Source organism: Phyllostomus hastatus, unplaced genomic scaffold (genome assembly GCF_019186645.2).
Source record: "Phyllostomus hastatus isolate PE091 unplaced genomic scaffold, TTU_PhHast_1.1 phas_scaffold_78, whole genome shotgun sequence".
NCBI classification, from domain to species: domain Eukaryota; kingdom Metazoa; phylum Chordata; class Mammalia; order Chiroptera; family Phyllostomidae; genus Phyllostomus; species Phyllostomus hastatus.
The window spans coordinates 103,279,645-103,568,002 of record NW_025334041.1 but is presented as its reverse complement, the minus strand read 5'-3'; the positions used below and the strand labels follow the sequence as shown (position 1 = coordinate 103,568,002).

The window sequence follows — 288,358 nt, the reverse complement described above, 5'->3', positions numbered from 1 at the left end:
TTGAACTTGCTGTTGACTTTCTGACTACATCATGAGCATTAGCCAGGAGATGTAAGAAACAGCTATAATTTTAATTCCCCAGTTTGCACACATGTGTAGGGATATAGTTCACAGTTCTGTGCCTATCTGTGTGCACACACAGAGTTCATTTATCTTGGCTCTATCTTGGCAAACCTTTGCCATTCAGGAATTAAAACCCATTTCTATAAATTGTAACTGGTTTCTGCTGTTCCTGACTGTGTACTGAACAAACAACTGGAAAAACTAATGTTCCTCTGTGTCTTTATTGCTGCAATATTTTTCCCCCAAACTCTCTAAGCCTTTGCTATGTTTTTATCTAACAAGGATGTGAATAGCAAATTTCTAAGATATTAAGCTCATGTCTCCACAGGACCTCAGAGTTTAACCATTTATTCTCTTGTGAGTGGAACAGAAGAAATGTCTCAGGAGGCTCAGCTGAACTCTCTCCTAGTACGTGGTAGGCAGAATTACTTCCCTCCACTTGCTGAGTGTGGTTCTGGAAGGTCAGAGCTCTTCTGGTGAAAGGTATGTTGCTGCCACTGGATGATTGTGCTTGTCCTAGGTTAGCCTCAGACTTCAGTTCTGTATTACCAGTATTTTTAAAGTCTCTCTGTCATTAGATACTTTGTTTATGTGGTTGGAGAAGGCCATTACCACATTCTTATTCAGTTGGGAGTCCTCATGTCTGGGTCTTGTTTCGGTCTGTCACTAACCAGCTGAGTGACTGAACAACACATTGAATCTCTTAGTCATTGGTTTTCTCATCTTTGATCTGGGATTGTACTTGTCTTATCCTCAAAGTCTTTGGAAAGGATCAAGTGAAACTGGGTGGGGGACTTCTGTGGGGAACATACACATGATCTAAATTCAAATAGCACTATTATTTCAGGCGTGGTTTTTATACAAAGCCATGGTAGAAAATGCATCACAGTCTTTATACTAATGCCCAACTTTCAGAGACCTAGTTCACAATCAACACTATTTTTTAAATAAAGTTTTAAACATAAAACCAGCAGCATCCAGAATCTCTTCTCTTTTTCTTGACAATGATTTATTTCTTATTTTTCAAAATTATGTGATGACCAGGAATCTCTCTGGGGAACTCAGTGTATGCATGACCCCATTTATCTGGGTGGCAGGTAGTCAATCAAATCCAAAGCACAGTGCAGAATCATAGCTCTAGTGAGAACAGTGGTGCCAAAGGTGACAGCAGAAGTTAGGAACTTGCTGTGGAGCTGCCAAAGTTGTCATTGGTCATCTGAGGTGTCCAGTACCAGAGGATATTTATAGTAGGAACCATAAAGCCATGAATCAGCTAGGTGAGAGTGGCTCTTCACACACCCCTTAGACAGATTTTAAAAAGTCTACAATTAAGCATATATTAAGCATAAATCAGTCAGCTGGGTGCTGTGACATCTGCCCCATCACTAGGAAATGCCTGGGTAAAGCATGGATGATTTAATGCATTTGTTACATTCTGCATTGTTGAATTATATAATATTAGGATTATCTAGGGCAGAACACTTACTTACAATGCTTCTGAAAGATTAGAAATTGGTAGAGACAAATATTTTAATGCAGAATATACCACCAACATACCAAGCAAGTCACTATTTTTCTGTCTAAAATCAAGATTCACATTGGTGACTCAACCAATGTCCCGAATTGTTAGCCAAAATAGAAATAGACTCATAGAGAACAGACTGACAGTTGTCAGAGAGGAGAGGGATTGTGGGGTTGGGTGAAAAAGGTAAAGGGATTAAGCAAAACAAACCAACACCCCAGAACAAAAACACTGATAAACACAGATAACAGAATGGTGACCACCAGAGGGAAAGAGGGGCAGGGGAGGTGGAAGGAGGTAAAGGGGTGATGGATGGTGATGGAAAGAGACTTGACTTAGGATGGTAAATATGCAATAAAATATGCAAATGCTGTATAGACTTGTGTACCTGAAACCTACATAACTTTACTAAACAATGTCATCTCAATAAATTCAATTAAAAATTAAAAAAGAAGAAAAAGAGAATTGTTAGCATACCAACTGTGAAATTGTGTAGGAAAGTTTAAAATGTGAGACAAAGATAAGGTGTTATTTTGATATTTCTAAGAGTTGTAGGAGTCTCCTTTTAAAAAATATTTGTTTATTGAGATATAACACACATTCCATAACGGGCACTCACCAGTAGTTGAATATGAGCTCATTACTTTTTAAAATTTTAGTTAAAATTTTAAATTCTTTAAAATGCCTTTGTGCCTTACATGCTTGAACAGGAAGGTGTTGTTGCACCTGGAGCAGGAACTGGCACCGTGCGTGCACCTCTCAAATCAGGAGTGTGTGTGTGCATCTTAATGTATTCACATGTGTGAGCATATGGATATGAAAAGGCCGGAATTGAGGACTTATATAGGAGTGTGTGTGTGTGTGTGTATGTGTGTGTGTGATAAGGTTCTTCTGGCTGTAGGAACACAGCCCTAATAAAGAAGATAAAGGATAAGTTTACAAATATCTGGACCTTACCTGGAAAGCAGAGGTCCCAGGCTCCGGGGATCAAATTCCTCACCATCATGAGCTGCACGGCTGCTTCTCCTTGTCGGTGACATTTTTGCCTCCCCCTATGTAACTGCTCTGTGTTCCTGTCACTAGGGCCTCTATTTTTGACTCATAGTGTGTTCTTTCTCATAACTCTGTGGCCTGCACGTGGCTTCAGCATGCCTGGGCTCCACCTCTACATTTAGGCATCTTTTCAGCTTTGGTTCCTACCAATGATGGGGCAATCTTTTCCATGTTTCTGAGTTCAAATTTCAGAGACAGAAAATGAGTTGTATAGGCTGCCGACAGCCTGCTGTTGGGTGGTCTTTGTTTCAGCAGTTCACATAAAGTATGGTCAGGGAGTGGGAGGGGAAGGCACTCATGAGACAAAACCCGGGCACCTATGTCTTTCCCTTGAGCAGAGACTGTGGGTTGGGCGGTGCTGCCTAGAATGCCTCGGGACTGACAGCTTTAGCTAGTGAAGTGGGGACTGGAGAGCTGGGCATGTTGGTGGTTCCAGTGGATACTGGGACTCTGACAAGGAAAGGGAAGGATGGAAAAAGAGAGAGCACACCCTTGAAGGGGATTAAATTTCTCCCACCCATTTGGTGGAAACAGGACTAGTTCAATGACAAAAGCTGTGAACTGAGATAAGCAGCTAAACAGGTCAGTATGGGGTTACAGCTCAGAGATTTACTAGAAGGTACTAGCTTTAGCCAAGGAAAGTCCATGTTGTGAGAGATGAGTTAGCCCTGGCAGACACTGCTTCTAAGAGAGCCCTGACTCATAAGGCTGCAGGCTTCTGCCTGTTTCAGGAATGGCTTTTCCAGGCTGATGTATCCCAGGAATTCCCATGTGTCTTTGCAGCATAATCCTCAGTGTTGGAATGTGTATAATGTTGTTATTCTCCACTAATTGCTTTAGTATGCTTTTGTGGGATTGAAGCTTGTCCAGTATTTTAGATGTACCTGGGGGAAAAAGGAAAAGAGAGTAAAATGGAGAGAGGGCAGTCTCTCTGGCCTCATTCTGAGACCCTGAATGCCTGGAAGAATTCACCGAGTTAACATGGAGGGAGGTGCTCTCTGGTTGTTTTTCTAAGGAAGTAATTTAGATTTGACATTGAGAATATGCATAAAACCAGAGGGAGCTAGCTAGAGGCTGTAGTGAGCACGAGATACCTCGAATGTTTAGCCTCAGACAGAGAGCTACCTCATGAGCATTTGGTCCCTGAAATCCCATCTGTGTCAGGAAGAGGGAGCCCCTCCTGTCCCATTATAGAGCTTTGGGGGCCAGGGTTTGTATTGAGCAATGCAGTAGTACCAGCTTACAAACACTCCAGCTTCTTATTTCTAGCCATGGAGTTCAGGGGCCTGCTTCTATCTCAGCTTACCTTAAACCTGTCCATGCTGTTCCTCAGAAGAAATACAGATTAACACCTTGGTTTCCAAATCTGTCTGTGCAAGAAGCAGGTCTGGTTATTGCATGACCTGTATGGCAGCATGTGTCAGGAGGATTGCCCACCTCGAAGTCCTTCAATAGCCTAGAGCCTGGGACAACTCTCTTTCCAGGAGCATCAAGTACGTGAGGAGGCAGAGATGAAAGTGATGTGGACCCCGGCCTGCAGTGTCCTCGTCATTATGGATGAAATGAGACATTCATGCGGACTACCGAGTCCGGTGGAGGAAAAGGGACAGCATGGCTTTTCTCTCAAGGGTAGAAAAAGCCCAAACATTTGTTCCAGTGAGCTTTTATTGTCTTACTGGGCACATTATAAGAAGGTTCTCACTAACTATGCACAGGCTTGTTTTAGGTGGTTACCTTTTACAGAAAACAAAGGAGCCAATGCTGCTAATCACATCACAGAAGAGGGATATTTGCAAATGAAAAGGCAAAAGTGGTTGAACTGGTTATACTCATCCTTGGATGATTTAGCATGGATTTTAGGAAGGTGCTTTGCAGTAAATGTCCTCAATTCAGGGTGAGAGATTTTTAGCAAAAAGCAAGACTCATAGTGGCCTAGATACATTGCAGGCCTGATTCCCCACAGGAGAACCTATCTGTGGGCGGGGGTCCTGTGCATCTCCAAGTGGGAGCTGGGCCCATGCCACGCAGAATGGTCTACTACATGAAAGGAGTGGTTAATAACATATTACCTATTGCCAGAGGCATTTACTGCCTGTATGTGTGAGTGTTTTAAATAGATAAAGCCATGTGGGGGTGCTGTGGTTACGACAGATAAATGTTCTTTTACTGAGTCTGTTTGTTAAAGTCCACGGTGGCGCCGAGTACTCACAATCAGACAACCATGTAAATGATAGCTCTGGCAAGCTGCTAGACATGGATGGAAGAGTCAGCCTGTCATTTTGGAGCCACTGGCCAAGCCTCTATTTTTCTCTGGAAACCCCAGGGAGGTCAGTGGGAAAGCCTTCTCTGGCTAGCTCTCTGGCTGGACCTTAGCTAAGGGAGAATAACCTTGCTTAGACCCTGCGTTTGGAGGATGGAAGCAGACGCTCCTGGGTGGTTTCAGGGTCTGAGGCTGGGAGCACTGCACATCAATTCCAGAGGGGAACTTTGGAGGCTCCTGAAGCATAGAAATGGCAGAAATAGGGCCTCATTAGATATTCTCCTTCTTTTACACCACAGGTGGCAAACACAAGGCCCGCAGGCCGAATCTGGCCCTGCACCTTGTTTTATCCGGCCCGGCACCTTGTTTCTATCTGGTGGCAGCACTGAGCTCTCGCTTAACTGCTAAGGAGTAGTTACATTTATACAGTCCTAAAGTTTATACATTCGGCCCTTTGAAGGCAACCACGAGGCTGATGTGGCCCCCGGTGAAAATGAGTTTGACCCGCTGCAGTTTACACTCAAGTCTCATTTGGCTCCCGTGAGGCATGCAGAAGATGTAAAAAGTCTTAGGTAATCTATAGTTTGATGCCTGGTGGGTTTGACAGGCATTCACCTTGGGGTAGGTTAGGGATCCCAAAGCAGGTGCTATGAGGTGGACATTTCAGGTTTGAGAATAAATCAGGGGAGGAGTGGCCAGGACTAGGAGGACTGGCAGGGTCTGGGAAAAGCCAAGGTGAGGGCTGAGATGAGGGAAGGAATCAGAGCCTTTCCTAGAGCTGACCCAGGCGTGGCTTGTGCCCAGGGAAATGATGACAAGTTATCTCTGAGGACAGTGCACATGGACCACCCAGTTATCAACTGTGATGCGTGCCATGAAGGACATGGATCAAGCTTGGTGATAGAGGATTGCAAGTGGGGTGGGCTGCCTCGGTGGCATTGAAGTTGGAGGCAGGAGGAGAAGGAGACAAGCATGCAGGAAGAAGAGCTCTAGGCAGAAGGAAGAGAGTGTGAAAGCTCTGAGGGCAGAGAGGGCAGGCTGGGTTTCAGGCACTGAAAGGATATCAGAGCCCTGGACTGTGGAGCAGGAGGAGGACAGTGGCGGGACGCAAGTTCGAGAAGGTGGCTGGAGGCAGATCATTCAGGTCTTGTGACCCTGGAACTGAGTTTGGATTTTTGTCTTCAGTGCAATGGGAAGATGTCAAAGGGGTTTGGATGAAGGGGTGAAACCATCTGAAAATATCATTATTAAAATTATTTTGAAATATTATTGTGGCTATTCTGGGGAGTCCAAACTGAGGGGTAGGGAGGGTTGGAATAGCAGGCTGGAGGCAAGATTCTGCAACCTGCAGAGGGAAGCTCAGCATATTCAATTCCTTTTCCTTCTGGTTCTTTTGCCCTGAGCATCCTTTCTGACCTGGGGTTTGATATGGGACTGAGATGTTCTAATCCTTGTAGGAGTTTCATTCCATGCAATATGTACTTATTAAATGTCCTTGAGCAAGGCACATTGGGGATTCAGGAGACAAAGACCTGATCTCTGCCCCCCAAAAGTTTTAAAATTACCTAAAGAGGGAAGATACTTGCTTATTAATCAAAGAGACAACCATCCTCTACCATCTATGTGCTAGACTTAGGGGAAGACAAAGATATGGTCTTTGCCCTATGGGTGGTCATGTTCTGGGGAGACAGAAGTTTAAAGAAAGCTTGTATTATGTTACATAGTTGGGATACTTGCTGTGTTAAGGAAGGAAGGAAGGAAGGTGTGTATCATGAAAGCTTCTTAGAGAAGGTGAAATTTGTGTTAGATTTTGCTTGACCAAGACAAAGGATGGGCTGGGGTGAAGGTGAGAAAGGGCATCTTGGGCTTAGCTAGTCCTATTCAAAAGTAGGCTGCTGGATGCTATACCCGATATGAGTCAACAGTGTGAAATGGCTAAGAAAGGGGGTGTCACTGAGGATGCATGAATGAAAGCATAGTTCCTAGAATAGAGGAGGAGATGACTGTGTGATGCTGACCTGACTACAGAGTTGTTATATGTAGATGAGGGTCACTCTCTTAAAGAGGGATAGACATGTAGAATTGGATGGATGTGTTAGTCTGGGACCTCTGAGAAGCAAATGCCAGCATGGGATTCAACATTGAATTTTATTAAGGGAAATGCCTTGAGAGAATACTAGTGAGAAAGCCAGGGAAGGCTGGGAGAGCCATCAGACCAAAATATGTCTTAACTTAGTTGTAGAACAGAGGGGCAAAAAGTTGGGCGAAAACATTCTTGACTGTCCTGCGGGTCTGGGAAGGGTTGGCAAGGCCTTCAGGGAGTCTTCTGGTCGAAGGTAGCTGTCTGAGCATCTCATGTTTTCCAGGATTTAACATCCCTGATGCACTCAGTTATTGGCTGGGAGCAGCCTAGGGGATGTGTGGCCTTAGTGCAAACACCATGTGAATTTCTGAGGCAGTAGCTGGGGTCCTCCACTGATTAGACTCCAGTAGCTGGGGGACTGGGAGATGCGCATGGCTGCCTGTAGAGGATGCCTTGGGCAGTGAGAAAATTCAACACTGTACATGGGAAAGGTGGCGCGGTAGACTTAGCCTGAAAAAGTCTCGGAGGTGACTTTTGTTATTATTTTTTTAATTACTTATTTGACACTTATGTATTCATATGGCTATATGCTGGAGATACCAATATGAATGGAACAGACCCTGCTTTCAAGAATCTAGTGGGGAATACAGTCCAATATGTACCATGACAACGGTATGAACCTGGGATGCTAGGAGCACAGCTTGGTGGTGGAGCTGGTGATGACGGGGTCATTGGATTCCTGGAGACCTTGATCTGGGTTTTAAAGTCAAATTGCAAGGTGGATATGGGAAAGGATTCCACTAACATTCAAAGAGTCGTGGTATATGGTATGACACTTAATTTTCACGTGATTAACATAATTGAATTGATTTGGTCCTAATGTGTCTGAACTCTGGGAAGACAGATTTGTGATCAATATAAGCAAGAACTTTCTGATGGATAGGGCTTTGCAAAGGTGGGGTAGGACTGCCTTGGTGTATTTCCAGCACTGCTCAGATCTAGTTGGGGAAGCTGCCAGCAGAGGCAGAGTCAAGCCTGGGAAGGGTGTTTGTGATTTTCAGGTGATTGTTAAAGTCCTTCCCATACTCAAGATTCTGTGATTCAGAGAAGCCCTTTCTGCCCTACAATACCTGGTGAGGGACTACCTGGGGGATCCTCTGTACCCCCTCAGCCTCAGGTTGCACACTGACTTGCAGTTTCTTATTGGCCAGGGATGGGGATGGTGGGGGGGCCTACTTCTTGGAAGGACCAATTTCCATGCCCAACCCTGATACACAACAAATGCTGGGAGTCCCAGGCTCATCAGAGGAGCTATTTCCATTAGCACTGTTCTGATTGGCCTCTCCAGAGAAGGGAGCCAGACATGAACAAGCATGAGCAATGTAATGCAGCAAAGGCCTCCCAAATACTCTATCCTTCCTGGACAAGCCCTCCCTGGAGGCTTGATAAGTACCTGAGAGGAAATACACTGCTAATTAGCAAAGAAGTTAGATTACCTGTGTTCCTGACAATATCCATATTCAATAGAATGGGATACTAGTTGTGTAAATCTGGCAGCAGAACCCACTATCAAAATGATGTTCCACATCTACAGATTTTTTCCCAGGTTTATCTTGTTATTTCTTGCACCTCCATTTCTTTACTGTAATTCACGTTTCCTCCCAGACTAGGCTTCTCAGCTTCCAGGTGTCCCTGCACTTGAACACTCAGTCTTTCCTGGTTAGATTCATAGCATTGCTCCATTTGACCTCTTGCAGGAAACAACTAAAAGCCTTTCACACTGGGTTCCACAGAGCACCAGGGTTTAGCTTAGGCAGGAGTTATTGGTGGCCTGCAGTGAGGGAGACTGACCGAAGGACAGGCTGCTGACCTCTTTGTAGCAGGCTGGGTTTCCCAGAGAGCCAACCAGGGGCAGAATTTAAAGTGGACGATGTTTATTACAGAGCACCATTGGGATCAATACCCGTGTGAGGGTATGAAGACCAGCAGTGGGCAGAGGGAGAGGCCGGGCTGTGCCGCAGCCCAGCAAGAGTGCCCGTTGGCCGCACAGGAGTCTGGAGGTCGAATGGCCCTTCATAGTTGTCCTGAGTTGGGCCAAAATGGCTGGGTCATCACTGAATGTGGGCTGCCGAGGGGAGAGAGTGTGATCTTGGTTGAAGGGGCTTCCTGTGGCTGAGGCAGTCCCGAGGGGCTGTCTGTGGCCCTCAGTCTCAGGAGCTGTGATGACGAGTCTTTCCTTGAAGGGAGGTCTGGGTAGCACATGGCAGTGTCCACCTCAGCCTCCCTCCCTGCTTCCCTACCCAGCTGACCCAGAGAACAGCTCTTCTTTGATCTGTTTTACATTGGGTTGGCCAAAAAGTTTGTTATTTTCTGTAAGATGGCTCCTTAAGATCTGTAAGATCTGTTAATTGTCTTTAACTTCATTTGAAACAGTTTTGTTAGATTGTATTGTGACAGCTGTCATATCAGCATGCATTAAAAAAAACCTTATCAAAACAGGTGAATTTTTATGTAGCCATTTCAATATCAAAAATGGAAGAAAATAAGCAACATTTTGGGCATATTATGCTTTATTATTCAAGAAAGGTAAAAATGCAACTGAAACACAAAGAAATTATTTGTGCTGTGTATGGAGAAAGTGCTGTGACTGATCAAATCTTTTTGAAAAGTTTTGTGCTGAGATTTCTTGCTGGATGATGCTCCACAGTCAGGTAGACCAATTGAAGTTGATGGTGATCAAATCGAGACATTAATTGAGAACAATCAATGCTCTACCATGGGGGAGACAGCTGACATACTCAAAATAATCCAAATTAATAAAGTTACCAGAGAGAATGAAAAAAAATGTCTTTTATTTTATGAAAAAAGCAAAACAGACTTTTGGCCAACCCCATGGGGGTATATACAAGAATGCCCCAACTTTAGATCTCGAGTAGATCTCGGTGTTTCCTTGCATCACTGTGAGTCTCCGGTCCTCGCCTCCTGTGACTGAGGCTGCGCTGGGGGCGGCCCATGGGGAGTCACACTCTGGGACGGTAGTTAGAGGCTGGGAGGCTGTGGCTGGGGCAGGTGTGGGGTACAGTTTTGCTCTCATTTATTCACTGTTATTTATTTTTAAAATTTTTGTTGCATTTATTGAGGTGATGTTGGTTAATAAAATTACATAGTCTTCAGGTGTACAATTCTATAATCTATCATCTGCATATCGTATTGTATGTTCACCACCCCACTGTTTGCTTTTAAAGGCTATTTTTTGCTAAGTATAACCCAGGTTATGAAGGATTTTCTTCACATAAAATTCTTTGTGTTTTTTTTTGTGGGTTGCTTATTGGCTTAATTAGTGTAATTAAACACAATTACAAAATTAGTGCGGAGCTGTGTAATCAGGTAGCAACAATACGTAGGTAAGTAACTGCATCTTGTAATTAGAGACGGGGACGTGCAGCGCCACTTCGGAGTCTTCGTTCTCCTTCGTCCGAGCGCCGTCCCGCATCCACATGGAGATCACGTGGGACTTTCACTTCACTCTGCAGCTGGATGGGTGCTATTTATTCCTGAAATTATAAACAACACTTTTATTTCTCTGTTAGCTAATAATAACTTTGTATTTTATTTTCAAACCAAACATCTCATTTTGGCAGGCGGTGACAATTAAAATAAATTTTATTCATATTTTGAAAAAATACATAGTAGCTTTTGACTCAAAAAACAATCGGGGGCTTGAAAAAATGAAGGGAAAAGCACTGCCAGCTTTGCTTCAGGTCACGTAAAATGGAAGGTTTGAAGGCAGTGACTGAATTCTGGGGAGGGAAGCCCAGAATGGCACTGTATGAATAACCCTGGAGTTATATTGTCAGGTATTTTCCAGGTATTTTTAATTCATTTTATTTGCAACAAAATATTTGGATTTATAATACTTTTATTCTTTGGCAAATTCATTATAGGTGTTCCAACATGAGGGAAGTATTTCAGATTTGTGAGATCCCCAGGTTTAACAAATAGGTTTGCAGGAATATTGTTCTAGAGAGCACCCAGAAAAGTTCAAAGGGAGTCTTTTGCCCCTTTTCCCTTCTAAAGGATGGCATGTCTCATCGCTGTATGAATTGGCTAAGACCTGGGTATAGCTGCCATACTGATGGAGTTGAAACCCCTGAGTAGTGACATACATTTCAGATGCATTGAAGCCAAATGATAGGACTTTTGGGGAAGAGGAACACACAATAAAATATGCAGATGGCATGTTATAGAATCGTATACCTGAAAGCTATATAATTTTATTAACCAATGTCACCCCAATGAATTCAATTAAAAATAATAAAAACAAAAGATATGGCTTCAAATGCTCCCTTTCCTTAGAACTTGAGGGCAGCCCCCAAGAGGTAGCCGAAATGTCCTGGGCTGGGAGTTAGCATGCTTAATTTTGGTGCCACTTCTGTCACTGACCAGCACTGTGAGTTTTCTGATTCCTCATCTGGGATTTGTACCTAAAAAGTGTTCTTTTGTTTTTTTTAAAGATTTTATTTATTTATTTTTAGGGAGGAAAGGGGAGAGAGAGAGAGAGAGAGAGAGAGAGAGAGAGAGAGAGAGAAACATCAATGTGCGGTTGCTGGGGGTTATGGCCGGCAACCCAGGAATGTACCCTGGCTGGGAATCGAACCTGGGACACTTTGGTTCCCAGCCTGCGCCCAATCCATTGAGCTACGCCAGCCAGGGCTCAAAAGTGTTCTTTTTAGTTTATGTAGTACAGGGTCAAGTGGACAAAGGGTATGGAAAAAGGCAAAGAAAATTACAAAGCAGATCTTTGTGTAAGGTTTTATTTGCTATCATTTTTGGGGAGATCTTTTTGTTTTCATTTTTTTTATCTAAGTCATTACTCACTTCTCTTACCAATACAGGTAAAGCTTTTTAAAGCTGTCAGGGGGTCCTTGATAAAATACCCTCATATTACAGGTGAAACTGAGGCCCCCAGAGGTCAGGTGGTTTGTTTAAGTTTTGAAGTCAGCTAGTAACAGAGTTATTTTTAGAGTGCAATTCTTTTGACTTCCAGTGACGTGCCCTTTCCAATCACACTGGTGTTGTCCTTGAGGACTGGATGGAGTTGGGGACTCCCTCTCTGTCATTGATACATCTCTGGGGGGATGGCAGGCCTTTTCCCACACTGACACTTTCCCCAGAGGAGATCTGGATGCGGATGCTTCTCAGTAGCTCCTTTCCCTGAAAGACAGGGAGGGAAGCACTGCACTGGGTGACCTAAGACAGAGCTTTCTTGGGAGAATTATGAAAACTGGGGATGAAGATGAAAAGCACAGTGCAAACTGGCTCTGCCTTATGTGGTTTGTGGGCATGGTAGTCTGGGGACTGGAAATGGTGAGGGACACCTTGATTGTCAAGGTTTTTTTCAATCTTATAAAAGAAGGTGGCTTTGCGCCTTTGGTTAAAGCAGCCTGGGAGGTAGATCCAGAACTATGGCCTATTAGTTCTCTGGGTATGTTCTTATGCCATAAGTTGGAATATGCTTTTCCATGTCTCCAGTTTTTAGTGGTTACCACTTGCTAACTCTTAACTAAGATGGTTGGGTTCGTAGGTCCGCTTCAGGAACTTTTTCACAACTGGAGGAAAGAGTGTTTTTCCATTAGGATTTGATAAAGATAATAAAAAGGATTCATTTTGGGTGACAGAATCCAGTCTGTGGAATGTATATATAATTTGCAGAGGAGTTAACTGTAATTTATACGCTGTACTACGATCATGATGTAGTGTAATTATTTTTTTGCCTTATCTCTCCTTACTAAGAAATGGAAAAAATTCCAAACATTTCTAGTTTCCATTCAGCTTCTCTTCTTTCAATGCTTTGGCTTTTAATTTCTTGTCAACATTCACTGCAGTTCACATCCCACGAAGTGGGCATGCCTTAGAATTGTTTTATTGAATACTGTAAGGAGACTCTTCAGTGCCTGCACCTGCAGTTATTGAAGTTGACTGCATTTCTAAATGGACTGCATCCCTGAAACTCTACAGCTAACCTAATTCCCCAAACTTCTAATTCACCCTTAAAGGTGTTGCCCAGACAAGAACAATGGCCAGGAAGCTTAGTCACTGCCTGTAGAAGAGCATCAGAGTATATTCTTTGCCTGGTTTTGAGAAATAGTGATATCACATATTTTGTCTGCTCTGGGTGAACAGCATTTTGTTTTTCATTTAATTATTTTAAGCCCACTGTATTGTTAAGTGAGAAGCTGAGATTTTTTTTAAAACAAGACTTTCTTTATTTTTATTTTTAGAGAGGGGAAGGTAGGGAGAAAGAGAGAGAGAGAAACATCAATGTGTGGTTGCCTCTCATGCACCCCCTGCTGAGGTCCTGGCCCACAACCCAAGCATGTGCCCTACTCCGGAATCAAACTGGTGACCTTTTGATTCGCAGGCTGGCACTCAACCCACTGAGCCACACCAGCCAGGGCAGTTCTGAGATTTTATTCTACAGGCACGCTAACAAGTTACCATGCCGTGGTTTTGTGTGTGTGTGTTTGGTATGCTGTGTATATACAGGTGACCTCTGGGCTGGAGACAAAGACACTTCATTATGCATGGCAAACACTGCAACTTAGCACTAGTTTTCCAAGCCCCAATCTCCACATGCTGATAAGTGAGGGCCAGATGGCAACTGCACATGTGGTAGGGAGCCTTACAGGAGAGGAAGCCCCAATAAGAAAGCTCTGATGTTATACAAGGCCTTCGGCAACCTGCCCATCCCCCACTTCTGAGAGAGAGACCTTCCTTTTTCTCTGGAAAGTAAATCAATCCTCTCCAAATTGGGAGGGAGAGGTTTTCATCGTTACTACCTTGAAATGTATTAGGAGGGGTCTTGAAGCTTCAGTTGTTGGTAAGAAACAATGTCTCCTTCTGACCTGGAGGAATACACTACCTCTAGTTTCCAGGGTTGTTTGCTATTCAAACATCCTTGAAGAAATTGTTTGAGATGTGCATAAACACCAGACTCCTGGGGAGTTATCTTTCAACATATATGCAGGCAACATCTTTACCATAAACAAATAAATCAAAAACTGGAAGCACATACACATTTGAGAACCCCCATGAACTATACAGTAAGATCTAAACTCCTCCACTTGGAATGCAAGGTGCTTTTTCATCTGTCCCCTTTCTATAACCCTCTATCTCTAGTCCTCTGCTTGGAGATATGACTGGTCTTCTCATTGCTGGCTTTTCCTTTCTGCGTGGTCTCTCTTTTTAGCCTTTCTTCATGCTTTTACCTGCATTTGGAGTACCCTCACTCACCTCCTTTCTATCTTTATGAATTCCTTCTCTCATTTCAAGATCTAGTTCATCAAGGACACATCACCAATCAGGTACACATTCTTTTCCATTGTAGGACAACTACATCTTCCTATCTAAGCTAATACTAAAATCCAATATCTATTCTGTGTAAAAGAAATAGTGTGACCTGATTTCCTTGCAAGGGGACTATCACCCCCCTGAAGCCCAGGGCTCACCTATTTTAAGTTCAGGTTGCAGTTGGAAAAAGAGCGGATCACAATCATCTGTGGCCTGGTAAACCTAGTAAGTATCTCAGTCCCTCCAAGTCCCTGTAGACTAAATCAGGTTGCTGGGAAAGCCAAGCTTGTGCATTTTATTCTTATTCCCTAAATTCAGCATTAAAACATGCTCCCAACTTCTTCACCTCTGCCCCACTTCCAACTCCAAAGAGCTTCTAGAGAGGGGCTTCTCAAAGTTTAACCGGCACGAGCAGTACCTGAGGAACCCGAGTCAGCAGGTCTGGGGAAGGACCTGAGAATCTGTACTTGTGACAAGCTTGCACTGATGCTGCTGGCCCTTGGGTCACACTTTAAGTAGCATGGATCTAGATGGCTTTTAGTGGTCAGGGTACGTGTGTGCATACATGTGAATCTCTGCAGATGTTGTTTGCCTAGAAAAAGAATCCAGAAAAGGAACTGATGTGTTCTGAGCGTATTACACTAGAGGCGAGATTTTTCTCTTTTGTGTTTAATAGCTGAGAAAACTGAGATTAGAGAGGATAAATATTTCTGAGAATAAGCAAAAGAGCTGGAATTCACACTCACTATCCTTCATTCCAAATCCCAATCCTGCCCTCCACACTAAAGTCGAGGTGTTTTAGGTCTGTTGGCTACGAAGTGGAAATAACAGCCTCGGCAGTCCTCAGACCTTGAATAACCGCGCGGTGCTCTCACCTGCGAGTCGCTGTGGAGCAGGCAGGTCAGCTTGTGTGTGGTCAGCTTGACTCTGGTTGATCAGAGCCCCCTGGAAGACAAGGCTGCTCACGAATGGAACATGTTGGAAAGTCCACTGAGTTCTTTGTCTGCTCAGTAGTTTCCTCTGAATTATCCAGACCAGGTAATGCTCTGTAATTTCCAGAACCTAACAGCATTTAAAACTTTTCCCTGTATTTATTCATTGCTTTCCTGATTGGGGTGTTTGGCTTTTAGCCAAATGACATAGACAGGTGGGTGATGACTTTCAGGAAGTAGCCTCCCATGGCTGGGCAGAGGCACTGGCCCTCCTGTCACCACCTCACCCACCCCACCCTCCCCCAGCTCTGCCTTCTCCTGACCACACCTGTGGTTGCTGTGGGGCCTTGGGGTTGGAGTTGAGCCAGTGAGTTAGGGCAGGGGTAGTTTCAACACTCATCTTCTGGTACACCCTTGATGTAGCAGGGGCTCCCTAAAAGCGCAGGCCCCCTGGGGCCATCAACACCGTGAAAGCCCAGCAAGGACAGGTGAGCTCAGTGACTCTCAGAGCTAGCAATGTGTCAGAGTCACTTGTGGGAATGTTAGAAAAATACTGATTCCCAGCCTCCCCCAGATATGGTGATTCTGAGTCTCAGTAAGTGGGGACCCCAAACTCCGTGTTTGTGGAGAAGCTCCCTAGGTGGTACTGGCACAGACGGTGTTTCCACCAGCCTTCGGGGACCCTGTGTGTAGAGGGGAAAAGCCCTCATACCAGCTGGCAGTCAAGGCTGAGCCCCATCACCACGAATTCCTGGGTCCTGGGTAGATCTTTGCCATGTCTGTAAAAACGAGGGGGTGGCGTCAGGTAAGTTATCTGACTCCTTATAGTTTTAAGTTCCTAAGATTAGGTTGCGGTTGCAGTGGCCCTAGAGAAAGCTCATAATGGTCTCAGAATTGCCTTTACCGAGGTCCTCTGAGGTGTGTGTGACTCCTTGTTCAGCCATGCTTATCCTCTTTTCAGGCACGAGGCAGAGTTCTTCCCCTGGAGGATGCTGTGGGACAGCCACTGGTGCTGCTGGTGCCACTTCTGGGGCTCACCTCCTTCCCCACCAGTCACGTGGAGACTAGACTGTACCATTTTCAGAGTAGTAATATTTTGACTGGCTTAATTTAATTGGGCCTAAATTCACTCAGCATTACAATGTGTCTAGCACTCTGCAAAAGTTTATGAGCTACAATTCCTGCAGATGAGTGGCTTTCCATCTGGCTGCAGAAACACGATGTCAATACACCGAACTCAAGAGGGATTCCAGATGGGATCATAGGTGTTCAGGGATGGGAAGATGGGAAGGGGCTGGAGGACTTGGGAAGGCTTCATGGAGAAGCTGGTGCAGATTTAACTGAGTTTCTAGGCACAGGTGGGTATCAAGTGGGCAAAAATAATTAAGGGGGTGGCTAATGTGGGAAGATGGATCATTCTGCACACACATCCTGGACTATTTGTAGAACAGGTGGGGCACTAACTCGAAGGAACGACTGACTGGGAAGGGTAAGGTGAGGGTGGGGTCACTGTCTTGTGGCCCCAGGGAGCCATGGTAGATTCTTGAACCAGGCAGAGATGTGATACAAGCATTGTTCTGAGAAGATGGTTGTAGTAGAGATGTGTATAATGGTCTAGGCAATTGTAATGTTGGTCAAGGAGTTCATCTCTGGCTATGGCCACTGTCCTGGAAGCCCAGTTCGGGGTCTGCCCTTGGTCTTTGGCCTGGTGAAAACCTTTGTCTTGAGTTGGGTTCCCCTGGTGCACTATGGCCTCAGTTAACTCAATAACCATTTACTCAAACCCTTCTCTGTTTGCAATTAACCTCTGTAGTTAGGCTCGGCAGAGGATATGAAAATAATCAGGACAGGGACCTTTATTTCAAGAAAACTGTAATCCAGTAAATAGCTGTGTTCCTGACAGCTAGGTCCTGGCCCTGTGCTAGCCAGATTGAACAACTGTCTATTCATTGTGAACCTATTCATTTGTCTATTCTCTGAGTACCTTACTGTGCCCCAGGACCTATCAAAGGCACTGAGGGGAATTTAAGTCACTAAAAAATACTCTCTGTGCTCTGATGAGCCTAAGAATCTATATGGAGAAACCTGTGGGCCTGGGATAAGAAAATTAACAATCACCTGTGAAATTATGAGTCTCTAAGTGGAATAGGAGCCAAAGCAGAAAGAGAACCTTGTGACAAGAAAGGTCAGATAGAATGGGTGAGACTTCCTCTAGCGAGGGGCTGGAATGTGCCCAGAGCAGCACAGTACAGTGGTCATACGGTGCAAACCACAAATGCCATTTTAAATTTTCTAGTAGCCGCAGTTTAAAAAGTAAAAAGAAACAGATGAAGTTGATTTTAATATGCCCTATTTAACCTGATACATCCAAAGCATTATTATTTCAACATGCAATCAATATGAAAATATTAATATTTTATTTTTCTTTGATATTAATGTTTGGGGCCTGGGGTATATTTTATGTATCTTGCACACCCCTGTTTGGGCCAGCCACATTTCAGGTATTGCCACGTGTACTGGACCACATGGGAGGGTGGGTGATGAACAAGTCCATGTAGCCCTTGTTAAAAGAGCAGCTGAGCCCTATTAAACATTTTCAGAGCAAGGATCAATTTGAATCAGGTAGCACCGAACTGGAAGTAGTTAGGAGTGCTCTGCTGACAGGAATCATGGGAAAAACTTCATATAGAGGAAGTGTGGAAGCAAAGAAAGGAGATTACTTGATTAGCTATGGTTTAAAGTCTAGTTGGCTGTTCGTGATTGGTTATTCTTCACTTTGATTTGGTTTGCTTACACAGGCCACCACTGGCATTAGAGCAGATCAGTCTAAGGGCCTCCTGTTGAGTTAATTTGATAGTGTGTTACCCCTACGTGGATGGTCTGGAGGACAGGACTCTGGGGAGTGGGTGAGGTGCGTAGAGGGAGGTTGTGGAAAAGTCCTGGGCCCAAGGAAGCAGACGTGCTGAGGGAAACTGAGGAATAGAAATCAGTGCAAGTTCCAGGGACCTAACAAGACTCGGTGCAGGCAGGTCCCCACATTTTCTGACACAACAAACAGATTCTAAATGGCTCTGGGAGCAAAGAGGCCCTGAATAGGAATTTCCTTTCCAGAGAAAGGAGAGTCCTTAAAGCTGTCTGAATAGAAAATAAGGTTATCATTATGCCTTATCATTAGAAGAGAGAAGAATATTAAAAGGATGCAGTTCAGCTTGAATAAAAAAGATAAATTTCAAGTAAACTGGCATACAGTTTATCCATGACTGGATTTGCTATAATAAAGTCAGCGAGGGAATAAACTGGGTGATTTACAGGGAGCCTGCTTCTGTAAAATTTACAAACTGCTGTGATAAAATGTCACATTTTATGATGCATTCCACCCGGGCCATATATATAAAGGGCACTGCAATGGAAAAAGTTGCAAAAACAAAGCAGTGGCCTGGCTCCCCAGCTGACTCTGTCTGCTTTTCCAGCAGAATCGTGGATTTATGGGGAGATGACCTAGCCACTCGCCTTTTACGGTTGTGGATTGCAAACTGCCAGTGAAATGGCATCATTTCCTTCCGTTTTTATTTTGCCACCTCAGGGACTGCTTTCAATAATTTAGACTGTGAAAGCTGGGGTGGGGGAAGAGGGTGAGATGAGGGAGGACAAGACACCTGACTCCAGGGGTTCCTAATCCAGTGGGGGAGACCAGTGTGTCCATGAGTGATTTAACACAAATGTAGCAGGTATGAATTTTTAAAAAAGATTTTATTTATTTTTAGAGAAGGGGGGAGGGAGAAGAAGGGAGAGAAACATCAATATGTGTTTGCCTCTCACATGACCCCTACTGGGGACCTGGCTGCAACTCAGGCATGTGCTCTGACTGGGAATCGAAACAGCGATCCTTTGATTCACAGGCTGGCGCTCAATCCACTGAGCCACACCAGCCAGGGCACAGGTATGAATTTTTAACACAATCCATGTCGTAATCCTTTTCTAGGTCAAATTTTATCTGCTCTGAGTCTTCATCTGCCTGTTGGGCAGGAACTTAAGTCTCAGTTATTATTGGAGTTCCCTCTCTACTCTATGAGATCATGGATGAATCCTGGGCTTACATGGTATCCCAAACTAGGGAGGGGCCGGATTCTTGGGCCATGGTGTTTCCATTTTCACATTGACCCTTTGCCTACATAGTGGCCCTGCAGGGAGTGATCCTGTCCCTCTGCCTCCCAGTCCTAATGCTGTGGGGGAAGTCACAGGGATGCCCCTCATGTACCTCCCCCAGTGATGGCAGTCTGCCATCTAACAGTCCCCAATTTCCTATCCCTTCCCATCCAGGGCACTGCCTCTTAGGGAGGCCATTGGCATCTCGCCTTAACCCCTGTCTCAAAGAAAACAAGCCTCCTCAAGCAGGTGGCTTCCCTGTCTCCCCTCTCAGCAATCATATCCATGCCTCCCCTTCAGCACCCCAGCTCAGTCTTCCTCAACAGGTCTGAAATATAAATTCTGTGTCTGTGTGCACGTGTGTGCATGTATGTGCATGTAAATTTCAACTTGAATCTTGGAAGAAAAGCAATGTTGGCTCCTTTATCCTGAGGTGGATGAGAAGAAAACAATATTTACACCAGTAACTTTATTTCTCAACAATTCACCCAGTTATACAGCACTAGGTAGACGCGGTGTATGCTCTCACGGCATTAGCAAAGTATCTTGGGCTCTCAAGGGTGAGAGCGATTACTATGAACATGGAGGAGCCTGGGAGAACTCCAAGGAAGAGGTGAGATTTGACCAGAGCTGTGAAGGATGGGAAAAGTTTGCTCTGAAGGCAAGGTCATTTCAGGCTGAGGGAGCCTGAGCCCGGCCTGGGGTGTGGGGATGGGGCCACACGAACACTTGGTTTACACGTGGGTGAGGTGGGAGGCTAGGGAGCAGGAAGTGGGGCTGGGGTTTGATAGTGAAAGAGGGAGTTGGTGCTTGTTGTGTGGGGTGCTAAGCTGTGTGAAAAATAACATAGCTATATTAAGTACTTAAGCTCATCCTTGGCAGTTTCAAGTAGTGGATATAATTTAGCTTATAAAACTGGATGTGTGGGTGAAAACAAAAATGCTTTTTGCGATACTGCCACAAAAATGCTTGTCTACCAGATACCAGTGGGTGGGGGCAGGAGAAGAAAGAAATCCAGGCTGTAAGGTAAGGTAGGTGGCTCAGAACTGAGGCTTAACCAGCAGGGATTGTACAGGGCATTTCTGTTACATGCTGCTTGGTGTGTATGGCGCTGCATGGGCGTGGGGACTTGCAGGGACGGTTGACCTAGTTTTTGAGGGAACAGAGGTAATAGAGCTAACTGGTTCAAACTTCAGCTTCACCTGAGATATGAGCCCTCTTAGCTGGGGGAGGAAAACAAGTTTCCTTGTTCTAGTCTCTCTTGGTCAGAAGGTACCTGGGGAAATGGTGAGGAAGTAGCCTGGACAGTGCCCTCTGTGTAACCATGATTGACCACATCTGCACAGGGCCCCAAATCCAGAATCTGGGGTGGCTCTCCTACTCCTTAGTTCCCCTCACTCCCAACTTGTCTGGCTTTGGGAACTGTCCCTTTTGTATTTGTCACTTGCAAAAGATGTATCTCCCAAATTAAGAGTTTAACTCAATTTTATTCTGGGAATTGAACAAGAATTGACCATAATTTAGCTTATAAAATTGTAGTTTAATGAAAGTATAAGACAATAGGCCCAGAAGAGGCTTTTTACTATCATAAGATGAGAGTTTCTATGGGCTGTTCTGACAGATTTACTGTTGTTTTAACTTAATAAGCTATTTCTGTTTTAGCGTTTTTATTGTTTCCGTGGTTATAGGACACTCTGTATTGTTTTATTATATTATCCCTCCCCCTCAGTTTTATGGTGGCATTTTTCTGTTTGCCTTGCTTGTAAATATACACATTTCCTCTGATCCTCCAGCTTTTCCAGGCACGTGTGAAAACAGAGCAGTTTTTCAGTAGATGGGGGTGGGGTTTGTCCCGGCCTGTCCTTCCCTTCTTCCTTCTGGCTCATCAGGGCAGGCTCCTCTTGAAATCAATATCCTCTTCCCAAGTTGTTTTTATTTCTTTCCTCAAGCTATCCAAATAAATCACATTTATAAGGTTTTATGCTTATAAAGCATTTTTAGCCTTAGAATCTGTTGTCTGGTGTGATTCTAGGAGTCATTCTGCTACTTTTAGGATCTGTGCCCAGCGTGGCTGAGAAGTGCCAGAACTGCTAACTGGGGTTGAGCCTCTCGATTACTTGTATTCCAGGAGAGTATTTTTACCGTTATTATCAGCATTCTTTTTCCCCCTACTCTCTCAGCATCAGCATTCTTAGCTCCTAGGAGACTAACTGATTTATCACCAATATTTTAATTTTAGCCAATTCTGCTATTTCTCTGAGCCCCAAGTCAGCATGCCAAGTCTCAACATCATAATTTTGAGAGGAGAAGGTATAGGGCATAGACCCAGGCCCCAATAGACCTGGTTACAACTCATAGTAAATTATTCTGTAAGCACTGAAGAATTTGCACTAAAAACCTCCTGGGAACTGCCCTGCCTGGTTTCAGGAGCTGTAACCCCCCCATGGCTGAGGCTGAGTGAGTGACCTTCGGACCAGAAGCCACTAAGGAGACAAAGCTTATCTCCCCGTCAAGAGTGCTGCTTCTGCTCCTCTTTTCATAACTGGCCCCCAATGCTTGATCAGTTAGCCAATGACGGGTAAGATTTCCCAAGGGGGGAACGACCTAAGACAGGCATAATCACATGGAGGCCCCAGGGAAGGACTTGGGGGGCTATGGAGAAAGGGGGTGATGGATGCTCACCCCTCAGCTTTGACATAGCCTGAGTCCTCATTGTGCCTGTGAGAAGTCTCCTATATCTTGGCTGCCTTACTTCCCCTGCCTGACTTAATCCTAAAACAATGACAGAGGTCCGTGCAGCCCTGTGCTGTAAAGGGTGGGTTTCCTCGGGTGATCAGGCCTGAGAAAGAACGCATAAACTCCTGTGAAACCTGCTTCACTAAGAATGCTCTTAGTTAAATGATAAAGGTCCAGGCAGGAAATGAGTTTGCTTCCCAGAGTTTTGTAGCCCATTAGCTAACAGACCCTGACTCAGAATAAGCCCTCGCAGTTCTTTGTATGCTATCTATTGTTTGATCCTTACTGCCTGACAATGATTAATGAACTTTACCTGTATTCCTGGGCAAATTAAAAGCCAATAAAAACCCTGTGAAGGAAGGATCAGGGTGCTCTCCTTTGAGAGAGTGGCCAGGCCACTCCAAGGCACCCTCCCCTTGAGAGGGTAACCCTGCCGTCCCTATTCCTCCACAGGACTTGGTAGTCCATGTGTATGTCTTTTGTATCTTGACCATCCACAGCGCTGTAAGTATTGCAGGCTGGTATCTGCAACAAAAACCAGTCTCCAAGGCCAAGGCTAAGACATATTTTGGGCAATGATTGTGGGTCCCAGACAATAGGTAGCTGCCTAAAATTTTGAGGAGGGGCTAGACAGAGTCAATGTATTGTTTTATGGAGTATTTACTGAGATTTTGAGATACTTCCGATCAGCAGCTGTGTTTTATTCATCTTTCTATCCCTAGTGCAGAGCTCACACTGAGCATGACAGAGGCATGGATACTCTGATAGTGTTCATGAGTAAATGAATGAGTAAATATGTGCATGGCACTGATTGCAGAGAGGAAAAATCAGAGGCTGGGAGCATTTCAAAAGGCCTATGTGATAGTGTGATAAAATGACATAGTGATAGACAACATGAAAGGAAGGAAATAAAAACTGACTTAAAGTTCATTTATTAAAATGTTGAAGAATGGAAATAGGTAGTCTTTAAAAATAGAAAAGTTACATAAGGCAGCTGGACTGGGTGGGAGAGAAGTCAGCATCATTTAGGCATGCGGAGACGGAAGTGGTTCTGGGCACCCAGATGGAACTCAGAGCAGGCAGCCAGAGAGAGGATGCGAGATCAGGACAGAGGTCAGAGCAGGGGGTGGGGCTGCTGGAGTTCTCTTCTAGTAGGTGGTATTTTTTTTTTCATAGGAGAAGATGAGATACTTGGGGGAGGGAGTGCAAAGATGATAAAAAATAACCGAAGAAAATGTGACTTGATGAGAAGCTATAAAGTTTTTATATAGGGCTGGTAGGTTAGTTCAGTGACATAGAGAGCTAAATTAGTCATGGTACCATTTCCAATGCTATATACATGTACCAGCTCCCAATGACCACTCTTTAAAAAGTACTTCTTTCTGCAAGCAAAGGATGAATCTTTATATGTGATACAGAGATCCACCCATTTATCCTCCCACCCACCCACTTACCCATGTCCATCTCCATCCACCCATCTTCCCATCTACTTAGCCACCCATTCACTGACCCACAATCTCTCCAACATTTATGGAATGACTTTTCTAGGACAGGTTAAACAACAGAGACTTTCTAGCACCACTAATAATTCTTAACATCCACTTGTTATTAAAGTGAAATTGTATTTGGAGCAAAGTTGGCAGGCATCCTTAAACCCAGAAATTGATATTTGGATCTTTCCCCTCTTACCTCTGCAACCCATGGGGAAATGATGTCGAAGAGTATTATTAGAGCCTTCAGAGATCAGATGTCAGCTCTGAAAATGTTTCATAAACCTTAGCAGTGAGCTTTAGGCACTCCCCTCTTTCTTCTGCCCATCAGCAACTCCATCCTTCCTTCTTTGTCACTCAGGCGTAGAATTTGATCATCTTCTTGTTACTGGAAAATATAGCGATTGATACCTTTAGTATAGGGGGATGATGTACGAGATGAGAGAGCAGAGTTGGGGCTGTGTGTGAGATGGGTTGTTCTGTGGGTAGTTTTTATTCCAGTCCCTGGAAAGGGTAATATGGAAAATGCACAGGGTGGAGTCATCCAAAGGAACAGGGGAGAAAACTCAGCCCAGTCTGTTATTTTGGTCTGGGTGGGTGGGATGTCCTTCTCTATCCTTTTCTTCTTATTCCTTCCTTCTTTCCCCCTCTGTCTCCCCTCCTCCCCTCTTCTGTTCCTCTCTGCCAGAGTAAAATCACTGTCCCACTCTAGCTAAGCCTTCTCAGAGCTCTTTTGTAGGGATGAGGGTTGGGCCAGCTCAGTCTCCATTTTGCCTGTGCCCTTGGTTCCTGTCCTGTCACACCAGCCAGGGGAGGTCAGGATGTTCTGTGTCAACAGCAGGATGGAAAACTCACCTCTTCCCCCCTTGCAAGTCATTGTAAGAAGTCATCCATCAGGGGAAATTCTGCAAGGGCCATGTTTGCGCTGTCTGCCCACATGTATGTCCCAGTCGCACCAACCTCTCACCACATCTACCTCCTTTTCCTTCTGCTCCAGATCATACAAAAGTGGGACACCCCACAAATGATGGTGGTACCCCACAGATTGTGGTAATTTTCTCTTCTATAACCGCTTCTCCCTCTCTAGTCCTCATGTTATCAGTTCAGCGAAGCTCCCCCCCAAGCTTGATTTTCCCAGATGATGCCTTGGTCTCCAGTCCCACCTCCCCCACCAAAAAAAAAAAAAAAAAAAGCTTAGAACAATGCCCATAATCTGAGAATTCCATTCTCTGGTGATCCTTTTGCAGCTCCTTATCTGTAATGAGTTATGTGTGGAGGCATCTTTACAGAGGATGCTTTACCTTGAAAGGCTAATAGGCACTGTGTTGGCTCCTGGAGAGATACTGTGGATAGAGGCTCTTTTCAGAGCCCTGTAGGCTCTCTGCGATGCCCACTTTGGTGTGGCTGGTCTTTGCACAAGTCATGGTGTTAACAGCATGGACTTTGAAATTGAGGAAGCTGGGTTTGATCTAGCTTTGCCAGTTCCCATCTGTGTGACCTTGTATATTTTGTCTTATTTCTCTAAGCCTCTGTTTCTGCATTATCAAAATTCTGAGGTACCGACTTCATAGGGCTGATGTGAGGGTTAAATGGAATAGTAACAGCAGTTATTGACCTATGGATGCTTAGTGTGTACCAGGAACCAGTTTAAGTGATCTCTATGGGAATTATATCATTTAATCCTTACAATGACTGTATTATCTCATTTGGTAGCTGAGGAAGCTGAGACTCAGAGATGGCTAAGTAACTTGACCAAGGTCACATAGCTAGCGTGTGGCAGAGTTAAGTGTGACTCTAAGAATATGATTTTGCAGCAATGCTTTTAAGCAATTCACCATACTACCTTGTAGATTATGAAGGTTCAGTTTAGCCTCATAATCTGGCTAGCACTTAGGAACTGTCAACTGTTATCGTACAGACATTGTCCCTGTGGCCTAAATTTATTTAGCACTTGTACTCATTTATTCATTTACTCAATTTCTAGAAAGTTTAAGCTCCATAGGGCAGGGATGAGATTTTGGACTGTTTTATTTACTGTTGAACTCCCAGTTCCTAGAACGGTGCTTGGTATGGAATAGGCATTCAATCAATTTGTAAACAAATGCATCCATCATCTGTTGACAAAGGTGTATTGAGCACCTACTATGTGCCAGGCTGTGTGCCAGATGCTGGGATAAGATAGAGTTTCTGGCCCCAGGGAGGTCATAATCTGGCAAGTGAACCAGTAATTCAGTTTTAATATGAGGTATCTAAGATTGTTACCAAGCATCTGGGTGAATGAAGGGGACAGCTCTCTTTTCTTCTGGGATGCTGCCTAATTTTTGTTTAGTGTTGCCACCTGATACCTCTCCTAGTCAGTAAATTCCTGTCTATTAGAGTAAACTTATATTCACCTGGCACAATTTCCTGCTAAAAGGAGAAGCTCTGTAGGCTGTGCACTGCACGACTACAGGGGGTGCGATAGCAGACTCCCTAAGGGGAATGGTGCCATCGTAGGTGTGTAATGTAGTGGCCCTGTGACAGCTACCCTTAAGGTCATCTCTGAATCATTTCACTAGGGTCTTGGGAGATGGAAAGGATTTAGATTAAGTCCCCCCAATGCATTTTTCTTGGTCCCAGTGACTTGTATGGAGTTCCAGGATGCAGTCCAGTAAGCAGTGTGAATGGATTGCATTGGTAAAGGAAAGGAACTTCATTGGGATCCCAATCCTGTTTCTCCCAAGTTGGGCATGGGCCACACTGACATCTTTGACATCACCAGAGACATGACCATGGCCTCCAGGTTTCTCCCTATGTAACCTTTGGCCCTTTTATTTGCCACATAACTTCCACTCAACACCATATTGTGGGCAGAGTAGGCTGTACACCCAGCCCTTGGCAACCTTGTGGAATTGAAATGAGAAGCTTCCGTTTTTAAGCAAGTTTTCTTGTGCTTTCCAAGATCTCTCCAACTGAGTTTGGGGGAAGCTTCTGAAACTCAGTACCCTGGGCTAGCAGGAACTCAATACCAGGAGGACCCTAGGGTTTTAGCAGAAGACTTTGGAAACCAACAATGCTTGTTCCGTTTCTCGGCATGGGGTTTCTCATAAGGTTCATACCTGATCCCTCCTTCCAGGATCTACTGCCACCATACAGGGCTTTAAGGTAAACTCAGAGTTTGTCTCTCTGTGGCAAATTATTTTCTGTCGTCTGTCTTGGGGACTCTAAAAAGCAGGTCAGAATTTCTGGGTATGCTGGAAAAATTAGAAAATTGAGCTCTAGATTTGGCTCTGCCATTCATTGGCTACATAAGTTTTAGGCAACTCAGTTTTCTTTTCTGAGTCACATTTTCTCCATCTGCAAATGGTGTCATCACATAACTTAGGAGGAGGCCCTCGTCCTAGAGCTCTTATGACAGTAAGACTAGATATGAATGAGAAGGTATTTGAAGTGCTATTTATGCTACAGGAATGTGAATGCTGTTGCATGTTTGCTCTTTAGCATAGTTCGATTTGATCAGAGGGTGAGGGGGGCAGTGCTCTGAGTCGAAACAGGTGTCTTAATTCCCTGACATCAAGGACTGAGCCACGTGCTATGGCAAAGTAGATCATAGCACAAAGAATCTTGAGTTTCCTTTGGAATAAAAAATAAAACTCTTTCATTAGTTCTGGATTCCTAATGGGTATATTATTCAGAGTAATACTGGCTTCTGTAAGAAATAAAAACCCAAAGTATCAGGAGCTTAAAATGTGAGAAGTTTATCTCTCATGCACTGATAGTCAAATGTGTGTGGCTATTGTCAGTGGTGGGTTTTTTCCTGGTGTTGTTTAGAGACCCAGGTTTCTTCTACCTGCTGGCTTCACCATCCCACCAGGGGGATGGTTCTCTACCCTAGCTGGTCAGTAGAATCACCTTAGAACTTTTCTCTAACCTAGCAGGTCAGTAGAATCACCTTAGAACTTTAAAAATGGACAGTGGACTTGGTTCCTACCCTGAGATCCTGGTTAAACTGGTTTCTGGTGTGGCCCTCTCACTGGGATGGTCTTTTAAAACCTCAGGTGATTCTAATGTGCAGCTCAGGTTGAGAACCACCAGCACATCTTGGTGTCCTCTCTTTTTGACCGTAAGAGGGAAGAAACAGAGCAGAGGGGGCATTTACTTCTGAAAAGCCTCAGCCCATGTTTGGTGAGTGTTGCTTCTGCTCTCATTCCTTTGGCAGGAGTAGATGTGTGGACACCCTGAGTACAAGGTGGTGATGGGATACGGTCCCAGGGCTGGTGCTGTTTCCCAGCAGTGGCTGTGTAGGGCAGAAGGGGAGCATTTGGTTGGTTGTTTATCTGTGTTCCAGGGGCCGACAGGTTGATTTCCCCAGAGCCTGGGAGACCTGACCTGTGGCACTGAAGCTTGGAGCTGTTGTCAGTTTAAAGAGCCTCTCCTGAGAGTTGGGAGGGAAATGGGTATGACCTAATTGTCTTGGATTTGGGAGCCATGGTCACCCACATTCTTGTCTCTATCCTGGTAGAGGATCATTTACTGTTGTAATAAAGAGTGCCAATGTTGTAGGCAGGCAAACCTGGTTAAAATTTTCCCTTACTCCTTGCCTAACTTGTGATTTTGGGCATGTTAATTAACATCCATAACCTTCACTTTTCTGAAATGTAAAATATATATAATTACTTCTGTGTTGAAAGGTTTTATAATAATAATACAAAAATGCCTACCTTGCCTTAAATAAGATAATGTCTGTTACGGTACTGGAAATAACAGCCTCAAGGCAGGGGTGGGATCTTTGTAGAATCTTCTCGCCAGAGGGAGGAGGGAGGAAGGAGGGGCTCTCTGCAGTGGCTGGCAACCTGGGAGTGAGGAGAGAGTCTGTGTTTCCCTGCTAGGCTGAGCAACACCCTCAGGACAACCTTCCCCTATCTGAGTGGAACAATAGATTTCCTTCAACAGACAGGACTTCTTGGAAAGTTGAGGATCAGGTTCCATTTCTCAGTCCAGGGGCATCAAATGATTAACTGCCATCTCTTTTCTCTGCCAGTCCCAATTCCCCCCCCAGTAGGGAGACCCTACTCCCGGAGACCTAACCTGCTGGGTTGAGAAACTTCCTTTAAGGAACAGGAATGTTCCAGCAGGGCCGGAGCTCATCAGCGGCTTGGCTGGAGGCATCCTGCTGGGGCTGCTGCAGCAGCAGCCTGGGGCTGTTGATAAGGGAAGATGGCAGAGATAGCAGGAGGCCTTCTCGTTAGTGCCTGCTAATAGCTGGGTGCAGATAACACAGCCTGTCAGTTCCTAGCCTGGAGTGTGACAAGACTGGCTTCGTGTGACTCAGATTGATTGTGTGTCTGGTGTGTGGCAGGGGTGGGGCCATGGCACCCGGGAGGAGAGAAAGGCTGGGGTTGGACTGTGAAACTGACAGATAGTTTGGGGTGGGGAATTTTCCCGTTTTCTCTCTCCAAGGCTCCTTCCTTCTCAGTACACAGCATTTTTAGATTTCCCCACAACCCTTTCCCTTGGGGGTTGACATGGGTGAGCTGGGGCTAAGGTTACCCCGAGACTTTCAGGGTGATTGTCTCCTAGAATCCCAAGACAGTGAAGAGGAAAGGCTACCGCCTGCACTGATGCTAGCCAGTCTGCCACACTTCCAACAGCAGGACTACATCATTATCAATCCCCTGGGGGGAAACCCCTGCTCACTTTATGGTTTATCATTTGGAGGTTTGGGGTCCTGAAGCTTTCATGTTTCTATTTCTCCTGGAGTGCAAGAATCTTCTGTGGTCCCTTATACATACTGCTGAAAATGACATCAGACCCTGAGTGTGTGCGATGCACTGTGCTTGACACTTTTCTAGTGATGGTTCAAGCTCCACAGGGAATGGTTCAGGGTATCTATTTTTATCCCTTTTTTATAGATGAGAAAATAGGCCTGGAGAAGGTATGGCATATGCCCAGGGTCATACAGCTCTTAAGAGGTGCTGGATTGTGGTTTCAAATCCACCTCCTCCCTGCTCTGATCCCGGCAGGTTTTCTAAAACACCTTGGTACAGTAAATGAACAGGGGATTATTATAAGAAATGGGATGCTATTTTATGAGGCTGAGTTTTACAGTCACAAATCTAAACATATCATCCTCTGTCCTTTTGGAAAAAATTATTGTTCTGTAGCAGTACTCAGAAAATTGAACCCTAAAGCCCCAACATGCCTACTGTGTTTCCTCGGCTGTCTCCAGATGATACCCCATTATTTTGCTACAATTTTCAGCAAGTCTGCTCCCATTTTCCCCCGCCCTCTGACCAACAAATACTAAATAGTTTTACTTGTTTTTCTGAACTATGCTCTCAGCCAGTTTTAATATGGGGCTCAACCAAGGTGATGCGGTGCGGTGGCTGTGTGAGCTCTATGAGATGGAAGGATCAGGATATCTGGAGAGCATGTGCATTTTTTAAAAAAGCATAGTCAGTATTATAATTATTTGGATTTGTTATAGTGATGATATGTAAATTGTGATAATGTTAAATACTAAAGGCATGAATAAAATACCTGTTTGTCAAAAAGGAGCATACGTTAAAATTTTAAGAAATATAATAATTCACAATAAGGTGTGAGTGATGAATGTAAAATGCCTGACCTTCCATGGAATATTTTAATTTTAGCATGTGTCTATGACAAAGGAATAATGACATTTCCACAATGAAGCAGGCCATGAGAAAGATGAAGGAGAGGAATTTAGGAGCCAGAGGATTTCTGGGAAGCATTCCAAATCATACCCCACAGAGCTCAGGGGGTTTGGAAGAATACTGGGGAGTTAGAGTCATTGGCTCCCCTCTTGACCCTCCAGGTGGTAACTCTTTCTCCGAGAATGCTCCCTGGGTAACTGCGGTCAGGTGGTGTACGTGGAGGGCCTGGTGTAATGAAGGACAGAGGGCGCTGGAGACCAGATTGTAGATGTATATGTTTTCTAAAAAGCATAAAACCACCATGTTCAAGAAGAGGACTTGTGTGGGAAAGAGAACACCACATTACCTACATTTAGATTTAACTCACTGGAGAAATCTTTCTCTGCCTCTGGAGGAAAATTCTGGCAAGCTCCTTAGGAAATACAGTCCAATGGACTCAGTTACACTGAATCGATTCAGAAATGAGAATATCCAGTCCAAAATATATACATAAAAGCTCTGAACTTGACCAACATGAAACATTCCTTGGCTCCACCTGGACGTTTTCCGAGTGGGAATGGGGACCTTGTCTTCTGCTTCTCCTCTCCCTCTCTGCCCACTTTGTTTGCTGCTGGTTTGACCCTTCGGGGATTGGTGTGAGAAGAGGTGAGGATACAGGGCAGGGTTCATTGGGTGGCTATGTTCTTTCTGGGGGCTTGGAAAAATGATTTAAAAAGCCTTTCTTGATTGAGGACTTTGTAGGCTCTCTGGGTTTCCCTGCTGGGTCCTTGTCCTGCTGTTCCGGATGTTCCCTTGAGATTCCTTCCTCAGCTCCTGGACGTGGGTATGCATCCTGCCTCTTTCAGCTGAGGCTTCCTCGTCCCTATAGACACCCTCATTCACGATGACCTGATGACAGTTTTCTTTCCTGGGTGGCACACATGTAGCTCACAGGGAGACCTCCCATGTTTCTTGGAAATACAAGCTTGTCCAACATAGCTTGCCAAACAGCTCCTACCAAACAGTTGCTCTTTTCTCACCTTCTACATTTCCTAGGCAGGAGTCAGACCTCAGTCTACATTCCTCTGATCCTCCTAGGAGTGAGTCAGGTGTCCGTCCTTGTCATTGTCCAATCACAGAAATCACACCTGGACCATCCTGAGTGATTGCCCTGCAGAGTTTCTCTAGGTGAATTGTTGGAGCAGCACATCCCTGCCCCTGAACAGAGAGCAGGATGGGGAATTATAGCCCACAACAGCTCCACAAAGAAATTGCTCAACCAATCTCTCTTAAAATCCTTTTTTACCCAGTTTTGTATCTTTGATCTTGTTGAGGGTCCACATATCATGGCCCAGGTTCTCTTCATTTTCTTTGTGAATTCTTACACGAAGCATGTCTGCTTGGGAGGCCTGCCTCCCACCTCCCTTGAAATCCTGGTAACTAAGGTATCTATGGCACCTCCATCAACACTGCAGCACAAAGAGTGCTCTTCTACTATCCTGTGCATGATCCATTCGAATCTGATCGCTGGTCTTCCAGTAGGCTGCTTTGCTGAGTAGAGAGACACAGGAAATGTGACAGCAACTGATGAGAGTGTATGTACCACACTAACCACCAAGTAGTGGGGTCTGTGGTTGGCACAGTTAAAAAAGGCAAAGGCAAAGTGAGTGGATAAGTGGATGGAGGTAAGTCTACCTGATATTTGATGTCTGCTATAGTGATAGAATCCTTTGGCTGAGGCTTTGACCCCAAAGTCCACTCCAGTCTCCTAGGGATGGGATATAATTCTTGGATCCATGTGAACACAAATTCCTAACCAACAGGCACTTGGCAAGGACATAGTGCCCACCTAGGAGCAGGAGGACCTTCCTGAGATGCTAAATACTTTGACTCACACTGTGGAACCCACAAAGCATGTCCTGTTTCATGGTCCTGACTGGGCCTTTTCTCATCTTGTGAGACATATCGCTGCACTGTTGAAACTGTGTGTGTAGATGGGCTGACCTGCGCAGGCATATGTAGCAGTTGAGAGCGAGGCCCAGGGAGGAATGCATGTTGCCTGACTCCTGGGGCTAGCAGATCTCAGGGGGTGTTCCTATTGCCAAGGAAGGCCTCTTACGTTGCAGTCATTGTGCCTAGTGACTCCCCTCTAGGAGATCACTCCTCAGAGTGATCCCCTCTCTGAAGAGCGAGGGCCTCAGAATAGCTCTGGCGAGGCTCAGAGACTGTTTTTGAACCTTTCTGCTTCTTGCTTTGGTACCTTGGCTTCCTGCCGTGCAAAGCAGCAGGGGTTAGGAGCCTTATCCCTGGAGTGAGGTGACCTAGGTCTGAATCTCTACCTTTTAAATTGAAAATTGTATAGCCTTGAGCGGTGACTTTTTTCTGGGCCTTAGTTTTCTCATCTTTAATGTGGGATAATAGCAACATGATTAATTGAGGTAATCCATGTATAGCATGTCCTATTTCTCTATAATCATTACTCTTGTGAAATTAGTATGTGGAAACCTCCAGAAAGACAGTACTTGGTACTCAGAAACACTCAACCCCTGCTTCTGAACTTGATATATTTATTATTGGCCTAACATCGCCAAATGAGGTTTTTGAAATGAAAATATCAAATTATTTGTACTCTTAGGGAAAAAATGCTGTGTTTATTCACCAAAACCAACAAAACCACAAAATAGCAACAACTGCGTAGACATACAATACTCTACTGGTGACTCGGGTAGTGGGAGAATCTGTCTTCAGGACAGAACCTTGTCAATCCACCACAGAATGAATAATGTTCACAATGTTCACACTCCCATGGTTTTAGCGTAATGAGATGCCATCCTTTCCATTGGAGCGCAGGTGGCTCTGTCTCTCCGGGAACTGCATTTCCCTAAAAGCAGCCTGGGTTAGTGAACAAGAGGCAGGGAGAAGGAACCCTGCTGAACTGGGCAATCCTGGTTGGGAACCATGTTTGATTCCCAATTTCTCTGTCCCCACGCCCTCAGCCCCATCTACCGTGTTGTTAATATTTATAGTTGCAGTTTGCTGCTTCAGTAGAAAAAGCCAGAAGTGCTCATGGATGTCCTCATAAAGGAAACTCAATTTAGAAAGGCTTATTCACTAAGGATTTATTAGCTCTTCACACCCGGGAAGCCTGGATTTTTATTTTGTCTCAGAGTTATTTGTGCCCCCAAACCAGCTGAATAATTCCACCCTGGTGACAGCAGGGCCGTTTGAGACAAGAGTTTTCATCTGCCAGCAGCCTCCCCTCTCGCCTCCAGGGTGTGTGTGGGGGGGGGGGCGGGGGAAGAGGTGGGAGGAATCCTCTTTTCCCAGGGGGCAGCCTCCCAGGTATGCCCCTCTGTACAGACTGAGCCAGGAAGCCTTACATTTTAATAACCTGAAAACAGATGGTGGGGTTGGGGTGGGGCAGACATTTCTACAAATTGATTGTTGAAGAAGACTAAAGTAAAATTTTCAGGTATCTTAAGCGGTTAAAGGGAGGTTAGAATATAAAGCGAAAAGGTCCCAGTTGAAGAATTAAATACATGTAGGAGGCAACCTTGCCAAGGTGATCTCAAGGGGCCAGATAAGAGATTGTGAGTTAAAGAGTAAGAGCTGGTGTTCCGAGCAGAACTGCTCAGCCTGCACTGTGCTGGTCAGGGAAGGCTCCAGGTAGAGACAGGATTTCAGCTGGGTCTGCAGGCATGGGTTTCATCTGCACGGGCAAAGAGGGAGGGGGAACGCTTCATGTGAGGACTGCTTTGGAGTTCAACCAGGACTCGCCTGCCATTGAATGGGAGAACTGTTAATGATTTCAGAGCTGTGTTCAGTTTTAGCTGCATGTGCCTACACCAAGTATTTGGGAATATAAGGAAAAAAGGCATCATCAGAAAACTGTCTCTGTCTCCTCCTACTTTCTGCCCAGTCCCCTAAGGCTTAATGACTGAGTAATTACCACAGGCCCATGAGAAAATAAAAGCTGTAAGTTATGCATGTCTTTAGTGGCAACCACTTCAGGTGTTTTCTAAATGTGGGGGGAGCACTTCAACAATCTGAAAAACATCCACAAAATGGGAGTCTGATCCAAAGACCCCTGATGACAAAGGAGAGGAGCCTGGCATAAAGCCTGTGAATATCACTCTGCAGGAGGGAGAGCAGGGGCGCCTCCTGGCCAGAATCAATTCTGAGTCATCATCTTGTAAAAACTGAGATTCTCTGAGTTATCATCTTGTAAAAACTGGGGTTGCCGGTGTGGCAAAGCTGACACTCTGAGGAGTCCCTGAAAAGAGGAGGAAGATAGCAGAATCACCAGTTGGAGGCCACCCAGGGTAGAGCAAGCAGTCTTACACCTATATTATTATATGATAGAGCAATCAGTATGAAGATTAGAGGCATTAAGAGAAGGTTAAAGGATGTACTTTTTTTTCTGTTTAATAAATCAGGGTTGAGCCCTGGCTGCGAACCAAAGTGTCGCAGGTTTGATTCCCAGTCAGGGTATATGCCTGGGTTGCAGGCCATGGCCCCCAGCAACCGCACATTGATGTTTCTCTCTCTCTTTCTCCCTCCCTCCCTTTCCTCTCTAAAAATAAATAAATAAAATCTTTAAAAAAAATAAATCAGGGAAGAATTTTAGAAAGATTTCCCTAAAAGTTGGGCAGCAGGCCCCCTCTCCTGGGGGCTTCAGCCTTTGTGTCACTTGATCGTCACAGCTTGGTGAAATGATTGGTGTAAGTTTGCTTTATCTCTAGGGAAATGGGCTCAGAGAGAAAAGATAACTTGCTTGTTGTTATACACCTAGTGAGTGGCTGAGGCAGGCTTTGAACCTACCCCTTAGGCCCCTGTAAATCACACCACAATTTATGTAGAAAACTTGTTTTTCAATAATGCGCATGACGGAAGTTATGTTGTTCTGCTCTGCGGGTCTGCTGTCTGGCAGCTTGAAATAAAACCACCTGAGGACAGGCACTGGCTTGGTTTAATGTGAAGAGCCAGTGCCTTGTGCCATCTGATAGTTACTAAAACGTTTTGCAAGGGTAGAAGATGAGATGTGATCATTCATAAATAGTGCCTGCCACATAAGAATTCACTAAATGTTATCTATCATGATGGTAATGATGATGATGATAATGAAGACGATTAAACAGTTTCTGCCCAAAAGGATTTCCTCTGACAGGCTACTGATTTCTGCAAAGTAATCAGCTAAATGGGACAGATTGTCATCTCTGCATTATTAATTATGAAGCATTTATAAAATGGAGATGAGGAAACAAGCTCTGGTGCCCAGAGCTTAACCTCCATGTTCTACTGCCTCCTAATGGTGCTGCAGGGCTCTTGTCCTAACAGGACACAGTGGGTTTTTTGTTTGTTTGTTTGTTTGTTTGTTTGTTTTGAGTCAATGAGAAACACTGGAGAGAGGTTCTCCTCTTAGAGCTGAGATAACTTGCTGAATGAGCTTGTGAAGATTTCCCTTAGGATTACACCCAGGTGCGCCTGTGTGGTGACAGGTATTCTCTTAGCCAATTAATGATCCAGCTCTTCTTTTGCATATCCCAGGCCCACCTTCCCTTGACCTTTCAGCCCTGCCATTCTCTCTCTGAAGACAAAATACATGGTGTTGAAAGCTGCCTTTGGGGCTGAGGGAAGGAGAGCGGACAGCATCTTTCAGCCTTGACTTCTATATAAGACCATCAGATGGGAAATTAATTACCACATAAGCAGTACTAAAAATAATTGCTAGAGAACTTCAGGATTTGTACATGGGTTGGTGTGCTCAGGTGGGCTTCTTGGAGGACATGGTTCCTGAACTGGTGAGGCCTGAACTTGTCCTCAAAGCAGATAAGTGCCAGGCTGTGTGACCTTAGTAGGTCACTTGGTCTCTCTGTGTCTCAGTTTCCTCATTTGTAAAATTGGAATAATAATATTACCTACCTGATAGGATTATTGTAAGGACTAAATGAATTGGTACATCCTAAGTGTTGAAAACTGCCTAACACATAGAAAGAGCTGCATAATTATTAGCTATTTTTAATTGAAGACTGAGAGCATTTGGATAGTCAGAGAGGAGAAGCCAGATCTCAGAGGCAGGAAAAAGAATTCAGGTCAAATTTATTCTCCCTCCCAACCATGGCAGGAGGCTTGACTCATCCTGTTTCACTAGTGACGCAGCCAAGGGCAAAATTTTTATCCCTTGACTTATCGGAAAGCATAAGTGCTGCTCCCTGGGTAGCTGCAAGCTGGAAAGCAGCTTTCTGAACGGCTTAATTTGCTCTTTGGAATATATTTGGGCCTGGGGAAGTGCTGGCCCTGAGGGGGGACAGTTTTGTTTCTTATAGAAAACATGACTTGTTGGAGATCCAGAAGACTTGCCTGCTCAGCTTCACTAGAAGCCGTGCCTGAGCCCAGCTGTTGGTTAACATTTCAGGCTTACAGGGAAGACTTGGTTCTGACCTGAGGTTGCCGCTGTTCTTGAGGCATTTATTGATCATCTTCAGTGTGCTTCGCTTCTGCATTTATAGAGTGCACAATTTATTAGGTGACACAGGCAAGTAAAGAGGCAATTACCTTGTGGTGTGACAAATGCATTCATGGGGTAAGCGTAGGGCATCACAGGAGCAAGTGGGGAGGGAACAGCTAATGCAGTCCAGGACAGAGAAAGATGGGGTATGTAAATCAAGCCCCCAAGGAGGAGGAGGAATTAGCATGGAGCAGTGGGGCCGGGGCTGAGGGTGACAGTGTGGGACATAGACTGAGAGACTGTGTATACTGACCTGCAGATATGGCCCAAGGTTAATACCGCAAATGTGTGAGCACATGTCCATGTGTGTTAGGGGGAAAGGAGGACCTGATGAGACAGGGCGGGTTGGGATGGCGAAGAGAGACCAGATCTGGGTTAGGGAGAAGAATCCAATATCTTACTGGCTGACTTTAGGCAAGTTGCCTCGTCTGTATAGGACTTAATTTCTTCATCTGTAAAATGGAGATAATATAAATTTGGTTTGTTTCCCAAGGCTATTTCATAATGATAGACATGAAAGGGCTTTAAACATACAGTATTAGACACTGTTAAGGAATCATCATTGTCATCTTATGATTTTACCTGGGAAGGCTGCTAGTGCTTTTTTCACAAACCCATGCACTGGGGGTGTGTGAAAGGGAGTGATTAGGAATCCAGTGCAGTTATTAGAAGCAGAGAAGTGGAGCCTCTGTTTATGGTGGTGGATGGGGTTAGTCTATCATCAGAAAGAATAAATGGTCACCAGTGTCGTCCGTCCCTCTGTCCCACAGCCAATTCCCACCTCCATGTGCCCAAATGGGGTGGCTGACAATGTGCGGGAAAGATGGAAACTCTGCTTAAATCTCAGTTATAGAACATCAGTTCTGGCTGTTCCTTTTCTATTACTTAGTCGGATGGCTCAGATGATGGTGGGAATACTGTGGACAGTGATAACATGATACAGCAGGGGACTTCTCACTCAGCTGAGAGGTGATGGGAAGGACTTCAGAGACAAGCAACAGGGATCAGGTATGAAGGTGGTGATCTGGGGGCCAGAAAAGGCAAGTAATCTGCCATCCCATCCCAGTTTCAAGGTCACTGTGACCTTGGCAAGTTACTTTTCTCCTTGAAATCTCACTTTCTTATTAGCTGGAGACAATAGTAGGACTAACTTCATAGAGTCATGAGAATATTGGAAGGTAAAATCATGACACAGCAATATAAAATGAATGTGTCAAAGATTTTATGTAACTTTTTAATTAACAAGGGAACAAGTATGATGATACAACAGGCTTAAAGGAGAATTCAAAGAACCTCATATGATATAGGCATTAATGCTGCAATGAATTTAAAAATAGATTGTTCACTGAATTTATCCACAAGGCAATAATCAATTGCATTCCACTGGGCACATTTCATTTGCATCTCAATGGACAAAGTTATTTGCATTAGTTATTTGCTATCAGTTTTCTATATTTTACAGAGTTGTGTAGAATACTTCCAAAAATTATAATTCAGATCTTACTGAGTTTTCCATTGAAGACAACCAGTAACCTTTTTGGTCCATTTCAAAGTCTTTCTCACAATTTCTTGCACTTAATTAGAGATAATGACACAGAGTGCTTGGCAAAAAGTAGGGGCTCAATAAATGCTAGTTATAAAAATCACTAATTAATAGTAATAATAAAAAATTGTTTCCTCTGTTGGCACAGTTATCTCTCTGAAGTAAAGTTTCGGTCATTATTTAAGACCTCCTCCTCAGAAACTTTCAGTGTGACTCATCATTGTCTCGAAGAGAAATTCCACACATCTTAGTTGAACATTAAAGTTTCTCTGATCCATCCTCATCCAACTTGCCGGTGAATTTCTTATATATAACTCCTTGCAAGGTCTGTCATGGTGTCTGGAATTTCACCATTAGGGGTCAAGTTCTTGGATGCTGAAGACTCTCTGGTCTCTAAGTGCTGTCTCTGGAAATGCAAATGCCACTAACAGAGGATTTTGCCTGGAAATGATCTGGCAGCACAACACAGTTGTCCAAGTTGCAAGTGAATTAGTAGGCTCAGGCTACTTCAAGAAAATATCACAGGCTGGGTGACTTAAACAACAGATGTTTTTTTAACAGTTCTCAAGGACTGAGGTCCATGATCAAGGCACCAGCTGATTGAATTTCTAGTGAGGGGTCTCTTCCTGGCTTGTTATAGCCACTTTTTCTCTGTGTCCTCACATGGCTTTTTCTCTATGCAGAAGGAGGGAGAGAGATCTCTGGTGTTTCTTCCCCTTCTTATAAAGTCATTAGTCCTACTGGATTAGGGCCCTACCCTTAGGACCTTTAGTGAAATAATTAAGGTTAAAATGGTCATATTTCCAAATACAGTTACACTGTGGTTAGGGCTTCAACATGTAAATTTTAGAGGGAGACAGTCTAATCCTTTCTAGCAAGGTACAAGAAAACAGTGGGTGATTTAAGAAACGGAGACCCGGAAGTCTAGTTTCATTAGGTCACACACCTGTTTTGCTGAGTTGTCCTTGTTGTAAGACCAGGGCACCTCTCACTGGAAAGAGACTGTAGTCACCTCCATATCCCAGCATACTGGCCTTCGCTGGGAAAGATGCTGGGTAGGTGGGGTTCCTCTCTGCCGCTCTCAGCCTCCAGTGGGTATCTTACTTAAATGAAAATTCAGGACAGCTGCGTAGGCCTGGCTAAGATTTTTTTACTGGGAGAAAAACACCCCAAAACGCTAAGGCTCTCTAAGAATTCTTAAGATTATGTAGTTTGCTTTTATTAGATAGCTAAGATGTAATTTTCTTTATACTATTTTTTTATCCTGATGTGTTTATTTTAAAGAAGTTTTCCTTTCATACTGCTTTTTATAGACATAGGGCATAATTAGGCTTAATTATAATATCCAGTTTATCTTGATGGAAATAGGTGAAAAAAATTACAAAATATGCATATGATTTTGAGGTAACCAAACACCTGGGATTAGCTAATAAAGTTTTCATTTTGGGAAAAGTATTATTTTTCAAAGTGTGTTATACCAAACTCGATGATCAAGGTTTACAGAAAGACATTTGGGTAATTTCAGGAGCAATTTCAGGGCCGGCACTATTATATGAAATTGTCTGCTGAGTGGGTGGATATCACTGTTTATTAAGGGTTATTTACTGGGAGCCAGGTGAAATGAAAGTGTCAAGTGAGTTGAGGCAGTGAGACAGAACAAGAAAGGAAAAAAATGACCAGCTGGGTTTGTAGCTTAACAACAAGATTTTCACTCACTAGCTCTATGGCATTGGGTAAGCTCCTTAATTTCCCACAGCACAGTTCCCTTGTCTAGACAATGAATGTTGACAACTGCTAAGGTTCTGTATTAGGATAGTTTTAGCTGTTGTAACAAACTCCACAGTTCCAGTGGCTTAAACACAATAGAAATAATAATACTTAAAAGATAAAAATACTTTTGACTATTAAAGTTTTTTCTTTGTCAAATAGATTGTTAAAACCAAAGTTATAACCTTATTGGAAATGCACACATCAAAACCTTGTAGCTCAAGTTATTAAAAAAAAAATGAACACCCAAGTAACCAGCACCCAGGAACACTCTCCCCAAATCACTGACAGCAACGACCATTCTGACTTCTAATATCATATATTAGTTCTGCTCATTTTTTGTGTTTTCTATAAATGGAATCACATAGTATGTATACTTTTATGTATGTCCTCTCTGAGTGAGAGATTCAATTGTGAGATTCTTATATTCTGTTGCATGTTGCAATAGTTCATGAATTTTGATTGCTTCATGCTGTTTTATTGCATGAATATATTAAAATACGGGATCCAGCAGAAATAAGGCTTGCTTGAGTGTGGCTGGTAGGGAACATAAATGTCTTGCATGAGATGGACAGCAATTTGAACATTTCACCTAAAATGTCTTGTGGTGTGTTTGAGTGTGATATTGTTATGTTACAGAATTACATGCTTATGATTTTGTAATAAAAGGGGCTTTATTTGTGCCGGATCCTGTATATTTGTTCTTTGTTGATAGATATTTGAGTTATTATGAAGGATGCTGCTATGAAGATTCTTATATATATTTTGGTACATATACACACATATATAAAATACATATTCATTTCTAGTTTAAGAATTTCACTATTGAAAAATATTACAAGTTTTTCAAGTGGTTGTACAAGTTTATACTTTTACCATCAGGATATGAATGTTCTTATTGATCCTCATTTTCACCAACACTTGGTATTGTTAATCTGGTTAATTTTAGCTATTTTGGTGGGGATGAACTCTTATATTTTAAATTTTAATTCCCCTAGAGGTTGATGAGGATTAGCAACCTTTCGTATATTTATTAGCCATTTGGGTATATTTTTTTGCTGACTATTTAAGTTCCTTACCTATTTTTAAATTGGGTTGTGTTTCTACTTATTGATTTGTAGGTGTTCCTTATGTTTTTTGGATATGAAATTTTAGTCAGTCCTGTGCCACTGTATTAACCTCTTTTCTAATTCTTGTTTTTTCACCTTTATTTAGTCTCTCTGTAGTTTTCTTTGGATTGCTTGATTTTATTAATTTTTTGAGTTGGAAGCTGATTACATTTATTTTAATTTTTCTTTAAAAAAATAAAAGTATTTAAGGCAATGAGTCTCTGAACACTTAGCTTTTCTTGTTGGTTCTGATAGGTAGTGTTTGTTTGTTTTTTATCATTTTCTATATATCCTGTAATTTCAGTTTGGATTTTCTCTTTGAACCAAGAATTGTTTAAGAAGAAAGTTTTCTTTTTCTGTTTTGTTGATTGCTTGTTTGCTGCCTTGGGATCAGAAGATACTGTTTATACTACTACTTTGGGCAATTTATTAACATTTTCTTTGTGACCTAGTCAATTGATGGCTCTTCCAAAATCACTTGAAAAGAAAATACATTATTCATATTAAGGAACTAGAAATTTATATTATATGTAAAATCAGTCAGCTTTATTATGTTGCCTTTTATAATCTTTTATTTAAAAACGTTTTATTCGCTTGTTTGTCATGTACTGAGATTAGTTTCCTAAGACTGAAGTGTTTTTCTCTACTCTCTGAATCTCCTAACAAATGTATTTTATGAGTAATACTCTAAGATGTGCACACTATTTTATCTTCTTTGAGATTTGTACCCTTTGGCATTATGAAATACCCTTCCTTGTCTTATTAGATACTTTTGGCCTGAATTCAACTTTGAACAATATTCAGATTATTATTTTTTCTTTTCATATACATTTGCCTAATATATGTTTGCCTATTATATCATCTTCACCTCTTTCTGAGAATCTGTATTTGGCACAGAACTATATGTTGTGATCCAATAGGAATATATTTTTCTTTGAAAAGGTGAATTTGGCTCTCTCATATTTGTTGATATGACAAATACAGAATATCCGAATGCCCCAGTCCTGTATTTCTTTTTTATAGTAGATACTATAAAGAAATATTTTATGGCCAATAGAGAGAATTAGTGTATTATATTTTCTTTTTTGTCTCCTGTTCCATCTCCTAACACTACAATTACATATCTTTCATACTGTTTGCCATCGTATTATTCTGTAAAATTTGGTCTTTGTCACTTGATTTTTTGTAAAGCTTAAATGATATCCTTTATCCTCGGCAGGATCATTGTATCTTCCCTACTTCCATCTTCTTTTCTCCTTCCTCTGTCAATTTTTGCTTTGATTCCATATTTTCAGGGCATGTGACATTTACCTTTTGTTCTATTACCTTATACTCATATTGGTTTTAGTCTTAGTATGTAATCCACTGAAGCAGAGGAGGCTGCACTCCACCTGTCTCTTTGCAGTAATTGTTTCAGTAGTCCCTGGGCTGGATGAAGTTTGACTTCTAGTAAATTACTTAGGAGGGCTTAGGCAAATGATGCTGTTTGTTTTATCTGAATATAAATCAAAGTTTTGAGTTTATGGTTTACATAAAATCCTGAATCCCAGTTTTGTTTTGTTTTTTTAAGGATTTCATGGGTATTGTGCCACTTTTTTTTCTACTACTGAACAATTGCTATGAAGATGTTTGAGGCCAGGCTGGTTTTCCCTTTGAATTTGTGACTCTTTTTGTCTAGCTTCCCAAAAGTTTCCTTCTTCATCTTTGAAGTCTGGAATATTTATTCGGATATGGGTTGGTATAGGCTGTTCAGAGTCACTTATCTTGAGGAAATGGTGTGCTCTTTTAATAGATAGATTCACATTTCTTGAAGTAAAGCTCACAATATTGTGGAAATAAACTAAGACCACCCAACTGCAAGGGCAATTGAGTCAGAGCTTCCAATACAAGCAAGTCAGTCACCATCGCCTGTGTTTGGCAGTCACACAAAGGCAGGGAGAGAAGTGGGAAAGCTTCATGGTCAAAATGGGAAGGCTTCAGGTGTGACCTGATAGGGGGAAGGTTCAGGCACGGGGAAACAATAGGTAGGCTAACTGTAAGTGGGGCATCCTAATGTGATTGGTTCAGAAGCATATTTGATTTCTTCTGATGTTTCTAATGGGACATTGAGGCAAACATTAAGGAAGCTGCCAGTTATTGATCCAAACATGGACGTTTTGGACTAATTGCTATAAGGGGTTGTTTGGTTTCCTGGGCTGGTATTTTATATATGTCTGGATATTGTCAGTAAGTTCGGGCTTTTGATTTTTATTTTTCCCATTATTTAAGCTTTTATTCTTGGCATTCTCATAATGCTTACTCTGCCATCCTTTAACTGTCTTCCATATCAATCGTCTTCTCTCAAGTCCTTTTAAACTTTCACTTATTTTTTTTTCCTTTTTAAAATTTCTCTTCCTCATACCTCAGACTGTGTCCACTGCATTTATTTTCCCTTTTACTCATTCTGATTTTGCCTTTATTTCTGTGATTGCTTTATTTTTACTTCTTCTACTTCTTTCCAGAAGGCTGCCAGCCCATATTTAATCTCTCTCTTGTGTTGTGTATTCCCTGGGCTCTCACATCTGTGCTTTGCACTCACGTTTAATAGAGGAAATTTCTTTACTAGGCATTAAAAAATTTCATTTCCTCAGTGGCAACACTGATCTGTGTTCCTCATTGCCATTTGCTTTTCTTGATCTTTTCTTTGCTTCAAAAAAATTCTGTATTATCTTTATGTAGAGCCTATGCTTTCTTATTACTCAGCTTAAGAGGCAAGTTATTCTTGACCCACTAAATTGTGTAAGGGTGAGCCAAGGCTACTTAGATTAGTTGAAATTTTTCTTATGATCCAGGGTTGTATGTGTGAGTTCATTTAGACTTTACTTCTTTTTGCCCAATAAAGAAAACTCCATTGCTTTTTATTTATTATTTATTCTTAATGCATGGCTCTCTTCTCTTCCGATGCCACAGACACAGGCTGAAACTGTGGCATGTGATTCTTTGTTTAGCCCAACCTCTTGGTTCCAGGCTCTCACAGTGCACCCCTCCCCCTCCCGTCTGAGATCCCTGCCCTTCCTACTACAAACTAACATGTGCATCGCAGTATGTGTTTTCTCATGCTCTTTGGAAGCTGTAGCTGAGTATTCCTCCCCAGAATCATTTTTTTTTGTTTCCTGTTCCTTTTTACATTGCCCCTTCTTCATTAAAACTGTTGTTTGAAGCTCTTACCTAACCATTAGGTGCCAAAGGGGTTGTGGTCAGTATGAGGAATCTGAGGTTTTAACTGTCTCCCAGTTTTGTCTTTTGGTTTCTTTTTATTCTTGCTACTTTTGGATAAATTTGTATCATTTTTCAGGGAAATAGGAAGGCAATGTTGATTCTTTGCCATCACATTCAAACCATCATTTCCAGATTGCCCCAAAGAAGACAGGGAAAGATGGCCCCTGCTGTGACTGGGAATGTCCCTCGGTTTGGTGGACGCAGAAGCAGGGAGTCCTCCCCTCCTGGGGCCAGATCCTTTTATCTCTGACTCCTCTGTTTCCCCACGAGGCTGGCATTCAGATTTTCACATCAGTAGTTTTCATTAAAAAAATGATTTATAAGATATAACAATCATGTCTCCAGTGTTTGCTTCTAGAAAAAAAAATAGTAACTTTATCTTTTTCCCGTCAAATGGTAAAAGACAGGCTGCAAATCAGTGTTTGAGCTAGTGTTTTAGGAGAAAATTGGGAAATAAAGTTTAGACTTTGGTTGTGTTTTATTGGTAGCACATGTAGAGAAAAAATCTTGTAATTTTTTTCCCTCCTTGAATCAACTTTTTTACGAAATTATCCCAGATCTGGCCTTTCAAGAAAGATGAAGAGACATTAATCTGTGGGATGTGACTTCTGGGAGCTCCTAGAAAGCCTCCCTGGCCAAAAGCAGCGTGTGCTTCTGGTTTGTCTCCCTGCTTGACTGGGAGCTGCTCATTGGTGCTCTGCCAGTAAGGCAGAGTTTCAACAAGTGCAAACGGACCTGTTAGCCATTCTTCCTCTCATTTGATTCTCACCCCCGTCCTCTGAACAAAACCTCCCTGAGAATTTTCTGACTCTTCCCCCAAGGGTGACAGCAACGGTTGTGATGGATGTTAGACTGGGCAGTTAATACAATGGATTAAGATGCAATCCAAAATATGGCAACGAAGGGGGTGTGGTGGATACTCTTTGTCAGCCTGAGCTTCCAAGCACACCCACCTCTGCTAAGGTGATTAGTCAGAGCCAGGGTCTTTGATTAGAGGCTTCAAAGTGGGGGTGGGGGTTCACTGTGCCTAAATAGGTCAGGATCCAGTCTTGTCTTTTATGGGCTCTGCTATTTCTTTCATTCCCAACTGACATGTCTGATGAGCATCTGTGCTAAGTTTAGAATTGGGAGGGAGGGAGTTAATAAGAGACCCTACTTTCACCTTGAAACTTGGTCCAACTCAGCCTTTAATCAGAGCTCTACACCTGTGTAAGCCACACTTGCTCCAATGTGCATACAACGATACTCTGATTTCCGTTCTGTGTTTGTTCTTTGAAATACCTTCCTAGAACTTCGCTGGGAAGAGATGGGGGTGGGGTAATAACAGGGCATGATTAAGTCATTTTTTTGTTCCTGACCATAATACCATAGTAGCACCTGGGACTCTCATATTCACTTCTCAATAAATAACCTCACTGGGATGTTGTAAAGACCAGAGGCAGGGACAACTCTGTAGAGAGGGGGAGAAAAACCCAGCAGTTGGGAGAGAGGATCCTGTTCTGGAACAGAGGGCAGTGGAATAGGAGAGCCTTCTGCCAGATGAGTGTGGATGAGGGGGTGGGTGGGGAGGGGCTGGTGGCAGCAGAGAATGGGTTTGGGAAAACAAAATCTGATGGTGCAGTTATCTTGTTTACAATCTTTTAGTGCCTCCCCCTGCTTGCTCTGAGGATGAAGCCCAATCACTTCAGCCTCGTGTCATGTCATGTCATGTCCAGTCATGTCATGTCTCCACCAGTGCTAGGCACAAAGACCCTAAATTCCTTAACTTAATCAAGTCCCATGTTGATTTAAGGCTTTGGCATCATTTGTTCTGCTCCCTCTTGAAATGTTTGACTTCCTTGGCAAATACCTAGTGATCATATAGATCACCACTTAAATTGTCACTTTACGGAGCAGGAAATATAGCAGGTGTCATATGTTTAAACCACAAAACCCAGGTGTGTAACAAATGGAATTTATATTTTACATATCAACTGTTTTATACTAATTCCTTATTTTGTCTAATGGTAGGAAAAGCTACAATGTTGTTAATCCATTAAACTCAATCACTTTCAAGATTTCCTCTAATTCCAGAATTAAACTTAATTACCTCAGATGTTTCCCCACCTTTGGGTCTCTATAGGGCTGCACCTAATTTGCAGGTGTACTTACAGATTTTCAAGGCATTTGGGAGAACATCAAGTCCCTGGTTTCTAGCCCTGAAATAGTCATTACTGTGACTGCTTTTTGATGCATCTCTGGTCATGGCGTCCTGCTGTCTGTCTTCTGTCAAGGTGTGCCATCTTGCCTGACCATGGGGGATGGCCATTGTCAGGAGGATTAACTACACCTTTATACCACCCAAGGCAGGCAACCCACTACCCAATCTCTGCCAACGTGCTGCTTTTCTTGGTCACAACACATCCACAAGCATGTTGGCTTTCTCCCTCACAACTGATGTCTTGGAACCAAGTAAATATATGAATTGACTCTTTAATTATCTTCATTTTGTAGAATTGTCATGGAGTAACCTGATACTCTTGACTCCTTAAAGATGTTGCTATTGATATTTAAGTCTAGGCTTATTTTGAAACTCAAAAACCTAGAATGGGTTGTATTTTTGTATTCTTGCTATGAAAATTCGGTTCCTTTTTTAGACTATTGAATGCTTCCAACTCTATAGGGAACTCACAAGAAATCATGGGTTTTGGAGGGAAGTACTTTGCTGATTCAAAAAATTAATCCACCACAGAAGCTTTTTTCAATGTCAGGCCCAGCTCAAGCTCAACTGTTATGGGCTGAAATTACATGCTGAAGCAATTGTGTCTCTGTCGTTGCCAGGTCCATGTGTCCCACCAAACTCTGAGCTTCACTAGAGGTCTGGGACCATGTCTGTATTACTCACCACCAAGACTCGAGCTCAAAGCTCAGGACTTGGCAGAGAGTAAGAGTTCTGCACATTCTCATTAAACTGTTGAGTAATTGGAAGAGACAGGAGATCAGTCTGACAGGAGGCGGGGTCTTGTACCCAAGGGGCAGTAGGTGGGGAACTGAATAGGGAAATGGCTGCAACTAGTCCCTCTTAGTCAGAGCAACGATGCTTTATAGGTACAGTAAGGGCTTAAATGTTGTTGTGGAACCCACTGGTACCAGAATCATTGTGTGCTGCATAAATTCCAAGTACACACTGAATTCGGTTGGGAACCCATTCTCGGATAGTAACAATATGCATATAATGAGGGACAGTGGGGGAAAACACCTCATCTGCATGTGAGTAGCACTGTTTGCATCTACCTAGAAGCTTCCTTACATGTTTCTCCCTCTCACCCCCCACCACTCTCTCAAATATGGACTGACTGTAGTTTGGGCTCACTAGAGGGGGCTCTATGTTGCCATGGTGAAGACAGGGCTTTGCAAAGTTCCGTGCCATGTGCTGTGACTGAGGTCAGAGGTTTCCTGCAGAACAAGTAGGCTTGCTTGCTTGAAGAAAACAAATATGTTTAAAAATAACAAACTGGTAATTCACTTTCTCATCTTATCAGGTTGTCAGGAAATTTGTGTGTGTTGTGTGTGGTTTTATAATTTGAAAAGCATATCTGAATCTTTCTTGTCAGGACTGATTATTTTGGGACTTTAAAAAGCAATACACTCAATCAGGGAGCAAAACTGTGGAAAATCCTGACTTGAAAGCAGATGGTGAGATTTCTTACTCATTTGGCTCTCAGGGAGTCTGGGCACATTGTTGGTGCTCCAGAAAGCAGGCTAATGTCTTTAGGTTTCTGTGTCAATTTATCTTCTCCAGAGAAGGACGCGAGAGGAAAACATAAGTAAGTTTTATCTAAATCTCTGTGTGCCTTGAGCTCCAGTAGTTGGTGGCTTGGCATTAGCTTTTAGAAATGGACATCAGATCAAAAACAACAACAACAACAACAACATTTTTGTAAGTGGGTTCAGAGACAAGTAGGAACCTCTAAGACCAGTACTTGGCCTTCTCATTTATAGACAAGCAAATGGAGGCCTAGAGACGTGAACTGACTTGCTCAAGGTGACATAGTTAATTAGTGGTGGAGCTGTGTCATGATTATTCAAACCACTTCTTCTCAAACTTTTATTTCCATACGAATCACATGGGGATCATGTTAAAAATGTAGATTCTGATTCAGGGGGCCAGCGGCATGACCTGAGAATCTACATTCTTACATGATCCAGGTAATATTGATGGTACTGTTTATTGGGCAACACTGGTTTATTATGTAGCAGGGACCTAAACCATTCCTGAATACCTCCTTCAGAGAGGATGCTGGGTTCATGCAGGGAAGGATGCTCAAGAGCACTCACCGAAGGTGGGCTCAGTGAACAGGGAGGCCCAGTGAGGTCAGGGAAGCAAGGTCTGGTTTATGGAGCTCTGACTCTTCGGGTGAATTTTTCTTCTTTCGGTGTTGACTCTGGCACTTTTCTTGCTTCTCCCCCAGGACAGGATCTTGGAAATATGGGATACCTGTTAATCATGTAAGGAAAGATTGTAGAAGATTTTACAATGGCAATAAAAAATTACTGGGTACCCTATGAAATTCTAGGTCTTGTCTAGCATACTGATCTGAATTATCTGATTCGATAGTGATCTACTTCCATTATCTTTGATATGTTATTTAATCTGCAAATTGTGGAACTCTAAGTATAACACAAATGATTTCCTGTCTGTAGAAATGCAAATGAAGTTTGTCCCATAAAATGCAAGTGATTATTGCCATGCGGATATCGACCACATCTTTTTGCAAATGCATTCTAGAATTCCTTTGTCTGTCTGTTTGTTCTTTGAATTCTCCTTGGAATTGATCATATCATTGTACTTGTTCCCTTATTACTTAATGATTTAAATAAAATATTTGACACACATTTAGTGCAAAAGGTATGATTTTTATCCTTTTAAAATTATTATTCTTCAAAAATCACTTGATTGTTTAGTTAAATATCTTTTCCAAAAGAGGTAAGATTGTGAGCATTTGGGATCTTAATTGTCAACATTTATATAGCACTTAGTGTCACACCACTTTGTGGAGCCTCAGAGGATCTAAAGTTGCTGATGCGGCTCAGGGATGTGAAGAGACTTACCCAGGGACACACAGCTAGGATGTAGTAGAGCAAGGAATTATCTTTTTCTCATACTACTTTTTAGTTATTTGTATATTCAGATGACCCAAGTCTTCACCATTGCCCCAGACAGTGAATCAGTCAAAGGTAGGAGAATCAAGATGTGGGAGAGGGCCTGTTGGAACTGACACCCTTTGCCTGTTTGGTGGATTCTTCTGGAAAGGGGCCAAGGAAAATGTGAAGGATTGTGTCTGTCATGGATAAGTTCACAGCTTCTGCTGTTCATCTCAAGAATGTCTCCTGCAAATGCAGAGTGGCAGTTCAGGGTCTCTCTGTAGCTAGATGGCCCAATGCCACTGCGGATGAGTGTGGCCATGGTGACAATGATGGCAGTGATAGAAAGTCTTGGAATGAGCACATGCTTTGGAGTCAAACTGACCTGAGTTTGAATGCTGATCTGTCGTTTACAAATTGTCCCACTCTTGGCAGAGTTGCTTAACCTCCTTGGATATATATTTTTTTAATATGTAAAGTGGGATAGCACAATTTCATAGGCTTACTGTAAGGATTCATGAGATGACAATATAGTTCCTAGTCAGTATTCATCAAACATTATTTCTTTTTGTTTCCCTTTACTTTTCCCATAAAATATATTAACTTAAATTCAAGTCTGTTTACCCAGATGAGAGTTAACTACTCAATGACATTTATTGAACACGTAATTCCAGCCTTGTGGGAAAGACTGTGGGCTATGGCATAGAGAAATGTAAATGTTCCCATGCCTGATTTTGGTGAATGCTCAGTCTGACTGAGGAGAGTAGTAACAGATCTTAAACAAAGATATCAGTGCAGTAAGAACTTGGAGAAGGAAGGTGTCAGTGAGGTTGGAAAAGGTGATTGTGGGTACAACATGAACAAAGATGAGGTGGCAGAAGCAGAATGGTGTGGAGGAGGAATTGATTAACCAGCAGGGAGGGTCGTGTTGGAAAGCATTGGAGCAGAGATGAAGAAAGCAGGCCCGTGCTGGCCTGGAGAGGACCATGGGTGTCAAAATAAGCAGTTAGGGCTAGATATAAGAGGTGACAGCCGATCCCTGGTGAGTCTCAAGCAGAGCAATGAGTGATCTGTGCAAGCATGAACACTGCCTTCTGCACCTTCTCCCATGGCCTCTGTTTGAGCTCCCTGCATCTCTCCTGGAGGTCACAGGTGCCACATGCTACTCCAACACTGATCCAGAGGTTGCCTCTGAGAAGTGGCAAGGAGGAGGCTGCAGTGGGGAGCGATCACAGTTTAAATGCCCCATGCAGGCAGCTCTCCCGGATTTCTGCATATCATACTTCCTCCTCCAAGTGCCAGTGCTTCTGATCGCTTTGGACCGGTGGATGTTCTCTGAAGTTCTTCATCATAAATCTGTTTAATTACCATTTTTGCTCTCTAGGGCCTCAATTTAATGAAAAGATAATAATTATGACTGCTAGAAAATTGAGCTTTGCTGCTTTAGTCAATATTTTTCATTACCATTGTCATTTCTAGAGAAGCCTCTTCATAACAGAACTGCATATGAGCCTTTTATGAAGATTTGACAAACTTTCATTCAAAACCAGGGCATTTTCAATGGCTCAGGGACCACATGCCATGGGCTTTGGGTAAAAGGGATGAAGCAGCTTTTCTTTTTACGGATGCATAACTGCTGAGGGCCAGTGTCAGTGCAGGTATTTGCAGAGTGGACAGACCGTCCGCTGTGTGCACGGTCATCAGCAGGTGAAGTGGGAGACGTTGGGCCAGGAGCAAGGGCAGACAGGACACACATGAACCACCTGGGCAGGGAGGGGAGATGCAGAATGCAACTGATGAGTGATATTGATGGAGCAAAGCCGGGCAGCTACCAGTCCCTGTGACCAAGATGATAATAAAAATAACATTAACATACCTTTGCTGAGTATTTTACATATACTATTTCATTTTCATCCTCATAACAACCCTGAAAGGTTGATGTTATTAATCTGATTTTAATAACAGATCTGGGACTAGATTCCTGGTCTTTCCAAGGAAGAAGGTTGAACTCTCTACAGCATTACATTGCCTCTCTAGGAAGAGCCTTCTAAGGAGAAGGGCTGTTAGCTTGAGATGAAACCATTCTTTTTTTAAAAAAGTATATTTTATTGATTATGGCATTACCATTTTCCTATTTTTTTCTCCCTTCTACCCCCCTCCACCCTGTACCCCCAAATCTCCAGCATTCCCCTCCTTAGTTCTTGTCCATGGGTTGTACATATAGGTTCTTTGATGTCTGTTTCCTATCCATTCTTATCCTCTCCCGGTCTATTTTATACCTACCAATTATGGTTATTATTCCCTGTACCTTTTCCCGTTCTCCCCACTCTACCTCCCCACTGATAAACCTCCATGTGATCTGCATTTCTGTGATTCTGTTTCTGTTCTAGTCATTTGCTTAGTTTTTGTTTTTGTTTTGTAGGCTCAGTTGTTGATAGCTGTGAGTTTGTTGTCATTTCCTGGTAATAGTTTTTGATCTTGATAAGTCCCTTTAACATGTCATATAATAAGGGCTTGGTAATGATGAGCTCCTTTCACTACCTTATCTGGGAAGCGCTTTATCTGCCCTTCCCTTCCAAATGATAACTGTTCTAACCTCAGGATTGAGATGAGTCCTAAGGAATGGTGAATTGTACTTGCCAGTACAGGTATACCTGGCTTTCTTTTACTTAGCTTTATTGCTCTTCAAAGATGTTGCATTTTTTAATAAATCAAAGGCTAGATTCTCCAACAGCAGCAAAAGGATTACAACTCACTTTATGGTGATACTTGCTTTGAACCCACAATATCCCTGAGGATATTGAAATCTATTTCCTGAAATCTATTTCCATGGGGGATCAGGGAGTATGTGGGAAATAACTGTGTGTGTGTGTGTGTGTGTGTGTGTGTGTGTAGAGGGCAGGGGAGGAAATGAATTGGGTTCTGTCAGGGTTAAAGTCTTCCAGTTGAAAAGGAGTACAGATTTTGAATATATTAATAGACAGTGGTGGCAGACACTCAGGCCATTGACTGCCCCAGTCCCCATGGGAGGACACCTGGGTGTTAGAAAGACAAGCCTAAAACTAAAGACTGGGTGAGTTATGTCACCAAACTCACCATATATCATTAGTGGTAAAAGGCATCCTTTCTTGGGGACTTATGTAGCAAAATAACATAAAGTGCAGGGAGTGGGATTCTTTCCTGCTTTTTTGGATGGACTGCAGAGTATTTAGAGTACCAATGAATTCTGCAAAGATGAGCAGTAGCTTTTCCACATCTGAATTGGCCATTTTGGCACAGAAATCAGGCAAATATCCACAGAAAGAAGCCTTTGGTAGGGCCCTTGTCATGGCAGAAATGCTAGACTTTGTCAGGAAAAATTGAACAACTTTTAAATAGGGTTGGGGGAAGGAAAAGAAAAAAGATTACAGTGTCTTTTCAGTGGATTACTAGGGGATGTATAGTGGCCCCTTCTGGATTATCTGATCTTCTTGAGCTGTGCATCTTTCATTGTCTTTGAACTTGCATCATTTCAGCATTCCTGAATGCCTGTATATGTCCGCTCTTGATTCTCCCTTGAACTTGTAACATCTTACTGGTTTCCTCATTAACTAATAAGTTAAATAATATTTGTCATACAGCTTTATCTTGTATTTGTACCAGAATCATGCTGTTATCTCTTCTAAAATTATCCTTTAATGGCTTGTTTTAAATGTTTAGCAAACTTACCCATATCTCACTTTTGATGGGTCAAATTTATTCACAAACAAGAGTGCCTGCAGCCTTTCCTGCATCTATTCTGCTAAAGGGAGGGGGAGGGCAGGTCTGGCTTTGCTTGTTCAATTTCTTTGCCTTTTTTTTTTTTTGAAATAGTGTTCTGCCCCTGCTGAGTAGGTTTTACAGACTTTGATGATGTGGTTGGGTGGAGGGTAAAGAGATGAGGGAAAGAGGGGCTTTGGATAGAGCTAGGGGAAGAGATTTTTGGGACTGGGGGAAGGTTGGGACTAAGGAGGCAGGTACTCTATGCACTGCCAGCGTGAGGAAGGTAGACAGGGAAGGAAAGAAATTTCAAGAGCTGTATCCCTATGCACAGTATTTGATAATCACAAGCAAAGCTACCTTGAAAATACATTTGGTTTACTAGACTATGCCTCCCTAAGTGTGACCTCTCTCTGAGAAGTCGTCTGGCTCAGTCATGGTTTTGTAGGTTTTACACCAACAAACTTGCTGTTGCCCATGGTACCGCTTGGGATGACATTTCCACAGGGCACTTTGGTATAAACAGCTATTTTTAAACCAGAAAAGTGTGCCTGGTTCCAGCTTCAGAGTTATTAGTGTGATGTTTCAGTAGGATATAGATGATGCTATTTTTTTCCTTTCAGTGTTGTATTCCTAATTTCCCACTTTCCTCTCATATTTGCACTTGCTTGAAGTCCATATAACCACTGGCTTTTACTGGCCAAACCTAACTTGCTATGGCTAAGCAGAACAATTTTGTCCTTTTCCTGGACTAAACAAGAATAACTGACCAGGCCAATAGTTTTTCTTTTGCAAATTTCCTGGAGCCTTCCAGCCCTCCAGGAAATATAACCTTGACCCAAATAGAAAAATTTCTTAAGAGATGCTGGAATGAATGACCTCACATCCTTAAGTCACCACCTTTCTATCTGAGTGCCAGCCTCTCTGTGCCCTCCCCCCGCTTGGTAGCAGGCTGGGGACCACATGTTAGACTTTTGACAAATAATCATGCATCAATGGCAAGAAGAGACGCTGCTGGTCATCAGAAGCAGCTCGAAGTGGTCCCATCTCTGCCTATTACATATGGTGTTTCCACTGTAACAAATACCCTGTTGTTAGGATGAAATATGTGAATTTGGGTAATAATCTCTCTAGGCCTCAGTTTCTTTATCTGTAAGGTGAAAGGACTGGACTAGATGATCTCTAAACTATTTATGAGCTTTCTGATGTTCTAAGAGCCCATGAATTTCAGGCATGAACAATAGGTGATGATGGTCTTCTTCACATCTCCTCACTATATCACAGCCCACTGCAATTCTGGCCCTGGGCTTGAATCGTCTGTTTACTAGATCATCAGGTTAACGGGAGTGAGCAGTTCTCCCTCCTTGAATATTTTGGCTAATTAAAGTTTCTCTATAAAGGACACCACCTGACTGCCAAAATCTCTCCTGGACCCTGAATGGAAATGTGGGTGCACGTGAAGGCATGACATGTCAAGACAAGTAAAGTCTAGTGAAATAATGACAAGTGATAGAACCAGTCATTGCTGACACTGGGCATAGCTTAGAAATTCCTCAGAACCCAAATAAAAGAAAAAGGAGGCATCAGGAATCAGAGAGGAGAGGAGATGCCACAGGGGGTCCAGAAAGAAGGCAAACAGGTGCTAATGGCAAGGCTCCCTGGCTCCCCATCTTGCTGAAAGAATTAGCTAGAACCAGCAATTGAGGACAATTCTGGGCACCGCACATGTCCTGTCTCAATCTCTCTCAGGTCCGCCCTTAGCCACCTGACACCTGGCACAAAGGCCAGATGTCAGTCACCTTGAACAGGAGGACATAGTTTCTATTCCTAAGCCATATGATTGTCATTGAAAAAAATCACTCGGGCATTGAAGTGTATAAATGTTGTTTGAGAAGTAACACTTATTTTCAGGTGATAAAAGAATTGTCTTTTTGTTGTTATTGTTCCATCATCTCCAACTTACAGAAGGCCTTAGGTATTCAAGAGCACTCCCATGATGGCCTACCCAGTAAGAGAGGTTATATTCTCTTCTGCTGTGAGTGACAGAAGGTTTTAGGAACCTCAGCTCCCCTCTGGCTTCTCCGCCTGCACTGTGTATGTTGGGGGGAGGAAGTCTCTATCTGCCCATTTTCTAAAATTAAATTCTCCTGTAAATTTGCCCAAAATAATTTATATGGAAGGTCAAAATCCTGCACTACCTGGCCAGTAGTAGTCAAGTTTCTCTCTGGCTTTGCCTGGGGGCACTTTTACACCGCTCTCTGGGAGCATCGGGGCTTTAGCTGCTCCGTTAGGTCCAGGCTCTCAGGACCGCTCGTCTTCCCCGTCACTCTTACTTTTCCCGTTTGTTTCCAGTACAAGCGGGACCTGTCCTTCATTTGGCTTGCCACTCATTATTTTGCTGGACTACCCTTCCAGAACACACTTGCACCATTGCCAGGCCCTGGGGACTCAGCATAGCTTCCTGTTTCAGCAGAAAGCAGGTGGTTGGGGGTAGGGGGTACAGGGAGGTAGCTACTATCTTTGTCTCTTTTTTTTTGTTTGTTTTTCTTCACATTCTGGCAGAGAAGAGAAAAACCACACAACTTATCTAAAATGTGGACACTTTTTGAGTGTGTCTGTTGATATTAGTTATTGATGATTACTCCTAGATAACAAGAACAAGCCAGGGCCAGCCCAGATGAACAAGGATTCTATGGCCCCATACCAATGGACCAGGAATACTTTGGCTCTAGGCCTCAGTTATGCCATTATGGCTGTCTAGAATGTTCTTCCCCTGATTAGTTCCTGTTCACTCATTTTTCAGGTTTTGGTCTTGATAATGACATTTCTTCTAGGAAGACTTCCCTTGTGCCCCTGGGGCTGGGTTCGATGCCCCGCTTCCAGACCTTTCCTTCGCTATCAAAGACATCATGTCATATTATAATTTCCCACTTTCAACTCCCTCATTCTCCCTCATGAGTATGTACCCGGGGCTCAGAGACTGGACACTGTTTACCTTGACCCCAACAGTACCCAGCTTGGTGATCATGGCTCACATTATTCATTGTGTGCTACACTGATTTTCCTCCCCTCTCAGCCTTTTCTGGAGCCTTGGGTCTTTAGTGTCTCCTGCAGTAAAGCTGTAGAAGAACTGCCTGTTTCTAGTTGAGTTTTGGCTTCTTATTTCTGGTATTCCATGTCCCCTGATGTTCCTCCTCCCCTTTTTCACTTTCATCAAGCTCATCCTACCCTTTTTCCTCTCTGCTCCGCAGCTCTCATTGTGTCCTGTGCCCAACAACTAAATTTCTCTTCCCACTTTTCCCAATCTTAAAATAGTGCCTAAGGCAAGTAGGTGGCTTCTTCTGTGAAAATGCAGCCTAAGAAGAAAAGTCTCTAAGCTCCAGGACTTGGGAGTAAGAGCAATGGGAGTCCAGGCCTTGCTGGCCTAGATCTCTGCTTTAATTTTCAGTTGGTGACTAATCACTTTTTAGCAGATCTGCATGAAGTCTTAACCTCTGCTCCTTTCCCTCTGCAGTCTGGCCCTTTTAACGGCAGTAGGTTTGAAGCAGGTTTGCTGCTGGGCTGATGTCTGTTGACAACACTCAGCTTCTGAATCTCCAAGCATTCTGGAGTTGAGAAGTGGGTAACACTGTTCTTGGTCTTCTTGGGCACCGATTGTCCCAGACCTATTTCCCCGGGAAAGGAATCTTGCTCAGCACAGATGTTCCTCAAAGAGGAGGAGGCTAAGATGGAAGGAGGCTGTTCTGTAGTAATTTATTTCCCTGCACTGCCCTTTTACGTTTCACTGCCTTCCTTTGCTGTCCTCCCTGTGTTTTTGACAGTTTTGCTCTTGGCCCTTGTTCTCTTTTCCCACATTAATTCAGAGCCACAAATGAATCCTGTATCTCTGTTCACCTCTGGCTTTTCTGAGCTTCTTTGCTACCTCATATGCATTCGCCCCCACCTCCCGCAAACCAAGGCTAGCCATTGGCGTGCTGGAGCTGGCAGGCGCTGGCCCATGGGAACCAGCCCTGTGTGTCTCTTCTCAGTTCTGCACTTGGTAGTCTGTAATTTACCACAGTGAGAGTATTTACACCACAGTGAATCAGCGAGCTTGGCAAACTTAGAGATCAAGGGTGTGTGTGTGTGCATCTATCTACCTTGTTATTAAACATTTATCAGCACCTTCACTGGCTAAGGCCTCAAAGTTCTAGCTCTGTACTGTCTGTTACGGTAGTCACTATTCCATCTCTGGCTATTTACGTTTAAATTAAAATAAGGAAAATTAAGAATTCAGTTCCCAGTTTCCCTAGCCACATTTTATGTGCCCAACAATAGCATGAGGCTCGTGGCTGCTGCATGGGTCTGTGCAGGTGTAGAACATTGCTGTCATCACAGGAAGTTCTGCTGGACAGCCCTGACTGGCCTTTCTGTTCCTGCTGGACATTTGGTGCCATGGTTCCATCGGAGGGATGAGGTTAGAACCAGGTTCCTGTGGTCCATGGGACACACCAGGCAGAGGTAACTTAAACTAGACTGTGTAGAGTGGTGGGTGGTAAACTTCCTGTAAAGGCCAAATGATCTGTTGCAATGACTCAATTTGCCAAACACACCCATAGGCAATACGTCCAAAACCAAGCCTGTCTGTGTTCCAGTAGAACTTTGTCTACAAAACCAGGAAGCAGGCCAGAGTCAGCCCACAGGCCATAGTTCACCAAGCCCTGATCTATTGGGCCATCTGGTTCTATTTGTGGAATTTGCACATATACTTAGAAAATCCAGTATGGGTACATTTTAGTTTCCCAATTCACTCTGTTTTTAAAACTTTAGTAGGCAAAATTTAAAGACAGACATGAAACTAAAAGGAAGAGTATCTTGAATCCCCATGTACCAATTTCCCAGTTGCAACAATTCTCATTATAAAGCAAATCTTATCTTGACATCCCCCTCATAGACTATTTAATGTATGAGAACATTATGTGTCAAAATGCAAACCTATTTCAAAGACAACTTAATAAAATAGGATATTTTTTAATCTATAAAACCTAAACTTTAGATATTTTCAAAAGCAATCTTATCTGACAGTGTTTGATTATCATCTGTGACTCCTGGGAAGCAGACCTTCTAAACCCACACTCTAAACTGCCGGTGGCTCTCCCCACCGTGTAGTGTGAGGTGGGATCGCACTTCACGGACTTGCTCAGAGGATGAAAAATGAAACAGGCTGCAGGGAGCGTGCAGCAGAATGCTGCCAGGCACTCTCCTAGCCCCTGGGCTGTTCTTTAACAAGCAGGGTGCTTGTCGCCAGGGAGTGACACAGACAGGCAACAAGGCTGATATGGACTCAGTGGCTGTTGACATGCAGAACCCTTCCATTCCCCTCTCTTTTGTGCCCCCCTCCCCTCTCTCTGCCCCATTTCTGCTGTGAGAAGTCTCAAGGACAGCCCTTCTTTCAGTGAAGAGAATCAAACTGAGAAAGAAAAAGGACCTCTGTGAGCATGTAGTCCGCTCTCACTAGAGTGATGAAGTGATAGGCTCAGAGAAGTGAAGAAACTGCCTTAAGGTCACACAGCCAGATTGCAACAGCAGGGTATGGAACTGAGTGAGCCTGCTGATACCTAGTAAAGCATTGGCAAGGAAGATGCAGAGGAGGGGAAGCCTATCCCATCTTGCCACTGTGTCTTTCCCCTGTCCATGTCCTATTCACTTGAGACCCACGTTGCTTTTTAACTGATTCTTAATTATTTCCTGGCTAAGGCACTAGGTGGTGACTAGTGATGGTGTTGCGTTTCTCAGAGAAAACTGGGTTATAATAGCAGACACTGAGCCGAGACACGATGCCCTGATGCTAGGGAACTACTGTGGCTTTCAGTTTGTTCTTCCCCCTCACACAGCACCTTTCTCTCCCACTGGCTCATGGCAAGGTCCATGAATGGGAAACCTACACCCCTTCCCCATGACACACACATGCAGACACTGACCTGCTGACAGGAGCTTCTTGCAGGTATGTAATAAGCTTCCTAATAAATGCACCTTCACCCCCTCCCCAACACCAACCTTTTGGAGTTTTTGACCAAAATCACACTTAAGCTTCAACCCAAGTGGTTCCCTTTTTTTCTGGACTTCCATTTCACGAGAGATGGAATTGGTGACTGGATCAGCAAACTTGATGAGTGAGTGATTCCTAATTCCCTGTGCTGTGGAAACTCTGAGCATGTTTGGACACTTCTCTGCCAAAAACCATTTGAAGGCTCCCTTTTCCTGGGGATAGAAGATAAACTGCCTCGACCTGTCCTCACGGCCCTGTATACTGGATGCTGCCCAGGTCTCTCTCTCCCTCTTACATACACACTTCGTAACATGCGCTTCAGCTCCCAGAACGAAAGCTGTTTGCACCTCAGGGATCTCACACATTCGGTTCCTCTGCCTACAACACTGTTCCCCTGATTTTTCAACTGACCAGTGTGTATAAGTTCAATTGTCACTTCCTCAGAAAAGCCTTCTACAGTAGATTATAATCTATAGCTGCTTATGTTAGTCTATATAACATGCATTCTGATTTGTGTTTTTGTTGATTTACTATTTTTCCCTCCACCTAGACTGTCAGCTCCATGGAGAGGACCACAATTCACTACTAAATACCCAAGCCTACTCCCGTCGTGCCTGGCACATGAGCATGCCCACCAAATACTAGCTGCACATGCTTTCTAATTGTTTCGTAGCCATATCTAATGTTCCCCTTTCCCAGTCAGATTACAGACTCGGGGACAGGATTGCTGCTTCTCCTGTTTCCACCGTAGGGACCGGGCCGGGGTTCAGCCAGCAGTTGTTCACCAGGCACTGTTTTCAGTGCACAGAGACAGGGCCTGGGGGTCATGGCTCATTGGGAGGCTGTCCCTTTTACTTTGTAGTTTTCCTGTATAGAATTTACGTAATAGAGATTTTTAAAAGGACTTTATTTTTTAGAGCAACTGTATCACCATTTAAGTTAGCAGAAAGTGCAGAGAATTTTCCATACACCCTGTGGCCCCACATGTCACAGCCGCCCACACTGTTGACATTCCCCACCAGAGTGGTCATTCGTCACTGTCGATGGACCTGCACTGACGCTTTGTCATCATCTGAAGCCCATCATTTACACTAAGGTTCATTGTGGGTGGTGTGCACGTTCTGTGCATTTGGACAAATGTGTAATGACACGCACCTGCCATTACAGAATCATCTCACTGCTCTAAAACTCTTCTGTGCTCTGCCTGTTCATTGCTCTCTAGCCCCTGGAAACCACTGAATTATTATTATTTTTTTTATCTTTCCCAGAATGTCATATGTTTGGAATCAAACAGTTTGTGGTCTTCTCAAGTTGGCTCCTTTCACTTAGTAATATTCACTTAAGGTTCTTAATATAGTTTTTTAAAAACTATAGTATTATCTAACTCATTATTTCCTCAATGTTTGTTTCACGGAAGGTCGCTGAGCCTCTGGTGAAAAAGTGACCCAGTTCAATGAGGCTGGAAAGCCTGAGAACCTCTCCTTCTTTGGGACGCCAAGTTCACATTGGCATTATTATCAACGTTAACCCCACACTTCGCCTCAGAGACTTTTCTGGTGAGAACTATTAATTCCTTGCCACAGGATGTGGTCTGTGGAACCCGTTTGGAATCCAGCTCCTTACCTACTCTCTCTTTTTCTGTTTTGATCCCTCCTCAGAGGCAGTGGCTCATTACATTATCTTTAACTCTTCCCGTTGAAAGAGTACCAGGAAGTACTTCATAAAGCAGTATGTTAGCAGCACCTCATGTTCTATGTGCCAAGTTTAACTATCTGTTGCTGTGGTAACAACATAAACATCAAAATGCTGTATAACACAAACCAGAGAGCAGAGCTAAAGTTTCTTTAAAAAAGAAATTCATGGTTGCCTTGCAAAAACTGGGCACACTGATGGTGTATTAATGTAAGATCTTAGAAGAATTATGAAATGATTACAGGCATAGTCTGGCTGAAAAGTTCCCAGTGATTTGTGCTTTTGGGGTAGATTCGTGTGTTTGTCTTTTCATACTGCATAGGTTCACCTGAGTGCCTGTCAAACAGCGGACATTGGAAACCGGCTAATATCTCAATTTCGCACAAGTATGACGCTATATTGATATTTCTGTTCAAGTCTGATAGCGGTTATCTAACATTGGGGCCGTCCATCATGTATTATATTGGCAGTTGACCCAGTGGAGAATGTCCTGCTGTGTCATGGCTCTGGGTGCATCTTTTTTCCTTCTGTCCGCAGTATCTCCATCTTCCCTGAAAACACTCATCCCTCAAGACCACCCAGTCTAAGTGTCTCTGATGAAGTTTTGCTTAATTCCTAACCATTTTCTTCCCAGAGAACTCTGAGTTTTTGTTGTCATTCTCATCTCTCTCACTGCTTCATAAATCCTTGTCATTGCCAGTCTTCAGATTTCTTGGGGGTAATGACAATGCCATATAGCTCACCCCAGAAACCACACTCCTGTGGCACATAGTGGCGTGGTGTAAATGTTTGTTTAGTGAAAGAAAATGAATCACTCAAGTTTATAAACACTTAAGACTCAGCAATTAATACTGAGATTATGAACAAACAAGTGTTGTCAATTGCTTCTCAGGCTCAATAAGTATCAGTTTAGTAAGGACAATAAAAATAATTTAGACTTTTAGTTTTCCAATAAGTGATCAAAACAGGCATATACTACAAAATTGCCTCTTAGTAACAAAAGGTAGTTTTTTTTTCCCCACAGCATTTGCTATGGCAAGGCACATGTACAATTTTTTGCCTAATTAATTCTATTCACACTCAGAAGTTTAGAAGTTGTGTCTTAATTTATGAAAATAATTTTAAAGTTAAAGAGTTAGAGGTATAGGGAAACAATTTACACTTTTGTTCTCCCACTTTTTCTCATCAACTATGTACAAACTTTGATTTTTTTTTTGGTTTCATTACATGTCACTTAAATGGGTAGAATAGAATAACTAAAAAACCAAAGGGTTGAGATGATGATAGAGATCTTGTTTTGTTGAATCAAGGAGGCAAGAATGAGAATCTTTTCCTTTTATGCCTTTCATCATTCATCATCTTTGTTTTCTCTTTCCCTGCAGTAAGATATAAACCCCATCAGAGCAAGGCTGCTGTCTCATTTGCTCCCTGCTATATTCCTGGTACCTAATACATGCCTAGTACACATTAAGCTTTCAAAAAATATACATGGAATGAATACTATTTAAATGATGTGGTCAGAGCAGAAGAGAATGAGAACCTGAATCAGAGCAATGGCCTTGGGGAAAGAGGGAGGAAGGGATGGTGAGAGATCGGTGCAGATACAGAACTGACTGCTCCGGGACTGATTAGATGAGAGTGCCCTGGGAAAGGACGGAGTTAATGCAGGAACAAAGTATGGAACCTGTCGGCCTGACATTGCGAACAAAGAGCAGTTGAGTTTGGAGGAGAAGATGCTGATTTCTGACGTAGGCATGTTGAGTTTGAAATTCCAGGGAGAGCTACCCAGTAGGCAGTTGAAAATGTGGAACTAGAGTAGAGCTTAGAAGAAAAGTCAGTGATGGAGATAATATAAGGTCTGTCCAGGAGAAGTCCAGCCATTGTTACTATAATGAGAACAGTGTGTGTGACATTGATGTAACCTGGAACCAAGGAGAGTGGACTGGAATGCACATGTGTGAACGATGATGATTTCACTGTACTGTACTAGTCAGTCAAGGGTGGTAGATGCCATTGAGTGAGCATGTGTACTGTGTGGCCATTGCATTTAAAATGACTGAGTGAGTAGAGCAATGAATCTGTATCAAATTTTGCATTCAGCTTGATGACTCAGAAGGCCACAGATATGGGCAACTGGTGATGGACAGCTTCTTCATGACAACACGCCCGCTCATGCATTACATCTCGTGCAGAGTTTTTGGTGAAATATCAAGTCACTCAAGTGACTCAGCCCCCCTACAGCTCAGATTTGGTGCCCTGTGACTGCTGGCTTTCCTCAAAACTGAAATCACCCTTGAAAGGGAAGAGATTTTAGACCACTGATGAGATTCAGGAAAATATGACAGGGCAGCTGATGGTGATTGGGAGAATTGTGTGAGGTCCCAAGGTACCTGCTTTGAAGGGGACTGAGGCATCATTGTCCTATGTACAGTGTTTCTTGTATCTTGTATCTTCTTCAATAAATGTCTCTCTTTTTCATATTACATGGCTGGACACTTTCTGCACAGACCTCATCTCTCTCATATATATCATGACATATCTGGTAGTTGAAGCCACAAATGTGATAGATTGTCAAGATAAAGTGAAAAGAATGAAAAGACAAGGAGCTCCAGGCTGAATCCCTGGGGAATACATACCTGGAGAGTCATGGGGGTACTAAAAACTGGATCAAGGTGTGATCAGGGTGGTAGGCTCTGGTACAATAAAGAGAGTACAGGTGAAAGAATTAAAGGTAGGGGAAGTCTTAGGAAGAACACTTGGTCAATGGTGCTGTCTGCAGAGAAGCTCATAATGTTTAAGATTGGAAAAAAGGATAGAATTTGGCATTTAAAAGATTTGTTTAATATGAAGATTGTAGACTCTTTAAGAAGTTATATCTTTTTAATTTTTCAACTACAGTTGACATACAATTACTAGTTTTAGGTGTATACCCCAGTGATTAGACCTTATATAACTAAGTGATCATTCCCAAGAAATCTCATACCCATCCAACACTGCATAGTTATTAGTGTATTATTGACTAAGACAGCAGATTCTATGGAGTTGAGAGTTGTGGGCAAAAGCAAGATCGCCAGAGGGTTGTTTAATACTTAACATACCTCATATTATTATTTAAGGCTATAGTAGGTGTTCAATAAATGCTTGCTTGACAGTAGACTCAGCGTTTACTTTTTTTTTTTTTTAGAAATAGCCCTTTTTGCTTTTCTCAATCCTCAGTAGCTGCTGGATTCTCAGGAAGTTGCTCAGACTGTAGAGCTCCTTTAGTGCAGTCAGATCTAGCACTGACCTCAAGTTGTGTTTACGACAATGATCTGCCATGTGGTTCATATGTAGTGTTTGCTTGATGTCTCCTTGCACGTCCAGCTCTAGGCTGCTGTGAGCAATCTGCTGGCAGGGTAGATGGTTACCTCGATATGAGTCTAAGTGTATCAATTTAGTAAATGACTAATCCAGAAAATAACTAAAAAATCACTTAATGTTTTCTGTAACTAAAGATTCCTTATTTCCTTCATTTCTGGAAGTTCACTGGAAATAACGGCCGGGGCGGGAGGTGAGCGTGGAAAAGCGTGGAAAGAGGGCAAAAGGGGCACAGAGAATAATCTATCAAGAAGTGCTCTGTGGCCAGCAGTTACTGGATTTCACCACTAGATGGTGACCTTGCACTGGCCTGGTGAATTGCCCATTAACAAAGGGTGGTAGAAAGTCAATTACAGGCAGTTGAAACCCACCACAGTGCAACAGAGAAGCTTTTGTGATGTTGTGAAATAAAATGGTTGATGTATACAAATTGAGGAATACCACTGTCTTCCCAACTCTCCACAGACTTTGACGAAGTGAGAATACACGAGCATCTGGCTAAAAACCTGCAATGTGGGGAATGAGAATACTGTTTTAGGAAGCATAAACCCTTCATTTCTGGTTCAGCTGTTGCCATGTGTTTGTGATATTTTTGGCAAGTCATTTAACTTCTAGGGGCCTCAGTTACTTCGACTGTAGAATGGAAGATGTTAATACCTAACTTGTCTGAGACTGGGCAAGTTTTCCCCAAGACCTTCTCTTTTACCAGTGAAGCCAAAAAAGAGGCTGAGCTTTAGCATCTCTGAAGGAAAAATAAAGAAGGGGTTAAAGAATGTTGCTTGGTCATTGTGTACTTTTTACCTTTGTTACTTGATCAGGTGGGGTGGAGGCTTCGTGGATGCTTCTTTCTTTGGGAGAACCATGGGCATGAGTTTTTGCCACAGGTTGGGAGCAGGCAAGGGGACAGAGGTCAAGGCTGCAAGGGGGCAAGTTCTACAATGATATTGTGGTGTGGTGGTGGTGTGTGTGTGTGTGTGTGTGTGTGTGTGTGTGTTTGTCAGCATGGGGGTCTACTTAGGTCCAGAACCATAGAAAGGAGGAGAAATAAAAAATGCTCATTATTTCTGGAAAGTATTATTATTGATTGGCCAAGACATCCTCAGTTATCTTGAATCCTCATAACCTGTAATGATGATGGTTTTGTGTCCCTGCTTTACAGTTTCGGGGAGCAGTCTTGTGATATTCAATATATTTAAAGATTTATTATCAATCTCATCATTAATATAATGACAGCCTTTTTACTCCATGCTTAGTCATAGGGCCTTGTATGAGGAACACTTTAGGCGTTTACCCAGAAGTGATTTGGGTTTTAAACTGATACTGTTTCATTAGAAGAAAATAATGTCTCTAGCAGGCAAATTTCCAGGAGGCTCAAGTCACGGCTGCTTTCCTCAGCTTTCTGTAGGGTCCTGTGCAAATGCTGAATGGCCTTTGGCAGAAAGAAGGAGCTGGATTCTGTCCTCTGTAATCCAGGATTTCCATAATTGACCCATGAAGAGTGTCTTGCTTCATCTCAGAGTAATTAGTGTTTGCCCAGAATTCACTGAAGGAGCTGAATTGTGGCCCTTCTCATATGAAAACCCACAGCGAGTCTTCCAGCCCTTGCCCACACCTCTTTATTGGAACAGAATAAATAAAACTAGACAAAGATTCAATATCGGAGAGGGAAAGGAACAGAGAGCCAGCGATGGAAGTTTGAAAAGATACATTAAGAGAAAAAGTAAATTAGATGAGGGCGGGTATTATGTCTTATGGGATATATTTCTGCAATTGTTTATTCAGTCCTTTCAAGAGTTAGTTGCCTTTGAGCAATTGTAGGAAGCAGTCAAACATTCTCTCTCCAGTGCTCCTGGGGAGCGTTGATTAAATTAAACCTACGCTGAAATTCTCTCTTCATTTTGAGGATGGTCAGAAAAGCCGTGTAGCCCGAACTAGGAGCTGACATGTAATCCAGTTCTATACTCGGTCATAAATATCCTGTATTTTTTTTTAATTCTCTTAATGAAGTTTTACCATATAATCTTAATATACCTGGAGTCCCACATGGCTCTGTCTTTGCATGGTGTTCTCTTCTTCTCTCAACCTAACAGTGGAGATGTCACAGGGAAATAAAGTGTCGAATCTCAACTGTTTTCATTAACTCAAGCGAAAACTGTGAGAACCCTGGGGAGACATGAGGGAGCAGAGAGGAAGAAGGCCCTTGCCTTCTGGGTTGACTGGCAGAGAGATTTCTAATGTGTCCTTTCTCTTCCTATGTTACCCTGGTGACCCATTGCCTGCTTTTGTGGGTAGGCAAGCAGCAGAGCCAGGCAGGCGTGGCAGCGCCAGGGTGGTGTGAGGGCAGCTCCAGAACCAAAGTGAGAAGCCAGCAGGTACATCAGCTGGATGCCCTCTGATCATTCCCTTATCCTGCCTTCTCCTCGCACCCAGTGGGCAAGGCATTGTACCAGAGGCTGTCTGTGCTTAGGAGAACGTGTCCAGAGGGGAGGTGATGAAGTGTTCCCTGAAGGCCAGGGGGATGCGTGGTGGTGGTGATGATCAGGGCATGGGTGAATTCAGACTGTAACCTTGGAGACTTTCTAAGACCATCCTTCTTTAACTCACTCAGAGAACAAGCAAAGCCTAAGTTTTTGTGTCTCTCCCAGGAAGACATTATTTGCAAAATAGGTGGTAGTCCTAAAGGAATAAAAGTGAGCTAACAAGAAACAGTGGTGAGACTTGTGAAGAGTAAAAGTTCTATGAAAGATATTTAACAAAATAATAAACTAAGATATTTAATAAACTAAACTAGAGGAAACAATGAATAATTTAGCACACAGACATTGTCATTATCCTTAAAGGTAAAGGAGAATATTGAAAAATAAAGCAGGGAGAAACCAATAGGAAGCAAAACTAGCCGGGAATGTCAGACACCTACACATAACTGCCAAAGTAAAGAACGCAGTGGGTGGGCCGCGCGTGAGAGTGGATCCAGCCTGGGAACGCACTGGACTGACAGGCTGGGACGGGAATTTCCTCAGGAGGCACTGGAAAAGGAAGGAGGGATAGGGAGTTGAGACATGTGGGGGACTGAAATTTCCCTCAACGGAATCACAGAAGAAAAGACCTTCAACTGGAAAGACGGAGAGTGTGCTGAGTGGGCAAGGCGACCTCACACAGAGACGTTCCACAGCAACATGAAAGAATGGCTAAGAGAAACTTTTAAAAGATTTTAAAGATAAAATGCATACTGCCCAGGAGGAACAAGAATATATCAGATTATAATCATACTTTATATGGTTATACTTACATACTTTATAAACTCATATGGATAATTGACAGCCACAGTTGGTATGGGAGAGCAGTGAATCGATATCTTCAGAGTGTTGAGGAAAAGACAGTAACACTAGAATTGTATAATGAGCAAAACTATTATTTAAATGTGAGGTTGGAACACAGATATTTTGGGGCATACAGTATCTCCTAGTAATTACTACCAAGGCTTCATTTGGAAGAACTCCTAGAGGCTAGACTCCAGCTAGAAGTAAGACAAGTCTGGTAGGAAGCAATTATTTCCAGGAAGAAAGGTAAATAAGTAACAAACAGAGAATGCATATTATTTTGAGTAAAAACGATGACTTTAAAAAATTTGCCATGATGTTAGGCCACAAAGGATTTATCATTCAATTTCAAACAATCAACCCTATACCATTTCTTCAATTATAAAGAAAGAGTCCAGCATCAGAAGTGCCATTTTTTTTTTTCTGGATTATAAGATGCACCCCTTGGCCATGCCCCCCACTGCCAACCTTTGGAGGAATAATGGTTGTTAATGCTGCTGTTGAGCTCTGTTTACATTTACATTGCTAAAATATTATGTTATTTTTGTTATTAAATATTTTACCACATTTTTTGCTTCAAAATTTTTTTCCCATTTTCCTCCTTTAAAACCTAAGTGTGTCTTATGGTAAAAAAATATAGTAATTAAAAGCAACTTATGTTTTATTGGTGTTTCTTACAGAATGGTTCAATGATCACCTACTGTCTTTGTGCATTAGAGTGAGTCTTTTCCTTGGAATTTATTCCTAGAAGTAAAAATTCTAAGTTTTATGATAGAGGCATCTTTACTTGTTTTGATATAGCCAAATTGATTTCCAAGGTTTCATAAATCCTGTGAACCAAAGTTGGGGATTTTATTGAAACCACATTGAATTTATACACTCACTTGGAGGTGAATGATAGCTTTAGGATATTGGAAGTTCACGTTGTTGAACATAATTGATCTTCATTTAGGTCTTCTCTAAGCTTTATAATTTTCTTTGTGGAAGTCTTGAACTTTGAAAAATAATCATTGCTATGTATTTTACTATTATGAGGGTTCTCCTTTCCTCCTCTACTAAATATTCTAGTTGTTACTAAAGGAATGAACACAACCATACTTCTTTTGTGGATTGTCACAAAATGGAGGTATAATGTGCAATAAAATGCACAGGTCTTAGGTGTTCAGTTTGACAGGTTTGGTAGTTGTTTGCATCAGTGTAGCCACTACACAAAACAGCCTGCTTCCCTCACTATTCAAAGTCGCCCTTTCCAGGCAAAACTTTACCCCACGACAACTGCTTTTGGACTTACCTCACCACACATTAGTTTGACCAATTCTTGATCTTTACATAAATGGAATGATACAGTATTCAGTCCTTTGTATCTTGTTTCATTTACTTCATGTGATGCTCTTGAGATTCACCAGTGTGTGATATGTACCAGTAGTTCACTCATATCTATGGCTGAGTAGTCTTCCACTGTTTAACTATACTAACATTTGTTTATCCATTCACCTTTTGATGTACATTTGCATTTGGAAATACTCTTGGTTTTACAGATAAGGCTTCTATGTACATGTCTTTTTGTGATGTATTTAAAACAATCTCTTGTAGAAATACCTAGGAGTTGCTAGGGCATATGGTAAATGCATTTGTCTTCCTCTTATTTGTTGTTTATCTTTTTATTGTTCATTTGTAGGAGTTCTTTATGTATTCTGGATATGAATCCTTTGTCAGATATATGTATTAAGAATAATGCTCTGTTGGTATTTGCTTTATATATTTAGGTGCTATGATGTGGGGTGCATAAATACTTACAACTGCAGTATCTTTTTGATGGATTGACCCCTTTATCATTATAAAGTGGCCATCTTTGTCTCTTTTGACCATTTTCAGCTTAGTGTACAGTTACTTCTGCTTTCTTTTGATCGCCATTTACTTGAAATACTGTTTTTCCACCCCCTTACTCTCAGTCTGTGTGGGTCCTCAAATAAAATAAGTCTCTTGTAAGCAGCATATTGTTGGATCTAGTTTTTTGAGCTTTTAAAAAAATCCATTCAGCCATTCTGTATCTTTTGATTGGAGAATTTAATTTACTTATGTTTAAAGTAATTATTGATAGTAAGGACATACTATTGCAACTTTGTTCATTGTTTTCTGACTGTTTTGTAGAGCCTTTGTTTCTTGTTTGTCTTGTGGTCTTCTTTTGCTATTTGATGACTCTTTTGGGGGCTGTGTCTGAGTCCCATATCTCATCTATTGTGTGTCTGCTGGAGGCTTTTCCTTCGTGGTCACCATGAGGCTTACATAAAATATCTTATTTTTGTAACATCTTATTTTATACTAATAACAACCTAACTTCCTTACCATATAGAAACCTTATATTTTTCTCCTCATACTTTAGGCTATTGATGCTACAATTTACATATTTTGTATTGTGTATTTGATGAAAATTATTGTAGTTATTTTTTATTTTTTATTTTTTTTGGTTGATAAGATCATATAAGTTTCAAGTGTACATTTTCACAATACATGATCTGTATATTGCATTGTGTGCCTACCACCCAAGGTCAGATCATCTTCTGTTACCATGTATTTATAGTTCTTTTTAATACATTTGTTACTAATTTTAAGTAAACTATGCACCACTGTTACAATACTAGACAACCTGACTTTGGCTGTGTATTTACCCTGGCCAGTGAGTTTTACACACATATATTCACATGTTTTTATGATGTTAATTAGCATATTTTTATTTCCTGCTGAAGAATGCCCTTTAGCATTTCTTGTAGGCAGGTCTAGTCGTGATGAGTTCCTGCACAGATGGAATTACATGTTCCCCTGCCTATTTCCTGAGCTGGTCTCTACAGCGAAAGGAAGACGTTGTACTCATTGTTGTAATCTTGTTGCTTAGCACAGCACTTGCTCCCAAGTAGGTGCTCAATCGATGTCCATTAAATAAAGTGATGTTTGAGCTGAGTTTTTGTAGATGAGTTGGGCTTATTAGGCAGTCAGTGTAGGGAGGGAGGGTCTTCTAGACAGGGAGCACAGCAAGTGCAAAGGCACAGCAGCCTGAAAGACAGGCAGGTTCTGGGAGAAAAGGTTGGATTGAGAAAGGTAGTAGAATAGTGAGGGGATCAGGGAGCAGATTTTTAGGGGAAAACTTCTGAGGAATGGGGACTGTTTCTGGAGATTAGAAGATCAGGACTGTGGTTACATGTTCCAAAGTTCATGAAGGTGTAAGGCATTGGGAGTGAATAAGTTAAAGAATTGTGAGGCTGAGATCCAGGCTGGGGGATCCATGAAGATGCCGGAGTCACCAGGAAGGTGCAGCACTGGGGAAGCAGATGGAGACAGAGGTTTTAACAAATGTCCTTATTATGCCAGGCGTGTTACTAAATATGGTGGAATTCTCTGAAGGGCAGAGCAGGGTTCACATGATGTGTCCTAAATGAAGGTGGCAATACCGGCCTTCGAACTGTGAAGGAATAGGATGGTTTTTAGGTCCTTTCGACTCAGCAGCACCTGGAAAACTCTGTTCCCGAATGTGTGGTGAGAAGGATGCTGAGGAATGATGTCTGGCTCTCCTCTGAGCCACAACCGCCTTCCTGTTTCCTCCCTACCAAGTCTGGCTTTAACTGGAGGCTGCCATGGTAGGGGGATGGCACACTGTGGGGACGGCACGTTGTGGGGACTTGCTGTGCTGTTTGTCTCAGTGTTGGCCTCAGGGTCCCTCTGCCTCTGGCTGCCTTGATTAACCCTCAGATGCGAGGCCTCGTGCTCTCACAGGCCACAGAGTGACAGTGGGCAAGAGAAGACGTCGGGACCCTGAAAGCCTTCCTCTCCCCCGCCATGCTCGCCACAGCACCCTGTCTCTTCACTGCTCTGTGGATGCTCTTGTGATTGCAGTTTGTATATTGAAAGATGTTTATATTAAATATGTTTGGTTGGTATAAAAATAAAAGGCACTTCATCTAGGGGAGAAAAATCCACCTTGAAAGCCTTGAATAGTTTTCTCAGTAGGGGGGATGGGAGGGCACCAATGCAACTCTACTCTTTCCTGCAGACCATCATTAGCATCTGCAGGACTCAGGGCAGGGTGCAAGTGAAGGTACTGGCCCGCAGCTCCTCCCTTCCCTTCTCTTCCCATCCTGATTCCATCCAGCATGCATGGGGCCTACACCTCTAGGCTCCATCGACACCCTGTCAACAGCGATCCCCAGGCCTTGTGGTATGCACACTGGGGGTATGGTTCACTGCAGGGAGGGCAAGGCAGACCCTGGGTATTTTGGCAGAGATTTCGGGACCACAAGTATCAACACGTTCAGTGCACGCTTGTGTGGTCTTGTCTGATGGGCCCTGTGGGCTGCTGGGCTCCTTAGCTGTGGGTGGGGCAAGGCCAGAATGGGGCCCGCTGCAGTGGTATGTTGGGCCGGGTCTAAGGGCACTGCTGTCCTCATATTGTTTCATTTGTAAAATGATTCATTATGGCAGAGAAAAGAGCTCAGGTCACTTTTCACACAAATGGGCTCTTATAGGGATGATCAAAAATACACTTAAAGGTTATGCCCTTCTTGAGGAAATACCTTAGAGTGTTCAAACTCCTTCTTAACTACCTCGGCCCACGGCCAAATTTTGCCCATGAGTTAGGGCTCCGCTGGGTTAGAGTGCACTTCATGGACTTTTTTCTCACTCTGCCTTTTGCTGAGCTCAGCTGTGTGCCAGTCAGGGTGGCCCTGGGTTTAGGGTCAGGAGGAGAAATGGCATTACAGGGAATTAGTAAAATTCCTGCTCACCTGAGTGCTGTGCCAAGCTGTGCTTTGTGACTCCATTTTTCATGTCCATCTGATTCACGTTGCACCATCAAGGCTTCAGTGGGACCAGTGAGTGCGAGCTCTGTGAGCACGCAGCAGCTGGTCAGCTGCTGGGCCAGCCCCACTGCCAGAGGCGTCTGCTACGGGCCACTGCCCTTCGTTCAGGCTAAGGCTGGTGTTTCCAGGGTCTCCACTTCTGTGTACCTCTAGGAAGGGGGCGGTGGGCGACTTAAATTCTAATCTTGCTGTGCCTTCTGTTTACTGCATAACCCTAGATAGGTCACCTAACCTCTAAATGTGATTTCTTCCCTTATAGCAGGAGAATCCTTCTACCTCCCAGGAATATTTTAAGGATCTAATGAGCCAGTGCAAGTAAAAGTCTTCAAGAATGTGTAAAGCCTGTTGAAATTTAAGAGATTATTATCACTGTGGTGTGAACCATTTATCATATCCCTCACCAAGTGACAGGCCTGTAGGAGAGGAACTCTGCTGTGGGGAGGGTGGAGAGATGATATGGAGGGTGAAGGTGGGGGGGGTGGGGAAACCAGGAAGATGAGGACAGAGGAGGAGGAGGAGGAGGTGGGACAGCTGGTACAGAAATGGAAAGTGCCTGGAATTTGAGAGCTCCTAGTGTTCAGTACTAGTCTAGGAGACCTATTCCTATAGGCTCTATTAATACTTACTATAAACTTTCAGATATTTTTCTACCACTTCACCTTCACCTTTTTGGAAGTAAAGAAATTAAAATGATCTGGCTGCCTGTATTTTCTTTTGTCCTTGTCCCTTGCTATTTTCTCTCACTCCCTTTTCTTTGTTCCAGCCACACTAACCTTATGTGTCTAGAACGAACAAGTGCAGCTTAGCCTGAAGGCTTTTGCACTTGCTGTTCCCTCTGCCTGGAACACCCTTCCCTCAATATGCACATCTCACTTTCTACTTTCTTCCTATCTTTAGTCAAAAGCCACCTTTTCAGGGAGGACTTTAGCTGTTCCCTGACATGTCACATCATATCTTGCTTCCCTGATTTGTGTTTTGTCATTAATTTGTGTCTAGCATTCAATACATTTAACTTATTTAGCTTATACGTCCTCTGTAACTTCTACTTGAATGTAAACTCCACAGGGGCAGAATTTGTCTGGTTATTTGCCACTGTATTTCCAGTGGTTGGAATCATGCTTGGCTTAGCGTAGACATTCGTTAAATATTTATTGAATGAGTGAATGGATGAAAATAAAACAGAACTGTCTGGGCCTCTTCATAGTTTGTTTTTGATTTCTGTAAGTGGTCACCAGTGATATAATTTATCCTAACACCCAACATTTGCACAATTCCAAATGCAAAGCAGTATGTCTTTTGATTAGACTTGAATTTTGATATAAAGCTGTTCACTGTAATATGTAAAAACCAAGCTGCCTTAAGTACTGCAGGTGTTCTAGGAAAGAGGGCTTGTCAACTTAGCCTGGTTGGCCCACAGCCCAAGGTGGGTAAGCTCTGTGTGGATGGAGGTCTTCCTGGGTGGTGTCCTGAGGGACCACTGCCTTGGCTTATGGTACTGGGGAGCCTGGGCTGGAAGAAGCTCATAATGTTCTTGGATTAGATGGAGGGGATGATTTTGTTGAGATTTCTGCAGGGATGTGCCCTAGGAGGTGTTCCCATCAACTTTATAGACTGAGGCAGTGTATTCTAACGTGTGTTTTTCAATATTTTCCCCTTTCTTTTCTTCTTTTTCTTCCTCCCCTTCTCCCCCACTTTACATAAATCAGGAACATATAGCTCTTTGGTAGACTCATTCCTCAGAGACAGGAACCCTGCAGTACAGCTTCTGCTATTTACGAGACAACTTTAAAACCTTGTGTACCCAGACCTCATCTTTATGCAAATTATAAATACCTGGAAATTTAAATGACCCTACCTAATGAAACATGGGAGAAAAATTGCCTGAAAATTCTCTAAATGCAGAGCTGAAAATGTGTTCGTATCTTATTATGTGGAAATTATCACTAAAAATAAGATGATTTTAATGATAGTTTTCTCCTTTTGTGTTTGTTTAAAGGGGATGTCTCAAGATTCTGTGTTGTAAAGAAAACAGCAACAAAAAAATAGGAAGCAAGAGAACACAGAGTACTTACAAACTTCAGAATTTAGTGAATTTTTGTGGATTATCTGTCCCAGAACAGAATGCTCAGGGGCTGTGGGTAATGCTGTTGGAGAGAATAGAATGTTATGAAGACTGTGAGTCTTCATGAAAAGGATCAAGATGTCCTTGCATTGTCTGATGTTTGAAGTGAGGAGGCTTTGAAACCCTCCAGAAATATTTTTCTATTGCCCATTCTTTAAACCAGCTCTCAGGGCCCCAGACTGTGGTGTGTGGAGCCCTGGGAAGTCCGGAACACCCATGGTATGAGCAGTGGACCTTCCTTCTGGCGTCTGAGACTGAGCCCATTCATGTTTTGAGCTGAAATCTTGCAATAAGTTGAAAGGGTTTTGAGACCAAGTTGAGTGAGTACTAGCTCAAAGTGACACAGTCAGGGCCTGGCCCCCTTCCACATGGCTCCTTTCTTTAGTTTGTCTGGCCCTTCTGCCTCTCTCCTCCTCATATCTCCCCTCTTTCCATCCTGGTGCATTTCTTTTATTTGTGACTTCATTTTGTCTTTTATTTCTTTTCTTTCTCTTTTTCCTTTTTTACATTTTGCCTTAAACAGGGCATTTCTCAGGCAGTGTCTGAGTCCAGTGGTTGCCTTCAGTTCTAAGCAACTTTTGAATTTGTTCTAGGGAGGAGTAGAACAGACCAACATGGGGAGGAGGGGCTGGCCAACAGGGTATAGGGAGAGGGGGAGGGGAGAGAGGGAAGAGGACAGAAAATGAGGTGTGAAGGTGCCACGTGCACCCGGACCTCGAGCCCCGTGGGCTCCATCCCATGATAGAGGATTTGGGTTTTACTAAGGTTGGAGGATGAGATTGCCTCCCCAACCTTCCTCCCACTGCAGCACCCCCTTCCACCGTCCTGCCTTCCACCTCTGGAGGCCAAATGTGGCCAAGATTCGTTTTGCCACCTGTCTTGCAGCCAGGGCAGTAATCGTGGATAATGGGCAGGAGTGAATGTTTGCCGAGGATCTATGGGAAGAAGTTTTCTTCCCCTGAAAAGAGAGATGCGTGGAAGGAAAGACTTTTCCTTCTTTGTTTCTGGGTTTGGTCATGCCCATCTGTGGCATCTAAAATTGCTATAGCAACTTTGCTACCGCCCTCGTGAATCGTGGCTGAACACTCCAAGGATGGCAGGGCAAACACATGGAGAGGTCCTGGCTCCTTGAGAACACTGAGCTCCCCAAGCACGTCTGGAGCCTCTCGTGTAATTGGCCTCATTGTTTCAGCCATTTTTACTAGGAGTGTCTGCTTCTTGCAGCTGAAAGCATGATGAGAATTAGTGAGCACGATCTCATGGTTGGCTTTAGTTTGTGCCTTTAGTTAGTTTCTTTAATATATTAAACAGACAAAACATCCTACATTTGTCTTCCTTCTCCAATTCCCCTTATTATCCAGAAGATGAAAGTTTATTCCTTGCCTGTCTTTATAAACTTTCCTAATAAAATAAAATACTTTATGAGCCCAAAGCTTGTGGCTGTCTCACTAGAATTAAAGAAAAATCAGTTTCAGTGATTTTTTTTTGATCTTCTAATGAGTGCTATTTGATGCTAGCCTAAATAACTCAGAGTGTCACTTCTCGTGAGATGTGTCACATCTTGCTGATACAAGAGCAGAAGGGCCTTTCCTCTTGTTTTGTTCCTCCCTCCACGTCTTCCTTCCAGAAACAAGTCTGAAGGGCTCCCCACGTTCAACACGTGCAGCCCTGTTGTCGAATACAACGTGCAGTGCCGTAACCCCTACCTTGTGGTTCCTAGTCCTGTGTGTGGCAAAATAAAAATCGTTTGTTAACCTGTGCACCCAGTTCATTGTTCTCTCGAGTTTCTGGAATTATTTATTCAGTTTCTTTGCTCTGATCCCTCCAAGTAGTATTCTGTATTGTATAACTGCTTCTTGGGATTCGGTGAAAGAGAATCTGGAGGCAAGGGTCAGTGGGTGGAGGCAGTGTGAGAGGCTGGCCAGGGCAGGACTGAAGGAGGTGGGTGAGAGTTTGAGGAGAGAGAGACATGTGACCAGGCCTAAGTTGGGGTCAGGGGTGGGAAGAAACCACACAAGGGTGGCATTCACCCATTTTGCACCAGGATGGCCAAAGAGATCGTTCACAGCCAGTGCCCATTTTCAGAGATCAGTACCTGGGTTGTACCGGTTAATATTTTGAATATCACTTCTGGAGACATGGATACTTTAAGAGATGTCTGAGAGTTATTGGCCCTCTCAGTGGTGTTTGAGGTTTGAAATAAAAGTTTCAGAGGAACAACAATTTGAAATAACATGTCGAAATTTCTTTCGGTTGTGTATCTTTGGTGTTCGTTTCTGTTGGTTTCATCTGGGTCACCACTCTGTCACTGAAGCCCCACTCTGAAGCACCACCTAGAGGTGTTGCCTGTATAATCCCTTTCTAGGGGGAAGAGGGATTGGTACACTGGACCCAGTTGTTTCTGTTCAGATACAGAAAATGTAGGAAGATTTGTATAAAGGGTTTTAAAACACTGAATTTAATTACCTATAAATATGTTTGCTTATTTGAGAAAAGTCTTGCCACCCTGGCTGGTGTGGCTCAGTGGATTGAGTGTTGGACTGTGAACCAGGGGGTCACTAGTTTGTTCCCAGTCAGGGCACATGCCTGGGTTGTGGGCCAGGTTCCCAGTAGAGGTCATGAGAGAGGCAACCACACACTGATGTTTCTCTCCCTGCCTTTCTCTCACCCCTTACCCTCTATCTAAAAATAAATAAACAAAATCTTAAAAAAAAAAAAAAGAAAAGTCTTCCCCTCTTACCAGGAAGTGTTGTAGTGACAGTGATGGACCAGAAGTCTTCTGAGCTTCTCTTCGTGTATACTTATCTTTAACTATTCTTGCCTCTCCGAACCACTGTCTGTTCAACCAGTGTGTTATCAACAGCTATGTCGTAAAATAATTAATATTGTATCCTTTTTTTTTAAGTTAGTCATTACTTGCTTTTGAGCCCAAATTCAGAACTATATTTCCTCTGGCTACAAACAAGGAAGAAAAATGACAGCAGATGGAGCGGGGACAGCCCGACAGTGCGGCAAACTGGTGTGGGCCAGGGACGAACACGCTAAATGAAAGTCCTTTTTCCCCACATGGCTCCAGACCAGCCCTCTGCAGCAGGAATATGGCATGAGCCAAAAACGTGATCATATATGTAATTTTAAATGTTTTAGTAGCCACATTAAATATGTAAAAAGAAATCAGTGAAATTAAATTTTAAATATATTTTCCTCAATATTTCCAAAACCACATTGTTCCAATATGTAATCAATGTCAAAATTATTGTGATATTGTGTATTCTTTTTTCTTTGAAGTAGTCATTTGAAATCCAGTGTATCTTTTACACTTATGTGTCTCAGCTCAGGCTAGCCATGTTTCAGGTGCTCAACAGCCACGTGTGGCTGGTGGCTACTGTATTAAACAGCACAGCTCTAGCCTGTTTCTAAGGGTAATGATTCTCTTTTTCACTTGGTGTTTACAGTATATCAAGGTGGTCCCAGGTCACATAGGCAGGAATTATTTCTTTTGATTCTAGCCATATAAGGACTTCCTTGTTAATGCATTTTAATGGCATCCACTTTGAAATGTTTGCCATAGGGGAAGAGGAGGAAGGACTGGCTTTGGCATGTAAAGAAGAAACTCTGAGAGGAGACTCGGAGCTTTGTGGGCTGGTCATGGCACAGTGCTTGGTAAGGGCTTGTGGTTGGTATTTGTTATCCAGATGGGGTCACTTATGAAAATAGGTATGGGAAATATAGTTACCAGAGACAACATGGTATAATGGAATGAGTTCTAGATCAAGGGTCAGAGGAACTAGGCACTAGCCCACACATTGGAATAGGAGGCGAGAAGTAAATTAACATCAGCCAAGCCGATTGTACTAGACACTTTGAACTCATTTCATTATACCCAGTGAGCCCAATAGTTAGGTATTATAACCAACTCCAGTTTACACAAGAAGAAACTGAGGGTAGAGATGGAATCCTGGATTATTATGAAGTCAGAATAAAGTCTCACCTCTGATTCCAGAGCTGCTATGTTCTTAACATTATAATCCATATGCCTGCCACACAATAGGTTGTATATTCTATCAATTAGAGTTCAACTAAAGAAGCAGAACCAGCCACGCATGCACATAGGTGTGTATGTGTTACGTTACATGGAATGGGCTTAAACAATTGTGGGGTTGACTGAGCAGTCTCTGTAAGGATATTGTCTGTACATCTGATCCTGGAGCTTGAAGTCCACAGGGCAAGCAGTCATAAAGGGAAGACCATGAGTATTGTGGGAGGTTATAAGCATGAGATGAAACCTCACAAGGTCAAACCAAGCCACATTTTCTTATTGCCTCTGACCTTGATGATGAAAGCATTCTGCAGAATCTGGGGTCCTTCATCATAGAGCTAAATACACAGACCTGGTCTGGGAGTCAGAGAAACCTGAAGTAGGATCCAGGAGAAGGTAGAGCAACTGCAGGCCCAGCTGCTGCTTCATAGCAATGAGCTGAATCAGCAGATCAGCAATAAACTGTATGAATGACCAAATGGCTACGGCTTCCTTGCTACCCTCCTGTTTTTCCAAGAATCTTCCCTATGGCCCACCCTAATAGGAAACATAAGAAAAGGAATTCTGGGAAATATAGCTCACCCTACCCAAGTTGCTACATTACAAAGCCATCATGTAGGTACTCAATAAATATTTGTCAAATAAATAAATGAGTGAATGAATATTGTGCTGCTTCTCTAAGAAGTTCTCTGGTTGTCAAAACACTTAATCCTGGCTCTACCTCTTACAAACCAAGCAATTTTAAACAGTCACTTAACCCTTTGAGTCTTGGTTTCCTCTTCTGAAAAACTCCAAGAATAATTCCTGTTGTGCTTATTCAATAGGACTTTTATAGGGATCAGTTGAGGTGATTTGAACAAAAATGCTGTGAACCTTATAAAGTATAAAATAAGTGTGATTTTGTAGTATTGCATTATTTTAATTATTAATGTTGGTATTAATACTCCAGTTTCCTAATATATCACATGAAGTTAACAGTTCCTGACCAACTTACCATATAGGTAAGTGAAGAAAATTAAGTTAGATGGAGTACATAGAAGCACTCTGTCAGGTGTGTCATGGCGTGTTTTTTAAGGCAAAACTTAATTATCATTCAACACTTGGATATATTTGCACATTGTTTTATTTCTGGGCTAAATGGCTTAGAGGGACAAGTGTGTAATTGGAACCATTGGTACCCCTGGGAACTGGAGGGCAGCGGCCATTCCTTGGATGGGAGTTGTGGAAACTGGACGAGATTTCTGTCCTATAAATCTGGGCTTGCATTTCACAGCAGCCAAACTTGCTCAGCAGAATGAAGAAATCCCTGCGGAAGTTCTTGGTGAAGATGGCATAGAGGAAGGGGTTTGCGCAGGAGTTGATGGGGTAGAACATGACCAGGAGGATCTTTGACTTGGACACACTGATAAGGGGCACCTTGAGGGAGGCAGAGATGGCAAAGAAGGAGATGGGGGCCATACAGAGGAAGTCCGTGAAGATGAGCACAGCCATGCGCTTGGCGATTTTGGTATCACTAGAGGAAGACACGATGTTGGGATTCCTCACTGTGAGGAAGATGTGAGTGTAGCAGGCACAGATAACCACAAAGGCCAGGACATTAAGCACAAGGAGGGACATGACATACAGCTGTGACAAGGGGCTGTCAATATCCATGGGAAGGCAGATGCTCACCTTCATGTAGCTGCTAATACCAAAGATGGGCAAGAGGGCAACTGCAAAAGCGAAGATCCAGCCTACCAGCATGACACTGCCAGCATGGCGGAGCTGCACCCTGCATTCTAGCTGCATGGCATGGGTGATGGTGTGCCACCTTTCCAGAGTGATGGCTGTTAGAGTATAGACTGAGAGCTCACTGGCAAAGACAGTGAAAAAGCCAGCAGCATCACAGCCTGCCCCTGTCTGCCAGTCAATGGCATAGTTGTGGTACTGGCTTTTGGTGTGGATATCAACAGATGCTATGAGCAGCAGATAGATTCCAGTGCAGAGATCAGCAAAGGCCAGGTTGCACATAAGGAACCGAGGGACTGTGAGTTTGTATTGGCTGGTAATCAGAATCACCAGCACTGTGATGTTCCCAGTGATGGCTAGAGTGCTAATAAACCATATCAAGATTCTGAGAATATCATGCCCCATGATATCTTCACATGGATTGAAGGCATCTGGCTTAGGGGAACAAGTCACGTCAACCACTTCATTGCATAAGCCATAGTCAAATTCGTCGTACATCATGTCAAATCCTTTGGCGTAACTAGATTCATCGCCGTCTGCCAAAGAGACTCTCTGACCCCTAGCCTGAGTTGTATCATCAACTTCTCGCCTTATAATAGATTTGTTGCAAATTGGATGAAGCTCAGAGCTAGGGAAATACAAAAAGGAATAGAATCAACATCCTGGATCCAGAATGGCAAATATATCACTTTCTTTGCACAGGGCAGAAATGATGGGGTTTCTTCCTAAGATTTTCACCTCCCCCTTCTACCAGTTTGTCTGCCCTTGAGGCTAAGATCAAGGGTTAATGCTGCTTACTGTAAATGAACAGAACAACTTGTGTATTTATTTCCTAGCGTTGGATGGCCCACTGGGGAAACCATCTGGCCACAACCTGAATGTGGGGAGGAAGGCGCCTGGGACTAGCTAAGCCTTCACTGTTAAGTGCAAATAATTTACAGACCTGATATCAACTCCACCCTTTCCCTCCCCCATCTCCATTCAAATATCTCTTAATATGCTTGGATAGGATCTATCCCCAGTCCTGTACCCAGTTCCTAAGTCGCTGGAAAATCTGGACAGTTTTCTGATTCAAATGAGAACTTACTTGCTTCTTTTATTTACATAAATTGGAAATTAGTCTGTAGTTAGTTCCCAGCCAGCTCCTGCCTCTGGCTTTTGGTACCTAGGCTACTGGGAGATCTGCTAATTTGCTTGAAATGTTACTGAGGGTCCTATTTATTATTTCACTCTCCAGGGGCCACAATAGTCTTCAGGCATACATTTGTCTGCAGAGTAAACCTGGCTGTCTCATGTTAAATAGTACCCTAGTGAGTGCCCAAAAGAGCAAATGAAGGTTGCAAGGGGGCCTAATTTATTCTGAGATTGTAAGTCATCTCCTGGGGAGCTGGCTCTTCTTGGGCTCACTTTTCTGTCTTAGTTTTCCTTTTAGACTCAAATGTACAGGAGGCCTTGTCAACAGAATAAGGGCACTTTCAGAAGGGATTTGAACAGCCAGATCATAAATATTCTACCCACACAGGTGAGTAGTGCATGTAGAGACAGAGAGGGTAATAGTTCTGTTTTGAAGCAAAGGCTTCAAAGGAATTGGGATGTTTTACTCTGTGTCTCTTTTGGGATGGAAAAAATCTCTCTCTCTCTCTTTCCCTCTTTCACACATGCAACCTCCCGTCCCCCCTCCCCTGACCCCCAAGTCCCACCCTCCCTGGGAGACAAGCTCACAGCAATGTAGTAACTACTTTTCTTGCAAACTTAACACAATCTCATATGTGAGTATGAAGTGAGTGTTAAAACTCCTCAAAGATCCCCTCGTAAGAAGGAGAGAGTGGCTGAAGGAGTGAAGGAGGTAAAGACAACATTTGATACTCAAGGATAAGAGCTGGCCAAGTGGCTGAACCTGCATGGACTGAACTTTTCCCATTCACCTTTACGAGAAGTGGTTGTTAGGGAGAACTCTTTCCTCCCTTCTCTCCCTCTGAGAAATGAACTGAATTGCTGGGAAGTCGTATTCTCTTGGGCCAAAGGACTCTTTTTGTTTGGTTGTAGAATGTTCCATCTTTTGTTTTAGAGAGGGACAGGGCTTCTCACATCTGCCATGGGTGCACTAAAGGGGGCTGAAGACTTAACATACATGTAATTGAAAATTCAAAGAAAATCTTTTGTGTTAGAGATCTTACAAGAAAGGTGAGGCAAGCTCAGAGATGGGTGTAGGGGGGACAAGAGAATATTCTATTCTTTGGTGCTTATTCTAATTCTGACTCCTAATCCCTGTCACTGGAGCAGTGACTGCTCAATCTAGGGCCAGGAAGTAAGTAGCCTGGTGCCTGCAGACCGCGATTCCATTCATTGGAACAAATCTGGCTTAACCACCTGCAGATGGCCTTCACTCCCCAGGGCTTATGTTGGTTTCCGTGAAGATTCTTACTGTTGATACCACTACCAATATATTTTAAATATTGATGCTTTGCTTTTCTGAAAGAGAAGTGACCCAACAACATGGGTGTGGAAAAGGTAAGTAATATATGTCTCTGAGAAAAGAACAGAAACAAAGGTGGAAACAAGGGAAGTAAAATCTTGCCCCTGCAGTACCTTTGCAAATACTAAGGATCGTAAAGAGCTAGGAATTCAGTTGAGGGTCAGTTAAGAAAGTGGTTGTCTTGGACCCTGATGAACCAGTGAGCAGAGACTCGGGAAGTGCAGAGTGGAGCGGCCCAGAGCCTGAGCTTTGGAGGCCAATAGACTAGAGAGTTTGGATCTGAGTTTGGTTGATGTTGGTCAGATAATTTACTGTCTCTGAGCTTCAGTTTTTGTCTCTGTGAGAAAGGAATAAAAATAACACTATTAGCTTTGTGAGAATTAAATGAGATAAAGATGCAAATTCTTGCAGTGCCTGGCCTCGAGCACTCAGCAAATGTCAGCCATGAGGAGGCAGATGACGGTGGTTACTTATTAAGCTCATGTTGGGGCCTAGGCCCTGTGAGGGCACTTAGATGCATATGTCATGGATGTCAGTTTAAAATCTAGCAGTGAAGAAAAGGTCTAGATACAAGAAAATTAAGTAATACAATGAACAAAATAACAATGCAAGCTGACAATTCTTGCATTGGCAAGAGCTAGGACAAGGAAATGACTGGTTCCCTGACAGTTGAGGAGTGTGGGTAACAAGGTCTTTTGCTGAGAGGCCAGGAGGGCCACTGGCCAAAAGTTCACAGTCACAGGGGCCTAACATTTACACTTTGGGCACTTACAAATGAGGGTTGGAAAAATGATTTCATCACATAGCTTTGAACTTGAATCTAAACCACACCGAGTATGGTATACAAGGAAATGACACCTTTTAAAAAATTCCATGATTATCTTCTGAATAGTATAATTATTTTGTTTTGTGTTTGTATGTGTACATTTGTTCAATTAATGAGTAAACACCCATGGCAATTTCAGTTCATTTTGGCATGTCTTCTTAGGAGAGGCACGGGCCTCTCCTTTGCTGCACCTGATGGGCCCTTATGGTAAGCTACTGTTGAGACCTAGAGTGGGTGAGAGCTGAGTGGTCTGGAGGGATCGGGAAGGCTTCGAGTCAGGGGGCAATGTAAGCAGACCTGGAGATTTGTGGCTGGGAAGGCCCTGAGGATACATCCACACTGTAGGGCATGGCCAGGTCACAAGAGTGGGAGCAACACAGTAAGATAACATACATTCTCGTGGTGTGTTGCCAGCACACCACGCACAGCTCTTAACGGTGATCTCAGTCTCCTTTGAGATTTTCCTGAGGGGTGTTCGGTTCCAGGGTTTTGGCAGTGAACTGGTATATTTCTTGGCCTGGCTGGAGTAACTCTTGTGTGGCATATAAAAGTGGCAAGCCCTCTGCCTCATTCCAAGTCCTTAAGAATTTTAGTCCTTAGGAGGAAATTCTCCAGCCCTTGAGCTAATTGGTGAGGAGTGTTTAATTCTGGCTAGTTTCCTAGTGACACAGGCAAATTCTGAAAAGTAGCCCCTTTTCTGAATATCTATCAAATGGGTCTGAGGGTGAATTCCTCGTTACTTTAAAGTCATTTTCGGATGTTTTGTTTGTTGTTTTGTTTTATTTGATATTGAGCAGGGCATATGTCTACATGAGCAGGTCAATGTATGTTAAAGGCTGAATAGTAGAGGAGTTTGTGTTAAACAGTGAAAAGATATCACCAGGAAGCTCTACCAGTGCTGGAATATTGTACTAGAGTGGTGGCAAGGCATCACGTGACTGAGTGCAGTGCATGGCGTGGATTGTATCCATTCAGAGGCAGGTGAGAGCTTTGAGAGCTCCTGATACCCAATAATTCTATCTCTACTTGGTCTTTTCAATGTCTGGAGTATGTGCAGTCTCAAGTATACCCTCTTTACTTGCTCCAGATCCTGTCTATGATTATCTCAAATTTTAACCAGTTATCTACTGGGGTGTGGCTCTGTTTGGATTACCTTCTTTAATCTGACCAACCTGGAAAGCCAAAGTGAACAGATGTCCTAAACTTTGTCTACCCTGTGATGTGCTAAAATCTGAGGAGAGGTGACAGAGGCTTAGGGTGGCTGGGATGTATTGTGGATGAGTGCAGCAGTCTCTGGAATGGCGTTTGTGCTTCTTCCCTCCAAAGTTGGCTTGAGTGGTCTCTGGGACACTTATGGAGTACAGAGTTTGCTACTTGAAGGATAAATCCATATTGGTACAGAGGAAAAAGGGAGCAAATATTAATTTAACATCAGCTATGAGTTAAGCACTATGCTTGGTGTTTTCCATGTTGTCTCATTTAATGTTTGGTAGGTAGTCTACCATGTGAGCAGCCTTCTTCTGTGAGCCCATTTTCAAAAATGTTGGAAATGCTCTACAATACTGAAGCTTTGATCTAGAATGTGCCTGAGGGCTTTCATCAGGATGATCTCTCTGCCAGTAGATTCTCTTAATGCCACAGACATGTACAAGTTGTGAACTACTTTCTGCATTGGAGAAATCCAAAGCAGGATCCAAGAGATGGACACGAGAGACTCACATTTGACGTTTCCAGTTAGCAAAGGCACAGCAGTGGCTGGGGTATGTGAGGCTGGCCTCCACGAGTGCAGCAAACTTTTCCAGACTGGGAAGCTTTTTTAAGTTGTAAGCCGACCTGGCCCGCAGCTTCCTAAGATTTTCTAAGCCACAGCTAGGCAGGGAATGGATACTGGTTCTTGAAATGTCTCTGTAAGGAGAAAAAGTAAACATAACCTGATTACCGTGGGCCTAAAATTTTCTGCTCCATTAGCAGGCAAAATAGCAGGCACAGTAGCGATCCTCTTACATGGGCGAGGAGGGAGACTCCAATTCATCCAACACACCTTGGTCAGATCAATATTTGGCTAAGAGGACATTTGATTCAGTAGGAGTGCTGTGTTAAGTGGTAGGAGCACTGAGATGACAGGCGACTTTGAATCCTGGATATACTCAGTCTGGCTGATCTGGGGCTTAAAAGTAGTCCTCTCCCCTTCTACAGTCTACAGGATAGACACCCACTAATTTGCCTAGGAGTGCAACCAGGGACTGAGACCATTTCCTCTCCAATATCAAACCAGCTGTAAAAATATTTCTGATGAACCGGGGTGGAATCTGTGGCTAAATTTCAGAAAAGGGTGAGAGGAGAACACTACAAGGGAAAGAGGAGTCTGCTGGCTTGTAGAGGCACCCTTAGCACAGAGTCAAAATGGCAATATGGAGTATGAGCGTGGCATCTGCAGCCGGACTTGCCTGCATGTGTACCCTGCCCCCACCTCTTAGATTTGTGACCTTACTGAAATTACATCACTTTTCCACGTCGCAATTTCCTAAGCTATAAAATAGGGATGATAATAATCAGAGGATTGTTGTGAGACTTAAATGAGTTAGAATACATACTGAACTTTCTGCCAAAAGAGAGCACATGACTGGCAGATATTATCCATAAACTTCTCTGTCTCTCTGTCTGTCTGTCTGTCTCTCTTTCTCTCTCACACACACACACATGAATATACATACACACACTCAAACGTTCATAGTGGTTCTTGCTTTGTAGGAGAGTGTCTGCCTGGGTATATCAGCAGATGACTACATGGGAGCCAGCACAAATGGGTAATTTAACCTGGTCCCTGTCCTGGGGGGGCTCTGAAGTCCTATCCTTGCTGGCACCCACAACAGTGACACGGGTGCTTATCTGGCAGCACTGTTGGCAGCTGCAACCCTCAAAACAGCCAAGACCAGCTGGTGGGAGCAAGAGGATTTAAATGGCACCAGCTTAAACCTTTTGGGAATAGCAGGTTGGCTTTGAATGAGCACTTGTAATAGGGGTAGTAGCAAGCAATGACCAGGGTGGGTTCATTTTAGCACCCTGGGAGATACTTGGGGAAGGAGAATCTTCTAATGTCTACATTTCCTATAAGTCAAAGCAGTGGGCACCAAGAGCAATGAAACTTGGGGGTATGAGTACATATTTGCTGCCCCATGTATTCTCATAGACTGTGTCATTCATTCTCTTGCTAAAAAATTTATAACGCTTCCTATGGTCCAGTGAAACCCACCCCTAACTGCTGTTTTATTTGGCACTTCCCTTTCCCAATCAAACTTCTTATACTGAGTTGTCCATACTTGATGCTATTATTTCCTGATCTCACAATCTAACCCAGTTTCTGCTCAACCCCTAGAGAAACAAACTCACTAAAGTCATATCTTAGCTCTAATCTTCTTGATTTCTCAACGATATTTTACATGTAAAACACACCTTCTTTCTGAGACACTCTTGGCATTGCATTCTCTTTAATTTCTTCTGAAATATTCTTTGACTTCTGATTTTTTTCTTCTTTATCTTTTAAATATTGGAGTTTCTCCAAATTTGGGCCCCCTTCTGACTGTATATGTTCTTCCAAGGTGATTTTACCCACCTTGGGTTCAGAGATCAGGTATATGCTGATGACTTCTAGATGTGTATCCCCACTCAGATCCTCCTTCTGAACCCCGGGCCCAGATAATCAGTTGCCCATCAGATCCCACCATTTTGATGACTTGCAAGTATTGAAGCTGAATTTATCATCTTCCTTATTAATGTATTTCTGCTTTTGTTTTTTCTATCTCAGAAAATGACCCCTACATTTCCCCCTGTTGTTCCAGATAGAAACCTGGGGGTCATCCTTGACTTCTTCCTCACTTAGAATCAGTTTTCTGTCCTCACAAGCCTAACTTTTACATCTGTTTTAAATTGGTTCACTCTTCTACCACAGCTTTGGTGTAGTTCACAATAATCTCTGCCTAGACTAAGACAATGATCTCATAACTGTTATTCTCATGACCATTGTATCAGTCAGGGTTCTCTAGAAGCAGAACCAATAGGATATATAGAGGAGATTTATATAAGAGGAGATTTATATAAGAGGAGATTTATCATGGGAATTGGCTCACATGATTATGGAGGCTGAGAAGTCCTGTGATATGCCATCTGAAAGCTGGGAAACCAGGAAAGCTGGTGCTGTAATCCCATCTGAGTTCAAAGGCCTAAGAAACAGGGACGCCACTGGCCTAAGTCCCAGAGTCTGAAGGTTCACGTACCAGGACCTCTGATGTCTGAGGCCAGGAGAAGACAGATGTCCCAGTTCAAGAAGAAAGCAAGCAAATTTGCTTTTCCTCTGCCTTTTTGTCCAATTTTATTTCCTCAAATGATTGGATGTTGTCCACCCACATTCAGGAGGGTGAATCTTCTTTACTCAGTCTATTGTTTATCAGAAGCTAATCTCTTTTGGAAAAACACAGAAACACCCAGAAATAGTGTTTCCTAGCTATGCTGGCATCCCACAGCTCAGCAAAGTTGACACATAAAATTAACCATCACAACCATCTCTCTCTCTCCAGTGCAATTTTTACACTGCAGATTGGGTGATATTTTAAAAATGCCAATCACTTTATGACTTCCTGCTTAAAACTCTTCAACAATTCCCCATTGTCCTTCCAATGAAGTACAAAGTGCTGGATGTGATATAGCAGTCATTTGCTTGTTTTCTCTCACATCCGTTCTGAGCACTTATCTGTGCTGTCCCATACTGCAGAAGGAATGGTCTCTTCAGGTTCCATTTCCCAGGTACCACCTTGTCTGTCAGTTTTCAAGTGGTACTGGTGAGAAACTGGAGGGTGGAAGGGAGAAAAAAGTTGGAGTACTTCTCATCCCTCCTCTGCCTCAGGCAACAACTCTTCTATGACTCCAGCTGTCACTGGATAGATGTGCTGAGGATCCAATTTCTACTAGTTGCCCCAGTAGTTATGTGACTTCATCCTCACTTACCTCTCAAGTCTTGGCGTTCATATTGGTTATCTACTATAGCTAATCTCTGGACTGCCAATTCCTTACTTGATGTTTAGGCAAATTTACATTTTTCAGAGCGAATGATTACCTTTTTGTAGTATCTCTATATATTTCACTTAGTCCCCTCCTTGTTAGATGCCAAGCCGATCAAATTTGCCAATAGTATTGTTGAAATACTTCTGTATGCTTCCTGATTTTTTTTTTTTTGCTGTCTTGCTCTGTCACTACTGAGAGAAGTACATTAGAATCTCAAACTATAATTTTGGATTTGTATATTACTACTTTTAGTTTCATCAATTTTTGTTTTATATGTTTTTGATGATAATTTTTTAGGTATAAATTTAGGACAAATTTAGAATTTTTATACCTTGCTGGTGGCTTTCTTTATATCTGGTAATTTTGTCTTCTAACTCTTTGGAATTTATTTTCTGATGGCCCCCTGATTTATACCTCGATGTTGCTTTTCCCTCTTGAACTCAACATTTATGTTCAACTGCCTTCTTACATCTACTTGGATGTGCAATAGGCAAGTCAAACTTCGAATAGTAGAAATTGAGCTCCTGATTTGCCATGAAAACCTGCTCTACCTACAGACTTTCCAGTTGTTTGTGCAAAAAATTTGAAGTCACCCTTGACTCCTCTTTTTCTCTCTTACCCTATGTTAATCCTCAGCAAAATGTCTTGGCTTAACCTTCCACACATCTCTGGAATTTACCTGCTCCTCACCATGTTCATTGCTAACACCATGGGTATTCAGTTCTGGTGTTTCAGGGTTCCTCTCCTAGTTTTCTTCTCTGTATTATAATTCTTCAGAGCTGGGGCCCCTGGAGATGAGAGTCTGATCCATGAGCTTTTGTCCCTGTGATGAGTCTTCACTCTCTGCTGTGGATAGACCCAGCTTTCCTGGCCTGCTCTCCACTTATACTTGCTTCTCAACTCTCTTCTCTGCCCTAGAAGATCTCTTTCTGTCTTCAGACAATTGCTCCTCTGATCAGTTCCACAATTTACACTCACTCTGGTCTCTGTGACCAACTTCTTGTTTCGTCTGGCATTTGGGTTCCTCTCTTCTCCCCTCATAGATGGAAGGGTGCAACCCTTGCCTATTTTACCTACAACAGTTCAAGCCTTCCTCTAAGAAATGTGATGAAAGTATAAATAATGTTCTTTAGGAACAATTTAAACCAGGGCAATCATTACCCGCCATGAACATTTTCATACGTTGTAAAGCAGGCAATTCAAAGCAGAAGACTATTTTTCTTAGTTATGCCTTCTTCCCTTAAATTTATAACATAAAATATCACATTAATTGAAGATTTCCAAAAATAAACACATTTTTATATTCCCTGCAGGGTCATATTTTTTCACTCTTCATGTAGAGAGTTTGTTTGCCCTTCCCTTGAGTTCAGGCTGAACTGCGATGTCTTTGAAATATAATCAAGTATGATGAAGTGTTTCTATATCAGTTCCAGACCTTGCCTTTAAGGGCCCTGACAGCTTCTGTAGTGGTCTTATAGAGCCCTAAATTGCCATGGAAGAATGTTGAATACCCTGATACAGACATGCTAGGAAAAGGCTAAGCCATGTGTAGAGGTCCTAGGGGATGAGATACTGTGTGTGTGTGTAGAGAGAGAGCAATATACCAAGGACCACAGATATATGAGATATGTGAGTGAAGGGGATAACTAGGATGAAGATCTCCCAGACCAACCCAGCTGACATCACATGGATCAGAGACAAGCTAGCCAAATTCTGAAACACAAAATTGTAAGCAAAATATAATGATTTAAGCTACTAAGTTTTAGGGTAGTTTTCATGCAGCAGTAGAGAACCAAAACAGACTCCCATTGAAGTCTCTGTGATTTCATCATCTCTATCATTGTTAACAGTTGTAGAAGTGTTTTTCCTTGAGAGCCACAAAGAGCACAATAGCATTATGTTTGGATGCTTCCTGCTTCTCTCACCACTTACCATATTTTGCTTTATAAACTAGCTCTTTGCATTTGCATTTTATCTTTACTTGATTGCAGAGGGCCACTTGCATTCTGAACAGTGCTTTTCATGTTGTAAGCACCCCCAAGATTATTGTTTTGTTTGAAGATAGACTGGGGAGTGACACTGGAGAACTGGGGAAGGTAATAGATAGAACACCCCAGCTACCTGTGATGTCTTCTGACCTCTAGCAATTACAAAGACTTTTGTACCTTGCATTATCTTTCCCATTTTTATGTTATTTGACTCTTCATGTATATTTGTTTTGCCTCCTCAGACAGGTTTCAGATGCTGTAAGAGCAGGGATTATTATGATATTTTTGTGTTCTACATTGTATCTGGTACATGGGTGGGCTCATGATATGTGCTCATTAAATAGTTATCTGATTAGCAGAGATCCTCAGCATCATAATAAAAATAAGCGGCTGGAGCAAGTCTTGCTGATCAGCAATTCTGAAGGGAGACAGTACACAAGGTAGAGTGAGAGAGGAAATCTGAATTTAAAGGGAGTTCAGCAAAATGGTGTTTCTGCAGCAGGAAGTTCTATGTGACAGAGTACCAAAGGCACAAAGAAAGGAGCAAATCTGTGCAAAGTTTACAAGGATGGAGATGTGTATCAGAATAAGGAGGCTAATGTGTTGGGTGGATTGACCTCAATGCAATCCAATGCCTCAGTGTTCAATTGGGAAGCCTGCTTAAAAAGCTTTGGTGCCTTTCTGTCTGCTCAGTGTTCTGGAGTCAGTTTGCATTTTTTTCTAAGATTTTATTTATTTTTGTTTTTAGAGAGAGGGGAAGGTAGGGAGAAAGAGAGGAGAGAAAACATCCATGTGAGGTTGTCTCTCATGCATCCCCAACTGGGGACCTGGCGGGCAACCCAGGCATGTGCCCTGACTGGAAATTGAACCAGCGATCCTTTGGTTTGCAGGCCAGCATTCAATCCACTTAGCCACACCAGCCAGGGCTTAATTTGCATTTCTGATTTCTCCTCTTCACAGCTACAGAATATGTGAACTGCTCCCATGCACACTAGGTGGCTTTGCTGCTGTGTGACTAAGGCATCTTGTCAGTGTCCTGCCACCTAGATTTTCTCCTGCTAGGTGTTGAAAGGAGAGAGTGGTTGGTAGAGAGAGATGCAGAGCCACTTAGAGTGTGGTTAAGCAAAAGTCTTTAGTAAAAGTGGTTCCCGGGTGGTAGGGAAACAAAAGTGTTTGTAGAAGTGTTTACTTAAAGCTTACTGGATACTTGCTGGAGTTAGCAAACATGGAACTTTTCAAGACTTCCAAATTTTAGACTGGCAGAAAAATGTCTCTCTGGTGTTTCAATGGATTAAATAATATTCATAGAAATTTATGTCAGTAGTGACAAAGAAAAGTGGATACTGTTCCATGTGGTTTGAGACTTAACTAATATTCTCATTTTTGTTTTCTGTTCCCCTAAAACACAAACACACACACGTGCACACATGCACACACCACAAACACCACACATACCACACACACACAGTCTACTCCCTGGCTATGACCCTGCCATGTGGCCTGGAAATCTAATATTAGATTTTAATTCCTCTGAAAAACACATTTCACTTTTATGATGCAAACGTCCCTGGGGGAGTACCAATATAAGACATTATCAGTTTTTCACTTCTTCATGGAAGTAGCTTATGATGACTAGAGGCTAAAGGTAGGCTTGGAGAGAGGCCCAGAGCACAACACATGGCAGTGAATGGTTTTCAGAAGAATTACACTGGGCAGCCATACTCTGAGGACTAAGGGAACCACAGGATGGGATTTGAGCCTTGAAAGCCAGGCAGCAGACTTTAGAATTTATATGTTGAAAGCTGTGTTTTTATAAGATTAATCTTGGGAACCTTAAGCCTGGCACACAGTAGGTGCTCATAAATACTTGTTAAATGACTTGAAAGGAGAAAGGATTGATGGTAGGGAGGTGGGTGAAAGTTGTTATAGAAATTTTGGCCTAAACTAAGAGCTCTCTTCCTTACACACCGTCACTTTATCTGATAAAAGTCACTGTATTACATGATAAAGATTTATTGGGCACCTGCTCTCTTACTATAACTTCCTGTGACATTTTCTGCAGAGCTTATTGTTCTGGGCAGTAACATTTATCCCCCTGTAGGAATGACATACTGTAGGGCAGGTACTATTTGTTTTTAAACCTGTCTATCCCATTTACGTAGCGAAGTATCAGACACATAGCAGGTACTCCATCAACATCTACTAAATGTATTAACATGTTAGACCTAATATGCTCAATGAATAGTAAAGAATATTTGCTTTATTATTCATGCTCCTAGGGCTGGTGGGCTGGGCACGGGGCAGGGGAATTCGTGGGCTGCTGTTTTAAGTCCTCATCTTTCAGGCCGGTTTAACGACTGCGGTCTTTCTAAGATGTCACTTTGGTTAACATTTCAGCGCATGCTACGTTCTGCCCGTGACTGATTTTGAGAATTTAAATCCTGAAATGCACCAGTGGGAGACTTCATGGATGATGGCTGGTGCTGAAGAGATTCAGTGATCACGACTGTTTCAACATTGCTGGGATTCTTGATTTTGAGGTACGAAGAGCAGAGGGAGGCAGCAGTCAGTCAGTAAGAAGACGCTGAGTCAGGAGAGGCAGGAGTTAAAGTGCGCGCTGTGCCCCATTTAATAAAGTGTGTTATAGCCAGTGCCACAAATTTGATTTGAACAATTTCTATTTTTCCCGGCAAAGATGTTATTATAGGTCAATCATTTCCATAAGTGCCAGCACATTTCTGGTGTATACTACACTGACAGATGGTTAGGAGACCTCTCTTTCATGATCCCAGGTGGAATAAAAAGGCAATTTACTGTCTATAGGACTATGGGTACACTGGTAATGGAAGAGAATCATTCTTATACAAATAACTCAGTGTTTGAATCTGAACTATCAAATGAATCTGAGCTATAGCCAAATCAATTTGATAAACTATCAGAATATGATTGTACTGGCTCCAGCTTGCACAGGCAATGCATTAAATTTTTCCCACAGGAAACTCTTTCCTGAAAAATAGCAATTGCTTGATTGCTTAAAAAAAAACAACTTGAGTGAGCTCAGAATATCAGGTGAAAACTCAGATGGCCACTGCCATTCAAGGTCAAGACTCATGAGGGGGAAATCAGGATTCTAGGCTGCTCCTCTGGAACTTGATGGAGCTTGTCTGTGTGCTTCGGGCTTTATCTGAATCTATTTCTCTCTGCAATGGAACGTCTCGCCCTCACACCCTTAGGTGTTCAGAGGCTCCCTGTTCTTCCTTCAGCTAAAGCTTTTGCCTTCAGGAAAGGAGTTATCTTTGTTTTGGGTGCCCTCCCCTTAACTCTCTTAGGATTTTTTGTACGTATCTATTGTTGGGGATGAAGATTCATATTTAGCTCATGGAGGAGACGTTCTAGAGAAAAAGGTGAGGCTTTTCGATTCCCAGCATTGGTGCTAAGGCAGTGATTCGCAGTGTGCTTTCTGGACCAGCAAATCAGCTTTACCTTGGAAGTTATTAGATACGCAGTTTTGCAAGCCCATTCCTAACTTGCTGAATCAAAAACTCTGGGTATGGGGGCCAGCTATCCTGGCTTTTACTAGCATGCCAGGGGAGTTTGATGTATGATCAAATCTAGAACCACTGCTTGAGAGCAGTTGAGAACCACTCTTGCTGCTGAGGTGGCTCATAGCGGAGGCCTATTCTGGGAATTGTTCTTGTTTGGCTCACCCAAGATTTGACTCCTACCCAAGGATAGCCTGCACCCAATGACTGTTGATGAAGAGCTGTGGCCCCTCGACTTAATTCAGTACAACTTTGAAGGGCCCTCTTAACTCCAGAGCTCCCCACAGGATCAGCTGAGGCTTCTGTTGCAAATGTGTTGCTGTCAACTTCCCTCTTGGCCTGATTCTTCTTGCATCAAGCATTTCCCAGTAAACCTCCTGCATACAAATGCCAATATTGCTGTCTCATTTGTGGGGAGGGAATCTGATCCAAGGGACAGGCACAGCACTAGCCTGAGCAGCATCTCCTGTGGGCTGAGCAGTCTGTGCACACTCTTTCACCCACAGCACCTGGAGTGGGCTGGTCTTCTGCGCATGCCTTAACAAATAGCTCCCAGGCCAGGGTTTAGCTTGGGCTGGCACATGAGGTTGTAGAAGTAGATGATGGGATAGGCCATAGAATCCCAGGTCGATAAGCAGAGAGGCTGGAAAGACATCTGTGAACTAATCTAAAGCCCCAGAAAGGGTGGCCTGGTGATCAATCTTCTTCCCTCTAAAAGCAGGAGAAGGAGACTAGCAATTCCTATAGGTTGAGTTTTTGGCCAGGATCTTGCACATATATCCCCATGCACTGAGATGAAAAGATGTAGAATGCATTACTACTGTCTATCCTTTAAGTCATGGCAAGTGCTTCATAATTCCTTTGGATTTTCTGTAAATTTTATTTACTCTGTTCTTGCCAGGTATGTTCCTGTGGGAAAAGGGGTGAAAAATGGGCCTGTGACTAGAGGATGTCGCAGAGCTGCTTCTGAGGGTGACATCCCTCTTCTTGATGGCATTCTTGGTAGGGCGGCTGGTGGGTTCAGATCTGTGTTCTCCATTAGACCCCCTGATGGGACACGTTGCCTACAGTGTGCGTCAGCCTGGGACCTGCTTGTGTGACCACAGGGACTTTCTTCTCTGCTGTGTGTACATATCATTCACTGGTGCCCTTAGGCTGGGAGTCTGGTGTTTATAACTATTTCCTCTTCTATTTTAGTTCGCAGCCAATTGCAGGAGCTCTAGTGAATAACTTTTATGTGTTTGATTAGACATGTTTATGTACTTTAGGCAACATGAGGTGGTGGGAATGCATGGTACGTGAGGGAGGAGACCTAGTTTCTGGTCCAGGCTGTGGCTTACGATGGCAGCATGTTCTTGAGCAGGTCACTTCCCATTTCTGGCTCTGGTTTCCTCAGCAGGATAATGAACTAGTTGGGGATTCTGTCCAGTCTGAATGTTCTCAGTGGCCGTCGGTGGTTAGGGTGCTATGACTTCACAGTGTACCTGAACAGTGTACCTGTTCAGGTGCAGAACAGGTATGTTCTGCAATAACAAATAGAGGTACTTGCTTAGGAACATTCAACCCTCCTGGGACTTTTAGCTAAGTGAAATTGACAAACTGCTGTTGTGATGGTCAAAGACATCCAAAGTACTTTCTCTAGGTTCATTTGTCTTCCAAGTACTTTAAGAATAGAAAACATTAACTAAGCTTTACAAGTTCTAAGTAGTTTGTATATTTGGACACATGGACTATGCTGGCTTTCTTCATTTGTGATGCCCCTGTCTTACTTGGTATTAACAACATGCATCATGGCCTGACACATTAAGTTATATATTTAGTTTTTGTCTGACTCCACATTATAAGAATATAAGCTTTCTGTGGGGAAAAACTTTCTTTTGTTTCTTGCTATATACAGTAGGTGGCACAGGGCTAGTTCATAAAATCTATCTGTTCAGTGAGGGAATATATAAATGTATACATACATGCACATAATATTGTTAAGCTTTCAATAATATTAGGAAATAGGTGTTACTGTTTTTGCCACTTTTTGAGGTGAGGAAACCAAGGCCTCGAGAGATGTAGGACTGGTGCTACACTGAGGGAGTCGGCTCTGGCACCTCTGCTTTAATCATGCTCGCACTTCCTCCTCTTATATTTCTTTAAATTTCTTTTCTTCAAAGATGCAAAGTCTCATGTGTGGGTCACAACATGTCCTTTATCATCAATATAACCATTTCAGGAGTTCCTGCTCCATCCTACAGGGTCTAGTGTTATTTATAAACCCACTAAGTCCGACATAGAAAAGAACCTTGAAGATAACATACATAGGTTCCAGCCAGAAGAAGAATGTAAGCTTTTTGGTGATAATAAAAGTGATGTCGACAGATGATAGGTAGGCAGATAGGTATACATGGTCCCTTATTCTGACTGCCAAATACGAGGTGCGGAGTAGTGGCTGCCTTGTGCTCAAACTGACCTTAGGCGGGCTGCGTAAGGATCATCTGGAAAATCTTTAGATTTGTCCATGTGTTTGTCTGGGTTTTTTGCTCACTGTTTCTTCTGGCATCTGACTCCTCCTTTCTGGGTTCTTTTCTGCTTCCTGAAGTACTTGTCAGTAGATGTAGTAGGTCTTTCTTAGAGCCCCAGAAAACATTTTTAAAAATCTCTTGCAGATTTTGGTCCCTGCAGTCGCGAAGGTCACAGAAGAAAGAACTTGCTATTGACTGGGGAAGAGGTGGGAATTGGAATGGCCCCTGTGGAAGGGCAGGGGCTGAAGGAAAGAGAACAGGGACAAGTCACGCTGGGAGGGAGAGATGGAGATGAGGAAGCAACAATAGAAAGAAAGGTGCTGAGGCAGGCCTATGAGGCACTGAATGTGTCCGAGGAGATCGGGAATTGAGGCAAAGCAGATTCAGCGATTAATGTGTGTATGTCTCTCACTCGGTTGAGGGAAACTTCTGCACATTGAGGGTAAGGAAGGAGATTGTGCTTTTCTTTCCAGGGAAGAGATGTCTGGCAGAGTGCATAAGAGTTTATACTGACTCAGACCAGTTGGGTGTTAAATTCCTGCTCTAAAATTTACATGACCTTGGGTAAATTAGTTAATCTTTCCAGGGAAGCTAGTTTTTCCTCCTCTAAAGTGGGAGTAATAGCTCCCTATAGAGGTTACTGTAAGGATTAAATTAGAAAATGCATCTCAAGTTTTGTAACACTGTCTGGGACTTGGTAAGTACTTATTAAATGTTATTCCCTGGATGGTGTGGCTCAGTGGGCTGAGTGCCAGCTTGTACACCAAAAAGTTGCTGGTTTGATTGGGTTGCAGGCCAGGTCCCCCAGTTGGGAGTGTACGAGAGGCAATCCATCAATACATCACACATCAATATTTCTCTTCCTCTTTTTCTCTCTCCCTGCCCCCTCTCTAAAAAATAAACAAATAAAAGTAAAAATTTAAATGTTATTGTTATTTTATTGAAAATTAGAACGTGGATGACTTCTTAATTGTACCTGTACATCCTTGCAGATGACACAGATAAAAATTGACCTTGATTGCAAGCCCTGTCTTGAAACTTCTGTGAATTGGAGAAAGTTAACTTCTAACTTATACACACCAATCTTTTGTAGGTGGTAATGGGGCAAGCTACTCACAGAGTGACTGGTCCAGAGGCTCCTTGGAAAACATCATTAGGCAATTCTTTCAAATTGTTGTTATCACTTAGATTCCTGGGGCCGGAGTTGAGGAAAGAAGAAGAAAAACACAAAGTCACATAAACATCACTGTTGTAAGAGCCATTTCCCTCCAAATGGCCTGGAAGAATAGTCAGGGCTACTTACAGCTCATCTAGTTGGGTTCCATTGAATGCACAGTTGTGTATTTCTTCAATCCCATTCTTACTCAGCCATCTGAAATAAAAGGCCCATTAAAAAACCAATAATGTCAGATGCAAACAATACAGGGTTTCATAATTGGAAGCACTGGGGCAAGGTTAGACAGCACAGGTTAGGCCATAAATAAAATGCCACCCTTAAGGCCTGGGGACAGGGTGGATGGGAGACTGATTTATCACTGTATAGCCTTTTGAAATGTTTGAAGTTTGCATTATGTGCATGTATTATTACCTATTCAGAGAAATAAACGAAATTTAATTTTGAAAAGACACACTTAGGCATAGCAGCCTGAATCCTGTGAGGTCTTTGCACACATCATTCATGTGCAGAGACAATGCCATAGAGGGAATAGATGCAGATCTTTCTCCTCCTGAAGGACAGAAATCATACAATTATTGAACAACCGTTTATCAGACAGTGAACATTTTATATCACCTTTCTATAAGGCCTTAAGCCTCTCACCCATGCTCACCCACAGCAGCAGACCTAGCTGTCATCAAAAAGTGATCTAATTAAGCTGTCACACAATCTGAACATCTCCTGTGACCCATAGGGACCTGGTTATTGGAGGTTTGTGGAGGTGGCTCTGGGTTAAGGCAGAAAGGAAGAGAAATCAATTACAGAGACTGTGGGCTGTGGCAGGGTGAGGTGGGGTGAGTGGGCATGGGAGGAGGCTCTGGGGGCAGAGGTGGCCGGATGACGTGGAACAGTCATCCTGATTGTGCAGAGAAGGTCAGTGAGCAGGTTTGCCTGGACAGGGCAGCCCAAGGACACCGTGGGCCAACAGCTCTGCATTGCTGTGCTCTTTGATGGATCTGAAAACAAAAACAAAAATCCAAGGTCGGGAGAGCTTAGCCCAGCGAGCCTCTGACAACCTGCTCTAGAGTTGCTGCCAGGTTCTTTTCCCTGTTGGGCTTAGTGGGTTTACAAATAACACTGTTTAAAAGTGGACTCAGAGAAGCTCCCGTGCACTCAGGACTCTATTTCCTAGACTGCAATGGGCAGCTAGAAAATGCTGAACATCACAGGGGAACAACTGTTGATTTTTTTCCTTCCCCTTGGAAAACAGTTTAGCAAAACAAAACAAACAAAACAAAAAAACTCATACAGGAGCAAGGTAAGCCTTTTAAAACATAAGCCACCAATTGGTGGCTCCTGATGGCCAAGGAGTGGCTGTGCACCTCTTTCCCACGTCCTGCCTGCCCATACCTACCCAGGAGAAAGCCCGTCCCAGGCACATCCAGCCTCCTGACTTCTTTGTTATCTTATCCCCGTGGAGTAAGAGTTGCTGGAGCAGCTGCCCCTAACCTGTGGGATCCCTGGGGGTTTGGGATCAAACACAGGGGTCAGCAAACTTTTTCTGTCAAGGCCATTTAGTAAGCTTAGTAAACTACAGGTGTTGTAAGCCAAGGGGCAAAATGGAGGATAATACAGAGATACATTATAGGTACTAATAAAACAATTTCCTTCAAATTTTTGACCAAATGTAAAATATTATAGTAATAATCGAGTACTTTTTTTACAGGGGGTAATATAGGTCTGCTATTGAAAAGAATGATTTTTTTTTCTTTTCACAGGATGGCATTTGGCTTAATTTAGGTTAGATGATAGTGTTTTCTGTCATCAAATATTCACTTGTAGGAAGCAGCCCTAGCTCCTGGGCCATGCTGGTTTCCCCTTAATCTTACACAGGGGAGTGTAAACCCATATGGGCCCCATCTATTTTTCTGTAGAATAGATATTATTTTTTGAACATGTATATCCTGCAAATAGATGTCACTATGATTATATAACATACAGACTAATTTAAAATAATTATTACACTCAAAGTAGCCCTTTGTCTTTATGGATCTTCTCAGTCAACAGATACCATCCTATGGGGTGATGATGGTAGTGGTAGCATTATTGACAACAGTGAATCATCACACGAAAAAGCAAGTTATGCCCAGAGCTCCTGCCCTGGGGTGTATGTGTGGCTGTCGGGCTTCAAAACTACTGACACAGAGAGGCCAACACTTATTCACTGCAAGCTTAGTCTCTTAAGAGAGGTAGTGCTGGATTTAAAACATGGCGATGATGACCTGGCAGGGCGTCAGCTAAACACTAGCCGAATCATGGTCTTCCTTACTCTTTTGTGTCAGAGTGTCCACTCAGTAGAGGGTTGGAGGATCCAGAATCAGAGCCTGCCCTCAGCCTGAAGAGTGAAGGTGCTGGCCATGAGAGCTCAAGGAGGGGCAGGCAAGTGAGATGGAAGCCAACTGAGGAAGGAAGAAAAAGCACCCGAAGTGAGCCTGTCTTTCTCCAGGGTGTGTTGGGAGCGGGCACATGTGTAACCTCATTTTATTTTTGTTCTGAACAATACCACTGTGCTGGCTGGCTGCAACTAGGTGCTTTCCCCTTCGGGTTCTCTGAGTGTAGGGGCAGGTCAAGGTGGGGAAGGGCTCAGGGTCCTCTTCATGGTAGGCTCTTACTGCTTATTTCCCCCCAAAACACTCGCCCAGTGTCTCACCGCCCTTCATTGTTGGGCACATATACACATGAACAGGGCCTCAGGATTTTGGAAAAATGGCAATGCACTGGGAACTTTTCAGTCATCAGAGCCATTTGCCATATTTTTTTCCCCCTGAGTGCACTTGGATGTCCCTAGTGGGAGAAAGTGCTCCTCCACCTGTCATAGTACCCAAACTACAAACAATTAGAGCCTTAAGCTGTGTTGAGTGTGGATCTTCTGATTCCATTTTGTGTGGGTTAAGAACCATTTGAGGTAAGAAAAATAGATTTTGTTCTCACAAATGGGAATTTATCCTTTAAGAGACCTGTCTGAAAAGTGTTGGCTCTTAAGAAAGAAGACTGTGTTCTGAATTCTGGGGAACCTCAAGTGTCCACGAACAGGAGTTAGTCAAGAGCAGTTACGATCTGCATGTTTCTTTTGTGGGTTTTGGTTTGCAAGGCTCTGTCATAAATTATTATTTCTTTAGGTTCTTTGCCTCTATTTGGGGAGAGGCAAGACTAAGAAGGTTAGGATGCCTTGCCTTCTGTCTTATGTTCTGGACAAAAAGGATGTATGTTAATGTACAAGGCTGTGAGAACGACATCAGTATGCTCCAAACATGCAGGTACAACTGATTAGAAGACGATCACTAACTTTCTTCATGATATAGCCTGGGAATCATTTTACTGTTGTGTTTGTGGACCCACTGGGCAGGTACTCACTAGTTTCCAAAAACTCCTTTTATCTTTTTTTTGTAAACCTTCATGGCCTTGGTGATTCTGTTTCCTCTGCCTGCCCTTTGCCAGGCTGTGGCTAAACCCCACTCATCTTTTAAAGCCCAGCTAAACGTGACCTCCCTTTGCAACCTTCTTTTCCTCATTTTAACTCTTCCTTCCACCTCCACTTCACAGGCAGGTCAGAAGAAATGATTCTTTTTTTACCTTTAGAATAATTGCTTTTATTTTGCATATTTTTTATTCTGTGCTTATTTTAGTTAGTTTATTTTGCTTTCCTATTCTCTCATACTTCCCACACCCCCATCAGCTCATTCCAACACACATGCACACAAATTTCAATTATCATGAGCATATTAAGTGAAAGGATTAAGTATTATTTACCTATAATTTTTGTTCTAATATTATGTACTCTGAATACATGCCTTGGATTTTATTTTTTCCTTCACACATCCAATTCCCCTGCTAGTCTCTTTCAAAGCTTTTACTTTGTTTTCTGTAATTAATTTACATCAAATACTGTGCTTAGCTTTTTTCTTCAGTATGTCCTCATCTCTACTATTTCTTTTTCCCTCCCTCCCCCTCCCTATCTCTCTTCCTCTGCCCTCTCCTCCCTCCCTCTCCCTCTCTCTTTCCCCAGCTAGTTCTCTGAATCATATTGTTGTTTTGAAAAGGATGAAAATTCTTTCCAGACTGAAACTTACCTTTTGTATACTTTGGCATACTAAACACACACACACACACACACACACACACACACTCTTAAAAAATACAACAGTTTGTGAAATAGAAAGATAAAATGCTTTCCTGACAGATGAAATTGCAGTTACTGGTTCCCTAAAAGTCATTCTGGTCACATAACTTCCAAGGATCCCACAAGCACTTGGGTAGCACCTAATGCCCTATTTCTTGGCCATCTTGGGAAGTGGGTAAACTGCTACACAGGCTACTGGCACAGGAGATTAAAAGGTAGTTCACTAATGACACAATGTGCATTTAAAACTTTCTCAAAAGTCAGAGGGAGTAACTCAAGCTCATTAAAAACTGTGATTGCTCTAAGAAAATGGGAAGTCATCTTATGCTCAGCATGGGGCTGAACAGGAGCTGCTTTGCATAGTTTTGAGGGAATATCTATATCTTCCTGGATTCCGGCTCCTTCCTGTCTTTTTCTTTGGGCAACAAAAGCCTTGCCAGGCAATAACTAGCTTTATTGATGCATGAGTTATTCTGTCCTTCGGAACAGATGTTGCATCACAGGAGACCATCATTCAAAGAGCAACTTTAAATACTTGAATCACACCACAGCTTCATAAATTATTAACACGATTCCATGTTGTGATTCTGAAATGTAAAGATGGGAAATGAGAGAAAAACACAGAACCAGGGAGAAATTTAAATGGTGAAATGCCAAAGTTACCCAGACAAAAAAGAAGTACCCCATTATGAGAAAGATGATTAAATGAATAACCAAATGTTACTTCACTGGATTTTTTTTCTCTACTTACAGAATTATGCCTTCCAAACTCAGTCCCACAAAAGAATTTCTTTCAACTGTGTGGATGTTTATATTGTCTTGAATGTCTCTAGAAAAAAGTACAGGCAGATTAGGTGTTTATGTCAGCTCTACTCACGTAACCTTCCCACATTGAGTTTACTTGTCATGATGTGATCTTTAGCTGAGATAATGTTTGAGTAGTTATTGTTCTGAAGGATGATGAGTTCAAAGCTTGGGAAATGACATGTAATTTATCTGTAGTATATTAGTTATTAACAATGGAATTATACACATACAGTATCTTCTCTCTGAAAGTTTTCTTTGTTAATTTTATTGCGTTAAGGTTCTAACACTTTTTATCCTTGTCTCCGGTGTCTGCTCAAATACGGCAAAGACACTTGATCTGACCTTTCATCTCCTTGCCAAATTTCACCATTCACCCTAATTGGGCCTTCATCTTCTTCCCATCTCAATCCCCTTTTTAGAGCTTGCTTCCTTCCTGCTGTTCTCCTTGGGTCACAGACAAATTTTGTTGTTGATTTTTCTGTCCTGAACAAAAGGCTGGAGAGTCTCGTTTTTCTGTCTGCATCCCTGTTCATCCCATTAAGATTCCCCTGTTGGGTCTGATCTAACATATACATAAATGTAGACATAGCAAATTGTTTGGAATAATTTGAGACATTTTGAGAAATTTTTTATCTTCCTGTTTCCCTCCTAATCTCTCTTTTTCCTTCCTTCCTTCCTTCCTTAGCTCCTTCTGCCCCTGTCCTACCATTTCCTTTCAGGTCTGTCCAGATTCTTACAATTTAACTTGAAAATAAGCTTGCCATTATACATTGCCTTTCTCCTCCTCTTTCAAAATACAGATGCCTTGAGAAAAGCCAGCTACATTATGTCACTAAGATAGTGTGAATTTGTTTGTTAGGTGGTTTCCTTATTGCTCTGGCAGCATGGACATTCTGGGGGAGGACATCATGGAAGAGGAGAGGATGACGGAAGACAGGGAGGTTGCTGGGGGAAAGGTACATAAGGCACTGAATAGCGAAGAAAGGAGAGACTGCTTGATTTGCTACGAGCTGGCTCTGCTGATACCTGTCTAATTGAGGAGCCTGCTGATTTCCTCCAAACTGAGATTAGTTGGCCTTTAGGTAAAACCAAGGACACTTGCTGTTTGCCTTCCTATCTCTGCTCATCCAGAACAACATATTTGGAAGATGTGGACTACACAATGCATATTATAGGCCCAGAGGCTGTTGGGCAAGACAGCTGCTGAGTCAAATGCTGGTAATTGCTCAAGGAAAAACTTACAGTAGAACTTTTTGAAGAGATTGAATCTTGTGAAAAGTTGGCAAGTGCTTAATACCTGTGTTGGATATTAACCTAGAGAGAGATAAAATGAGAGTGAGTTAAAACTAAAGCTGGATATTTTAACAATTGCTAAAGTATAAGTAAGCTTTCCATATTTAAAATACCAATTTTGAGCTATCTTGAGAAAAACCTGCCAGAATATCCTATAGTATACCTGAATCATGCTCACGTTTTCTATTTCAAGGCTTTAACTAGGGTCTAGTAAACTGTTGGCTCCTTAGGGAAAAGAAACATGCACTTTAGGCACAATGGGGCTAGTATGCCATGATGCACACTTTTAGTCATCTATTTTAAAATTAAGAAGTTAATAAGATCCAAAAGCCATTTTCAACTTGATAGCAAACTTTTCCTGAAACATTCTTTGTTTCTGCCCTCCTCATACTCTTTGGAGGAGGTTAGAAACCTTCCCCATTGCAAAGGATTCTGTTGAGTTTAGAGCATGAGATCCATGCCCTTTCATACCAGAGTATGTGTGCAGCCCTCTCCCGGGAAAAGGTTGGAGTTTGATTAGAGTGGAGTCCACTGCTGCCATCACCCTTACGAGACAGTTCGTAAATTTCTACAGCTGAACTTTCCAGAGCTACACTGGATCCTTTCCAAGGCCTTCTTGTCTTGGTTTGGGTCCCCCAGAAGCCTGAGATGGAGGTTGACCCATAGGTAGTGTATTTTGGATAATGTGAGTTCAGAGAGTTTGGGATGGGAGAATAAAACAGGGAGGGAGGAAAGATGATTAATACAAAGATGAGTTACTGAGTTGGCCACCACTCTTGGAGACTGATCCTCAAAGCCAAGGACTTGATTTAGAAGATTTTCAAAATGGACCTCAAAACTGTTGCTCTGAATAGGGGAGAGAAGTATTTGTCCATAGACGATGATTTCCTTTTAGCCCCATGTGTCCTGATGTTCTCAACTTTCTACTCTTGCCCTGCATGCTTGTGAGCGCCCAGTGAGTTCCTACTGGGTAGCTCTTAGAGTGGCGTAGAAGGACCCCTGGGATACACTGGTACACAAACCCAGGCTACGTGTTATTCAGTTGTACCTGCATCACACTGGTTGAAATTAGGGTGGAACTGACTGCCACAGCAGTGGTGATGAAGGTTTTTAAGTGGCACTGGAGAGTTGTCTGACACACTGTTCCCCAGCATTTCCCTCACTCTGCGAGTTACTCAGAATGCTTCCAATATCTGCCCACTCCCATTTACCTTTCCGTGTGTGGCTTACCTAAGCTGGAGGTGGTCATGATTGCCTGTAGTCTAAAAAACCCTCACTGGGACTCTAATCATTGTGAAAGACTGTGTCTTTTGGGGTTTATGATTTTAGAGTAGACTTTCATCTCTTGTTCTCTGTTTCTGTATTTAAAGAGTCAGGGATTTCTTCCTCTGGGCTTTCTGGAATTGTTTTCAATATTTTTTCCCCTCTTGGTTCCCAATTATCTACACAGAACCCATCTTGGTCAATTCTTCTTTTGATTTATGTACTTCAACTGCCCTTGAGATGCTTTTTATTTGTTAACCTGATTTTTTTGGATGATTTGTTGTTATTTACTTTAAAAATTTACACACATAAAAATTAATTGTTTGGTAGAGAGATCTGAGTTCACACAAACACTTACAGCCATGGAACCACCAACACACTGAAGGTGCAGAATAGTTCCATTATCCTCCAGACTATATGGTGTGGGCCCTTTGCAGGTAATCATTCTTTCTACCTCCTAAACTAGCAACTACTAGTTTACTTCTGTTCCTGTACTTTTGCCTTTTCCAAACTGTCATCAGTGCAATTATAGATTATGAAACTTTTTGAGTCTGGATTCTTTTATACAGTGCAACTTACTTAGATTCTTCCATGTCATTGTGTGTATCAGTTCATTGTTTTTTATTGTTGAGTACTAGTCCATTGTATGACTGTACCACAGTGTATCTGTTCACTGGCTGAAGGGCACATAGGTTGTTTCTACTTTTTGTGATTATGAAAAAAAGCTGCTTGAAACTTTTGCGAACTATGTGTGGCAGGGTGTGGGAGAGTGGGGGAGAAAGAGAGAAGGAGGGAGGGAGAACTTTATTTCTCTTGGGTAAATAACTATGAGTGGGATTTCTGGTTTGTATGGTAAATGTATGCTTAACTTTATAGAAACTGCCAAACTGCTCTCTGAAGTGGTTGCACCATTTTGCATTTCCACCAGCAATGTATGAGTTCTAGTTGTTCTACATGATTTGGTTATTTTATTAAAAATATTCATTTACATATTTTTTTAGAGACAGAAAGGGAAGGAGAAAGAGAGGGAAGAGAAACATCAATGTGTGGTTGCCTCTCATGTGCGCCCCCTACTGGGGATCTGGCTCAAAACCCAGGCATGTGCCCTGACTGGGAATCGAGCTGGCGACACTTTGGTTCACAGGCCGCTGCTCAATCCACTGAGCCACACCAGCCAGGGCCATCCTTTGGTTATTTTAAAAAATATATTCTTTAATACAAAAGTAGTATCTATTTATTGTAGGACTTATGAAAAGTATGGAAACATCTATAGAAGAAAGTAAAAATTATCTCTAGTTTCACTACCCAGAGATAGCTTTCTGTTAACCTTTGGAGTTTGAAGTTGTCATCCAGAACCAATAGTTTTCAGGGTTGCTCTCTATAACCTCTGAGATTCCACTAGTCCCCAGCAGAAATATTGCCACAACTAAATATCTACTAGCTTGACATAGTCCTACTCCACATTTGTTATTTAATCCTATCAGCCTTCTATTTTTAGATCTCATGTGTCTATGTAACATTCCCTTAATGAAACATCAAAACAAAGATCATATTTAATATTTTCTTACAATCTATACTACTGTGTGCAGATTTGGAATGCAGTATGTGTTCATAAAATATTGAGTTAATTGGTTGATATTCCTAAAATGTTTCTCACTTCTGTCACCAAGAACGAATCAAAATCCTTAGTTAATTTGCTTGTCAATTATCACTGCTACTTAGACTAAGTAATCTTAAACAGAGGCAGGGAGGTTTGGAGGCCAGGAATCAGGAGAACCAACATGCATCTCTGGCATAAACTATGTACAAGCCATTTCATATCTCTAGACTGGAAAGGAGGCGGAGTGGGTAAATATCCACATAGACATTGTATCAGACAGCTCTGCGCCCTGCTTCACATCCTGTTAGTCCATTTTTCACTCTAGTTGTTATCGTCTTTTACTCTAGTAACCAGCTACAGACAGGTTTAACCTGGCAGACACTAGCCTCAGCTGTGCCAGGTGTCTCTCTTCTGTTTTTTGTTTCTGTTGGGCTTCTCCTTCACCCCGGAGTGGGACACTTATGGGAATCTGTTTCACCATTCAGAGGCAAGTGCAGGTCAGGAAGTGCAAGGGAGTTAGCACTCCCCAGGGCAACGCTTGAGTGGTGGTGACCTCCTCTCTTCCACTCCTTGGGTGAATAATTCTGAATGTGTTCTAAATGACACCGTAGAGGGGCTCTGGCACATTGAGCCCTGGTTTCTTGGTGGTGATCAGCTGGTAATACATTCTTCAGGTGGCTTTCCATCTTTCCTTATTCACTTCTTAGTCATCCAGTCTTTCTTGGGTTCGGGTATAAAAACAAACTACTTGCATGTATATCCTTGCTCGACATATTTTAGAGGACCAAGGCTAAGACATACCGACTTGCACTGAATCTCAAGTTTCACACAGGTTCGCTAATGGTTGCTGTCTCCCTGTGCTCCAAATCAGTCTCCAGTTGCAGCCCAGCTCTGTTTCTTTTCTTTTAGAGTCATGTTTCTAGAGAGAGCTGTCTTGGTCTGCCTGTGCTGTCTTCATTTTCTTATATCCCGTTAATCTCCAACCTGCTCCAATTTGTTCCTGTTTACGTTTCCCCACCAAGTCTACTTTTGTCACCCCCCAATTTCATCTACCCATGACCGATAAATCTAACACATAATGTAAATTCTCATGTTTTAGATCTCTCAGGAGAATGCAGCACTCTTTTCTAGTTTCTCTCTTCCATTAGTTTCTGTTATATTGCATTCTTCTGTTATTCCTTCTCCTTTTGTGATACTCCTTTTTATTTTTTGTTGTTGATTCCCCATCCCGTATATGTACTCTGAGCCTTTGACTTTTTTCTCTGTAGACTTTCTGGGAAGATCTCACTTCTCAAGGCTTTAAGTACTGTCCATACGTGGCAACTCCTAGATTCATACTTGACTACTGGCCTCTCTAGTCTGTCTCAGAACTAAAGTTTTGATAGGTGTCCTTCTGAATATCTCATTGACATACAGGTCAAAGTTGTTCCCTCCCATCACTTCCACCAAACTGCTCCTCCTCAATACTTCTCATAAATAGCACTCCCATTTATCAATTGTTAGGAATGTGGCCGTTCATCTTGGCCTCTTCACCCTCACTCCCCAACATCTAACCCATCTCAAAGTCCTCTTAGATTCCACTTCCAAAATACTTCCTGATTGCATACAATTTCTTTCGTCTTAGCTGACACCATTCTAGAACAAGCCACCATGATCTTTCCTCTAGATTTCTGCCATAGTCATTTAATCTTCTTTTCTAACCTATTCTCCATCCAGCACACAGAGCATTCTTTAAAAAGATGTAAAACAGATTTCTTTTGTTTTCTGCTGTTCTTTTGTTACTTTCCATAGTAAAATGTATACTCCTTACTGCCTACTCTTGTACCCTCATCTCATGCCATTCCCCCAGTACACTTTAGCACCAGTTGCTTTCTCAATTCGTCAGATACACCAAGTTCTTCCTGTCTCCAGATGTTTGCACATGCTCTACCTGGAAGGCTCACCACCCACTCTTCAGTTGGCCAGCCTCAATTCACCCTTCAGGCTTCAGTGAGAAATGGAATTTCTTCAGAGAAGAGCTTCCTGACTGCATTCGAAAGTAAGGCCCCTGATTTATTCCCAGTATAATGATATCCATTTTAACACTCATCAAATTCTGAACTGTATATTGTTCTGTGTTTATTTATTCAGAGCCCATCTTGTCAGCCAGACTGTGAATGGCATGAGGGCAGAAATCATGGTTTTCCTGAAAACTCAGTGTTGGCACATATAATATTCTTGATGTTTATCAGGCCAGGCAACATGTTATGTACTCTCATGAGGCAAAAACAAATAAGGAATCATGCACTACTTGTGTTCATCACACCTAAGAATTTTATGCGATTAAAAGAGGGAAGAATTCATAAATGTCAATGAGAAAGGTACAAGTACATTATTTAATATTAATAACATGAGCTTCCAAAGCCACTATCCTTATGGGATATCTGTGTCTGTATATGCACGTTGACATATTTGGTCTTTATAGGAAAGAACACACACAGCAAAAATGGCTAAAATTATTTCAGTAGTGTTGAGTTTAAGACACTTAAAAAGATCTAGTGACCATCTAGTAAGATGGAGTATTGGTGATTACCCTATACCTGAGGTTCTCCATAACCCCAAGATAACTCAGGAAATGGAGCTCGGATGAACACTTAGTTTTCAATTCATTTTCCCCGTTTGATCAATAAATTCATGTCTGATGGAAGCTGGAAGTGGGTAATGAGCTAGGAGCTTTATGTCTCAATGGGTTTGCTTTAGTCAAAAGACTGTCTGCTGCAAAATATTTTGATTCACTTAACCATGGTTTCAAAAATAGGTAAAGGCCTCAAGGTAAAATGTCAACAAATTTAAGTTCTGCAAGTGGATCTCCTATAGGAGGGTGACTGGCTCACAGTTCTCCCCTCTCAACAGTCAGCTGCACATCCTGAGCTAGTGTTAACACTTTGCATGCTGGACTGTCCCTAATCTTTTGGTGATGATGCTTAAATGGGCCTCTTTCTTGTCAGGATGAACTTAGTGTGGTCCCTTCAATTGCTGGGAACCAGTCCTACTATGTCCTAACTAACAAGACAATACATTTGCCTTTCGTGAGCAGGCAAACCCAGAACTCTAAAGCTCTTTGTCATACATACTGTTAGTGCTTTCATTAATCTAAAAGAGTGCTAGTGTTTTTTTCCCCCTTAAATTAACAGTAGGTGTGCATACTGTTAACTTGTATTGCATTAGACTGTATGCCTTTCTTCATTTAGCCTCCATTCCATCCAAGAGAGGAAATCAAAAAGCATGTCCTATCTCAGCGAGCTTGCAGGTAAATTGAGGAGTTAAGACTAGTATAGATGAAATATTCAGACTGGTCTAGTGTTAAACTGTATGCTATTGGCTGTGAATGTCTTAAGAGGTCAAGGAAGGAGAGAAAAATGTGGGTTGGCATAGTTGTGGAGAACTTGTAGAGAAGCAAACCAGATTTCTGAGAGAGTATAGAGCTTACTAGCCTGAACTAGAGCAGTGGTCACAGGAGGGGTGTGGGAAGTGAGTACAGAGGATGATAGAACAGAAAGAGAAGGAGGAGACAGTATCTTAAGAACCTATAAGAGCAATGTAGAGAAGTGTAGGCTTTATCGGTAAGCAATTGGAAGCCACTTTTTTGAAAGGGGAAGTAAGAAGACTTGGAGACTCCTTAAGCAGAGGTGGGCCATGTTTTTACCATCCCATAGCCCTAGGACTTCATGTTAGTAGTCAGGACAAACCAATGGGTAGTTACTGAGAACCTATTACATAACCCACTGAACTGAGAAAAGTAAGCAAGGACAGGACATCTATCTCCATCACTCGTATTAACCAAGAATGTAATTCTTTATCTTGATTCCACCCAGAGTCCACTATGGAAGGGAATGATCAGTTCTGAGACTATGTAAACCAACTCTTTTTTAGTTTGTGAACTGAGGCAGAAACAGAGTTCATTCCACAGACTGAATGGCCCATTGAGATGCTTTAGGCAAATTTGATTTAGGAAGGGGAGGCTGCAAGTTGGTTGTATGTTCAGGTTAGGGGTCTATCATCTTTGGCAAAGCACATTTCCTAAAAAGCCAAGTGTGAGGTTTGAACTTGAACCTTTTCTCTGTCTTCTAATTGGTTTCCATCGAAGTAAAATTTGTTTGCAGCTAATGTCTTTTTATTTATTTTAAAATTGTTTTTACACTTTTAATTACATTTTTTAGTCTCCCGGATAAAATTAACTCTTTTGTCCTGAACACTGTGGCAGAAGTTAGTTATCCAGTGATGGATAAGAAGAAGAGTGAACTATGTTTAATTAAAAAGACTCCTTACCTTGGGAACCTCAGAGAGAAGTGAGATTTCTGTTAACTACAGATCCTTGTTGATTGGGAATTTGCATCTCTATGTACACCATTATAAAAGATGCTAACATGTACTTTCTGAACTATTAAATAAAGATTTGGATAGATGTAGAATTATACAATCTTGTAGTTAGATGGAGTGTGTGTAAGAAGCTGTGATGTAATCAAGAAGGCTGTAAATTTAAGATTAGGGACCCTGGATTTGAGTGCCTTCTGTCACCCTCGCTGAATGATACTGAGCAGTTCGCTTACGTTTTTAGAGCCTTAGTTTCTGTCTCTGTAAAATAATTTTGTATAAGGAATTACATGAGACAGTAGGAGAGCCTGGTTCCCTGCCTCCTGAGTCTCACGCCTTCACAACTGGGCCTGTTTAACTCATATTCAGCTCAAACTTGGCTCAGTCTCCATGGAAACCAGACTCCTTAGTCATCAGGGGGTAATTTAATGAGCCCAAGGGCAGAATTTTGAAAAGCTCAGCTCTATTAGCCTAATTGCAGATTCTGTTTTGACCTAATAATATTCTGGTTTAACAATTGGGCTCTGGTCCTATTCTCAGGGCATGTAGCACAGCTAGCAGCTCTGGTGCCAGAGGATCTGGGTTCAAGTTCTGGCTATACCACTTTTTAAGATGTATGGCCTTAAGGGGTTAGTTGAAGCCTTTAGGACTCAGTTCCTTCATCTTTTATCGAGGGCAATGAAAAGATTTCCCTTACAGGAAAACCTAGTACCATATCCAAGCACTATTACCTAGCCTTGTATTCCATTTGCCATAACCCTATCTGATATCCCTTTTCCTCTAGGAATTCTCTTGGGTACTGAGATTCTGTTTCTGTGTCTGGTTTCTCATTGTCTCTTTGGGATCTGCATGGTGCCTGAGTGGGCTGGCTTGTTCTCTGCTGCCTGATGCTCCTTGTGTCTTGCTGGAACCACTGGAAGCCACAGCTAGATTTCCCAGATTCCTCCTGTCCTTGTTCTTTAATTTCTCCCTGTTTCTTCTATTAAACCTGCCTGGGTCACCCTTCTTGCCTGTCTGACTCTGTTTAGTCTCTGCTTCCTGGTCACAGCATTCCCTAGAGGTTTGTTGACCCTCTCAAAGGCAATGTAGTTGCCTCTCAAAGGCAACTATAGGGAGTTGCCAAAATTGGAGATGATTTATACACTTTTCTTTTTACAAACACTCAAGTGATCCAAATTTGTTGACATTTTCTGTGATGACAAATGGCTGTGAAATAGTGTTACAAATTAGAAATTTTCCAATTAGACATAGTATTTGATTTGTTTCTTTATGTGAAAGGTGGTGTATCAATGAAGAAGAATACAACAGCATTTAAAAGAAATCTATGATATAGAGAGGATTTGGAAAATAACATGCATGGAAATAATTAACTTATTGCTGAAAATTATGCATGTCATCATTTATGAAAACTTTCATATTGCATACTTTAAAAACAAGGAAATATAACTTTCAAACCCATTTAAGTTATTTTACTGGGTTTTGAGTACTTTCATGAGGAATATAAAAGTGCAATATCTTATAGGTTGTTGGTAAGAACATCTGATTGACATTAGGAAAGAAAATACACTAGCTAAATTTCATAAAAATATTTGCATAAAAGTTTAGAAGTTGAATACTAAGTATGACTCAGGGAATACTGCTATAGGCTTGTTTTCCACTGGATCTACTTACTTTTTTGAAGTTTTGTTCTGAGCTTTGACAGCCATTGAAATCTAGTATTGATATGACCTGCGAATTGCTTTTCTCAGCATTAAACTGAGGATTAAAAAATAATGAAGCACATCCTATGATATTGTTTTCTATAAAATATTGTTATTGTATTTAGTGAGAGTAAAATAGGCTTTTTGTGCCATATAAAATGGTAACTGTAAAAGCATATTATTTAATTTTTATTTCATATTTTAAAATACTTTTGTGTAAATTTTCTAATGCACATATTTATACTGCAGTTGTATGTGCATATGCCTTACAAATAAATACACTTATTTTGGGACATATTTTCATTTTTTTTTCTGATGGGGTGAGTAATCAAGACCATATTGTCCAATGCATGGATGTTTTGCTTGGGAAGAGAATCCTGAGATTCTGAATGGCTGCCAGGTGGAAATGGTAATAGATTTGTACTGTGCTGCTCTGGAAAGTAGGTATAGGATTAATAATAATAATGGCCAACATTTATTGAACACTTCCTATGCACCAGGTACCGCACCAAGCACTTAACATTGATTATTTTATTTATTCCTTTCCTCTACCTTAGCAGACAGGTATCATTACTATCCTCATAGAGTGGCGGAGGCTCAGCTGAGAGATCCAATAACTTTCACAAAGCCATATATAAGGAGGGCAGGACTAGAGGCTAAATCCACATCTTTCTGACTGTAATAAAGTTTGCGCTCTTACCATATGACTGATTGTCATTCATTACAAAAGTTGTCCAAAAGAGGAATAGATTATAACACTGAGTGCTTGGTTTCCTCTGGAAATGTGTTCAACTTGTGTGGAAGGGTTTCTTCATGAGGGGTATAATATTGTGATTTATAGTAAGAAATATATTTGGTCCTTGTCCCCCTTTCCAACACAGAACCTTAGGCTAGTGCACATGTGGAAGTTTGGGGAGAGTGGTGCATTTGGAGCGGGCGTGGAAGCTCGGAACCCTGTCCCCATACCTTGCCCTATGTATCTCTTCCATCTTGCTGTTCCTGAATTATATCATTTTATGATAAGGCAATGCAATCTAGTAAACCCAAGGAGGGGTCATTGGAACCTCTAACCTATGGTCATTTGGTCAGAAGCACAGGTGAGAACCTGGGCTTGTGATTGGTGTCTGAAAGGTGTGCAGTTTGTAGGACGGGGCCCTAATCTGTGTGATCTGATGCTCTCTCCAGGTAGGGAGTAGCAGAACTGAATTGAATTGTAGGACACCCGCTGGTATCTGAAAATTGCTTGGATGTATAGGAGAAACACCCACATATTGAAATTGGGTACAGAATTGGGGGGAGTCTTAAACTCTGTGACCTCTATGTTGTTGATACCATACAACATAGAAATTCTAAGCATTTCTCTAGACACACTATTTCCAGATGATATAAATGCTTCATTTGCTAATGAAAGACTATGCACATAATTTTGGGGGATGCTAGATTAATGAAATTTAGCAATTTCTTTCCTGTAGGATTCTCAGAACCTTTACCATGATATTATTCATAGAACATGTGCAAGGGAAGGAAATAGCATGCGAGCTTTCCCCAAACACACCGACAGCGGACTCCTTTATCGTAGAGCATCTCCTGAATTTGGTGTCTCCTCATTCAACCTTGGAAGCCCTGCTAGAAGCTGATTGTATTTAGGCTGATTGACGTGAATTCTCTGAAAATGCGGTTACTATGACGTGGTTGGCAAACTTTCATTTAGAATATTCTATTAGTTAGTATCTTCCATTCCTCTACCATAATATAAATCAGGAAGTTTATAGTACAGAAAATCAGAACCCACTGGCGAAAGGGCACAGTGTGTCAAAGGAAGTTTGGTTCAGTTTCTACTTGCATCCTCAGGTATTTTAGGATGGGCCCCTTTAGATTAAGGCCTGGAGAGGTAAGGTCAGAGACTCCGAATAACTTCTCTGTGGTTGTACAGAATACATTGGTCACAGGAGAAGCCCAACTACTCCTACTCCTACACCTAGCCCAACTGTTAACCCCTACACACACTATCTCTGGGTAAAAATAAATCATGTTCTCTAATGGCCAACTGAATCAAAAGGGAACTAAACAGAAGAGAAACCTTTGACAGAATGGGACTGAACGTACAAAGAGAGTTTACGATGGGCTACTGTGCAGCTCTCCCTTATTCGTTCTTTCAGTTTGGAGTGTGCTGTGGGATCCCTTTGGGGCTAGGCAGATCTCAGTGTATGGGAATGTCAGAGTCGGAGTTTTCCTTGAGACACAGGGTATGAGGGACGCTGCATCCCAGGTTTCTGGCAACTGGTTACACAGTTTGAAACTACTCATGCCTATTGGGCATGAAAGCAATGCAGACTATGTGAGAAAGGGGTTCTGGAGACAACTGTGAACTTGCCCTTCCCATCAATGGGGGAAGGTAGGAGCTGTTCTCTGCCTCGCTTAGGTTGATAAAAAAGCTTTATGAAGACCATGTGGCAAGTTTAATGTCTGTCCCCTCCTGCTTGGGAGACCCAGTGGCCAGTGTCTGACTTGGTCTCAAGTGAGAGTCTAGCTAAAGTGGCAATAGCTCAGAAGACAGTTATTTAGAAAGTAACCGAAGTCCTAGGAACTAGTTACACAGCTCCCAGTTCTGACCCAGATTTCTAACAAGAAAAGACTGGAAAATAACCTTGTGCTGTATTTGTGTAGCACATATAACTGACAACTGACAGAGTTATTTCATATTTTACTTTACAGTGAGTTTCTAAGGTGAGCAGAATTGTGATCTTTATCTTATAGATAAGGGAGGCAATGCTCACAGAGAGTGAATGAATCACCCAAATTTCTAGACTTGAGACAGAAAGAGTAATAGTTATGTTTACCAATTATTTTGTCCTCGTGTTAGGCACAATTGTAAATGTCTTGCCTCCATTAAAGTCCTTTAAGTCTGTTCACACTCATAAGGAAGGTATATTAGCTCCATCTTGTATACGAGGAAACTGAGGTTTACAGAGGTTCAGTGAACTTGTCTGCTAGAAGGTAGAAGAAAAAACCCAGGCATTCTGGTTGCCATGCCTCTTGGTGATATTCTTTCCATTATACCACACTGGCTAATAAGGACTTTTAGAACCTAAAGATTTTTCCAGCTTAGACTCACTGCTGACAGAGCATGGCCAAGAGGCAGTCTTCTGAGACCTTCCTGGATACTGATGTAAGAGTAACTAATCAAGCTACAGATTTGTGGCAAGCAGTTACTTTGAAATTACGTAGGGGAGTCACAAAAGAGTTAATATTTTAAACAGTTTGCGCATCCTTCCCCACAACTAATTTATAGCATTAATTATTTAGGAAGCTATTTCTTAGGAACTTTTCAACTTAGCCTGATAGATGATCACTGGTTCCAAACGGCAGACTTTACTAAGGTATCAGTGTTGAGCTCAGAACCCTGGGTGCACTTACATTGGGCTCACCTGCACCCTACGCCTCTCCCGCCGCCCGCCGTGGTGTGCTGGAGAGCAGGTTGAACCGGGCTGGAGTCGGGTATTTCCGGCTTCAGTTCTCAGTTCTGTCAACTACATAATCTCCGAGTTTCAAAAACCCTCGTTTGTAAATCAGGGGAAATACACACCTCACTGCTTTTGGAAGACTGGAAGCTGAGATGAGTTGCGTGAATAAAATACCTCGTTTAGAGTCTGCCACACAGTAAGGCTGTGTTGGGCGTACGCATCATTTTCCCTGTCCTCCTGCCCCAGGATCATTTCTCAGTCCACTTTGTGAGTTTGGGCAATTCAGTCATCTCTGAACCTCAAGTTCTTCAGCTGTAAAGTGGCACCACCAGTGACTATTTTATAGGGGTTTTTAAAGACCACATAAGTTAATACAAAGTGAAAGTACTTTCTAAACTATGATTCCGCTCCTCACCCCACACCACCCAGTAATGCCTTGTACAGTCAGCAGTGCTGGCATTTGTTTGCTGTTTTGAATTTTCAAAGTGCTCCCACACTTGGTCTCACTTCTCCCTTCCTTTCCCTTCCTTACAGCTTTCTTTCTTTCTTTTTTTAAGGGTTTATTTATTTATTTTTAGGCGGGGGGAGAGAGAGAAACATCAATGTGCGGCTGCTGGGGGTCATGGCCTACAACCCAGGCATGTACCCTGACTGGGAATTGAACCTGCGACATTTTGGTTCACAGCCCGCACTCAATCCACTGAGCTACACCAGCCAGGGCTATCCTTACAGCTTTCTGAAGGAGTTAGGGCCATTTTTTTTCTCTCCACTTTACTTGAAGCCCAGAGAAGCCTGGTTCCTTGCTCACAAGTTCTTAGAAGCAGGACCACAGCTGGAGCTTGCGTATGTGGCTGTACTGTAAAGAGAAGAGCTTTTCCTTGGTGTCTTGCTGAGTGAGTCTGGGTCCTGGTGGCTCCTGTGGTTCGGCCCTTGTCACAAGAGGCTCCTGGGTGAACTTTGTGAGAGAGGCTGCCTGCCTAGTTTCTTCCCTCACATGTTCCCCAAACATCCTGCTCCCTCTTCCTAGCACTGCTGCCTTTCTCCCGTCTGGTGAGGGGGTGCTCATCTCCTCTTGAGCTAGACGTTATGTGTGGGGTGTGTGCTGTGGGTGAGCTCATGGTTAAACTGCAGCAGAACGTTTGTGTAGTGTCTGCCGGAGATGAAAACATCTTCATTAGAGCATCTGTCACTGCAGCGTTCACGCTCCGTAACGCCCCAAGATATTTCTCTAAAAACAGCAGTTGCTTCCCTTCCACCACCCAAATAGAAAGGTTTGAAGCCAGGCCCACATTTTCCTTAAGAACCAACTGTGTGGGGGCTTACCTGTGGGAGCCTCCATGCTCTGTAGGGGCTCAGAAATGAATTGGACACAGCCTTTGTTCTAGATTAGAGGTCAGTGGAATCAGGTGGTGACACCTCCTGTCACTGCATTGTCCCCCAGTCCCAAGCCAGCTGATCTGGCTGGCTGGGGCGGCCCATGAACAGCATTCCTCCTGTAGCCAAACCCATGGAGAAGACAGCACCTTTCCAGAGGACAAACGGAGTTTGGGAGCATTCAACTAGAACATGCCTGTGTTCACACACATTGTGAAAGATAAAGCAGATGAGATGAATGAAAGCGGAGAGAAAAATATCCGGTCCCTCAACAAGTGTTGCAGAGTGATTAGAGAACCGGGTGCATGAGAGGTCTGTATCACAGCCAGGATCCTCGCAAAGAAGAAAAATGAACAGTTGAGTGCCTTTTTTGGGCCATGCACTGGGGATATGGAGATGAAGCGAACCCGGTCACCACCCTGGAGCAGCACAGAATCTGGTAACTGGAGCCCACATCCTGCCTCCTCTCATTGTCCTGCCTGCTCTTGTGGCTCGCTGCACTGCCCAGCCCTCCCTGGCCCATCTCTGCTTCTAGGGGTTTGCCCTCATCCCTACAGAGATGGAGCTGACAGTTTCTGTGCCAGCTCTAACCTCTCAGTGTTTGGTGTCTCCCATGGATAATTGCAAATCTAAAAGAGTCTGTAAGGACAAAAACACCCTTTAAACTTCCCGACATGGAGGCTGCAGTGGTAGAAAAAGAAGCAGTTGTTCATTTTCCATGGGGAGCTGTGATTCCCCTGACGCCCCTTCAGATTCTGCCAATGAAACTGTCTTCCCTCTTGCCAGTACCCGACGCAGGCCCTGTCGGGGATTTGTGATTGATCCCTCCCAGGCCCGCTCCAGTGCCTCCTGGATGTTGTCTGCCTCGTAAATCTCACCTCCACACTTGGGGCCTCTCAGGGCCTGCTGCAGCTGGCTTTGCTCATCCGTGAGGGACCGAAGTGGCAGGATGGCTCCTACTACTCTCCTTTAGCTCCAGGAGTTGAGCTTTTGAGAGTAATTTATAGGTGGCTTATGTTTTTTAATGTGCCTTTAGGATCTCAGCTTGAATCCTTGGGAAGAAGAGCCTGATCTGGGAAATAAAGAAATCTAGAGGATGCTGGATCTCCCAGAGGATTTTCTCCTTCCATACTAGGCTGTTCATGCTGGGTCTGAATGGGCTGACCTCAGGACAGGCGGTAACACTGGCAGCCCCGGGGGGGTGAGGATTACAGTTAGACACCAAGCGCTGGAGGGCTTGAAGAGATCTCAGAGGACATAGAGTCCGTTTCCCTCATCCGACTAACCTCTTGAAGCATGTTCTGTTAATTTCCATTTTGCGGATGAAGAAACTGATACTTCAGGGGCTTAGTTCATCATTGTCTGGGGGTGATACTAGCAATGAGGAAGAAATCCAGCTGATTTTACACAGCTAATCTGAGATTCTTTTTTTCTCTGAGTCTTCTCCAGACTTGTCCTTATGTCTAATTTCTGTTGATGAGAGAGACAGATATTATTTCCAAATTAATGAGAAAAGGATACACCTACCTCATAAGAAGGTATATCCGTGAAAATATGATTCAGAGACTGCAGGGGGGCAGAGTAGATGGCTATATGCTATGTGAGTGGCTCCTATAGGGACTTTTCTCTTCTTCTCAGGGACCCTTGCCTGGGAGTCTATCACCCTCAATTTTGGGGTTTAGCAGTGCCTTTTTCAGGCTTCTCTTTTAAAAATGCAAATTCCTCTGGAAAGAAAAATATCAAGATCTGAACATATTGATGTGAATTAAAGGATCAAATAATTATCTCACCAAAGAAAAAGACCTGGGCTCCTGCAGGAGAGAGAAAACTGAACAGGTTAGAGGAACAAGGAGGGAGGTTAGTGGCACAAAAATGTCACCATGTCTAAGATCAGGACCTCAGACAAGAGAAGGTCCTTGACCTCCTTACACTGACATGCTCAGGCCAACATCTCATCCTGAACTTCAGTGTTCTGGAAGGAAAATCTGCCTATATTTTCCCAGAGTTGACAGTGGTAGGCAAAGGTGGCTGTGCTAAATAGATTAGTGATAAAAGAAGCAATTGTATGATTTCCACTGTGCCCAAACATCCTTGTAGTCATGACAACATCCTTGGATACTTACAACACTGACAGCCAGGGAGATGGCTAATAATTTCTTTCCAATCATTACAGTTCCTGTGTAAGATATTTCTGGCCCAGACTGAATTCTTGATGTGTACTGTCTGCAGGATGGTTCTGCGTGGGAGGCACTGGGGGAGGGAAGCTTTGGGCTTTACAGAGGTCAGAGGGCAAAAATCACTGTAGTCACTTGGGTCCATGTCTGACATAGAAGTAAATCATATAGTTGTTTGGAAATGTGTCCCCCAATACCTTTCTATTTCTTTAGGTGCCACCATTAATGTACCACTGGATTATGGCAACTGCCCTTGGCAGGACACCCTTGAATATGTCTGTACCCTCCTCGTGGTCAATCTACAGTCCAAGAAAATGTCATCATGTCACTCCTCTGCTCAAGAATGTTGTATGGCTTACTCTTTCCTACTGTGTTAGACCTAAACTCCCCTGCCTTAATGATTTTTCCAATCTTACCAAACCCCACCTATCTAAACATAGTCATACTTCTTTCTTTGCAGTACATACCTTTTCAGTGGGGACTCAGTTCCTCCCCATCCTCTGCCTACTCCACAGTGGCCCTTTCACATTCTTGGTTTTTACTCACCTCTTTCTTTCATGGGGAATTTCTTCCTCTTTATTGTCTTTTCAAATTTTATTCACCCTTCAAATTGCAGCTAAGTTCACTTTATCCCCAAGAAGCTTTTCCTGATGAGTCCAGCCCAAGGCACTGGGTCAGTCCTCTTGTCTATCATCAGTGCTATACAACTCTACAGATATGTTATTATTTTGGGGGGTTAATGGTTGATAGTCCTTCTTCCCCTCAAAAGACCGAGCTCCTTGAGGTGAGCAAGTGCTGCCTGCAGATGGCTCCTGTATCTCTCACAAGGCCCTCCATCCTTTCTCCAGCACCATTTCTAAAGCATCACTCTCTGTTTTCTTGGCTTTATTTTCATTATCCCACTATCAACACATGACATTATCTAGCATTGTTTGTCTCCTCAACTAAAGTATAAGCTCCATAAGTGTAGAGGCTTCACTTGTCTTGTCATCTTCTCTACGCCCAACAGCTGCAACAAAGCCTGGGATGTAGTACGATCCCAATAAGTGAGTGTGGACTGAACAAATGAGTTTGTATTGATTAGCTGATTCACATCTAAAGGGATGGAAAAACGGGGAGGTGCCAATCCTCTCTACCATGTATGAGGCTGCCATACACCTAAACGTGAACTCTAGTATAGATCCTTTCTCAGCCACTGCAGAAAGCCAAATGTTGCTCAATACCTACTGTATTAGAGTACTACAGTCTATAGGGGCACTGCACATTCTTTTCAGAAGAGCCCTGTAACCAGGGATCACAGGGAAGACTAACTTCTATAAAATGCATGTGCTTTTACTGTGCTGTCTACTCTTTGGATTGTTGTGAGGTTCAAATGCAATAAAGTATGATAAAAAAAAGCATTAAATTGTAAATCAACATAAAAATGGGATACATTAGCCAACCAGCTGGCAGTCAGTGTGAAAAACTAAAATTTATTTTGATGGAGGTGGTAAGAGAAATTGTGGACCACTAGTGTTGGAAATAAACATTAAAGGGAGGTTAGGAGCCCTCCATTAGAACTCTGTAGGATAATGTACCTTTGTTTGTTGAAAGGACCTTTCTGGGTATGTCAGCAGTTTAGTAAGAAGGATGCTTTCATCCTTAGAAAAATACAAATGATATATTTCCATGTTTGAATGCTGTTCAGTGGATTCTATCCAAAAGAAACAGTTAAAGAGGCCTTCAAAACCTTAGAAGTATTGGAAGGGGAAAGAGATCACCATCACTACCATCACCACCATGATTATTATTATTGAATTAATTCCTACAACAGTATCAGAAAGTAGGTGTTATTCCTTTAAGCAGAGGAGAGAACTAAGGTACAAAGAGAAGAAGTATCTTACATGGGCTCCCTCAGTTAATAAGTCACAGGGTCAGAGATTTAATAAGAATTGCTAACAGTTATTGAGAATTTTCTAAATGTCAGTCATTCTGCCAAATACTTCATTTATTACAATGCAGGGATGCAAACAGTGTTACTCCTAGGTTAAAGAAAGGAAGACTGAGACTTAGAGAAGTTAAGCTAATTCCTCAAGGTCACACAACTAACAAGGGCAGGAGCTGACAACTGAGCCTAGACGGGTGGCACTGGAACCTGTGCGCTTCATTGCTACTGTGCACTGCCTCTCAGTCCCTGTCCTCTGTCGCTTGGCCATGCAGTGTCCAAAAAAATGCTTTTATAGTTAGAAAAGCTACTTTCATTAACTCCACAAGCCAAATGAAAGAGAGGAATGCAGAGAAGAACAAGAGGAATTTAGGGATGGGAAAGAAATAGCCTGACTTGCTGAGGTGAGTTCCAGCAAGGAATCTCCAGGAGATATCCCCAGCTGGAGAAAGTAGATAGGTGGTTGCCGTTAGCAGACATCCTAAGGAAGTCTAGCTGGCCCACATGTGAGTGGAAGACGGTTATTGGTTAGATGGGGACCTACCGATCTGTATGAAGGTTTTGCTAAGCTGGAATTATGGTTTCTTGAATAGCAAAAAGCAACATCTAACTACCTAAGAATGACATAGACAGGATACAAAGGCAAGGGAATATTGTGAGAACCTTATTTATGGATCAATAGGTAATCTTTCATACACAAAAGGTCAACCCCAGGAAGGCAGAGTGATAAAGAGATAAACATTGCCAGCAAATACAGTATTGACTTAAAAAAATCCACCCTGATGAGTTCTTTGATGTATATTCTTTTAGTTAAAGTACATTTCTTTATTCATGGGTTTCCCCCCTCACCACTTTGCGCCCCTCGGTGAAGTGTGAAGGCAGTGATGAAGAACGCTGATTTCCCGTTGTCTGGGATTTTGTGCCTTCAGTGATCAGCATCAGATGGAATAAAGGCTGAGGATTTCAGAAAAGCAGTTCTAAGTGTGTGTGTGCAGCAATTAGGACACTCAAGTGACAACTCACCTCTACCCCTTGTAATTTCCTGCTTTGGTGGCTGTGATGATACATTTATCCTGGCTTAAGGAAATAAACCACTAACTACTCAGTCCTCCTGGTACCTCTGAGTGCTTCACCCATTTTGTGATTTTTTTTCTTTTTTTCTGAAGCAAGTCATTCATCATCCAAAAAATATTTGAAATCGTTGCCATTCATCTCTGCCTGGTTGCTGGATGGTGAAGTTGTTGATTGTTTATAACTTCTGCTCAGCCATACATGTGGAAGAGAGTTTAGTTTTGTTTCCATGATATGATTTTTCAGAGTAGAGGACCAATTACAATTTCAGGTTATTCCTCTTTGCAGTTGGGAAGCTATTTCAGTGGGCCGCAGTCTGATCCTTGAATAGATACATTGCTAGTGGAAGTGCCTTGGATTCTTAGGGTCACCATGTGTGAACTGGGCAGGAGTGTGCGGTGGGGTGGGGGAGGCACATCTTAGGCAATAAGTCAAAGGCTTAAGATGCACAACACTTTGTCTCAACTTCCTGATGGGGATCTGCATGGCAGAGGGTATGGCGGAATTTTGTACACTGTAGAATTATGTAAGGATATTTTTTTCAGAGCAGTCATGCAAGAGCATTTGACAATGACACAATTTTTCCAAACTGCTTACTAATTCTTCTTTTTTCCCAGTTAGAAAGCACATTTCAAATGCTCTGAGAACAATAGCATCCTCTCAGGAAAGGATGGAACTGGATTCGGTCACCTCCAGCTTTGGATGTGACAGGGGAGCCAGATAAGACTGGGGACTACTTAACACCTCAAAGTGAGAAAAGGGCACAAAGGAGAGGCTAGGCTCGATGACAGATGACACAGATTTCAGCCTTTTTCAGAGTCAAAGTCATAGCTTTGTCCCCTGCGTTCTGCCAAAATTTTCTCTTCTGCTATGCCTGTATCTTCCCAAGTTCCTCCCTAGCCCTCATTTCCTTGGAGAAAAGGACAAGGCTCTTTGTTAATAAAAATGATTGGTGCTGGCTACGAGTGGTGAGATAATATTGGGATCAAATTCTGCATTTCTTGATTTTAAACTTTGCGGTGATTCTTTATCTCCTATTCACTTGCTCCCCGTCTATCATTCTCGCTGTTATTCATGCTGTCATCACGGGCTATGGGATATGTGTGCGAGGCTTGGTTTTCTTCCTGGATCTATCCTCTGCAGGAGTGCTCTTCTTTGGCCATATGTGATCATTTGTGAATTGGGGTGCCCCTTTGCATGTCTTAAGGCGTTTTTGTTGTTATTAAAGGCTCTGTGCCCCCCACCCCAGATTTTACTCACACTTTTTCTAGGAGGAAAGGGAGAGAAAGAGAAAGGGAGGTGGTAGTTGGGAGGTAAAGAAGAAAAGATGAATGAAAGAAACTAACTGGGTATCAGGCACTAATAATTTTATATTAGTATAGTCCTTTACAGTTGGTATACTGAAAAACAATTTGCAAAGTAATTTTTACAGGCATAGCCCTAATTTGGTTTTCACAACCACCCAAAGTACAGATAAGGAAATGGAGGCTTAGAGAAGGTAATAGGCTGCCTAGTTAATGCATATCTGGAATCTAGTCCTTCTGACTACATGTATAGTTTTTTTCTTTTCTATACTGCTCAGGCATGTCCCAGAGTCCTCATTTTGAACTCATGCCAAACACTCTAGGTAGAAGCTAAAGGTCTTTCTTAGTGGCCACCGTAACTCTCTAGTCAACACCTATAGGAATTTTCCTGAGGATGGACTGGTAGACTTTGGTTGACCAGGATAAGATCATTCTACCAATAACTTAGTACATTTTGAAATGTTCTGGGCACTTTTTAGTGTAAAATATTTTATAAAAAATATTTGCATATATAAATCTCACTTGAGGCTCATAAAAGCCCTGTACAGCTCAGAAGTGCAGCTCAGAAGCCTATGCCTTGTCTCTTAATCCACGTTTCCTCCACCGCTATGTGCCTAAGCCAGGCTAGCCTCTGTGGAGGGTATAGCGAAGTCCATTCAGGGAGCCAAGACTCCCAAGTCTGAAACTAGAAGCAATCGTAACCCTGACCTCTGAGCAGCACTGGCTACATAATTTGTGGAACACAGTGCAAAATGAAAACACAGGTCCCCTTGTTCAGAAATGTATAAGTATTTCAAGACAAAATCTAGTCTGAGGTTCTCTGAGTGTGGGGCCCTTTCGAGCATGGGGCCCTGTGCAGCTGCACGGGTTGCATGCCAGTCAAGCCAGTTCTCCCACTGACATTAACTCAGAAGTGGATGACTTTATTTTTTTTTTTCTCAGATCCAGGTTACATTTACTCTCTTCTGTTAAATTGTTTATTCCCTCAGTCAGCCTCCATTCCTAGATCTAAGGCACATAATGGCCTAGTGTTCCTTAGTATACCTAGTACCTCTAGTTCTCATAGATCAAAATTTAGGGACAGAGTCATAATATCAATAGTAGCTAATATTTATTGAGCCTTTACTATGTGATAGATACTGTGCAAAACTTTTTATGTGCTTTAAATTGATTGCAAAATGGCCTCAATTCTGTATCACATCCTGCATCTACCCACCTAGTATTGTGACTTTGCAGATTTCCCATCAGGAAATAGAGTCTGCTCCTGTCCCTCTCAAATCTGGGCTGGTCCCATGAATTGCTTTGGCTAATATAGTGAACCAGGAGAGACGGGGTGCTAGTTCAGAGTTTTAATCTTAAGAAGCTTGCAAGCTTCAACTTTCTCTTGTGGAATCCTAGGACTGCCATGAGGACAAGCCTATGTTGGCCTCCTGGAAATAAGCCCTGTTTGGAGGAGAGCTGTTGTTTCAACTGCAGCCATCCAGAGCAGCCAGCCCCCAGGTGACCTGCCAACTAACTGCAGATGCATGAGTGCACCTAGCCGAGATCAGGAAGACAAGAGTCTGGTCAGCAGAACCATTGTTACAATCAGCTCACAAGTGAGAAATGATAAGCAGTTGTTGCTTTAAAACTCTTTTGGATATAGTTGGTTATGCATTACAATTATGTTATTAAATAACACATTTATTATTTCTATTCTCTTGACAAGGAAACAAGCTTTGAGAGGTTAAGATCTTGTCTGAGGTCAAACATTGTAGATCTTAGAACATTCTAAGTAACCCAAATTCTTTTCTGTTATTTTATGGGGCCATGTCATAGTCCTCAGGGCTCTGCCAACCCCTTGGCTAATTTGAAAACCATTTGAGTAGAAGAAGCAATGTTTTTGCTGATGGGGGCAGGACCAAGAAATGGAGTTCAAACACTAGGAATCTCTCTACTGATTAATACCATGTCTATTATTAACCAAAATGTGCAAAATAAAACACTGTAATTTATCAAAGAAAACAATGTATATATTCAGAACAAAGGAGATGGTGTCTTTGAGGTCAAGGTCACAAGCTAAATGCTAGCAGAAATTTCGGCTGCATCTCATTAACACTAAACGGAGACCGAGTTCTGCAAGAGGTCTATGTGACAATCCCATTAGTGCAAATGACATTTCTTATGATGTCTGTTTTAGTAAATGAAAGCAAAATGCAATTATATTAGTGGAATTCACTCATGAAACTAAACTAAAACCCACCAGAGCAAGTGTTTCCCCACCTCCACTTCTGCCCCACACCTTTGATGAAAATCAGTTGCTTGCCAGAGTAGTAAGGGGACATTTTGCTTAAATAGGAATACACAATTTGATCATAGAGGGGGCACCAGAATACAGAAGTTCTTACAAATATCGGAGGTTTGGAAGGTTTTGGAAGGCATCAGGGTCGATGTACAGCAGATTTTTGGCCTTCTCAATTCTACTGTAAAAGAGAAAAGAACATGAACAAATCTTAACAGTAAGGACTGCTATAATATTTTTCACATTATGCAGAATATATCGATGTTATCCATCCATCTATCATTTCAATAAAAATTGAGCAGACATGCAGTGTCTTTTACCATGCCAAACTGTGCAAACTGAATATAAACCCTGCCCTGCTTAACTCTCATCACCCAAGTTCTGCTGGGCTCTGTCTGTGAGAGGCAAACAAAGCACCAGCTGGGTGAGTCATTTTCTCCCTCAGCACAGCTGAGTCCTTCACCAGTAAGGATCTTCCAGGGTCTGGGGGAGCTAAGAGGGTAAGGATTAGACCAACATGAGGTACTGAGCTTTTGTCTGGTCAGGAGACAAGAGATAATGGGGTAGAAATCAATAAAAGGGGGTGAAAAGAAGATAGGAGGGAAAGAAACTGGCTGAGGGGCAAAGGAGATTGGAAAAAAAGAGTGACGAGGCTAAGGAAAACAAAGATTGGGGGCAGACGGTGGCCATCTCTGGTTTTAGCCATGAAATTCCAGCAGACAGCAGCTGGGGATGTGCCAGTGGTACCCTTCACGCTGTAGACTGAGGCTGCTCCCTAGCAGCTCCTGGGAAGTGGTAACTTCTGCTCCAGGTTGGCCTGAGCCATGTCCTGATCAATAGTCCAGAGGTGAGCATGTTCACTTTTGGATTCCAACAGAGAGGCAGCCCTTTTCTCATCGCGCAGGATCAATGTATATTTGCAGAGATGCTCTGTGTTAATTACTTCCTCCCTGTTTCATTAGCTTTTATGTTGCAGTAACATGTGGCTACCCAGATCCAAGTGCTAGGTAATTAATCATTTTAAGGACAGTCAGTGCTACATGAGGGTGAGCACCTCTCCATGCAGGGAATAGCTGTCCTATTAGCTCCACTGCCCATTGAACTGCACTGGGGACACCTGCTCAACCCTGCCCAGAGGACTGGCTACTCTCTGGGTTCTGCAACCCTGGTCATGTCTCTTTTTCCCACTAGGGTAAGGAGAGGCCAAGCAGAGAGAGAAGAAAGAATGGAGCAGGAGGGCAATGGGAAGAAGAAGGGAAGGCATCAGCTGCAGAAGTTTAATGACAATGAGGAAGAAAGAGAGTGGGAGTCAGGGTGGATGGAAGAAAGGAAGGAACAGGGAGGGAGAGCCTGCCAACATGGACAGACTGAGTGTCATTCCTAAACAAAGTCATGTGCATATATGTATGTGCGTGTGTATTACACGGTGGTCATTAGAAACTGTGTGTGTGTATTTCCTACTGATACTTGGCAAATGCTTGAAACTTTTTAAAGGAATATGAAAGAGTCAAGAGATTTATGTTCAAGTATCTATCCTGCTGTGGATTTTGCTGGGTGACTTTAGGCAAGCCTCATAACTCTCTGTGCCTTTCATCGCTCATCTGTAAAATTAGAAGAGTGGTTCATTGGCTTTCCTAACTGTGTCTCATGAAAATTTTGTTCAATGTTAATATATACTACACAGAAGAAACCTTTCCAGTGACATTAGTTGAAAATCCCTTAATACAATATCCTTCATGGAGATTCCAAATGTAAATGCTCATATTACAGGTTCTGAGAAGATTTTCTATAGTTAAGTGAATCCAGGTTTATTTTCTCAAAGTTTCCTAATCTTGTTTTACTATAGAATCTTTTTTTCCCTGTCTTTTAACACAATAAATTCCCAAATGTTTAATGATACACAGTCTACTTTGAAAAATTCTGGACTAGACAGTTTCTAACGTCTCTTCCAGCCTTGACAGTCTATGCTTCTATGAAGTAATTTATGGTAATTATGGGCTGATAGGAAACAGAAGTGCATCTGTGTGAGTATTGACATGTTGTAAACTAGAATGTCAACAAGAGAAAGGAAATTTGATTGGAATAGTAGAGGAATAAAGACTCATTATGACACACTCATGCTAGTTGATCTATTAGGTCTAATTTACATTTGATATCATATATTCATCACAGCGATATTATGAGGCATGCAATTATATTATTCTCATCTTATAGATAAGAAAACTAAGTCTCAGAATGATTTCGTATCTTGGCCAAGGTGTATTGGTGATTATATGGCATAGACTAGTATTCAGACTACGACTACTTATCTTCAGCTACATCATGTGAGACTAATTTTGGGCTTTGACTGTGGAACAACTTTGAATGAGAGGATGAGGTGGAGGTACTTTCTCACAGTTGCAGAGCCAGGTTCTTAGGTTTACTGTGCAAACAACTGGGAGGGGGAGGGGATGGGCTAAGATTAAATTCTGGGCTGGTTCCTGGACCATCAGGTGGAGGGACCCATGAGAGTGCGCTTTGGGCTGACTTGGATATCTTAAAATTGTAAGGTTCTGAGGACAGAGCAGAGTCAGTTCTTTCCAGGAATATAAGCAGACTTTAAGGAGACTGCCAAGAATAGTCATGAGTAAACCCTATAGGTTTTTGCTTACATTTCATGTAATTTGGGCAGGTTGGAGAACACATTCGCCTCTATCACTTCCAAGACATCATTATGCGAGATCTCTCTGAAAACAAAGAATAATTCAAGTCAGTTCAGCTAGATTCCATAAAAGGGATCAAGGCTTAGCATAGAGGCTGGTGCTAAGATGATTCATGACACTCAATTTTTCCCCTCAACAAAATCAGCTGTGGTGATACTAATATATTAGATGTGAACACAGAACACTGAGAGAACAACTCAAGGCAAAGGCTCAGTTTAGAGGTTATTCAGTTTGTAGATGTAGAAACTGAGGCCTAGAGAGGGAAAGAGACTTGCTTAAAGATATTTAGGGAATATATAGGATGAGAACAAACTTTAAGTTGCCTATACTGGGGACCAGTAAACTTTTTCTATAGAGCCAGAGATAGTAACTAATTTTTGGTTCAGCAGACCATTAGGACAAAAGCAGCCATAGATAGCACATAAATGAGCATGACTGTGTCCCAATAAAATCTTATTTATAAAAAAACAAGCAGCAGGTTGGATTTGGTGCCATAGGCTGTACTCAGCGACCCAGCCCTACACCATGGAATCAGGCTTTTCTGTCTGCTGGTCTGGCTGTGGGAGACAAGAACCTCAGTTCAGCCTCTTTTAAATAAACATGGATTTAATCCCTTCCCCTTCATGCCATTGCCCAAGTGGGGTTGCTATTGCAAGATCTTTGGCATTAATGTTGTCATGGCCTAAAATACCCCCAAAAGTTCCTTCAGTCCCCAGCTTTTTTCCTCCTGGAGTAATTGAGGGCAGTAGAGAATGGAGAGCTTGTGAAGACAGGGTGGCTCCATCAGTTAATGTTTGTAAAGTGGCTCACAGATGAAACACACTATTATTAGGGCTCCTGAGGAAGACTTTCATGCAGTTTTAATGCTGTAGTGGAGTGTCTCAGGAAATCTCATAGGCAGCATGCATTCAAACTGGCTGAGGCAGAAGCGCTATCTGCTGACCTGGGATTTAGCTAAAGAGCTCTCAAAAGGTCTTTGATAAGGGACCAGCCTGGAGGGCAGGGCAGGAGAACCCATGTGGAGAAGGGGGAGTGCAATTGTGAATAGCAGCCAACTCAGTGTGGGGGGTAGGGGGATGGGGGGGTGCAGTGCTTGTGACATCTGGGGCTTGTCAACTTGGAGAAGGTAGGGTCATTTCTCCCAAGCCCCCATGGGGAAGGAGACATTTTGTGACAGAAAAGTCCCTCTTGTTCTATAATGGCATCTTTTATGATTCGCTTGGTAAATTTAAGTCTTCATGATTTTCAGTCAAACATAGATAAGGGTGGATGGTATGTTTGTGCGTGCTCATGTGCATGCATGCATGTATTTTTTTAAATCCTCACCCAAGGACATGCTTATTGATTTTAGAGGGCAAGGAAGGTGGGGGGGAGAGAAACACTGATGTGAAAGAGAAACATTGATTGGTGGCTCCCTCTTGTGTATGCACCCCAATTAGGACCAAACTTGCAACCTAGGCATGCATGCTGACTGGGAATAGAACCTGCGATATTTTGGTTTATGCGATGATGCTCCAACCAACTGAGTGACACCAGCCAGAGCTGCATGTTGACCCTTGGCCATTTATCTTGCGCCTCTGTCCTGCAAGTGGAAGGAGTGCTGAAAGATGCAGGAATGAAGAGTAGGAAAGGGGTGGTAGATTTAGAAAAATAAGTCATTTATCTGAACATATATGAGGAGTGAAAGAGTGGCCCAGGTAGAGAATAAGGCATGGAGCAGAGAATTAGACGACAGAGGGGGTTCAAATGCAAATTGGGTCATACCCTCCGAAAGCTCTTTCCAGTTTCATGTACAGTTACCAGTGGGTTTGGTCACTGCTTGTGGTAATATCTCAGCCTAATATTGGCCAAAGGTAGGCATTTCTTCTTAAAAGATAAATAAAAATTAATAGAACAAGCTAGCCAAGAAACACTTCTAAACTGATTCAGAAGGTAGTTCCTATTTATGGCCGAGAGGGTATAGGAGTTGGGTGGTGGGGGTGGGGAGAGCCTTTGGCTGGATGAGGGTTGGGGAGAGGTGAACAGTGTGCTGTAGTGAAAAATTACCTCCCTGAGTACAGTCCATCTCAGTTCTGTCTCTAGTTACTTCTGTTATCCTTTATTAATTGTCTTCTGCTTAGCAGCCATACCACATACTTTGTCTCCAATCCTTACAACATGCCCGTGACCTTGGCATTTTGGTCTCCATGTCAATAAATAGCCTCACCTGTATGCAGACCTAACTCTGGCTGACTGCAGAGTTGGAACTCTTTCTTCTACACACCCTGCCTCCCAGGCCACGTTGGGCCCACTATTTCCACTCCTGTGTATTTACTCGAGAGAAAAAAAAATCTATGCACCTCCAAAGGCTTGTGCACAAATGCTCAAGCAGCTTTATTTGTAATAGCCAAAAACTGGAAGCAACCCAGTGGGTAAACTGTGGGATGTTCATGCAGAAGAATACTACTCATCAATAAAATGGACCAAACCGCTGATACAACATCATTGAATCTTTAAAAAAATTATGCTGAGTGGAAGAATGTGGACATAAAAGAATGCATACTGTATGATTTCACTTATATGAGGTTCTAAAACAGGAAAAAGTAATCTACCGTGACAGAAATCAGGGTATTTGTTGCCTGAGGCCTAGGATAGAGGTTGCTGACAGGGAAGAGGCAGGGACACTTTCTGGGGTGATGAAAAAATTCTGCATCAAGGTTGGGGAGGCAGTAACATGGGTGCATGTATATTTGTCTAACTTATTGAACTTTAAACTTAAAATGGATACATATATTTTCTTGTATATAAAAGATACCTTAAAGTTATATGAAAAATGCCTTGTTTTTAAAAGGAAGAAGACTGAAAATCCATTTTGTTTGTTTGTTTGTTTTGAGAACTCTGAATTAAGAGAACAATGGAAGAATCTTGGTCATATTGTCTGGCCAGAAGGTGCTGTTCAGATCCTAGTTCTATCTTGGGGATTCTGTGTTAGGTTCCTTCCCAACTTGGCTGTTTCTCCCTCCTCCCCATCTGTAAAGTGAAAAGTTGGAATAGCTCCGAGTTTCTCAACCATGGCTGCACATTAGAATCTTCTGATGGACCTGTAAAAAATTCCAAAGCCTGGTTCCACAGCAGAGAGTTGGATTTATTTGGTGTGGGGTTTGACTCTGGCATTGTTTTTTTTTTCCCCCTCCCTTTAATTCTCCAAGCAATGGTGATTCTAATGTTCAAGAAGGATTGAGAAGTGCTGGACTAGGTGACCAAAAGGTCCCTTTTAGATCTATGATTTCTGTCTTAAGATTTGCTTCAGGAGCAAAGGCTGATTTGCCATTGACTGTTAAGACAATAAATTAGATAAATAAGGTTCTTGAGGCACAAGAGGCAATGAGACAGAATGGTAGCAAGAGAAGCCTCAAGATAGAATGTGGAGACAGGAGTAAAATAGGGCAGGCATGAGTTAGGTTTATTTTTTCATAAATAAAATTTCATCAAAAAGTTGCAATATTGCAAATGTGTAGCAAGAAACATGGAAACTATATTGTAACACCTTACATTTGGTTAGTATTGATAATTAACAATATTTTATTAATGCATAGTTTCCTTTAATTTTCAGTATACCCATGTAAATTGGAGTTAGTGCAGCCAGTCCTATCACTGGTTAGATTAATAGTGGTAATCTGCCTTGGCTAAGATAATACATTATTGTGAGGATCACTCAACTGGTCTTTGGAGGGAAGATGTGGAATTTTTACATCCAAAGAACTTACTTAATCAAGAAATCATTCTTTGTCTCAAATGGTTCTGTTGAGAATTTTCTTTGCAGTTGTGACAAATTATTACAATTGGCATGATTCAAAGTGTGATGGTGTTTCCTTGGAGTCAAAAGTAAAGGTTGATGAGAGAGGATAGCTCTAGGGATATGGTGGATCTAAAGCATGGTCCAGGGTTTATATGATAAAAAGATTTTTGTGATGATGCTGAAACAGAATTTTCCCTCTCATTCTATGAGCATACAGTTGAGTCATACTTGATGTGTGACATGGCAACAACTATAACACAGAAGCGGATTTGAGGATTCATCTGTCTTCTATTAAGCCAGATGTTAAAAATATTTGCAAGTATGTAAAACCATGGTATTCTTCTTACTAATATTTTTTGAAAAGGTGGTAATTTTGCATAAAAACTGTTATTCATATTAACATGTACAAATTTATGGTTTTTAGATAAACTACCAAATAAATTATTTTCCAGTTTTAATTTTTAGTATGGAAAATGTTGGTAGCTATAACCCATTTAAGCAAATATCTTTGGTGTATTTAATAACTTTGGGAAATGGAGAGATCCTGAGACCAAAATGTTTGGGAGCTGTCCAAGGTAGACATCGAATGCTGCCCTTCTTGTGAGGGATCCTGACTCTGTGGAAAGCTTATTTCGAGAAATGAGGCTCTCATGTTCTAGGACAGTGCTCCTCAACTGTACATGCACAGGTGAATCATCTGGGGATCTTGTTAAAGTTCATAATCTCAGTGGGGAGATTTTGAGTGGGGCCTTAAATTCTGCACTTCTAATACCTCAGGTAAGGGATTGGTGCTGGTATTGAGATCACACTTTGGATTCAAGGTTCTTTAGAAGAATAATACCCCACCAAATCCTTCTCCCCAACACACACATATGAGTGAACAAGAAAAGTGTGACAGAGTATTTCAAATCAACTTCAGGGGAGTGAAGTACTTGATTTTAAAAACCCTGCATACCCTCTGGAAAGCTTTCCCTTATTCTCTCATTATTGAAATCTTCCTATGTTCTGCATTCTCACAAGACTTCTTTCATTTATCAGTTAAAGTGGTTACCACATTGTTTTGTCATTGATTTTTTTGGGGGGGCTGGTCATTGTTTAATTCCCCAACCTGACTTTTTGTTTCTGGATGGTACCTTATCTGTCTATCTGAGACCAGATTAAAGGTCTCCGGTCACTAGAATTTCAAAGTTTTCTGTGAATCAGAGAACAGGATATAATAAGAACTTAAATTCTCATGGAAATGTCTTCTTTGCTTTTTTTTTCCTGATACAGGAGATATTCTCCAGCTGGGTCTCTTTCATCTTTTCCCTCCTCCCCTGACTCTCTACACAGCATTTTTCTCCAGTACATATATCCAATATACTCCTCCCTAAGTGAGTGCATTAGGGGATTCAATTGCATTAAAATGTTTTTAATATTCACTGAATCAAATTTATTTCTTTGTCATAGCCTAGACTAAATTTAGTTGACTATTTTTCTTCCCTAAGTTTCCTGTGGTCTAGGATCCCCGCCCTTCCCCCCAGCCCCCGACGCCAACCTCCCCACCACCCATACAATCTATTGTATTGCCTTTACACACTGCATTGGGTTTACATTCTGGTTCATCTTTTTCACCAGGCAAATAACTACTGGAGGACAGCAAAATTGCCTTTTATCTTAGAATTCCTGCTCCCAGCCAAGTGTTTGCTGAATGAATGAGTTATTTTTGAAAGACTATAAAAGATTTTCCACCTTTGCTCTTGCACAATAAAGCTGTGTTCTTGAAAACTTGCAGTTGACAGACAATATTTGCAAATCAAATTGTATATTAGCACAGGAAAGAAGCTTCTTATTTAGCAGAACCTTGGAGTGAATCTTTAAAAGAGTGAAGAACTAATTCAACAAGTGTCCAACAAATTGTGATTAAGCAGCTTTGTGTTTCAGGCACTATGCTCAGTGCTGGAGATCCAAAGGTAAAGAAAATGGATCCAGAGTTTTATTGATTATCTCTAACTCGGTGAGTATAGTATTCGAGGCTTTCCTTAACTGTGTGCTATTTTTATTTGATGAGCGACATCTGAGTTACTGGAAAAATAAAATGGATCATTGGCACATTGCATTTAAATATAACTATAGATAAAGAATGATATGCTTGCATATAGTATAGATTATGCATAATTGTATATGTATTATATAAATATGATGATATATTATACATATATGATAGATATAATAAAATATATGGTTTTCTGTATATCTACCATTTGTCTGCTCCCCAAATTCTTCTGGAAATGTGCCATGTAATTTAAATAAATACAGAGCAGGGCCAGGTGAAAATTCCCATGAAAATGAATTTCAGAAAATTTCATAAAACTCTCCAAATATAAATTCCCATCCTCATTTGGAATTTCCTTAGGGTTAGATCCAAAGACTTTACAACAGAGATATGAGTTTAAATCCTGCCTCCATTTCTTTTTTTTATAATATGAATATTTCTTAATAATATATATGTTATTTTTATTCAAGTACAGTTATCTCCACTTTCTCCCCACCACTCCCCGCCCCCCAGCCATCCCCACCTCCCACCCTCAATCCCACCCCCGACCCTCGGCTTTGTCCATGTGTCCTTCCCACGTTTATAATAGCTGTACAACCTTGGGCAAGTTACAGTCTCTCTGATCTTCACTTTTCTAGTTTGTAAAATGAAAATAATAACTACCTCACAGGTCTGTCAATGGGATTACATAAGATTGTGAGTGTGGAATCAAAATGCTTGTCACATGGGAAACTCAAATGTCACTGTGCCTGCCTGATGGTCTGCCTTCTCTTCTTTGTGAAGTTTAGGCCTGAATTCCTCTGCAGCTGGGAAGTGCTGGGCTAGTCAGCCAACCATGGTGCTGGGGAAATGGTGCTAGCAAAGGTCTGAGCAATGCTTCTCTTAACCCCACCTACAAGTCATTGAAATCCTCAGGCTATTACCCCAAACTCCATTTGGAGATTTACCCACAGTGAGACTCACCGTCTGGTTTGTTGGCCAACAAAGGAGATTAGGCAAAGCACAGAGTTGCCTCAACAAAAATGTCTCCATCACTGAAGCCATAACCTACAAATTATGCTGTTCCCTTCAGGAGAGGGCCAGTACAAGATGGGACATGTTATCAGGTACAGCAAGGACATTGCCAAGGGGCTCCTCTCCCATCCTCAAATGACATCAGGTAGTTACCTTCCTTTTCTGACATGTCTTATCTGCTTCCTTCTCCTGGGTAAGGTGAGTCTTTGCTAAAAATGATCTAAAGATGTCCCCCAAATGAGACAGATCAAAGCACCCTCAGAACCTCCACCTAATTTAGACATCTGAATTCAATTCACTCACTTTCAAATACATCAACAATAAACTGTTGTGCCCATTTTTAGTTTTGTCTTAATTTAAAATGTTATGTTATACCAATATGTAGATTATTACTTATTTCCCTTGCATCCTTCAGCAGACGAGGGAAGGGACTGAAAATCACAGAATAGCTAGCACTTCTTACACATTCTTTACGTGCCAGGCAATTTTTTTGTGCTTCATCTCTGTTAGATTGCCTAACCCTCACAACAGCCCTATGAGATGAGTACCGTCCCTGGCTCCTTTACAGGAAAGGAGGAAGAGGCACATAGGTCCAATGAGTGAAGTCAACCTGGGATGTGAGTACACCATTCACAAGACCTCGAAAGGATGGCAGAAATCAGATAGGTCATATTTCCAGTGACTTGGAAAACTGTTTCCAGTCCAGAAAATCCTGTTGTTATTGTTTTAACTTCCAATAGAGTAGAAATTCTTTTTAAAGATTTTTATTTATCCACTTTTTAGAGAGGGAAGAGAGGGAGAAAGAGAGAGAGAAACACCAGTGTGCGGTTGCTGGGGGCCGTGGCCTGCAACCCAGGCATGTGCCCTGACTGGGAATCGAACCTGTGACACTTTGGTTCACAGCCCGCGCTCAATCCACTGAGCTATGCCAGCCAGGGCTAGAGTAGAATTTTTTCTTGAAAGCAATCTGACTGTTAAACAACTAAATACCATCCCTTCCACCACAGTACATGGTACTTCTAGTTCTGGCCAGGCAATATATGTGTAAGTTAACATGCACATTCACCTTCCACAGACAAATCAGAGTCCTAAGCAGCAAATTCTGTGATAGGCTCTTTTTAGTACTCTCCCCAGTATTCTCTAGGCAAATATAAAGTATGAAAGACAGTAGAAAGCAATTTCTTGCTTTTAAGAATCTGCAGTGTAGAAGCAACATGAATAAGAAGTTGGAAGTACAAAGTCAACAGAAATGAAGAAAAGTGTGAGGAGGGTGCTGAGTGCCCAACACAGAACAGGGGACACAGTGGGGGTTCAGTACATTTTCTTATTTTTCCCCATGTACCACATTTTACTTCTAAAACCATGGTAGATGTCAGCATTTCTCAAGCCCTGGCTCAGTATCTCTGAAGCCTGCCCTTAGAGCCACTCTGTTGAAGCCTCCTGACATTCATTGGAACGAGTTACCTTCTTAGACCAGAGTCCCAGGTCTTCAATTACATGTTCTGTGAACCCTTCATGGACAGCGAGTGTAGAGCAGGCTTATTATTTTCCTCTCCCAATCCTCCTCCCCTGCCAAATCACAGCTGCCACCAACAGCTCCGTCTGTCATCCATCTTGGCTCATTGGGCCAACCCAAGCTTTAAATCCTGAGCTCACCTCTGACTAGTCTTCAACGTTTAACAGATCCTAAATTGTCTCAATTACTTTTTTCAGTATTTCTTGCAAATGTCCCTTCATTTCCCACCATCATTATTGTAATAATGGCTTTTTGCAATTTCCGTTAGACCAGCAGTTCTTAGCAGTCATGTGATGACTTAGGAGAGGTTTGATGTGGGTCATGAGTCATCTTTTTTCAAACAATTAAATGTCCCAATGACTTGCTTAAAAATCTGGAGTAGATTCAAGGTTGTGTGTGTCATATGCAAGAAAATAAAAATGGAGCAGCTAGTGGAGAAAAGGGTCGAAGAGAAAGTAGTGGCCTAAGACTTCGTCTCTGCTTGGATACAGGAGTGAATCTAGTATTTATGATTATTAGTAAGATTGTTGTTTGAAAAAGCAAGTGGAATTAAAAGATGTGTTAAAAATGGAGGAGGGAGAAAGAGCAGAAGGAAAAGAGATTTTTCTGGAGGTAGAATCATATTAGAAAATGTAGAAAATTCCTTTATTACTCTGTGTATGCCTCTCAGAAATTATTTAAACTTCAATTCCTGGAGTTCTAAGTGGTGGAAGGCAAGAAGTTGGGAAGGTAATAAGGGAGTGGACACTGTTGCGTTGAGGAGAAAGGGAAGAGACATTGATTGGGTCACTTGGCTTCAGTGTGGTCTGCCAGCTTCAGCAGAAGCCAAAGAAGAGGAGATGAGAAGGTGCAGGGGCCTCTGACACATAAGGAATGGCATCTTGTCTACAGGACACTTATGAGCTCTAGCTGCATAACTCAGAGCTGCAGGAATGTTGATGAGGGTGATAATTAACCTTTATTAGACATTTACTGTGCAACAGGCATAATGCTAAATGCTCTACAAGGGTCACTTTGCTAAGGCCCTTGTCTTATCAGAGTCCTGCTCACTTACATTTGTCTTAGTTCATACGCATATGTGAGGGGCAGAATGAGTCTCAAAGCCAAATAGGCCTGAATTCAAATTCTCACTTTATTATTGCCTAGACAAGTCAGCTATCCTATGTAAGATTTATTTCAATGGGGATAATTAAAACTACCTTTTAGAGTCTTTATGAGAATTACTGATATATGGCATGGAAGCGATTTCTAGTTATCTACCAAAATCTACTTTTCCCCTCATATTCTGGGGTGCACAGCTAGATTGCATTTCCTGGCCAATCTTCCTGTTGGGTATAGCCTTGTGTGGACAAGGCTCCTTCCACACAAGGTGAGCAGGAGTGATGTGTGCCATCCCAGGCCTGGCCAAATCCCTCCATGGTGCTCCTCTGTGCTCTGTCTCCCTTGCATCTGACTTGGCTGGAGGTGCCCAGGGCAACCTTGTAATCCACAATTAAATATGGCAAAGCTGCTGTTGCCCTGGGACCCTAAATAAAGTGCTGAGAAACACCACCCTGAACTCCTAGGTAAGAAAGAAAAACTTGTTCTTAAAATCCCTGACATTTTGGAGTTTGTTGTTGCCATTGATCCACTCTAAGACCCAAGGTAAGAAGAGTCTAGTACCCTGCATGCTGTCTTGTGTTTGCTCAACAAAAGATCCTCCCATCAGGTATGATTTTACATCTAATCTGGTGAAAAATGGGTATATACAATAAGTGCTGAGAAAATGTTCATTGGCTGATTAATTAGGAGTCATGTAGGGGTGTTGCTTGGCTGAATGGGAAGGAAAAACCAACCAAAAATCCCCCTTGAAGCTGTCTATACTTGACCTCGTTTAGCCAGAGACATCTCTGTGGTATTTACCACCTGGGATTGAATTGCTTGGCCTCATGCAGTGAGCACACCAGGTGCCTGCTCCTTATTGAATTATAGGCCCTTGGCTTTTTTCCTGCTTTTTTCAACTATTTAATGAAAAAAAAACATACTCCAGCATACCAGAAAGAACAACATTTTAACAATGGGGACCACTAAATCCATTAGCACACAGAGCCCAGAGGTGTTCAGGTTAAGAAATTTGAACCCCAGCTCTGTAAGCTGCAGCAGCGTGGAGCCAGGTGAGTAGGGGAGGTCTCTTGAGTGGCAAGAGGAAGTCCTTCATCACTTTTGCAAATTACTGGAGCTCTCTGAGATCCATTTTCCTCTGTGAGATGTTGCTGGGACCCTCTGTCCCTCAGTACACTTTATACTCAATCCCCTGTAGTTGGCAGGGCTATTGAAGACCATATGAATAATGCATGTCATGCAGGAGAGAAAAAAACAGTGTCATGCAAAGGCTATGCCAATGACTGTTATTTTTATCACCTCGCTGGAGCCAGGAGACCTAGGTTCTAGTCCCAATCATTAGATCATTGATTCAGATGATCTTGTGGGTTCATTCTAGCTCTAGAATTCAGTGATTTTAATTATTTCTGTGATTCTCTTTTTAAAAGGCAGCCAGCCACATTGCCACATGGTCGGCAGTCCTCCATGACACCCGGCTTTCATTTCTAACGAGCTAGGGTGAAGGCAGGGCCTCTGTGAAGCATCCTTTTTAAGGTGCTGCACCTGTCCCCTTGGGCACAGCTCTGTGGGCAGACCCGGGAAGGAGCAGCAGCAGGGTAGCCAGAAAGTGCCATTCTCTCTGAGCCCTGGGCACAGTGGAAAGGTATCCCTGGCCTGAGCCACTTTTTTCCTGAAGACAGTGTTGATTTTATTGTCAGCTTAAAGAGGGCTCCAGTGAGCCCCCTGTAAGCCAGTGTTGATTTCTTGCTTGTCAGATGTCCCGAGCCTCTTTACCAAAGAAACACCCAATGAGTGTGTATGTGGCAGTTATTGTGGGCTTTCCTGTCTACTTCTGTCACCCTGCAGGTCCCCAGAAATCTTCCTTAATAATCTCTCTGGGATCTATTGTGTTCTTTCACTATTCTCGCCACACCTGTAACATGACCTGCCCTCCCCCAGCTGGCTTTTGTCCTCATCCCAGCCTCCGTTTTCATTCTGTAATACATAATCACTCTATCTTTTATGCCCCTTCATTTTCCACCTCATTAAATCTTATTCTTGGCACAAAAGTGCCTCCTTTATGGGCTGCAGTGAGGGAACAACAAGAAACTCACATTTGGCCACTTCTGAATCTGAGTCACATTGATTGTCTTATTTTCCTCTTTGGAATGCTTGAGCGTAGCACTCCCATAAGCACCCTGAATGCCGAGCTGTTATCCATTCTGCCCTTTGCTACAGTTTCTGAATTTCTCTGAATTTAGAAATTCAGGGGCCTATATCCACTGACTCCATAGTCCATGTCTAAGCAGTACATTTCCCCATTCCCACCCCAAATAGTGGTCACAAACCCTACGCCAGGCCCTTTTTTGCTTCATGTTGGTCCTGAAAATTTCCCTGTTTTTATAGCAAAAAGATCTGTATGGTCAGGAAAAAGGAAGATTTTTAAAAAGAGCTTCATATTTTCTAAGACTTTGCCACTGCCTGGAGAAAAATGTGGTCGTTCTAGAAAGTAAGAAAGAGAGTGGATTCTCTTCCATCATGTCTTTGATTCAGCCGTACAAGGCCACCCAAGAAGTTAGGAATCATCAACCTAGTTCAGTACATGTTTAGGCCTTTTCTGTGCCTCGGTAACCTTTGTTTAAACAAACGCTTAGAAAATAGCAAAACCAGGAAGGGTGCAGTCATTCCTGTTGAGGTTGAGGGGGCTGGCTGCAAGGGGCAGAAGGGAACCAAGACCTCCTTCCTCACTTAAGCTTCGAAGGTGCTATTGTCTACTGCATGCGTGTGTGCCAATTTAACTGAGAAATACATGTTAATCTTTACTAAGATACTTTCAGGCATGAAGCTCCTGTTAGGAAGACATCTCTTATGAAAAGTTATTCTGTTTTGTGGTGCCCCTGAAAAGAGAATTTCAGAGCATCAGCAAAGGAAGGAAGGAAGGGACCTTAGGAGCCACCTTCTAGATTTCCTCTCCTACACTCGCCTCATCTCTCCTTTTCAGATAAAGTAACAAAGGCACAAGAGGCTGTAAATGTACAGGTAAATAATAACTGAGCTACTCTTGTTTAAACTGTTCTTTACTTATGGTGATAAATGAATTTTCATTCATCCATTTAACTTCTGTTCCATGGGTCTCCTTGCTGGAGTTGTAGAAACCACCATCGAGGCTGACTGGCTTCCGGGGAAGGGGATATCCACATTACAAGCCCAACAACAGAGCTAGCCTCACAGACCTTACGGGCTGCGTGAAACCGGCAGTTGTTTAACTTCTCCGAGCCTCGGGTTCCTCATATCTGAAATGAGGACAATAGTATTTACCTCGTAAAACATTGTGAGGACTAAATATTAAATAATTACCTGTGAAGTAACTGAAGCTTAGTAAGTGCTAAAGAAATGATATTTAGTATCACTGTTATTGATATTTTTTCTATTGTCTGGTGACTGTAAATCCCTTAGGGTCAGGAATCTGGTAATATTCCTAACTCGTCATCTGTGTACCGAGCAGGCACTCCATGACCGTGTGCTGAATGGACTGACAGCATCTGCAGGGCTCGAAGTCCTTTGCCTTCTGTTGATTAAAGGAAACTTTAGCTTTAGCTTTGCCCTCCCACCTGTGTGGTGGAGCAGGAAGGAAACCCATTCAAATTTTGAAGGCCCAACCTTTAAAGTTTTCTCCAAGGAATCCTTCTCTAATCCTCTATAATTAAGACATGTGCCTTCCTCTGAGCTTCCTTAGCACACTCCTTGTATCCTTTTTTTTTTTTTTAAATCCTCACTTGAGGACATTTTTTCATTGCATTTTAGAGAAAGAGGAAGGGAGAGGGAGATGCGAGAGAAAAACATCAATTGATTGCTTCCCGTGCATGTTCCAGATTGAACGTGCCTGGACCTGGGACTGAACCCACAACCTACGTATGGGCCCTGACCAGAAATCAAACCCACAAACTTCTGGTTACAGGATGATGATCCAACCAACTGAGCCACACTGGCCAGGGCCCCTTGTGTCTGTATCAGGGCATTTTTATTGTAATCAGATTAATGGTCATGCTGGCCGTACTTCCTTCCATTCCTAGGCCCTTGAGGCTGGAGCTGTGGCCACTGTTGAACTCTCACTTGAACAAATCCCTTGCATCACACTCAGAAGGCTTTAATTGTATTGAGTTGGAGGGTAAATGTATTAACAGTGGTTTAGCATTTTTGGTACCAAATCTCAAATTCCTTTTCAGACCTCTTCTTCAGGCATACTCGGTAGAACACAATTTCTGCCTTCAAGATGCTTCTAATAGGAAATTGCTCTGCTCTCTTCTCCACGGAGACTGATTTTCCAGGCTTCCTGTACAATAGGTGATTGTTGATTGACTAAATTCAAGAAAGAAACAGAAGCTGTTATCTCATCAGGGGAAATGATAAGGCATAGAAAGACAGAAGCAGAGCTTGGGTCTGTCATCTCCTTGCTGACGTTCTTCCAAGCACTCAGTGCGGCACCCTGATGTTGTGTCCCCTTGTGTGGGCTGCTACCCACGGGTAGCCGCCTCCTTCCTGCTTGTCCGTGATGTATTTTCTTCCCTTTTTTTCTAAAAATATAAGTATGTGGAGGAAAAGAAAAACCTTCTGACCAAATGTGCTTTTCATAGAAATTCTGGGAACGATTTATTACATCAAATCCTGGTTTAGATATCAGAATTCATTTGAATATATTAGTTTCACAATTTGTACATATAATTGTTTTCCTGTGTCACCAGTTGCAAACAATTTCCCTCCTTTTAGGATCACTGTATCTTTAAGTGTAAGACATAAGACACAGGAATTACCATAGCAACTTGCTCTCCAATTAGACTGCAATTGCTGACAATCAATATGATTAGACAAGGTCAGTGACAGAGTAAGCCCCATAGTATTTAAAGAGAGCTGGGGAGGTGCAGAGACAATGAAGGAATGAGAAAACTATTGGAAAATCTGTCCCCAGAGTTGAGTGTGAGTCCTTTATTGCTCGCTGCTTGTATAACCTAAAGTGGTGTCACGTAGTAGCAGCAGTTCATAACCTACCAGCAAGAACTGGGGAATGAGAGCTGAGAAATTTCAGTTGAGGTTGGTTTTTCTTCCTTCTAGTCCCCAAACAATTTACAGAACTAAAGACTGAAAATCACCAACTTAAAAGTGAGAATAAATAGTAGCTGAAAGGAGAGTTAATGAAGAGGCAAACTCAGGGGAGCTGTTTTCAGCTTAGATAGGGAAGGGAGGTATTTGAGAGGAAATGGGATGGGATGGGATGGTCCACAAGTTTGCCTGGAGGGGGCTGTGGCAGCAGAGCATAGCTCCAGGCAGTGGAGGGAGCTTAATTGTCCTCTAATCCTCCATCATCTGAGCCCCTTTCAGTGGCTTCCTCTCCTTCCCTCCCTGTACTGATCTCTGCTTTAAAGAAGAAAACCTCGTTCACACCAGAGTCAGTGTCTGACAACTGATTAAAATCTGATTGAGGGGCTGGGGATTACATTTCAATAGGGAGCAAAACTTTAACAAAAGAGTTATTATGAATACTGGACACAAAGATCAGATAGGAGAAGTTCTGTCGGAGCCTTTGGATCTTTCTGGAGCCCCTTACATTTGACCTACGATGATTTTGTAGCAGGCTGGTAAAAAATGAGCTCCAGGTCCTCACCCACTCACCAGAAAGATGAAAATAATTATTCCAGCAGATGAATTGCAGATGCCTCTCAGACACAATGCAACACCATGGAAGGCAAACAGAAAGCCGTACTCCCTGGGAGCGTTTGTGTTAAGGAGTCAAGACCCAGCATCTGGAGGGTTCTAATGATTGATACCCAGTAGGAGAGTCTGCAGTGATTAACTTTCTGACTGATCCTCCCACTCCCCCATTGCCCTTTCCCAGCCATTCTCCACCTAATGACTGAGTGGGAGGAAGCCAGTTATGACAGGGGAGAGGATGAGAGCTGGAGCTCCTGAGAGTTGGTGAGATCAGGCCTGGATTATCTGAGTATGGCTCAACATTGACAAGACCCTTAACTAACAAGAATAGTTAAGGAAAGCTGAACTGCTAGCCTGGGGTTAACATTCTCAAATTTCTCTGCTCTAGCAGAGCATCTGTGGCCCTTGAGAGATACCTTTAGAGTATAGCTCCATGTGTAAGATCAACAGCTGGCATCTAGTTCTAGTTCTTCACTTGCTTATCAGATAGATAGATAGATAGATAGATAGATAAAGATATATCTATCTTTAGGGTTGGAACTTGGGGGAAATTTCTTTTTGGTGTCCTTAGTTTTTTCCCCCCACAAATTCTTCCCCCTTTCTATCATTTCTTCTTCCTTGAGGTGCTCAGTACCATCAGGCACCCCAGTTTGTCAAGGTAGAAGGTAATCTAAATTGTATTAAGATAACTGGTTACCTCCTTCTGACATCCTATTTTCAAAGGACAGCCAGGCAAGTGTGATACACTATCACAGATGATGGAACCATGGTGCGGAGGGTTCTGGCTGATATGGAAGTCTGAGAGGTAGGCCTCTCTACCTCCGGACACATACCGATGCTGATAGAATAGGTCAAACATGTAAAAAGTACTTAGCCAATTTAGAAACTATGAAAGTGACTCTATCCCCAGACTGATTGGAATGATGAGGACATACTGAAGCCCAAGGGCCAAGAAAAAATTCCAATTTGCTTAATGGCTGGGTATTGAAGCTTCAAAACCCACTTTGGGAAGATGAGCCCAACTTGCAGATTTGTCTTCTTTTGAGCGGAGCTAGAGCTGAACTGCCTGCATAAAGTCAGGAGTCAGGAAAGGCTGCATATTCGTGAAATGGGGGCTCTAAAATCCCCCATAGTGATGAGAGGCGGCATCAAAGAAGCAGCCTAGGACTAGGTGAAAACAGTCACCTGCAATTATTTATAATACCAGGCTGGTGACACACGATTTTGTTGGTTGAGAATTCACACCATCCACTGGGCATTGTAACCTCAAGCCACAAAATTAATAGAAAGATCATTTCTGTACTAGAGAACATGAAAATGCTTGACAGCAGCAACTGAGAAACTACCTGTTAGGATGTTACTGTATCTAGAGCATGGGACTCGTACTGAACACACCTCATCCCTCCTCAAATCAGCTGAGGGAAAATGTTATAAATCATACAAGAAGTACCACACCAGAGAGAATATTTATACTTTAATGACTGGGGATTAAAATAAGACTGCAAGGGATTTAAAAATAAGTGTTTTACAAATGCTCAAAGAGATAAGGGAAGATATAAAAATCGTAAGATAAAACATAAAAGTGTAAAAAAGGAAGATTTAAACAAGAATTAATGGAAATGCTGATATAAAAATATGAATTCAAGGTAATTAAAATTCAATAAATGGCTTGAAAATATGATAAAGAAACTATAAAATAATATGGATAGAACATGCAACTTCTAAAAGAGTAGACAAGCAGGAAGGGAGACTAAAGAAATTGTAATGGTGACATTTCAAGCACTTCTAGAAAAGGTCTGATTATGGCATGTGTGTACATGTATAATCGGAGGTGTTCAACCTGCGGCCCATGGGCCATAAGTGGCCCAGGATGGCTGTGAATGCAGCCCAACACAAAATTGTAAATTTACTTAAAACATGACATTTTTTGGTGATCACGAGTCACAATGTTTCTAATGTGTGTCCCAGGACAACTCTTCTTCCAGTGTGGCCCAGAGGCGCCAAAAGGCTGGACACCTCTGGATATACATGTGTGTTGGTGGCCGAATGTTTCTTATAGATCCCAAATTTATTTCTGTCAGGCCCTTGTATATTTCCTGAATGTAAATCTAAAGCAAAGTTTTAACACATGTGTGCACCAGAATGGCACTTTTTCCAGGTCACTCTTGTAGCAAGTACAGTTGCGCCTGCTGCCGCCGTCAGCAGGTTCTTTATCTCTGAGAAACCAGGCTGCAGGGGCCTCTGGAGGCCCCTTCACATCCTTGTTCTTCTGGGCAGTTTTGTAGGACCAAGGTCTTCTTTTTTCTTGTGTTGCCAGGCTTGGATTCTGGAGTCCTGATGCCTTTTTACATTGATTTTCCTCTAATGATATTCAACACGCGTTGACAACAAAGATAGCATTCTCAGAAGCCCTTTCAGACAGCACTTTCCAGACCAGACCTCCTGGAGGCGGGCACCGAGCCACTCAAAAGGCAGAATGAGGCTCTTCCCTCTTGTCTTCTTTCCAAGATGATTAACAAAAAATGTGCCTTTCTCATGTCATATGTGTCTCCAGAGTGTTTTCTTTCCCCCCAGCATTCTGCAAGGCTTTCCATTTAAACTAGAGGTGACATTTTCTTGTAGACTCCTACTTTTTCCTACACTGGTATTTGATCCCTTATGTTTATTGTTTTCTTGAATTAGGGATTCTTGCCTTTGTCTTTTAACACTTTAATAGCTATCAGTTTTCTCTAAAACATTGTCAGCATACAGTTATATGAAAAAATTAGGATACAAAAGAGCATGCATAACATAATCTCATTTTGATTTCTTAAAAACATGTGTCAGCAGATAAAAAATTGTGAAAGGCTGTTCACCAAAATGTTAACAGCGGATATCTCATTGTGGAATTATGTAAAATCATTGTTCTTTCTAAATTTCTGCATTGTTTGTTTTACCAGAGCAAGCATGTATTGTTTTTATAGCCATAAAAATTCCAATCTTAATTACGAAAAACAAAACCCAAACGATTTCCATTGGTGACAATATTCCTGGCTCTGCAGCTTGGGAGAGCCTCGAAGTTGTTACAGGGAGGCAGACAGTACCGTGTCAGTACACAGTGCCTCGTGAAACAGTGTATGCTGGGGTTTGGGGAGCTACTTAAAAAACAAGTTGTTGCTTACTTTGTTTTTCCTATTCAACTGCAGTTAGGTGCATTTTAGGAATAGGCCCAGAGAAGTCCTGCAGAGGTAGACTGGCGATATTATGACTTGATGAGACCAAAATAGAATTTGAGAATTTTGGGGACTGCTGCACCTTAAACCAGGGCAGTAAGTCTTCTTGAGAGACTCACTCCTGCTCCCCCTTACCCTGCTCTGATTTTTCGCTCCACTACTACTCAGAATTTAGCATCTTAGTCTTTCTATAAATTACTCAGTCTTTATTTTTTCTTTAAAAAAATTTTATTGTATTTTTTTTTGCATTGCCATTTAGTCTGTTTATACTCCTCTCCCTCCTGCAATCACCACACTGTTGTCCATGTCCATGAGTCCTCTTTCCTGTTTGCTCAATCCCTCCACTCCCTAACCCCCAGGGGCCCCACTAGCTGTCATCTGTTCTCCATCTATGAATCTGTCTCTATTTTGCTTGTTAGTTCAGTTTGTTCATTAGATTCCACATACAAGTGAAGCTGAGGCAGGGGATAGGAGGGAGGAAATTCTGGAGGCATCTCAGGACTAAGACAAAAGTCATTGATACAGAACAGACACCTTTTAAAACTAGTTCCTCAGGAAGGAGGAAAATCCAAAGGTGCCCCAGGGCTAGGACAAAGGACATCAATACAAGACAGAGACCCTGCTCTAAGACCAGTTGCCCCTGCTTCCTGGAAAAGTGCTGAATTACAGTGAATCATAACCCCTGTTTCATTATAACAGCATTATAAAAAATTAGCATTGTGGGACACCCTTCCCTGGTGACCAAACAAGGAAAATTATGGGAAACCACATGCACAGTAGCTTAAAAGTAATGTAACTACTTGCACATGCACAATAAAAGCTCACCAAAACTAGCCAGGAAATATCTGCCCTGTAAGAACTGAATATCTCTCGCCACTGAGGGTCAGTCTCTGGAACTGGTTCACTAACATGTCCTGGGGAGTACACTATTGCTTAATAAATCTGCTGTCTCCCTTTCTGCTATACAGTGTCTGTGTGTTTGGTTCAGTTCATTGTTCATGATCACTAGGACTTTGGTTATTTGTGCCCACCTGCGATGAAGTCATATGGTACTTGTTTTTCTCTGACTGACTTATTTCACTTATTATAATATTCTTCAGTTCCATCCATACTGTTGTGAAGGGTAAAATTTTCTTCCATTTTATGGTTGAGTAATATTCCATTGGGTAAATGTCCCATAGTTGTTTCATCCACCCATCAACAGATAGACATTTGGGCGGCTTCCATATCTTGGTGGTTGTAAATAATGATGCAATGACCATAGGGTTCTTATGTTCTTTCAAATAAGTGTTTTGAGTTCCTTCAGATAGGTTTTATTTTCAGAAGTGGGATCACTGGGTCAAAAGGCAGATCCATTTTTAATTTTTTGAGGTATCTCTGTATTGCTTTTTACAGTGGCTGCACCAACTGCATTCCCACCAGCATTGCAAAAGTGTCCCCTTTTCACCATATCCTTTCAGGTACTTGTCATTTGTTGATTTATTGATGATAGTCATTCTGACAGGTGTGAGGTGATTGCTCATTGTAGTTTTAATTTGCATTTCTCTGATGATTAGTGCTGTTGAGCATCTTTTCATATTCTATTGGCCATCTGTATGTCCTCGCTGGAGAAGTGTCTATTCATGTCCTTTGCCTATTTTGTAATTGGGTTGTTTGTTTCTTTGTTGTTGAGTTTTATGAATACTTTATAAATCTTGTATATTAACCCCTTATCAGATATATTGGTGAATATGTTCTCTTATTCTGTGGGTTGTCTTTTTTGTTGATGTTTTCCTTTCCTGTGCAAAAATGTTTAGCTTGGTAGTCCTATTTGTTTATTTATTATTTTTTTTTTGGTTTCCCTTGCCTGGGACGATATATCTGATAGAATATTGCTACAAGTAATGTCTAAGATTTTTTTGACTATGTTTTCTTCCAGGATTTTTATGGTTTGGGGTCTAGCATTTAAGTCTTTAATCCATTTTGAATTTATTCTTCTGTGTGGTATAAGGAGGTGGTCTAATTTCATTTTTCTGCACATATCTATCCCCAACCCATTGTCCCAACACCACTTATTGAATAAACTATCTTTAGTCCATTGTATGTGCTTGCTTCCTCTGTTAAATATTAATTGACTATAAAGCTGTAGGTTAATTTCTGGGCGCTCTATTCTGTTCCATTGATCTATGTGCTGTTTTGATTACTATGGCCTTATAGTATAGTTTGATATTAAATATCATTATTCCTCCAGCTTTGTTCTTCTTTCTCAGGATCACTGTTACTGTGTGGGGCCTTTTGTGGTTCCATATAAATTTTTGGAATATTTGTTCTAGTTCTGTGAAATACATCATTGGACTCTTAATAGGAACCACATTGTATCTATAGATTGCTTTGTGTAGTATGGACATTTTAATGATGTTAATTCTTCCTATCCATGAACACGGTATCTGCATTCAATTATTTGTATCTTCTTCAATTTTTCTTCAGTGTCTTATAATTTGTTAATTGTAGGTCTTTTACATCCTTGGTTAGGTTTATTCCTAGGTATTTTATTCTTTTTGAAGTAATTGTGAATGATGTTGTTTTCTTGATTTCCCTTTCTGTTAGTTTGTTATTTATTGACATATAAAAATGCAACTGATTTCTGGATATTAGTTTTGTATACTGCTATTTTGCTGAATTTAGTTATCAATTTTAGCAATTTATTGATGGAATCTTTGGTGTTCTCTATGTACAGTATCATGTCATCTGCAAATAAAGACAGTTTTACTTCTTCCTTTCCAATTTGGATGCCTTTTGTTTCTTCTTCTTGTCTCACTGCTGTGTCTAGGGCTTCTAGAACTATGTTGGGTAAGAGAGGTGAAAGCGAACATCCCTGTCTTATTCCTGATCTTAAGGGGAATGGTTGTAGGTTTTGTATATTAAGTATGATGCTGGCAGTGGGTTTGCTTAGATGGCCTTTATTATGTTTAGATATGTTCCCTCCATTCCCACTTTGGAGAAGAGTTTTGTATCATGAAGGGGTATTGGATTTTACCAAATGTTTTTTCTGCATCTATTGATATGATCATGTGGCTTTTATTCTTCATTTTGCTTAAGTGGTAAATCAATTTTATTGCTTTGTGAATGTTATACCAACCTTGCATTCCTGGAATAAATCCCACTTGATCATGGTGTATGATCTTTTTGATGCATTTCTGTATTGGATTTACTAATATTTTGTTGAGGATTTTAGCATCTATGTTCATTAGGTATATCAGTCTGTATTTTCTTTTTTTGTAGTATGTTTATCTGATTTTGGAATTAGGATAATGCTAGGCTTGTAAAATGAGCTTGGGTTTCTTTCCTGCTCTTGAATTTTTTTAACTAATTTGAGGAGATGTGTTAGTTCTTCTCAGAATGTTTGGTAAAATTTACCTGTGAAGCCATCTGGCCCAGGGCTTTTGTTTGTTGGGAGTCTTTTGATCACTGCTTCAATTTCAATAGGTGTAATCTGTCCATTCAGATTCTCTGATTCTTCCTGATTTAGTTTTGGAAGATTTTATTTTTCTAGGAATTTATCCATTTCATCCAGGTTGTCCAGTTTGTTGGCATATAGTGTTCATAATATTTTCTTACATTCCTTTGTATATCTTTCTTTTTGGTGTCAGTTGTTATTTCTCCTCTTTCATTTCTGATTTTATTTATTTGAGTCCTCTCTCATTTTCTTGATGAGTCTGGTTAAAGGTTTGTCAATCTTGTCTATCTTTTCAAAGAACCAGCTCTTGGATTCATTGATCTTTTGTATCTTTTTTTAGATGGTATTTTGTTTATTTCTGCTCTGATATTTATTATTTCCTTCCTTTTACTATTTTGGGCTTTGTTTTTTGTTCTTTTTCAAGTTCCTTTAAGTGTAAAGCTATATTGCTTATTTGAGCTTTTCCTTGTTTTATTTTTTAGATAGACCTGTACTGCTATGAATTTCCGTCTTAGCACTGCTTTCCTCATGTCCCACAGATTTTGGAGTGTTGTGTTATTTCCATTTGTTTCAAGGTATCTTTTGATTTCTTCCTTGATGTCATTGTTGACACTTTCATTGTTTAATAACATGTTTTTTTAGCTTCCATGCCTTTTTGTGTTTTTCAGTGTTTTTCTTGTGATTAATTTCTAGTTTCATAGCATTGTGGTCAGAGAAGTTCCTTGGTATTTCAATCTTAAATTGTTGACACTTGTTTTGTGTCCTAACATGTGGTCTATCCTAAAAAAATGTGCCATGTGCACTTGAAAAATATGTATATTCTTCTGCTTTGGGGTGAAATGCTCTGCAGATATCAATAAAATCCATTTGATTTAGTGTGTCATTTAAGGCTACTGTCTCTTTGTTGATTTTCTGCCTGGAAGATCTATCCATTGAAGTCAATGGAGTTTTAAAATCCCCAACTATGAGTGTATTTCTATCAATCTCTCCCTTTATGTGTATCAAGATTTGCTTCACATATTTAGGTGCTCCTATGTTGGGTGTGTGAATATTTATTAGGGTTATATTCTCTTGTTGGATTGTTCCCTTTATCATTATGTAGTGTCCTTCTATGTTTCTTATTATAGCCTTAGTTTTAAAGTTTATTTTGTTGGATATAAGTATTGCTACCCTAGCTTTTTTCCCCTTTTCATGTGCATAAAATATCCTTTTCCATCCCTTTTAATCTATGTGTATCTTTCAATCTAAGGAGGGTCTTTTGGAGATCACATATTTATTGGTTTTGTTTCCTTATCCATTCAGCTACCCTTTGTCTTTTGGTTGGAGCATTTACATAAGCCATTTACATTTAAGGTGATTATTGATAGATACATATATAGTGCCATTTTATTGGTAGACTGTTTTCCTGTTTTTTTTTTCCATTTTATTTTTCTTCTTTTTCTTAAAGCAAGCCCTTTAACATTTGTTTCAGTACTGGTTTGGTATTAGCAAACTCCTTTAGCTTTTTCTTGTCTGGGAAGCTCCTTATTTCTCTCTTGCTGGGTAAAGTAGCCTTGGTTGTAGGTTTACTATTTACTATTTACTTGGTTTTTATCGCCTTGAGTATTTCATGCCACTCCCTTCTGTCTGAAATGTTTGTGTTGAGAAATCAAATGACAGTCTAATTGGTGCCCCCTCGCTTGCTCTTCTCTTGCAGCTTTTAGGATTCTCTCCATGTCTTTATGATGTGTCTTGGTATAGGCCTTTTTGGGTCCAGCTTGTTTGGGACTCTCTGAGCTTCCTGGACTGTATGTCTTCCTTCACCAGATTAGGAAAGTTTTTGGTCATTATTTCTTCAAATAGATTCTTGATCCCTTGTTAGCTCTCTTCTCCATGATGCAGATGTTTTTATGCTTTATGTTGCCCAAAATGTTTCTTAAGCTCGCCTCATTTTTTAAAATTGTTTTCTTTTTGCTGCTCTGCTTGGGTAGTTTTTTCTAATTTGTCCTCCAGATCACTGATTGAATCCTCTGTTTCATCTAACTTACTGTTAATTCCTTCCAGTGCGTTATTTATTTCAGATATTGCATTCTTTGTTTATGACTGGTTATTTTTGTGGTTCCTATTTTTTTTTCATGCTGTTGAGCATCCTTATAGTCATTACTCTAAATTCTTACCTGATTAATTGTTTGTTTCCCTTATATCTAGTTCTTCTTCTGGAGAATTCTCTTGTTCTTTCATTTGGTGTCTGTTTTTTATCTTCCCATTTTGACTGCTTCTTTGTATTTATTTCTGTCTATTAGGTAATCTGAAAAGATTCTTGTTCAGGCCTTTGTCATGTGCTGTTTGAGACTGGCCCTGTGCCTCCTGTTTGGAGCTGTCAGTGATCCACAGCATGTGGCTCCCTCTGCTTGGCCATTCATGTTGTGGTGAAGTGGTTTCTTCTGTCTGTCCTTGGTTATAAGGCTTCTCTTCAGCTGGTGGTCAGTTGGTTATTCAGGATGATTTCTCTGCAATTTAGTGTAATTCCAGATTAATCCTGGGAGGAGATTAATGTAGCTTCCACTTACTCTTCCCTCATCTTGGTCTCTCCTCTAGGTTTCCTTTTTTACTTTTTCTTTTTAAAAAGTTTACTGTCTGTCTCTTGCTCCTAGAACCTAAACTCCATGAAGGCAAGGATCTCTGTTTGGTTTGGTCACTGTTGTCTCTCCAGTGTCCAGCACACAGTAGGAGCTCATTAAGTATATGCTGAAGGCATAAATACATGCTACATGTTTATGTGTATATGGAGAGAGGCATGGCAACACTGCAGGCATAGGAACGGCATGAGTAGAAATGAGAAGGTAGGGAAGGGGAAAGCATGGCTATGGGCCATGGGGAAGCCAATCTGGGTGTCAGGGGGAGTCCTTGCAGATGAGGGGTAGCAAACAAAGTTGGATGGTTGAGCTGGGAAGAGATGATAAAAGAGACTTGAAAATGATGCAGGAGAGAATCAAAATAGGAGTGAGCAGGCTCAGGATGTGCTGAGAGCAATGCAGAATTTTCTAACATGGCATTAAGTCCTGCCTCCAGCATTGATATAGGGGGAATAGTCATTCACCCTGATTAAAGGAAAAGTGGACACTGATATAAAATTTAGAATAGAGATGGGCTACATGGTTTCCTTTGTTGTCTATGAGATATTACCTGAGTCAGACATTCGGGGTTTAAAGGCTTTGCCTTTGGAATCGTTTTCAATACAAGCCACCTGACAATGCAAGATAGCTATACTCATGCAGAAACAGAACACTTAAGGAGATACAGACCTTTTTCTTTAGGCCTCTCTCAAACTCTAATTAAATGAAACAGATCTGTGCCTCCTGCTTAGCTCTGATTTTCTTATACAATGCATTTGAGAGGCCCTCCGTGAATATGTATTTGAGCATTTTGGTGGTGCTCATTTGTGGTGAGTATGGATAGAAATGGAATTCACTCAGTATAAAATGTTTACATAGTACAGTGAGCACGCCTTTTTTGCTTAGTCCAGCTTTTAAGGGTGACATGTCATGGAGCTCCTCCTGCCATGCAGAAAATCTGAGTTATACTAGCAAAAGGAAAGTGCAATTAGGGCGGGCAGAACTGAGACCTTGTCTTTTCAGAAATGTGCATCTTTCTTATTAAGAATTCCAAGCTGCATGAAGAATTATTTCAGTCCTCATGTTATCTTTGATTGATGGCCCTGGAGCATTACAAAAAATATTTCTAGATTTTTCTAAGGAAGATTCAAAATAGGGTTGCTGGGAAGCATTGTAATGAAATATACTAGAATTGACAGTGAGCCTGGTCTGAGGAGTTTCCTTGAGATCCTTCCTGAGGACCTTCCTGAAATCCTTCCCTTGTTATCCCCTTGACATCCTTGACTGAAGGGAAGAGGATCATCATTGCTCAGTCTCAGACAAAGCTTCCTTCCTGTCTCATAATGAAACATTTACTTTTAAGAAGTGAAGAGGAAGAAAACACTGGAGGAATAGTGCCATGATAGTGGCTTTAAAGTACCTTCACCATGCTCCCACCATATACATAATAATTCATTTTGGAAGTATTTCCAGGGACACAGGCAAGGCAAGTGCACATTCTTTCATATCATGTTTTACCTTCCCAAATTTTGCCCAATGACCTAATTCTGAGGCATTTAACCTGTAGCTTAAAGGCGATCATCTACCTCTCTGTTTAAGAATTATTTGGAGTGAAAATCAGACCAGGTGGGGGAATGCAGATATTTTAAATGCCAAAGAGCAGAGAAACATCACAACCTGAAAATAGGATTATCAAAGTCTCACGTGGGGGCAGGGGCAATTTGACAAAGGTGGGAGTCAAAATTCACCACTCACCTTGATTAAGGGCTGACACATTCATTGCCGTCATTGTTTTCTCCTCTATGTAGGATGGCACAGGAGGCAAGCAACGTGTTTGTTACTGTATCTTTTGAAGTCCTTCAGAGGACTTAGCTTTGCTTTTAATCATGTCTTAGTGAACATTAGAACAGGAATTTTCCCTTTTTTTGTGGCTTTAAATGTGACATATTAAGCTTTAAAGAGACAAATGTATCTCTAAGGTTGGTTATTCATAGACTCCAGTGTTAGGAGCCAGGACCACGGACAGCTAGGACCAAAAAGACAGAGATAATGAGGAAGGACTTGGGAAGTGGCATATTTAGTTCAGTGAAATCCTGCCATTTGCATTGTTTAAATAGAGGATTGCCAAGAGGCAGAGACCAGCTGTGGAGTATCACCCATAAACTCACTGAGCAGACATAGCTTATTTTTTCATCCTGACATCGGTAACAGTTTATGAAAAAAGGAAGAATACAGGACATCTCAGAACACTTTAAAAAGCATTCACTTGCATTTCTCCAGAGATCAGGAAAATACTATTGTTCTTTGGGAGAAGAATATTTCCTTTTATGACTTCAATCCCACTCAAGTTTGGGGCGACACTGAGGAATTTTACTCTGTCCTCAGGAAGAAAAAGTACTTCTCAGAGCTAAGAGGTCTGGTTGCAGCAAACTACCCCACATGTTTTGCCACTTCTCCTACCTGTGCTTCTGACTTGGATGTGGTTGTAGTATATGTTTATTATTTACTCAGTAAATGCAATCTCTGAAAACAGAGAATTGGACAATAGGGCCCTGAAGTGAATTTTGTGAGTGCCCTGATGTCACTATGTAATTAGGCTGAGATAAGTGGACATACATAAATTTGCCATTTCCTTTGGTTTGGCATAAGCCCAGTCTGAGAGACATCTCCATGGAGAGAGTTGGCCTCCTTAACAACAGTTTCCCCAAATCAATGATGCTAAGCAGTTTTAAGTGTAATTTGAGTCTACCTATTGTACACGGGTCACTATACTGTCAGGACAGTGATGGACAAGCTCCTAGCATTTTGCCTATAGAATTGTGGTAGGGCATTAAAGGAGTCAATATCCTGGTGAATTCAGATGGCTATCCCACTGCATGGAGCTTTTCTTCCTACTCATTTGATCTTTCAGAGCTTAGTGGAAGCCCATGGTGCATGATATGATGGAAGGACAAGGGCTGTGGGAGCCTGCATGCTTTTTTAGGAAGACCTCAGATCCCCATTATGACTTTGATTCTGTTTCATTAATATCTGCCACTGAGAACACTTTCCCCTTGCCCCATTCATTACAGAAATCCTACAGTCTCTGCAAAACCTTCTCTGCTCCACACTGATCGAACTCCCACCTCTTTGAACTGCTTTCAGCACCTGAACTGCTTTCAGGTCTGGACAGCAATATTTAGCAATTGCTTTTGTTCTGGTTTGTGTCCTATGTTTCATACAAATTCCTCTTATTTCTATAACTACATTACAAACTTCTCGGGGGTTTGAACCAAAGTCTATCTTTTCTTTTGGCTCCTAATATGGAAGATGGAAAGAATAATGGGTAGATAGATTGATAAAAGAAGCTAAGGAACTTCTAATAAGAATGAATCTGAGAGTTTGTGATGTGTTGTTCTTTCTGATTATACAGAGTCATAAGCAGTTGGGGAGATTCACACTTCCAGTTGGTGAGGAGCACCTGTTCTGTTTATTACCATTCCCTCTAGGAACCCTCTCCCCCTCCCACCTTCCCTCCTGCCTTTTATATACCACACTTAAAATTGGAGGCATAACCTTGTTCAAGAATGTGCAAAACAGGAACATGGTAATGAACTCTTGTTGCTGCTATAAACTTGATGGATGGCTTGTGGAGGAAGGGCATTAAACAGCAATCTCAGTCCAGTGATTAGCTCTGTGTCATTCTTCCCTTGGAACTCGTGCAGATCAGCATAGCTTTCACTCTGCCCTAGGTTTCCTGTGAACTTCACTGAGTGTGCCAAGAAAGTTTCTGGGTCTTGGCTGGAGGAGGAAGGAGCAAAGAGGGCCTGTCTGTTTCTTTCCAGCATATCCACTGCCTTCTTTCATCTCCCTTTCCCCAACCTACCTAACTCACAACTCTAGCTGTGCTTAATCTGGATAAAACCTTATGTGCTGTCTTGATCTGCAGTTTCCCTTTGACCTTTGCCCACCTCACATTGCCAGGACATAAATGCCTGTGTTCAGTCTCCTATTTTTTGTCTGAGATACAGAATTCCTACTATAAGAATAAGGGCTCAAGCTCAATTTGCCGAGAAATAGTGGCCTGTGGATTGTATTTTCCACATCTGGCTGTGTTTCCAGAGTGCCAACAGGAGGGCTCTCTGGAACTGAGGCAATACTTTCATAGTGACTAATTATACTAAAAACTGAGGACTATTTTAACTATTAAATGGGATCTGACAATGAGAAAGAGAGTGAGAACACTTCTTTCCATTATCATTTGGTTATAGCAATGGAACACATGTTTATGGACCTGTTCTGTGCTTTTGTCTAATTGTTTCAAGTGTATTTTATTGACAACTACCCTGGAGCAGGGACAGTGAGCCATTTCCCTTGGATCCTTCACTATATCGCTCCCTACTCAGGAGTAGTATTTTTAGATCTTGTTATTCCTTATGGACCCTGGACCAGCAGTGTTGGTCTCACCTGGGAGCTGGTCAGCACGGCAGCATCTGAGGCCCCACCCAGACTTCCTCAGGCAGGCCCTCCCTGTTGGTCAGTTCCCCAGATTCCATGTGTGCACATTAAGATTTGAGATGCCGTGATATAGGAAACCCTAAGCAGGAACTCATAAAATGCTCATTGCATTTAACTGAAGGAAAAATTCTGTCTTGCAAAGATGACATCCTGTGTCTAGGCTAAGAAGTTCTAACTGAAGCTACATGTTACTTGAATGTTAATGCCAAGGGGAGACAGGGAGAAGCAGGCAAAAACATAAATAAAACAGCCAATAAATATAGTTGACTTAGAAATGAAATTTCTATTGAAGTGTTAATTTTGGTAAGATAGCTTGGACCAATTTTTAATAACATACATGCCCTTTTGGAGCATTTTCTCTTTGGCACAGAAAAGACTAATTTTGCACTTGGATTTTTACTGCTTGGATTAGACATTCATCCACTTCCAGGACATCCCTCACCCCCCACACGCACAAGTGCTCAAGACTAAATAGAAAGTATGAGAAATGCTGAGCAAAAATACCTGTATGTGAAGGTTATATACTTGGTAGAAATGTTACTTTTGTCTTCTGACTTGGACAGTTTGTCTGTGCTGATGCAGCTGTTAAGACCCTCAAGGTGTAATCTCTCTTGAATCAATGAGTAGCGGCCTTGCGAAAAGCAAAGCATTATATAGAGAATGTGCGCAGGATATGCCATCAGAGGAATGCCACCTCCATGGCTTCCTAGCTGTTGGTCTCAAGTCAGTTACCCAGCTTCTCTGAACTTATTCTCTCTCCTGTGAGATGAGCATAGACACTTGCCCCAGCTGCCACTGCAGGGTTAGTGTGGTGGGGGGGGGATTAAGTGAGCTAATAGGTGGTATATGAGGCATTTTGAAATCATAAAATAGGAAACCAATGCAAAGATATACTACTATAAACACAATGGATGAGAAATTTGTAACTTTGTAACTTTGTGTTTCTGTTATTCCTACTTCTCTTCATTAGAGAGCAAGATTATCACCCTCCTATATCATTATTATCCGGACCCACAGAATGTTAACCCATGTTAGCACTCATAGATATTACAGGATAATAGATTACTGTTTGAGCATTGTAGTCAGAATGCCTGGATTCAAATCCTGGACCCATCACTTATTAGATATGTGACATTGGGCAAGCCACGTAACCCATATGGCTTCCATGACCTCACTGTAAAATAGGGATGATAAGGTTATGAGAATTAAATAAGATAATGCATGTAAAGTGGCTTATCTCAGTTTTTGGCAAGATAATCATTCACCAAATGACAGCTGTGGTTATTGTTGTTCACCAATAAGGGAACTCCTTGAGAGCAAGACTGTGTATCTTTTGTCTTTATTTCCCAGAACATCTAGCAATAATATTTTAGGCATACAAGCTTCCTCAAATCATTCCCTCAGCTAATTACCATATATTTTCTGGCTCAAGAAGAATTTGTGGAATTATTGAGTGATGGATGGATTATGCTTCTCTGAGTTTGCTTGGTGTCTCTTGGAGTTGCTCAGAAATAGAGCAGAAGAAATAGAACAGCACATGTGCTAGTGAGAAGGAGGTATCCCTGGCTTGAGAAAGTACATTAGCTCTACACGCCTCGTCCTCATAAGTGTTCAGGGAGGGATGGAAGCCAGAATCATTTACTCTATGAACCCTGTTAAATCATTTGATGGACTCACTGATGTTGTCCATTAGCCTCTACTTGGTCTTGAGTACTTGACTGAAGTCTACAAATCTACTTCCTTTAAGAAGTCCCAACACTCAATCTCTGATTGGCCTCATTTTCTTGAAGTTTCTTGAAGTGTGCAACTTTTCTCTGTAGGATTTGTTGTTGTCGTTGTTATGGAACTTGGTGCTGTCCTAAACCACCATCCTTTTCCCCACAAAACAAATGAAAAGCTCATCTTAATTGTCTTACTCGATAGGACTGAGAAGTTTTATGCACATATAAAAGAAAGTCAACATAAAGGAAGATGTGAGGGGGCACATTTTAAACAACTACATGAGGACTGGCACCTCAACTTTTAACACTTAGGAAAAAATAAAAACAAAAACACCAGCCTGAGTCCCCCCCCCCCCCCCCCCAGTCAGTCAGTGAGGGAGCCTGTCCTTGGTAGATGGACTCTCCAAGGCACTAATGTTATTGTGATTCCGGGAAGCTCATCCCTCCTCAAATTTCAGTGTGAACAACTAAGTCCAATCTAGATAAGATTTTTCAGGTATTAAAGCAAATCTCCTTAAGCACCTGTGCCACATTGACTAAAACCCCAGCATAAGTGATTCAATCCTTTGAAATTACCCACTTCATGTTTTTTTAAAAAGGCAAATTGTATTGGAGGAGCCATTTATGAACTCCTTAGAATTTAATGCCAATGCATTCTTCAGATGCTGTTCCTTTTACTGGGGAAGAAGAATGAAGAGTACGATTAAAAAAAAATACTGAGGGCCTGCTTTGAGGAAGAGGTTCTGAATGGTTGGGAAGTGATCCAAGGGGTAGAGATGACAAACTCATGAACTTTGCCTGCCATTGCCCTTCCAGTGTGCCCGGCCCTATGGGGTGCCTTGGAGGAATACGAGGAGAGAGAAGGCAGGAGCGGTAGTCAGGGTGTGGGTGAGCTGAGGCACCATGAGTGAGAAGCAGAGCTCATGGATTCTTTTTGTTATTCATATCTTGTGTTTGTATGCACTTTTAACTTTTCAAAGCACGCTCATATCCAAGTGCAAATTACATGTTTATAAAGCACTTGGCATCAACAATTGCTATCTCTGTGCCCAGATTCTCTCAGAATCTTAGACCCACTGGGGTGGTTAACTTCCACTTTATCCATTTAGGCTCCTCTGTCATTTATCCCTCACTCTTACGCTTTTCCCCTCTGCCTGTTTAACTTCTGAATGATCTGAACTATAAAAACACATCTATGATCATTTGATTTCCATGCAAGCTGGCAAGGGTTGGATCTGAGCAACACAGGAGAGGTTTATGAAGTGTAACATTCAGGTAGTTTATTTGTTGGGGGGTAGGCAGGCGAGTGGGTCCATATTCTATTTGAGTCTTTTATTGTTTAAAGCATCTTATTAAGTCATAAACAGCCCAGATGGATGTGGTCGTGATGGGCATGGGCTAAATGAGGAAATAAAAATGAATAGTTTGTGCATCGATTGAAGCTTGCTTTTAGATTGCTTCTTTTTATTTTAATACCATTCTATTAAAAAATAAAAACAAAACCTAGCAAGAGTCTCCAGGGTAGAGCCATGAGGCTATTTTTAACTTGAATATTATGCTGCCTTAATTGTATCTTCTCTGAGTAGACAAAAACATTGAGTTACTGGCAGAGAGGAAAAAAAAGGCCAGCTCATTTTCTGGTATCTCTGTAAGCCCCAATAAACAGCACATTCGAATGTCTCTCCCCAGCTTGCCTTGTCAAGAAAGATCAGAAGGGCAAGCATGGCTGAAGCAGATGTCTTAAAAGGTGATGTTGCTTGGCTGTTTATTAGAAAATGGAAGATTGTATTTTTTAATGAAAAAAATGATGTGCTTTTTATTCATACATAAAATTCATTATGGACCAGAATATTTTAGTTTATTTTTATTATTTATGCTATTGCAGTTGTTCCTACCTTTTCTGCCTTTCCCTACCTCCACCCAACTGCACCCACTCCCCTCCCTAAGTCAATCCCCATACCTTGTCTGTGTCCATGGGTTGTGCATAAATATTCATTGTTAATCCCATCACCATCTTTCATCCTATACTGCTCCCCCATTTCCTGGCAGCTGTCCTATGTATCTATGCTTCTGTTACTATTTTGTTTGTTAGTTTATTGTGTTCATTAGATTCCACCTATAAGTGAGATCATGTGGTACTTGTCTTTCACTGAATAGTTTAATTTACTTAGCATAATATTCTCAGGTCCATCTATGCTGTTGTAAAATGTAAGCATTTTCTTTTTTCACTGCTGCATAGTATTCCATTATGTAAATGTACCACAGCTTTTTTTATCAACTCATCTTAGACTATTATCAAATCTGGGCTATTGTAAATAGTGCTGCTATGAACAAAGGGGTACATATATTTTTTGTATTGGTGCTTGGGGATCCTTAGGATATATTCCTAGACGTGAAATCACTAGGTTAAAAGGGAGTTTCATTTTTAATATTTTGAGGATGCTCCGTATTATTTTCCATAGTGGCTGCACCATACTTCATTCTCACCAACAATGCACAAGAGTTCCCATGTCTCCACATCCTTGCCATTATATGCCCTTTGTTGTCATTCTAATGGGTGTAAGGTGGTAGCTCATTGAGGTTTTAATTTGATGGCAAACCAGAAAAGCTTTGTTTGAGTAACCTACGTCATCTTGCCTCCCTGGAAATCTTAGCTGTGGAATGAAAGGTGCACTAATCGAAGGTCACCTGATTAAATGCCTTGGATCATCAAGTGACCAAGAGAGTGGAGGGTCTTAGAGCTGGAACATGTAAATGAGGGCATAACTATTCCTTCCTAATTGAGCATCTATAGTATACATTTTTTATTGCTATAAGCTTACTAGTTCATAGTGAGTGTTATAGACTGAATTTATATGTTACAGCCCTATTTCTCAATGTGGTGGTGTTTGGAGTGGGGGACTTTGGGGAGTAATAGGATGACGTCATGGGAGTAGAGCTCTCATGAAGGGATCGGTGCCCACATAAGGGGATAAAGGATCCAGAGCGCTCTCTTGGCCATGTGGGGATGTAGCAAGAAGGCAGCTGTCTACAAGGCAGGGTTGGGTTCTTGCTAGAACCTGGTCATGTTAGCACTCTGGTCTTGGACTTCCAGTCTCCAGAACTGTAGAATATGAATGTTTGTTATTTAAGCCACGGAGTCTGACATTTTAATAAAGAAGCCAGAGCAGACTAAGACAGCAGGGCTCTCACTTGTGTTCTTCCTTAGTATCCCTTCCAGCAATGGAAACCATGTCCTATCTTTATGGGTAAAGAATAAGGGACTGAGATGTGGAAAGTTATACCGAATATAGTGTTGGGAGCATCCATAACATCACTAGATTTCAAGAACTCTGTTTTCCCTTATCAGACTTATCCTTCTCCCTGCCCCAGCACACAAAAAGAAATCAAAGCGAAAACAAGCAAGCAAAAACCCGAGCATATAATTACAAAGCCAATACATTATTCTCTTTCTGAGTCGGGCAGCTATTAGATAGTGTAGAGTCTATTTTAAGGACCCACCTAGAAACAGTTGAAAATAGGCGACTTAATGGAAACACTAAAACCACATCAACCCAGAATGTGACAAGGAAACAGCTTCTTGTGTTTTTGGCGAAGCAATAAATACAACAAAAATAGTTATTTTCAGGATATTTATGGAGAACAGGAAATGAAGTAAGGACTTTTACTTCTAGACAGTCATTGTTTGACCTGGGTCAATAATGACAACTTAATTGGCCAAATTCTTACATTTCCCAATTGCTGACTAAGTTCATTTGCAACTTAAAACAAGCAGTTCAGTTTGCAAATGCTTGGACGGAAGCCAGTTTCATCATGAGCTTTACCGAGAAATGAGTTGGCACACTGGAACTTGAGGCAAAAAACGCTCCAAGGAGGGGTTGACTGCCCTCTCTAGCTGTCCCGGTAGAAAATGAAATGACTGTAGGTTCTGGTTTACAGGAGTTCCAAGGGTTTAGGCATAAAAATCCTATCCTGTATTTATAAATGACATCAAAGGAAGCTTTCACAGTCTTAGTCCTTCCGTGGATCCCTCTTTTACTTTAGTAAAAGAATTCTTGAAAATGGTAAATGGCAGCAAAAAGAAAGCCTTGTGTAGCAGAAAGGACCAGACTAGTGTGGGTTCAAATCCCATCTTTACTGCAGAAGGATCCCTCTGATGCTGGTTGGTTGTTCATCCTTTCTGAATGTTAATATCCCTGTCAGTAAAGTGCAGATCAACTGAGATGAGGAATTTTAAATTCTAGGCCCCAGATAGGTGCTGAATAGTTGTTTGTTTTAAAAAATCAACTTTACTGAAACATAATTTGACAAATAATGATATACACTCATTTTAACTGTTCAAGTTTTTAAATTGACATATTTTATAACAACTATCATTATCAAGACATAGAACATCTCTCTAACTGCCTAAAATGTTCCTTTGTTCCCCTTCCCAGACAGTCCCCACAATTGCTCTTGGCCCCAGGCAGCTACTGATCTTCTTTCTGTCACCAGAGTGGATTTTCTTTAATGGAGTTTCACATAAATAGAATCAGATGGTGTATATTCTTTTATGTCTGGCCTTTTTGCTTAGTGGAATGCTTTCAAGATTCATCCATGTTATTGGGTTAGCAGTTTATTCGTTTTCGTTTTGGACTAATATTCTGTCATATGGACAGAAGACAATTTATTTGCCCCATGACCTGGTGACAACTGTGTGGGTTGCTTTCAGTTATTATAAATAAATCTGTTATGAAGATTTCCTGAGTAATTCTTTATGAGGACATATGTTTTTATTTTTCTTGGGTAAATACTCTATAGGAAATTGTCAAACTGTTTTCCAAAGTGGTTGTAGCATTTTACAATCTTGCCAGGTACGTGTGAATTCCAGTTGCTCCACAGCCTCCCTGGTACCTAGTACTGCCAGTCTTTGATTCTAGCTATTCTAGTGGGCATGCAATTTCTTTAAAATTTTAAATTGCATTTACCTAATGAGTATCGATATTGAGCATCTTTTCATGGGCTGATTGCCCATTTGCATATCTTTTTGTATGAAGTATCTGTTCAGATCTTTTGTTCATTTTTAATTGGAATTTTTATTATTGATTTCTTATTTTTAGGAATTGTTTATAGATTCTTGATACAAGTCCTTTTTCAGATACATGTATTGCAAATATTTTCTTCTGGCCTATGTTTTGTCTTTTCATTTTCTTGATAGTGTCTTTTGAAGAGCAGAAGTTTATTTTGATAAGGTCAAAACGAAAATTTATTCTATGCTTTTCATGTCCTATTTAATAAGTTTTTGTCTCTCTCAAGATTGTGAAGATTTTTGTCTTATCTTTTATTCTAGAAGTTTTAGTTTTAGCTTTTATATGTAAGTTTCTGATTCATTTAGAGTTAAATTTTATGTATGACATGAAGTAAGGGTTGAGGTCTTTCTCCCTTGTCTTACCAAGCTGATTTAGCACCATTTGGGGTGGGAGGGAAGCAACTCCTCTTCTTTCCCTTATTGAATTCTCAAAAACAAGCTCTTTCAGGATAATAGGGGATGAGGAAGCACCACCCAACTCACTTTATAGTACCAGTACAAAACCAAACAAATACATTTTAAGAAAAATAATATATAGACTAACATCTCTACAAATATATACACAGAAATTATTAACAAAATATTATCAAATTAAAATCTGTGGGTGAGTGATCTTTAAAAAAATGCAAATCAGATCATTCACATGATTGTTCAAAAGAACCCATTTAATTTGCATCATTACCTACCACACTCCAACTTGCCCCCTGGCCCTGGGCTCTATGGCCTCACCCCCGCTTCTTCTCTGACCTTATCTCCCTTTTGTTTATTCTCCAGCCACACCGTATAGACGTAGTACACATGTTCCTGACTGTTCTTTCTAGGATTGGATTCAGACTTAAATGTCATCTATCTCAGTAGCTTTCAACTGTGGATGTATGTCAGTATCATCAAGGGAGCTTTAAAAATATGATCAGTACTTGGCCCCACCCTAGACAAATGGAACCTAAAAATCCCTGGGAAAGATAGACCTGTGGATTATTTTAAAAGCTACCTAGGGGATTCTAAAGTGCAACCTGGGGAGAGAACCATGGAATCTTGTTCTCCTTTTGATGCCCAGGGACTCAGATCCCCTCTTCCCCTTCAGAGGTCTCAGGGCCCCGACCCTGGTCTCCGTTGTTTTACTAGGAGCCTGTAGAATCATCAGCCTCTCCCTCTTGCTTTGTTTCAGTAGTTTGCTCATGAATTCTCAGAATCATAGAAAGCTGGGGTAGAATTGGACCTACATTATCTAACAAGGGGATGCCAATGGAGGCAAAGTGGATCAGAACCCGGATTTTCTAACACTGTCGCCATTATGGTTTTAGTTACCTGATTTTTCTCTTTTCCTCTTATCTGTGTAGAGCGAAGCCAAAGAATTGAGATTTCAGAGGATCCTCAACTTTTTCGTGTGCTTGCAGCAGTTCTCATTCAATAAATCTTCCTTTAAAAGTCTCTCTGTTAACTTTTCTTTCCCCTGTGATGTGGGGGTGGAGGCTGGAGTGTCAGACTAGTTTTCTCATTTTTATATGCAAGTAAATCACTTGATTATATTTTTTGTCCTTATGTTATCATGAATATTTCAAATGAATTTTATATGGTTCATATTTATGGTTTGGGAGCTATTTCACATTTTGGCTTATTGCAGTCTCATCTGCATATACCGTATCTCAGCTGATGTTGATTGGTCTCATTTACATATTCATCATGCTCCTATTTTCAAAGATATTTTGTTATACACTGGCTTTTCTTCCCCCTCCAGTGTTATAATAGCACGGTGGATGTGTTTTTAAATTGCACTCATTTCCATACATAATTTTTCTGGTTACCATAAATCTCCACATGTTCACCTAGTCCCCCCACCCTATTCAGTGTAATCTTCACACTTTATACCAAGCTGACATATGGCTCGGAAGTAATTAAAGACAATGTAAACAGTTTACGGTGCACTTTGCAAAGCCACTTCATGTTGCAGCATTTAATGATTTCCTTTTTCCCCAGCCAGTCCCAAAGTAGTGAAGAGTAGGAAGGTCTGAGATAGTGATGCTGATTAAAAGCTAAGATGTGTGTGAACAGTGATCATTTCCTTTCCAATGTAGATGCTCCTGTGCCAGTTCTATCAAAAAGACTTTTTCCCTTTTGAATTCAAGCAGAGGGGAGTAGGTTAAGCTGGGTTAATGAAAGAATAAGAATCATCAGCATGAGTTGGGCACAGTTATCAGATTCTTTAAATCATTCTAACAGGAGGAAGAAGGAAAAATAAAATTCATCAAATCTCCAGTCACCTCGCCCTTAGAGACCTTTCTCTTCTGGATGAGAACAGAACTAATTTTCCTTTCAGATGTTAATTGTTTGCCCAATTACTGGTATCTAGCCTCCACTTTTTCCCAGCAATGACTTCGGTTTTTGTTTGTGGATCTCCCTCCCGCACTCCAAGTCCATGTGGTTGGGGTAGGTACTTTCAGCTCTAAGAATGGAGCCCATTTGCCTAGGCCGCAGCCAGTGTGAGTGTCACATTCCTTTAGCTGAAGTGGTTGGTCCAGTGACAGTCATGTGATCTAAGCAAGTCATCAAATCTAAGAACTTTTTGGGGTGGAGCAAGAAAAAGGTCAGCTTTCCTTCTGAATAGAACCCAAGATGGGAAGGCAGGCTTGGGGCTGCCTATCTTGCCAATACAGATGGGACTGAGGGCCAAAACTAAGTTAATGGAAGCAAGACCTAAGAGAGGAAGAGTCCAAGTCCTAAGGCCAGTGAACCTGAATAGAAATGTTTGTGAGGCCATTCTTCCTCTCTGACCATGAAGTTAAATGAGCCATTAAATTTCCTTTTTTTTTTTTCCTTAAAACTATGTGAGGTTTACTTTGTCTCTCACAACAGAGAGAATCCTAACAAATGCAATGTCTGTAGCACTTATTTTGCACAGATTATCTTGTACATTTTGCCCTGGGTTATGTTTTAAACTGTGACTAAGTCAATGTCTAGATCATGGTAGATTCTCAGCCAGTGTTCATATGCCTCTAAACTTCTACATTATTTATCGTTATTATTCATATTATTTAGTATTTTCTTTTTATATCTGGATATCTTGTCTCTCTAACTAATTATATTTGTTTATTCATTCATTTTTTATTCATGCATTTATCAGTTATTTATTGTATTTAATCTGTGTGAGGCACCATGGATCTAACACCAAGTAAAAGCAAAAATATCCCTGTGATCATGGAACTTACAGTCCAATAGAAGAGTTAGAAATTAATGAAATTATCACCTAATAAGTATAAAATTGCTAAAATGATAGTCACCACATATGGGTTTTCCCCTCATTGGGAGGTCAGGTAGGGCTTTCCTGGGCAAGTGACACTGACTGGTGTGGGAACCTGAAAAATGGGAGGAGCCAACTAAGTTAGAAGGGTAGAGTGGAAAGGACACTCTAGTCAGAAGGAACAGCGTGTGCCAAGCAAGGCCCATGGTGGGCAGCATAACCTAGTACATTTTATGAACTAAAAAGGGGCTAGTAGAGCAAAGGAGAGAATATGAGAGGTTCCGGTTTTTTGTTTTTAATGTTAAGAGCAGTGGTAAGGCATGGAGAGAGAGAGTGTATGCTCTCATGTGTGTGCATGTGTATGTGAAAGAGAGAGAGAGAGGGAAAGAGAGGTGGACCTGTGTGGAAGGTGACATGATTACATATGAATTCAGAAAATGTGACTCTGCTTGCCCTGTAGGGACTGGATTGGCTGAGGGGAGAGCAGGCCGTGGAAGCTGGAGAAAGAGATAAGTAGACAGATTAGAAGAACAGCAGGGAGATAAAAGCAACAGGATTTGGTGTTGTACTGTAATACAAAGTTACACTCTGACCTTCCCCTTAAAGAACAATCAAGGGATCTGGAAAAACTTTTAAATTCTGAATACAATCTGATAGATATTCTATTAATTCTCCAAACAAGAGATTATGGTTTGGAAGCACTGGAGAGTTCTAGAAAGACTGTATGAAGGAGTAGACATTTGATCTGCAGTCTGGAGGACAAGCAGGATTTCTGTTTCAATTTTCAGTGGAATTTTAGGCAGGACAGCATCTACATAAGACCAGTGCGAAAGTATATTTTATTTATTTGTTTGTTGATTCATTTTTTCATTCATTTATGAATGAAGACATTTTTTGGTCCCTCTATATGCCAGGCATTGTCCAAAGAAACAGCCATCACATTCTAAGTAATATGTCTGGTAATGATAATACTTGGAAAATGCCAAATTTTCCTATTTGGTGAAAGTGTGGGATACAGCACATATGGTGGGAAATAAAGGGTTTATTTCTCTGTGAGGGAGTTAGGACTGAAATCTGTAGCAATAAGGGTTCCTCCCAGTTTTCTTCTGCAAGTGAGTCTGAGCCATGCAGGTCTGGCAGCAGAGCGGTGGGGAGATCGAAGCTGGGACAGGTATGGCAGCCTCATGCAGTAGGCTATGTAAGTTGATAAGACTTTGGATCTAACAGCAGCAGGAGTGAGAGAGGGGCTACATTCTGGGGATATTTTTGTAGGGGAGTCAATAAGACTAGAGGAGCACCTGGATATAAGGAACAGAGAAGGCCTAAGTCAAGGAAAACTTTGAATTTTCTTGCTTGGGAGTCTGGGAAGATGGTGATGTTATTCACTGGGCAGTGTGGGAAGATGAGAAATTTAAGGACGAAGCTAATGAGCTAGTGTGCACATACTGAATTTGAAGCACTTGCAGTTTACGTAGGTGTAGATGTTTCCGAGGCTCTCCACTTCAAAACAAGAGTTATGGCCTCAGAAGAGAGGTAGCAGTTGAGGAAAGTTTAGCAGCCATGAGAGTATGACATTGTTTGATGAGTAATGATTGAGGGGCATGGCTGTAAAATGGCCAAAAAATGAAGCCCTGGAGTATTTGAACTTTTGAGGAACAAGAAAGATGGGAGAGGTGGTTTTGGAGTAGTCTGGGATGGGAAGAGGACAGGCAGAATGTGTGATGTCAGTGACATTAAAAGGGAAAAGAATTGAGCGTGGGCTGCGAACCAAAGTGTCGCAAGTTCAATTCCCAGTCAGGGTACATGCCTGGGTGGCAGGCCACGGCCCCCGGCAACCACACATTGATGTTTCTCTCTCTCTTTCTCCCTCCCTTCCCTCTTTAAAAATAAATAAATAAAATATTTTTTTAAAAAAGGGAAAAGAGCATTAAGAATGGCATGAACAGTCAGTAAAATCTCAAGCTGCATATAAGTTAAGTACTAAGAAGACAAAGTAGAAGTCATTAGGTCTGGCAGTTATGGTATTGTTGGGAAATTTAATAGAATAATGGTGTTAGACAATCAGTGGACACAAAGCAAGTGGGCAGCCTGGAGAGTGACTGAAAGAAAAGGAGAGGGAGGCAGTAACCACAGGCTTCTTTTCCAAAAGAGTGGTAGTGACGGGAGGAGAGAGGAAGGTGGTGGGGAAGGAAGGCGGAATTTACATAGAAAGCTCACCCCCTTCTTTTTCAGTAGGATAGGAAACCTTGGCCACAAGTCAAAAATGAATGAAAGGAACTTTATGATTTGTGGAAAGGTAAATATTGGAGAGGAAGCCAATATTTATGAAGTTCAGGAAACTGGCTGAAAAGTGAAGGAAGCACAAAAATGCTGGGGACAGACCTGTCAAGGAGATGAGAACTCACACGGAAGGTGAGACGATGGGTGGAGGTGAGCCTGAAGGCTGAAGGGTCCAAACGGCCCGTGCAGAGTTCCATTCGGGGCCAGGGCCCTCTATCAGGGAATGTTTTTGAAGCCTTAGTACATAAAAGGTGTTGGAAAAAATAAGGTCACTTTCATTTTATTTTTGGTGTCTCCCTATGTCAGTACAGGCTGATTAATAAAGACATGAGGTCGAGATGGACAAGCTGTGTCTGAGGAAGTTGAGGAGCTTCTGAGCCAGCTGCCCTCTCTGAGATTACTGCCATGTCAGGTCCACCTAACCATTTAGATCAGCACAGAAAGGTCTTGTCTGATGCTGAACACCCAATTAGGGGTCAGTCATGGTGCTGGATTGAATTAGATTAAAGTGGGTTATTTGTGATGTCTGATATTTCTGCTTTCAGAATAATTTTGGTGCAATTATAGGGCCGTTTGGGGGATTAGGCATATCTATAGTCATCTGGTCTGTGTTAATTCCAGGCAGGGCAGTAGCCAGTCTATCAGGAACACACCTTCAGCCAAAACATCTCCAAGTCCATTGCTTTCCTGTTCACCTTGGTGAGCTCTGCCCAGATGAGTGCCCCCATCTCCCAGTTCCTGGGAGTGTTGAATGTCTCCAAGAAGCTAAACCTTGCAGACTGCAGGTCTTAAACTAGGCTCTTATCTAACTGCAGGATGTTTGCGCTTAGAAATCAGAGATCACATAAACCATCTCCCCCTTTTAAAACTTCCCCTTTAATATGCACCTGAGGAAATCAAGGCCCTGGAGGATACGGTGATTTAACTGAGGTTACAAAGTAAATTTATGTTAAAATTTATGTTGAAACTAAGGCTTCTAACCACCCTCCTTTAAGCAGGTGGTTTAACAGTAATTACCTGCTTTGTGTTTCTTTCACTAATGGGTTTTTTTCTCACTTTCTTGGACTTCAGTAAATATTCTTCTTTTAAAGGGCAGGGAATGAAGAAGTTTCATCCCTTAGGGGATGAAAGAACCAAGAAGAAAGATTAAATAGCTTCAAGAAGGGGGAAACACACGTAACCTGGGGGGTTGCTTTCATTCCCTTCTGTGCGATCCGTCTGTCTGTTGCTGTGTTTATTGGTGTTGAAGTCCTGACTTCTGGCTGCCAGTGTGGTGAGGAACACTCTTTCCTGACCGGAAAGGCCTGGGCAAGGGAATCAAGAGACTTTAAAAGGAGCGTGGGTTACCTTAAATATGGGAGAGTTTGTTCTGCTTTTTATTGCTGTTTCCCAGTTTGAGAAAATCCTATCTAGGAAAAATCCCTATAGGAAACTAGCCCAGTAAGAAGTCAATGTGTGCATTAAGAGAGGAATTTTCTTTTTTTTCAAAGGAAATCTCCTTCAGTGCTGTAAAATTTTCCAGATACTTTTCAATGTTTGTGTATCAGTCACCACTTGCCAGCATGGCTTGGGAATAGGAAGTCTAGAGAGGCTCTAAAGCACAAATGTTAGGCCCTGCTGTCAACTCAAAATTAGTCAGAAATGATAGAAAGGTTCCCTGAAAGAGGATGGATGTGAGCAGAGAAAACAGGCTTTTGTTTGTAAAAAATCCACTCGTAAGTCCTTTGGGAGCAACACCTTATAAAAGGGAAAAGTGAGGATTCTTGGATTGCTTCTGCTTATTTCAGTGCTACACTCTGGAAGTTTCCACATGCTGTTTAGGAACTATCATATGGAAATAAATTGGGAGGAAGTATGACGAGTTTTCTGGCTTCTGAGCACAGGGCAGCACACTCGGTGTGGTCTGAGGCTGCCGCCCGTAGCCCCACGGAGGCGATCACACACAGCACTGTCAGGTACGTACATTTTCTCCAGGTCCCCAAATCCCGGCAATGCTCCTTTTGGGATGACTTGAAGGTTGGTGAGGACAAGCCGCCTGAAAAGAGAGTGGACATAAAATATCACAACTTATCCACTCATTGATAAGTAATTGAGTGCCTAATGAATTAGTTCAGCTAACAGCAAACATATACTAAGTGCTTGCCATTTATTTAGTAGTCACAATTGCTTTTACATGATTTCTCTTCATCTTCACCACAGAGCAGCCATATTGGCACTATTGTTATCCTCATTTTGCATGAAAAGAAACTGAGGTTTAGGGAAGTTAAAAACATTACCCAGGGTCACACAGCTCATGGCAGAGCTTGGATATGAATCTTCTTTGTCACCACTACTTCTTATTGCTTTCCATAGCCCTGTGTGATGCCTTTTCTCCCTCTCTCCTCCTGCCCCCAGTACCTCTTCCCTAATTGTCATTCATAGCTGACCTTTCAAAGAGACAATGAACCCAACCCAGAGAGAGCTTCCTTATGCTCCCAGCCATCCATCCATCAGTACCTATGCTTGCATACCCCAGTTTTCCTCCTGTTACGCTGGTGATCAGAACCCTGGACCTGACTAAGCACAGCTCCTCCCATCCACATCAGATCTTTCCCCCTCTTTCTAGTCAGGGTGGCCACTACAGCCTTCCCCCCTTTCTTTCATAAGTTTTGTTCACCTAGTTTTACTTTACTGGATCCTGTATGCCAGTATACAAAAATGCCACAATTTCTCCCATGTAAAAAAAAAAAAGTCTTCTCTTAACCTCAGCTGCCTTCAGAGTTTGCTATTTTCTTCTGCTTGAAATATGTGCATCACACCTATCTCAAAATTTCTTCCAGAGGCTTCTCAACTCAGGAAAAACCCAAATTTTATACAGTGGTCAATGTGACCCTTTGTGATCTTCGTGCTCTCCCTTTCCACAGATGCTTTAGCTTCAATTTTGGTAACTCTCCTCTTTGCTCAGCTTGTTCTTATCACAGTACTCATTTGCCAGTTCTTGGACATGGCATGTTCTTTCTTCCCTAATGTTTGTGCATTTGCAATTCTTTTTACCTGGAGTGTTCTTATGGACATCCTCCTGGCTTGCTCCTTCAGCCTGCTATTTGCCCAAATGTCACTTTCTCAATGATGCTTTCCCTAATCACTCTACTGAAAATGACAATCTCCCCAACTGGGGCCCTGGCCCCCTTTCCTGCTTAAATTTTTCTTCATAGCACTTCTGACATGTCATACGCTCTATTTATTTATCTATTTATGCATTTGTGTATTTATCTCTCACCTGTAACTATTTAGAATATAAGCTCTGAGAAGGTAGGCATTACTGCCTGATTTGTCTGCTGCTATATACCAAATGCCTATGACAGCACCTGGTACGTGACTAGTATTCAAAAAACATTTCTGGAATGACCAAATAAATGGCTGTTGAACAGTCTGAGAGTTCTAGGCTTGAGGGTAGTAGAGTTCTAAGTGACCCTTTAGGCATCTGTACAATAGGATACTATTCCTTTCCCTGGCTTTCCTCTCACTGGCTTTCTCTGGATTTGTAAATGACTCATAAGAATTTGGGTTTCTTTCCACCTGAATCCTTCCTTCTGCAAAGCAGTCTGTGAGCAGGAATTAAATAATGAAATATGGTGGCTTGGATTGTTTCGCATACCTTCATTGCTTCAGTCTCCTATCATTTATCGGTGTTAGTGAAATTCCTGTTTCAGATAAAGTTGTTATTCAAGCAAACTTTTCTTTTACTTTGTTTTTATTTACTTTGTTAATTTGACTGCTATGAGCACCAGCTCTGTGGTGAGATGTCATGAGAGAGAATCCTGTGTGCTGTTCTTGCAAAGGGGTTTACATGTTGGGAAGGCAAACCCAGAAACGTTGGAATCACTGGCAAACAGTTGTGTGACACAGTTGATGTAATAACTATAAATGTTACAAAAGGATTGAAATGAGAAACACCCCAAGGTTCATAAACATATAAAAGGAAGATTGGAAGGAGTGGGTGAATTTGAGCCTGGGTCTCAAAACTATCAGGTCCTACTAAAAGCATAGTCTCTATGCAAACCATTTTAAATGAAAAGTTTAAAATTTAAAGTTTAAACAGCTTCAAATTTTAAATGAAAAGTGACCTAGTTTTCAATTTGGCATAACAGATTTGGAAGAGTGTCAACTTCTAGAATGCCCATCTGCAGAGAATCAAGATGAGTTCATATTTTCTTAACTGTGCTGATATAACTGTAGTTAACACAGATGAATTTCTTTTGTGCTTATCATGTGACAGAAAAATGATGAAAACAATATAGTAAAATCACGTTATAACATTGCTTTTTAGACTACTCAGTCTAACAATTTAAGGGAGTTGAAATATTAAAGTAAAATAATGAGATGTACAAAGAGCAGAGTCTTAGATAATTGACTCTTTTATTGAAAACAGGTCAACTAGGTGGCCCTTTTTACCTCAACCCTAGTAGCAGCCATATTTTAAAAATTTTCATTGCCTGTAGCTTTATTAAGTGCTTAAAATTGAATGTAATCAAATCTATTTGGAAGATGGAACATCTTGATTTCCATCTACTTCCTGAAATGCTATAAACTAGATAACCTGAAGATATTGCCACTAAGAATGACCTAGAAATTATATGTAACATATAACAAGTATTGCTTTAAATGTACACACGAGCTTGCAAGAATGAGAAATCCCCAGGGGTCCAAAGTAAATCCACTGGATACCAGATGGAACCCTGACCAGCCAATGCAAACCTGATACTCGGAGGGTAAACTGAAGCCCAAGTGTAGGGGAGGCAGTTTTTGTGGACTTTGTAGCTGGGGGGGTTGTGTTTTCATGGCAAACTGGTACATGAGATGAAACATGGAAGATGGAATGAAAAGATCTATTTCTTTCATTTGCCTGTGCTCTCTCCCTCCCTGTCCCCTCAACAACCCCTGCCTCTCTCCCTGGCACAGAAAATGGATGACAGGCAGTTTTCAGTAAAATGTAATCTGGAAATTTTCCATAATTTATAAAAGGCATAAGTTCTCAGAATCAGAAATCTCAACAATGCCCAGGATAGGGACAGAAATAAATCCACTGCCAGATATCTGTTAGTTAAAACTGTAGAGCCATAAAAAAGCACTGTAAATGCAAACAGAGAGAAAAAGATATTATCTTCAAATAAAAAGAGGATTAGAAAAACTTGTAAAATACCTTCAAAATTATTAGAGAAAAATAATTGTCAACTTAGAATGATTATTTTCAAATATGAAAGTAAAGGCACATTTAGACAAGTTTTATTGGCCACTAACAGCAAAGTTTTAGCAAAAGAATTCCTTTGTAGAAGAAGAAAATTTAATTCAGTGGGAAAGAACAAAAAGCAAGAAGGAACAGTGAACAAAGAAACTAGTGCTTCCTATCGAGTAGGTGGGTTTTCATAATCGCTGGAAACCTTACCTATTTAATAAGAAGTACTAAAATGATATTGACCAAGAACGAGGTCACAAAGCAAGTTGGCATCAAACAAATCATTTTCTTTGACAATGACGCAATTAAATTACTTTGAAATCAGCAATAAAAGATAGTTAACCCCACCCTCACCCCCACCCCAACAAATGTGCAACCAACTGAAAAGCCTAAACCAAACCAAACCAAAAACAAACTTCCTTTTAAATGATAGGGTCACAGAAGAAATTACAATACTAACTAGCAATTATTTGTAATTGAATTATAATTAAAATATAATAAATAAAACTTATGGGATATAGCTAAACTGTTCTGTATGGAGAAATTTGCAGCCTTAAATGATTATACCATAAAAATAAAAAAGATGGAAAATTAATGCTCTAAGCTTTCAGTATAGGAAACTAGTGAATGAACAACAGGGTCCTGGGAACAAACTATAAAGCCAACATTTCTTGATTCCGTTTGTGGCTGGAACTTCAGGTGCAAACTCAAAAGCAGTTTCATAAGAAATATTGATAAATGAGGAACTGTTGATAGAATGTTTTGAGAGGATAAATAGCTAAACTTGACAACTTGATACATAAAACTTAAGTTCAATCTGTACTAATGTGGTATTTCATAATTATAAGGTTAAGTTTCTACATAAATTTATTGCTAAGATGGTTAAAGAAGCTTTCTTGTAATATTGAAAATATTATTACAATAGTTACAAGAACTCTTGATTTATGAATTTAACACTAAAATGATTATTATAGAAAAGTAACATTATTTGAATGTTTATTGAAGAACACTGTTTAACCAGAAACTTTCTGATAATTAATTCATTACATCCTTATTGTTTAGCTCCAGTTAATATAAAATATGCACACACATTTTCTTTCAATAGGTAACATTGGTAAAAGCAAAAGGAAAAGGAACTTTATTTGTAGTGAATCTTCATTTTAAAGTAAAGTAATGAGTGTAACAGATCAACTTAAAGCACATTGCAAAATTTAAGTATGCCTCGAGAGAAGAAGCCTAAAGAAAGTGGAGAGAAAAAATAATAAAGAGTAGAAATCAATTAAAAATAATACAAAGGACCAACAAAATCAAAAGTTAAGTCTTTGGAAATATTAATAGGAGAAAATAATCTGTCCATTTTAAGCAATAAAACAATGAGATACATGAAAGGTAGCATTTCACAGGTATAATAGGTTTTAAATGAGAGGAACTTAAGAATAATTTATAACATTAGATTTGCAAAATCAGAATATGGATAATTTTCCTAGAAATACATTTTTAACCAAAACTGACTTAGGAAAATATAGAAAAATTGAATATCTATAAACATTAACTAATTGGGTTGGTAGTTTGAGAGATACCCATCATAAAACAAAGTCAGCATTTTATGATTTAAAAAGTAAGTTCTACCTCTTTAAAGTAGTAGACAATCTCCATCTTATACAAACTATCCCAGAGACCAGCGGAAGAGAACAACACTCTCCGACTCATTTTATGTGGCTGGTGTAACATCAGTAACAAAACCAGATGGGGCCAATAAAAGAATGGAACAATTTAGGCCAATCTCACTTACTGATTTTTATAAAGTTATACTGATTGACATGCTGTGGTATTGACAGGGATTAAAAAACAGACCAATGGAAGAGACTAAAGAGCAAAGAACTAGACCATAAACAAGAGAAAATGACAAATGACCAGGAAGCATTAAAAATCAATGGAGGAAGATATGGACCAATCAATAAAGGATACTATTGATTATCTTAGTGGAAAAAAATAACATAAGACCTTTGCTTATTACCACATTAAAATAAAAAATCTAACCTTATTAAAGCTCTAAATGGGAAAAATCAAAACATTGAAACTTTTAAATAAAATATAATATACAGTTTAGAAGACTTTCTTTAAAAAGACACAAAAAACTTCACTTCACACCAAAATTGGAAAATAAATTTCCAAGACAGTTGACTATATTAAACTTAAAATTTATGTAAAACAAAGATACATAAAGTATTGAGAAGATGAGTATAGACTTGGGAAAGATATTTAAGACACAACTAAAAAAGCATTAGCATCCAAAATATAAGGAGCTTTACAAAATAATAAGAAAAATACATACAAACCAGTAGAAAAATTGGCAAAAGATGTGAACAGGCAACTTATACACATATAAGAGAAAATGCAAATGCCCAATAAACACATGAAAAGATGCTCAAACTCACTAGTGACCAGGAGAATGTTAATTTAAGCATTAACTATATACCACTACATGCCATCTTGTTGGCAAATATTAAAAAGAAAGCTTCACAAGGACAGAGCTGCAGAGGCAGTGGAACAATAGGACATTTTCTATACCCTAGGTGGAAGGGTAATTGGCTGCAAGTACTCCTAATAGCCATTTGGCAGTATGTATTGAAGTTGAAGGTACAAATGCTCTTGGACCCAGTCATCCCATGTCTCTTTGCCACAGGTGCACCTGGAGGCAGGTAAAAGATTAATCACTGCAACATTGTACGTTATAGTAAAAATACTGGAAACAAATGCTCATGATTAAATAATGAATAAAATTAACAAACTGTGGTGCAGTGACTACCAGAAAGAAAGGGCGCATGTAGGTGGGAGGTAGGGAAGGGTACAGGGGGATAAATGGTGATGGAAGGAGACTTGACTTGGCATAATGAACACACGATACTATATATACAGATGATGTATTATGGAATTGCACCCCTGAAACCTATATAATTTTATTAACCAATGTCACCCCAATAAATTGATTTTAAAAAGAAGATAAAGAATCACTTGATCAGCACTAATTAGGTAACCTGCTTGATAAACTGCTGCTGTCTCCTAAAGGGAAGTGGCTTGTAATAACCAGCCCACTTTTTTGTCTTGTGTAACTTCCTTGTTCCTGCTCCCTTCTGCCTATAAATGCCTGTTATTTTGTAAAGCTCCTCAGAGCTCCTTTGTCTTTGCTAGACTGGATGCTGTCCGATTCCAATTGATCTTTGCGTAAGTAAATTCTTAAAATGTTTTTAAAAGAATCCAAACCCATGGTATACTGACACAATGCTAAATTATAAAGCAACGAGAAAAAACAAACTGAGAAGAGCTGCATGCAGCAATGTGCATAAATCCCTAAAGCATATTGTGGAGCAGAAAGAAAGAAAGGAAGAAAGAGAAGACTGGTGGGATGTGTACAATATGTACAGTATGATCTGATTTTTATAAAAGTTAACAACATGCAAAATGAAACATCATATTGTTTTGCAGGAGTCATGCCTTTTTATTCTGTATTTTTGAAGTTTTTTTTTCTTCTAAAGTGAAAGCTCTGATCCAACAGCTTTTTTAAAAAATTTTTATTTATTTATTTTTAGAGAGGGAAGGGAGGGAGAAAGAGAGAGAGAGAAGCATCAATGTGTGGTTGCTGGGGGTCATGGCCTGCAACCCAGGCATATACCCTGACTGGGAATCGAACCTGTGACACTTTGGTTCTCAGCCCGCGCTCAATCCCCTGAGCTACTCTAGTCAGGTGTATTTTTGAAGTTTTAACACCGCAAGGCTTCGTATCTTGGAGGAAAGACTCGTCAGAGGGCTAATCCTAGAGTTGGCTGAAAGCTGGCATGTGAGGGTGCCTGTCATCCACAAACCAGCCAGTCTGGACTCCATATGCCTAACCATCTACTTTATGGAGCCCTTACTCTCTGGGCCACTTTTCCTCTTCCCTAATCACCCCTCAGGGCAGTCCCTCCATCCTGCGGTCTGCTGGAATTATTCAAACTAGCCAATTCTAAATTTGTTTACCCTCTTTTTTTCTGCTCCTTCCCGTGGAAGCCATAAGAAAGACTTTTGCCAGGTTATCCTGTGGCTCCCTCTGCTTCTCAGCTGACCCTGGTGCCTCTCCACATGTCCCTCCATGGTGCTCCCTGCACCCTTCTCCTGGGAGCTGCGAGTGTAGCAAACTGTCTTTTCAATAGCAGTCGTCTTCTGATCTGTTGGCCTCACCACACCTGACTGATAAAAAAGGCTGTATATTTAAACATGTTTAGTGATGTATCTGTATTTGTCAAAAGGAAAGTTCTAAGAATGATCAGCACCAAAATCAGTGTAGTGTTCACTTCTGTGGCAGTAGGAAAAAGAGTGGTAATCAATTACATTTAAAGTGTTTTCTATTTTGAAAAAAAGATATGAACAATTATGACCAAATGTTATGATTTGGCAGAGTGGAGTGGAGTTTTATGGGGGTTTATTATGTTATTCTCTATATTTCATGCTTGAAATATTTCATAATTAATTTTTCAAGATCGAAATTCTCACCAGGCTATAGCGCAAGAATTATTTATTTATTTGTTTGTTTTTAAACAGAGCTATTTAAAACAGCATCATACCTGTTTTGTCAGATGGTACCCTTACTCCACTCTGTAAGGTAGTGTAAAATGCCTGCATAATTTCTCCAAAAATGCACAGTTTATCAAGCTGGCTCTGAAAATACAATTTTTTCTTTACTATTGCAAGTTACATAATGTCTCCTCCGTGATAAATGGGGTGGGTGGGATTTACTGTTTTCTTTCCTGAAATTGGGAAGCTTTAGGATCCCTTGAACTGTCTCTGTTAGAAGCAATTCATGTCCTGGGCAGTCCATTCACCCTTGGCCAAATTTAATTTCCTTTTTTGGCTTAAAGGAGAATGGTTTAAAAGATCCCATAAAAAGCTTCTGGCAGCCTGGAAAACAGCCAATATTCTTTTTGAGGAAGCTGCCTTTTTATGATGGCCCAAGTGTAAATGACACTGGGTCCTGTGTTCTTTGAATTTCACACAAGTTTAAAAATTAAAGTGAGAACAGCTTGGCAAAGGGTATGCAAGAAGAAATTGATCATCTTTCTGACCTCAAAATGCCAAGAGTGTTTGTGCTTCACACCCTTTAGGTCAAACTCATACTCTAATTAACTTCCTGGAAATGTGCATTGGAAAACTATCCAAAGAGGTGGAATCAACTAATATAAGCAATCATCCAGAAAAAAAAATAGAGTTTAAATAATCTGATTTGTCTCATTACCATGACCCAGCACTGTCTGCCCCACTGTCAAAATCCTTTGGATAGCTAACTGGTTGAGTTTTTTATGTCGTTACACATGGTCTTGAAGCCAGTGGGGCAGGGAGTAGTAGGAAAGAGGTTCCACAGTAGGGAAAAGTGGCTTTATGTATAATTTGCCTTTAAATTAAACTTAAAAACAAAAACTTTTCCACAGTTTGACACGAGTCACAACTGTCTAGAAGGATAAAATAGACACAGGTGTTCCATACCTCAATGTGAATTCAGTTAGCATTAGCCCTTCACCCACATTTAGACCGCATACGCAAATGCTGAGAGTTCACTGGTGGTTGCAAAGTCTCCCTTGAGGATTTCTCGGGACAGGAGTGTCAGGGTTCTTTGGATCCCCTCTTCCATGGTGTGGAGAGGGCACTTGTCCTTTGCCTTCGGCCAAATGTGGGAGGTATTAGGAGAACACATTAAGGGGGTTGACCTGCCTTTCTGGCCATTTGGGGAGATAACAGAGACTGAAACATGACAAGCCTCACCTCTGAAGGTGAGAAGTGGCCAGCTGCTTTGGAAGAGAGCTGCTGTTTTATCGATAAAGGTGTGGTTTCCCTAGAGTGAGACCTGGACCCTGCAGAAGGGAGCTGGACTGTGCATCCTCAGGAAAATGGACCTTCCTATGTAGGGAGCTGGCCCCCCAAAGAGAGGCTGTATGAAATGGACTGCTGAAGCCTGGGCAGGGAGGGATTACTCTCCGGGAAGGACAGGTGGAGGTCTCCAGTGTGAGGAATCCTGAGGAGCACACATGTCACACCTGGAGGGTCCAAAGACAGAGGTCTACTGTGCCAGTAATGTTGGGTCCAGCCCAGGCGAGGCCAGGGACAGCAGCCACTAGACAAGGAGGTGGAATAGAAAAGAGAGAAGAAACTGTCCCTTCCTCACCAGTTGTAGGTTTCTGAGTCTGAAGCAGGCTCAAACAGCGGAATAGGGAAGTTTTAAATAGGATGAGAGTTGACCTTTAATAATTGATGACAGTGGACTTTCATTACATTTATGAGGCTGGAGTAGTTATTTAGGCCTGTTCAAAATTTCATCTGGAATGGGGAGAAATGAGTCAACAGAGTAGGTGTACCTGGCAATGGTAGTAATGAAAGTTATTTTCTGGTTGTGCCCTACTAAATCCATCTTGGTCAATATGTTATGATTTTTGAGTTGGTGAAAACCTTCCCCAAGTCATCCTTTGTAATGTTTTATCTGTGAGAGAAAAAGTACTATAGACTTAAGTGGAAGTATGGAGTAAAGCATTCATATTCCTATTTCCACCCCTGTTATTTAGCTCTTATTACTTGGGCTGTTGAGTAATTAAGGCCAGAGACAGGGCAATTTGGCTTTACCTTTCCGCACAGTTTAAGATTGTCAGAAACATTTGCAAGTCAGGAGCTCAGCCCTTGGGCTGGCTAAAGTAGGGAGATCCGATTGTCTAGAGGTTTAGTTTCCATCAGAACATCTATTCAGCTGAACTTCTGGGCAATATGTCCTATGGAGACACTACCACACGCTATTGTGTCAAATCATAATGCCAGGAGGTTTCATTTGGAGAGAAAGTTTGTTTTCAAGACAGAAACTCATGAGGCAGACGCCACTGCAAGCCCAGCTCCAATGACACCTCACTGTGCCCTGAGTCTCCACGACTTCCCCTCAACCTTTCCAGAGTGGCGATTCCTCACTTTTATCATCCTCCAGTGAGCAGGGCTTTCTAATAGCTGTTTTGAATCTGCTTTCCTTTTATTTCCATTTATGTCCTGTTATCTCAACATCTGTGCTGGGCTGATAAAAGGGACACAGGCACTACTGCTAACTGTATATCACTGCTGACTTTATCCTTTCCTTTGTACAACTTTTGCATCAAGGTTGTGGAGACTTTTTCCTGACTCCCCCCTCCCTCGTTTTCATTGAGTGGTTATGGAATTCCTCTCTACACCACATTTTATCACCTGTTCATTTTCATTTTTATCACTTGTTCACGTTCATCTTCTTAACCTAAGTCTGATACATGATTTATGACCTATTTACATGAAAGCTCAGCATGAAGAAGCAACATAGTGAAGAGGAAAGATCACTAGGGTAAAAAATTAGAAATCTGGACTCTATTCTGGCTCTGCTACAAGGTATGTAAATGACCGGGAAAAATCAAGCTCCATCTTTAAAGTGACGGGATTGGCCCAGATGATCTCTAAGGCCCTATACGATAAATTTTACAATGTGGTTATATAGTGGAATCCTCTTCAAATGCTCTCCAATTTCAGTCATATTCTGTTTAAAGTAAAAGAGATCATTTTATGTTAAGTGTCCAACACAGAAAGAAATCCATCTTAGGGGGTTACTGGATAGTAGCTAACCCTCCCTTTTCTCTAGTAAAGGTCAAAATCACTTGAGCCTATCTTTTCCTTTCCATGCTCTGCTGCCACCCAGGCCAGACCCTCATTCCTACTGTCTGCAGTTTTGGCTGTGACCTCATTGTCCTCTGGTCTCTACTGTCCAGTCTGTCTCATCTGCCATGATCAGAGTGCTCCTCTTAACACTGCTTGCCTTGACCTTCCCCAACTTAAAAGCAAGATAAGACAAAGGGAAAGGAAGGTCACCAAAAATTAAAAACACACAAAGTCCCTTCAATTGTTCACTAATGCCTCTAGAAATCTTAACTCATTTGTCATCCATTTGAGACATTTCTTTTCCATAACATGTTTTATTCCTGTGTATAAATTCAAATTAGCCAGGCCTTCGCCATTAATAACTGGCTTGTGTTTATATGTACTAAAATCCTATGGGTCTGTGTCCTATCTTCTCAGTACATGGAATGGTTTTATAAAGCAAGAACTATACCATTTGTATGTATTCTGAAGGGCCTAGTAAGTGCTTTGCATATTTTAGGTATTAATACATGTTAGTAGAAAGGGGGTGTGGTTTATATTGACAATAGCACTAAGTTTCAGTCTTTGAGATTCTCATACTCTAAATCACAGATTTTTTTGTTTATTTAAAATTATTCTAAGCATAGCAATGAGTTTTGTTCAAAACAATACCTAAAACATACATGAGTGATGAAAAAAGAATCTAGCTATCTAATAATTTAATGCAGACATGGTGAAGAATATAGAAAGGATTTCTTGGGATATGGGAGCACAATTGGTATAAAGTAAAAACTGCAAATTATTGGCCTATGCGTAGAGTCCAGCTCGAGATAATTTTGTTCAACCCACAGAGTATTTTAAAGAAATTTCAATTGATTGCCAGCACTTCAAATTGTGAAAGTTTATAATTGCAGATTTATGGCTTCTCTTGAAGATTTAGTAGGTCTAGCAACACTGGGCTACATCCCTACACAATTACAATCACCTGCAGTTGAGTGGCAGCTGATGCCTTAGAGGTGGCATAAGCTACCTGTTGGTCAGATTCCTTGCTGAACTGTTCTTCTGTCTTGTGCCTTAAGACTTTGAGTTCGGGATTTGGATACCTGAAAAGCTAGTCTGGTTTACCAACCAATGGTTCCCAGCCATGGATCCATATTAGAGTCACTTGGAGGAGTTTTCATATACTTTACATGCCTGAGCCTGGTCAGAGGGCAGGTTGTGGTCAGGTATCCTTATTCCAGGTGAATCTCATGCATAGTGAAGATTGATAATACCTGCCTTAGAGCAATGACACAAAGAGCCAGCAGCAAGATGCTTTAATCATTAAGTAGTTGGGAGTTGGCAACTACTTGCAGGCGTGATGGGAAAGGTTTTTACAAAGCTGTTCCTATCCTATCCCAACTCTCCTCTCAGTATATGATTGAGGCATAATCTTAGTAATTCCTTACAATCTGAGAGGGGTGGGAAACCCCAAATTAACACATTATCATGATTCATTAGAATAACAACACAAAGAAATAGGATATGTGCCCATTCCCTTGGAGACCTCCTTCTCTGGTCAATGGAGCTTAAGTTTGGGTGCTGGGGCTGGGTCAGGGCAGAAAGAACTTGACCTCAGAAGATACACAGTGCAGTGAAGAAGATTAGTGTATATATCTCATTGTTGAGAAGAAGGGCTTTGAATAGAAATGAGATGAGGGAGGGGAGCCAAGATGGAGGATGAAAGGCAGATTTTGAAAGGCAGAGTCAAAGAATGTCCATTTGTTCTTTTGACAAATATTTGTTGTATTCCTATGTATATAGTTCTGACAGTGTTCTAGGCCCTGATGATGCAAGGAATAAACTGACAGGGAGCAGAGGGGAGGGGGGAGGGGGATATGGTTGGAAAAAAGGAGAAAGACCTAGTTAAAGAACAAGTATAAATGACCTATGGACATAGACAACAGGGTGGGGATTGACTGTGGGAGTGGGGTGAGGGCGGGGGAGAGCAACACGGGAAAATTGGTATAACTATAATAGAACAACAATAAAAAAAGCAAGTAGCACTTCCAAATGTCAAAAAAATTACTTAAAAAAGTAAAAATAAAAAGATGTCTTCCCTAATGAACTTATATTCTAGCCAGGGAAATAAGAAATGAAAGGTGATTTGAAATAAAAAAGTCATGGGGCAATTATTTAGAGTGAACAGAGTGTTGTTTGTGCATAAATTAACAGATAAAGAAGAAATATTCCTTTAAAATTACATACTACCTATGCATACATAGCTGGCTAGACTGATGTATTGATAGATGGAGGGAGTAAGAGATGTGCCATGTACAGTTATTCATTTTCAAGTCATTTATTGATCACCTACTACATGACACATTATCTAAGGTCCTGGGAAAACAGTAGTGAGCAAGATACATTTCATGCTCTATTTTAATATACTGTAAGATGTATATACATACACTGTATGTGTAATCTAATTATTGTAGTAGAGTGTGTAGTGATGTATTTGGTGTTGGACGTATTTGGTGTTGGCTGTGTCAGGTGCTATGCTAAATATTTCATTTGCATTATCTAATATAATCCTCAAAGCCACTTTATTAAGTAAGTAACAGTATTTGTGTCCATTTATAGATGAGGACATTGAGTTAAGAGAGGTTTAGTAATTTGATCACGGACACATCTACTAAGTGGTGGATCTGATTTTCAAACTCAAGTCTGGTCCTCAAAACCCATGCTATAGGAAGGATAAGACAATGGGATCCAGGGCTGGTAATGTTTCAATGGGGGCAGAGGGGATGAATGAGAGCAAAACAGGTCTGCAGCTTAGCTGTTTCTTTAGAAAGCAGTACCAGCTAAATTAATTCAAAGTAGAGTCAGCAGTCATGTGAGATTGTGCTGGGAATTTGGGAAAGCACAAGATGCCTCTAGAAAGTAAAAGGAAATATTTTACTAAAAATTCCTCCAAGAGTCAGTCATATTAAATTAATTCAGAATTGGGTTACTCTGGACTCTGGGCCTTGGTCTGGATAGACTTCAGGGCTGCCCTGACTCTTACTCTGTCAGAGTGAATAAACAGGATGCCACTTTAATGACACACCAGAGCCTCAGACAGCATCTGATAGAATGGTAAAAATAGTGTGCCTCTGAAGCAGTTGTTCTGGTCTCCTGTTAATGTCAGCCTGATTTAACTGTGATTTTTATTGACAACATTTAGCTCAAGATACTGTATTGAAAGGTGGCTGTCACATAAAGGTTAGTTTAGAGCTGCTTGTGCTCAGATATGGGAGGATTAACCAGGGTAAACTTCCTTCTGGAATCTATGGACACTGGCTAACTGTGACTGACAGTCACTGCAAATGAAACCACAGGAATGCCACGAGGAAAGCTGATCACTGCTCCATGAACCAAAGATAAATTTAAGTCTTTCATAATGCACTTAAAACTAATTTCCGTTTTCTATTTAGAAGTTTCACACATTTAATCAGAAAGCATATGTGTTGAATAATTATCTTTTACTGACTGTGTAAAATGCAAATGTTGAATGCTCAAATGAACTCTGTTAGAGACGAGAACAAATGCATAAAACTATTTAAAATAGATGCAGAGGAAAAGGAACAAGATGGGGCTCAGAATGCAATCTGATATCTAAATTCATTCCTGAGATTGTAAGTGTGTTATTTATTATGGGGTTTTGAAGAACCAGTTATTTAATCTTTAACGCAATAACCTGATGATATCTATACCTAATCTTAAGAGCAACATGTACTTTGACAGAGGAAAAATTCCCTGAGAAATTTCATTTCCTCTGTGGGGATGAGAAGAAAGCGTTATTTAGCATTCGTTTTTTTTCTAATAAGGACCAGAGATTTTACCAGAAATCAAGATAAATACTTCTGCTTTGCATCACAAGGACATAAAATAATATTAAGCTAACATTATGTTTCTCTAGATACGAGCTGCTAACCCAGAGCAGATCCTGAATAGTTTACATGCTGTGATAGAAACAAAGCAGTATTTGTGTACAATATTTAATTGGTAGAAATAAATAGCAATGGTCGATAGAAACATAAGGATTCTTCATTAAGAATGCTGAAATTTACAAATGATAATATCTAGAGTAACTCTGTATGACAAAGCAACAGCTTTGCAGCAGTGATATAATAGTATTGATACCTTGCATGTAACAGAAGGCCATGTCTCCAATCTTCAGAACATGGGGATATATTTCATGTTACTCTAAGAATAAAATCTTTACCTTGACTTTTGACATTTTTTTATTTTGGAAACACTCATTGATATAAGCAATAGATGTTCCTGTTAAACAGGGCCTTTGCACTAATTTTGGAATAAAACGTGGTGGTGAGGAGCTGAGCCACAGCTGGTGGGGTGCAGATCCACACATTCTCTGTCAGGCTTTGGCAGCTCTGGACCATGCAAAAGATGCAGATTCTAGCTAGTAGGGACACTGACCACTGGAAAAGGGCTTGGCCTTGGCTAAGAGGAGGAAAGAGTCGGGGAAATGAACTAACATTAATTGACCATTGTTCAAGGCTGTTAATTGTGTGACCTTACTTTCAGTTCTCGCTGCAGTGTAACTAAGTGAGTATGTTTTTTAAAACTAACATACAGTAAAAGTGTGTGTGTGTGCGTGTAAAATTCTATGAGTCTTAACAAATGTATAGATTCATGTAACTCCTACCATCACAATTATGATACAGAACAGTGTTGTCCCCACAAAATTCCATGCTGCAACTTTGCAGTTGTACTGGCCCTCCCACTTTCAAGGCCTGGTAACCACTGATCTATGTTCTCTTGCTATACTTCTGCCATTCCAAAATGTAACATAAATGGTATCATACAGTATCTAGCCTTTCAAGACTGGCTTTTTTTCTGTCAGTACAGTTCACTTGAGGTTCATCTGTTATGTTGTGTAGGTCAATAGCCTGTTCCTTCTGTTGCTGAGTAGTAATTCATTGTACAGATGTACTACACTGAAGGACACCCACTGAAGGACATTTGGGTTGTTTTCATTTATGGGTGATTTTGAATAGGGCTACAATTAATGCTGATATATAGGCTTTTATATGAATATATATTTTCATTTTTCCACAATAAATACCTACTAGTGAAATTGGTCATTTATAAGAAACTGCCAAATTGTTTTCCAGAGCAGCTTTACCATTTTGCATTCTCACTAGCTATACATACATGAGGGTTCAGATGTGCTGCATCCGTGTCAGCACTTGGTAGTATCAGTTTTGTTTTGTTGTTGTTGTTGTTAGCTGTCCTAATAAGTGCACAGTTTTATCACATTGAGGTTTAATTATTTTTTAATGACTACTGATGTTGAGCACCTTTTCAAGTGCTTATTTGTCATTCTTATATGAAGTGTCTGTTTAAGTCTTTACCCTGACTTTTTTTGTTGTTGTTTTGTTTCTGTTGAGTTCCAAGAGTTTATTTTTTTTTAAAGTATATTCTGGATACATGTCCTTTCTTAGATATGTGGTTTAAAAATATTTTCTCCCAATTTGTAGTTTGTCTTTCATTCTCTTAACAGTGTATTACCAGAGCAAAAGTTTTTAATTTTGATAACAGTCCAATTTATCAATTGTTTCTTTCATGGATAATGCTTTTAATGGCATGTCTAAAGTCTCTGCCTAACTACAGGTCATAGAGATTTTCTCCGATGTTTCCTTCTAAGAATTTTATAGGTTTATGTTGTATATTTAGATTCATGACCCATATTGGGTTTGGATTAATTTTTGCATAAGGTATAAGGTTGAGGTCAAGGTGTACTCTCTCTCTCTTTTTCTTTTTGTGTATATGTTCCAACACTATTTGTTTAAAAAGACTATCATGTTCCATTGAGTTCCTTTTCCATTTTTTGTCAAAAATCAGTTAGCCATAATTGCATTGATCTGTTTCTGGACTCTTTAGTCTGTTTCATAAATCTTTGTGTTCATCTCTTTGCCAATGTCATATTTTCTTGATCACTGTAGTTTTATAGTAAATCTTAACACTGGGTAATGTGAATTCTCTGATTTTGTTCTTTTTCAAAATTAATTTGGGTATTTTAATTTCTTTGACCTTCTATTTGAACTTCGGAATGAGCTCTAATCTGTATCTACAAGAAAATCCTGCTGGGATTTTGATTGGCATTGTGTTAACCTACAGATCAATTTGGGGAGAATTGACATCTGGACTGTATTACATTTTCCAACTATAAATAAACATGATAGAGCATATCTCACTATTTATTTAGGTCTTCTTCATTTCTTTCATCAGCATTTTATAACTTACAGGATCTTGTATCTATTTTATGAATATTAGGTTTATGCCTGAGTATTTCAATTTTTTGAGCCATTTTAAATAGTGTTGGATTTTTTTATGGTTTCTCATTGTTTATTGTTAATTTGAAGTAAATATAATTTTTACTAGTTGACCTTACATCCTGCACTAGTAAGTGCAGGTAAGTGCAGGATGTAAGGTCACTTACTAGTTTTTTGAGATTGCGTGTATCTTCTATATCAACAATCATGTTATCTATTAATAGTGACAATTTTGTTTCTTCTCGTTCAATCTGAATACCTTATATTTCTCTTTCTTGCCATATTGTACTGGGTAGGTTTTCAGTACTATGTTGAGAGGGAGAGGTGAGAGTGGACATTCTAGCTTTATTCCTGATTCCAGGAGAAAGGCTTTTGATATTTCATGATTAAGTGTGATATTAGGGGGTAGGGTTTTTTTTTTAATACCCTTTGTCAATGAGAAGTCTTCTATTCCAAGTGTGCTGTGTTGTGCCATGATTGGATATTAGATTATTTTCAAATGTTTTCTACATTAATTAATATAATCATGTTTTCTTCTTTCATGTTTTAATTATAGTTTATGGATTGTAATGTTTGATTTTAAGCAGTCTTGCATTCTTGGGATAAACACCATTTGGTCATTGTGTATGATTCTTATTATATGTTGTTGGATTTGATTTGCTAGTATGTTGTTAAAGATTTTTCATCTGTGTTCATGAGTGGTATTAGTCCATAGCTTCCTTCTGTTGCACAATCCATATTAATTTTGATACCAGAGTAATGCTGGTCTCATAAAATAAGCTGAGAAATATTAATTAGATCCAGTTGGCTGTTGATGTTCATTCTTTTATATCCCTACTGATCTTCTACCTACTTGTTCTTTTAATTACTGAGAGATGAGTATTAAAGCCTCCAAATACAGTTGTAGTTTTGTCCATTACTCAGTTAAGTTGTATCAATTTTTTCTTCATGCACTTTTGAAGCAATATTGGATTATTTTCAAATGCATTTGTAATTATTGTCTTTTTAACCCTTTCTATTTTTATAATGTAATATCTCTTTTTATTCTTGGTAGTTTTCCTTTCTCTGAAGTCTACTATTTCTTTTATTTCCTCTGAAGTCTAATATTAATGTAGCTATTCCAACTTTCTTTTGATTAGTGTTTGCATAGTATATCTGTTTTCATCCTTTCATTTTCAGCCTTCCTGTAATATTAAAGTATATTTCTTTTAGCATATAGTTGAATGCCTTTATTTTAATTGGCATGTTTAAATCATTTATACATTAGTTATTAATATGTTTAGATTTATATGTTTAGATTAATATGTTTAGATTTAGTTCTACCTGTTTCTAATTTTTCTGTTTATCACCTCTATTTCTTATAACTCTCTTCCTCCTTCCCTCCTTCTTAAGGATTATTTGATTTTTTTCAAATTATATTTGACCATATCTCTTTGTATAAATTATGAAGTGGCTGCCCTAGGGATTAAAATATACACACTTAAAGTTTCAGACTCTACTTAGAATTAATATTTTATGATTTTAACAGCAATGTAAAAACCTTACCACCACATAGTCCTTTTAACCTTCTTCCTTCACATTGTAGTTGTCATGTGCATTTCATTTATATCCATTGAAAATCCCATAAGATAAAATTATAATTTTTGCTTTCAGTTGCCAAATGTATTTAAAGAAATCAAGAGGGGTGTAGCTTATTGTATTTACCTAGATATTATAGTTATTTTATCATTTCTTTTGCTCTTCCTTTGTTATTAATGTTCTAAATTTCTCTTTGGAATAATTTTCCTTCAAACTGAAGAACTTCAAGATTTCTTTTAGTGCCATTTCAATAGCAACAAATATTCTAGGTTTTCCTTCTTTTGAGAAAGTCTTATGTTATCTCTATTCTTTAAGGCTAGTCTCACAGGGCATAGAACTCAGGATTGAAAATTATTTTAGAACTTTAAAATGTAGTTTCATGAATGAAAACAAAACATACTAAATCTGTGGAATGCAGTAGAATCTATGATTAGAGGAAATTTATAGCTAAAAATATCTATATTAAAAATTAAAAAAGATATCCAGGCAATAACCTAAACTGTCACCTCCAGAAGTTCGAGAAAGAGGAGCCAGCCAGATCAAAAACCAGCAGACTGAGCAGACTGAAGGGCATGAGTGTTAGAGCCAAAAAGCAGTAGGAAAAAAAATCACAAAGAGAATTTTAGAAAAATTAGTAACGTTGACAAAACTTTAGTATGACTAAGGAAAAAGAGAGAAGACTCAAATTACTAAAATTAGGAATAAAATATAGGAATGTATTACTTAATTTACAGAATAAAAAGGATTATAAATAAATACTGTAAACTATTGTATGTCAACAAATTAGATAACCTGGGTGAAATAGCCAAATTCCTATGAAGACACAAACTACTAAAATCAAATAAGAATAAATAGAAAATCTGCATATACACAGCAAATAAAGACACTGGGTTAATAATCAAAACACTTCTTGTGAAGAAAAGCCCAGGACTGAATAGCTTCACTGGGGAATTTTACCAAGTGGATTTTTGTGGAAATATTTATATGTTGGAATTAAGTAACAAATCCATAATATTCTGTTATACCCAATACAACCTGACGATAAGAATACGACTACACTATTTCATTCATCGTCTTAGATTTCAATGTCTATGCAGCCGACTTATTCAACAACTGACCAGTTTGCTGGATAACTCTCAAGATTTTCACTTTACCGACCTTCAGGCATTTTCAGAGCACATACTCATTCTATTTATCACCCAGGACTGGCCCACAACTTCCTGCCCTACCAGTGGTTACCACACTTCTTAATTTTGACCTCCTGACCAAGCTCCCTTTACACGGTCCTTGCATGTTCATCCAGGCTGTCACCTGCCTTTCAGCAGTCACTGCCCATTTCCTTTTCCCCCCAACCCCTGGAAAGCAGCCACATACTTTTTGTCTCTATATATTTACTTATGCTGGGCATCTTACATAAATATAATCATACAATATGTGGCCTATTGTGTCTGGCTTTTTCATTTAGCATAGTGTTTTCAAGATTTATCTATGTGGTATCCTCTATCAGAACCTTATTTCTTTTTATTAGCCATGTTGTATTCCATTGTATATCCATTTTGTTTATCCATTTTGTTTATCCATTCATCAATTGGTGGACATTTGAATTGTTTCCACTCTTGATGATTAGGAATAATGGTGCTTTGAACATTCATGTACACATTATTGTGTAGATATAGGTTTTCAGTTCTCTTGGATATATACAAATGAGTGGAGTTGCTGGATTATGTGGGAACTCTGTTTAACTTTTTGAGGAACTGTCAAACTGTTTTCCACAAGAGCTACATTATCTTATATTCCCATTAGCAATGTAAAAATGTTCTAATTTCTCCTCATCTTCCTCAACACTTGTTATTGGATGTCTTTTTTATAATAGTCATCTTAGTGGGTGTGAAGGGGCATTCTATTGTGGTTTTGACTTGCAGTTCCCTAATGACTCATGATGGTAAGCATCTTAACATTATTGGCCGTTCATGTATCTTCATTGAAGAAATGTCTATTAAATTCTTTGCCTATTTTTAAGTTGGGTAATTTGTCTTTATATCGTTGAATTATACATGTTCTCTATATATTCTGGATAAATACCTTTATTATATATGTGATTTAAAAATATTTCCTCCCATTCTTTGGGATGTCTTTTCACTTTCTTGATCGTGTCCTTTAAAGTACAAACATATTTACCTCCAGCTTATCTCTGCCGCCTAAACAGTTTGCCAGTTTCTGATATAAAAGTATAGGAAGAGGAAGGATAGAAAGGCATGTTGGGATCAGACTATAAAAGCTTTCATTCCCTGTCAGTATTTTTCATTATTGCTTTCATAAGGAGGCTTTTTGGCAGATATTTTCCCCAAAATCTTCTACTCTTGCTATTCTCATGAAATTTTTGTACCATAGATATACCATATATCTGTTTAATTACTGGATATATATTTGTTCATGAAATATACTACATTAAGTTTTACTTATGTGGCTTAACTGGTTTTGTTTGCTCGAGGGGTCATGAAGCCTGGTGTCCATTTTAAAACTATTTTCCTTTCTCTTATACATAAAAGGGGTAAAAACTACCTTTCACCGCCTTGCCAAGAACCAATTTTGCCTCCTTAGGGGCAAAAGTGTCCCACTGAGAAGCAATGTCCTAGGTAAATATGTTTGGACTTGACTTACGAAGAAATGGGAACCACTGAGGATTTCTAGGAAAGGACTGGTATTGAACCATTGGCATGGCTCTTCTAATAACTTGTTAGATCCTTTCTTCTACAAAAATTGAAAGATCATGAATTAACTCAGGCTCATGTCAAAAAGTAAGACTGGCAAATCTCTCAAAACTTGGTCACATGATAAGATTTCGGGAAAAGAGTAAGGCTTGCTCCGTGTACGACCATAAAGGCTTCCTCTTGTCCACCCTTCCAAAGCTGAAAACTTGAAGCCACTTGTGACTAGAGGTGGATCTCACACTGACCCTGGGCAGTACCCAGTGTCTCAGTACCACGTGGTGCCTACCATCTCAGAACGATGGGCACATTCTGGGATGGTATCCCCACAGAACTGTTGGTCTACCTCTAAGGGCTGGCTCATCAGCAGAGAGGCTGTCCTCTCTTGCTAAGTGAAGGTGAAAGTTGGGGGAGGTGGTGGCAGGAGTCTCTAAACCATTGTGTCTGACTCTGGATCTTAATGAAATAATAATCTACACAAGGTTCACAAGCCTTCTACACAAGGTTTCTTTCTCATGCTGTTACAGCTCAGACATAAGAAGGCTTACACCACTCTTCACCTTGGATGAAATGTGGAATAAAGACAAATCAATTATGGCAGGGTGATTAGAGAACACCAACAGCTTTGTATTTTCTTTTTTTATTGTAACATAAGGAACTATTAGGTTCCCCGAAGCCCAAATGCCATGGATTATTGTGATTGGGGTGAGCTATGGTTTTCTTATCCCTTAAAGGGACATCGAAAGAACTCACCACTATCATTGTAATTTCAGTTGGTAAAAGTTTGAGGAGATGACAGTGTCAGTGATCATGCCAGAGAGAAGAATAGTGTTAAAATGAAATAATATAAAATGGAGACCAGGCGTGATGATCCCTTCAGCAAACAAAACCAGTTAAGTCATATAAGTGAAACTTAATCTAGAATGTTTCATGAATGTAAGAGAAACTTAGGTCATTTCTTGTAAGTGCTTTTATAATCATAAATAAAAGTTAACTCATCTTCCTAAACTGATATAAGATAATCACTCTTAACCAATCCTCTGCTGTCTGGAAACCCTCCTTGTAATAACCAATCATTGTAAAGGTTAAACAACATCCTCATTTTCACTTTATAAGCCATCCTGTAACATCATCCCTTTGAGAGTCATACCATTTTCAGGTTTGAATTATCCCTGTATGTGAACAGTTTGTTTCTTGTTTAATAAAATATTAATATCAAGTAAAGCTCTCTGAATTTTCTTTTAACAATAGAAAAGGTCATTATGTAGTGAACCCTGACATGGAGGAAGATTAAAGTAGACTTAATCTTTGTAAAATGCTGGCCCTGGGCCCAATGACCGCTCAGAGAAAGGGGTGGTCCTTGAAGCTGGCAAATTGCTGTTCTCTAGTATCCTAGAGGGCTGATCAGAATAGCAGGTGCACCTTGACCTTCTGGTCAGCCATTGCCATTTCCCTGCAGTACAGACAGTGACTTGCTCTGTATTGAGTAGGGATACGTGGTGCTGTGAAGGAGGGAAAGGGCAGAAACACAGTGATGCCTTTGTTTGGTCAGGGTTCAAAATAGTGCACTGTGGGAAGTTTCTCTGAGAGCCATTCTGCTTCTGTTCTCTTTTGTATCTGTCAAGGTTTTTCTTTTACGTAGAAAAGAAAGGAAAAATTTAAGAAAAAGGAATGTTTCTGTTCAGCTTTCTCTTTGCATTCTAGTCAAGTGTAATTTTGACAGAAGCAGGTTGATTTGCAAAGTTAATAAGGGAAAAATGGTTTGCAGAAAGATACACTGTGTTCCCAAGGGCATGTGGAATTGGGTGAGAAAGGGACTAGAGGGTGACATGACTGAAGTTCCTTCACTGGATCTTTCATTTTGGAAGGAACAAGGCAGAGCGAGAAGGGTGCAGTCACCCCATCTCACCCAGGTGGTGTGGCTGGTCCTGAAAGGCCTGAAACTCCACTGGGCAGGCAGCAGGGTGAGGGAGGAGGATGTAGTAGAGAGGAGATCCGCCTTCCAAAACTACGTGGGGCTTTGAGAGGGTGAGAAGGATCTGGCAGTGGAGACTCCAGAAGTAAAGTTCAGTAAATCCAAGTAACAGAAGTATTTTGCTTTTGGCTAGAAAAATTCATAGATACTAAGACATTGGGGAAAAGGGCTCAAGCCATCAATCCTGGACTTGGGGCCAGTCACACTTTGTGCTTTTCAAAGAAACATAACACGAAGCATAAAGGTTGAGTGTATTTTCACCAAAGTAATTTGGTTTATTTGAATATCAGGCATGGCCTTGAAGAGCAAAAAACGTCAGCCTGTATTGAAAGAGCAGGTGTAGTTTCTTTCTCTTTGTCTTGGTGTGTGGGGCAGGGGTAGGGGGACTGCTGTTGGTATGTATATGCCTCAGTCATATTGTGTTGGTAACTCTGCTCCTGAGCTTTCCCTACCAGCTCCTGCCACCCCAGTTACTCCGGAGACTGGATGCCCTTTTTCATGAGTTCAGTGAAAGGGCTATGGTCCCAAGAAAGCTAGTTAAGGTCACTACATGCATTAGAAGTCCAGACACCTTCCCTTTTATGCTTAAAAAACAGAAATTGTCAATTACACTTCAAAAGTCGGAAGCTGAGAAAAACATAAAGGGGAAAGATTTAAAGAGAAAAATAGGCGAGGTTCCTGCTTTCTCAGAAAGATCAGGCTCTTCAAGCCAACTCTCATCAGTGTACCTGTTGGTTCTCATGCCCCAAATGTCCCATCTCAATCTCAACACTGATACATTTAGTCCTTCAAGACAAAGCACCTGTGTCTTTCTGAGCTGTGTTACCCTGCCATCTGGCTGGGGGCTGGGGGACTCAAGGTCACCAGGCAGACAAACAGAGCTCTGCAAGGAGGTAAGTCTGGATGTACTGACCTTGATTCAATGTGTGGGGCTGGTGGGATCTTCTGAGTGGAAATGGGAGTTGAATGCTGATTTGGAGGAGGTTCTTGGCAAGCTGAGGGTACCCCTCCCTTCTGACATTCAGCCAAGCTAGACCTTACCCTAAAAGTGAATGTCAAGTGAACAGAATGATGAAACAAGTCATTTAATCCCTTGAGACCTCAGTTTTCTTCTCTGCGAACCGGGCATATATATGATCACCTGCTCTGCCTCTGACCAACATATTAGGTAAGGTAGATAAAGCAGTATTTGATAACTGTCAAATACCATACAGGCCTTGTTAGAGATTTCAAGAGTATGAAGATAAGGCTCTCCTATCTCCCTACCAGCTCACCTCTCCTAATGAGACCCAAGGCCTGAAATATCTTGAAAAAAAAATCAGGTCTTCATGTTTAACAATGACATGGCATCTAAAGTGTACATGCTCCAGGGAGACGATGTACAATGGCACATTTACATCTAGGGTCCTTGCCTGCATCGGAGATGTCTCGAGAGCCAGGGTGGACAGACTGAGGGAAAGAGAGAGAGCCCGCCTGTAGGAAGTTGGCTCCTGGATAGGGATGTGGGTGCCAGGGGTGAAAGTGAAGAAAGGCAAGATGCCCTGGATAAAGGTCACTAACTTTATAGTTGGTTGGGGGCACTGATCCTACCATTTCAGGGCTTTTCTTAGGAGATATAGATTGAAATAGGGAAGAAAAAAATGCATGCTATTTAGTAGGTTTTACTCCATACATAACATAAAAGAGACATTTTAGTAAACTCCATTTAACACCCCAGGCCCATTGTCATGGCAACATGGTTGACACTAAATTTGTGTCCCTGGCTGTTACCCACATTTTATTCATTAGGACACAACCAGACAAATAACCTCAGTGTAGTTAATTCTCCCAGACATTTATTGCCATGTGATCTTGCCTGTCCTCTAATTCAGAGCTTCCTAACCTATGCGTCACCTCACACAGGTGAGCTACGAGGAGGCTACATACGTGCAAACCCTTTCAGCCCTCTGGGTAGCTGTGTGGGGCCTGGGCAGCCTCTTGCCTTAAGCAGTCCTGTCGTGACGACAATGAGCCATTTCTTTATTATCCTGGCTTGTGTGTGCCATGATGTGAAAAAAGTTGGAACACATTGCTCTATTCCCTTTTCTACAGTACCTAAAAAAACCCAACTTTCTAAATGTAAAAATCACCCCAATCATTGCTTTCAGCAACTCCCTATGGGCCACAGAATGGAGTTCAGACTCCTCAGCATGAGCGTTGTGAACAAGTTCTGTATGATGGGATTCTCACGTCACCTCCCAGGCCTGCATTCTGGACACCACGAGCTGCTGGCTGTTTCCTGAATGCACTAGGCTGCTCTTAGTGCTGCCTTCCGCACATGCTGTTCCCTCTGCTTGAAATGGCTTTTATTCCTAGTTCTCAGTGGGATCTCCTCCCTCCCTTTACAATGTTTACCCAGTATCCCTTCCTCTGGGCAGATGTCTCTGCCTCTGATCCTCTTAGGCTCAGCAAAGCCTTTGTTCCTTTGGAGCACTTGTGTCGCCTTGCACACAGTCATCTTACAGCACTTGCCTTACAGTTGTGGTCATTTGCTGATCTGGCTGTTTCAATCAATTATAATTAGCTCCAGGAAGTCAGGCACTGTATTTTATTCATCTGGTATCTTGAAAATAATAGCGGTTTAATAAGTACATATTGAACAATAATTGATCCATCTGTGGTGGTACAAGAGAAACCATTAGGTTTTCAAATGAGATTGACAGTGGTTAATCACATATTCTTAATAATCACTATCTTTTATTGGAAATGTATAGCTGGCAAAAACTATATATGTGGTTTTATGTACCTACTTTGCAGTCTTCTTGATAACCCAACAAAGTGTGATCAACTATCCACAATTTTATAGATGAGAAATTGAAGTTGTGAGAGGCTGGGTGACTTTCCCAAGTTGTACGCAATTATTTAGCAGCAGAGATGGGTTTCAAGCAAGGCATTTCTGGCTACAAGAATGGAGCTCTTTCTTTTCTCCCTCCATGGCTTTGAAATGCACATTGAGATAGATATTGAGTACATATTCCTTACCTGGACAGTGTATCGATATTTCATTGTATTTGCCTTCCAACACTCACATGCCCTTTGTCTCTCTTACCCCTTGCTTTGCTCTGTTCTGGTCAACCAAACCTAGCTCAGAGTATTGGCAGAGGGCTGGAGAGGTTCATTAAATGTTGACCATGTTCCATCTATAATTCTATGCCAAGAATCCATCAGGTAAAAGCTAAACATGGGGTTTTTCAGAAATGAAAGGAAAACAGACAGAGACATAGTATAGAGGAAGAGTAAGGAGACCTGTGCAGCTAGTGTTGGGTGTGCTTTTGGGAACACTGAGATGACTGGGAGGAGGGGCAGGCTGTGGTCTGAAGGTGAAGGTAACTGTGATAATGAGAATGATGATGAGGGGATATACTCCAGACACAGTTAAAGGAGTCTAAAGTTAGGCCCTGGCCAGTGTGGCTCAGCTGGTTGGAGTGTCTTCCAGAAACTGCAAAATTGTGAGTTTGATTCCCAGTTAGGGCACATACCTATGCTGCGTGTTTGATCCCTGATTCAGGCATATATGGGAGACAACCAATCGATGTTTCTCTCTTGCACTGATATTTCTCTCTCTCTCTCCTCCTCTCTTTAGAACAATGAAAAAAATATCCTTGGGTAAGAATAAAAAAAAAGTCAAAGGTTTAGCACTGGCCAGTGTCGCTTTGTTGATTGGAGCATCATCCCAAAACCCAAAACGTTGTGGGTTTGATTCCCAGTCAGGGCACAGGCCTGGGTTATGGGTTTGGTCCCTGACTGGGATGCATATGAGAGGCAACTGACCAATGTTTCTCTTTCATGTCGATGTTTCTGTCTCTCTCTCTCCCTTTCCCTCTCTCTAAAATCATTAAGCAGGTTGAGTGAGAATGAAAAAAAAAGAGTCAAAATTTTAGATAGCCAACTAGATATGGAGCATCGAAGAGTCACTCATACATTCATTTCTTAAGTACTGATAACCTAATATGTGCCAGGAGAGGAATGAAGGGACCGTTGGCACCAAAGGGACAGTTAGGAAAGTTGGGAGAGGGAGGGGAAGTAGGGCAAGTGTAGTTTGGGATAGGTAGACCAGATATATGAAATATATGAGAACTGGTCAAATAAAGAGAAAACCACCTGCTCTGGAAAGCTTCCTGCACCTGTCACAACCCAGCACAGCTCAATATCCTTTCTTCTAAGGAGTGCCTTGCAGCCCCTCTGAAATGAATTGCTTTCTCCTTTATACCATCATGATGGGGAATTGGAAAGCAATGCTGCCACAGTAGGAAAATGAAAATAAAATATCAAACTAGGAAAAGGGTAATATATCCTTCAGTGTAAAATGATTGAAGTTTTCCCACTTCTCCTAGGAAATTAAGACATCTGTTTAGGTGGGACCAGAGTTAAAGAGTAGGGAAAGGAAGTCTAGGATGAGAGCAGGCCGTAGAGGTGGCCAATCGGGAGGGAGCACTTGAGAGGCAGATCAGAACAGTTATAGGAGGAGGCCAAGAAGAGTACATTTGGCCGGGGGGAAGTGTGTGGATTTGCATGTCCATGGTTTGCGAACTGATTCGTTGAAGAATTTTCATGTTTATATGTGGTCTATACCCTTTCTATTTAATACATATTTACCAGTAACAACAGCCAACTTAGTGTTTACTCCCTGCCCAGTATGGTTCTATGTGCTTCTACCAGTAGCCGTGATGTAGGAGCAATCTCCATCCTCATTTTACAGGTGAGGAAAACTGAGGCACAGAGCAGATAAAGTTTGGGAAATGACAGACTCAGGATTTGAACACAGGCTGTCTGTCCCTACTGCTGATTCATTACCACTTAACATACTACCTCTGCTCGTTAAATTCCTCAATAGAACTTTCTGTGAAGAGTACTTGTCTAATAAATCATTTATTTCTAAATAGATAGGTATATGACATTCATTGATATTCCATAATAGTAAATTAGTTGACATAATCACGGGAAAAAGGAGTGGACAGAGGTTCAGTATCTAGTTAGTTTTTAATTGATTGCATGTATGTCACCCTCACTAGGTTTTAAGCCTCTTGAGGATCAAGGGTCCTATTTTCTCTGCCTTTCTTATAACAGGTATACAGAACTTTGTATAAAGCAGGTGACCACAAATCCTATCAGTCAATCCCCCTTTCCCCACCTCTAACAGTTGGGTGTGGTTTCCAACCATCCCAGGTTTGTTAGAGTCCAACAGTTGCCCCTGGTGCTGCCCGCCCTCCCAGGGTCAGGCACTGGGGACTGGCGAAGGCTGCCCAGCCAGAGATGTTTCCAGCACCCTTGCGTCCAGGTGGGCCTCTCTGTGGTTCTGGCAGTAGAACTGAGTAGAAGGGCCACCCAGCCAGAGACTTTGCTGGAAGGAGATATAAATTTTTGTCACATAAGCCACCATGATTTGGAGAGGTTGCTTGTTGTAACAGCCTTGTGAATACATGGTAATTTCTTCAAATTAAAAAAAATGGGGAGTCCTGAGTCTTGCTTTACATATAGCCTTTGGTCATGTAACTTGACTAGGGACAGAACCCTCCTGGGGATTTGACTTTGTCCTGGTTAGTCAGCTGTGGCATCTCGTTCTCACTGAACTGTCAGGGCATGTGAGAGAGCCTGTGTTCTGAATGTAAGGGGAGAACAGCAGCCCCAGAATGCTTCTCTGACAAAGGGCCATTGTGTAACCAGCCATTATTTCATTCCTTCCCAGTGTCTGTTCTTTTTTGGCTGATCCTGTGAGGGAAATTTTTGTTTTAATCCACTGTCTATTCTTCTCCTCAGGTGTTTTTGCCTTTAAAAATGCCTTTGGTCTTTGAATGAAGACTGATCATAGTTTTTGCTATAAGAATAATCATCTACTTGCAGCTCAGCTGGTGACTTTGTTTCTCTGGCCAGCCGGGGGAAGTATTATTATTAGACAATTTCTCTTCTGTCTGAGGGAAAAGAGACAGCAATTTGTTCCTCTGTTCAGGCCTCAGAAAAAAAGGTGAAAAATATCCTTTTCTGGTGGCTTTTTTGTCTGATCACCCCCACGCAGTGGAAGAGGGAGCAGTCATTGCGCAGGACGGCGGGTCGGCTGAGTGAGACCATGTGTGCTGAGACCTCTCCTGGCACAGCTCTGTGGCTGGTGCTCTCCATGACTCTGCAGCCAGGACCTGTTATGAGTTTCCTGGGGGCAGGGGCGATTCAGGAACCTACGGGGAGACTTGGCAGAGAAAATCTCCATATTCTCTATATTTTCCTGCTGAGCTCTGCCTCTGCAATGTGCCTATTTTGTTCTCCTTAGTAATATTTCTTATACTGGAACAGTACATTGTCTTCACAAAGTGATTCCACGTGGATCAGCCTGTGGGGGGATTCTCACAACATCTTGGTGAAGCAAGTAGGGTCAGGCAATACTGTAGAAGAGGAAACTGAGGGGAGACAACTTACTCAAGGCCACACAGCTTCTGAGTGATAGGGAACCAACTAGAGTCTCTTACACATTCTTTTCACTTGATGGCGTCGCTTCTTACAGAAAGTGAGACTAAAGCCTTGGTTACGTGTGTGAGCTTCTTGTAGTTGGTGTCCTCAGGTTCAGCAAAGACAAAAATCCCATGCTAATCATTACATTTCCATTCACAAAACTTTAAGTAGATATGACCAAGGTGCTTCAGGATAATGTATATGTATTTTGATGGGAAGGTGAAGTTGGGTAAGAGAAATATGACTTTTTTCCTAATAAAATACATTTGAATATATATGTGTGAGATCATTATATCTTGGATTTTCTCTAAAACAATACAGTAGAGGAGGTTTAGAGAAGGTGGCAGAAATAGATGAAACAAGATCGTCTATTTATTGATACTGTTGAAACTGAGCCTTAGGTATTAGGTATACTGGGGTTATGTTACTTTCTATGCATTTATGAATTTTTTTTAGAAATTGATAACAAAATGCTAGACATATAAAGAAGCACTGATAAGTGAAGAAGCTCCCATCTTTGGAATCTTTAAGCAGAAGGATCAGGACACTTGGTGAAAATGTGCAAGAGAACCTGAATGGAATGCTTTTGTTGTGGTGAAGGATGCTTCATTTGGGTTCTTCAGCTGCACCAAGATATTTAGGTGAGCTGGTCATGTTGTATTGGAAGATGCATTAATGCAAAATGGACCATTAGGAATCCAACCCTGAAAACTCTCATTCCTGAGACAAATCCCAAATGTTTCCTTGGGAGAAAGCAACTGGGGGAGGGGGGTAAGAAAAACACCTGGGGGAAGAGGAAAAGGAAGAGGCCAGTTGGTAGACCATGCTTGAGCAACAAGAATTGTTGATGGGATAACTCTCTAAAGGTGAAAATGGATATAATGTGGAAAGGGCGACCTTTACCACAAGCCTTAACTACCGGTGACTTTGAGGATATGCCAATGCCTCCAGACATGTGAGGCTGGTAGCTCCCAGAGCCAGTTCTGCTTGACAGGGCTAAGCCATTTTAACACATTGCTTATCCCGCTGGCAAAACGCGAGTGGGAAAACCCTGTGCAGATGGCCTTATGCGGCTCTGTGCAAATCTGGTAGGTGCTAGGGTGAGAGGCTAAGCCCTGAGAAAGCTACTTTCTCAGCTACTGTGAGTTCTTGTCTCCTCGGTGCTGGATTTAAAGGGATGATTATTTATGAAAACAGTTCATCCAGCAACATCTCTACCTTATGTTCTGGGAAGCTGTGGATTTACAGGCAGGGAGAGAGCTGATGTTAGCTCAGCAGGTTAGGAGAGGAGATTTAAATTGGAAACCATTCAGACCTTTTTTGTTTTCCTTTTGCTCAAAAGTATCCCCCTGCCCTTTAACTAAAGGATAAATAAATACCACCAGTGAGAACATGAGTTTGTTTACCTATCCCCATTCCCCCAAACAACTAGTGTTAATTGAGTTGAATAGTTCCATTAGAGATAGGGCTTCTGGCTTCCTATTGTGATAGTGACATTTTGTGGGAGGTGGTTTCTGAACTAAAATTGAGCAGAAAAGAACCCCAGAACATACTGAGGGAAACTTGGAGCCCAGGTACATAGGCTCTGATAAAATGCCAATAGCAAATTCTTGCGGGTAACAGATTCCGCCTTTGCATTGATTACGTACAAAGATCTTAGTTGTTTCACACCCATTACCTCCCATCATTCTCAAGTGACCTGTGAGTTGGTTCAAATGAACCTTATTACTCCCACTCAGAAGATGGAATAATTAAGGCTTAGAGAGAAATGCAGTCAGTCAGAAGCTCATTCCTCCAGGTCTAGGTCATACCAGCAAAGCACACTGCTCTCCCATCTGCAGGATGGCTGTGCTTCTGTGCCTCTCTCACTGCAGACTTTCTCTCCAGCAGATTCATCTCTTTATCTCCTTCCTTGGTTACTAGAGGGTGACACAGAGACCACTGTGTGAATGAATAACTTTGGAGCCCCGGCATTCACCCCATTGCCAGGATAGCCACCAGCACCTAGGGAAGCTTTGCTGAGTCTCACATTAGAGGGCTTAGTGTTATCTAAATGCTAAAAAAGGTTATTAGGGAACAATGAATTCTGCACCCTGGGGAGCCTCTGTAGACTCATATATTTATTCTTGACCAAGGTGATGTTCTCTAAATGCATCACGTTAATGTAATATATCATAACGAGCAGGCAATATTTTTCTTTGTTCACAAACTGTAGTCTTGCTTTTGGGGAAGCACTTCAGAGAAAAAAATATCAATGAGAAGGTCTGCACATTAACTTGGAGTTGGTGTTCAAATTTTGGCTGCAATACTTAACAGCTGTGTGACCTCTTGGGTAAGTGAGTTACTGCTTTGAGTCTCTGTTGCCACAACTAAGAAAAAAGTAAGGAGAGTAAGAAGCCTATAGGATTACTATGGTACTCAGAAGGGGTAATGCCTGTGAAAATATCTTGGAAAGTATAGTAAAGATAATGGCAACAATTACGATACTTTTATGTTACTGAAGAAGTAAGTTTGGATGGTTTCTCTCTCACTCTGCCTTGGGGAGACTGAGGCAAACTGAGTTCAAACAAAAGCAGAAATTGTTGGGGAAGGGAGCATTAATAACACATTAGTCTCAGAGCCGAATAGTGTTAGAAGGATTGCACAAGCCTCTGAGTGTGGTAAAGGCAATATGACAAGAGGGGATTCAAGGTAGCTTACCTTCGAAAGGTAAGATGATATGCAGAAAAAGTACTATTACCTAATGCTAAAACACGAGGAACTAGAATTTGGTTTAAATCACTTGGTTGAAAAGTTTGCTTGGCCTCATTCCTGCCCTTAGAGAATGATCATATCTGAGCCCAGTTCCAGGGGACAGGATGTGATGTACAAGGAAAGCAGTTCCCTCCAGCCCCAAAATGATGGGAGGAGAACTCCTGGCTGATAGGAAGAGGACAGATGGAAAGACTCGGCCACAGTGTGACCCTTCATCGGATCCAACCAGAACATCTGGAGGGATGAGAGAAGAGAGAGCTTGTTACAGCTGGATGGACCTCTCTAGACCCGGCACTTTATAAGGTGGAACATGGCAGTCCCTACGTTATTTATTATTATGTCACACTGAGGTCAAAAAGAGGATTCCTCATTTACTTGCCACATATTTATTGAGCACCTGCTATGTGCAGGGCACTATTCTAAGGTTAGTGTGGTCCTGACATGTGTGGACTATGCAATCTAGTGGGTTGATCATTGGAATTTGGGTTAAGTGTTAGGTTGAAAACAAGCATGGGGTCTGTGGCTGAGAAGAGTAACAAATGGCAAAGAAAGGCTTCGCTTGGAGGTGGTTGGTTTTAGGGAATTGTTAGCAATGGTGCTGGGATTTGAACCTAGGGAACCGCATAGATTCCAGTAGAACATGCTGCTAAAGACAGTCCCCTCAACACAAGTTGTAATTATTATGAAGAGGGTAAAGAAACCATGCTCTCATGATCTGCCCTTAGTGCATCATTAGTGAGAGTCAGCATTTGCTGCTGAGGTTTCTTCACTCACTCGGCTGATTTATGGAGTGGCTGGCTTATGTCCGTCATGGTGCCAGGTCCTGGGGCTAAAACAGAATACGTAACAGTCGTTGCTCTCAAGGATTCAGTCTAGGGCTATGAGAAACTGATTTGGTGTGACCAGTGCAATGGCACAGTGCGCAGGTGGTTGTCAGACCCTAGAAAACTGGAGAGCCCACTGAGCCTAGTAGGGCCTGAATAAAACAGAGAATCAGGGCAGAGAGGGATGCCCGCTATTTGGGTCAGAAACATCTTGTACCAAGGCCACAAATAAGAGGAAACTTGACATTTTGGGGGAATTGTAGAAAAGTCATCCTGGGCAGAATAGAAGGGTGAGGAGTTTATAGAGCTGAGTTTGTATGTGAGTACAATTCAAGGCAGGAACGCTCTTATTAAGCCACATTGGGGGATTTGGACTTTGTCCCCAAAGAAATTAGGGATCCCTGAGAGGTTTTAGGTAGGGACAGTGAAATGAACAAACTGGAGTTTCAGAAGTTCCCTCTGCTGCTGTGTGGAGATGGGGAGGAGGGATGGTACTGAGAGCAGACAATGAGTTCAAAGGTCCTGACAAACCTATTACCTAGACAAAACATGGTGAAGGGTATGACTTCAGTGCAGACAGATCGGGTTCTCAGTGTTTGCTATGCTGCTTATAAGCCATATATGCTCTGAACTTCAGTTCTCCTCTCTGTAAAATGAGGACATTGTGTGGATTACACATTGTTAAGTACTTGATACATATAGTTGAACAAGCTAGAATTTTTCATAACCTCCAATTAGGTCAGCCGTATCCTCTTGTACACCCACTCACATTTTGCTACCATACTTCTTAGAGTAATGCTCTCAGTTCAAGATTCTGGCCTCCTTCCCCAGCGTCTGTTTTGTTGGCTTTACTTAGAAGCCAAAAAGCAAACAAGGGAGCACTTCCTCTGCCCTTTTCTATTTCTGCCTGAGACTTCAATGAGGGCGGAAGCATCTTCAATTCAGCTAGCTCTGGGAGGAAGGAAAACGCAGGAGAAGGGGGAGCTTGGGAGAGGGGAAGACTTCCTTCTTCCCTACTCCTGTGCAAAGTGTGGCCCAGCATTTATTGAGCATCCAGCCTTGTCAGCTATGATTGTTACCTTCAGCTTGGGCAGAGGTTGGAGGCTGCTGGCCCTAAAGCAGGCCAAGAGGAAAGGTTCACAGGAGAGGTCTACTTCCATTTCAGGTTAAAAAAAAATCACTGAGGGCAACTATGGAATATGCAGCTTCAGTGTTTAAGACTTATCTGTCTAGGCTTTCTGGGTGTGCTTTCCAAATCAAAGTACTCCTGCACCCCTGACCACACACACACCTTTGCCTCTCTCCTGTGTCATTAGTGTCACTGAGGGAACTTCTCTACTGAATGAACACACCAGCTGACATTGTTAACTTGGTGCAGCTTGCTCTGGCTCTCCTGATTATCTGCATCATGGCAGTTGATGGGAGACAAAGAGGAAGCAAAGAAAAGTTAGTTGATGCGTGGATAATCATTTTACCTTTCCTGCCTCTGGAATTCAAGCTAACAGCTGCTCTAGTTTCCTTAGCTGAGGACTAATTAGAGTTCTGAAAAGAGCAGGGTTTTATTCCAGGTGACTCCAGTGTACTTACTGAAAGCACTGAACAATACAACTGAAGAGGAACAACAAAAAAAAAAGGTTCAGTAACATTAAGAGCCCCATAAATGTATGAAAATGAGTTAGATTGAGTGCAGCACCAAGGAGAAATATTCTGCCCTTTTTACTCCTATTTCTCCAATTTCTCTTCACATGTACCTTTAAGTCCACCTCCACTGTTTATTTTTGCTTCACCATTCTTGAAAGTGAATTATTTTATCCCAACCTTTCTACCTGATCTCATGTTATTTTCATTTGATCTTATAGGTTCTATTTTGCATCACAGTGAGGCTCACTCATTATAGCAAAGAGGCAGAGAATCCAGTGAAAGGAGGTTTATGGGATTATTTTAGGGAAATATGAAGTGGCACCAAATTTAATTACTTAGCAAATATTGCTGTACACTGGACGAGACACTAGCCCAGATAATTTTAACACAGAGCTTTAGACGAGTTTGGGCCTAGTTGATAAGTAGGAGTGGCCCCTAGCTGTGGGGCATCTTTCTGAAAACGTGGGTTTGATGGATTGGTGCTGAGAGGATGCCTCCTAGGAACACGATTTCTGTGGGAGGGCCTGGAGGCAAGGTCAGTACAGGGAAAACCCAGGCAGATGTCTAACCCCTCCCGAAGACAGGGATTATGTCTGAGTGCTCTGTAGGGAGGACTCCAGTCATAAGTAGAAGTTGAGGGCATTCTTTGGGGTGTGCAGGGGGTGAGAAGTGCAGGGGAAGTGGAGGGTTGGGGAGAGATAGAGGTGAGCTTGGGGCGTGTCAGGGAAACAGGCAATGTAGGAGGATCTGGTCAATGAATACCTGGCTGAATGGGACCAATGAATGTCTCTAGTTCCGCCGGAGAGGTGGGCAGTACTAGTTGCCCCATGAGAGACAGTGGCTCATCACCCCAATGGCTCTCATTGTGGCATCAGAGGGACTGGAGAGGCATCACACGAAGTGGCTTTCTGGGCAGTAGATACTGGCGAGGAGGCTCAGAGAAGAATAAGAGTGCTCTGGACACAGATGGTCCACTCCAAGAAAATACCAGTGTAACTTGGGGACCCTTTAAGGGCAAAGTGAAAAGTGACATTATTGGGGAGTGACAGAGTGGGGCAAGAAGCCAGAAACTTTATAATTTACTATTACTATGATGTGACTTATCTCTACTATGCTGGTGGATTACGTGAAGAAATAAATTTAGGGTACATATATCATTTAGGTCACACATATCAGAAAGTATTCTTTAAATGAAAAAGGAAAGCCATAATAAACTTAACTGAAAGTAACCTCACAGGGTAATCTGATCATAATTCCTAATTGGGCAAGTCATAGTGAGTGGTCACACCCCAAGCCTGTAATTTCTTTAATCCTGCAGAGGCCTCAGTAAACCAGCCCTGTCTTTTGTTCTTGTGCATCTGGATTGAAGCACTTTTAAAATGCCAGCAGTGATCCTCTTTCCCAGACCCCCAAGGGAGCACATAATCTTGTTAAGTATCCCGTGCCTTGCTTTCTCCCATCTTCCTGTAATTTTTCTTTGTTCCCTCTTTAATTCAAAATGTCTCAGAAACTGCAACACTGTCCTTCCCCCGAACATTTGAGATTTTGCTTCTTAGCATTGTCATCAGTTTTGGCTCAAATAAATCCTTATAAAAATTCTCAAGCCCTGGCTGGTGTAGCTCAGTGGATTGAGCGCGGGCTGGGAACCAAAGTGTCCCAGGTTCGATTCCCAGCCAGGGTACATTCCTGGGTTGCAGGCCATAACCCCCAGCAACCACACATTGATGTCTCTCTCTCTTTCTCTCTCTCTCTCTCCCTCCCTAAAAATAAAAAATAAATAAAATCTTTTAAAAAAAAGAAGTTTAGTTTAAAAACTTAAAACAAAAATTCTCCACAATTTTGGACATTATTCTTATGGCAATAGTTCCATAAGCAAATATTACAGTTTGGTCAAACATCCAGATAAGAAGCGTCTTTTCTTTTAACCTTTTTGTCATTCAATCACCTTCTCTTCTGTAGAAAGTTCCATTCACCTAAAATTTTTCTCTGATTTCCCCACTTATTTTACCTCACGCCTACACAGTTCCGTTCCTTTTTTGCCATGGTGCATTTTAAATCTCTGGTTTGTTTTGTTTGATCAAATTGATTAGAACTACTTTATCTTCCAGGATTCTTGTGCAAACATTAAACAAACATTTATATAGATTGTCACTGAAGTCCCAGATAACACACATCACCCTTGGACACATTCCCTTTGCAGATGTTACAATTGTAAGAGGCAATTTTCAATGTAGCATAAATGGACAGAAGTACAAAAACAGAAGAGCCCATATTCCATTTCACACTTAGAGCTGTGTGAGCTGGCCTGTTATGCAAGCTCTCTGAGCCTCAGTTTTCCCATCTGCAAACTGGGGCTAATAATTCTCTCTGCCTCATAGGGTCACTGTGAGGATGACATGATAGAATGATCATAGCACACAGCAGGGGCAGATACACAGCAGCCTCAGTGATGGCAACTCCTTGGAGAAGGAGATGGTTACAACCTTGTGCTCTAGGCATAGAGTTGCATCTTCTAAGTCAAGCTCATAGTGGAATTCATTGTGAATAAATTTTTTTTTTGAGGGGTAATATTTTGTGGCCCCTTGAGGATAAAACCAATGAATTCTGGTTTCTGTCCTTGAACAGGTGTCTTTTGTAGTTAACTGACACTATTACATAAGTCAGGGGAAATTTTAGCACTTTGAATTATAGTGATGTAGTAATGTAACATTATGTCATTGAAAGAGGTAGAATGTGTTGGGTTAAGTATCACTCAGTAGCATCCCAGCAATCTCTAGGATTAAGAGGTACTATGTTGTAGTTGAAATAAGGGGCTTGGAACCAGACACACTTGCTGGGGTCAAACCCTGGCTGAGTGGCACACCAGTTGCACCATGGACAAATTATACAGTCTTCCTGAGCCTCCCTGTCTTTTGTCTTGAGAGGCTGTACTGCCAGCACTTTTACAGGGTGGTTTTAAAGGGGCTTGTCACAGTTGCCGATCTATAGTAGATCTTGGTTTCCTTTTCACTTTCTTCCACATTTTAAGTTCTAAAGCAACATTATACTCATTGTATTAGAATATGAGAGCAACATTGCAGTGTACCAAGAGGAAACTGGTAAATTTAAGTTTTTCTTCTTGGTTTAATAAATTTGCAGAAATGTGAAGTCCTTTTGTGACTTCCAGACAGCAAGTGGTAATGAACCAAATCATTCTACTTTGCATGGTCATCCTCTGAAGGAAGACTTGCTAAAGTGTTTCACAGGTTGTTTCAGTGAAGTTCTTGTGTGTTGGGGTACAGGCGATAGTATTTACTGAGTAACACCTAGGTGCCAGGCACTGTGCTGAGTGGTTTATATGAACTACCTTTGGTCTTCACAGCAACCTTGGATTTAGATTCCATTTTCAGTATTCACAAAGTATGTATCTTTGGACAAATCATCTAACTCCCTGAACTTCAGTTTTCTCATCAGTACAGAGCAATAATTATTACTATTTCTCATCAGTACAGTGCAGAATAATAACCTCTACCTTACTGCTATGGTCCAAGTGTTTGCGTCTCTCCAAAATTCATATGTGGAGGTCCTAACACCCAACATGTTGGTATTCGGAGGTGGGACCTTTGGAGAATGATTAGGTCATAGGGGTGGAGCCCTTGTGAATGGGATTAGTGCTGTAATAAAAGAGGCCCCAAAGAGCTCCCTCTTGAAGATAGTAAGGAGATACTGTCCATAAACCAGAAAGCAGGTTCTCATCAGTCACCAAATCTGCCAGTGCCTTGATCTTGGACTTGCCAGCCTCCAGAACTGTGAGAAACACATTCCTGCTATTTATAAGCTACCAGTCTGTGGCATTCCGTTAGAGCACTCCAAAAGGAATAAGACGCTTACACATTATAAGAACCAAATGATATAATGCATGTCAAAAGTGTTTTGCAAACTGTAAAGTACTTTGTAAATGTTGGCTATTGCTATGAATTAAAAGAACTGTCAGGAACAGCAATCTGGCCTGTTCTGATGTCTCTAAAAACCCCACGCCTTGTGCATTGCTGGAGCTGAGAGCAGTGCAGGAAGGGGACGAGTCATTTCTTGCTATCTTCTAGATTCCAGATATTCTGTGAGGGTTTCTGCATGTCTGGCTGAGGGTCTGGCTATCAGTGGTGGACTCTCATCTAGCTTAACCCCCTTTCCTGCAAGTTACCCTTTGGAACGCCTCGGTGCACGTGATGAGTGAAGCTCAGGGTCAGGGCTGCACGCACAGAACCTACACTCTGACTTCGAAGGCTGTCATAGGCAGACTGGGGACCACCACGTCAAAATCTCCAAATCTTCCATTTTTAACAACAAAGGTTTTTTTTCTTAAAAGTATATTCATAAAGTAGCATTTCTTCTCTGTTTAATCCTTTTGCAATATGTGACTTTAGGGGGAAAAGTGAGCATTATTTATCTTGAACATGATGCTTTTCCAGTTACTTATTTATTTAGGAAAATGGTCATCTAAAGCACTTCAGTTAAATCTCCTTTCGTGTTTCCCCTCCACGAGGCCTACTCACTCAGGCCACATGTACGCCACTGCAAATTGCTCCTAATTAAAGAAACAATCCTTGCTATTGTTTATTTTCTTTTATCTTTCTTGGTGCTTTCCCAATCCTGCATCAATGGCATGAGAGTTGAACTTTTTTCTTTCTCAGCTTTGAGATGAAATATGCTTTGCCTAAAGCACACTCGGAGCATTTTCCTTTGTACCCTCCCGATGGAAAGAAAGAACTGAAAACAGACTGACAGGCACACATGGGCATGTTCTTGGCTTACGTGGGAATGAGTGGGTGCCTTACTGACTCTGCTGACAGAACTGTGGTCCTACTAATGCAGGGGCAGGGATGGCCCTGGCTTCCTCTAGGGATGGGTCCGCAGGGTTGCTGTAAGCTTGTGAAACAGAGAGCCAGCCTCTGTGGTGATGGCAGTTGGGGTCTTCTTCCACTTGTCCCTTGTTCTCAACCTCCATCACCTAAAAGTGTTGATTGTTTCTTCCTTAGAAAACTCCCTTGGATCCACCCTGTTCTCCATTTCTAGTTTTATTCTGGTTGAGAGTTTTATTCACCTCCTGACTGAATATATCATAATGGTCTTTGCGCTGTCTTCATTTCACCAGTTTCTCCCTTTTCTAATTTGTTTTGGACAATTGCCAAGCAAATGCTCCAAAAACATGATTTCTCACTTCTGCTCCAGGGCCTTCAGTGGCTTTTCATCACCTGCTGTGTTGAATCTACAATCCTCTGCCTCACTTTCAAAGTCCCTCCTGATGAAGAAAGATCTTTTGTTAAAGGTTTGGGTCTAAAATCTCGGTTCCATTCTTGGCTTTGCCAAAACCTTGACTCTGGGTCTTTAGGATGGTTGCCTCACCTCTCTGGATTTCAACTTCTACCTTTATAAAATGAAGGGTACAGTAGATATGTTGGGGTCCAATCCACTGTAATTTTCTTTTCTAAGAACTGTAATATTCCTTTCTCCTTACTTTCCTCTCTACATCCTTCCCTCCCTTATTACCTTTATAGTGTGTGTGTGTGTGTGTGAGAGAGAGAGAGAGAGAGAGAGAGAGAGAGAGAGAGAGAGAGAGAGAGAGAATTCCCTCTGGACCGGACTTTTATTCATATTTCGATTTCAGAGATATGCATAACATGAAGAATTTGAGTGACATATTTACTTGAGTTACTTGAGTTATATAGACTCTATCTCTCATCCTATGTCTGTAAAACTGTTTTGAAAGGAGTCTCGGCCTCCCATCAAGGTTCAGATGTCAGAGAGCTATGTCCAGAGTTGTTCTTCAGGGGAAGGGCTAGGGAGGGGAAAGGGGATTGGGTAGAACACTGGGACTTTGCTAAGGGGACAAAGCAAAGACAGGTGAACAGTGTGATTAAAATAAACAGATCCAGAAGTTGTCTTAAGGGAAGGAGGTCCATGATTGTCAGTCAGAGAAGAGGGCATGTGGCTTATATTCATAGCTGGAGGGAACTTATTTAGAAGGCTTTTTAAAAAAGCTAATCCTAATCCTAATGTAACTCTTCAGAAGTTCTTGCATTTTTTTTTAAGTGTAAATTTTTAGTGTGACATTCTAATGGAAAGGGTTAGGCAGAAGTTTAGGCTGTGTGGCACCAGAAAACAAGAAAGTAACTAAATATCCATATCACAATGTTTAGACTGTAGAGTTATTTTTGAGAGGATAAAGATCTTTCTTGGTTAAGTCTGTCTCATAACTTTTATACCTCCTCCCACGCCCAGCTGTGTTTCTCTCTCATTCTTCCCCATCCTGGGAGAAGTAACTCTGTTTTTCTAGTTGCTCAGGTTTATAATCCTCTCATAGTCTTTGACACGATTTTCCCTCACACTCCATATTCAGTTTTGAAGTGATCTTGTTGTCTCTACCTTCAAAATATGCCCAGAATCTTACCCCTTCTCATCATCTCCACTGTTATCACCTTCCTCTGAGCCACGTCTCCTGTCAAGTTGATTATTGTAATAGTCTCCTAATTAGTCTTCCTGCTCCTCTCTAGACATCCCTCAGTCTATTCTTGACAACAGTTCTGTTGAAGCTTAAATCAGATTGCAAATCGCCCTTGGCTTCCCATGTCACCCTGAACAGAAGCCAGTGTCCTCACAAGGTTACTGATGCTTCATTACTTGCAAACTTCTCTGTGGCTCTCTGGCCATATTTTAGACTATGCCCTTTCTCCTCATTCATTCAGCCACTCTGACTTCTTTGCTGTCCCTTGTGCATACAGATGTGTTCCTGCCTCAGAGCACTTGCCTGCTCTTGCCGGTCCATCTTCCAGGACACTCTTTTCCCAGGTGTTCAGTTCTTCACTGTCTTTAGGACTTGACTCAGTTGGTTCTTTCTCAGAAGGGCTTCCTGGCTAGTGTGTTTACCAACTCTGATCTTTCCTTTTCCCTTTCCCTGTTTTATTTTATTTAGTAGCAGACATCACCATCTAGCATATTATATATCTTATTTATATTTTATAGCCATTATTGGTCATCTGCTATAGAACATCAGCTCCATGAGAACTTATCACCTCCTCCTGTGGTCTGCTTTGCTCTCGAGCACATAGAGCTGTTTCTCGCACACAGTAGGCAGTCAGTATTTGTTGAATGAATGAATGTGTGAAAGAATTGGTGCTCACTAGTCTTTGGTTTCTTCTTTCCTAGGAAATATGATTGAATTCCTTGAGGAATTTTAAGGCCATCTTCTGCCTCAGATTCATAGGACTGTTGACTTTAAATATTGGATTTGGAAAAGAAAAGCCAGGAATGATCATACACATACATTTGGAGTGGCTCTTACTCCCCCAGCTTGCCACTAGCTATAGTGGTGCCGACCAAATGCCAGTTGCTAACAGACCTAAGAACTAGGAAACTGCAGCTGGCTGCTGAGCTCTGTTAACCTCTGCTCTTCCTCCCTGGGGCAGGGTCTAGCAGGCAAACTGTCAATAAAATGACAATGGGTCCTTTCACTTGTTCCTGTTGCCACTTAATCATGGCAAACCAGAAGAGAGAGGCTGGTAAAAATGCAGGCTTTTCACTGTACATGTGAGATTCCTGGAGTTACAATTGACAAAGCTGCAAAATGTCTCTGGAAGTGGTAGGCTGGAAAGGGCAGTGACTAGACACGATACTGCTTCGGTTATTAAATGGTTGAATGACTTCAGTCATAGTTCATTCCCAGGGCTCAACTTTTCCTTTTGTGTAATGAGGGGTGGAAGTGACTTTGGGAACCAGTCATGAATAGTTCTGTCACATGGTACAGGAGTAAAGTGGCCCAAATATGTTAGGTTGTATAATGGGGCACTCTTGGAACTAAAACCAGAGCCCAGGTCTTCTCATTCCTAATTCTGGGATCATTCGACTGTGCTATTTGGCCCCCTTTCCCTAGGACACAGCTCTCAGTAGGTGGTATGTAAGGGCTACACAGGTGACTTGCAGATCTGCCCCGTGGGGAAGCATGAAATCTGTTTCTCTGCTTCCAGAAGGAAAGACTGTCTACTTTTGTCAAGCTGGCATAGAAAGGATGAGGGACCAAGGATGGGTTGGAGCAAACTTGGAGGAAGGAAAGGGAATCGGGGAAAGGCAGAGAATAATGATCCTGAGTGAAAAAAAGAGTCCTGAGGTGGCAAAAATCATTGAAATAGCATATAAAACAGTATATAAAAGAGTAAAGATAAGAAATGGCAAGAAAATTGCATCATGGAAAAAAAAGAAGGAGTAAGAAATGAAATGAAACCAGTATACACATTTAAGTTCCCTTTATTAATAAAAAAGTGATATTACATGTCTCACTCCTCCTGGAATACCCTGCTGCTTTCTCAATAAGGACCACCACACACACGTACAAACACTCCTTTCCCACAGACACAAATGCATCCCTTCACCTGCCTCATCCGCATTACTCAAGGTATAGATGCTGGTCTACTGCCGTCCACACTGTGAAGTGTTCCTTCTTTGATCCACCTTGTCATCCTCACATGCTGTCCCTGGCACCTGCCTCCTCTGAGTTCCCACAGGACCTAGCTCTCGTGGTACCTGTGATTTGTGCTTGGCTTGATCTCATACTAGTCTGTTAGTTTCCTGAACTCAGATCTGTTTCTGATTCATCTTTCTGTGCTTCACGGTGACTACTGCAATGCATGCTCAATAGATATTTGTTGAATGAATGAGTTAGTGAATGGGAACATTTTCTTTGAGTAATAGTAATAAAGTATGAGTATTTATAATGGATATTGTACCTACACATGAACAAATGGAATAATGGCAAAAAAAATCTTGTAAAACATTTCACTAAGAAAGCTATATTGTGTACAGAAAAAGGAACATAAAATCAGGAGTAAAGACAAAACAAAAGAGTGATAGGAACCTTAATCCTAGAGTGTGTTGGGGCTTAGGAAAAATCCTGAGACCTACAAAGAAGACTTTCCATCTACATTGTGGGCACAAAGAAAGGCTAGAAATACTCAGCTTGCTGCTACTGTGACACTCACAGATGACAAGAGAACTAAGAAGTGCCTGACTCCTATTTGACTTCTATCTTCTTAATCAGGAAGAATAGTCCTAAAAATTGTTGAATGGTCTTTTGTCGTATTGGAGATGAAGTTCAATTTCTGAGAGGAGAGAGGAAAGGAAGACTTAGCTGCTTCAATTGAGTTTCTACTTCTAAACAAGGATGAGTGGCATCTCAAGGCTCTGGAAAAACTTGGGTAAGAAGAGAGAAATTCCTTAGTCTTTGAGTAATTCTGAAGAACGGGTGATATCAGAAGATTGGGGAGTAACAAGTAATGCCCATTTTTTTCAGAAAGGTGGAAAACAGATTCCAGAAACTAAAACCAGAACACTTAACATCAATCCTATTAATAATTCAAGTCCCAAGACATTAGGTGGACATTTTCAACATTATGGGACTATGTTACAGAATGTAAAAGATAAATATGTGCTCTATATTTTTAAAAAAGCCTTTATGGCATTCCCAGAAATTAGAATGCCTATATACATATAAGGCTCGATACAATTACAGTTTGGCAGACCCTACCAAGGCTCAGCTTCAGGGAACCAAGATACAGGACACATGGATATTTAAAAATGCTTAAGTTAAGGAGGCTAGAACCGGTTTATAATTTCAAGTCCTCAAGAGGGGAAAAAATCCTTTCTTCTATTTCTACATTTTGTTAATATCTATTTTCCTTTAAAGAATTCCTATCTGTGCTATGTTATAAACTTTCTTCCTCCACTGCCCAGGACGTCTTGAAATAGTTAAGAGCAATATCTTGAGGTCTTGCGTCCTGAGTCCAAATCCTGGATGTGCCACTTGTGCAAGTCACTTAATAACTCTATGCCTCATCCAAAATTTAGGATAACAGTGGGGTCTGCCCTGACAGGTTGCTCTGAGGAATAAATGAGTTGATACAGTGAAGTACTTAGAGCTGTTCCTGACACATGGTATGCACTAAATACATGTCTCTATGGCTACTGTGTATGGGGGTCTCCGCTCTGCCTCCGTTTTGCTATCTGTTCCGGAGAGAGCGCTCAGCCTCTGTTTCCTCCTCGGCAGCCAGGAGGGTTCCCTGGACTCTCTGATCATTCCAAGTTCTGGCCTTGATTAGCTAGCTGGTGACTGTGACCCTGACCTTCTTTCTGGTTTCATGATAGCTACCTCTGTCACTCCAGAGAAGCTCAGCTCAATTCATTTCAATCCAGTTCAATCCAATTCAATTTAACTCATCAGTTCAGTTTAGTGCACGTCATTCATTTCATTTATTCACAAATATCTCCTGAGGCCTAAGACATGCACAATACTTAGCAGCCATAAGACAGAAGTGAGGCATGGGAATCCTTGTTTTTGAGAGTCTTAGCAAATCTGAATGCTCTGTGTAGCTTCACATTTTTCCTGAGTGGAGAGAAAATAAGAAAGACACTGCCCTCTTAGGGGTTTAGAGGAGTTTTCCTTTAAACAATCTTGAGGAAAACAGCATCTAGCCAGCTGCTGGAAAATGCAATTCTGATATCTAGTGGTTCTAATTATTCTCTTCTCAAGGGGAGGCAGGGGTGGGGGGCAGTTCCTAAAGGCTGGCAAGTCTTCCCAGAGACTGCAGCAGACAAGCTAGTCAACCTCGGTGAAATGAGAGGGTGCCAGAGTCCAAACAACAGCAAAATAAACAAAGCCCCAATTATGATTGGAGGGAGTTGGACTGGGCTTCACTGTTTAGTCAAAAGAAATTAATTTCCCCTGGAGTGTCACTTATACCAGAATGATCATTAGGAGGGAGAAATCAGAGTGATGCAAAAAGCAAAATTCGATGGGCCCCACATCTGCAGTTGACCTTGACTACTTGCCTTGGGGGAAGAGCTAGAAACAACACAGTAAATGGGGAGACAGGATATTCAAAACATTTCTTGATATTTATTGTTTTCTACTCATTCATTCCTTGTTTACTCCTTTCTTTTGAAAAGCAAGGTGAGTTAGGGATCAACAAAGAAAGTGGTGAACTGAGGTTAATTCTAGGAAAAGTTATCCAGAGCTAATGGAGTCTATTTGCTTACTGTGTCAAAGAGTAAATTAACACAATGATTAAATAACTTTCTCTGAAGGAATTATTTATTTCAGAAACATGCAGCTTTAGATACAAAGATTTTCTAGGCATAATATTATCTCAGCTGTCCCCTATTCCAGGCAATTGAAACAAATAAATGAATAAAAAACTAATTCTGTTCAAACATATTTGTAGTGACTTAAGTAGTTTGTATTTCTTAACTGCAAACTAAAGCAGGGTCTAATTTGTTCAACATTCAGTCACAGAGATGTTTAAAGCCCTTTATTGGACCCTGCTAAGTTTCCTTCAACTGTGCTAAATGAGAACTTCATATTTTTTCCTGCTATACTTTCTTGAATTTGAAGGTCTAGAATGAACATGTTATACTTTCTTCTACTCTCATCCAAGTGCTGCACTTGGCACATTTCTAAAAATGAAACTAATCATTCAGACACAATATTTTCTTTAGGAGAGAAAACGATTCCTTTGATTGGCTGTGCGACTGCTCTCTAGGTCTTTTTAGCTGCTGTGCATTCTCCCTCGCCACCATGTCTTTAAATCTTTTCTTCTATCCGGCGCCTGTCACATCTTCACAGGAAAGTGCCCTACATTTATTCCCCAGTGTAGGTACCGCTCCCTTCAAAGACCTGCTGCAGCACTCGAATTTTGTTCTGTGTACCCTACTCCTATCGTGTTAGCACATGATGACTTGAAAAGCCTTACTCTCTTTTTCTGTGTCTGTGTATTTGTATCTGTTCTCTTCAGCTACATTAAAAGGGTCTGTGTGTCACAGCTGCATCTGCATCTTCAGCTCTCAATTCCAGCAAACGGCCGTGCGCATGGTAAGCATTCGATAAAGGTGTGTAGCCTGTAGTAGGTCGTGGCTGATGTACTGCTCTGTTTAGGGTGTCAGTGGTTTTTCTGCAAAGAAGCTGAACTTAGGACTTGGATAATACTTTTGGCTTGTTTCCATTTGGTACAACTGCATGCTCTCTGTGGCTGAAATTACTTCAGTCAAATGGGCAGGACTGTAAATACACAGGCAGAAGGTCATTTTTGTCTCTATCCTGCTCCAGAGAAAATAAATCTGTTGTTTGATCTAACAAACCAAAGCAGCCCTTTCAGTTGTATTTCCATTTCTCTCTATCTTACTCACCATATCACAGTGTTTAAGAAACTGTTATGCCTGCCAAGAAGAGTGGTTAGTGGCCTTGTTTTGTAGGTGATAGAGCCATTACCATTCACCAGACTGGTATTTAGGACATGTTTACTGAATTATTTAAAACTAATTATGCACATGAAACACATTAAAGTGAACAGCGGATGAAACTTCATTGTAATAATATTTATTTCCTCCTAGCTTGCCCAACTCCTCTCCTTTGTTCAAGGGCACACTGAGAACTTCAGACATGATACTCCTGAGTACAGACTGCTTTCCTGCTTCCAGACACCATCCCACTCCCAACGCTTCCTTCATTGACTGGTCCGAAACACAGCCTTGGGATTGACTCACAGTATAATGTTGTGAGGAGCTATGCCGACCTCTTCGGTAGTGAAACTGGTGAAAATTATAAAAACCAAGGAAACTAAACAAACAAACAATATTCAAAGCCTCTGGGAATAGTCCTAAGAGCAAAATGCAAAAGGGGAGACATCTATTAAAAAAAATCTATGAAAATTCATGAAAAGGGTGAGTCTTTGGTAATTTGAACCAAAACCACTGTCTACCTCTCCCGGCCCACTTCAGAGGAGTGCAGACTTCACTCCAGACTGCTGCAGCTAAGAGCACAGGGTTTTCTTTTTCTCCAGGCTCCAGCTGGAGGGTCTTGGTCCCAGGAGGGGCAAGACTTGAACACTTCTCATTCTGCCTCCACCTGCCTGTTGCTCAGGCCATACCCTGGGCAAATGTTGTGGGGACATGGGGGTTCCTTTCTTCTTACCAAGCCACACTAGTGCACATAGAGGCTCTGTCTTGGGTGTAACCTGTTAAGAATACTGGGTTCCGATAGCTCTTGCCTGGGTATATGAGGTAGTTGTCTCATGACAAAAGAGTCAAACCAAGAAGATTTCAGGTTCTTAGTGTAACCTCCATCAGGTGCTTAGGATGCAAGTCTTAGAGAGAAGCTTGCCACTGAATCCACTCCTGGTTCCAGAGCCCTGGCTGTGGTCTTGCCTAGGAGAGAAGCCAACTATATAAGGTCAGTATCCAGCCATGTAATATGAAAACTAGAGACATTTCTTGAAGAAGATACAAGAAACATTGTACATAGGACAATAACATCTCAAGCACGTTCAAAGTACGCACCTTGGGATCTCACACAGTTCTCCTAGTCACCATCAGCTGCCCCATTGTATTTGCCTGAATCTCATTGACAGTCTGAAATCTCTTCCCTTTCAAAGGTGACTATAGTTTTGGGAAAAGCCAGAAGTCATAGGGCACCAAATCTGGTCTGTAATGGGTCTGAGTCACCTGGGTGATTTGATGTTTCACCAAAAAACTCTTCATGAGACATGATATGTGAATGGGCATTTTGTCATGATGAAGTGGCCAATCACTAGTGCCCATAGCTGCAGCCCCTTGAATCATCTGGATAGTTTTTGTGGAGGAATGTTCAAGCTTAATGCAAAATTTGATGCAGTTTTATTGCTCTACTGGCTCAATTCTTTTGAATGTGATGGCCACACATCACACGTGCTCACTCAGTGGTGTCTATTCCCCCTACTGACTGGTGCAGTGAAGTCATCATTGTTCACACATTCACATTCCAGTTGACTCTCCTTGGCTGCCAGGTTACATCGATGTCGAGCAAAACTGTTTTCGTTATATTAACAATGGCTGGACTTTTTCCGGACAGAGCTTCTAAGCATATATTTGCTTCCTAAAGAAACTCACTTCATTTGCAACCGAGCACGGAGATATTTAAGCTTAAGAGTACTCTCAAAAACAGTAGAGGTGTGTATCTAATGGATACCTAAGGTAGACCAGCTGGTTTACTGGAGAGAACTAGGAAAATAAAACAGCTGGAAGGAATCCCCCATGGAGTCAGAACAAATAATAAGTACTGACCTCAGAAATGATCTCTTCAAAGGAGCTACAGTTTGATTGGATTAGTATATAGAGGAATTTATGCCCCCAGGAGATTATTGAAAATAGTAGCACAGGCTACCTGTTAGGGAAGTTTACTGTGTGGGTGTGGTCGAGAAAAGAATGAAAGAGAGCCTTACTAGCACTATCCTTCCAGGGTGACTATGGGTATGTCCAAAGCTGTGCCTTCCCTCCAAGTGCAACATCAAGGAATTTCACTGAAATAATCCAGCTAGTCTCTAAAACAAATAACAGTAACATGTCATATGGGGATCCAGTACCCAGGATGCTATAATGTATTAACTAAACTGTTTCTTGTACACAAATGTTCAAAGAAGTTTGTACATAAATGTTTAAAGAAACTGTAACAGGGTGCAACCAAGGGGGGTCCCCAAGTGGGGATTTGTGATGGGGTCTAGAACTCAGGGTCTCCAGGAAATGTTAGAGAAAAATATATATATATAGGATGTCCTCACTCCTACCAGTCTGAGCTGGGGGATGGGACACATGGAGTAGGGCCATTGAGAGCTGTTTTGCATAGTAACAGCTTTGTAACTAATCTCTGCCATGGTCATTTAACATATCTATAGCCTTTAACTGGTTTCATAGATATGTCAAATAGCTGTGGCCATGCTTTGAGCTAGGGGTATGGCAGTGACTTCCACCCAGGATGTAACTGGGAAGCAACTTCCTCTGGTTACAGTGCCTGTGTGAGAGCTTGAAGATGACTGGCTCCATGCCATGAGGCCACACCTGCCTGGACTTACTATGGAAGCCCAGTAAAGCTGGAAGAAAAGAGAAATGCTGGTAGGTGTAACTGATTGTGGGAGGAATTGGAAATGGGGCTGCAGAGGAAGATTGGTGCCATACCAGCAAAGGATCACATGGCTCTGGACCACGTGGTTTTGGGGTGCTCCCTTTAGCCATGTGTCTTAGGAAGCAGGAGAAACTTTGCCTGGAAGAAAAGGGGTGCAACTCTTGCTGGTGGGCCATGAGAAGGTGCCACATGGCTTTGGATTAACTGGAGATCATGGCAGTGACACAGCTGATGGTGCTGGAACTCTGAATCACAGACTTGTACTTCTTTTCCTGAGATATGGTACCCTGGACTAGGCAAAGGGGAGAAGGAAGGACTATGTGCGTTTGTGGGTATTCTAAAGAACTTTAGTATTTTAATGAAGACGTTAAGCCATTACTCTAAGTCTGTATAACTTTTAAATAATTCCTTTGCTTTTCACCAATCTCTGGCAGTGGGCCAAGTGAACTGAGTATGGGATGGGGGGAACCCCCAGAGAGAAAAGAGGGGATCCTTTCGGTAATAGTATATCATTCACCACCCCCCCCACCACCCTGGGTCTGTTCTGTAATAAAACCATGAGGCAAATAAAATAAAACAAAACAAAAAAACCACAGGAAAATATGACCCATACACTAAAAAAATAAAGCAGACAACAGAAACTGCCTGTGATAGTGACCAAATGTCATTTTTAACAGAAAAAATATTTCGAAGTAGTCATTATATGCATGTTCAGAGAAGAAAAGCATGATTAAAAAGTAGAGTATACTGATAATATTGCATCAAATAGAGAATATTGGTAAAGAGATAAAAATTATAGTTAAAAATCAAGTGGAAATTCTCAAGTTGAAGAATAACTAAAATTAAAAAAAAAATCACAAGAGGCTTTCCATAGTAGACTTGAACTTGCAGAAGAATTAGTAAAGTTAAAAATAGACTAATATAGGTTTCACAAATCAACAGAGAAAAAAAGAATGAAAAAAAATGGAGAGAGCCTCAGAGACAAATGGGACAAAATAAGCACACCACTATGTGCATAAAGGGAATTCCAACAAGAGAGTAGAGAAGGAGGGGTGATTCAAAGAATGTTTTCTAAACACAGTGTGATGAAAGTCGAAATCGATAGTAGAAAAAAATCCGGAACTCATAAATATGTTAAAATTAAATAATGTGCTACTAAATACTGATGGGTCATAGATAAATAAAAGGAGAAATTAAAAACACTTTGAGATAAATGAAAATCAAGATACAACATACCAAAACATATGGGGAATAGCCAAGGCAATACTTACAGGAGAATTTATAGCTATAAATGCCTGTATTAAGAAAGAAAAAAATCTCAAATCAATAGCCTAACCTTCATTTTAAGACACTGGGAAAAGAACAGCAAACTAAGCCTAAGGCGAGCAGAAGGAAGAAAATAATGAAAATTACAGTAGAAATTAATAAAGAATAGAAAAAATAGTAAAGCAAACAACTGAAACCAAAAGCTGATTCTTTGAAAAAATTAAAACATTGACGTACCAATGGCCATTAAGTATATGAAAAGATGTTAGACATCATTGCTCATCGGGGAAATGCCAACCAAAACCACAATGAGATGCCCCTTTGTACTCACTAGGATGGCTAGAATCAAAAATTCAGATAACAAGTGTTGAAAAGAATGTGGAAAATAGGCCACCTCACATCCTGTTCATGGGAATTTTAAATGGCTCAGCCAGTTTTGGGAAACAGTTTGGTGGTTCCCCAAGGATTAGACATAAAGTTACCATATGACTCAACTATTCTACTCATAGGTGTATTCCAAGAGAAAGGAAAACATATGTCCACAAAAAAAAACAAAACAAAACAACTGGTACACAAATGTTTAAAGAAACATTATTCATAATAGCCAAAAGGTGAATAATCTCAATGTCCATAAAAATGAAGGTATATCATCAATACAAAGGAGTATTTTTAGACTCTAGAAAGAATGGAGTATTGACCCCTGTTACTACTTGAAGGGATCTTGGAAATGCTGTGCTAAGGGAAAGAAGCTAGTCACAGAGACCTTATATTAGGTAATTCCATTCTGTGAACTCCAGAATGGAGAATTCTATAGAGACAGAAAGTAGATTAGTGGTTACTTACCTCTGGGTGGTGGATGGGTAGGTAGGGGAGTGATAGGTAAAGGGTGAGGGTTTTCCTTTGAGGTGATAAAATATTTAAAAATTGGCAATGTCATGGTAGCACATATCTGTGAATATACTAAAACCATTGAAATGTGAAGTTTAAGTGAATCACATGGTATGTGTTACATCTCAGTAAAGGTATTTTTTTAAAATAAAGCAGGTAAAGGTAAAAATAAAATAGTGGTGGAATTCTAATGCTTTTAATATCTCCTTGGATTGAGGAAACAAAAGGTGGAGGTGGTGGTGGTGGCGGTGGCGGTTGGGGGTGGGGAGCCATTGCCTGTGTTTTGTTGGAGTTTAGAGGTATGTTTTATCACCAAGCTTGCCATAGAGGCTTGGAAATTGAGGATTTAAAGTTTTGTGCTTTGGAAATGCACGATAGACAACACTTTCAATTACTTGCATGACCTTAGACAAATCATTTTACTGGGACTCAATTCTTATTGCTAAAACAGGGAAGGTTAGGGAGGAAATAATATGCTCACGCAAGTTCATCTAGCAAAAAAGTCTCTGATTTGAAGAACAAAGCATGTTCACACAGATGAAGACTTGCCTCACATGAATTTTAAAATATATGTTTACAACATATTTGGGGTTGTACGTGATACGTTTTTCAACCCTTTAGTTCCTGTAGATCTACATGGAAACCCATTTGCAAAAGCATATTTTTGGTTTACTCCATCTCACTAAATCAGAGCTTCCTAATGTATTCTGGGGGACACTTACAGGCCATATAAAATTAGAATACCTCTGAGAGCCTTGAATATGTTATGTGCATTGTGAATCTCTAGAACAGGGGTAAAACATGCAGCATTTTCCAAACCTATGTGATCATGGAAGACTTTTTAAGCATTTACTTTCTTCTGGAGGGTCTTCCAAAACTAATGTTGTGAGGAATACGTTTTTAAAAATGTTAAAGGACCAACCTTCAAGAGCTCAAGATATTTATCCTCAAGAGGGTTTTATACATGTTTCAACTTCAAAGTCTTAGAAATTAGGGAAATCTCTTAAGCTCCGAGAATTAATTTATTGGTGGTATTGTGGCAGGTAACAGGTCAGATATTTGGGAGCAACTGAGCCAATTTGGTGCCTCTCAAGTTATATCACATAGGAAGTTGTGAACTAGTTAGAGCAACCCCAGTCCAGACTTTAAGTCATAAACGAAGGTATAGCTCCCCAAATTTAGACAGAAATCTTAGAAAAGAGGCTGCAAGTTCCTAGTAGATCAGTAAGGATTTTTAAAAAACTGTTTAGCCTTTGAAACATCATCAGTGTTCCTCTACTTGTATGAGGACTATTTAGGGAGTGTCTACAGAGTTCTATGCCCCCATCAAGCATGCCATGGGCACATGGCAGTACTGCTGCTAAGCCTCTACATTTACGGAAGATCAGCAACTCAACCTCCTGAGAGTTAATGATTGTTGGGGAGCCATCTTCACAGGAAATGTAAACGACAGCAGGGAATTGGAATCAGCCCTTCCAGCTGCCTCCTCCATAGGCACCCATGTCATTCATATTTGGCATTATTAGACAGCTTGGGGTTATTTTGCAATTTATCACTGGAAGAAGCCATTGACATTTACTTTCAGCCCTCCTGTTTATTCACAACCCCACTCACATTTTTCTGTCTTTCTGTCTCTGTTTTCCTTACTGAGTAGTTATTGAGTACCCAATCCTGCTGGGTGCAGGGGAGGGGTGCAGTGTGAGCCCTCAGAGAGCCTACTGTATTTGAGAGACAAGATAATGTGTGCTTTGTATTATGGAGGACTTGCAGCATTGTGCATATTTAAACTCAGATGAAGAGTTTAGACCTTTTGCTTCAGGACTTCATAGCACGGGGAGGTCCTCCTTCTCTTTTTCACAGTTAGTAAAAAGAGTAGGCATTTAAAACTTTTTTTCCTAATTTTTAAATTATAGTTGACATTCAATATTACTTTCAGATGTACAGCATACTGGTTAGACATTTGTATAGCTTTCAGTTCACAGGACAGCATAACTTTCAAAATGATCCCCCTGATATGTAAGACTAGGATTTTTACATCAATTATATAAGGAAATTCGATTTCAATTCAGACACTGAGAAGTTGAGTGACTTTGGGTTAGTTCTTCTCTCAATTTCATTTTCCTTATTTCCCCAAATGGGAAGAGTAATAGCTATGGTGAAAGACAGTTGGGCAAGATACTGCAAGAAGCATAAAGCATGGTGATATAATAGAACTTAATAGATATTTGTTACATTCAGTCTTCTGTTTCTTATCTGCTTGAAGGGGCTTTTCATTTGTTCATTCAACTCATGTATGTGTTGAGCATTTACTTTGTATAAGGAACTATTTTACATGCTAGAATCCATGCCATCATAAAACTTTAGTTCTAGCTTTTCGCTGGGAGAGATAAGTAGGTAAACATATGAAAACATTCAAATTGCAGTGAGTTTAAGGAAGAAAAGGGTCATATGTTAGAACAGATGGAGTGGTCAGGGAAGGTCTCTGGCACTTGGGTAGAGAATGGAAAGATAAGAGTCCATGTGAAAAAGAAAGGGAAAAAACATTCTAGGCAGAAAGAAATGCAAGCGAAAAGACCTAAGGTAGGAAGGAGCTTGGTGTGTTTGAAAAGCAGAAGGGGGTCCAGGGTGGCCAGAGCACAGTGGTGATGGGTAAGCTGCATGTGGTGCGCATGCGCCTTCGGAAAGGCAGGCAGAGGCCAGATGGTGGAGTGCTTGGCAGCCGCTGCAAGGCATGTAAGCTCCACAAGGGAAGGAATCTTGTGTTTTGCTCACTGCAGGATCTATATAGCTCCTAGAACTGTGCCTGTCGTAGCAGGTAATCAAGAAATACGGGTTAAATACATTTTATTGTCAGTGCAATTGTAAGTAATTCTATGCCACACACTTTTTCAAAGTCTTTCTAGGGCCTCTGTGGGGGATGGATTCGTGTGGAAAGGGGATGGAAGGAGGGGAGACTACTGCAGTAGCTTAGGGAGGATGATGGTGGTTTAAGCTACGGTGACGGTAGGAAAGATCAGAAGCAGAGACATTTGAGCTGTATTTGAGGGGTTGGAGCCCCGGTACATGGTGTTGGATGGATTGGGGGTGAAGGGTTGGCTATACATGCATTTGTATAGATGATGAAGACTGAAAGAGGAGTTTTGAAGGATTTTAGGATGGGGTGATTAAAGGTACCATTTTCTACTTGTTGGGTTTTTAAATTTATTTTTATTTAATTATTTACTTATTTTTTTGAAGCATAAAGCCGCAAGGACAGAGGAACAAGAACGTTTTAGGACTGTAAAGACCATTCATGAGTGTGGTTCTAGAACTGGTATTGCCAGCCTCTCCTGGGGCTAGTGGGAAGTGTAGAGTCTCAGGCTCCACCCCAGACTTACTGAGTTCAAATCCACGTTTTCCCAATACAGTCCTCTGATTTGCTTGCACATTAGAGTTTTGAGAAGTACTGACGTGGCAGACTTTAGAAAATGGAATCCTAAGCCAATGTAATTTGTACTGCACAGTCCCTAAATTTCTTAGGAATTGGAGGCACCAGTGATCCCGGAAGTGGGGGAGGGGAGGAGATAGTGGCTGAAATGAAGAGGATTGGTGGAAAGTTCAAGAGGCAGCCAAAGTCTTACTCAGAGCAGTCAGGCAGGTGCCCCTCCTCACCTGAGCAAAACACCAAAGGTTTATTTTTTAAAGAAAGTAGAATATAGAGTTTCCAGACTAGAGGATGTCAGGGACCACTTACGACTGCTGGATGCTGAGAACCCCAGCCCTCTCCCATCCCCCGCCGCCAGGATGCTGGAAGTTAGGGCTTCAACCTCCGCACACAGAAGCTTGGAAGAATATTTTCCAGGGAATCTGACCAGCCCAAGAGAGGAGATCTAGACATGGACACAGTGACTCCCCAACTCAGTGGCCCACTGCTTTTATTTATAGTTTCAGTTGCTGTTGTTTTTGCTTTTCTCTCTGCCCAACTTTTACCAGAGTTACTTTGTAATTTTCCAATCTAGCTATGATAACTGTTTGTTCTCTTCCTCTTGTCTCCAGTATTTGTTTGGAGGAATCAGAAGCCACTCCAAGACTGTATGTTCTTATTGAAGAAACTCAGATTTTCATAATCAGGGGCCTGATAAGCAATTTTGCTACTGTACATAGGTTTCTAGATGACCTCCTTGTTCTTCCCCATATTCTTATATTTGCTTTCATTGCCTTTTTAATTTGTGTTAAATTTAAAGATTGTTTTTGTTGCATTTTTTGCTGCCCCCCTGCCCAATATATTTACTTACTGAAAGGTTACACTGTTTGCCCACAAAACAAATACAAATTAAATGAAGGTTTCTTCCTTTTGTGCCCTGACCAGAAGTTAGCCTTGGTGGGAATATGACAGTTGGCAAAGGTTCAGAACAGATGATACTTGCTCAGGCTGTAATCTGATGATGAATTGTAATCATTCTTTTGCACTGAAATTGTGTGTTTTTTTTTAAATTCTAAACATAGTTATATAAGATATAGCAGTTTGAAATTTAGATGGGAAATTGCTAAGTTTAGTAGCATGCAATAATTTCTTACTAGTATCTCGTGCATGCCAGAGCAGACATTTTTAGGGTGTGTCATTTTCAGAAGAGATCTCTGGGCTTTGTTAAAGCTGATGGTGTGATTGCCGGGTTTCAGAGAGATGACACTCAGCTGCTCTGGGGGGAAGCTGGCATGCACAGCCGGTTGACATGTAAACTCGTTTTATCCACTCCCTCTGCAGTATCCACATAATAGTGTTCATGAACACAATAGTGTTCATTAGGACAAATGATATTGGCAATGAAACAGCACAGCCTGATTCCCCTTTTGGTACTTCCACTAGTCCCTTATATTTTTATAATGTGAAAACTTCCAGTCAAACTCCAATAACTGGACATGTGCCAGTTAAACCCCATCATACATTTACTGATGTTTATTTGTCACTCTGTTTTGTCTGAGGTAGGTGTTCTCCTTGTAAAACACAGTGAGGATTTTCTGACCCTCTAAAGAGTGGGGTATTCTGGAAGCGATCCTATGCAGCTCCTGAAGACAACTCTAGGTGGCCGCAAGGTCAAATCTAGATGGGACAGGCAGATTGTCTCCTCATTAATTCCCTTCTGGCATCAAGCAGGCAAGCATCTTCTCATTGGCTTTCACCAGGCGTCCATTTCTTTCAACTCTCATACTCTATGATTTCTGAACACACAAAGCAACTTGCAATTACTTGTCAAATGAGTGGTACTGATAATGACTCTTCTGGGTTCTGAGGAGGGATTTTGATTGTCATGGGTAAAAGTGAGGAAAAGCATTATTGTCATTACTTGCTTGATATTCTGCTGTTTTGAGCAACTCTGTGAGAGCAGGCACTGTGCCTCTCCTATTGATTCTTCTCTCCCAAGGGCACAGTGTAGTGACTGGTACAGATATACTCAATAAATATTTGCCGTTGAAAGAAACTTTATAATCATTGAGCGTCTTTACTCTGGCCTTAAAAACTGAACAATATTGGAGTGGGAGAATGTATTTCAGGTTGGAGAAAATAACAGTATTTGGGCAGGGGAATATAAGATATATTTGGGAGCTGGGGAACATGAAAGAGTGCATAGAGCAAAGGGTTGAGAGGATGGAAGATGAGAAAGGACCGGAGAATGAACCTGAGGCCAAAATGTGGAGGACCTTCATGTCAAATTTCCAACTTTTATTCTGAATCCAGGCACTGGAGCCCACAGAGGAATGAAACCAGAGCCAGAGATCACGGCAGGGAGCTGGGGGTGGGCGTTGAGGGGCGAGGGAAGGAGACTAGATGCACGGAGACCAGTTCAGCTGTGACTGTGAGATGATGAGGTGAGCACAGGGGGAGACCACCCCATCTTCCTGGGGTGTGAGCCTGTCTTCTGATGGACTGTTCAGTAGGCTTTCTTAGAAGGGAAAGAATATTTTAAATTGGGACCACTCTTGAAAACCTAGTGGCCAAGACTGTGGTCCTTCCATAAACAGGCCTTTCTTTTTTATTTCTCTCTCACTGCAGGAGGATTCTGGATGAAATAGTCCATGACTTCCCATCAGCCTTCGTTTATTTAGTTACACATTCAATGTAGCCTCTGGGATCCCTCAAAACATTCTTTGTTTAAAACCCTTTGCCCTAACAGAACTGCTTGTTAAGACCAAGGACTTAAAACTATCCTCACCAGCACTTGAAGACCCACACCTGAGAGCACAGTCGTCTGGGAATTCCACACCTTGTGGCCTCAGAGGCTTAGAAAAAGCCCATTGGCTTTGAGAAGTTTGGTGCCTAAAGATGTCAGCATTTTACAATTGAAGGAAACCTGAACAGCATTTTATTTTAGCTTTTCACCTACCTATTGATGGATTTTCTCTCTCGTGTCCTTAACTGATCTTTTTGAATCATCAAAACTTAGCTGAACTTTTTGGGTCCCTATTTCTTAGAGGTTTTCATCAAGTTTGGCATTATGGAGATACAAAAACAATTGGCTCATGCAGTACATTATCCATGATTTCTGACCCAGGATTCGGTGATGGCTCTGTTGGCTCTTGCTAAAACAGGTTTGGGTGAAAGGATGAAAAAAACTGGACTGAAGCCATTTCTAAGACTAAAAATATAATTGAGTTCAAGATTGTGGCAAGAATCTGGTTGCTCTATCCAAATACGTTTTGCACCTTCCTTGGAGATTTTTTCAGATCACTTGGCATATTCCATAGGAGAGAACAATGTAAGGGCATGTTCAGGTCAAAGATACAGAACATCCTCCGAGAAACTGTAGGGAGAGGTCAGATTAAGAACAAACATCCAAACCTCATTATAATCGGATCCAAAGCAATTAAAAAATAACTATGTACTCATTTTCCTAAGTGACCTTGTGGGATGTATAAGCAAGAATCTAGTCTAAAAAAAGCTAAATTGGAGAGTTTAAATCAAACAGCTTAAAAAAAAAGTATTGTCCAATCACCCATAGTGACTAGATAACCCAATTAGTCACTTTGGAGAAGGATAATCATTATTCTAAGTGAAATAAACTATTCAGAGAAAGACAAGTACCATATGATTTCACTCATATGTGGAATCTAATGAACAAAATAAACTAACAAATATGGATACAGAGAAGAGATTTACTGCTCTCAGAGGGGAGGGCACTGGGGAGCTGGGTGAAGAAGGAGAAGGGATTAAATGAACAAACCAACCAAAAAACGTAATAGACACAGACAACAGTATGGTGATTACCAGAAGGAACAGGGGCTGGGGGAGGAAGATGAGGGTAATGGAGGGATAACTGGTGATGGAAGGAGACTTGATTCTGGGTGGTGAACACACAATACAATATATAGGCGATGTATTATAGAATTGTACACTTGAAATCTTTATAATTTTATTAACCAATGTCACCTGAATATATTCAATAAATTCAAAAAAAAATTAAATGAATTTCCCATTTGCTGCCAAGATGTCTTGCTTTTGAAGCTTAGGCTTTTTGGTGGAGGACTTGGGTGAGGAAGGACAGCATTCACCTTTAGGTCAACAAGGGGATTTTATCATTACCAAGTAAGTACAGGTCTGAGCTATTACACCACTATTCTTCAATTGCCGATAATGACTCTGTAAATTATAGTTCTTAACCAGTTCTCAGGGTAGAGTTCCTCTTCTCCTTTAAAGCACTCTGTCCCTGAAATATAATATCTACTTTTTCCTTACAAGGTACTGCATTCTATACCTATTCCTTTCGTCAGTTTTCTAATTCTTCTGCAAGGAATATAAACCTCCCTTATCCCCAGTCCAATCATATTCCAAATATTGGACATGGACATGTAGTTTCTTATGAAAGTAGGTGCAGGACTTTGGTGTGAGAGAGGATCATGTGTGTGTTAACATGAAAACTGTGCTGCTTGTTTCTTTCAAAGACATATCTAAACAAGGCAGTAGGAACTTCCACTATGGGCACCAGCTGTGCAATGGGTGTTTGGTTTTGATGTCCAGACAGAACTATAATTATCAAAGCACATCTAGGGAGCACGGGAAAGCTAACCTTAATTGGGTTAGGATCAGACCTTAATTCATGGTTTAGAATCTGACCTTAATTGAAAAAAGTGTATTTCTTTAACATTTCTTTGGAATCTGGCCTTAATTAAAGAAAGTATATCTCTTTGAACATTTCTGCTTGGTTTAAAGTAATTTTGTTTAGGCAATCCTATTTATCCTTTTGTATTCATCATGGGTATAAAGAAGCCAGTATTATTACTTAAGGCAAGAGAATTGAGTGGTGTGCCTACAGTATAGAATATTTGACATTTTAACTTAGGATACCTTATTTCAAGTCTATGTATAGCTCTTTCTGAATAAATTAATGGACCATCGAATGATATAGAGGCATTTTCTTAAACACCTAAAAAGCAAGGAAAACAAGGAAACTTTCAAATTCTATAGTAGTTCATCACAGGGAGAACAATAATCATCTTTTATAAGAACCTTTTCTTCAATACTGAGGAGCAGAGCAAGTTAAACCATTGTAATTCCCCCTAATGTATTGTATCGTCTGTTATACACATAACCGAGGGCCCAGAACATACACTACATTGAATCAGGCATCATAAGGAGTACAAAGGAAATTTTCACTGTGATTGAGGAAACAAGACACATGTGAAGAGTTACGTGCTGAGCAAGATTGTTCAATGAATGGTACCAGGGTTCAGATTAAATAAAGACAGAGTAGTCAGGGAAGACTCTAAGAAAGAGGCTTCTTTTGAGCAAGACCAGGATAAGTAGGTTGGATGTCAAGAGGCAAAGACATTGAGGATAGTGTATGTAGCAGGCATAACATAAAGACACAGGGAGGTAAAATGCACAAAGTGGGCTTGGAGCAAATATACATCAGCCTTGCAGAATAGTTGGCTCCTGTTGAGAACGGTGAGAGGTAAGGTCCAAAAGGTGAGCCACTGAGAGATTTTGGATTTGGGAACCATAACATGGTGGCAGCTGTTTTATGGAGAAAGATGGATAACAGTGTGCAGACAGGTCTGGAGAAGATAGAGATTGGCAGGAAGGAGATAAATTACAAAGTTATATAATCAAGGCTTTAGATGTCTAGGACCCCAAAAGATGATGACAATAAGTTGTTGCTAGTAGCAGTATGAAGGGAGTTTGTAAAACTGGTCATGTGTGGGCAATCAGGAAAGTGAAACCTGCATGATGAAGAGATTTAAACTATCAGTATCCAACAAATGAACAAATGAGACTGTCAGGAGCAGTTCTAGCAGATTGTAATCCATTGTTTTATCTTTCCTTTCATGGCCTCAGAACAGGTAGCACCCCCATCATGGATGGCCATTGCCTGTCCTTCAGAACTATCTCTTTCATGAGAACACAGCACATTCTCATGTAGCTACTGATTGAGCACAAAACAGTAAAAACCCAGCCAAGAGTCTATTTCTAGCTGTTACTGAGCATGAATAAAGAGCCATGAGGTTTTGGCTACAGTTCAGACTTTACAGGGGATTTGTTTTGGTGGCTGAGATTGGATGGACCACAAGTCAATCAGTCTTTCCCAAGGCATGTTCTGCATATTTACTCTCAAAGATGCTGTTAAGAGAAAAAGATTCCACAATTCAGCATGTTTGCAAGCATCAAAAACTCTGTTTCCGTCTTGGAGATCACAGAGCTTCCCTTTCTGGCAAACAGCATCAATGTGTCCCTCAGAACTAAGGACCTGCTAAGAAAAGACTAAATGAGGCATAGTTTAAGGCACCTCACTAAACAATACTCTATGGTAATAAGATACTAAGAATGATCTGAAGCAAGGCAGCAAGGAATATAAGGCAAAGGAAGAAAATAAAAAATGGGAAACTATAATTAGTTAATTAGAAATAAGAGCTGGTCAGTTGAGACTATAGTGAGATACAGGAAGTTGGCTGTGAGGAGAGTTGTCAGTGCAGCCAGTTTACAGTGTAACCTCAGGACTGGCCTGCCTGTGCTGAGAATGACCATCAGTGGACCCTTTGCTCTTCTGGGAACTGTGGGCCTCTAACCCTGCTGAATGAAAGGAGAGCTGTAGTTGTATTGTTACTTTGAGTTAAAATTCAGGTTTTGAATAGTATCCACATTCTCCTTAGAGATTCTACCTCCAGGAAGAATAAAGCAAGATCAAAGGGCCCTTTCTAGATCTGCTAACTGCTCTGGGTGCAGGTGAGGTTCTAGAATAAGTCAGAAATCAAAATTCCTTTGACTATGGCCAGAACAAAACCTGCTCCCTGAGTCCTTGAAAGATATCAAAAGCCTGAAGGAATACAATTTCTTAGAAAGAGACACATGCACAGAGAATAAGTGTTCCAGCCACTGGGAGGAGAAGATTATTTTTAAGTAAGCGGGAGACTATAAACTATCTCAGACCTATGCAGATCTTTACATAAATTTTCCAAAGCATTCCCATATCTGTTGACTCATTTGATCATCATAAAGGTCTAGTATTTTACAGATGACATTGCAATCACCACCACCACCACCACCACCGGAGAGGTGGTGTGCTAGGTGTTTTATTTATGTTGTTTTACTTAATCCTCAGCAATCCTGTAAGATGCACTCTACAATTTCCATTGTATAGCCAAGAGCCCACTCCATAGAGCAAAAAGCAACAGCATAGCCTGAGTTTGAATTCAGGTCTCTGAGATTCTAGACACTATACTCTATTATCTCTGACCTGTCAGAACCAATTAAAGCCCCTCTGTGAATATTACCTTAAAATTCCCTCCATTCCTGACCCTGTTCACCCAGTTTAATTCTTTCTCCATAGCACTGTGTTGTCTCAGGCTGCCTACACTTACATAAGCCAGTACTATTTAACTGCTCCCATCCGTAGTCTAAGAAGCGGGCAGTCAGCAGCCTCTGGGCCACATCTGTCCTGCCCCTCTGTATTTCTATGGCCCATGAACTAATATTTTTCACCTTTTCACATAATTGAAGAAAAGTAAAAGCATCATACTTTGTGACTTGGGAAAATTATGTGAAATTCAAATTTCAGTGTTTGTAAATGAAATTTCATTGCCACACAACCATCCTAATTCATTTACATTTTGTTTGGGGTAGCTCACCTACAACTATGGCAAAGCTGAGTACTTGCAGCAGAGACTAAAGTATTTATTATCTGGCTCTTTATAGAAAAAAGGTGTGTTGACCTCTGGTCAAAATTTGGAAGACAATTTTTTTTTATAGGAAGGAATGGAAGCAGTGAGAGGACTTTCATTGCACACAACAGGCAGCAGAGCTACAAACAGGCTCGAGTGTGGATCCCAGCTCCACCACCTAGGAGTGGCAGGGACCACTGGGCTCAAGTTACTGAACTTTCCTGCTCTTCAGTTCGCTTCCTGTGGAAAATGGAGCAGTGATACCAGATTTGCAGTTCTATTGTGACATTTTAATGAAGTAGTGTGTGTAAAGCATCAAGTAAACCCCAGGGGCCTCTCAGTAAATGAATCTCTTGATGGCGCTTCGGTATGCTTTTGTGTTGCTGTCAGCGTGTGTGGGTTGTTGGGAATTAGAAATCTTTAGCAATACCTGGCAGGTGCATAAAATGAGACTGCTGCAAAGTGGATGGAATATGATAGGATAAAAACGGTAAATTTAGGAGTGGCTTCCCCCACTGAACCTGACTGACAATGAAGCTTTGACATGTTGATGGATTAAGCAGTTGCAGTCCCAGAAGCCCAGCTATTCCATCCACCTACACCTGGAAGTGTAGGTGAATTAGAAATACTTAGTTGAACAAGCCACTTCATCTTCCTTTACCAATGTTCCAGATAATCCTGATCCATCCTTTTAAGGAAGCAAAAATAATCGCTCTTTCATTCTAACACAATGTCTGAGATCTAATTCACTTGGCATTTTATCTGCTTTTCAGTGATTAACAAACTGACCTGAAAAATATCCCCCATATAATTTCCTTTTTTCTTCTTGTGTCTGTCTGCCAATGCAGTAGTTATCTTCTTTTCCTCAATACATCTTGCCAAGAAGATTGCAAAGCTGAACTCTAGAATGGTCCAAGTCACGGCCTACTAATGAATGTGTAGAGAAAAGAATCTTCTCAAGATTAGATATCTGGGAGAATTGCTGTAGTCCTCAAAGCTTTCAAACAACCATACTCATTCAGCAGGTGGGGAACATGCCAATAAAAGGCAAACACTTTCTTTCCTCTCATATTTTAGCAACTTTGGACACTGTTATGCACCTCTGAGTAAGGGGTTGATATGGGTTAGCCTTTGTCAAGAGTGTGAAGTTTGTTTCTGGTGTTCAGTTCAACACACTGTCTTTTACAACCTCTTTTCTCAGTTGTAAAGTGTTCTGGAGCAGAGATATGTGTTAGTCATTTATATCTTAGTATGAAGTTTAAAAAAATCCTACCCTTGCTCTTTTCATGCTGACTTATACATCCTGAGGTTTGGGGTTTGGGGATGAATTTTATTCTTTTCCTCCCTCCCTCCCTCCCTCCCTCCCTCTTGTTCTTCCTATTTTCTATGTAGACTGAAGTGTATTTTCCTCTTGTAAAAAGACATCAGAAAGCAGTCTAGTGTAGAAGGGAGTTTCGGACAGAGGAGCATCACCCTCAAATCAAACCTTGTTAGGGGCTCTCTGCTTTAAGAACTACCTGAACTACAGGTTGGCACTACCTGAACAACATGGAAAAACAGGAAGAAATGGAGAAGAGACAGGAGAGGTAGAAATGGGTGTGTATGTATGTGTGTGGGGGTATCTTCTTTTAGTGTTCACAACAATCCAGCCAAGTGGGTTGGATGAAAAGCACTTTAGAAGTGAAGGATCTGAGGCTCAGAGGGGATTAGTAATCGTTCAGTCACTTAGAAGCAAGTATCTTGTTACAGGAGCTCAGGTGCATGGCCCACCTTCTCTGTTTATAATGACCTAGTGAACCAGACTGACTTCCCATAATGGAGAATAACTGTCTCATCTGAAGCAGTGTAGCCAATACACAGAGCAAACCAGTTATTTTTCCTGCTGCTGCAGCTGCCTTTGGATAGGCACTGAGGACTTGGGCTGTCAAGGGAAAAAGTAGCAACCAGGACCAACCAAGTCTGTGACCATTTGTCCCTGAGTGGAACTCTGAAATGCAACAACAACCTGTGTGAATGCAGATGTGGTAATCAGTGAACTGAAAAGATGACCACCTTCTGCAGTAAGGCAAGAGCAATTCACAGCTTTAGGGGAGCAAGTTTGAAATGGCTTTCCAGAATAGCAGCTTTTTGTAAAATTCTTAGACTCAAAACACTAAGGGTATCTACAGTCTCTGAGCCATAATTTGCCAGTTCTCAGGGGAGGCCCTACTTTTGCTCTAATGCAGTCAGACATGGGATTTTGAGGAAAAAAATCCAGTATATTGTGTGTCAAAACACACAGTTTCTAGTTTTATAAGAGTGTGGGCAATTCTCTTGACTCTCCAGACCCTAGATATCTCATTTGCAAAATAAAGACATAGAGTGAAATGATGTTGAAGTTCTTATTCAACTCCGTCTACTTCCTTTTAAAATAGTTCAGTAGAAATCTAAAGTTGAGAATCGTGTATTCTCGCCTGTATGAAGGATGATGGTGTCTTTCTCTTTCCCTCTCCACCTCTGTTTTTCTCTTCTTCCTCCAGTTCTTCACACCCCTTCCTCTGTCTTGGCCACCCCTCCTTCTCCCCAGGAAGCAGAATCTCAGTTCAGGAATTATTTGCTGGTGCCTCCAAAGCAACAGTGACACTTGCATTCTTGAATCCAGTGGCCTCAGGAGGCTCACCTTGTACAAGCCACTTAAATCAAAGCTGTCTTTCTGCTTCCAATTCTAGGTCTCCTAAGTTTCTGCTTTTTCTTAGTTTTACTTATCTGGTTCCACCAAAGAGAGTATGGGACCTGAGTTGAAAAGACACTCAGGTTTCTGTACTGCCCTTCTCTGATAAATACTGTGATCGACTCTCATTAAAATCCTTGGAGAGATGAAGGGCATGGGTGTTGAGCTGAGAGAGTTTGTTTTATTCAAGCCTTAGGTCAGAGCAGAAATATTTCAGCTCAACAGTTATCAGCCCAATATGAAAATAATACTAGCATGCAACACTCCAATGCCAGCCACGCAGTTCCCACAGCCTCTGATACTCACAGTTCAACTGCATTCCTGGGAAGGTCGGAGGGAATCTCTGTCACCTGGCTCCCTTGGCAGAGGAAAACCCCATTAGAGCAGTGACAGATCCGATGATGACATCCTGAGCCCAAGCTCAGGAATGCCAGCAAGGAGACCAAGAGCAAGGCCATGCTCATTTATCTACTCCCTGCTTTCTTCCTACATTTGCAGATTTCAGAGGCTCCACACAGTGCCCTTATGAGACCTGCCTCTAGAGAGCTGGTAGGGTCACATGACCCAAGGGATGCTTTTTTTTTTTTTTTTGGTCACTCCAGAAGAAGAGTACAAGTCCTATGTGAGGCCCCAGTAATTTCTAGGGGCACAATAAGATGCTCCCTTATTCTTCATGACTGGGTTTCTTATACTCTGACCCAGGAGGACAGCAAGTAGAACCTTGATGCATGTCTGGAATAGGTTCATTATTTCACTGTAGAAGTGTCCCTGGTATTCATCATTCTCTTCCCACCAGAATGTTGGATGTGATTGACTTTCTCCACAAAGAGTCACAATCTATGATGTGAAACATCAGTAAGAGTGTCTGTCACTCAGTGAAAGGCAGAGACTTGTTTCCAGTCATGGCATCTATGTCTTCCTCCAGTCCACTTGAAATAACATAACGGGTGGTGGTCATTGATCCTCTTTCTTGCTGTAATTAATAACCCAAAATAGTGCTGCTCAGAAGACAGGCAGGTGGGTTAAGAGCCCCAGGCCAGTCTGATCTCAGTAGGTGGGAGGCACTTCTGAGGGGGTTATCCCCAGAGGTAATTGACTAGTCTGAGGGACCTAAGGAATGGATTATTTTCAGTGGAGATTTAGTAAATGCTGGCAGTCTAGCTCCTATTGCATATCCTGTCTAAGATTTTCCAGATACGAAGCTTGCCCTTGCCCTTTGGAAGTTGCACAAATGAATTTACTTAATCTATGCTTTTCACTTAGTTTTCAATGCTCCCTGTGGGTGGCAATGCTGTCTCTTTTGTTGGCATTCTCTATCTCCTTGATGGTGAGGGGTCTGAGGGACATTCCCCACACTTTCAGTAAAGCGGCCTCCTGCTTTGAACCCCAGCATCTATGAAGATTGAGAGGCAGAACATTCTCTAAGATCCCACCCATAATTTTGTACTTGCTAAAATGAATTTCAACATTATCTTTAGGTAATTAATTGCATAAAATTGAGCTATGTGAAACTGCAGCTCCCCTCCCCTATCTCAACTGGGACTAAAGAAATATAATTAATTAAATAAATTACCATTAAGGGTAAAACAGGAGCAAGTAATTTTTAGTGTGAAGTCATTGCCTAGCGTCTTCTGGGAACAACTGACTCATTCTGACTCCAGGATTTGAAGATCAGGATCGTATCTGTACGGACTCTTGGTTGTTACAAATTTGGCTAAAATGAACAGTTATATCTCACTCAACAATCAACTCATGGAATCATAGTCTTTCCGATGTGTAAGAGTTTAATCCAATCAATGGACTGAAGCTTAAGTTTGCATTAAAATATTCACATTAATTTAAAGGAGTTTGCTTATCTACACTTGACCAACTCCAGTGACAAAAACATCCTTACCAGTTGAACCACCCACTGATGCCTGCCCCACAAAACCTCACTTAGATTTCAGAGGGCTCCAATAATAACTAAATTAATCCTTGAATAATCTTTTTAAGTTGATGTTTTGATTTTGAAACTGTCATTCACAACTTATGGATAACATGTAACAAATGTAAATTATTAAGCAAAATAATAAAACAATCATAGGCTAAAGAAATAGTTCATAACCAATATCATTTGTTGCTCCTCATTTAACCCTCTTGTTCTTATGACTAGAAATGACCATTAATCTGAGTTTGTCTTTATTATTCCTTTTTTAAAAAAATTAATTTTATCATCACATTATGTATCTCCAAACAATACATATATCGCTTAATTTTGCTTATTTTGGGGTTTTATAGAAATTGAGTCACTTTGTTCAGGACTTTCTTGTTACTTATTATTTACAATAACCTGACATTTTTAAGAACCACCCATGTTGCTATGTGTAGCTATAGTTTATTAATTTTTTGCTATGGTGTAATATTCTATTGTATATATGTACTACAGTTTATGTTTTTATTCCCCTGTGATCTTTCTTTATCCTGAGTTCATGGATATATTCTCCTACTTTTTCTCCTAAGTTTTATGGTTTTACTTTGCACATTTAAGTCTTTAGTCTTTTTGGTATTGATATATTTTATGTGGTGTGAGTCAGTTTTATTCAATGGCATAATAGTTTTTATCCACATGGATAAACAATTGTCCCAGAACCATTTATTGAACAGACCGTATTTTCTCCTTTCATCTGTAAAACTAACTTCTCAAGTAACTAGTTTGCATCAGTCTGTGTTTAAGCTCCTTTATAGTCAATGGTACTTTTAATCTATACCATTGCTATACTATCTTAATGACCAGAACTTTAAGATAACTTGTAAGTCTGATACATGATAAGAAAATACTTTTATTTTATTTCACATAGTAGTATCTTGCCTACTTTGGACCTTTGTTATTCCATATGACTTTTAAAACAAACTTGTTAAGCTTTAAAAAGCTCTAAGAATTTTGTTTGGACTTATATTGATTATATAGATTAATTTCTGGAAAAATTGTCACCTTTAAGATGTTAAGTCTTCCTATTCCTAAATACAGTGTATCACCATGATTTTTGGGACCTTCTTTGATGTCTTTCAATAAAATTTTACACTTTCTCCATTAAAGACTTAATATCTTCAGTTTATTTCCAGATAGCATATACATGTTTTTATTTTTGCTATTGTAATTGATTTCAATATTTAAAGTTACATTTTATGTTTGTTGTCACATTGAGAAAGTATACTTGATTTAGGAGTATTTATTTTATAACTAATTGCCTTGGTACATTTCTATGTAGACTTCCATCTACATCTAAGTTTCATGTATCTATCACATATATGAGTTTATTTCTTCCTTTTTAATTAATTTCTTTCTTTTTTCCTTTTACTCTCCTTCCCTTTCCTCACTGCCTCTTTTCTTCTTCCTCCTTAGTACAATTTTTGTAAACATTTCTTTCTTCCCCCTTGCCTTCCCTCCCTCATTCTCTTTCTTTTCCCTCTTCTTCTCTCTCTTTCTTTCTTTCTCTTCTCTGGTTAGAATGACTAGAAGTCATAGTGAGTATTCTTATAATGTTACTAATGAAAAGATGTTTTCTAATTTTCACTATTAAAGTGATATTTATTATAGGCTTTTGATGCATTCAGGTTGGATATCAGGTTAAATATCCTAGAAGTTTTCTAAGAATTTTTTTACCATTAGCAAAGATGAATATTTTCAGGGGCCTTTTCTGCATTTGTTTTCCTGCAAAACTATTAATTTTCTGGGTTATGAGGGATGTTGGAACTACTCATATTCCTAAGGATTATCAAACTTGGTTATAAATTGTTGTCATTTTATGCACTGAGAGATTTAATTTTGTAAATACTTTATTCAGTATTGTGTCATATATGTTGATAAATAACTTGTACTTTGGTAACATGTAATTTTTCGTGGATAGTGTAATTTCTAACGTTCCTCTTTTTGTGTTGTCCTCATATAGTTTGGTAACAAGTATATATTTGCTTCACAGACTAAGTGGATGAATAATCCCTATTATTTTGGTCTTCAGAAAAAGTTTTTCAGTTTATAATAATCAGTTTCTTGAAAGTATGTCTTTACATGCCTGTAAAGCTGTCTGAGCCTGGTTTTATGTTGTGCGTGCCTATGGATTTAGGAATATTAATCCAACTTCTTTGTTATTGGGCCATTCAAGCTTTCTATTTTTTCTTAATTTTTTTGTTATAGTTTCTAGGAAATTTCCATTTCATTAAAGTTTTTAAAATTATTGTCATAAAGGTGTTTATTATTCTCTTTTTAAATCTTTTAACAATTCCTAGTATAGTTTATTTCTGTCCATTTTAAAAAAATATTGACCAATATTGCCATAATTTTTTCTATTTTATTGTCTCAAAAACTGACTTTTTTCTTTATTGATTCTATCTTTATTTTCCCTTTCCACAATTTTTGCTCTTCTTTTTTCTTTTTGTTTTTTTAACTTCTTTTTTAAAGTATATTTTATTGATTATGCTATTAGAGTTGTCCCATTCTTTTCTTCCCTGTATCCCCCTCTGTCCAGTGCCCTCATTCCCTCCAGCATCTCTCCCCACTTAGTTCATGTCCATGGGTTGTACATATAAGTTCTTTGGCTTCTCTATTTCCCATACTATTCCTAAAGCCCCCTGTCTCTTTTTTACCTACCATATCATGCTTCTTATTCCCTGTACCTTTCCTCCCATTCACCACCCAACTCCCCACCATTGATAACTGTCCATGTGACCTTCATTTCTGTGACTCTGTTCCTGTTCTAGCTGTTTGCTTAGTTTGTTTTTGTTTTTGTGTTTTTTTAGGTTCTGTTGTTGATAGTTGTGAGTTTGTTGTCATTTTACTATTCATATTTTTGATCATCTTCTTTTTCTTAGATAAGTCCCTTTAACATTTCATATAATCAGGGCTTGGTGATTATGAACTCCTTTAATTTTACCTTATCTGGGAAGTGCTTTATCTGCCCTTCCATTCTAAATGATAGCTTTGCAGGATAGAGTAATTTTGGATGTAGGTCCTTGCCTGGCATGGCTTCAAATACTTCTTTCCAGCCCCTTGTTGCCTGCAAGGTTTCTTTTGAGAAATCAGCTGATAGTCATATGGGAACTCCTTTGTAGGTAACTCCCTTCTTTTCTCTTGCTGCTTTTAAGATTCTCTCCTTATCTTTAATCTTTGGCAATTTAGTTACAATGTATGCTGGTGTGTTGCTCTTTGGTTCCAACTTGTTTGGGATTTTCTGAGTTTCCTGGACTTGTATGTTTATTTTCTTTGCCAGATTGGGACAGTTTTGTTTCATTATTTTTTCAAATAAGTTTTCAATTTCTTGTTCTTCGTCTTCTCCTTCTGGCATCCCTATAGTTCAGATGTTGAAATGTTTAAAGTTGTCCTAGAGTTTCCTAAGCTTCTCATTTTTTTTTAATTCTTGTTTCTTTATTCAGTTCTGGTTGAATGTTTATATCTACCTATTGTTCCAAGTTGTTGATTTGAGTCCCAGTTTCCTTCTCTTCACTGTAGATGCCCTGTACATTTTCCTTTATTTTACTATGTATAGCCTTCACTTCTTCCTTTATTTTTTGGCTGTACTCAATCATTTCTCTGAGCATCCTGATTACCAGTGTTTTGAACTCTGCATCTGATAGGTCAGCTATTTCCTAGTGGCTTAGTTCTTTCTTTGGAGTTTTGACCTGTTCTTTCATTTGGGCAATATTTCTTTGTCTCAATACACCTTTTACATTGTAAGGAGCAGAGCCTTAGGTATTCACTAGGGTAGGGCACCCCACCTCCCTCGGTTGTGGTGCTGTATGTTGGGGAGGAGTCAGAGAGGGAACAATGCCACTTGCTCAGCTCTTGCCCTGCTTTTAGTCACTTCCTCCATTGTCCACAAGCAAATTGTATTCTTCAAGGTGCTTCCCTGGTCCTGATTCCAGGGAGGGTGGGCTTGTGCACATTCTAAGACCCTGTAGGCCCCTCCAATGGGCTCTTGTATGAGACTAGGAGTTTCTCCCACTGCTGCAATCCCCACAGGTCTTTGCAGCCAAGGTTTTGAGGCTTTATTATCTTGTGCTGGAACCCTGGGTTGAGTGTTCTGTCTCATTCCCCACTTGTTCCTCCTGGTTTGTCTGCATACAAATGTGGGACCACCTGGTCCACCAGCCACTGCCTTGCTGCATATCCTTTCCATCTTGGCTGCCTGTGTGTGCCCCTCTTACTGGTCTGAATGAATGTTCCCTCTTTAACTCCTTGGTTGTCGGACTTCCATACAGTTCAATTTTCTGGCAGTTCTGGTTGGTTTTTGGTTTTAAATTGGTTGTTATCCTTCTTTTGGCTGTGCAAGGAAGCAAAGTGTATCTACCTATGCCTCCATCTTGGCTGGAAGCTCTTTTTTTAACTTCTTATATAGTTGTCAGTTCATTACTTTTCCTGCCCTTTTTTCTTTTTAACATACACACTTAAGCTGAAAATGTTTTTATAATCTTTGCCTTACCTCTGTTTCACATATTTATTTTTATAATGAAAATAAATTTTCATTATATTTTAGTTTTAAATATTTTTCAGTTTTCTACTGTGATTTCTTCTTTTTGGCACATGGGTAGTTCAAGTGTATGCTTTTGAAATTTACAAACTACAGATATCTTTAAATTTATAATATTTATTCAATCTAATGTAATTGAATTTAAATTTAATTGTATAATAGAAAATGTGGTCTATGCTTATTTTTACCCCAAACACGTTGATACTTTTTTTATGCTTACAGTAAATTTTTGTAAATGTTTAACTTGAGGTTGAGAGGAATCAATATTCTCTATTTACTTCTTGACAGGTTCTATATTTATCCCATAAATCCAGCATATTATTATTTTCCTTAAAGCTTCTCTGTATTTACTGACATTTTCAGTTTTAATTAAACTAGTCAAGAGATTTCTGTTGAAATTTCACATAATCTTTATATATTTACATGCTATTTGGGACATATAAGTTCAGAATGGTATACAAGGTAAGTTAAACTTCCTGTCATTTTTATAGCATTTTACTCTATCCTTATATTGTCTTTCATGTTACTGTCTATTTTATCTGATATCTATCTGTATCAGTTTTCCATTTGATAAATATTTTTATTATATATATTTTCTACATTTGCGCCTTCAATTTTTCTATGTCTTTATGTGTTAGATGTCCTTTTATAACCACTTATGACCTGGGTTTTGTGTTTTAATCCAATTTTACAGTTTTTTTAAACAGATGACCTTAATATTTTATATTTACTCTAAGTATCAATCTATATGTATTTTTTCCTAACATGTAACTTTTTATTTTGTTCTAATTTCACATGCTACATTTTTTTCTCTTTCCTTGGCTTTTACTTGTTAAATTTTTGCATGTTTATTTTCTTGCTATTATCTTGAGTTGTTTCCTTATTCTATGTCATTCTATCTGCTATTTTGGATATTATATACTCTCATAAATTTTATGGTTACTATCTAATTTTTACCTTATACTTTTATCTTACACTTACACCTTTTACTTACAAAGTTTAATTTTATCAGTATTTTAAATTTCCTCCTAAAATGCATGAATGTAACATTTTTAAGCCTATTCACTGGCTAGATTAAATAATTCTTTTGTTCAATATTTTAGTTCTGTCATTATTACATATCCTCATTATGTGATACATTCATTGTTTGCTTAGATCCTCTGTCACTTTAGACCATGTCAGTGATGCCATGAGGGGTTTGTATGATTCTCATTTGCTTTTGAGGACACTGCATTGGAAAACTTTGCAAAGCATTGCTTATGACCAAGTGAAATCCCACCAAAGATAATCCTTAAAATAAATGAAGACAGTTATTTTCTGTGTCATGCTGATAAATGTTTAACAGTCAGCTTTCCAGAAAAAGTTCTTCTTTGTGGATTTGTTAATTTCTATAGCATAAGTTCTCCTGTCATAGTTTATATCAAACTACCAACATGATGTTAACCAGTTTGTAAAATTCCTGAACATTTATCAGTCTGATCTTAGGAGGTAGTAAGAGCTGGACCTTGCTCCAGCTGTTCTGTATCTCATGAATCATCATCTTGCTTGTCTAGGCAATCTCCAATTCCTTCAGCCATGCCTTATCTAATGTAGCTTTGAGTTACCTGTAGCTGCACTTGAGAATAATCTCCAGCATGGTTATGGTTCTATGAGCTTTGAGAGAATTGGGCCAGAAAGAAACTATTTAGGCTGTAAAAATATATGATGGCATGCTCTCAGAAGCAGTTACCTAGAGTTGCACTCTTGTGCAGTGAAGACAAATGGCTACTCATACCATAATCAGACATTTGGACAGAGCAATTGTGGCAACAATGTTGTATTGGAGATAGAAGGGAATACCCCTTCTCTAATATAAAAGGGAGGGAGGTGTGGAAACTGAGACTCTAATAGTTACCAGGAGATTAGTGGTGATAAACCTGAATTAAACATCTTATTATTGAATGTTCAGTCCTGAAAAATTGTGTGGAATACAGATCCTTTTCTCCCCCTGTACTTCTCCCACCTGAGCATCACCCTTTTCATCCCGTCACCAGCTTCCTTTGCTTTTTTCCCCTTTATTTTATATCATAAAGAGCTTTTTTTTTTGGAGGTCATTTCCAGTTCATCCTTGCTCAGACTTCCCTGTAGATTAAGAAAAAGAAATTATGCAAACATCCAGTGATGATGGTTATGATTGTTGTCTTACAAATTCTCTTGGGAATCTGTAGTTTAGGAATTCAAGGTCCATTTTAACTTCTTGATTTCATAAGTTGAACATTGTCACTCAGATCTCAAGGTGAGGCAGGAGCATGTCTTTGCACCCCTGGACTGGAGAGTAAAGTGCACTTCCTTCAGACAGCTTTTTATTCAATGGACTCCAGTGGTTTCTCACAACTGTGTACAATTCTTCACTAAGAAAGGTTTGTCACAGGTCAGAAACTCAAAATGGCTTATAAATAAATGTGAAAAATTAATTTCCAAGCCAGTTTTCTTTTCAGGGCAGTCGTGTAAAGATAGGGCCTCTGGGGTGAGTGGGAGAACACCTGTGTGTTTGCTGGCTAGGCAGAAAGCTCTCCTAATGACAGAGGAAGTAGCCACATCAATAGTAAAACCTTACAAGTGGGGCTGTCAAACAAGGTGAAGTAGAAGCATTTGTACTGGAGAATCCTTTGACAAAAGGAAACTACATGTAAAGACTATGAGATGATTGTTTCCTCTCATGTGTTGAGTCAGTTCCATGTTTGACACTTAACAAACAACTCCGAATCTTCATGACTTAAAACAACCACCATTATTTTATTCATGGTTCTGGGGGTTAGCAGTTTGCTCTGGGTTCAGTTGAGTAGTTCTGGGATCTGGCCCAGATCACTTGTGTGTCTGTGGTCAGCTATTGGGTCATTTGGGTTCTGTCTGGTCCAAGATGGCTTCATCTGGGATGGATTAGCTCTACTCCACATAATCACTCATTTCTCAGGAGGCTAGTCTGATGCTCTGCATGGTGGCCTTCCAAGGTGCTCAGAATGGGCACTGCATAACTTCTGTTGGAATCTGTTGGTCATGCTAAGTCACAAGTCCAGAACAGTTTCTAGGACTGGGGAAACAGAGTCTGCTTCTTGGTGAGAGGAACGTAGCAGCACAGGACAAAGTGTTGTGCATGCATGGGTGTAAATAATTGCAGCCACTCGTGCCAACATTTCCCACAGGTGCATCTGCGTTTAGGAAGGGTATCATCACTGTCATTGCTAGGTACTTTTTTTTTTTTTCTCTTTTTCTTATTGCTTTCCAAAGTACAAGTTAGGCCAACTAATGGAGGTAACTGACAATGATACTGTTGAAGATTTATTTTCAGCCTTTAGTAGTTTGTTCTGTTATTAACTGAGCATGTTGTTACCCCAAGAGGAAAATAATGTAGGCTGGTCTTTTTAAAACTATGCTGTTATAAAATGACCAAAGATGTTTATTCTCCATTCATAAATTCATACTTGGTAGGCTTATATTTATTTTAAAAAGTTCCTTTTCTCTTTTTATACATTGTTATGCTGTAATTTCAGTTGTTCATGTGTACCTAATGTAGCCTTGCTGTGATATTATAGACCTGAATGTAGTATACTATAAGACTTATGGCATGAATAAAAATTCCTTGTGATATGACAAGAGTATAGAGTTTAGATTGTGAATTTTTTAGTAAACCATGATAATCTTTAAACACTAAATATTTCAAATAGCATCCTAGAATCCTCATCATTATCCATACTATCATACTGGTTATAGTTCTTATTGTATATATTTTTCATACATTAGGCTTTATTTATTGATATTTTATTATTCTATCATATAATTTGTAATGAGAATTAGATGGGATTATATAAATGTCGAGGAGCATTACACATGAGCCTAGCACACCAGCTCTGCAACCAGTCATATCTGGCCTGATGGGCCATGGCACACCTTTTGCGTGTTGAAACAGGACAGTCACTTAGGCCATAATGTTAATGAACCCTCTTGGGTTGAGCAGTGTACAGTCTACACAACTCCACCTGTACTGGCACTCAGAGTAGATGCCAGTGATGAGGCTTGACCTGGTGAGGTTAAGTTTACTGGGCACTCGTTGAGGAGAGCACTTGACAGTACTTAGAGTGATGGGAAGTGGTCCGGAGGAGCTTCCTGCAGGACACCATGCAGCTGATGGTCTGCATCACTTATTCCTAAGGCTGAGAAAGGAAGGGGCACTATGCTGGAATTGGGAGAGCTGGGCTCTGGTCATAGCTTTGTCAATACTGTGGCATCTCAGGAGATTTTTAATCATGGGTAAGCCTCTAAAATGTGCAGGTACCCACTTAGTTTCCAAGGCTTTTGTGGAGACAGAATGAGACACACTTGTAAAACACTGTGAGAGAGACTGTGGTGTGAATACGACCTTCTCCTCACTGCTGTTGTAAAAGGGAAAAATAAACTGCTCCTCCCTGGAAAAGTGAATCTTTCTAGTAACAATTTTCCAGTTTGTTTATGTGGTGAACTCATATGGGGACAACTTTGGTCACATGCCACTGGCCCTGCCTGAGCCAGTTATCATAATTAAACCATTGTTAACATGTACATTTGCTGACCTTGCCTCCCCTTCTAGACTCTTTCTCTGACTCAGGACTTGAGGAGTTCAAGGCTGACCTATTGTGGGCAGGGACATGGTATACCCTCCCCAGACTTGTCCTTGACCACTTGATGAAGTGTATGGTCAAATCTATCAACAAAAATGTTACCACGAAGCTAGTGATAAGTGATGAGAAGGGGTTTTGTAAGCTTGTTGGACAATTTGGTGTTGCTTTTGAACAAACAAAGTGGATTTTGAAATTCTCACATTAGTTTACTTTCTCATGAAGAGACACAGAAAGTCTCAAGCTCTTTAAAAACAAAATACAATCCAAATCATGTTTTGGTCATTGCAAATGATCTCTGGGTCCATGTTTTGATGCCCTAGATTTCTAGGTTTCGGAGTAAGCAGAACTGAAAGGGAGCATGTCTGGGAACTGGGGTGCGCTGATATGAAGGCTGGGGTGGGGGTGAGTAGGGTGGTGGCTGCATCAAGTTGCGGGTTTGGTCATAGGAAGTTCCATAAAAATTCAAGGGAAATGAGTGCTCTCAGGAACGCTTGTAGTAAAGCCAATATCAGTATACTAGTAAATTGACACCTGACTATCTGCCAAGAGGTTTACTCCTAGGAGTCGATGAGTACCAAAGTCTAGGAAGCAGCCTTTTGCCTTGACAAGCTTAAATATTTAGTTATGACAATATGACTACAGGATATGACATTCTTTATTCACAGGAATATAATCAAGAATTAAAGTATTGCATTTTAGTTAATTGCAAACTGTATGCCATAGTGCTTGAGAAAATATCAATTTTAAGTTGAGGCTCTATAGCATTGAGGTTAAAGTAGATTTGGCAATTTTCTGGCTTATTTGGTTCCTGCACCCACTAGACCTCCCAATCAAGCATCCAATTAAAATAGTTTAAATATGTATACATATGCAGTGTATACACGTATGCAAACACAGTTTCATCCTGGGGTGGGGTGGAGTAGTTATGAAAGCATGAGTTTCAGTTGCCAGCAACACAGCACTGCAAGCCAATAACCCAAGGTCTGTGGTCTATTTTTATTTTTTGGAGTGAAGAAGAGCTGTGCCAGCATTCCATTATTTATGATCAGGTTCAAAGAAAAGAGAAGCAGTGAAATTTCACAGCTTTCAAAGAATAATTTATTTTGACTCCACGTAGGACCTCACACCTTTGTCTCACAAGATGTTCCCTTCCCCTTGGATGCCTCGGGCAACCCTGCTGCTGTGATACCTTGATGCCTTGTAGGGCAACAGGAAGACCTGGCAGGCCCTGGTCATGAGTGTGCACTGGACTTGGGAGGCATTTATTAATTGATCAGAAATGAATCAAAGGCCTGCTTTGTGCCCTGTATTCTGGAACCCTGGTGCTGTGGGCAAAGCTGAGGTATGAAATGGAGACTGCCCTCAAGGGACTTGCTGATGCACTGACATAAAAGTAGGGACCCACTTATAAGACATATCTTATAAAGTAATGCTTATAAGCATCATCTACTAAATTGTTCAAAATTCAGATTTAAGCTAAGAACACAGCTTACATTTATCTTGTGGTAACTTTGCATTAGACCCCAGGCTTAAATACTTATGTAATCTGTGAAATTTATGCTAATGGTACAAGATAACTCTGATTCTCTTCATTTTGTGGATGGAAAAACTGTGGCTTAGAGAAGATTGAGTGAGTCAGCCTAAGCTCACATAGCTGGTAACAATTAGTCCCAGAATTCAAATACAAGTGCCATGGCTCTAAAGCCAGCACCCCTCTATTTAGGTGCAGCACTGCTTTGGAAAGCTAGGGCAGCTAGGAGAGGGGACCAACCCTAAGTAGCATGCTAAAGCTGGTTGACTGGCAGGTGGGGGAGAGGAGCTGCTCCCTCTATTGCCTCGTTGACCCTGGGGTTGGTGGTCCCTTGTTTGTTTCTTCTGAATGGTCCCACTGAGTCACTTACTCCAACCTCATTGTGGCCAAATTCCCTGCACTAACTTTTTGTTTTCACTTTTGTAGCTCAGTGTTAGCTGGAAATAGCTTAGCTTTAATGTCAGTTTTTAAAGTAAGTTTTAAGAGAAACCATTTAATTTGTCATATAAACTAGGATTATTATAAGCAAAAGGAGACTCTGTTAGTAATTATGCCAGCACTATCCTGGGAACCAGAGTCTTCTGATCACCCTACCAGTATGAGAACAAGGATACAGTTAACATGAAAATAAAACAAGCACATCTTTGGGACAGGGAGCAACCACATGGAAGTGAATGTCATCTCCTACAGCAAAGGCTATCTCCTATCTGATGTTAGTGAGTGCATTTAGGAAACTTAGTCCCTCAACTCAAATTCATCCCATAATAACCCAAGGCAGCTCTGATGTCCCATGTCAGACTGACAGGGTTATACAGAAACTTTTTGCTTACTTCCAAAGTTAGTGAATTTGGACTGTTTTAACTTATAGCAATGAAAGAACTTATTCTTGAAGATCTTCTAACATATTTACCTAAAATTTATAAGTTGGCCCATCATAAGAATCACTGGAGTTTCTCTTAACAAGTAATCTAACCAAATATTGCAGTAATGTGAAAAATATTGCTGATCTGAGTCTCCAAAAAAATAGATGAGGAGGAGTGGGGGAGGAGGTGGGGAGGGCAGAAAGTGGGGAGGGAGCGGGGAGGACAGTCTGGGTGGCTCAAAGCCAAAAATCCGGGAGCACCTTCCTCTGTGACAGTGGACTTCTGACCCAGGCCACTTCTGTTTTCCATCCCTGACCCTCTTGTCATTTGTTCTCTTTGGGCTGACAAATGGATGTTGATTCATGACAGCATCATCGATCAAATGACACATTGTTTTGTGTTATGTCTGGTTATATAAAAAAATACATAAAAATGCTTTTTAGATTAACTTGACAGGACCAGTTTAGATAGCAGCTTCCCAGTCCTAAATCTTTCTGAGAATGACAGAGAGATTCCCTTTTTCTAAAACATGAGTGATTTCATCACTAACACCAAAAGTGATGCTTCCTCTGAGACCAGGCTTCAGGCTTCTCAACAGTTTTCACCAAACTACTCTTAATTGGGGGTGAGGGGTGGGTACATTTTCCACAGAGATTCCCAGTGAAGTCATTTCTTTGGAGTCTTTTATTTTATATTATAAATCCATGAAAATTTTACATTTTATTTTTACAGTATAGCCACATCTGATTTACTGTCAACTTTTACAAAATATCTTTAATAAGAGGTATATGCAAAAAAGTGCCACTTTTATTGTGCAGTTTCACATTACCTCTGGCATAATATCACATTCTCCTTCTGAAGAATGAGGGAATAAAACCAAGCCACAGCTTCCGACAGCAGGGAGGATTTTATCATTTGGGGAGTCGCTGATCTAGGGTTTTGATTGTAAAAGTCAAATAAATGCCTGGACATATTCATTTTGTTTCAAAAGTTTACCCACAAATACTTCAGCCAACCATAAAATACAGGAGTAGATAAGCAAGTTATTCTGACAATGTTACTGTGCACCATATTGACCTGCAAGGAGCCAGAGAGGGAAAAGAAGGAGGGAAATAGACTACAATCTCTGTATTAACCACATAAAACCTGCAGTGTATCCTTTCTCCAAATGGCCCCATCATCCCAAATGTTCACTGTTTTTTTTTAATTAAAAGAATAAATTACAATGTGGGAATCCAATATATGATAGGATTAAAATAAAGTCACATGCATTTATATGAAGATTCTTAATAACTCTGCCCTTCTCCTTTTGTTGACACAGCCCTCCTTTTTCTTCTCTGAGACAAGGACAGACAGATATGAGCTCTGGTGTTCTTGGAGTAGACTAAAAAGCAGGTCTATGTGCAAACTCTCTTGATTTTCTGATAAGAGTATAATTAACCTCAGGATAAATTTGTTTACAGACTGCAGTCCTTCCATATGCACTGCTCTCAGCATCCTAAAAACAATAACAAATAGAAAACAAAAAATAAATGAGCACCCCTAAAAACAAAACAAAATATTTTAAAACTTAAGATGTTGGTAACATTAAAGTAATAAAAAAGCAAAATTGATTTTAGAAAACATTTTCTTTAAATTTTTGGTTTTCTTTGAATTTAAATGTGTTGGTGTAGATAATCAAATTTATCTTTCACAGTGGAATCCTTCTCGATTATTTGGTCACGGGAATCCAATCTTGTCACATGAGAAATATTGATCCCTAAATGAGTACAATTCCTAGGATCTTCTCTGAGAATGAATGAACACAAATCCCATCTCAATGCCTTACATTCATTATCCAGACCTCTACTAAGTCTCTGCTGTGTCTTAGGTCCTGAGGTTGGTGCTGAATAGTTGCAAATGGATGAGACATATTTCTTGTTTTCTGACATCACAGTCTAGAGTAGAGACAGACAGCTAAGGCATGCTAGACTGTTAGGTCAACTTCATCAAAGCTGGAAATGATATTTTCCAGGATAATCTTCCTTGACTGGTTTTCTAAAACAATGACAACAACAACAACCACCACCACCACCACCACCTGCATGTGTGATTTGGATGACAGAAACGAAGCAGAATTCACTGCTCTGAGAAGGTCTTCGTTGTCAGCTGTGGTGATGGATAGATGTACAGGTGCCTGATGGGCTGCAGCCTGTTTTCTCCTACACTTTTCATACCCTGGCCTTCAAATAGTGGCTCCAGGCCCACCACCAAGTACTTGGCTAGGGACCCACCTAGGCTGCAGCTGTGCAGAGACAATTTCTTCTCCAGAGGGGCAGTTTCTAGAGGCTTCTTTATCAGCTCTCCCGTTGTGGTCCCACTTCGGTGGACAACTTAGATGTTTCTTTAAGCTCCCTCTGGTGCATCTATAAAATTATGCAAGGAGTCTGGCTAGAGACTGTTTTTCTGATCCTCAAACTTCCCCTTTCATATATCATTTGTTCCCAAAATGAGAGCAAGAAAGGGTGCCATATTTGTGTAGTCTAATTCTTAAAATAAATCTGTTATTCCCTTAATATTTATAATGGATCTGTTTTACTGTTTGAATCCTACTCAAACTACTAAAAGAGGATGTTATAATGGAGGCAGGTAGTGCACACAAGGAAAAATCAGAAAAGAATGGCATCTCACCCAGACAGGGTGGTGCTGTGGGCATGGTCAGAGAAGGTTACCTGGGCAGGCTGGCCTGGCAGAGCAGGAAAGGGTACTGCAGAGAGGTGACATGAATATTTCATAGATGCAAATAATTCTGCATGATGTGATTACAAGATGCCTGTTGAGAGTTGCAGTGGGATGTAGACAGGAGCCAGATCATGAAATCATTCTTTACCTGGCCAAGAAGCCTGTGTTTTACAGACAATGGGAAACCTTGGAGTGCTTTTAAGCAGGGAAAGGACTGAAGATATTTACTTTGGAAAATTTCTCTGGCAGGTATGTAGAAACTGGATTGGAGATAAGCAAGATTAAAGGTAAGAGGACCAAGAGGGAGATTGTGGCCCTGGTCCAAGTTAAAACACAAATGCAGATAAAACAACATGGGCACCACTAATGCAGAGGAACAGGGATAGGAGAGAAACAGGGAATAACCTATAAGGGGCTGAGGGAAGAAATCTGTGGAAGAAGTTGAAGAGGGGTCCAAGAGGTTGTAGGAGAATCAGAAAAGAGTGGTAGCAAAGGGAGGAGAGAACATTTAAAAGGGGAGAGGGAAACAATGTGGGAAAGAAGGGAAAGGGCCATAAATGAACATGAATGAGGGACCCATGGATGGAGCCAAGGGGGTGGGATTGAGGTGGGAAGTGGGTGTGGGTAGGGCGGGGGGAAGTGGTGGTGGGAAAATGGAGACAACTGTATTCCAACATCAATAAAAAAAAAGAGAAAAAAAAAAGGAGAGGTAGTCAACATTGTCAAGAAATCAGGACACAAAATTGCCCATTCTTTCTTTAACCAGGTAGACACCATTGGTGACCATAGATGGAATAGTTATGGTGGTGTTTGTCTTATTATTACTAGCTTTCTAGACACAGAAACTCTTGAGAAAATTATATTGTGTATACACTGAACTTCTGCAGTTAAGGAACCAAGCACTCTTTGCCCCAGCGATCTGCTGATTTCCCTCATTCATAGAGAACACTACATCCAAACCTAAGAGTGCTGATCAAGGTCTCAGAAGTCACATCTCTGCAGCCCCTTCAGGAGAAGCCAATTGTTTGACTGTTATAAGTGGTTAGTGAAAACCTCTCAATAACGTGTCAATACATGAACAATGATGGGAGAGAGATAGGGAGAGAAATGGATTTTACATAAATCTGATACTTGCTTGGTTTCTGCCTCTTCAATCAGAAATCTTTTTTTTTTTTTTTTGGATTTCTCTGAGTGAACTGTCATCTTTCTTCATAAAACATAATTCATGGAGTGATTCTCCATTGGTCTCTACTGCCATTAGCCCCAGGGCCCCGAGGAGAAAGCTAAAGCCACTCACCATGTTGATGGAAAAGACCACACAAGCCAGAAACTCAGAGTACAACCTTCTTCTTCCTTATTGGCAGATGAAGTTAATTATGTGATTCTCTCTCTGCTCCTTTTTGGCATTCTGTTCAAAGAAATTCATTTTTTTTTCATTTGCATTCTTCTGATGCTTTAACAAATGGTAATTTATTTCTCTTTTGTTAAATCCATTCATTTACTTTGGAGGAACCACAGCACCCATGGAGCAGTCCCTGTCTCCCAGGGGCTTGTGACTAAGTGGCTTCTGCCTGGCCATTGCCCTTTGCTCTAGGTTAGCCAGTGGGTTGTTACAGAGGAGGCACATTTTGAGGCAGCAAGTGCTTTCTTCTTATACAGACAGATTACAGACCTGGAAATGGCTACTCACACTTTGACCTTCCATTGTTGAAAGGCAACCCTCTCACTTGCCCATGATCCCCTCATTCTCACAACATAGACACAAAAAGGACCACCCACTAGATTTTAAGAAATTTGAAGGCAGAGGCCATGCTTTGTTGGCCTTTTTCTCTCCAGTTCCAGGTACTGTGTCTGGTACACCTCAACAATAAAGGCAACTGTAAACTTCTACTTATTTTGCTTTGGGAATGAATGTAAAATCCTGGTTGTGTTTCATGATCTAAATTTTTGGACAGCCAGTCTTCCAAGTTTATCTTTGAAGGGGGTCCCCAATAAATGCTTACATGTTCCTCAGACAAACCTTGGTAGTTATTAGTTACTTTGTCGGCCAACTCAGCTCCAAGTCATTGCTATTCCTAAATGCTATGCCACCCTATCACCTTATGATTTACTTCTCCAGGTTGCTGGCTTTTCCTTTATTAAGGATGCCCCTGCCTCCTCTATTAGGTCTTCAAAAGCACAGCTATGGCCAGGATCATTTATTGAATGCTAGTGGAATAATGGAAGGGCAGCCCTAAGTTTAATATGTAGTCATCAGCAGGGGTCACTCCTGGGACCCACAGGCACTAATTCTTGAGCCTGGAGACGGTTTTACCCCCTCTCAAACACAAACACCCATTTGTTTCAAGGGAACTCTAGAAAAAGCAGTTGAAATAGTCAGCAATATATTCCCCCAACTTTGGGGTATTCTAAGTTGAATAATGCTATTTGAGGGGCATTAATTATTAATTCCTACTTTAGAACAGTTATTTAAATCTTCAAGGGCCCAGTGTGGTTTACGATGAATGGACCCAATTTACCCAACTAAAAATATGCGAACTTCAGCCTACACCATCTGCATTCACATTTGTGGGAAAATCGGTTTTCTCTGAGAACTGTCAATTTCTCCCAAACCAAGAAAGTCTATTTCTAAATTATCTAGTAATTCCAAAGTATTTTTTCCATTAAAGTATAATACAAACATTTAGAGTTTGTCTTAATCAGTATCTCATTACATATTTGTTGAATTAATAAATGGATTTCAAAGTCCTATGATTTAAAAAAATATTGTTAATAGTTGCTTCTGAAACCATTGGCAAATAGAACAAATGGCAATAGCAAGACAAGTTAATCTAAAATCTTTCATCATCAGCAATATTGTTGTTCTTGCAGTTTGTGGAATAAGAGGTTCCAGTATTACATGCAAAATGGCTCTTGAATTTTCCCTTTGTTCTTGTGTAGCTTCCTCCCTCTCATCATTGTACTAATGTGGGGATCCCCACTGCTACTAAGTGGGTAGATCTGTTACTCAGATGACACAGTGTATTTTAATGGGAACAGCATGAACCAGGAGCCAGGAGTCGTGGGCTCACATTCTAGATCTGTAACTACTTCTCAGTGATGTTGTACAGTTCAATTCTTTGTGTTACAATTTCCTCATCTATTTCTGTTTAAAAACAGTGATGAGCTTTTCTCTTTACAAGGTAAGACAAAACAAGTCAATCTAGAACTCAGGGCTGTTCCTTTCCTTACTTCAGTGCCTCTCATGGATAACCCTGTGTGGCAGGAACCGGGAGTCTCTGTGTTTGTGGGCAGGGCACACAGAAACTGGACTGTGGGTCTGTGTTTAGCATCCAGTAGAAAGAGCCTGAGCAAGGAGCCTCTGCATGTACTTGAGAGGAGACTCTAGGACCAAGGGTTTTAAATAGTGGAGCGTCCTGGAAAGAGCCATGCACTCCCTATACACTGGATGCTGGGAAATAGCAGCCATTGTTCATGTTTCCCAAACTGGAACCCATGGGCAAATTTTCAACTGTTCAAAAGTCTCATAAAAGAATTTTTAAGTTTGTATTTCATTTGTATTTATGTTGTATTTATATTGTATTTCAATGGTAATATAAGTCAACAGGCATACTCTGAATCTTTTTTTTCTTTGCTATTCGTAACCTCCCCCTGTCTAAATCATTTTAAGATTACTCATTCTAAGAGTGCCACACAATATTCATGTGGACAGTTGCATTTGCTTTTATAAATTTAATCTTACTAACGGAAGATCAATTGACTTCAGGCAGTGGTGCACTAATACAAGTATCATAGGAAGGTCCATGATGGGAGAGCTGAGTTGTCAGAGGGTGAAAGGGCCTGCGGCCTGTGTGCACATCAAACTCAAAGCTGTGTGCTCCCAGGCAGGCACTCCCTGACTGCATGGACCCCTGTATAGAACCCATTTTTGAACAGGCCAGACAGTCACCGCTCATTCACTGCGAGCATGGCCAGACATGTGAAATGAGTGTCTGCTTCTGGCACTCAGGGTTATTTAATGAAACTTTTAGTAATGCTGCAATCATTACCTTCTTTTCGAGTAAACAAGACAGCATTACAGCACTATCAAATGACAATTAAAATTGACACTTGAAGATCGTTAGCAGCATTCTGGAAACATGTGAGGTCTATTTATTATGAACCAGAAAGTAAAGCCTTGAAATAATAACATACTTATGCTAACAGGCAACATCTGAATTACCAAAGTCACAATACATGCCAAAAATTGCTAAGTACACAACCTGACCTGAAGTTCATCTTTCTCCCATTGAAACCTACACTGACAATCTAGTTTCAGCAGAATAACATCCTTCATTTCATTGAATTAATGCCTTTAATTCGTACTTTATTGGTCTTTCAGTTTAGTTATTAAATGTTTTTAATATACATGTTTGGCTAGGGTTTCATAATTTTAGGAGTTTATAACTAGTTGCATACTTTTTGCACTTTAATAAAATTGTAATAAAAGTAACAAGCCAATGCTGAAGGTGAGATGTACATTATTTTTTTTCCCTGTAAATAAATTTGTGCATCATTTAAATTTGGGAGACATTGTTATAGGATAAAGAGCATAGAGTTTGAAATCAGAGAGACCTGGGTTCAAATATGAGCTCAGACATTTAAGAGCCAGAAACTGGAGCATGTTATTTAACTGAAGTGTGCTTTATTTTCCTGGTTTGCTAAAAGGAGTATGATAATCATACTTTCATCATGGTGCTATTGTGAAGAATAAATGAAATAATGGCTTTTCAGTATATGATCTCTGGCACATGTAAGTGCTTAGTAAATATTGCCATCATCATTATCATGATCATCATCATTTAAAAAAACAAGAAAACTCTGAGGAACTCAGGAGATGGTAGGGCCAGTCAAGGAGATAAGAGTTGCTCTTGGAACAGCGCTGGGAGCCATTGCTGTCAATGGGAGTTGATATCTTTTTAGGATGCTGGGCTGGAGCAGTCTCAGTAACTCCCACAATGGAGTAGTTTCATCAAAGTAGCAGCCAGGTAGTCCCACTTTCTCTGGGAGTAGTCAAGGGTGTCAGTCTGGTGAGACCTTGTTGCCTGGAGGTCCCACCCTCTTCAACCACTCTGCAGCATGAATCACCTTTGAGAAGGAAAAGCCATGCTTCGGTTCTGTTGTTTCTTTGTTGCTTCCAGAACCTTCTTGACTTGTTCAGCAAGACTGCCTGACCTGTGTTCTCAGTCTCCCCTTGCATCTGGCTCTTTAGTTTTTCTGGTCTTGGCTTTTGATTTTGCTTAGATTGTGTCTGTTGTGACCATTGAAGGGACATTCCAGCCTCATCTATTGTGTTGCCAGGGACTGCTGTGGCTGTCATTCCCTGTGGGTTTCCCTGGCTCCCAGTGAGAGAAACCAGAGACTTCCTGTAGGAAGGAGTGGGCTGGTGAGAGGATTGCTTAGTGTAAAATATCTTCTATCATTGTTCTCTCCTTTTTGTGCCTGGAGATTTGTTGAAATATCTCTATGAGTCAAAGAACTAACAGAAATTCTGATCACATTGTCCAGTGGGGTTTCCTCAGCTCCAGCTTCCCCCCCTACAGCTGTTGGATTGCAAGGGTTTTCAGATTTCGTCCAGACAGCTCAGAGCTACTGGCCCTCGAAGTGGGGGCAGGGGGTGGACACTGGTGGGCAAAGCTGACCTGGAGAGAAAAGAGACAGAAACCTGTCAGGATCATGGAGAAGAAAAAAGGCAGGCTGCTTCAGCCTTGCAGACCACACAGAATGTTCACGGTGTGATGATTTTTTAAAAATCATTTGTGAAGCTGGTTGAACTCCCACAGCAAGACAACGTGATTCCTTATTGCATGATCTGCAGACAGATTTGCTGATCCAGACACCTGGTTAGAGTTGCATTAACATGTAGTCCTCACACTCCTCTCTTTCCAAACCCACAACCCTCTCAGGGCAGCTTCCCCCGCCTCTTCTTCTTTTTCCTAGAGCATCTCAAAGCCTTTCTGTGATCCCAGAGAGCATGAATTATTCACTATATATAGCACCAGGCTTCAAAGTATACTTTCTAAAAAGTAAAACTGCCTAAACTACCCAATGCCTTCATTTTCATTAACTGGACAGCATCTTCAGAATCATGGCACCCCTTTCCTGGCCATCTTGTTGACTTATTTTTCCTTCTCACCTCTCCCACCTCAATAAAGTAACAGAGGTTCATCCTGTCTAGCATCAGGCACATCCCGCCCAAGGGTGTTGTTCACACACATGCTCAAAGTCCATGTAAATGTCATCATTTACATTTTAAAGGCCTTCATGGCACAAGTGGAAGGATAATATCTCTCCTGCAGGGTCAGCCCAGCTGCAAACTCTGCTGACAGAAGATATTGACCACCTACTTGCATCCTGTTAGTGTTTATAAAATTTGGGTAGTGCCCACAGTTTACGATTGTGTTCCAACACTGCCATCTTCTAAATGTATGACCCTGTGAATGTAACTTTCTGAGCCTCAGTTTCCTCATTTGCAAAAGAGGATAACTATCCAGTGGCATGGTGAAAATTAGAGACTTGAAGCAAACACAGCACCTAATATAGAGAAAGCACCAAATTAGTATGTAAATAATTTACTTAATCAGTGGCAGGTGTTTATTTGGGGCCCAGAGTCTAGGTTAATGACATCAGAGCCCCTGGTTCCAGTCCCTGTGGGGCTTTCCTTGCAGCCAGTGTTGGAGTTCAGCACAATATTCACCAGATTTGAGTTCTAATCCTGTGTTAGCCACTTGACCCTGTGTCTTGGACAGTTTAAGTTCTCTCTCTCATTTCCTCATGTGTGCAATGCAGACTATAAAAGTGCCAAGCAGCTTGTTTTTGCAATGATTTAATAAGATATTGGATACTATAAAGTAATTAGTCCGGTACTTGACACTTGATAAATATTTATTTTTAAACTGCAACTTGTATGCATTAAGTCTGGCCATTCTGTCCTTTGTCCAGGGCTGTAGAGAAATGTTGAAAGCCCATTTTCCAAAACAACCTCTTTATTTTTTTCCGATTTTATTATGAAGAATTTAATACACTCAAAATAAAATAAATAACAAATATGACTATAAATCATGATCACCCATGAAAACACCATGAAGAATGAAAAGTTACCTAAATGCTTAAAATGTCTATGAATTTTCCTGGTTCTTTTTCCTTGCCTTCTTCAGAGGTAACCACTGTATTTGTTTTATTCTCTTTCTTTTTTTTATAATGTTAGCGCATGTGTATTTATCCCTAAACAACATATTTTATACTTTTACTTCCTTTTGGGCTTTATGAAAATGATATTATACTGCACATATTTCTGTGAAACTAGCTTTTCTCATTCAGCATTTGTTTTCTGAGATTCATTCGTGTTGTGTGTGGTTGCTGTTCCTTCATTTTTATTGCTGCATAATAATCCATTCTCCAGGCAGTCTGATTGATGTGTGCTGGAAGTATAAAATGTATACCAGATATTAAAGCCTCAGTACAAAAATGTAGAATATTTAATTAACATTTTATATTGATTTCATTTGAACTGATGTAGTACATTAAATAAAATATATTAAATCTGTGTTAAGAGTAAGTTCACCTTTTTAAAAACTTTTTTAAATGTGGCTATTGGAAAAATTTAAAGTACATATGTGACTTGTATTAAATTTCTGTTGCACAGTGCTACTTTAAGATATAATTAGAGTATTCTTAAGGGTGAAACTTTTGAGTCATAGGGTGATATCGATTGACTTTACAAGATAGTATCAGTTCTACTTCCAATTGTTTGTACTAATTTGAATTTCCATCATTAATGTATAGTCATCATTGCTCTACATTCTTGTCATGATTGGTATCATCAGATTTAAAATGTTTGTCATATTGGTGATTGTAAATCATATTTCATTGTCTTATTTTTGCAGTCCCATGATTATTATTTGAGTAAATATTTTCCCCACATATTTTATTAGTCATCTGTTTTTCTTCTTCTGGGACATGTTTGTGGATAGCTTTTGAAGATTTTTATGAGGAGTTGTTTCTCATTTTTTTGTTGATTTTTAAAGGTATTTAAAAATATAATCTTTGTTCTAATCTTTCTCACAGTTTGTGGCTTGTAATGTTCATTTTCTTCCTGGACTCTTTGATAAATAAAAGCTCTTGATGTCAGTGCAGTTATTAAAAATTTTTAAATCTAGTAAAATATTTTTTCTTTTATGGTCAGCCCTATTTTTCTTTCCTGAAAACATAGAGATATATTTGAAAGTTTTTTCTTTTACATTTAATTTGTCAATCCATTAGTAACTGATTTGTGTGTATATGCTGCAACCTTGGAGATAGAATTTCAGTTTTTCCATATGAATAACCAATTTTGCTAGCATCATTTATTAAAATAAATAGTCCCTTATTTCCCCACATTCATCAATATAGCAAACTACATACATGTAAGACTTTTTTGGGGGGGGCGGTTCTGTTTTCTGCTCTACTATATTTTTCAATAATTGAGGTCTGGTAGAACAAGACCTTCCTTACTTGAACAATGATTAAAATAAAAAAAAATTAAAAAAAAGACCTTCCTTCTTTAATAGTGTTGGACTTCCTTTTGGTCTTTCCTATAGACTTTAGAATTAGGTTGTTGAATATCTTTAAAAAATTTCTTGGGTTTTAACATTGAAAATGCATTCAAATGTTGGTAAATTTAGGGATAATTTTTATTCATGATGTTTAGTCTTTTAATCCAAGATAATTGTACATCACTGACTTCAAGTGTCATTTATTTAATTTTCAATATCCTTACATCAAGTTTTATAATTTTCTGAACAAATTATTTGCACATAATTTGATAATTACATTCTTAGGTAAAATACATATATTTTGTTGTTGTTAATATACAGAGCCTCTTTTTAAAATTGCATTTTATGTTTATGGAGAATTTAAATGCAAATAGTTTAATATCAAACTTTTTCTAATAATATTTCAAAACCCTTATAAATGCTAACTTTTTGTTGTAGACTCTTTTTGGTTTTTATTATAGACAATATGTAATTCTCGAATAGTGAGATTTTGTGTCTTCCAGCCAATCCTTCTACAATTTTACTTTTTATTCTTATTTACTGAGATCATTATGATCTTCAGTACAATATTAATAGAATATGCTGAACAGCAAGCATCCTTGCCTTATTTTTGATTTTTAAAAGTCAGTTTCATATTTGAATATCCAGTGGATTTTGGCTGTAGTTTATTTGGTGGATATTCTTAATCAGGATAAGAGATATTGTCTTTTACTAGGTTGTTGGAAATTTTAAATAACAAATCGATGTGGAAGTTTATTACATGCTTTTCCCCATCCTTAACACGATCATTTAATTTTCTTCTTTTAATGTTAATATAGTAAATACTCTAATCGATTTTGTAATGCAATAGTAGTCTTCTATCCTTGTGATGAATCCAATTTGATCATTATATGATTTCATTTTCAAACACTGCTGAATGTAATTTGTTGTTACTCTGCTTAAGATTTTTGCATCTATATCCAGTCCTTATCCTGCTTAACCCATCAACTGCATCTGATGCATTTGGCCACTCTTGTTTTCTTCCTGCCCATCTGACCACTCCTCAGTCAGCATTGTTAGCTCCTCCTGAGTTTCCTGATTCTAATCGTGGGTTGACCCCCAAACTTAATCCTTTTCTATATAAACTCACTCCCTTTTAAGATGGCTTAAAAAACCATCCATATGCCGATGACTGTCAAATGTATAGCTTTAGCCTGTATTGCTCCTCTGAACTCCAAACTCATATACCGAACTGCCTATGTAATGTGTTCTGGATGTCTAATTGCCATCTAAAGGTTCATATGTCTAAAACCAAGTTTCTGCCCCTGCCACAGCTCTCCCCTTTTAAAAATGGCAATTCTATCCTTCCAGTTGTTCAGATCAATAAACCTCATAGTCTTGCTTGACTCTAACACCCTGCATTCAATGTCAGCACATTCCCTAGGCAGTACTTGAAATAAATCTAGGATTTGGCCACTTCGCAACACTTTTACTGCTACCACTGAGTTCTAAGCCACTATGATCTCTCAGTTATTATTGCCACTAACTTGTCTCCTTGCATCTTTTGTTTCTTTAATCTATTTACAGCATAAAGGACAACGTAATATTATTAAAACATAAATCAGATCAAATCCTTCCAATATTGTCCTTTCTCACTCATAACAGAAACCTCATTTTACAAACCACTTTTAATTATTTTTTATTTTGTTTTTAAGTATATTTTGTTGATTATGCTATTAGAGTTGTCCCATTTTTTTCTCCCCTTTGTACTCCTCTGCTCAGTATCCCCACTTCCTCCATCACTCCCCCTCCTTAGTTGATGTCCGTGGGTCATACATACAAGTTCTTTGGCTTCTCCACTTCCTATACTGTTCTTAACCTCCCCCTATCTATTTTGTACCAACTGATTACACTTCCTATTCTCTGTACCTTTTCCTCCATTCTCCCCCTTTCCCCTCCCTACTGATAATGCTCCATGTGATCTCCATTTCTCTGATTCTGTTCCTGTTCTAGTTGTTTCCTTAGTTTGTTTTTAGGTTCAGTTGTTGATAGCTGTGATTTGTTGTCTTTTTACTGTTCATAGTTTTGATCTTTTTCTTAGGTAAGTCCTTTTAACATTTCATGTAATAAGGGCATGGTGATGATGAACTCCTTTACTTTATCTGTGAAGCACTTTATCTGCCCTTCCATTCTAAATAATAACTTTGTTGGATAGAGTAATCCAGGTTGTAGGTCCTTGCTTTTTATGACTTTAAATGCTTCTTTCCAACCCCTTATTGCCTGCAAGTTTTCTTTTGAGAAATCCGCTGATAGCCTAGTGGGTACTCCTTTGTAAGTAACTCTCTTCTTTTACTGCCTTTAAGATTCTCTCCTTATCTTTAATCTTTGGCAATTTAATTATGATGTATGTCAGTGTGTTCCTCTTTGGTTCCAACTTGTTTGCGATTCTCTGAGTTTCCTGGACTTGTATGTTTATTTCCTTTGCCAGATTGGGACAGTTTTCTTTCATTATTTTTTCAAATAAATTTTCAATTTCTTCCTCTTCCTCTTCTCCTTCTGACACCCCTATAATTTGGATATTGGAACATTTAAAATTGTCCCGGAGAAAACTTTAGGAGCAGAGATTCCTAAGCCTCTCCTCATTTTTTTGAATTCTTGTTTCTTCATTTAGTTCCAGTTGAATGTTTATTTCTTCCTTTTGCTCCAAATTATTGATTTGAGTCCTGGTTTCCTCCTCTTGGTTCTCTCTATATTCTCCTTTATTTCACTTTGTATAGCCTTCACTTCCTTTATTTTGTGGCTGTAAACAGTCATTTCTGTGAGCATCCTGATTACCAGCATTTTGAACTCTGCATCTGATAGATTGGCTATCTCTTCATCGCTTAGTTCTTTTTCTGGAGTTTTGGTCTGTTCTTCCATTTGGACCATATTTATTTGTCTCAGAGCACCTGTTATGTTGTAAGGGGGAAGACCCTTAGGTATTTGCCAGGGTGGGGAAATCCATGTCACTGTGTTGTAGTGCTGACTGTGGGGGAGGGCTCTTTTAAAAAAATTTTAAATTACAGTTTACTTTTAGTATTATTATTTATTTGTTTCAGTTGTACAGCATAGTGATTAGACAGTCGTATACTTTAAAAAGTGTTTCCTCCAATATTTCCAGGACTCACCTAGCACCATACATAGTTATTACAATATTATTGACTACTTTCCACTTTTATTTTTCTCCTTATTATTTATCATTTTTAATATACTATATATTTTTTTACTTAATGTTTGTCTTTATCCAGGAGAATGTAAGCCATATGAGGTGGTCGATTCTGTTAATCATTATAAGTATTCTATGTGTGCTTGAAAACAAAGTACTATGTGTGACATTCTTTTTTCTTTTTTTAATCCTCATCTTAGGATATGTTCATTGATTTTAGAGGGAGAATAAGTGGGGAGAGAAATATTGATGTGAGAGTGAATCATCAATTGATTGCCTCCTGTATATGCACCCAAAGGGGACTGAACTTACAACCTTTTGGTGTATGGAAAGATACTCCAACCAGTGGAGCCACTTGGCCAGGGTGTAACATTTTTAATATATTGATTATTGAAGTTCATTAATAGTAATGTTCAAATCTTTATGCTTACTGATTTTCAGCTTGCTTCATCTGTAAATCACTACGAGAAGATTTAATACCTTTCTCAGATCGATACATTGGTCATTTTTTCCCTCTTATAGTTTTTTCTGTTTTTATTCTACAAATTTTGGGGTATATTAGGACAATACAAATTTAGAATTATTACATCACCCAGGAAAACTGAAACTTTTTCACTATGGTGTGATCTTTAACTCTGGTTTTATATTTATTTGCATATATATTTATGTATATATAAATATGTACATGTGTATATGCAGACCAATATATATATATACACATTTGTTTATATAATATGTAATATATATTTACATTAATTATATATATATTTGTGGTAAAACCTATCTATTTTGATTGGTATGATATAGACATACTAGATACTAGATGTCTTTGGCTAACATTTGCCTAAAATGTTTATTTTATCTTTTTATACTTATATTGTTATGTCTTTATGTTTGAGGCTTGTTTCACCAAAAGAACATATATTATTTGATTTATGTAATTTGGTGTGACAGTTCCTGCCATTTACCCATAGAGTTCAGTCTATTTTCATTTACTGTGATTTCCTAAATATTTTTATTTTTATTTTCTTATTTTTAAGCTTTTAATTTGTCCCACTGTATTTCTGTGTCTCAGATTTTCCTCTTTTCTTGGTTTATTGTGAATTCATTGAATTTTTTCCCTTATTTCATTATCTAACCCCTCCTTATATCTATTTTGAAGATATAGACATTACTTCAATTTTTCTGTTTTGAAATTTTAATGTCCATACTTTACATACTTAGGTTTACTCTCCTTAAAAATATACAAACTGTAGAATAATTTTTTATTATAAGATCAATTTATAGAAAAAATATGTAATGATAGATATGAAGGATAAAGAGGCTTTTCAGTTGGGCATGCTCTCTCTCTCCTTTTCCTTATTTTTGGCCACAGAATTTACCATTATCTGACTTCATTTATTTGCTTATTGCCCGCTTTTCTATACTAACATGCACATTTTGCAAGAACAAGAATTTTTTACTTTGTTCACTGTTATATACCCAAGTAGATCAAATAGTTTCTGCTTATAGTAAGTGCTCATGAAATATTGTTACAATGGATGAATGTTTTAATTGTGAACACACACACTGAACTTTACATGATAGTCTTAGATTTTTAATATCTTCATTTGTTTTTAACCTCACTAATTACTTTTATTACTTTAAAAAGAATATTTATATTAATTTTCTATTTTTGTATGAGAGTTTGTTTAGTTTAATCCACATGTCTAGAATTTTCTATGCTCATTTTTCATTCTTAGGGTCATTTTTCTTTTGTGTTAAGTAACATCCTTTATAAGCTATAGTATAGGTGTGTAGGTGGCAGACTTTCATTTTTTGTTTATGTGACTGACTATATTTTTATTTCATTCTTGTTCTTCAAAGATACTTTTAAATGGGATACAAATTAGAAAATATTTGAAGTTACTGTTTCTTAAGTTTCTGTTTTTTTTTTCCATCAAAAATTTAGATATCAATCTAAATATCACTCTCTATACATACATAGTCTGTCTTTTCTCTGCAGTTACACTTAAGATGTACTCTTTATCTCTGGGGTAATGTGATTCCACTGTGCCTTAGAACGGATTTTTTAATATTGCTCTTCTTGGGGGTTAATGACTTCCTGGGTCTTAGGGTTTGTGTTTTTCATAGATTCTGAGAAACTCTAGCATTACCTCTCTGAATATTATCCACTTCCCATTTCCTCTTTTATTTCCTCTGCCATAACCCTGAGATGTACGTTGCTCCATTCCCCATATTCTTAACCCCTATTTCCTATTTTCAACCTGTCTTTGTGTTTTATTATTTTCAGTTTCATTGTGTCTATCTTCCCGTTACTTAGTCCCTCTCTAAATGTCTCTTCTAATATTTAACCCTTCGACTGCAATTTTTTTTCAGCGACCATGTTTTTCAATTCAAAGTTCTATCAGAATCTTTATCAAAGCAGTTTTTTTTTTTTCACTTTTGGTAGGCTCCTGCTATGTCTCTTATTTTTATTTCATTTTTTTAATTTCATAAATGTGAAGTCTCTGTGTGTATGTTTTCTTTAATTTGTATTTCCACTGACTTTCACTCTCTGTAAGAGTGTGAGAGGCCCAGGCTAAGGTGTATTTCTCCTGAGAGATGTACCTGTGATTCCGCAGGTATCCAGGGATACTACTATAGAACCATGTTTATTTTAGATTAAATTTTCAGGTTGTGGTTTATTTAAATGAAAAATAAAGTATAAATTCAGACGCAAACCCAGGTAGAGCTCAAGGGACCCAGAGCAAAGAGCATGGCATATCCTTATTTTTTTGCCTCTACTGAGTGGGTTTTTTTTCCTGATTCACCACACATAGTCCTCGAGCCCTTGCTTTGTGCAGCGTGATTGGAGGCCCAGTGTCCTGTTTTGCGCATGTATAATCTTCCCCCTCACCTGCTGACACTGCAGCCCAAATATATCCCTCAACGTGGCTTGGGTATGCAACAGCTGTAGTGCTGGCTTATCTCCCTGGACTCACATTCTCATTTCTTCTGAACTAAGGAATTCATTTACTTTATTCTAGGTTTATTCATTAATTTATAAAGGTCCTTAAAAATTACCATGGCTAACATTCTTAGATTTTTTTGTAACCAGTGTGTTTTAGAACTTCTCCCTTCAATTCTGTGGCTCTGTCTCTTCTGTACCTTCAATCATAGCTCTGTTCCCTTCTACAGATCTCAGTCAGCCTCAGCTCCTGCACAGGGAGCCCCTCTGTGGCTCAGCATGGGACAGGCTGTAGCTTCCCGAGTCAAGCAATGGCCTTTACAATTCTTATTGATTTAAGATTTACTGTACTATAATGTTATAGCAGCCAGTACTATGGGAGAACAGTTGCTTTCTTTCCCCAGGTTACAAGCTATGCTTTGTACATTGTTGCAACTCCCCTGTGTGTAACTGAGTCCCTGCTTCATCATAATTTAACCTGGTGAGGTGTGTACCACGAGCATCGAAGTGTTGTGAAATACATATTTTATTGGTCCACAAATGGCTATTTGGAAGCTTATCTTTTTTGTCCTTTTTTTTTCTTACCATTAGAAGAAGATTCCACAGAGTTGTGGGGATTTAGTAGAAATTTGGGTAAGCAAGCACTTCTAATGGTAACTACTGGTCATCACATCATTTCTGTCTTGGGTCCAGCTTGTTGAGATGATTAGAATGAGGCCAATACTGACCAGAAGCTCATAGCGATTGATCTGGCTACTTATCACACTAATGAAAGAAGCCAATTGACTAGAAAGTGGCCACAGATGCCTCTGAACATATGTCCATAGTTAGAGGCAGTAGAAGCCAGTATTCTATGCCTCAGTTGTCTGAGACTTGTCTCCATCAGCAGATGTTCAAGGCAAAGCCAGAATCTTTAGAAATACTTGTAAAGAAGAGCAAAGAAATGTTACTTTAGTTCAGCTGTGAACACTGTATTAGAAGACCGAACTGTGATCTATTTACTGAGCTCTTCAAAAGATTGTTGGAGGAGATCATGTAGAGGACGTGACCACTGGTTGACTTTGAGCTAGATCCAGGCAGCTGGAAGCTGCTCATCTCCCCCACCTGTCCATGTATTTGTCACCTCCCATTCATATACTAGGAGCTGTTTCAAGGACACAGTCTTGATGCAGCAATGTGTTGCTGAGACTGCCTGGACAAGATACTTGGCTGAACCCAGGTAAGGCCCTTGTACAAACTTTTAAGATTCTGGCAGGCAGGGGCAGAGATCTACAGGTCTCATGACCACCTGTGACAAGCCCCGCAAGTTCTCTTGCTTCTTAAACCTGTCAATCTGCAGTGGTCTGCCTCTTTTGTTGGTTTCTCCTTGTCCTCTTTGTATGGGACCTAGTTTCATATTTCACTGAGGGAGCTCCCAAGGTTTCAAAACAATAAAAACCAGTTCCAGCTTTCCTGATCAAAGGTAGTAAAAAATTTTACAACTTTGAAAACTTTAGAGAGAGGTAGCAGATAAAAGAGTTATAACACCAAGACAGATAAATGTTGTTATTGGACATAAAACTTAAGGTAACAGAAATTGTAAGAATTTCTTATGTTAGGAGAATTTTAGTTTTTATCATTTCATTTTAACTTTCATTTGGTTCTTTTCAAATCTGTCTTACTCTTTTCTCACATTTTATTATTTTACTTCTATAATTATTTGAAAATACGTTTGGCACATATTTGATATCTCACTATTGAAGTTTTGAGGTGATTTGATTCTGCTATTTTTGCTGACTCATTTATGGTAGATTGTTAATACATTTATTCTGTAATTGGAAATTTGAGCCCATTTTAAAGGGTATTTTTCTGTAGAAATCCTGTGCGATGTGAATTGAGGCTATTTCCCCATGGGATCATTTTTAGTTTGTTTATGTCCGTCACCCGAGAATTATTCCTGGTCTGGGCCCAGTTTTCGGCTAATTCCGTGGCCTCCCCTGCTGAGTTCTGTGGGATGGCCCTGCTGAAGTGAGGCAGGAACGCGTCTGTCTGGAAGGGGAGATGAGGAGCTGGACTGAGGTGCTGTGGAGTCACAAACCAAATGGGAGGCCGGCCAGAGCCCGACACGTCCGTGACGATCCGTTGCACTCTCGCATCACCTGGGGAGGTGCCGGCTGAAGCCCTGGCTGGGGCTGCATTGCCATATGTCATAGATATTTTGGGAAGAGACTTCGAAGCTATGCAAATATCCTGCTTCTCCTTAAACTTTTACCCATTGTTTTTAGCATTTACCTGTGGATCTTTGTAGGAGACCGTTCTGTGTGGCGTGGGCTCAGCTCCCACTCGGAGATGCACAGGACCCATGCCCACGGATATGTTCTCCTGTGGGGAATCAGGCCTGCAATGTGCCTAGGCTGCTTTGAGTCTTGCTCTTGCTAAAAAACTCCCTCACCCTGAATTGAGGTAGCAAATGTTTACTACACAGTAACTTCCTAAAATCCATGCTAAACCTTCCATGGATGAGAGTAATGGGTTCAACTACTTTTCCCTTTTCATTTGCAAGTATCCTTCTTCTGTGATGTGATTAGCAGCATCAGCTCCTTTATTTTCTGTAAAAGGTAACCACCTAAAGAGAACCTGTGCATAGTAAATGGGGACCATCATGTGATGTAAAGAGAAAAGAAAGAAAGGCCTGTCATGGCAGAGGCTGCGGCTTTTTTCTTCTCTTGAAAGAAAATCCAAGCTTGCCCTTTTCCTCCACAGGACTTGGTAGTCCGTGTAAATGTCTTGTGTCTCATCTACAATGTGGCGGACCCCACAAGCTGGGGTCTGCATCAGATCTTGTTGGCAGCATTTATCTATCTAGTGACCATTTCATTTTCCTAATTCCTCCTACATTTTTGCAATTTTTATGATTTTCTCTTTTTCCTTCATTTATTTGTGTGATCATTAATGTCAATATAGACTTGTGTATACTTATTTCATTTATGCTTCTGTATCATCTTATAATTGTGATGTATAGGTTTCAATCCCATTACATATGTAAAGAACCTGAGATGCAGAGCATTTTCATGTTTGACCCAGGGTCACATAGTCACTTGGTTACAAAACAGGATCTGTAATCACTTTCTCACTCTCAGCTCTACTCTGCTTCTGGTTTTACCTGACACACACCTTGACACACAGCATGAGTGTAATAGATACTTGGTGAACAAACAAATGAACAAATGAATGAAACAGTGAACTTAAACATTTACTTGATAATTAGAGCTGAACCTCAGTACTCATATTCTAAGAACACAGAGGAATGAAAAATGCATAATAGAGAGATGTGAATACCACCCCACAGATGAACTTCATTCAACAGTTAAAAGGCTTCATCCTGTTCACAATGTGATTTTGTAGCTTTGGTATTTGTCCAAGTGTTCAAAATTTATCATAGTTTTCTTTAGCCTTATACTTTGGGAAAGAATGAAAATATAATCCCTATAAAAGGAAACACAGTGACTGGTTTTTCTGATAATTTACTGTGATCCAGTGTGTTGTCAACAATACTTGAGAAATCTGTTAACTCCCCAAAGGGTGTTGTCAACAACACTTCAGAAATCTGTTAACTCCCCAAAGGCAGAAGTCATGTCACATTTGCATGGTGGGCACTCAATTAATATTCTGAATGTGTATCTTGCTTTTGGTGGTTTCTCATGTGGGAAAATCACATCGCCAGAGTTCCCTAATTGAACTGCCATAGATTTAGTTTTCTGAGTTATGTGCAGGAGATGGGGCTTGAACAGGATCAAGAGGGATGCTGATAACAGAGGAAAAGGGTTTATTGTGGAAATATTAAACACGGATCCTTTTATAGTTTTAGTCATGTCAGCTGGTAATAAGACTTTTTCTTTTAATAGAACCCCTCGATAACCATGAACAGAAGCCTGTAGCCTCCACTATCCCTACATTTGTCTTCTCAGTCCTTAAAGGCCCCTTTGGTACGAGCCAAAGATGCCAGGAGAGCACTTAACCATGTGCTGTGAGATTACAAATAACTCCATCTTCCCAGCCCGGATGAAAGTAATCTCCTTGACAACACTACACCTAAAATGAGATAGTTCTGAGTTCTGGGGCCTAATATTTGTAATGCTTCACTTCTAATGACTAATTTCTGTTTTGTTTTTTTCAGTTATCTCTACATACAAGGGAGGACCCCCCAAAACCCAGAATTTATTTATAAAAAGTTGTGTATTTATTTGTGTGATCATTAATGTCAATATAGACATTGTATATACTTATTTCATGTATACTTTTGGATCATCTTATAATTGTGATATACAGGTTTCAGGCTGGAGAGAGAGGGGAGCCCGGACTCCCCTCTCTCTCCAGATCAACCACGCACTGTGGACACTATGAGAAAAGATATGGAAATTGCTGGTCTTGGTCACACATCCACTCAATGGCCAGTGAAGCTGGATGTTATGATAGGAAGCCCTGTCAGGATCACAGAATCCAGTGGGGAAGCAGCAGTTTCCCTAGCAGACAGAGCAAAGCTTTCCTAAGTGGTGTTGGTAAAATCACCTGAAGCCACACAGAGCTACCGGCATCCTGCTGACATAATGCAAAAAAAATAGTTTTCTTTCCCTTCTCCAGAATGATTTAATTTCTCCTAAATTTCCCAGGCTGAGCTTCATCATGTGGGCTGAGGTCAGCTTCTAGTCCTGTGACTGTTACCGTTCAGCTGCGGTTTCAAACAGAAACTTAGTTTTTCCCAGAATTGGTAGCTCAGCTGTTTCATGTCACAGTGGGGTGGGGAAGTGGCAGGAAGGCTGTCAAACCTGATGCAAATGATGTTTTATAAAAAGTGGCTTAAATTGGCTAGAGCTGTTTTTAGACTGATCAGTTAAAAAATATGTAGGGCATCCTTCTGCCTTGTAGAAACACAGCTCTCAAGAATTGGATTTTTTTTCACCATATACTTTGGGAGAGGTTTGTAGGTGGGCACAGGCTTCTCATAAAAAGTAGATGAAGGTTTGTTAATGTGGGAATATGTGAATTGGGTTCAGGCTGCCCTCAGTTAATAGGAAGGGACATACGTGCTAAGTGGAGAGACAGGAAAAATACAGGGTCTGGCACAAATAATGCCCCTCTTTATTATGAAATCTTTTATTACAAAATCATAAGCATGCAATTCTGTAACATATCACACTGAAGCACACCATATGACATTTTAGGTGACATGTTCAAATTAAAACTACAAATTATTACACCCATATTATTACCCTACGAACCACACTCAAGCAGGTATTACTTCTGTGGACCCTGTATATTGGAATGAATACACTTGCAAACCCTGGAGAGAAAAACCTTGTTCTTGGTTTCCCCTGTCCTCTTCTAAGGAGTATCAGGAATTCTGCCTTGAGACCCTAGAGGCAGGGCTCCTTTAGCTCTTTGGGATTATAGTTACTCTCATTTCCATCAGAACCTCTAGAAGAGGCAAGTGGTATTTTGACCCTTCTTCAACACAAAGGGATTTCAAAAGTAGCAGGTAACAACTGGAAAAAGTTAAGTTTTTGAGTCCTGTGAAGACTATTTCTCTTGCAAGCCAGAAACTCAAAATTCCATCGAAGAACTTTAGAGTTTGCAGTTTATATTAATATCTGGGCTGCCCAATGACTTCCTTCTCTTCCTTTCTACTGAAATCCTACTCAAGGCTGTTTTTCTGGCTCAGAACAGTTCAGGTGTGCAGCAAGGGTGCTCACATCTCAAGAGCTGACCCTGCTTGAGAGATGTGCTACCCAACAGAATAGGGTTGTTGATGCTCTTCTCCTGTTAAGTCTGTGGAGTTAGGCTTTTCAGAGTCCCTGTGTATATAATCCAGATGAAATGCAAAATATTGAACATACTTAAACACATTTGGTTCAATATAGAGCAGATTTTGGAAATACCTGTGAAAATGATGAATATGTGAATGGCTACAGAATTTCTCTCCTCCAGCTGGCTGTCAAGAATTCGAAGTGAGTTTATTCAGCATCCTTCTGCTTCCTCCCTGAATTCATCCTATGACTAGGGGATTACAACCTGGGGGAGAGGGTGAAAACAAGAAGGTGTTGAGGGGTGGCTTCAGGTGGTTTTGAGGAGAGACCTGAGAACAGGTACGATGTGTGCACTTCATACACTGGCAAAGGAAAACGATTTTAAGAAGTGGTGCTGTTCACTATAATCTTTTTCAGGGTGTTAGGTGTTAAAGAAAAAATAGAAATTGGAGCTGAATTATTTTATGTTATTTTGGTGGCATGGTCCATGTCGTTTGACTGCAATACCATTCTGGTGCTAAGCCACATGGATGACAGCATTATAAGCATGACATTTCATTCAACCAGTTGGCCAATCCCTATGCATTGTTGGGTGTCTACTCTGAGCCTTCTACAAGACAAGTGCGAGTTGTGGTTTAAGCCCTGGAGAAACCTTCTTAGAAAGACAAAAGATTGGAAAAATGTTTAGAGGTGTTGGTTATTCACTATGTTGGTTGTCCACCATGGTGGTAACCATGAGTGCAACAGGAGAGGGGCTCAATCACACAAGAACTACAATAGCTCTTGTTTCCTGTTGTAGATAATCTTATCTTTGGCTTTGCGGTGCATTGAAATGCACGCCTTGACCTTTCTGTGTATTATATTACAGCACTCTTGTTTGCTTCATTCAGGTTATTCTCCTCCCTTGACCTTGCACATCTTTCTCAATTCTGATTCCAGCCTTTGCTCAGGCTGTCACCTTCACTTGGGACATCCTCTTATCTTTCTTTTATCTGTTTACATCCTACCCATGCTTCAAGAAACATGCAAAACTCCAGTAATCTATTAAGCTTTTTCAGTTTCCAAAGCTCACCAGGATCTTTCTATGCTCATTTATTGCTTTGTCAAGTATTAATTATTTTATGCAGCTTAGTAATTAGAATCATAAGTTTGGAGAGTTGGAGGAACACTTACAGAACATAAGAGGTTTCTTCATGATGTAACTGAGACTCAGATGATGCAACTGAGGATCAGTGACACACCGTTGCTGACTTTAGATCTCCTCCTGGGAATATACATTAACGTTTTTATAAACTAAAATTGCTATCTAAGAAGCAGTTATTTTTGTAGTGGCAGAGCCATGTCTAGGAGCCAAGTTTTCGACTTTTTCCTGCTCTTTCTGTCCATTATATCATGCTGCCTCTATTAAATTGTTATTCTGCATAAGCCTTGTCTGTCCAGTTTGAGGTGGCACACACCATGCCAGCATCGCATGGTACACACCATGTACCAACCACATTTGTTACAAATACCCTGGGAGATAATGGGTCACAGTTGTTTTGGCAAATGAGGACACTAAGCTTCAGAGAAGTTAAAAAATTTATCCAGGATCACACAGAGAGCAACAGAGGCAGTATTCAAATGTAGGTCTGTATAACTCAAAAGTTTGAGTTTTTCCTTTCTCTTTCCTCTATACCATCCTCCTTAAGGCAGAGATGAATTCTTTTTTCTTTTACTTCCCTCAACATTTATCTCATCTTTGGCCACAGTAAATGATCAGTCACTGTTCTACTTCATTGATGGCTAAGTTCTCCATTGGATCTCTATGAACCTTGTCTTTTTCAATGAGCAATTTTCAAGGATGATCCGTCCCACAAACTCTATTTTCTAGTGGTTCACAATCATAAAAAATCATAGCTTAAAAAGAACTTCATATGCTACGGCTCTCTAGAGAAAGATCTGAGAATTTGGCTGGTGCTTTGAAATCTACAATTGAAAGTTACTCATAAAATATAAAGAATAATTCATTTCATTTTTTAAAAATTATTTTATTGTTGTTCAAGTACAGTTGTCTGCATTTACCACCCCCCATCCCCCAGCCATTCCCACCTCCCTCCCCTGCTTCCATCCCCCACCTTGGTTTTGTCCATGTGTTCTTTATAGTTGTCCTGAAAACCCTTCACCCCTTTCCCCCCACCTCCCCTCTGGTTACTGTCAGACATTTCATTTTTTTTTAATGGACAAATTCTGTACCATGATTGACAAGAACAAAGTGGGGTCAAAGGCCGTCACATCAGCCCAAACCAATCTGAAGAGTTGCTCCCTGCACCATCACAAGATTGGAGATGCTGGCAACAACTCTTCTGGACAGTACGCTGATGACAGAGGCCCTAGTACAGTGGGCTTTGTTCAGCTTAAGAGGCTCAGCAATTTCCAGGGTCAGTTTTCTCTTTCTTCCAGGGATCCTATTACTGCACCTGGCATTTTTTTCTCTGGGTCTGCTCAGTTGTTTCATAAATGAGATGTCCCACATGCTACTTTATGCTGAGGTAGCCCTAACAAAGTATTAATGCTACTATTCTAGAGTAATTCTACTTAATTGGCTTATTAGAGGCATAATGCCTTTAATACTAAAGAGTGAGTATAATTTTGGATTGTTGGTGACATGAAAGGCTGGTGAGAACCTTGGTTTTGACTGAGTATCTATAGGTATTAAATGGGAAAAGAACAGAATATATATATATATATATTTCCAGCCTACCATAATACCAATGAGCACTTACGTATGGAAGACGGGCCCTAATTTGTAATGAGGAGGTGGTGGCTGTGAGCTAAGAAATAAAGATAAAAAGTCCATATTATGGGTCATTCATCAATAGACCAAAGTCATTTTGAATTACAACCTTTTCTCCTCTGTCTTCCTCCCAGACCTTCCTCTTTGTATCTGGGGATACATGTGTGACTCTGCCATGGGTTTAGCAGCAGGCCCACATTCACCTGGCATCCACCCAGCATCCCTTTGTTTTCTTTTATGCTTTTCCTGGAAATGAATGGTGAATGACTTTAATTCCAAATAGTAATCTGCAGATTCAGAAGTGACCCTCGGGCATACACTATACATAACAAGGTAGCCTTCATCCAGTTTTACCTGTCACTACTTATGTTTTTCATCTAATGATGTGAGAGTCTATTTGCCAAACAATTGCAGTTTGGACTGTGAGTTTGAATAGTATCACTGCAGATGGGTTTATTCAGCCCCTGGGGATGGCATCTCTTGATGGCTCTCCTAATACCCCCGTGTTTATTCTTTTTACTGCCAACATACTCATCCATTCATCTAACCTGTCAACTTTTCCAATAACCTGTCTTATAAAATAGCAACCATTGTCTCTCTGTGTCCCTGAGGATAGAAATGAAAAAAAAAAAGCAAGTTTTCTGTTTCTATAGCCTTCACCTGCTGAGAGAGAGGTTTTTGACTGGACTGCATCTCCATCTAAAGTGGTGTTAACAGAACGTGGTTGAGACAAGGGGGCAGTCTGATGCCAGTGCACTGCCCCCCTGTGGGTTGCAGGGTTTGTCTCCGTGACATCCATCACAAACCACTTACTCATGCTTACTGTGTTCTCTACAGTGTCTTGGATGCTGCAGGGCTCTGGAGCAATTTAAAACATATTCTTCCCCTATGGGAGTTTACAATCTAATCCATTCATTCAAGAATATGTGTGAATTACCTATTAATACAACTTATTGTATCAGGTACTAAATGAATAAGATGTGGGCTGTATCCTTCAGAGATCACTATATCATAAAATTAGCATTATAGAAAACACACTGTTACCAGACAGTAATGGGAGTCCACTGGGTGCCTCCCAACAGGCAAACTCTGGGGGCAGAGGTTTGGTGAAAAAGGAAAGGGGTCATTTATTCAAAAGTGACACAATTTTGGAAGAATGGCAGGCTTCTGCCTCAGAGCCCATTTCATCTGAAACACTCAAAGGAAAATAAGCCCACCACCAGCCTTTGCCTGGGTAGTTCAAGGCTGCACCTGGAGTTCCTTTTTGCATTTAAAATACCATTCTTTGAGAAACACAGGCAGCTGCAGCACATCATCCAGGTGGCTTGGTTAGTTCCTGGTCACAGCCGGGCTTGAGGCATCTTTCTGGATTCTGTGTGCACATGGTCTGCACAGCCATGCCACCTCTGCCACCTCTGCCACCTCTGCCACTTCCTGTGCCTGCGCCCCTGGGCTGCTGCCAGGGCCTGTGCACCTGTGAACGCTGCAGACTCCCAACAGGGAGAGGGAGGGGAAGGAGAAGCAGCGAGTGCCCTTCGTTTACATTTCTCCCGCCCAAAGTTCCATGCACTCTGGGAGCACCAATTTTTCTAGTCAATCCTATAGGCGAGGTGAGGACATGGGCAAGTCCTCACCTCCCCCTTGCCTCCATGTTAACCTTTAGGTACCTGTGCCTCTGTGACCTCTTGTTTCCTTTTCAATCAGAAATGGGAAGGAGACAGCAGGGTTTTCTTTCTGTCACTCACTCTGGCAAGCTGCGTGCTGTATCACTGCCCAGGGCGGGGCTCATCACCACACTGGCCTGGAGCAGTGCGAAGCTGCCCCGCTGGCTTGTTTACTCTGTGCTCTTTGAGCTGGAGGAAGCCTCTCCTGTGCTGCCTCAGGGGTTTCCTGTGGCCCTTCCCACGCTCCGGGCACCTCACCAGTATCAACACTCCAATGTCCTATGCAATAAATGGGATAACAGTATGTTATAAATGTGCTTAGGCAAGGATTATGACAGTTTTTCAGGTGTGACAAGTGTTTTATGCACACTGCCAAACTCATTTGCTTTTATTTTTCTTTTCCTACTCTCAAATTTTCTCCTCCTTTTGTCTGCTTTAAACGATGTCATTCTAACCAACCAAACTAAAAATATTGATATTTTTTTCCTCCCCACTCTTTCACCTCCTGTCCCTGGCCAGGTCTCGTCAAGGCTGCGTGATCCGTGTCTCACAACACAGGCCCTTCCTCCCCTCCCCGATTTCCACCCTGTCCTCCGAGTGCATTCTGTTTTCATTTGTGATTTTGGTCCTTACAGTGATTTCCAAGTGATTGATCTGTACATAGCTGCTTCTTCATCTAATTCATCCCCTCCATTGCTGTCAGAGTTACAATTCTGATTTTATTTAATGAATTTATTTCTTTAAATGTTCATAGGAAAAGTGTTCAACTATGTAAGCATGGTGTATGGGGACATATACCAGGGTCAGCAAATATTTCTTCTGTAAAAATTGGGAGATATTTTAGGCTTTGTGGGCCATATAGTATGTGTCACAACTACTCACTCAGCTTTGCCATTGTAGTGCAAAAGCAATGGCTATTGATAATGCATAAACAAAGAGGTATTTCTATGGAACAATAGAACCTTATTTATAGACACTGAAATTTGAGTTTCATATAATTTTCATGTAATAGTATCTTCCATAGGAAGAATACATAGAATAGTATTTCTCTCTCTTTCTCTCTCTCTCTCTTTTTTTTCCAGCTAGTTAAAATGAGAAAACCATTTTATATGGCTCATGGGCCATATAAAACAATGGCAGGCCAGATTTGGCCCATAGGCCAAACCCTGCTCTACAGAGTCTGATCCTTCCTTGCCTCCCTCATGCCTCATTACCTCCATTCCTTCATCTCTCTGATCTTTTGTTTCTGCAGCACTGGACTATCCATCTGTTGCTGTATGTGCCATACACTTTCATATGTGTAAGCCTGTGAACTGCCACTTGGGCGAGGGATTCAACGCTGGGTCCAAGAGAACCTTCTCACCTCCTTGAAACCAGCCCATGGGGCCTCTGCATTTCATCTTTAAGAAATCCATGTTCCTGTGAATATCTAAAATCAGCTTCCAAATGATCAAGAACAGCGGAAATCTGAGATTTTACCCTATCTGCAAGGTAACAAGTTAGTCTGCCACAGTGTCATGGCTGCTGGCAGAAGAATTTTATTGTTACAGCAAGGAGCATGAATATCAACATAGTTGCAACAGTTTCTCCTGTCCCCAAGTCCCACTAGGGTGATGCAGACAGATCCGGATGAATGCAAGCACTCAGTGGTTTGCATAACCGGGGAGGAGTAACCATGCCTGCCTTTGGCTCTGGGGAGAAACACTGTCTTTTATCTTCCGGGTGGGACACTATTCAGACAGCCTTGAAATGGTAATCTGTATGAAAGGGCGATCAGTGTCTCATTCTCAGGATGTTCAGAAATGTAATAGAGCCACAGAGGATTATCTCTCATCAGAGACCTTTATGTGATTATTACATGGGGACTTTTTCTGTTAGTGGTTTTTCTAAGTGCTGAAAAACTTGATTTTACACTATTAAAATATTTGGTAACAATCAATTTTTCTTTCTCTTATAAGTGACTAAGTACTTTTGTTTAAATCTCAAGGGATTTTTTTTTTCTCTTCAAAGTCCAACAGTGTTACTAGAATATTTCTTAATGCAGTTTGGAAGGTTCCTAAGACCACCATAAGGTTCAATGACTCAATGAAAGAATTTATAAAACTTGGAAAAGCCCTTATACTTACAGCTTTGGCTTATTACAGCAAAAGGATACCAATTAAAATCAGAAAAGTGTAAGTACCGTCAAAACCTGTAAGAATTTTTATGAGTTTATTTGAGCCAGCAAAAGCTCCATGGTTTGAGAAAATGCTCTGGAAAATGGTAGTTTTGCACCTTATTTTATACATTACAGTCAGGAGAGGCATAAGGGTTTTACAAGGAATTCATTGTTGATAGATTAGGGAGGCAGGAGAAAGCAAAGTGGGGAAACCTCTGGGACTGAATAAAAAGTGAAGTGATAGATACATCTTTTTTAAAAAAGATACACCTATGTAAAAAGATACTTCGTTTACATAGGTGGGTACAGGATAGTTAACAGTCAACAAATGACACAATAATAGCAATGAGAGGATTGCATAGTTGTGCCCAATGGGTTCAGTAAAAGGGAATTTACCTTGACATTACAAGGGTATGTGATCATAGATGAAAAAGACAATAGATAGGCTTAATTAATGATTGACTTTTGTCAGGGAAGATTCTCACCTAGGACATGACTGCCCGCTATGAACTGCTTTCAGTTAAAAAGTTTTACTCTCGGACCATCCTATGTGGTAACTTTTAAGTCTCTGAGTTTGTAAGGCTGCCACGCAGGCCTCCCCTGAGTTTAAGTTCAGTGTGTGATCTCTTTTTGTCCACACACAAAAAAGCAAACTGGCACCTAAGGAAGGCGCAGAGGGAAGAGTCCAGGAGAGACCAGGCATGAGCTGTCACTGGTCCTCTCCCGGTGGAGCCATGCAGCGTGTGCTGTGTCTTCCGTCAACAACAGGAGGCAGTGCTCATGGAGTGCTGCTGAGCAGGGCCGCTCCCCAGGGCCTCGGTGTCCAGGGTTTCCACTGGAGATCAGTCACGTAGGCAAGGCTAACCTCTCACATGGGCTGATCTTATTTTCCATTTCCTTTGGAGGTCAAGCTGATCACACATGGCCCGATGCACCCACCACAAATCTTACTGTTATTATAGATGATCGGGCATGGCCAAAGGCCCCAGGAAAACAAAGACGCACTTATCAGGCAGGATATTCCAAGGACTTACAAGTTACCTCCCAGGAGCTAAGAAAGGGCAAAATCTTTCTTTGGTCAAGATTAATCCTATACTGCATACTTGTTAATGGTTCTTCTGTTTTTTTTGTTTTTGTTTTTTCTCTGTGTACACAATGTTTCAGTTAAATATGTAGATTTAATTTTATTTCAAGAAAATATTTTAAAATTATATAATTTTTCTAAATGTCCTGTTTTGTTGGTTTTCTTTTTAAGGGACTTCTATTGTACATACATTATATTTTCTTAGTCTATATTATTTTTCTCCTGGATCTTTCATGTGTGTTTTAAATTTCCATTCGATTTGAAATATTTTCCTTTCTACCTTCTTTAATTTCTAACCCATCACCCATTATGTTTCTTGGCCTCTAATCCTTCTAGTTTAGCCTTCATGATACTGACAGACAGCCTGTCTGGACCACGGGGAGCAGGCTGAGGGTGGGGAACAGGTGGGGCCTCCAGGGGAGATGGAGCTAGACCATGGGCATGAGACCTGAGAGGTGCTTGCGCACAGAGCCACACTCCTTGGGGATGGGGGTCAGAGATTCAAACACTAAGAGCATGGCCTATAGCCAGTCCATGCCTGTGTGAGCCGACTGGGGCCATGGCAAGGATACTGAGTTTCACAGCACTTCTATAGAACTATGAGGTCGTGTTGAACTGACCACATGTCTTGCATACCCTCCACCCCTGGTGCAAAGATCCTGCTCCTGGCTGCGGATGCCCCACCCCTCCTGCTGAGGCCACCTTTGGTGCTGAGAGGCTGTGCAGGGTTTCCAGGGTCCCTTTAATTAGGCTTTTGGTTTGGTTACTCTCTCTGGTGGGCCCCAGGTGTGGGCAACTTGCTTCACACGGGGACCAGAGCATGGGAGATGTGGAGTTAATGGAGTGACGTGGGAGTCCCCACCCCTGGCTATGATTATGCCAGGCAAGGTTTTTACACTGGGCATGTGCAATGTTAGCAAGAAAATTGGATAGAGGAGAAAAACCCTCCTACACACTTCTGGTACCAGATTGAGAGTGGGAGTAGGGGAAGGCAGGCCATGTGCAACAGAAGTTAAAGTGGCGACAGGAGGAGGTGCTGAACCAAAGAGCGCTGTTAGTTGAGCCTGGGGGAAAAAGGGGTTGGTTGGGAAGTAGACCCACCCAAAGTGCACAGGAGTTTAGGAAATTAAACTCTTTAGGGGTTGGTCATTTTGAGAAAGTGCCTGGTCTGTCTCACACCTGAAACTAATATAAATCCAGGGGAACCCAAGAAGCTCTCTGGCTCATTGCTCCCTGCTTGGGACCTGCACTCAGATGGTGTACTGGCCTGTCCTTTCCATGCTTTCCATGGGCCATATGACCTTAGCAGTCACAAGGCCCAAGGCCTCCAGGAGAGGGTCTCTCTGTCTTTCATGGTGTCCTGGTGGAGCATTTGCCTATGTATGTGCATACTCTCCAGTCCAGGAGCATTGGACCTTGTGGCCCTAGAAGCTGCATGGCCATTGGTAGCTCTGGCTCCACACAGAGCCTCCAGTATGGAGTCTGAACCTGGACAACAGCTGGGAAGAAGCTAAGTTATCTGGATGACCAATTAGCAGCTGCCTTGGGCTCCAAATGATCGTACTTTTAAAATGAAACAGGAACTCTGGGCACTGCCTTTTGCTTTGGTCTTGCTGAGGACAGCTAGGTTTTGTCTGGGTTTTGCAGAGCAGATGAGCTTTGACGTGGGGAGTCCCCCATTCTCCCGTATCATTCAGCATCTGAGTAAAAACCTCTTTCTTTTCTTACTAGCCTCTGCCTCTAGGGTTTGCCTTTTGATGATGGTGGACAGCCAAGCCCCATTTTGTTCAGTAACTTTCATTTCTGAAATGATTTTTAATTTCTAATTATTTCTGTTTTTTAAATTATCCTTTGCCTAATAACCTTATTTCTAAATTTTTCTAATTCTCATATATGTAATTTTTCAAAAACATCTATAATTGTCTGTATATCTTTTAGCTCATTTTGAGATATTGAACTATTTTTTTATTGTTATATGGGCATGACTTTCTTGCATATCTTCATTTTATATAGGGATATTGTTCTCCTTTTCTTTTGTTCCCCTGTACTGATCTTGTTTAGGATTCATTCATGACCATCTTTTGTTGTCTTTTAAATACAGGGAGCTTTTCTGGACATTCACTGGAAGGGCAGCCTGGTTAACTGTTCCAGCTTCAGAACTCTAGAGCCCTCTCTTCTGTTGTTTTTGAAATGTGGGCTCTTGATTTCCAAGGTCTATCAACTCTCTTTCTCTTCTTAACATTTGTGTAGACATCTTCTTTTTCACTATTTTCTTCCTATTCTACTTAATTTGGATTCTATACTCAGCAATTTCTGCTCAGAATTTTTTTTCTCTCTAAGGGTCTTCAGTTATAGTTCAGAGTCCTTAGGCTGCTGACCTCTCCAGCATCATTTGACTGTATTACTACTGTCCCATGGGATTCATCCATGATTGGGAGTTTGTAAAACTTTCTCCAGTTCAGACAGTATTCTTGTGTTAACTTGCTGGCATTACCCATAGGTTAGTAAGTACCCATAGGTTATTTTGAGTGCTCATGAACTGAGATGTCAGGAGTTTTTTTCTTTCTCTCTATTTACCCTGTACAGTTGCTATTATATGAGTCCTTTTGTTAGTAATTAGGACTCACTTGTATTTTGGGTTTCCTGGTGATATCATTACTGCATCTTGTGGTAGAAGTGGTCTGTAGATTTTCAGTTTTCTAGTTAATTTGTATGTTTCCGTGGGGGGACTTGAGGAGACCGAATGCGTGTGGTGCTATTGTAGCCATCTTCCCAGAGTCCTGTCATTGCCTCTTTCCTTGCTTTAATCTGATGCAGGATGACCATTCATAATTTTTTATTGTCTCATACTTGTAGACAATCTCAAGATCTTGCTTGGAACTTATCTTATTTACCTTTTTTCTCTTTTCTAGTTTCTCACCCAGACACCTCTCCCAAAATACGGACATTTTAAAAGTACTATAATATATCATACTTGATAATATCTCAATTCACTGAAATTCAGCACTTTGTTATTCATTTTGTACTTAAATCTTCTCTTTTAGAAATGAATTGAGTAGTCTCCTTTCAGTGAAGGCTAAAATGTAATCTAATGGCAATGACAGAAAAAATGCCAAGTTACTTTATGGTATATATTAGTGTCTTTAGCTGTTTGCTAAGCTAATGCCTAAATCACCTTCAGAAGAAAGTTGATACTGAGAAGCATGGTGTTTTCTGGCGGGTTGTCCAGCCATTACAATCCATCTTGTATGTAGAAGCATGTAGATCCTGTCAAGCTTCATTGGCATCTGCAAGATGAAAGTACTTAATATTTACATCATAAAGGCCCCTTTGAAAATACAAGGTGATATAATATGATGGTTTTATATTATAGAAATCTCCGAAAATGTGTTATAGCCAGTGGATCAGATTATCCATTCTGAATCAGATGAGACTTCACCAGAAGTGTGGCCTGGTTGCATACTGCATTAGTTTGCTGTGCTACTACAGTCGGTCAGAAGTCTGGGTGGGTATGACAGGATCTCCTGATGAGGTCCGACAAGGCCAAACTCAAGCTGTTGGCATGTCTACATTCTCTACTTGTGGCTCTGGGGAAGAATTTACTTCCGAGCTCATTCAGATTGTTTTCTGAATTTATATTCATTCTTGCAATTATAGAATTGATATTCCTGTGTCTTTGCCAGTTATTAGCCAGGGATTGGTATTTGCTCTGAGAGGCTGCCTGATTCCTTTTCATGCTTTCCGAGTAGCCCCCCATATGGCAGATGGAGTCCTTTCATATTCCCAATGCCTCGACTTTCTCTTTTGCCACTTCTGTTTTTTTTTTTTTTTTTCCCCAGCAAGGGAAATTTCTCTTAGGAACTTTTAAGGGCTCATCTGATTAGATAGGGCCACCTAGATAATCCAGAAAAGTTATCCTACTTTAAGGTTAGTAACCTTAACTATGTTTGCAAAGTTCCCCTTGCCATGTAATAGATCATATTCACAGATTCCAGTGATTAGGGTGTGGATATCTTTGGAGTGCCATCATGTTTATTATAAATATTGTTACAATTTTATTTATTGGTGTCAGAAAAATATATTAGGTTAATAGAAGTAATTAAACAACATGAAGATACCTCTTCTACTTATCATGGAGTATGGATCTCTACATTACCTCCTTCACAACTCTCATGAACTCTCCATGCCAGACTTATTTTTCTCACACTGAAGAGATTGTTAGTAGTTGTAAGTATAGGTAACAGGGTAAAATTTACAGAAGCCTTTGGTTGGCCAATGCTGATCGCAGAGGCCAGAGACAACTCTGGAAATATAGTTTCCTTACAAAACTTTTTTCATCTCAGTTATTACAAGGATGGCATAAGAGAATCCTCTGGCAAATGCCCTTAATATTTACTAGGCTATTTGATTAGCTCTTTACAAACACATCAAATTTGACATTCACAAAAACTCACTGAGGTAGATATTATTTCCCCCAGAATATAGATAAGGAGACATTAAAGGAATTCAGATATTCTCAAAGCTCATTGGTGCCAGTGCTAAGGTTTTAAAAAGCCAGGTGCAAAGCCTGTGCTGTTTATGAAGAAAAGTGTTTATTTTTATTAAAAGTATATATGAAGATATTTTATTTTATTTTTATTTGTTTTTAGAAATTACATGTTACATTTATTTTTTTAAAGATTCTACTTTTGTATTTTATTTTTAGAGAGAGGGGAAGGGAAGGAGAAAGAGGGAGAGAAACATCAATATGTGGTTGTCTCTCACATGCCCCTCAATGGGGACCTGGCCAGCAACCCAGGCATGTGCCCTGACTGGGAATCGAACCAGCGAACCTTTGGTTTCACAGGCAGGCACTCAATCCACTGAGTCACACCAGCCAGGGCTATATGTGAAGATATTTTAAAGGGTTATTATATAAGGCTTGTTAGCAAATAGTGCATCTTTTCCTCATATCACTCCCATTTTCATCACTGAAAAACAACTGCCTCCAATTGTTTTATCACTTTGGTTACCTCCATAGCTCTATACAACATGGGTATGCCAGTGTTCCTCGATTTCCCAGATTTATTATTTATATATTAATTCTCCCTTTGGAAGATGAAGATTTAACTCTCTCTTCTGCCTTACCTCCTTTTAAAAATTTGTTTTTATCTTATCATTTT

At 40.9% G+C, this 288,358-nt stretch overlaps 1 protein-coding gene across 1 annotated transcript; it reads right to left on the bottom strand.

The window, feature by feature from the left end:
- Nucleotides 1-79,847: 79,847 nt before the first annotated feature.
- On the bottom strand, nucleotides 79,848-239,233 carry FSHR (follicle stimulating hormone receptor). The gene is made up of 10 exons (XM_045827297.1): nucleotides 239,082-239,233; nucleotides 172,638-172,709; nucleotides 129,449-129,523; nucleotides 126,904-126,978; nucleotides 104,239-104,310; nucleotides 102,941-103,018; nucleotides 98,157-98,225; nucleotides 97,971-98,045; nucleotides 85,475-85,660; nucleotides 79,848-81,081 (listed from the first exon to the last, which is right to left on the bottom strand). The coding sequence occupies exons 1-10, from the start codon at nucleotides 239,231-239,233 to the stop codon at nucleotides 79,848-79,850; spliced, it is 2,088 nt and encodes a 695-aa protein (XP_045683253.1).
- Between the last annotated feature and the right edge of the window lie 49,125 nt (nucleotides 239,234-288,358).

Excerpts from the sequence above, each read along its gene's own strand:
- FSHR (XM_045827297.1), bottom strand. The coding sequence starts at position 239,233 with ATGGCCTTGCTCTTGGTCTCCTTGCTGGCATTCCTGAGCTTGGGCTCA. Across the intron at positions 98,226-102,940 it reads AGTTTGGAAGGCATAATTCT|ATGGCTGAGTAAGAATGGGA; the intron begins GTAAGTAGAGAA and ends CTTTTATTTCAG. Across the intron at positions 81,082-85,474 it reads GCTAACTGGAAACGTCAAAT|CTCTGAGCTTCATCCAATTT; the intron begins GTGAGTCTCTCG and ends GTATTTCCCTAG.